The sequence below is a fragment of the Chionomys nivalis genome, chromosome 26 (assembly GCF_950005125.1).
Source record: "Chionomys nivalis chromosome 26, mChiNiv1.1, whole genome shotgun sequence".
Lineage (NCBI taxonomy): Eukaryota > Metazoa > Chordata > Mammalia > Rodentia > Cricetidae > Chionomys > Chionomys nivalis.
Genome location: NC_080111.1, coordinates 10,575,634 through 10,863,991, shown reverse-complemented (window position 1 = coordinate 10,863,991; position 288,358 = coordinate 10,575,634). Strand labels below are relative to the sequence as shown.

The 288,358-nt window shown below is 45.2% G+C and overlaps 3 protein-coding genes and 1 pseudogene across 3 annotated transcripts; 3 read left to right on the top strand and 1 right to left on the bottom strand.

Moving 5' to 3' along the window:
• Positions 1-50,600: 50,600 nt before the first annotated feature.
• On the bottom strand, positions 50,601-52,396 carry Lrrc30 (leucine rich repeat containing 30). Its single transcript, XM_057758771.1, has one exon. The coding sequence runs from the start codon at positions 52,168-52,170 to the stop codon at positions 51,268-51,270; it is 903 nt and encodes a 300-aa protein (XP_057614754.1). The 5' UTR covers positions 52,171-52,396; the 3' UTR covers positions 50,601-51,267.
• Positions 52,397-117,497: 65,101 nt separating this feature from the next.
• On the top strand, positions 117,498-233,666 carry Lama1 (laminin subunit alpha 1). The gene is made up of 63 exons (XM_057758732.1): positions 117,498-117,597; positions 139,057-139,227; positions 139,511-139,623; positions 158,211-158,453; positions 159,503-159,682; positions 161,198-161,287; positions 162,370-162,487; positions 164,181-164,359; positions 164,967-165,072; positions 165,915-166,075; positions 167,103-167,243; positions 168,500-168,673; positions 170,569-170,670; positions 170,949-171,160; positions 171,911-172,022; positions 172,702-172,812; positions 176,057-176,184; positions 176,823-176,909; positions 177,671-177,882; positions 179,598-179,704; positions 179,975-180,155; positions 180,889-181,025; positions 182,347-182,583; positions 183,551-183,694; positions 184,589-184,768; positions 185,579-185,764; positions 186,271-186,398; positions 187,086-187,206; positions 188,256-188,393; positions 190,089-190,210; positions 193,129-193,215; positions 193,866-194,059; positions 194,996-195,138; positions 197,485-197,574; positions 199,934-200,045; positions 200,253-200,415; positions 203,643-203,853; positions 204,041-204,157; positions 204,277-204,440; positions 207,003-207,138; positions 207,814-207,907; positions 209,369-209,485; positions 211,164-211,346; positions 211,634-211,788; positions 214,414-214,557; positions 215,651-215,784; positions 216,821-216,971; positions 218,291-218,415; positions 219,038-219,188; positions 220,716-220,860; positions 221,665-221,806; positions 221,910-222,024; positions 222,192-222,362; positions 224,218-224,369; positions 225,030-225,215; positions 226,532-226,667; positions 227,811-227,923; positions 228,468-228,657; positions 229,185-229,343; positions 229,855-230,008; positions 231,367-231,500; positions 232,514-232,736; positions 233,321-233,666. Exons 1-63 carry the CDS (start codon positions 117,516-117,518, stop codon positions 233,479-233,481), a joined length of 9,255 nt encoding a protein of 3,084 aa, XP_057614715.1. The 5' UTR covers positions 117,498-117,515; the 3' UTR covers positions 233,482-233,666.
• A 7,312-nt stretch (positions 233,667-240,978) lies between these two features.
• On the top strand, positions 240,979-242,406 carry LOC130866750 (putative sperm motility kinase W). The gene has a single exon (XM_057758328.1). The coding sequence runs from the start codon at positions 240,979-240,981 to the stop codon at positions 242,404-242,406; it is 1,428 nt and encodes a 475-aa protein (XP_057614311.1).
• Positions 242,407-253,626: 11,220 nt separating this feature from the next.
• LOC130867067 (zinc finger protein 431-like) lies at positions 253,627-269,262 on the top strand (annotated as a pseudogene).
• Positions 269,263-288,358: the final 19,096 nt, after the last annotated feature.

Sequence of the window (288,358 nt, the reverse complement as noted above, 5' to 3'; positions counted from 1 at the left end):
TGAATCAATGTGTTAGTAACTATCTACTCTCACCAACATGGGTGGAACCTTCAAATCTCTAGAAGGTTCAGCTTGAATAAAAGGAAAAGGAAACACGACATAGTCTCTCTCTTTCCTGAGGCTGGTCGTCCATCATCTTTTGTAGAAATTAGCTTGATTTGGGAAATAGCCAGTCTAGCAAAAGGATAAAACAATTATATTTTTCTTTAGTGTAAGGGGAAAACTCATGCAACAGGAACGGGAAGGCCAAGCTCAGCTGTGCCGCAGGGGAACCACACAGAGAGAGATCGCCTGGTCTGTGCCCCAGTTCTCTCTCCACAACAGGAGCCTCCCCACTTTTTACCCTTGCTTCCCACTCGCCCCACCTGCCTGGTCTGCCAGCCTCACACGCCAAGCCCTCCCACCTGTCCCTCATACAGATTGTGAGACTTCGGCCTTTATAGCTACAGAGTTAATTCCTACACTTGATCTCCTCATCTTTACCTCGCTTGAGTCCTTTCCCTGGAGAACCCAACCTGCATTCTTTCTCTGCTCTTTCATATCGTTCTTTTCCCTAAGGGACATTCGTGAAAGAGAATCCTGTGAGATCTCAGGCTCCTCCTGTGGCCAGTTATTCTAGTTGAACCTGGAGGTCTGAAATGAAGGCCATCTGTCTGTCTCTCTAGAAAGCAGAAACTGTCCCTGTCCCCTCTACTCCATAGCCACCATCCACACTGATCGCATGCTAGACCGACGGACAAGCTCACATTTCCAGGTGACTTGAACTCGAAGATTTACTAGGAAATGAGACTTCCATTTTTATGGGCAGAAATGAGGACGCTCGGCACAGAGCATCCTTTGACACCTGTATCCTCCCTCCTACGTACTTATTTCAAATTGTTGTTACGCTAATTGGAAAATAATCCAATCTTGGAAGTAATGCCCATCGTTTCTAAAACATGCATTTTTTACTTTCATTCTTAACACTGAAATTGGGGCTTTGCAGTTGAACACTTACAATTGGTAGCATTTTTCCTCTCTTGGTGTTGTATAAAATAACAGCACATCCTTTAGTCAACGGTGATTTAAAGCTGACAAAAACCCACTGTGTTCATGCCTATCATTTATCTCATGCCTATCTAGTAATTCATCTGTAATTCCGCGCCGTGGCCTTTACTTGATAAATGAACGTGGAAGGAGTCCATAACTTAGAGCAGAATATGGCAGTTTCTGGCCCTGGTGTCACTGCTTTGGGATTCACAGACACTCCCTGGCTCCACTCGCAGCAATGGGGTGTCGGGGTGTCAGCAGTGGAGGTTATGTAAGGAAAGTATCCCGAGGGAGATGCCAGGCACAGCTGAAGCCAGGCCTAGCTCATTTGTGAGGTCTCCCAATGTATTACTCTCTCCTTGTTTCTCACGCTTATGTTGGCTAAAAGTTCAAAATTCTGCATTTTATTGAAACACACATCTGGTTTAGTAACTTGTCAACCTTAGCATCGTCCTCTCTTACTGAACGGCTGAGAGCCACGCTGACGGGGAACTGAATGGGTTACTCGGCTTTGAGATTTCCAAGGGCAGGTTTGGATGCAGACCGCTTTGGCCTCCGTGAAAGCGCGGTGAACCCGAAGAGGTCCAAGGGTCTCACAGGAGGGATGGGGACATTTTATTTACCCCCCTTTGCTTCTTTCTATAGTGCAGGTGTGATCTGCACGGGGCTGCCCAATACCTGCACTCAGCTTTTCTCTTCTCGTTCAGTGACGACCTTTTCTTTAATTCCAGGAGTCACCGGGATAGTTCAGCCCTCTCGACTTCCTCATCTTCTTGAATAGCATATCACAACATGTAAAAGGTGTTTTGAAATGGACACAAGGCCCGGGTTGGCGACCATGAGACAGATGTGTTTGCCAGAGAAACCTCCTCCCTCTGCACCCGAGAAAACTAGTAGAAGACTTGCGGGTTCTTTGGACAGTGTGGTATAGCGCCAAGAGAGCCCATTATCTTCTGGGGGCTATGTAGGTCTTTGCAGAGTGACCTCAAGATACAACCAACTTACCTATCATTTTCATAACAAAAGAAAATTTCATCTTGGCAAGGCTAGTTGCTTCGAAAGCACCTTTTGGAAAATGTCATGTTCATCTATTAAGGGGTGAAGTTGGGCAGTCCTGAGAAGTAAGAGGCGCTGGTACGTGCCAGAGGCGCAGAGCATCTTCTATGTCATATTTCAAAAGAAATTCAGAGTGACATCGTGTCCTGAAGTGATATATTAGAATTGAAGGGAATATGACGCCTCCATATAAAAATGCAAGACACTGAAGTAATTTATGAAGTGCTAGTAGACAGCCTTCCATTGACTCTGGCTGTGTGGGCACTAAATTACTTCGGGGGCTTTGGCGAGAAGCTTCAGTATATTGTGTTATGAGATTCCAGGTACAGGGTCCAGTGGAGAAAGTGGTCACAAACTCAATGCCAGGGAAGGGTCGCCACAGCCTGGGCTCGGCATCTGTGCGAAACAGTTGTTTTCTAGCTGAATCCAGTCCGGAACAGCCGACTGTTGGGTCCATGAGGATCCATGGCAGGGGTGGGGGTGGCTTGCTTTATTGCTTGTAATCCTCACACTCATGCAATAAAGAAATAAAATAATAGCAACACCCAGTGAATTTCGAAGGCTTCCCAGCTCTCTATAGCCTTTGTGTCTGTGCTGGCTTTGCTCTTGGGAACAAGCAGGAAGAGACATTTACACACAGTGGACCAGGTTGCTCAGAACTTGGATTCAGGCAGGCTTCTGACTCTTAAACTTAAAACCTGATTTGCTTAACTAGTCCAGACGCACTGCCTCGTGCCTTGGGTTTTATGGACTGAGGCCACCACGCCATGTGGGAGTACCCGCGTTTCCGTCCTCCACATTGGATTGTATCCTTGTAATCCTCTGGCCTCTCCGTCTGAAGTGGCTAAAGGAAAGGTTGCCTCTACCTAAAGCCAGTAAGATCTCCACAGTGAGCCCCCCTCTATGCTTCCCTGGGACCTGCTGTCTCCTGTCTGCTTCCCTGTTTGTCTGCATCCGAGGAGCCCTGCCCTATGCAGACAGACAAAGCTTTTTGTCAGCTACTGACATCTTCAGCCTTTCTTCTTGGAAGATAGCTCTCTACCTGCATCTGCACCTACACCAAGCACCTGTTCCCTCCCCCAGGCACCAGCTCAGCTTGAGTCACTCATGATTCTAGATTTAGCTTGTCTTATGCCACAGGAAACCATCCTAATAAAAGCCACAGTTACCCTTGCTTGGGGATAGATAGACTATACCTACTCAAAAATCCCCACGTAAAAATCCTAACACGGATACAGCAGAATGTGACAGTATTTAAAGGCGGGGACTTTGAAGAGGCATTTGAGTTAAACTGAGGTCACATGGGTCCCTAAACCAACGTAACTGGTGTCATTGTAAGAGAGCAGTGGGACACTACCCCAGGGAAGATTGTGAAGAGAGCCGACTTCAAGCTAACACGAGGGAGCTGAGAATAAACCTTGTCAGCATTTTGATCACAGACTCTCAGCCTCCACAAGTAAGGTAATAAATACATTTGCTGTTTAAGCTTCCCGACCTAGGGTGCTTTGTTACAGTATGGGAGCCGGGATTAACACAACCCTCAAACTCTGCTTGATTCCACATCATTTTCCAAATCACTGGGGCTCCCCCTTTCAATAGCAATGCCCTTCTCTAGGATGGTGTTGGCTACTTTTCTCATCACTGTGACCAAATGCTTGAGGAGCAGCAGTCAGAGGGGGGGCATCCATCACAGTGGGGCAGCATGGGCAGAGGCTGCAACGATGTGGCTGTCCAACTGGCTTTCTCCTGTTTTAGGCAGTCTGAGACTCCAGCCTTTGGGAATGGTGCCGCTCACATTTAGGAGGCATCATCTCACTTCAGTTAACCTAACCTAAACAATCCTTCACAGGCATGGCCCAGAGGCATGCTACTACGATGGTCTAGATATTGTTGAGTTGATAACGTTAGCCACCAGGATGAATGAGGGTGTGCACAATCTTCCTAAACTGTCGCGTGACTACAACCATCTTCTAAAACACTCCAATGTGCCTTTTCTACCTGTGCAATGAGTTGAAAAGCCTCCTCCTGTTGCTTAGGGCTCTATTCTTGTTCCCTCTGCCCTTTGGGCCAGGCTCCCCCTCCTTCCTCCATGAACTTTTTCCCTTTAGCTCCTGGCCAGTGCGTTTTATCCCACCCATATCTCGACCTTCTGTGCCCCGCCCCTTCAGCATCCCTGCCAACACTTTGGAGCGAAGGCCAGTGGCACATGAAAAACGTCTTGCCTTAATTCCTCTTCTAAATTACAGAGAAGACATCATTATTTGCCACATGGGACACATCCCATCTGGCCTAATTTTACAGTTATATATGCTCTGGATATAACTTTAATCACCTGGAGGCCACAGGTCGATATGTTTGTGTTTCTTTCCAATGTGTATTCATTTGGGGTGTCCTCTGCACTTCTCGCCAGAATGGTTTATATATGGCAAGGGATGAGTTACCATCACCAATAAATTAATAAGAGCCCAGGACGGGGTTAAAGTCGGTACCCATTTTTCTGTCTTTCGCAGTAATAAAATAGTATGTGGAAGGGTCTCATAAACACAGGCCTTGAACTTGACCCTCTCCAGTGTTTCCTATTTGTTTATTTATCTGCCTCCTCTGTCTCACCTGTGGACTCCTCTGCGTTCTTTTCTAGCTGTAAAGGAACACGGGCTAGAATACCGTTCACTTAATTACTTCTGTAATGTATTCACTGCAATATTTGAAGTAAACAGTTCCTGTGGGACCTCGTGATTGAGAGTATTCATTTCATCAAGATTGGGAAAATGGATCGCAAACCACTTTTATTATATGTGTTATTAAGGGAAGCAGGCTGTTGCATTTTCGCTTTTTATTCTGGGAGAATTTCCTTTTGTTTACTGTGTTGTGACTAATCCCCCTGCTGCTTTCCCCGGTGCCTGCAGAACAGCTAGAGCTTTGGCGATGCTGCTGGCTAGACAAATACATCACTGCAACTGGACACATATCAGAGGAGGGGCAGGCCTGGGTTTGGAAGAAGAGCAATTAGCTCTAAGCGTGAGGCAATGTGTCAGGTGTTCTTGAAGCTGGGCAGCAGATAGAGTTAACTTAAGACAGATATCTGACAATGGCCATGTGGGACCCATCCCTGCTGATAGCTACCAAAGATGATCCCTTCTAAAATGAGTTCTAGTACTCACTCCTGGAGAGTCTTCCAGGGGTGGCTGTGTAGAATTGGTGTGTGTGTGTGTGTGTGGTGTGTAATAATGAAGTATTAATTTTCTCTTTAAACTCCCTGTATTATGAGGAATTTTGGTGTGCAGATAACATTTGACTCTTCAGGAGAATTACCATAGTGAACAGTGTGTGTGTGTGTGTGTGTGTGTGTGTGTGTGTCAACAGCAGCCTTTTCCTTTGGAAAACTGTTCTTCCTCAGCTCCCGTTGTTCCGCACGTGGACTGTAACCACAATTCCAGAACATCTGGCTTGCCTGCCTGAGAAATCACCACCCCAGCTCTGCTCCCAGTAATGGGTCAGCCCTGTGGACCACTGAGACACTATCCCAGGAGTTCTGTGATCTGAGGATGATCTGAGGATGCACCGAGCAGAGGCAAGGGCTCCTTTAGCTCTGCAGTTGCTCCTCTTGATGTGGGCCTATGCAGGAGTAGTCCAGGCCACATAGTTATCAATTGTCTGGACAAGAAGAAAAGAAGCCAGCTCATCAAAATATGAAAAAGCCCAAGGGATGGGGGACTGAAGGGAACACATCATGGACATCACTGCCAGCCTTCTCTGACCTGAGAGAGGAGAGGCAGGTGGATCTCTGTGGGTTCAAGGCTAGCCTGGTTTACAGAATGAGTTCTAGGACAGTCAGGACTATACAAAGAAACCCTGTCTTGAAAAAAACAAACAAATAAATAATAAAGAAAGAAGAAAATTCACGACTTCATGCATACTCAAATACTTAAAACTTTCAATGAAAGCAATAAAGAGAGCCAAATCTGCTGGTGTGGAACCGCGATCCAGGCACTCAGGAAGAAGAGAATCATCAGTTCAATCATCCTGCACTACATAGTGAGTCTGAAACCAGCCTGGGCAATGAAGAACACATGAATGGATGGGGAAGGGAGGGGAGAAGAATGCAGGGAGGTCAAAAACAGGAGATCCTGACTCAAGACAGGGAGAAATAGAGGTGAAAAGATAAATAGATAAAAAGAAGTGAAAAGGGAGGAGGAGAAGGACAGGAGAAAGAAAAGAGGAGGAAGAGGATGAGACAACAGCAGAAAGAAAAAGGCTGCAGGGATGTTGCGTTGATAAACCATTTTCTCTGCAAGCACGAGGGCTGGAGTTCAAATCTCTAGCACCCAAAACCGGACGTGACCCTCCCTATACGGGTACAAATGTATGGTGAGGGTGAGACAGAAATCTCAAGAGCTAGCTTCTGGTTGAAACCGTGAACTTCCAGGTGAGTGACAAACTCTGTCCTGCTTTGGCCTCTGCATGTAGGCACACAGAAGCACCTGCATACTTCCGTGTGTACACTACACACACACATTTCACACACATCCAAATCCACCCACCACTAACATGCACACATGCATGCACATATATCACTCACATGCACACATACACACACATACATCGTGCATATACATGCACACTCACACACTCATCCATAGATCATTCACACATAGCACACACACATATACTACTCACACAGATGCACACATACACACACACACAAGATAGAGAGAAGGGAGGTGAAATAGAAAAGGCATAACTGTGAGTTTTGTTCAGTCTCCAGATTAAGTTCTTTGCCTCCATTGTCAAGTAAGGATCCTTAGAAGACAGAATTGACAGGGTCACCTCAGTCCATCCCTTCTGAACACCTTGGGGAAAACAGAGGGTGGATTCTGAAAAGCCAAGTCTTCATTCTGGGATGAATTTGAAATTTCACATTTTACAAGTCGGGTGGTGGTGGCAACTGCCTTTAATTCCAGCACTTGGGAGGAAGAGGCAGGCAAATCTCTGTGAGTTCAAGGCCAGCCTGATCTACAAGAGCTAGTTCCAGGACAGGCGCAAAAGCCACAGAGAAACCATGTCTCAGAAAAAAAGATAGATAGATAGAAAGAAGGAAAGAAAGAAAGAAAGAAAGAAAGAAAGAAAGAAAGAAAGAAAGAAAGAAAGAAAGAAAAAGAAACTTCACATTTTACAAAGGATATGAGCCTGTATTTCATGAAAAGGAACTTGACTGATGTCAGTTGTAAGGACCTTATGCCAGAAACATCCCCCCTGCTTCTGGGCTTCAGTACCTGGCTCATACTAGTAAAAATTAGTAGCCATCCTCACCCTCCCACCCCCCCACACACAGTGAAGTGTTTTAAGGCTTCTAGAATGTTCTGAATCTGGAGCATGGCAAAGGGGTTAACACATTTCTCAGATCAGTTATAAGTCTGGACATCAAGAAATGTAAACAACACAATTCCCAGTGGTCCTGGAAATTTGCCACGCTAATTAGCAAGTCATTGGCTAGTTCATTGGAGAAAGTGCCCGTTGGATGGAATACGCTTTTCTGCCCAGACACCTGTACCTTGATGTACACAGGACAATTGGAAGTCCCTATACAAAACTGTGTAACATTGAGGGGAACTGCTGTTGAGGGGAGCTGCGGACTGGTGTTCCTGCCACCCAGCTCCTGGCCGCCTGGCTAGCTCATGCCCCAAAATAACGACACACAAACTGTATTCATATAAACACTGCCTGGCCCATTATATCTAGCCTCTTCTAGGCTAATTCTCATATAATAATTTAGCCCATTTCTAATAATCTGTGTAGCACCACTAGGTGAGCTTACCGGGAAAGATTCAGCATATCTGACCTGGCGGCTGGCTGCATTGTTCTGGCTCTGAGAGGAGCTGCCCTGCATCTGAGCTCACTTCCTCTTCCTCCCAGCATTCTGTTCTGTTTACTCCGCCTATCTAAATTCTACTCTATCCAATGGGCCAAGGCAGTTTCTTTATTGACCAATGAAATCCCACATCAATATATTCTAGACCCCACTGTATATTCTATATCAGTTCTGAAATACACATAATATCAGCTATATAATAGAAATAATGTTGAATGACTGGCTGCCATACTGTACTGTTGGGAAGCCAGTAGTCTGTCCTAACTCAATACAGAGACCCCAGTCTAGGCCTAACTATACAGTAAGAGCCCCAATAAGAGTAAGATGAAAGAGCAAGAAAGCCAGGACTATCCTAGGTTGGCTAAAGCCAGGAGGAATTAGACAGAGGGAATCTGGTATTTCTACAATCCTCTGAATCCTAGGGACCACCATCACAGGAAGGTTTGTGTTCAGTCAGGGCAGCTGTCTACAAGCCTGTGGATTCACTAATGTGGACACAGTCACGATGTCTAGAGGAAGACTCCAGGGGCTCCCATTCTTGCCTTCTAAACATCAAGGGAGATCACATCACAGACAGAAGTTAGCATGTAGGCAGAGTTCTTTTGACTAAGCCGATAGGAGACATGGAGACATAGCCAACAAGCGCATACCTTGGGACACAGAAGACAAATCCCAAGACAGGATATATGGCCACAGGATATACACCAACCCATTTCCACCTTAAACATCATGGCTTCTTTCCTCAGTTGTCTCCTCTGTCCTGTGCCCCAGCCCCATCACTGCTGGAATCCAGCACACACACACACACACACACACACACACACACACACACACACACAGGGCTGACCTCAGATTGAATTCCCACCCACTTCCATTTTTTCTCCTTTTTTCTCATTTCAACTCACCGGTGCCAAGGCTGACTTTGATCTCCTGACCCTCCTGCCTTCCACGTGCTAGGATTGCAGTACTGTAGGCTTAGTTAACAGTTTCTGTGTGTATGTCTGAGCCTACCAACCCCTCCCACTTTCACTTTGTCTGAATAAAATTACCTGCAGAAGTAAACATACCAACAAAGGAAAAGGACGCTGGTTTGTCAATGTATTAGATTTTGCAACAGAATTACTACTAATGGAAGCCCTTGAGAGAGTAGGGGCTACTGCGGAAATACATTTATTCCATTCCTCATTCACGTCTATTTTGGACAAAAGACACACAAGGACACCTTGCCCTGCCGTTCTCCCTCGAGTCTGGTTTCTATGGAAAGTAAGAGCAAGGTAAGAAAGCCGGAGGACGATTTCATCAGGCAGAGAGATGGACTGAGAACTTTCTATGTGTCTTCCTCCTCAGAGAGGAAGCCAGTCCAGCCGCAGTGCAACTTCTCATGAGATTTTATGCGACATTGAAGAAAAACAAGAGGAAATGAGTCAACTGGCTACTTGCTGCCCTCCAGGCTAGGGGCCACACGGAGGCCTGATGCTTCTGTCTTGGTGACTCACGCATCTCTTGCTGGCTGGGGTGAGGAACAGAAGGGAGAGACAATGACTCAGCGTTTTCTGGGCTTCAAACCCAGCTTCCGCACTGGGCCCTGGAAAGCAAGGGTGGACATGGACGAGGCTCAGTCCACCCTCTTCTAGGGCTTCCAGCTTCTCTGGGAGTTGGTCTCACCCTCCGGAGCGTTTAGGACTCTGGATGCTCAGCCACAGGGGTGACATTACCATTTGGTGCCACCACTTTCTGTTTCACTTGATTTTCTTCTCTCTTTAGCAGCTTTTATTTTAAACTTTATCCATTGCTTACAGCTTCCTTTCTGTTTGTCTGGTTTGTTTTCATTTTCTGTTCTGTTTGGTTTAGACAAGATTTCACAGAGCACTGGCTGACTACAGACTCACCGTTGCCGAGGCTGACCTTGATCTCCTGACCCTCCCTGCATGTTTAGTTAACAGTTCCTGTGTGTGTCTGTATATGTGTGGTTTGTATGTGTGTATGTGTCATGTGTGTGGTGTGTATTTCATGTGTCATGTATGTATGTCTGAATATAGTCATGTGAATGTGTGTATGTGTGTGTGTGATATGTGTGGAGTGTCTGTATATGTGTGTTATGTGTGTGGTTTGTATTGTGTATGTGTCATGTGTATTTCATGTGTTATATATGTATATCTGAGTATACTCGTGTGTGTGAGAGAGTATATGTGAGTGTGTGTGTGTGATATGTGTGTAGGAGTGTCTGTATATGTGTGGTATGTGTGCAGTTTGTATGTGTGTATGTGTTCATGTGTGTGTATTTCATGTGTCATGTATGTATGTCTGAGTATACTCGTGTGTGTGAGTGTGTGTGTGTGTGTGTGTGTGTGATATGTGTGTAGGAGCCAGAAGTCAATCTTCAGTGCGATCCCTCAGGTGCTGTCCTCCCTATCTGGGGAGACAGTCTCCCTATTGACCCGAAGCTCACAGATTCCCCTAAACTGTCTGCCTGTGAATACCTAAAATACGTATTTCCTCTTTCTAACTTTGGATTATTTAAAAGTGCACCACCATGATTGTCTTTCTAAACGTGTTCTGACGACTGGTCTCAGGTCCTTGTGCCAGCACTATAAGCTTATTACCGGCTGAACCATTGCCCCCTCCTTAGGTTCCATCTTTCTAGCACCTTCTCCCTGTCCAGATGGATGGAAGAGTGCCTGCTGATCAGCTGGGCGCTGGCTCATGCCAACTCAGTGGAGTCTGGGAAGTGTGGGAGGCTCCCTGTGCCAGATGAACGAATGAACAAACAGAGAAGTGTGCCAGTGTTTCCTGAGCTGTTAGCCCCTGTTGCCATTCTGTGTGTGCTCAGCAGGAGGGAACAGAGGTGCTGTCTCCTTGTGAAGTCAGCAGTGGGCCTCAAGCCTGCAGCCTGGTCACCTAGACGTCCAGCTAACATTCTGGGATGACTGTTGATATGCTCTACCCAACAGCTCTGCTTGCTTCAGACAGGACAGCAAATTGTAATAGTCTCTGCACTCCAGGGTGAGCGTGCTATAGGCTGCCATGCCCTTATGTCTGAAGAAGCCACTCAAAACCACCAGGAGGGACAGCGACTCTGCAGGTGAATACAGCATTTCTGTTGTTTCTGCCAGAGTCCGCAACTCAGGCAAATCTCAAAACCCTGCCTAGGAAACAAAGTACCCAGGGGGAGAAGTCTGGCTTCCTATTACTCAGTTGAAGTCACACAGTAGGAAGCAAACGAACCTGATTAAAGAAAATAGAGTACATTTCTGCCTTGGAAGAGAAAAATATATATATGAATAAATTTTTAAATGCACTTGAAAGTGCCCCCTTGTTTTCGGTGGCTTTAGGAGCCGGACTCCTGAAGTTAGAGCGCCACCTGCTGTCTAGTTATAAAATGGACTCTCTCAAGCGTTTGGACAGATGGCCCACAGAGTCACAGTTTTAAACACAAAGGCACAAAGGTCTATGATGCCGAGATAGAAGGGCACACATATGTGACGGCCTGAATCATTTGACTGATTCTAGAGCAGGGAATTTCCCATGAGTCTGGAATGACTCCAGGAGATGCAAGGCCTTGTGCAAACAGAGGCTGCTCGGAGAAGCAGAGCTGACGGGGTTACCACACTTTCAAGTAGGACTCTTGGCGGCTGAAACTGGAACTGAGCTGTTAATGTGTGCAAAGAAGCGACTGTGGCTGCATAATGGATACAATAAGCTTCCTGAAACTTTTTCCATGGAATCACTGAATCATAGGAGCGTTGAACCTTTGAATGCTATTCTCCATGGGCGAGTCATAGAGAGCTTTATGCACGGCTGAAGTTTCTCTCGGGCATGTCATTTTAGGGCACTAGAGAGAATAAGGGCTCTGGAATGACAGTGTATTGGTATTGGCGGTGTGAGCAGCATCACTTATATACCCTCTTCCTGGGCAGAGGCGAACACCTTTCTCTCCCATCCCTACTAGAAACAAAGCTTTTCTAGGCAAACCTTCAGCACAAGATTAACATACAAGCATCTTCACAAGAAAAAGAGGGCTGAGAGGATGGCTCTGTCAGTGAAGAACTGAGTGTGAGTCCCATGTGAAAAGACAATTGTGGTCCATAGTGCAGGCTTGTAATCCCAGAGCTGGGGGGGGGGGGGCAGAGCTAGGTAGGTCCCTGGGCACCTTGGCCAGCCAGTCTTGCCTAATTGGCAAGTATTAGTCCGGTGACACACCTGCCACCCCACCCTCCCTAAAAAGTAGAGGCTTCCAGGTGATGTGGAATTTCCCTCTGTGTGCTGTGATTATCATTAATGAATAAAGAAACTGCTTTGGACCTATATCAGGATAAAACTTAGTTAGGCGGGAAAAACTAAACAGAATGCTGGAAGGGAGGAGGTGGAGTCAGAGAGAAGCCATGTAAGATGGAACTTTACCCGGTAAAGTGGCAATACATAGATGAATAGAGATGGGTTAAATTAATGTGTAAGAGTTAGCCAGTAAGAAGCTAGAGCTAATAGGCCAAGCAGTATTTTAAATAACATATTTTCTGTGTGATTATTTTGGGGCTAAGCAGCCAGGAACTAACTATATATAATATATTTTCTGTGTTGGGGCTAAGCGGCCAGGAACTAACTAGCAGCCTCCTTAATACAGTCAGGTGGTAGTGGTGCATAACTTTAATCCCAGCACTTGGGAGGCAGAGGCAGGTGGATCTCTGTGAGTTTGAGGCCAGCCTGGTCTACAGGGCGAGTTCCAGGAAAGCTAGCAGTTACACAGAGTAACTGTGTCTCGAAAAAACAAAACAAAAAAACAACAATAACAAAAATAACCAAAAAACGAAAACCAAAAAGTAGAGGCTGGAGCGATGGCTCAGCAATTAAGAACATTAATTGCTATTCCGGAGGACCCAGGTTTGAAACCTAGAACTTGCCTGGTAGCACACAAACATACGTAACTCTAGTTCCAGGGCACCCACTGCACCCTTCTGTGCAGTCCACCAGCACCAGGCACAAATATGACGCAAAGACAATACATGCAGGCAAAACACCTATATACATGGAATAATGACAACAATAATGATAATAATAATGATAACAACAGGCAGACTTTGGTCTCCACAAGCACACACCAACATCTATGCGCACTGCACACAAGTACCGGCACATGTTAAAGAAGAAAACACATGTGTTACTTCAAAGAGCAAAGAGTTGCCAATTAAATTCCCCTCAAGGCCAGTTTGGGGGTGTATTGTGTGTGACGGCTGTGATCAACACGGTAGAGCTAGAGATGAAAACCCAAAGAGAAACTGTTGATGAGAACCAATGCAGAGGTCACAGGAACCAGAGAAGAACACATTCTGCCTCAGGACGTGTGCTGCTCAGGGCTAACCTCATATAGCTGCTTTGGTGGGCTCGCCTCTTCCTTCCCCTGCCAATTCAGTGCCTCTGACCCTCTGACCCTCAGCCCTCTTAATACTCCAGGTTCCAGCCCCTCAACCCTTCTGCCCCTCAGGCCCTCAGGCCTCCAACACCCCAGGTCCCAGCCCTTCAGCCCCTCAGCCCTCTAACACCCCAGGTCCCAGCCCCTCAGCTTCGCAGTGCCTTAGCCCAGGAAAGCGTGAGGAAGAACAGACTACAGCCAAGGTGCTTCTTGCAAAGCCACACCCTAAATAATTTAGATATGGTGGCATGATACATGGTCTCCAACGTAAATCAACCCTTTTGCTTTTTCCAAGTTTTTACTATCTCCATTCAGTTCCTGTGGCATTTAGGTTACCCCATTTGCAGCAGACCTATGACTCATTACTTGTCCTGCTCCCAGTAAAGCCCCCCCCATAGTGACCCCGTGTGTGCATGTCACCTCTCGACCTACCACAAAACTCCTCTCAACCCTAACTACGGGCACAAGTGGAATCAAACGGTATTTGCAGGGAGATGCCTGGACCCTAAGAGCTTCTGAGTCTCCTGTGAGTGAATTATGCTCAGTGAAATTTTGATGTCAAGGCTATTTCTTTGCTAGGTAATTTCCTAAGCAGAACATCTGCATGGCTAAACATGACATGGGTTGACTTACAGTCAAGCAGGGTCTAAGTGAGCCTGCACATCGTTTACCCTAAGGATAAATGAAGTTCAATTTGTTTCTGTGCATTTCATTTGGTGATGACTGAAGCCTTCTGGGCAAGAGAAACAGACCTGAGGGCTTCACTCCCCAACATTGTTAAAGGCCGTCAAGGCAAGGCAGTGACGCTAGCTGTCTCCATGTTATGAACTGCATGGACTGAGCAACGTTGTACCCCCACTGTCCTCAGGATCAGCTTCACGGGACAGCAAGAACAGGTAAGCTGTGGTCCTGGCCTTCTTGGAATGCTTTGTTGAACAATTATTAACGTCTTGGTTTATAAATAAATCTCCTTTCTAAATTAAAAGGAAAAGTTGCCTCCTCTACAACCCTCTCTCTAGAGTCTGTCCACACCGTGAATCCAGATTCGCCTTTCTCCATCAATAAACTCTGCCTGAAATAATGCCTAGTGTTTATAAAGCAATGGGCTGGATGACACAGACACCTGTAAACACACCACTGCAAGAGGCATTTCCTTCCCTGTTGGTTTTCTGTCTCTCCTGGAGAGTGGGAGGTGTGAACAGGGCAGCTTGCCTGCATTCCTCCCCACTACCTCACGGAAGAGAACCATGATATAAACAGGCCATGAGAATGTTGATTCAGGAGTGACATTGAACAAGAATAGTATTTTGAATTTTAAATATTTTTTATATTTTTCACATTCTAAGAAAACTTGGATGTTCTCAATTCCCGAAAAATGATTATAGAAATCTAGAGAGTATCTTAATTACTATGCATGATACATTTGTAAAAATAAAACATTTGTAAGCCATGTCTATCCTCCTAATTCATTCGTTTTCTACTAAATTAGGTGTCTCATATTATTAAACACACCCCTTAGGCAAGCACCTTCTACTTTGTAGTCATCCCGCGCTTTCCACAATGAGACATATAAACTTCGAAAGTCATTAATTCCAACAGATGGGGGCCTGGGCATTTAGGTTAAGTGATTACCATGCCACCCTTTATTGAGAATTGCGTGATGAGAGCCAACATTTTTAATGTGTTGATTTTACCTCTCTAAAATGTGAAGATAGGCCGGGCGGTGGTGGCGCACGCCTTTAATCCCAGCACTCGGGAGGCAGAGGCAGGCGGATCTCGTTTGTGAGTTCGAGGCCAGCCTGGTCTACAAGAGCTAGTTCCAGGACAGGAACCAAAAGCTAGGGAGAAACCCTGTCTTGAAAAATCAAAAAATAAAAAATAAAAAATAAATAAATAAATAAAATGTGAAGATAGATACTGTTTGATTTTGAAGATCAACAGCCATACCTCAGACCAGGTGACTAGTAAACCTTGATGCTCAATAAATGATCCGAGTGGATCAAACTCTCCTGACTTCCAAATCCAGACTTTGCTGTGTCACACACGCGGACACTCTATTACAGAGCACAGATGATCTTATTTAAATAAACCAATACGATTCTTATCTATGAATGCATCATTTCTGCCATTGGTTGGTTTTCTAAAGAGTCAGACATGACTGAATTTCTAAGTAGGCAGAGCAAGCTGCAGAGAGTAGGGGCTACCGGGTGCTATGACATCAGGGGTATGATGAGACTGTGGGTGCTGACTTTGGGGTGACATGAGTTTGGGATTTTAATAGGATGTAATGAGTTCAGAGATGCTGACTTAAGGGTATGTGAGTTTAGGGTGTTCTGCCTTTAGGGGTACAATGAACTTATGAGGAGAAAGAGTTCAGTGAGCTCTGGCTGTTGTGAGCTCAAGACAGGGCCACCTTACAATTTTTATGAGGCATTTCTGCACTGGTTCTCTGTACATAAAATGTTGGCAAAGACACAGCACAACTGTGTTGTATAGGATCATGAAATGCAGGCTGGGTTCATGACTGTCTTCACATTCTTTTTATTTTTTATTATTGGAGTTTTTTGGTGTTTGGTGGTTTTGTTTGTTTTTGAGACAACTTCTTACTAACAAAGCCCGAACTAGCATTGAGTTTATAATCCTTCTGCCTCTTTCCCCCTAGGGCTGGGATTATAGTTGTACAACACCATGCCCAATAGTTTTTTTTTTTTTTTTTAATTACAAGTTAATTTACACTTGCCTTTCGAACCTATGGCACTGTGTCTGCTGTGCCTAACATGGAAATCAGCGCTGGCTGGGGCCACACGAGTGTGGCTTTCCTCTCTCCTGAACTCCCATCATCAGGGGTCAGTTATCCATATCCTTCACCCGCTAGGGAAAATGTCTTTGGAAGAATTCACCTTGCGTTAGCACCCTCTTGTACAATTTATACAACAAACTAGCAAAGGCCCGCATCTGTGGCCTCTGGCGAAGAGAGAAAGGCAGGGTAGAAGCTGTCCTGGGGACAGAGGACACTTCTGGCACACAGCTCTTTGGGAAGATGCCACAGTCTTTGTCCTCGGACCCCTAAATTTCTGTGTACTCGCCTGGCCTTGCATTCATCTTCAGAGGGTGTTTTTCGCTTTGTATTTTCTGCATACAACAACAGCAGATTTTCTTATAGAAATCCCTGTATCTTATATTAGAGGAAAACTCCAGTATTTTCTCTAGCATGTATGTACACACATGTCTACATGTGTACATCTAGACTTATAGTGGATATACAGACTGCATGTCTTCCTTTACCCTGATAAACTAACTCCTTTGGCTCTTTACTTCAGTGATGTTTTAAGGTTTCGCTAACGTGTTTGATTTTTCATTTGGAGGTTTAATGCAGAGATCTAGAAGTCAGCGCCACAGTTCATGTGTGTCTCTGTAGCCACAGGAAAACTACTGTGCACTCTACCGAAGAGGCTGCATCACTGCCTTCTTTTAACGTGTTTCCTAGACCCCAAGTTTTATTAGTAAAACCTGGAGAGTTAGAGAAATTTGCTTAGTAAATGCTATTTTCCTACTCAGTATAATTCCATTTTAAATTTCAACTTTTAGTATTTTTTCAGATTATGTTTATACCAAAAATATTTCCTAAAATTTCTTAAATAATTTGTTTTTATTATTAATTGTGTGTGTGCTTGAAAGAGGGGGGGAAGAAGGGAGATGGGGAGGGAAGGAGAGAGAGAGAGAGAGAGAGAGAGAGAGAGAGAGAGAGAGAGAGAGAGAGAGAGAGAGAGAGAGAGAAAGGAGGAGGAACGCTACTTGCAAGAATGAGTTACACATTCTTCTTCAGTTAGGTCTTGGGGACTGAATTCAAGCTGTCAGGCTTGGTGGCAAGTGCCTTACACATTGACCCATCCTACCTGCCCAACAAACACATTTTATGCAAATATTTAGATTTCAATTACTCACCGTTAGTCATTTGCATGTTCTGCATTTTATGCACAAAGATTAGTCAGGTGCAAAGTACTGCCCTATTTGAGTACAATGTAGAATGTTTAAATCAAACTAATCTTCATATCGACCACCACTAATATTGAATATTTTTATGAGCACAGAATTTCAAAACTGACTCTCCTCACAAGATTTCCATGTACAGCACTCCATTATTACACCGACCACGCTGTATCTCTGATCGCAAAGAAGGAAAAACATCACGCTGACTTCTCCCAAAACAAATCCTGTTGAGAAGCAAGCGAGGGACACAAGAGACAGTTGTCTGAAGAAGACGTACAAGTGGCCTTCAGACACTGAGAAATTCCCAGCATTGCTAATCATCAGGGAGATGCGAATGAAAACAATAATGAGCTATCACTCCACACCTGCTAGGATGGCTGGTATCAAAAAGATGCGAGATAACAAGCAAGAGCGGGATGGGGAGGAAAAAGAAACCTTGCACGCTGCTGGAGGGAGTGTTAATTAGCCCAGCCACAGGGGTCCTCACAAAACTACAAATAGAATGACTTCTGGGTGTTTACCGCAAAGATTGGAAATCGGCTTACCAAGGAGCCGCGTACACACCCGTGGTTACTGCCGCTCTGTTCACGGCACCCCTGAGTGCCCATCGGGTGGATGCTTTCAGGGAATGTGGCGCGCAAACACAATATAATGTTCAGTTTTATAAAGAGTCTGCAACAATAATAACGAAACTGGGTGGAATTATTCTGAATGAGCCAAACGCGGAACAATAACTACCACCTGTCTTCATCTACACAGAGTCTGGAGCACCTGAAGCAGAGACTGCGAGGTGTATGTTGGGGTGTAGAGCGCTGGTCCTCTCGTGCCCAAACTATCGATTTAGTAATGGTGATACCTAAAGTTCTCCCCTCTTCCTCCTGGTGCAAACTGGCTCCTCACACATGCTGGACAGTGCTTTACCACCGTGTGAGGTACTGTGTGACATCATCTACCCTTGATTCTTTAGAGAGGTGCTAAGGTCATCCAGAATGACCTTGAACTCATAACTCTCCTTTGTCCGTCTCTCCAGTGCCGAGATTATAGGTGCACACATAGCACCCATCACACCAGCCAATTTTCAGTGGAACAGAGCATCAAGGCCTGCTTCCAGAGCCCTGCACGTTTGAGAATAGTTTCCTGTTGTCTTGGTGGAAAAAGATAATACGACAGAGTATTTATTTTCAGGCCCCTTCAAAATGGGGAAAGTTACTTCATCTGGCTCTGGCATCTGTGACATTCTGGGGCCATTCTAATTTCTGGAATGCTGTGAGAAACCTATATTTTCTGCCCAAAGGCTTGTTGGATTTCATTTTCCTAGTCCTAGCAGTTCATAAATATTATAATGGCATATTACAATCGTAACATCTCCTCTTAGGGACCGCCTTCTGATTGGACACTCGGTGCTCTCCTTCAGCCTAGAGAAGCCATGCTCCACCATGCCCCACCAGGTCTTTGACTATTATTACAGACAAAATGCCAACCTCCCTGGCTTAGTTTCCTTCCTGTGGAACTGTATCAATCCCCCCCTTCCTCTCTCTCCCTCTCCCTCTTTCCTCCTCTCTCTCTCTCTTTCTCTGTCTCCTTCGACCACGTGTATTGAGTGTTCCTTAGAAGCCATGGGCTGTATTAAATTCTCACACATGACAGTTTCCTTTCCCTCACCTTGGCAATCCCAGGCAGAAGCATCGTCTGTGTTCTTCGGATGGAAAATTCTGCCAAGCTTATACCTGCAGTGGGTGTGGATCTTCCCCTAAAACTCAGGCCCTGTTGTATTGCGGAATCCTCCATTTCTGCCTACCGCACTTCCGTCCGCCTTTTGCATGGGATTACCTTTCTTCTCTCGCCATTTAAGAATGCAACAACTTGCCAGGCGGTGGTGGCACACACCTTTAATCCCAGCACTCGGGAGGCAGAGGCAGGCGGATCTCTGTGAGTTCGAGACCAGCCTGGTCTACAAGAGCTAGTTCCAGGACAGGCACCAAAGCTACAGAGAAACCCTGTCTCGAAAAACCAAAAAAAAAGAATGCAACAACTCATGTTCATCACGCTAGCTGAACGTCAGGTTTTCCCAAGTGTCCTTTCTGCTCTCTGCAGCATCCAGGTGCATCAATTCTGCAACAGATTGTTCATCTCCCCTATCGCTCCTTCTCCCCTGTGCCCCTTCGCACCCTTCGCTGGCTCTCCCCCAGTCCCTTCTCCCTTCGACATTTTACTCCTGTTTCAACAGACAATGGGATGTTTCCACTCTATTAATAATAAATGTTTTTCTAAAAATGTTTTAGAGATTTTTTTTTTTAAAGAAAAACACCGGTTTCATTGAAATGTCAAAGTGACGTTCACTGTCTGTGACTGGTCTGTGAGCAGTTTGTGAAAGACCCCCTTTATTCCTGTCCACTTTCCAGTGCAGCTGTGAGTCCTTGTCCAGTGTCTGGCCCTGTGACGACATCCTGAGAACAGGCATGAGGGTCCTTCTCCAATCCCAAGTGTCTGACTCTGCTGCGTCCTTGTTGAATTCTGAAAGGAGATTTTCATGGCCTAACCATCTGACCTTTGACCCTTGGTTAACACTGAGAACCTGAAAAGCAACAGCCTGCAGTCTACACTGCCACCAGGGACTTCTCTGGATCCTACTCCCCCTCATTGTGACTTATTTGTAGGTTTATTTCCTCCGGAATGCAGGATTATCCTTTATAGCCAACTTGATCAGATACCAGAAGCATTTCTAAGCATACAAGGAAAACAAAATTGTATTGTGCCAACAAGCAGTGCTTAGAAAGCCATGGCATGACAAGTTCTGGCTGTGACAAGTGGCCAAGTTTCTGAACAGGGGCAGTGGCCAGGAGGAAGGATGCTAGAGTTTAGATGTTGAATGAACCCTAAGGATTAAGCCTTGGTCATTCGGGTGGCACTATTGGGAAGTAGAGGACCTGTGAGGAGGATTTCATGAACATCTTTAGGTTGTTAGAGGCAGGCCTGTCAGTGGGATCAGGGACCCTAGCCAGAGAGCAAACTAGCAAGCAGTGACCACCTCCCCACACATACACACACATACTGCATGGTTTATGCTTCATGCCCCTTCCCTGACTTCCCTCAGCAATGGGCTGTAGCTTGTAAGCTGAAAGAAGCCCCTCTTGCCTGAGTTACTTTGGGTCATAATGTTTATCATGACAACCGAATCAATCTAGAGCAATCAAGTTCCCCCTGCCCAGTGCTTGTGGACTTGGCTTCTTGACCCACTTGAGCCTCAGACAGTTTTCTAGAAGAATACTGCCGTCCGGGGATGGGGTATGTGTGTGGCAGCAGAGGTGGCGTGGGGGTGAGGCACCAAGCTGACCTTTATTTGCTACTAACAAGCTAGATGATTACATTCAGCCTCCAGTCCCTCATCTGTGGGTTCAGGGGATTATGACTCTGTTGTGAAGAAATGCATGAGACACTCCCTGCAGCTTCGCACAGAACAAAGTGCCCAGCATAGGTCATTTTGCCTCCCTTTGGCTTTGATATTGGGGCTGGACTCCAGGTTCCACCAAAGTGGCCAAGTGGTAGAATTGGTAGAACCACCCACATTCCTTTTGTCCTAAAGCTCTTCCAACAGGAAGAGAACCATGGAGCACCGCCTTCAAAGGAAGGCCCTGGGCCCTCTGCATCCCTCAGCTTTCTCAGGGCTGGGGGTAGGGGTGCGAGGGGCTTGAGAGTCAACAGCAGCATTAGAGCTTTCAAGAAACTTGAGTCCTGGGGCTGGGGAAACAGCTCAGTTGGAAAGAGCCTGTTGCACAAGCGTGAGGGTCTGAGTTCAGCTTCCTAGAACCTGTGGTTATAAAGCTGGGTATGGCAGGGCGGTGGTGGTGCGCATGCCTTTAATCCTGGCACTCAGGAGGCAGAAGCAGACAGATCACTGTGAGTTTGAGGCTAGCCTGGTCTACAGAGAGAGTTCCAGGACAGCCAGAGCTACACAGAGAAACCCTATCTTGAAAACTCAAAAAAAAAAAAGAAGAAAAAAAGAAAAAAGGAAAGGAAGGAAGGAAGGAAGGAAGGAAGGAAGGAAGGAAGGAAGGAAGAAAGAAAGAAAGAAAGAAAGAAAGAAAGAAAGAAAGAAAGAAAGAAAGAAACAGAGAGAGAGAGAGAGAGGAAGGGAGGGAGGGAGGGAGGGAGGGAGGGAGGGAGGGAGGGAGGGAGGGAGGGAGGAAGGAGGGAAGGAAGAAAGCTGCATGCACCACACCTACAACCCTAGTGCTGAGGACACAGGGGCAGAAGGATCCCTGGAGCTGGCTGGCCAGTCTAGCCGAAGTAGAGAGGTCCAGGTTCAGTGAGAAATCTTGTCTCAAAGAGAAAGGTGAAGAATATGGAAGCCACTCAAGGTCAACCTCTGGCCTCCACATTCCTGCATACACACCTGGGAAGCCAGCCTCTGAGGCCATTTGTGGCACCCTTGGTCCATATAGACTTCTGTATTCTGTGTTGTTTAGGGGATGATGGCATGAAAAAGTGGGTGTGTGTTCAGTATGCATATGGTTTTTTTTAAATCAGTTCTGCATAATTATGGGCTTGCTGTGACATTTTCAGTCACGTATAACATGTTTTGGTTGTGGTTGTTTGTTCTTTGTTTTATTTTGTTCCTTCCCTAGTTACTTTCTCTTTTACCCAGTGTTTCCCATTCAGGGATGATTGAGTCTGTGGATACAAACCCCAAGAGTCCAGGGCTTAGGGTTACCCCTGCAGAGGTTCCCAGCACCCACATCTGGTTGCTCACCACCTCCTGTAAATCCAGTTCCATAGAATCCAATGCCCCTTTCCAAGCTCCAAAGATACTGAATTGGAGTGGCATGCATTTACACAGATAGAACCATGTAAATAAAAATTAAAAAAAATAAATATTAAAAAAGAATCCCCCAGAAAATAGGTGAAAGCTAATGAGCTCTAATTTTTCCTGTGCTCACTCTTGAAATTTGATTAAATATCAGACTGAAGAAACAAACAAAAACTCACAGACACAGAAGGTCAACTTTATCTCAAACATGTTTTCCTTGAGGGCCTCTGATGGTTTTCTACTACCTTTTGCATTATAGTTCGAAGAGATCAAATAGTGGATTATATATAAAGGGGAAACCATGAAAAAGAGGGAGAGTAATGAATAAGGTCTCCCAGGAACACAGGGTAGGGGCCAAGGGCATTGTGGGAGGTAAGGGTCAGGCAAAGAGGCAATGGGAAAAGCAGGGCCTGGGGAAGCAGGAGCCATGCCTCCTTCTCTCCCAAAGGAGTATTCCCACGTCACATAAATGAGCCAGGGAGGGAAGCTGAGCGACAGGAATAAAAAATATTTCCGAAGCCCACATCAGAAGTCTCTTATGGCTCGTGTTTCCAGGATGCCTGGTCTACAGGCTTAAGACAAAGGAACAAACAGACAGACAAACAGAAACCATGGTGACCAAACAGCTAACCACCTGTGGAGGAACTTCCTGTCCAGCTGGCTCACCCTGCTATGCCTGGCCTTCTCAGAAGCTCTGGGGCAGGTCAGTGGCTTGCCATCATTGCTGCTGAGGAGGAACGCTTCAGAACAACTGTCGCCAACAGCCCTGCTAAATAGGATAATGTAGCCCCAGTCAGATCCTGGTCTAACGCAAACAGTTCAGAATGCAGCCAGTAAAATCAATAGCCTTTGGCCTCTGAAGGCTTCAATGAGCGCGAGTAGCGCTGCCAACCGAGTGGCTGGTTATTCCCTTACCTTTGATAGCTGCTTGGCCACCACCCCAAAAACTGTCTGCTTGGCGTCCTCTCCTTTTGTCAACCAGGGATACTAGACAAAGCCCTTGAATGTCCAGACGGGGACAGACAAGCACTTTGGGTCAGGCTAATCAGAAAATTTTCGTAACCTAAATGCATAACCCAGAAATCTGCCCCAGCGCAAAAGCCTTAAGTAATGAATTGCTTACGCCAAGAACTAGACCTCTAGCCTCCCATAGCCTCTAGCATTTTCTTTTTAAATTGGGAGGGGAGGCACGTGCAGTTTGCTCCTAGGGTAGAGTGGGGTGAGAGGATGCAGTAGGAGAACCTAGCTCTACTAGCAGGTCCAGGGGTCACACTCCTACTTGCCACCTACAGACCATCTATCTGTCCCTTCCGTGCATTTGCAACTGTACTGAGGAAGGACTCAGGAGTGGAGGAGAGGATGGGACACAGTGATGATTGTCCTTGTCCCCTCCTGCCAGGTGACGCTGGACAACTGTAGAATAAAGCGAAAACAGAAGTGATACTAATTGCTTAACGCCCAAATTATCTCCCAGCAGCTCAGCTCTATTTCGCACAACACTGGGAATTCTGAATCTAGCTTTCTATTTCTTTTGACTTTTATGCCATTAAATTAGAAACTCGAAAGTGGACAAAGTCTGAGCAGGTCTTCTGCTTTGTGAGCATGTGACGCGCCGCCCCGGCTGGGGAAGTCTATTGTGTGTCTCTATAGGTGGCAGAGAATGCAAGGCAGAGGTGAGCAGAGGCCATTTACCAGAAGCCTCATGGACTTGAAGGGAAATGGGTAGAGAGAGGGGGAGCGGAGGAGGAAGTAAGGGGAGGGAAGAGGAGAGGAGAAGAGAGGGGAAGAAAGGGGAGGGGAGGGGAGGAGAGGAGAGGAGAGAGGAGGAGAGGGGAGGAGAGGAGAGGAGAGGAGAGGGGAGGGGAGGAGAGGAGAGGGGAGGGGAGGAGAGGGGAGGAGAGGAGAGGGGAGGGGAGGAGAGGAGAGGGGAGGGGAGGAGAGGGGAGGAGAGGGGAGGAGGGGAGAGGGGAGGGGAGGAGGGGAGAGGGGAGGGGAGGGGAGAGGAGGGGAGGAGAGAGGAAAGGGGAGGAGAGGAGAGGGGAAGGGAGGAGAGGGGAGGGGAGGAGGGGAGAGGGGAGGGGAGGGGAGAGGAGGGGAGGAGAGAGGAAAGGGGAGGAGAGGAGAGGGGAGGGGAGGAGAGGGGAGGGGAGGAGAGGGGAGGGGAGGAGAGGAGAGGGGAGTGGAGGGGAAGGAAGGGGAGGGGAGGGGAGGAGAGGAGAGGAGAGGAGGTGTCTTTAAACCCACTTCTTGTTAAGGCCAGCTGAGGGTTACATCTACCTCTGGGAGGAGCAAGATGAAGGCTACCTTTCTCCACGAGGGGATTGCCATGATTTAAAGAGCAGCCTTCCAGCGTGTTCTAGCACTCAGCTGTCTCATCAGGGAGTCCTTTAGATTAACAAATGAGAACATTCTAGCATCCCTGGAGGGGTTATTACATGGCGTTAAATATTTCATTTATCTGACATCACTCCCCCTGACTCACGGCTATAATTTATTAAACTGGCTTCCCATAGAAACGACTCTGTAGTTTCTCAGGGTGGGGCTTGCCTTTCAGGTCCTTCCCTGCCATCTCTAAAAATGAGCAATTTTTTTTTTTTTGCAACTCCTCTCCCACATCTGACATGTGGGAGGTGATGCCTTGTAGTAAGGAGGCTGCTAGTTAGTTCCCGGCCGCCTAGCCCCGAAATAATCACACAGAAACTGTATTATTTAAATCACTGCTTGACCCATTAGTTCTAGCTTCTTATTGGCTAACCCTTACATCTTATTTTAACCCATCTCTATTATTCTGTGCATCACCACGAAGTCGTGGCTTACCAGCAAAGTTTCAGCACATCTGTCTCTGGCAGCTTCATGGCTTCTCTCTGACTCTGGTTCCTTTCTCCCAGCATTCAGTTTAGTCCCCCACCCCCATCTAGTTCTGTTCCCCTATAGCTTTCTATAGGCCAATTTATTAACCAATGGTATTCACAACATACAGAGGGAAATCCCACATCAATGCCCTGTTAGTGGGCAGACTGAGCTGTAGGGTGGCTTGTGTGAATAGCTCTTGTCCCCAAGGGTAGACAATGCTAGTGGGTCATGGTTATGTTTTTAGGAGGCAGCATCTCGTGGGATGATTTAGATTGCTGAGGGCATGCACTGCAGGGGACTGGCTCTCCATCCCTTCCCTTCTTGCCCTGATCCTTGGCAGAGGTCAGATATTTGCTCTACTATACAGACCAGCCATGGTGCAAATTTCCTGCTAAAGCCCCAAAGAATAGGACTGCTTGATGACAATCTAGAACTTTCAGAAACGTGAGCCAATTTAAACCTTTCTCTCCTTGTAAGTTGATTAGTTCGTATATTTTGTGATAACAATACAAAGCTAATACAAGGGGTGATCGGGGAGGAAAGCATGTGGGCTGCAGGGATTCAATCAAGCCAGTAACCACAGGCAGAGTCAGAGGTCAGTCTGGTGGTGCGAATCTGGGCAAGGATCCTGGGGATCAGAAAAAGATTTGGTGAATTAGTGGTGTCTTTTTGAGTTAAAAAAGATACCAGGGAAGCCTCCAAACCAAGAACCTTCTCGACTTCTCATTTTTCTTCCTCACAGGTGGAGATGAACTTACTTTGGGATCCCTTTTCGTTTTCTGCTGGATGAAATAGTTCCCATAAGAAATGCAATTCCCCTCAGCACTCTCCCAGTGGCTCTCATCAAACAACCAGGAAGACAGCCACTGAAGAGAAGACTGGAGGCTGAGGGTCCTCGCCACACCCAGACATTCCTTTTCTCTATTCTTCTGAAGGCAACTCTTGGAGGCAGACTTACTATCCTTAATAAAGTTCTCTTTGATCTGGGCGAATTTCCACATCCACCGTCCCTTAATTCCTCAGCACACCATAGGAACTTTGTCCCAATCTGTTGCCTGTTCTCTGGGTTCATTCATAATCTTCTAAAAATCCTTTACGTCTCAAAATGGCCTATACTTCCTAATTTTCCCCTCGTCTATCAAGAAAAGCGTACACGTTACCAGGCCTTGGGTTCCTGGGCAATTGCTGTCCTACAATGGCCTTTTCACTTACTGATCTCTCTGTTGCCAGTTCATTTCAGCAAGCCTCCAAGAGACGGAGGAGAAATGTCATTGTCTCTACACTGGCAATAGGCCCAGCAGGAAACATCTCTTCAGACCGCCGTGGCTGAGGCTGGAACAGGTTAGAATGAACTACGTTCATCCTTGGTTAGTTGGAATGTTGTCCTTAGTGGCCATCAACAAGAAGGTCTCATAGAAGGTGCCTGGTAAAAGAGTGGTCCTCAGGGAAGTGTCTGGATGCAAGGACGGCCCCATGGAAGCCTAGATTCATTCAATCCCTCATATTGAATGCTATATTAATTATTTCCCCCTCACTGTTGTGACACATGCAACTTAAGAAAGGAAGAGTTTTATTTGGAGAGAGTGACAGAACAGTCTACCGTTATGGGAAAGTGAGGTGGCTCGCACTGTACCTGCCGTGTGGAAACAGAGATGGACACAGGTTCTCAGCTGGCTTTTCCCACTTTTCATTTAGTCTGGGACCCCAGGCCCTGGAATTTCCCCATCCCACGTTCAGGTGGCTCCTCTCTTCTCATCAAACATCTCTGGAAACACCTTTGAATATATAACATAGGCACCAAGGTTGTGTCTCCTCATTGATTACAAACTTAGTGAGGTTTACATCGAAGACTAGCCATCATGGGTGATCTGGGCCTCAGAAATCACAGACGGACAAGTGGGATGACCTCCATTTCTCTCGTGACTACAGCAACGATTTCATTTTAATGTTCCCTGTAGCCTGTAGTGGGAGTCTCTTCCCACATTTCCCAACACCCTTCTCCTTCCATACTTGACCCTTGCATTCATTCCCTCTGCCTCCGTCCCCCGGAGTCTTTCTTCCAGGCTCTCGTGGAAAGGGCAGCATGGCTGTGGACTACTTCAGATTGACAGGCGATTTTCATTATTTTTCAGAGATTTTAGTAATCTAGTTGAAAAGCTCACCCACACTGCAGTCCATCTGTGTGGGTCAAGAAGGCCAGGCAAAGAAAGGCCTTTGCAAAGGACCCGAGGGGTGTGTGGTTCCCACACTGTCTCCATGATAGCTCCCTCACCCGATGATCTGAAGCCGCGTGAAGCTTACCTAAGCCTGTTATTTGTAAAATACAAATGGCCCTTTCATTCCTCATCCTACCCTTATCATTCTGTTAGATGAAGCTCCGACGCAGCCCGCAGTGCCATTTAAATGATGGCACTGTCATTTCTGCACGGCCTTCATCCTTTATAGCTGGACACGCGAGAGGCTCGTGGCCTGCTCCTGCTCCTTCGATTACGACTCCCTTGTGGTTTCCTGAGTGGATTCTTTTGATTAGATCCACCAGGATAGATTACATGGAGGAGCATAGCCTATCTTACAAGTAGTTAACTGATCTGCAGTGACCTCAGAAAAGAAAAGGAGAGGGCTTATGCTCTCCTATGACTCACACTTCAGAAGAGGGAATTCTCGTCTTCCAGTTAAATGAACGTCAGCTGGAACAATGCTTTCTAAACTCCTTAGTAACAAGGGCACCAAAAGCGGTGGATCTGACTGGCTGAGATGCGTCAGCTACTCGGGCATGGTGGGATGGGGATGCTATCTACCTGTTCTTCTTTTCATTAATGCCCATAATGAGCCGGCATCTTACTATGCTCCAAGCACACACTGTAGACATTTTGTTAAATCTTAATTTATAAAATGTTGCCAGAAACATCCATGTTTAGACTGTTTTTGTGTGGTTCACACTTGAAATCCCTTAAAAGCGAGACAACGCGTTAACTGACATTTCCTGAAAGTGTCGCAGCTTTTGTCTCTAGGGCCGTGACACAACCTGAGTGGAGGCCCCTTCAGTTGTGTTAACAACAAAAGTCCTGTGTATCATATTTGAAGAAGAAGGTTAGACCTAGCAGCATTCTTACATGGGAATGCAGAGGGAGGATGATCTCTGAAGCAGTCGTCATCCAAACAAAAACATTTACCAGCTTGGGATGAGCAGGAGAGCCATGTTTTCATGTCATCTGTGAGCATGGGGAAAGGAGGGCAAAACCTGAGATGTGCCCCCAAACCAGACCTCTTCCCCGACCCAAAGTGAAAACTCATCCCCAGGTCAGAATCTATGCCTGATCCCCAGGCTAAATGTTTAAAATCAGTAGAATGAGAAGAGATGCTTGGGGGAATGGGATGGTTGGGATAAAGGAAGGGTGGATATGGGAGCAGGGAAGTATATATCCTAACTAAGGGAGCCATCTTAGGGTTGACAAGAGACTTGACTCTAGAGGGGCTCGCAGGTTTCCAGGGAGATGTCCCCAGCTAGTACCTTAGGCAACTGAGGATAGGGAACCTGAAATGACCCTATCCTATAGCCATACTGATGAATATCTTGCGTATCACCATAAAACCTTCATCTGGCGATGGATGAAGATAAAGACAGAGACCCACATTGGAGCACCGGACTGAGCTCCCAAGGTCCAATTGAGGAGCAGAAGGAGGGAGAACATGAGCAAGGAAGTCAGGACCTCGAGGGGTGCACCCACCCACTGTGACAGTGGGGCTGATCTATTGGGAGCTCACCAAGGCCAGCTGGACTGGGACTGAATAAGCATGGGATAAAACCGGACTCTCTGAACACGGCGGACAATGAGGGCTGATGAGAAGCCAAGGACAATGGCACTGGGTTTTGATCCTACTGCATGAACTGACTTTGTGGGAGCCTAGCCTGTTTGGATGCTCACCTTCCTGGACCTGGATGGAGGGGGGAGGACCTTGGACTTCCCACAGGGCAGGGAACCCTGACTGCTCTTCAGACTCGAGAGGGAGGGGGAGAGGAGTTGGGAGAGGGGGAGGGAAATGGGAGACATGGAGGAGGTGAAAATTTTTTCAACAAAAAAATAAATAAATAAAAAAGAAAGAAAGCAAACAAACCCAACACACTGGGTCTCAGGCACATCTGCACCAGAAGGGGGTGCTCGACGCTTGACTCCTGAGTTAGCTTCAAGGAGTCTCAAGTGGGTGAGGCACCCACAGACTAGAAGAAACAAGTTCAGCCCCTCCCTGGGCCTACCTACTCTGTATCCTAAAACCTAGGCTCGGAAGGCTTCTTCACTCATGTTTAGCAGCCAAACAAGACTGTGAAACACATTTACAAAGAAACAAGGCTTTGGCATGAAGCCACAGCTCAAAATCATAACTGAAATAAGACCGGCAGGAGATGACAGAAATAGCAAGCGATGGGTATTGGGCTGCATTAGGCTGTTGTCCTCTACTATAACAAAGCACCTGCAGCCGAACCATTTAAGGAAATAACATCGATCCTTTTAAGTAAATAAAAACCAAGAGTATTCTTCAGTCATCACTAACATACTTTTCAAATCAAAGAAATTTCAAATGTTCACATAATGATTCGAGAATTGTGTAATTGCCAGAATGCGTGCTTAAGCTAGAAGTCAGAGCGAAGAATACAATCTGAACTAAATACGCAAGTGAACTAAAAGAGCAGACTTCATAGACATTATTGAGGGGTTTGTCTGTGTTTTGTAAAAGAGAAAGTGGAGAAATTGAAACATGACATGGGACCCAGGCGTCCAGTGCGTTTGAGAACTCCTGGGAGGAACATGTACCTGCAGAGACTGAGTGATTAGAATCCAGGAAGGTGGGAAGTTGGAATTTGCAGATCCACAGGCTAGTCACCTTACCTGGGGCTAGTTCTAGCCTCAGGACGGTCACACCCTGTGACTAACAGATAAAACCTTCTGGAATCTGTTCACTTAGCAAACCACTAACTTCTACCAACCCCAAAACTAAGACAGCACTTAAGGTCTCTAGACTGCTGTGACTTCTCGGGAATACCCATCAAAGTAGGGTAAACTTGCCTTGATTTAATGGCTTCCTTCATTCTGTAAAACTACCAAAGCTTAGCCAGGCGGTGGTGGCACACGCCTTTAATCCCAGCACTCGGGAGGCAGAGGCAGGCGGATCTCTGGGAGTTCGAGGCCAGCCTGGTCTACAAGAGCTAGTTCTAGGACAGGCTCCAAAGCTACAGAGAAACCCTGTCTCGAAAAACAAAACAAAACAAACAAACAAAAAAACTACCAAAGCTTGATGTAGCTACTCCCACAATTTAGAGCAACGCAAATGGTCACTGAGGATGGTTCCAGAATAAACCATCTCTCATTTCCTGGAAGGTTGAGAGCTGTGTTTTCTGTGTTGACATCAGTAAGTAAAGAAATAGGTACAATGGTCTCACGTGGTGTGGGATTTGTTCTCTGTGTGTTACATGGGACTCGGTACAGTCCAAACATACTAATGAAAAAAAACCCAGAATTAAACAAATGCCTTTAACTCGCCATTCTGAATGCTGAATGGAGAAATCTCATGCACCCGACTCCATGGCATCTAGAGCAGGAAGTATCCCTCTGCACAGCACAACCCACTGTGAATGCCCCTGTACTGTCTACATGGCATAAAGGTAGAGAGGAAGAGATGGCTGGGGGAGGGAAGAGCCCATATTCACATAAACCAGGTTATTATTGTTATGGTTTATTAGTAGCTATTGTTCTTCTGCTTAGTCTAATTTATACAATAAACTTTATCATAATTTTATATAGGGTTTGGTTGTATATGGGGTTCAGGCATCCACTGTGGGTCTCGGAAGGTGTCCATGGGGTTAACAGGGAACTACCCTCATCAGACTCAAAGCCTTTGAAAGGTCTTGAAGAGGAGAACTCTAGAGACACGGATCAATGTTAGACTAACAAGGGTGCACCATAAAAACACGCTTCAAAACTTTTCAAGTAGTTGAGGAGAAAAATGAAATGAGAAAAAAAACCAATTGAAAATAAATCAAGGAAGAAATGTCGTGATTATAGGGAAAGCAGGGCCGAACAGTAGGAAGAAAATCCCCTGTCCATGTGGAATTGCGAGATTTCCCGTGTTACTGACAGAACGAATGAAGAGTTGACTGCGTTGACCCACGATGTGACTGTCAGAACTTCTTTGAGACACGACTTCACAGACCCACATGAGCTGGACCCACTCTCTAGAGAACACCACAACCCTTGGACTCAGGCAAACAGGAATTCCCAGTCTTCGTCCGGCAGATGGTTTCTTCCCACGGGTACCACATCCGATACCTGACTCTGATGGGAATGGAGGGAGGACCAGACTCTGGACTCCACACTGTGGGGCAGAGTCATCCCTATTTTTGTATTCTGTATGGCAGACATTATCCACATATCACGTTATCCGTCGCGAAGCACAGACACATGGTAAGGGCTCTCGTGTTCTGAAGTCACTCTCCAGCCCAGATGCACATGGGACTGGAAGGCTGAGGGCCATGGACACTAACTCTCCCGAGTGTTTAACAAAGGTGTGAACCCAGATATCCAGAGAAGGAGGAAAGCATGCCAGGGAGGACAGCGAGAGAGACACAGACGTCACCAGTCTCAGAAATGTGACTGACCTCTGGGCTAGAGGAGCAAGGCTGAACTATGGAGTCACGATTGCCTTTGATCCACTCCACTCCCTTATGAAGTCTGCTGGCTGGTGAGGAGAGGGAAGACATGCGGGAGGGAGCAGCTAACACATGCCTTCTCAAACCGCAGGCTTTCTAAAGGAAGCCTAACTTTTCAGCTCCCGTCTCTGCACACTGACACTAGTAACAGGCTCCACATGACAGGTTTTCCTGTTACAATCCCCACTGTGGCGGTACTGGGAAGCGATCAGGTTGTGAGAGCTCCCATGAACAGGCTGAAGTGCTTCATGAGAGGCCAAGTTATGTCTTGCGGGAACAAGTCACTTACCAGTCAGCTTCTTTGTCCCCCCACTTGTCTCCTGCTCCTTTATGCACCTCCTCTTTTGTTCTGCCAGGCCTGGAGCAACCTGTGTTCCCACCAGAAACCAAACAGACACTAGCTCCATGCTTTTGGGCACCTACAACTTTGAGCCAAAACAAACCCTTTTCCTTCCTAAATTATACGGTTTGGGCATTTTGTTATAGCAACAAGAAAAAGACTACAACCCTGTCTAAAAAGAGCAAGCCTCATAGTCAAAACCACAGTTCAAAAATTGCCAGATACTGTTCTGTAAATATTTTAAGGTCTCTGCTGCAATCCCTAGACTTGATTGCAGTGTGAAAGCAGCCATACTCAATGTATAACTGAATGAATGACTGCAGCACAATAAAACTCTATACACATGGCAGTGAGCTAGTTTGAACAGCAGCTCCCCTTTGCCGACCCTGATTTCAGGCCACTGTGATGGTAAGAGAAGGCTGCGTGGGTTCAGAATCTGAGAAAGTTCCCTCTGATGGCTGCTTGGTCCCATATGCTTGGGCAGGGAATCATGGGAGCGTTATGGTGGCGGGCACTTGCGGCAAACAGTTTCATCTTCTTGACTGTCACCTTCACTGGAATAAGAAATGCCTAGGCAGTTACAAAAACTGGAATTGCGCAGTTGAGTGTGTTTCCACCAAAAATTAGATCCTGAGAGCGCTGATCAAAGCAATGGATTAGCAGTGGATAGCTGGGCCTAGCTGGTCACTCCCTGTCTGCCCTTTTTTCTGCTGTCTGTCTATCTCATCAGTTCTCAACCTGTGCGCCATGACCCCTTTGGGGACGGACGACCCTCACGTACCAGATGAGATACTTACATTATGATTCATAATAGTAGCAAAATTACAGTTATGAAGAAGTAATGAAAATAATTTCATGGTTGGGGTCACAACAACATGAGGAACTGTATTAAAGCTTTGCAGCTTAGGAAGGTTGGGAACCCCTGCTTTATGCGTATCTAGATGTCAGGAAGCTGTTCTGTCGCACGTGATTGCCACCATGGTGCTCTGCCCAAGTGCGTGGGACAAAGCAACCGTTGGAGGGGACTCTCCCACGTCACAAACCCATTCAGGCTGCTGGTGTACCCATGGTGGTGTCACAGCAGCGGTGGCAAGAAGCCCCACCTCGTCCAACAACCTTAATTCCAGACTTTAAATGCACTTGGAAAACGGCTCTTGCGATATCAATTCTGTGGCAACTGACCCCGATGGCCACTTGGACGCCACTATTTTGGGCAGCAGCCGAGCTGTGCCAGGCAATTCACACCTTGCCATATGGCTTCCACGCTGCGACTTGGCAGCAGTTGGCAGCAGACGACGGCATGACAGAGTCTGGTCACTCAATTAGGTGTCATCTTTTGACAGGCGTTCCTCACAGGACATTGCGAGAGCGGAGTTCCGACTGGGCTGGGATGTCAGCCTCAAAGGCTGCAGGAACACTGCTGGGTAAGAGCCTGGTGCAGTAGTGGGATTAGCCCTGTCTCCATCTATCAATAAACACAGGAGAGGACAGACAGGTGTCTCTAGCTCACCATTCTTTAAATTAGAGGCACAGCAAGCGGATAACAGGTGAGTGACACTAATCCCCCGAAACCACTTAACGAGGGATGCCAGAGCAGCGTTTCAAGCGTGGAGCCTGTGGAGATGTGTGACCAGAGAGCCCGGGCGGGCTCCTGGCTACGGGGAGGGGAACCTATGGCAGGTCCTGCAGTGAGAGGGGTCAGAGGCTCGCATGGACCTCTGCAGGGAGGGTCTCAGGCTACGGAGGGAAATCAAGGGGATTCTGAGTAAAAAGTGAGAGCCATAAGTGGGAACAGGGGATGCTGGGATGGAAAGAATGAACAGGACAGGAAATGTTGGGGTGGGGAACCCCAAACACCAGCACACGGAGACCTCTGTGAAAGCGATGCATAAAAAAAGTCCCGAAGAAGAGGCCTCCAGCTAGTGACAGAAGTGGGGGGTGGGGGACAGGGGCAGATCCATTTCAGAGAGGGCTTTGCTGCGGCCCAGCTTTGCCAGACCAGACTCCCTAGACAGAACCTTGCCATCTGCGCCCCATGTGCATGTCACACCAATTCGTGTCCTGTGTCTGTGTTCCTTGATTGGCCAGTCAGCGGATAACAGTGTGCCTGAACTCCCACTGTTTACGAGACTATCCTACAGCAGGGAAGTCTCCTGGGCACAAGATCGACTTTGCCCCACTTTTTTTTTTTTTTACTTGAAATATCTAGTGCAAAAAGCATGTTCTCTGCCCGCAGTGCAAACAGCTCATCTGGGACGTGCGGTGTCATCCGTCAGGGTCGGCATTTTAATCCAGCGTTCTGTCTGAAGCTCAAAATGAGAGAGATGCCACTAGACCCCAACCTGCCTGTGCTGTGTGCTGTTTCATTTCAGCCCTGATTGGCTGTCACTTTCAGAGGTATTGAACGCATGATTGAAGGGTTGAGTGGAGGTTTGCAATAGCCCTTTGCTGTCTTGGATTTTCACAGCCAATTATTTTAGCGGAGTTTGTTATTACTGAAATGAAAATGTAAAAACATCCCTATGTGTTCATTTTATATATGTGTGTGTGTGTGTGTGTGTATATGTATATGATTTTGTAAAATGGTACCACAGAATATAAGCCTTGGTTGAACCAGAAACAATAATCCTTACATATACATGTACATGTTATCTTTATTGTATGTGTGTATACATATATGTACATGATTTTGTAAAAATGGTACCACAGAATATGAGCCTTGGTTAATCTAGAAACAACGGTCCTTACATGGGGTTGGGTTGGCGTCCTTAGCCATGTGTGAGGAAGGTGCTCTGGGGGTCCTGTTTGCTGTGAGCAACCTCAGCATCCGGTAGACTCTGGTCCTGAAGCAAAGCACAAACAACACCCCACATGGGGAGATGGCTTTCCAGCCATAGCACATGAGTCAACCTGGAGATGGGCCATTCTACCGAGTGAACCAGGGAGTCCACCAGGGAAACGGGACATAAAAGGGAGCTCACCTGGACCCCAGTGGAGATCTTTCTGCTAGCTTCCACTCCAAGGAGGAGGGTTTCTCACTAGACTGTTTGTCCGTCATGTCTCTATCTTTGTTACAAGGTCTCACTGTAACTTGGGCTGACCTCAAACCTGTGCTGTTTCCTCCTCAGCCTCCACAGTCCCTGGATTTCAGGCATATGCCACCACACTCGGTTCCTCCCTCCTTTAGGGGACATTCATGGGCACTTCACTCCCCAGTGACGGTACACTGTGATTCAGTCTTCTTACCAAGCTGGGAGCAGGGGATTTTTGAACATTCATTAAGAGAAAAGTAAAGGGGGACATCCCAATGCCTCCTTTTGTTCTGACAGTGTGGGTGCAGTACTGGGTAAAGACCCGGGTTAGAGCCCTTGCAAGCTACTGAGGACTTTCCATGCTTCGGTTCTCCAATGTGTACAATGGGGTAGAATGGGAACCATGTAACAAACCTGTCAGGACTTAAATGGCCCCAACACATGGTAAGCAGTCAATAAATGTCATTTATACTTGTGTTGTTATCCTTTTGGAATCATTATTTTTATGTATACCACACACAAGCAACTCTATGCCTGAACCATGAGGCAGGCTGATGTCTTCCACCCAAGAAACAGCAAATGAGATAATACGGATGGTCATTTTGTCCCCTAGTGCATGATTTATTTAACTCATGACTGCACGTTTAATTATGTATGCCCTGATAATGCTAGGGATAACTACATTCCTGATGGTGCTTCCTGAACCTATCTTTCTCTTCTGCGGAAGAGAGTTTGTTTGGCATACCGTAACTCTGACTTGCATGCAAAGGCACATCTTTCTATGGATAGAAGAAACAAATGTCAATCAATGCGAAGGTGACTAATAGTATTTAACACAGCTAATGCTCTATGCTGGGTAATGCAATCCCGAGATGAGGCAGATACTGTCGTCATGGTATAGGATAGAGTAAGAGAGGTACTAATCAACTTGTATGTGTGTTTGTGTGTAGTTGGGGGGCTGTGTGTGTGTGGGGGGTCTCACTACATCATTCAGGCTTCCCTTGAACTCAGTATGAAGCCCAGACTACATCTGAACTTTTGGTCTTGCTGGGAATACAAGAATACATCTATGAACTTTAATTACACCTTATATTAGCAAGTCATAAGCAACACATAATGACATACACATACACGTGATTTAATTACACTCAATTATACACACATAGATGAAGACACACGGTTATACACCTCTTCAGCTGTGGTATGTGCTGTAAAAGGAAGGCAGAAGGTTTCCAAGGTATCAGCCATAGCTGGAAGGAAGAACATGTTTTCTTCAGGCAAGGTATTCCAGGGATGTTTCTGGGCTACAGAGGTGACTCTGCTGGCGTGAGCACTGGCTACTCTTACAGGACTCACATGGTGGCTCACATAGTGGCTCCCAGCCACCATGACTCAGTTCCAGGGGATCCAATCCCCTCTTCTGGCCCCTGAGGACACCAGGCACCCACATGGTACATACACAGACATGCAGACCAACAACAACTGCAAAAACCAAACCAAACCAAAAACAAAACGTACACACATAAAACAAAATGAACCCTTTTACAAAGAGATGTTCCAGGGCCAGGTCCTCCAGTAGGGCAGTGCTAACCGACTTCAAGAGCTAAGAAGTCCAGCACAGTGGACATTAGTGAGAAGGTATCATGGTAGGCAATGACCTGAAGACATCATCAGACCCAGAGGTTCCAAGGTCTTGAAGGCCCTATTGAGGATTTTGGATTCTGCAATGAGAAAATGGGGCTAGATTTTAGGTAGCAACATAGCACCATGCTAATTGCATAAAACCATTGGCTCTGTGAGACGGATGGATGAAAAGGGAGTCTTCCAAAAAGCAGAAGAAAGCCCAGCACAAGACAGGGTGCTGGCAGTAGGAGACATGGGGGGAAGGGATTGGGAGGTAGAGTCTTAGAATTGGATGACAGATTAGGTCAGCGGGCTGAGCAAGGAAGATGGCTTGACAGAAACTAATCTCAATTTCGGACTGTATGAAAGAGCTAGAGAGAGGGTGGGGGAAGAATCTGGGAGAAGGCGTGAACTTAAAGGAGTAAGCTGAAAGGGCCAGAGAGCTAACGGTATCTGGAACTGCCGTGCACCGCGGCCCTGTGTCTGTGCTCTGTGCCCTGGCACCCAGTTCGTGAGCTTCGGGCAAGGGGGCTGGAGGTTAAAATACACAGACACACACAGACAGAGAGGCAGAGACACGGCTCATCCTTGAATTCCCCAAGAATGCCCCCTTTATAGTGTTCAGGGTCAGATTATATAGAGATAGCCACGCCACAGCCAAACCCACCAGAAACCACTCTCCTGCCATCAGGAACTCCTGAAGGTCTCGTGCTCAGAGCAGCTGTAGGCACTCAGATCAGGGGAAAACAAGTTGTTTACAAGAAATTCAGGATCTGGGGTCTCACTGCTCCCAACATGGAACAGCACTGGAACCAGGTTTGATTCCCAGTACCCAGGGAGTTCACAACCATATGTAACTCCAGAGGATCCAATGCTCTCTTTTGACCTCTTTTGGCACTGTATACACTTATATACATACCAGCAAAACATTTAAAACATAACATAAAATAAATGTCTTTTTTAGAAAAAGTAAACAGTGGCTAAATCAGACCAGACAGCTTGTGTGCATTGAGTTCCTCCTTCCTTTGCATCTGAGCACAGATACTCGAATAAGGAAAAGCACACGCAAAGGAGGCAAGTTAAGATTTGGCCAGTCTGAAAGTTTGTTTTGTTTTGACTCTAGAATAGAAAACTATGGGGCAGATGATAGACCGGTCATATTGAGAAAAGTCATAAATGTTTGTCTGCCCCTCAAGCTAGGGACTGGGGCACAGTAGTGTGCCATTCTTTATTGCCTTTTCTAATCAAGGAACACTTCTGTGCACTATACACACTCATTACACCATGGAGAAACGAACTTTAAAAACTTAAAATAGTAACAATGGCAATCGTAAATTCTCATTTGGGCACAGTGATGTGACTCCTGAACACTTAAACACTCTGAAGGCGGTGAGGTCCATGAACTTCGCATGGGGTGTGTGTGTGTGTGTGTGTGTGTGTGTGTGTGTGTGTGAGCAAATGTCCGGGGACTGTGCCATTCTAGTCAGTAGGCAGATGTGCACGCCATCCTCTGACGTTAGTGATGAGTTAAGGCAGCCCTGAATCACTGGAGACACAAGGGTAATGCCTGCTCTCCCTGTTTCATGGTTTGTGAGTAGCATTATCATTTAGCTTGGAAATTATCCCACAAAAGCAGCTTCATGCCCTGCTACATGCCCAGTGGAGCTGGGGTATCTTTCTTCCAAATATTTACACTTACCCTTCAACATATTATGTTGAGAGGTTGTTTGGTTTCCCTCTTCCCCTTTGCCTCTCATGTTCTTAGAGTGCAGTTTTCAACGTAAGCTGCTAACAAGTTAACAGGTTGTTTATATGCTGCTGTGATACATGAGGAGAGGGGCCAATGACAAGTCCATAGGTTCTCCTTGCATTTCACCGCGAGAAGGAAAAGGGCCCGTCATCATCAGAACACATGTGGAGGAAGTAAGTTTCCAGAGAGAAGGCACAGATCTCCGTTTTGTCTGCCACCGAAAAGGAGGCATGCTGAATCTGTCATAGAGTGCTTGTGTTAGCAAAACATTAACAGCCGTCACAAAAAGCAAGCACACAAACATGCCTTTAGTTTTCAGAATTGCTTATCAATCTGCATTATTTTCCTTCAAATCAATTTTCTACACACACACACACACATACACACACACACATATGAAAGAATCAGAAAGAAGTAAAGAAAAGAATTGGAAACAATAGGCCACATGCTGTCCTGCCATTGATTCCCCAAGGGATCTTCCCGCCCCTGTTCTCAGCATCTTGTGTGAAAATGGACCACAGATTATGGGCAGGTTTCTAACAGAAACTCCACCAAAAATCCTTCGTCTGCTCTTTCTGGTTCATTTACCTGTGAAGAAAAAGCAGGATGAGGTTGAAGGAAGATGATATTTAGTGTGGGTGCCTCAAGAAGCTCACCCGTGTCTGCCCTGGAGAAGCACGAGTCACTCCTTGCAAGATGGATAGTAGACGCACTGGGGGACACACGGTGTGGAGAAGCCCATGGGCAGGATGCTGACACCAGCACAGACGGTGCATGATCAGAAAAAAGGCTCAAGGGGAATGCAGAAGCTCTACCGTCAAATATATTTTTCCAAAAGGTGTGTGTTAGATTGACAGACGGAAGGAAAATGTTCCTCCTCAAAATTTCAAGAAGAAATACAGTGCGATGGTTGTTTTTGTTATGCATCGCTCCAGGTTCAAACATGTAGCATGAAAGCATCTAACCCTCCCCAAGATAGGAAGATTGTAATGGAGGAAGTAAATGAAGGAAGATAAATTGAAACCTATCCAATGAACTGAGATGCTTGGCTGATAACCAGTATGGATTGACGCTCGGTGGCTGATTAAAATTGTTGTCAGGAGAGGGAGAGTTTGAGACAGTAGCCAAGACAGATGGGCTTAAGTGTCCACTTGGACCCTGTCCCTTCCACCTGAAACGTCTGTGTGATTGGAAGACCTCTCCCTTCCCATCAGACAATCATTTCGAGGGGTTCACATCGGCAGCTGTAAGATCTAGACACCGTCACACCTCGGTTAGCCAGAGTTTGCAAAAGGAAAGAAATAGAAGCATATGGTGGTTTCCCAGATGAGTGAACGCAGCAGCTTGAAAGTCCTAGCACAAAGGAAAAACAAACGTGCCATTTTGTTGTTGAAAGGCCTGACAATTCATGTATATATTTGCTTGTCCGGCTTCCCAAAGCCTCTCTCCAGTTCAGAATTCCTTTCTGAACCTCCGAGCTCCTCTCTAGCAGACCCATTGGAAGGTCTGTCTATCACTCATAACGGCCACTGTGTGGAGAAGCCCTTTTGTTTCTCTCCCCAGGAGTCTTCCTTCCTCAGAGGATAGTGTCTTCAGACTTCCAGTTGCTCATGTCAAACACAGTGGAGGTATTTATTGATTTCTCCATCTCCACATCTAGTCCATCAGCAATTTCTGCTGGTTCTGTTATTAAACATCTTTGTGATTCGGCCCACTGCCTCCACTCTAGCTCAAGTGATGACCGTCATCTGCCCCCTGGAATACTGAAGCGGAGTCCTCTTTGGGATGACCCCACCCCCCCAGGTCTTTTCTCAACCCAGTAGTTCATGTAGCTCCTCTCAAACTAAGTTACAGTGCAGCTTTCATCCCCACTTCAAAAGTCTAACAGACTCCCACTTCACTCAGGGTAAAGTCAAAGATACTTCTTGTGGCCTGGAGCCTTCTAAGGGCTGTGGCCGATGTCATTGTGCCCTCATGACCCTCTTGAACCTGCTCCATTCATCCATGCTGGCATCCTTGTTCTGTGGGCACATCACACAGACTATCACCTGGTCCTGCGTTTTCTCCTCTTCCTGCGGATATTTTCTGTGGAATTACCCTGCCGGGTAGTACTACAAGATTCTGCCCAAACATGCCTTTCTCAATCACTCTCCGAGCAATCCTGTATCGAATACCCACCCCTGTTCTTCCTCCTTGTTTGTTTGTCTCCATTACCTGGCACACTATATTGTGTTCTCTAGAGGAACAGAACCAACAGAATGAGTGTACATTAAACAGAGGTTTGTTGCATTGCTTTACATGGTATGGTCTGGGTGGTTCGCAGTGTACAGTCCTCGAGGCTGAATGTCTCGGTAGTTCTAATCTGGTGATGAAGGCCTGAAGGATTCCTGGAGAGCAGCTTGTCTTTAGTCCATGTTGGAATTGCAAAGAGGCTCGTCTCAGATAGCAGCAAAGGAAGCAGCAGCAGTGGCAGCAACGGGGTAGATGAAGTTGTCAGCAAGGGTGAAGATACGCATGCTAAGGCAAAGCTTCTTTTCTCCACCACCTTCCATCTGAATTGCCACAGGAAGTTGCTCTCCGCATTTAAGGTGAGCCTTCCTATTTCAAATACCTCAACCAATAAAATCCCTCACAGGTATTCCAGATCTAGCCACGTTGACAGCCAGGATCCATCCAATGATCCATCTCACCTTTGGGGGACATATTTCAGAACTTCCAATGGGCACCTGAAACTATGCATAGTAGTGAATCCCATACGGCCATACTCTTATTTTAAATGCAGCCATAACTCTGATAAAGTGTAGCTTGTAAATTAGGCAAGAGTTTAACGACACTATCATAAAAGCTACATAAAGATGGTGTCTTTCATAACTAAGCGACTCAATGCAAGTAGCACCACAGGGTAGTTACACTGGATGAGGGGATAAGTCACACTCCCTGAGCAAGATGGTAAGCGGTATTATACTACCCAGAATTTAAAACCTATTGTTCATGTATGGAATTCCCCACTTAATATAATCATATCATTATTGACTATAGGAAACTTTAACCACAAAAATCCTAGTGATAGGTAAGGGGGACTAATATATGCTTATATTAGTCATTAATTGATTACCCCACAACTTAAAATTGTTGCCAGTGAACAATTTAATAAGATGCACTCACACTAACTCTGGTGTGAGTGTCTGAGATTGACGCACAAATGATATCCTAATCAAGAAGCATTACACAGCCAGGAGGACATTATCCTACGTCTAATATCAGTCAGAAGTTTCCAGGTTGACTGGACAATGTGTGAGAGAAGCCAGGGTACTGTCCTTTTTCAAAGGACAAAATGGAAGCCATGTTTTCTGCTCTAGGGCTGATCATGTCCATGCTCTGTGGTAAAGCCATGATGTCTGAGGTCTCCTGATGTTCTTGCATTTAGCTCCCTCTGGCAGCTCCTAGCACAAAGACCATCTAAGAAGTCCCCCAAGGAATGACTGCTATGTTTCTCACTGGAGAGGAGAAATCCTGGAGAACTGGGCTTCTTTCTGAAGGCATCTCCCACCCGCTGTGTGTGGACAGTTGGGGGCTGTGTCCTTGGCACCCCTCTCCTGACAGGGGGCTGGACACCTGCAGCTTCTCTTCTGATGCTCTTGGCTTATGAATTACTGTTTTCTAAACAAAATTTAGTTCCTCAAATCTAACCTTTCCAGAGCCTGCCTTTTCGGTGGTCCCCTTTGATAATTTGCAAAAGAGAATCACAGATTTCATAAAAGTCAGTTGTATCCGAGATGACAGTTTATCAGAGCAAAAGTTAAAGATGAAAGTTAACGTCAGAAAAGACAAAAGGAACATCTGACAAACTCAAGGAGGACCCTGGCACAAGGCCTCCTCTTTCCTCTCCCAATGGAGTGGCAGAGAGGTTGCAAGAATGCCTGACATGGGAAGAGTGTCACTAACCAGGGAAGGTCACCTGAGTCTTGGTGTGTGGAGGTCTGGAGGAATGACATGTTACACTTGTGGCCTCTTCTTCCTCCGCCTCTCCCGAGTTCACAGTGTCACCATGCTGCCCAGGCCCCCTTAATTGCAAATGCTTCTTTGGGAATAGATTACATGGTTTGTATGACTCAAACAAGACACTTTTTCCAGGCAGGACATTCCAGTACGGGAGAAGTCAATTCTAAGAGGCTGTCAGGATCTAAAGTCTTTCTTAGACGATTCAGGGTCCCTATACCCTCTATGTCAATCTGGACCTTCAGGTTTTTATCACACATGCTCTGTGTTACTGAACAAACTCTCCCTTGATGGGGGAAGGTCATTGGTTAATTAAAAAAAAAAAAACTGCTTGGCCTCATAGGTTAGAACATAGGTGGGAGGAGTAAACAGAACAGAATGCTGGGAGGAAGAGGAAGTGAGCTCAGATGCCATTTCCTCTCCTCTCTGGGGCAGACGCGATGAAGCAAGCCGCCAGGTCAGACATGCTGAATCTTTCCCAGTAAGACTGGTGTTACACAGATTATTAGAGATGGGTTGATCGGGATATGAGAATTAGCCAGTAAGGGCTAGAGCTAATGGGCCAAGCAGTGTTTAAAAGAATACAGTTTGTGTGTTGTTATTTTGGGGCATAGGCTAGCCAGGCAGCCGGGAGCTGGGTGGCAGGAATGCAGCCCGCAGCTCCTTCAACACTCCCTCAGCCTCTGAACCACAGGTGTGACAGCGAGGCTGACCTCGTGCCAATTGGAAGAGAGATGCATTCCTACCAACCAGAGATGGAGTTGGACACCTTCTCCAGCTATGGAATAAGCCACAGTAAAAAGAGATCTACTGTGGCAGGAGGAAAACAGGAAACTCACAAGTCAATTTGCAAACTATGTAAACTCAATTTCTCCTAACATGTTAGATGACTAAGTGAATGAAAAAAATGTAGATAACATATTACACACATTTCTGGGAGATGGAATGAATTCCTTGATTGTCAATTCTGAGGAAGGAGACTTTTTCAATCAGCTCTTTGCTTGCACTATCCCTGTGATTTGAGAGTGCAAATTCTTAGGCTTCTCATGTACGTTGGTTGAGGGGTAACACCAGAACTCTTCTTTGAATTCTCCAAGGCCTGTGGCAGCAGTGTTGTTCAGGGTTTCCTGTCAAGCACAGTTGTATCTCACAGACATCTAAGCTTAGACAAAACCAAACTGAAGCCCTCAACTTGTGATTTCTATAATACAGTTGACATCAGTTCATGTATTTGGCCAGACATTTGAAGTGGAGGGAGAAGAGACACTGAGAGCCACCTTCGAAGGAGGAGTGGCTTGCATCCTTGTGCACACTCATTTATAGAAGCTGCTGTAAATCCAAATTCAGCCTGTGTGTGTGTGTGCGTGTGCATGTGTATGTGTGTGCACATGTGTGTGTATGTGCGCATGCATGTGTGGTGTGTGTGCGCGTATGTGCGTGTGTATGTGTGGTGTGTGTGTGCATATGTGTGCATGCATCTGTGGTGTGTGTGTGCGCATATGTGTGTGCGTATGTGTGGGGTATGTGGGGTGGGGGTGTGTGTGCATGAGTGAGGTGATGTGAACTCTGTAATAGATTCCTCACTAGCAGTATGAATTGCAAAGTTTGCTTTTTTTAAAGGCAAATATTTCACTATAAGCTCCCAAAGTTATTACTGAATCAAATCCAATGAGGAGGTTTTAGGGGGAAAAACAGGTTACTAGGACTTTTTATCTCTTCTAGAAACTTAAATCAGAGTTTTTAATCAACCAGTCAGTGAAGCTAAACTGACTTCTCCCTCCAAGTCTCCAGCTACTGATAAGAACGAGAGAGAAACCAGGCAACATGAATGCCAACACAGTCTCCCATGTACCCTCAATTCTGGCCTTGCTCATTTTATATCTTATTAAACTTGAAGGAATCCAGTTTGGATTCCAAACCATGGGCCTTGGATAGACTAGGCAGACACTCAATCTCTGAGCTGCATTTTGGTTCATCCTGCCCATTATATAGTTTTGAATCAAGTCAAATCACATTTCCTATGATGTTGTGCAAGGAGAGATCAAATCATTCTTACTGATTTTGGTCTCTCTCCGAACTTTGTTTTGCCAGTTTAAAATAATAAAAAATTATCATAAGCTCAGGGAATCATAAGCTCTGTGTACTGAGGCATTAAGTAAGAGAAAAGCACAGTTAAGAAGAAACAGTCTCATCGGATCTGCAAGGTGAAAGGGGCCCTGCAGTGCGTGTGCCTCACTACAGAAAAACCCAGGCCTGGAGAGGGGAGCGGTGGGCATGCTTCCTCTCTGCTGTCCACTCCTTCACGCCCTGAACTGCCACCACTGTGTCCACTCTGGACTGGTTACAAGGCGACAGCCACCCAGGGGTTCAGGGCCTCCTGGGGTACAAACTGACTAAGATCACCTCAGCATGCATGGGACAACTGGACACAAGCCCCACAGCTTTCTGCTTTCCACCGAACACGTCCTGCTGGCTCTGGTTCTTCTCCTGTCTTCCTTGAGATGGAAACACCTGAGCTGCAGATCCCAGATATCCATGCCTGGCCTTTCTCCAGCCCCATGACAGGGTCAGCTTCTCCACAGAGAGAGAAACCTAAACTTTTCACAGCTACCCAGCTGAGTCTAGTGACAGAGCCCCAGTAGGGTTCCAATCTGCAGAACAGGTTCAAGTCCCCTCTGTCTCTGCCCTGGCAGCTGTCCTATTGCCAGGCCCTGCTACCCTCACTGGCTGAGCATCCTCTCAGCTGCCTTTCTCAGTTAAGAGTTTGTTAGTGGAGAGAGAGCGACAGAATCACATCCCGCAGATCCTTTAGAGAGTGACAAACACAGGTCTCACCCAGACCAGCTATTTCAGTTTCTCCCATTGACGTTTGGATTTTTTCTTTCTTTTTTTTTTTTAAATATTTATTTATTATGCATACAATATTCTGTCTGTGTGCAGGCCTGAAGAGGGCACCAGACCTCATTACAGATGGTTGTCAGCCACCATGTGGTTGCTGGGAATTGAACTCAGGACCTTTGGAAGAGCAGGCAATGCTCTTAACCGCTGAGCCATCTCTCCAGCCCCTGGATTTTTTCATTTATGCGATCTCACGGGGGATTCTGAGGGAATGTCAGAAGCCAGGATCTTTGACAACCTGAGTCCTTCCAAGACCCTGTCAGCCCATAAGATAGCAAAGGAAGAGCTCAGAAAGCACCTCTCTAGCTCAGACACAGAGTCCTTCCTCTCTCTTCATGCTGCACCCCACCATGCTGACTCTGGGATAAAGGGGAAAGGACAAAAGATACCATAGCATTATAAAGTGGACTTGCGTTGGGAGAGGGAGTTTCAGAGACTTTTTTTTCCCTATCAAAACAAAACAAAGGAAGTCACGTTAGACTTTGCACAACTCAACACTGTTGAGCGACATCAAACCATTGCCACCTCCCATCCTTCCCAAGTGATTCTCCCCTCGTGTACACATCTCTTAGGTAGTTTGGGCCACAGCAATACGTTCTTTAAGCATGCCTCATCTCCTTCGCCCAGGGATGGGAGAGCACCTGGAGCTGGTAGCCTGTCCCGTCTTCGTAATACTAGCATCTGAACAGTCTCGGGGCACATAGGTATAAAGCAGGTGCTGGCGTCATTCAGATGCTTGGCTCTGTCCTGAGCTCTACAGTGTGGGTGCACAGCGCAGTGACATTAAAGAGTCCAAAGATGTCCTAACGTGGCATGGTCATCACACTAACATCTGAGGAACTCAAGTCACTGAAGATTTAAGAATATGGGCGGCCGTGTGCCATTCCCTCAGCAGCTCTGGCCCTCGCCCTCAGAGACAACACCAGCGCATTGTCTGTGATTCCTTTCTTTAGTACCAGGATATGCTTTGATCCATCCAGTTCGCCTTTTATTTTCTGTCCTGTGCCGAGATGAGAAGTAAGTGTAGGAGCCTTAGGAAATATGTCATCTCCTTGTAAATAGATTCCTAGGGCACGACTAAAGAATCTGCATAGCAAGCTACATGCTAATGGCTTTCACTTATGCTTGCCCTAATGACGCCCAAACTCATGCAGATTCATTACAAGGTCTCTCTGCTGCCCCTTTTTATTACTGCACTGTCTGTTTTTTGTTGTTGTTGTTGTTTTTTTTTTTTTTTTTAATAAGCAACACTTTGGATTCATCATATAACCTGATGGGTAACTTGAAAGCAACACATGCAGAGAGTTCTTTTCGGTACAAGGTCAAGATGGTCCCTATCATTGTTTTAATAGATTTTCCCCCCCTCTGTAGCTTGTTTTCTTAAAGGGCATGGAAGAGCCACATTTTGGTGTTCCTGGATTCATCATGATGAAGCCGTGGCATCAAGGGTACTGATGAACATTGCAACCAAGCTGGAGATTCTGTTTCTCAAATACGTGTTGTAGAAGACTGGAGAGGATTTCTGAGATAGCAGGTGATCCCTGGACACTTGTAGAGAAGACACTAAGGCATGACTCGGTATCTGATGTGTCCATGTGGTCTCACCTGGCAGCTTATGCCCTTGCCTACCTGTTAGCTTCCTTTATTTAATTTAATTTAATTTAATTTTTTTGATTTTTCGAGACAGGGTTTCTCCGTAGCTTTTTGGTTCCTCTCCTGGAACTAGATCTTGTAGACCAGGCTGGCCTCGAACTCACAGAGATCCGCCTGCCTCTGCCTCCCGAGTGCTGGGATTAAAGGTGTGCGCCACCACCGCCCGGCTGTTAGTTTCCTTTTGAGATAAATCTCCTGAACTCATCCTCTGCTAATTTTTGTTTCTGAGACAGGGTTTCTCTGTGGCTTTGGAGGCTGTCCTGGAACTCACTCCGTAGACCAGGCTGGACTCGAACTCACAGAGATCTACCTGCTTCTGCCTCCCGAATGCTGGGATTAAGGGCATACACCATCATCCTCTGCTTTTTAGCCATTAACCAGAATCTCAGTTATTCCAGCCAAACATGTGAGAACCCTCCTGGGCCTGTGTATATGATAGCAACCCAGTCTGCAGGCTTCCCCCGTCCTGTGGTTTTCCAGTCTGTGGGTTTTACCCATCCTGTGATCTCCCAATCTGCAGACTTCACCCGTCCTGTGGTTTCCCAGGCTGTGGGCTTCACTGAGATCCTGTGGTCTCAGACTATTGACATCAGACTCTGCTTCCAATGACCAGTCCTTTCTAACTTCTATTCCCTGTGCTTGGCTATTAAAACATACACCCACTTAGTGCTTTGAGGCCTCACGGAGGTGTATTTCCAAGATGCAGATATCCATTGCTTGAGGAAAAAAAATCTGATTTCCTTTTATGATCCTTCCCTATGGATAATGGCATCTGTAACACATTTGCTGCTTTCCAATACAGGCACAAGTTCCCTCTGAAACCCAGGTGCGCCATCCTGAAGTCTCCCTCTCTTTGGTGACTGCAGAATCAGTTTATTTACCAAAGCCCAAGGGCGGAATGTATCGCTTCTATCATCCATGAATTAAGTCAACAAGCTGAGTGATGACTATGGTTTTAATGTGCAATGGATTACACATTTAGCGCTATTATTCCACAAACAGATGTGTCTTTTCAATCTTCCTGCTTTCTTCGGCGCATAGGGTTTTTGCCTAATTGTGTGTTCATAAGTTGCATCTGCTTCAAAAGGTATTTCTGAGCCCACGCTGGCATCCCTGTGCACGGAGAGCCCAGAAGACATGAACACAACATTGTTGGGAATAGAGCCGCCGGCTCCCCACATCATACCAATTAGTTCCTTTTCTTTGACAGTGTGCGCTCACAGCCAGTGCAGTCGGCCTCGGTGCTTTGATTCTAGGAGTTTCTGGAGCACCTGGAATTTACTTGAATGTGGCAACACAGGAAGTATGACAGATAGGCAAGAGGCGTTCCGCAGACATCAGTGTGGAGACAACAGACAGAAAGGGTGACGGTCCCTCCGTGCTCGTGTTTTTAATCACTAAGTCCATTAGCTGGTATTTGGCTCAACACTTCCCTGTATCGATAAAAAGGAGTATTTACAAAGAATCAATATCTAAAGCACAATGGGCAACTGCTTTGCTTTTGTGATCCCGGATGAGTGTGAACAGAGAAAAATCTCACCGCCACACATCTGAAAGGTGCCAGCAGAAGCTGGCAACCAGATTATTATTTTTTTTTTCTTTTTTAAAAAGTACAATGAGCTCACAGGTCACCTTCAAAAGACGGTACAGCCTTTCCCAGGAGTGGAGTACTGAGGGATCAAATGACAGAGAAGGAGGCAAGGAAACAAAGTGATCGCTCAGCAGGGTAAGGACAGTGCCACCGGCCTCACCAGCGGCTCTGCTCAGAGCAAGGTCACGAAAACGCAGTGTGAGCCAAAGCTGCCCACAGCAGAGACCACTCACGGGCGTGATCCTGGCACACGCCGGGGCCTGCCTGACAGCTGCACGCACTTGGGCTCACAGCTTCGGCGGACGACCGACCTGCCCAGTTCTGTAGAGCAGGGCTCGCCCTGTAATTTCCCACCGAGTCAGGAGGTCAAGTGAGAATTCCACTGATGTTTTTAAATAGTCCTGGCTCTGATAAACCAAGCGGGGAGGTGGAGATTTTGGAGTGCACCCATGCGGGCTGATGGGGAGCTGCAGGTATCCTGTTACTGGGGACTGGAGGGACGAGCTTCTCTCCAGCTGCCTGCAAGTGACACAGGTAAGTTCTGCCTGCAGTGTTTCAAGAGAGGATGGAGTTGCACACATATGTTAACAATGAGCGTTAACTGATTATCGCCAGCAGAAACCGGCTCCCTTCTTTTGTGAAGAAAATTGGCATTGGAGTTTGTTGAGGGAAAATCCCTTGCTACTTGAAGAAATTTGTGTGGACCTCCCTTTGGAGCATCTCTAGGGGGTAGAAGGGAGGCAGCCGCACACGGAAAGTGTCTAAGCTGGGAGACTTGGCAGTCAGTTCCTGCCCCAGTGCTTTATTGCTCTTTTCTTGCAAGGAGAGGGGAGAAAGTTGAGGCGCTGGAGCTGGGCGACTGCAGGGCAGGGAGAAGTTGATCAGTCACCTCACCTGTGCTCTCAGCTTCACTTCGCTACCAAGGCTTTCAGGCTTAGGAAAAGCTACACAGGGCCTTGGTATACTTGCCTCGGGGCGATCTCAGCTTAACAGGCTTGGTGAGGGTCCGTGAGGGTCCGTGTCTTTTAGCCAAACTCTGATCTACTTGGTAGAAAGCACAGGGTATCATCTCTCTCAGAGTTCCAGCCCCATGTCCTGGCTGGAGAGGGGGCTACTTCATAAAAGCTTAATTCAGCTGAGCTAAAAGCATTAATATAAAGTTAACTAAAAAGTCATGCCTGAAATCGCAGATCCTAGATCTTGCTGTTTATTTTTGCTGTTTTCTATAAAAGGTTTGCCAAAAATCAGAGCAATCTGCTCTCAATGAACCTGTGGGTACCTTCTCCATTGTCACTTATTTTTATCCTAATTATTTATTTTACGGATTTATCTTTGTGTATGAGTGTTTGGCCTGCATGTATGTATGTATACCACATGCATGCCTGGGGCCAGAGGTTGCCAGAAGAAGACATCAGGTCCCCTGGAACTAGCGTTGCCAATAGTTTTGAGTTACCACCTGGGTGCTGAGAATGGATCCCAGGTTCTCTACAAGAACAGCGAGTGCTGACCCATCTCTCTGGCCCACCCATCTTAACTCTTTAACCCTAAATAAATACTGACCTCTTGAGGTGCCTGGCTGCCACAATGACAGTGAGAGCCTGTGACCCTGGCTTACTGTCACTGCTTGCCCTTGCATCCATTTAGCTAACAGCTGTGCCCTCTTAAAACCAGAACAAGGATCTACCAGTGTAGGGCCTTTCTGGAGGCGTTTGCTTGAGGAGCCTTAACTTGCCCTGATGTGAAACTCAAACAGCAAATATTCATCTTTCCCAAATGGGTAATGGGTAATTACTTTGGGTATTGGCTTGTCCTTACCATCCCCTCACTCCCTCGCTGGGACTGTTTTCCCCTAGGGTTCACCTCATCTCTGAGAGAGGAAGTGAACGTAGAATGAGGTTCAAGGACCGTGGGCTGATATCCACAGCAAAACAAGTGCAATTTGGGCACCTGTGGGCAGGAGCGGACCGGGAAAGAATGCCAACACTCCACATAGAAGCCTTCCATGTTTATTAGCTGGCACACCATCCCTGTTGCCACCAGCACACACAACAAGCCCGATACACATCCCGTAGGCATCTTAAAGGGAAAGCTCCTATGGTCAATTCCCCAGATCCCAAAGGGACAGCTTTGCCTGTTTTGGTCCCAGACAGCACAGAACCACCTCCACCGTGCCCTTTGGTCGTCTTGAGGGAAGCTTGCTTGAGGCTGGCATAGGAACTTGTCTTGCTGTTGCCACCTTGCTGCAGGTTACTGGTTGGAGTGGAAACCACCCAAAGCTACATGGGTTCCATCCTTTATACAACACTTAGCTCAGAGTACACAGTAGCGTGCATTTGAACTTGGAATTATCTTGAGTTTGCCCCATCCTTTACTTTACCAAGAGCTAAATCTCACTGTTAGAGTCATTTATTCCTTTTGGTAAAACCCAAAAGCCTGCCCCCCAACCTTGCTTTGAGTGAAGTGAGCATATTCATTACTAAGGACAGACAAAGTTAAAAGCAAATATCTCACCTGATCGGCTGTTCCACAGCAATTTAGCAAATAGGAACCCAGCACTGACAGATACTAACACTAAAATGCTTAGACAAGAGAAGTACCCCAGCTGACGGAGTCCACGTGAGCTGACTGGTGTCCATGTGTCTGATGTCCGTGCATCCACCGCCCATATCAATTGTGCTTCTTGTCCTTCAAGTAGCTGTAGAGCATCTCCAGCCCCCCTTCCACCAGCTCTGGCAGGGGCTTGGATAAGGGATTGTGGGAAATGTGCAACCCTTTGTCCATGGGATTCCACGCAATCCTTCCCAGTCGGGAAAGCAGGTAGAGCTCGTCTGGAAGGGTCTGGATGTCATTGTTGTTCAGGTTCAAGAGCTCTAGGCTGGTGACTAGGCAGAGTGACCTGGGGAAGGAGTGGATGTTGTTGCTCTCTGCAATGAAGATCTGCAAGCTAGCCAGGCACTGGATGCTCTCAGCGATGTTCTCCAGGCGGTTGGAGCCCACATGCAAGAAATCCAGCTCCTTCAAAGAGAAGACACAGATAGGGATGTGAGCAAAATAGTTGTTGCTGAGATTGAGCTTCCGCAGTCTGGAGAGGTCTGCAAAGCTGGCCGGGAGCTGGGACAGGCAGTTGTGTGACATGCTCAGTACTTCCAGGTTCTTGCACAGGCTGAGCTCGGCAGGCACCTCTGCCAGGCAGTTCATGTTTAGGAATAGGACCTTGAGGTTCTGGAGAAGACTGACTTCTCTGGGGAGACTCTTGAGGTGATTCCCACACAAGTTCAGGACCACAATCCGGGTCAGCCTGCCCACCTCAGGAGGGAGGACTCGGAGCTGATTGTGGGACAGATTGAGTTTCTGGACTTCCAGCAAGCCCCACAGAAATTCTGGAACGTCCGTCATTCCTTTGGTGACCAAGCTGAAGCTGACATGCCGCATGCCACGCTTCAGGAGGGACCGTGGGTCCTTCCCCAAGAGCAGGGTGTCATCCCACGAAGAGAACTTCTGTCTCTTCCCCAGCAGCAGTCTCTTGGGGTCCTTGTCGTTGGAGCTGGCCCTTGACTGTTTGGCCCCCATTGGATCTTCCTTTCCTTCTTCAAGGTGAGAAGCTGGTTCTGCCTGAGCTCCAAAACGTCAGACTGTGGTGGGAAAGGACGGTGTGGAGGTGAATACAGAGTATAGCCAAGGGATCCTAGCATGGAGAAAGTTTGTCTTGCCGGGCCTTGCTGATGACCAAGGTGGAATCCTGACTGGCTGCGGGCAAGCTGTGCCTGTTCCCGAGCGTGTGTTGAGGAGGTTTCTCTCTGAGTGGACAGGCTGTAATGATACGCTTGTCTCTGAAGTTTCCAAACAGAACTGCTCGATTGCCTCCGTGCGCCACAAGGCAGCTGTCACTGTCAATTCTGCTTAAGTTTTAGTGACCGGGTGCGTGCGCACGGGTTACAGGGCCGTTTCGTATAGCTTTACTCCCTCTCGGTTCTTCTTCGGGTATCACATTTGAGCGGGGTGATTAACAAAGGCAGCTAGAAAAAGAAACAAAAGTAGAAAAATACAGCTGACCAGGGCCAACAGTGATCCCCCTGGCTGAGGGAACTGATCCCAGAGAGAGTGACCGCTGTGGCTTGCCTGGGCGCTATCGGCGGAGTTAGGTTTCCAGAGCCAAGGATCATCAGATGTTGTCACTGTGTGCAGTGCAACTGTCAATGAACTGTGCTGGCAAAAAAGAAAAAAAAATAACAAAAGCAGCCTGGACACCCGGCCCCTAGCACAAGCAGAGGCTTATACTCTGCCTGCCAGGGAGACTCAGTGAGAGGGGTCAGTTTCCTTCATCGCTGTTGCAACTGCAGGCGTCCGGTCCCTCTGATCCACAACAGGGCAGACACTTCAAGCACAAGACACTCATTGTTTGGGGGGGACAGTGTCCCCCTCCCTGGCTACCCACCATTCCTCTAACCCCCACCACACCTACCCCCGAAAGCTAATTCTCCCCTAAGTGTGCAGAGTTCACTGCTGGTATCACGGGCTGAAGTTTATCGACCCATCCAAATGTATTTAGTGACAAAGTCACATGAGGACCCAATGAGAAGATGGATTTCTGTAAACCGAGGAGAAGTCTCCCAAGAGGCCATCGCCTGAGCTCAGCACTCTGCTCGGGCCTGTGAGCAATGCAAACATCTGTGGTTGACCGATGCCATGCAGTGCCTGTTCTAGGCGGGGACAGACACTTAGTGTAAGTGGAAAATGCTAAAAATACTTGATTTCTATTGCTGGACAGGGCTAGCAAAGTGATGGCCTAGTTCTAAGAAGAGTCGGAGTGTTTGGTGATTGGCCCAGGAGTCCCAATGATGCCAGCAAGAGCTGCTATATACCTTGACCTTACCCAGATGCCCACCAGCCCAGGAACTCTGGAGGATTCTACTTGGAAGCTGGCCAGGAGCCTGCCACTTCACCCCTGTGCCTGCTGAGGGGCTATCTCAGGGAGGCAGTGGAGTGGGGTGTTACTTCTGTCTCCTCTTGGCTTTGCAACATCAGTGCACTGAGTCAGCCCCAAGATTCTTTGACAGAGAGAGGTTCAGACTTGGGGAGTTCTGTGTATGAGAGAGTGAGTGTTTGGGCTCCTAGCTGAAGGAGAAAATCCCATAGTGTGGTTAGGTTATTTTTACCCTAAGATTTGGGGTTGAGCCATATCTTATACATGCAAATTTCATAAAATAATCCAGAGCTGCTGTTTAAAAATAGTGTGCTTCTCCTCCTCCTCTTCCTCCTTTTCCTTTTCCTTCTTCTTCCTTTACAGGAGCGCGGGGCCCTTCACTGAGGCACCTTAGCCTTCAGGACTAACAGGAGCCAGGGTGGTTCGAAACAACCTTCTCCTTTGTAACGAATAGCTTATATATTTCCCCAGCAGCATTTGTGAGTGCTTCCCGATAGTCAGTCTTCACTGAATGTTACCTGTGTGAAAGTCAGCGCACAGAGCATACACCTGTGTAGAACAGGTATTTAAATTCTTGCTATTTCGCAAGGAACAAAGACAGAGGGAAGTCAACTTACTTCTGCAGAATCAACTCACTGTTCAGGGTCAAGTGGATAGTCGGAGGAAAAGAGGATGAAGACTCAGTTAACCCCTTCATAGTCCAGGCAGGGAACCGTAAGAAGGCTCCAGGCTTAGCCCTGTAGAGACAGGATCAGAAATGGGGAGGAACGTGGCTACCTGTTTTAAACACTGTGAAGCGGGACTAGAAGACCATCATTATCACTGGCTCTGCTGCTTCACCCACAGCAATACCATAACCAGACCATAACCCCGCACATCATACCATTATAACCCAGAAGAGGAAAGTATAAAAAAAATCCAGAAAACTTTAGCGTGCACAGTTTAAACACTCAATGTCCTGAGTCTTGGCTTCATCATCAGTGAAGTATGTGGTGACTTCCAGAGCCTCTCCCTATTCTCCCTATTCTCCCGCAGCAAGTGAGACCTCTGGTGAGAAAAACGTGAAAGTCATTTCTATTGGTCCTTTCCTCCCTGCTGTGCCCAGACACCTAACAGAAGAAGTCAATGGAGGAGAGGGTTATTTTGTTGCTTTGTTGGTTTTTTGCTGTGGTTGTTGTTTGTTTTTTGTTTTTAGAAACAGGGTTTCTCTATGTAGCCCTGGCTGTCCTGGAGCTCACTCTGTAGACGAGGCTGGCCTCAAACTCACAGAGATCCAGCTGCCTCTGCCTCCCAAGGGTTGGAATTAAAGGTGTGCGCCACCACCTTCAGGCAAGAGATTTTTTTTTTTAAACAAGACAGAAACATGAAATTTTATTTAAAGCAATTTCTCGTGCCATCCAAGTGTTTACAGAACAAAGCACAATTAAAACTTGAGAAAACACAACTCAAAGAAGCAATCATTTACTTACTGTAGTAGACAACGGGAAAACAACTGCGTGTGAAGGCTGAAGAAATACGCACTAGTTTAAGGAGGCCTGGACAGGATTCACTTCCTGCTAATACAATTTTTGCTTTCCTGATTTAAAAGCTAAAGGATTCTAGAGGAGGTTAAAAATATTTAACACAGCCGGGCGGTGGTGGCGCACGCCTTTAATCCCAGCACTCGGGAGGCAGAGGCAGGCGGATCTCTGGGAGTTCGAGACCAGCCTGGTCTACAAGAGCTAGTTCCAGGACAGGCTCCAAAAAACCACAGAGAAACCCTGTCTCGAAAAACCAAAAAAAAAAAAAAAAAAATATATATATATATATATATATATATATATATATATATATTTAACACAGCTCAGATGCCTCATTAAACATACTGAATTACAACATGTGCAAACTCATGCTCAAACTGTTTACATTTTTATTTTATTCTAGCTCCTGAGTGGAACAAGTGTCCTCCCTCATAGTAAGGAAGGCATGGTGGCATTCATGACACTGGGACTCTTTGCTTGAGAGTCCAGCTCACTGGGCTGGAATGCGGGGGACTGGAATCAGAGAGGAGGTGCTGTCCCTCTAAGTTTAGAGTCTTGTCTCTGGGGTCTGACATTTGCCAGTTAGGTAAAATATCCAAAGTTTCCTTCATCTCTCTAAACAGTGCCACGAGCTGGAAACCAGGTGTCGAAACACGTGAACCTATGGGAGCTATTTCACATTCAAACTGCAATACACTTCACGCTTGACTGGAAAAAGGCAGGAAAAATCCAATAAGGCTTTCGTATCTGAAAAGAGGGGACCTCAATTGAGACTGTCCTACTGGCAAGCCTCTGGGGCGGGGCGGGGGGGCGGTGACACTGTCTTGATTAATGGTTGACGTGGGAGGGCCCAGGCCGCTGTGGGCAGTGCCAACCTTTGGAAAGTGGTGTTGAGTCCTATAGGAAAGTTGGGCTGAGGAATTTTTAGGGAGGGCTGCAGCGAGCAGCGCTGTCCTGTGTCTTCTGCCTGGGTTCCTGCCCTGACTTTCCTTCATGCTGCAAGCTGTGAAGATGGATAAGCCTAACAAAGCCTCGACCCCACAAGGCACCTGTGGTCATCATGTATTTATCACAACAGCAGACAGCAAGTTAGGACAGTGACTTTGGCGCAGGTTAGGGGGTGATAAACAGTAAGGGAGAGTGGTGTTTCAGGGTTCTCTACAGAGCCCACACGCATGGCTTTCCCACAGAGACTTTGGACGGGTTCCCTGGATGGCTGTCAGGTTGCAGAGACTTACAGGGAACTGCCGAACTCATTAAATTCTGTAATGAGATTGTCTTTAAAGTCTAAGAAGGCCAAAGAACCACACTGCTCACACCCTGCATTTTAACCACATTTCTGTAACCTTCTAATTGATTCTGTCCTAACATGAAAACCAAGCATTGTTGGTTTTTTAATCTGAAGTAAAAATTAAACCAAAGTTATGAGAGTGTAAAATAGAGGCTCATATACATGTTTAAAGCTATTCTCAAATCCAAAATAAAAAAACCATTGTTTAAGCCAGGTATAGTAGCACACACCTTTAATCCCAGCACTCGGGAGGCAGAGACAGGTGAGTTCAAGGCCAGCCTGGTCTACAGAGTGAGTTCCAGGACAGCCAGAGCCACACAGAGAAGCCCTGCACCCACCTCCAAAGAAACCAAACAAACAAACAAAAACATGGTTTGGGGATCAGAGAGACCTCATCCAAGTGCCAACTTAACCCTTGCCTAGCAGGTCTGAGTTCGAGTCCCAGAACCTACATGGAGAGGCAGGAAATGAGTAGCTGGATCTCTCATGACTTCCGGCTACCTCAGTCCATCCCACTGGGGCAGCGCCCCCATTGACCTCAGGGCCTTTAGCTAGCTCCATGTCTTAGCTGTTCCACAATGCTTCCCAGAACTTTCCTTTTGGAACCAAGCTTCCAATGTGGACCACAGGGAAACAAACCTCACCCAAAACACACTACTGGAATTAGATGGATTGAATTTTGTTTGTTTTGTTTTGTAAAGGAGCAGATTGGGGGCTGAGCAGCGGCTCAGTCGGTAAGGTGGCTTCCACGTGAGCCTTAAGACCCCAGTTCAGATCTCTGTTACCCACAAAAAAGCCAGGTGCAGAGGCCTGCATCTGTTACCCCAGTACTGGAGGCAGTAGAGCCAAGGTTATGAGCTCCAGGGTCAGTGAGAACTCCTGCCCCCCAAAATAAAGTGGAGGCCTAGGGAAATGGCTTGTCAGGTAAAGGTGTTAGCCCTGCGGGCCTCACACCCCGAATTAGATTCCTGGGGACCATGGAAAGGATGCCATGGTGCACATCTGTAGGAAGGGAACAGCACAAAGGGGGGAGTCCACCAGCAGAAAGAGAAGCCACCTCAAAATGGAAGACAAGAACTGACCACCAAATATGGCTCTACACGTGTGTCCATGCAAGTCTGCACTCACACATACACATGCATGCATGCATGCACACACCCTAAATTGATCCAATATTTTTAAGGTGTTGCACTATAGAGGAAGAGATTCAACACTGTCCTCTGGCCTCCACATGCACTGACACCCATGTCTATGAACCCATGCATGACACACACACGTGTACACACCTACGTGATTACACACACACATTGCACACACACACAAAGTCAGACTGGAATACATATGCATGAGAAAACATAAGGAGGCTGGAAGCCACGCCCACGCGCATGCCCCCGAGAGTCACTCAGAGTGTTCTCCGTGCACTGAATTTCTGTGTCGTCCTCATTTGTAATCTCCACACTGTCTTCGAGGTCAACCACCCCCACAGCTGCAAAGCATTGCCGTGCATCTTTTGTTCACCGTCTATAGAGAGTGGATTTAGAATGCCCAGCTATGCCTGACATTTCTGTGCATGCCGTGTGATGTTCTCTCAGACTTGCAGAGCTCGCCTGTATACCTCACACCAAGGAGGAAGAGACCCGACTTCAGTGAGCTTAAACCTTTGACACTGCAGTTAGGCACAAACAAAAACCATGCTTGCCCCTCTCTCTCTCTCTCTCTCTCTCTCTCTTTCTCTCTCTCTCTCTCTCACACACACACACACGTGCCAGCAGTATTGATACAGCGAATGTTTCCTCTCTACTTGTTCCTGCTCCACTTGGCTATTGCCACACCTGCTTCCATAAAACCAGGTCCTTTGGGAAGCTCCCCTACAGCACCTGCCCTCCTCCAGGAGAGTCTGGGTATCGCTTCTTATTTCCAGAAGCATCCTGGACTCGCCTTTGTATCGCTCACCACCATCACCATAGTGGCACACATCAACCGAGCCGGTTTTGCCTACCAGGGGACATTTAGTGATGTCTACAGGTGTGTTTGACCACTCACTGTGATGTGTGCTCCTGTCATTCTAATCACTAAGCAGGCTGCTAACCCCGATCGCAGGCTAGCCGTCCCACTGCAAAGCATTACCCAGTCCAAATCCCAGTGGTGAAGAAGTAGAAGAAGCGTGTGAGCATCTCCAGCTCCCCACCAGTGTCCTCCACCAGACAAGGGCATTTCTAGGCAAGAGCTAAACTTTATCCACCCTTGAGGCCAGAATATTGCTAAGGGACCAATCTAGACAGAAAAAAAAAAATTATGATATCAAGACCCAGTTTGCCCAGAGTGTGAAGTCTGGTGTTCTGTTAAGGAAAAGAGAAGCCTCCATAAGGCAAGCTTGTCCCTCTGGAATCAAACATCCTGTAACACCAGCCTGTCATCGGGAGACCCAGAAGTCACCAGGACTGATGCAACTCTTGGATATCACAAGTCTTCATTTTTACTGGCCAGCATTTTATGAAATCTTCCCCAACTCCATTTACCTTTTAGAAAATGTTCCTTCCAGAAAGAGAGTCATTTCATGACCCAGGAACTTCCTCCCAGGAAGCCCCTCCTCTTCTGGACTGACCATGGTCCAGGCTTCCTTTGCCTGCATCTTCCTGTTTATCGTCTGTGCAGGAACAAACAGGGCAGGACTTCTCTGGGCCTTATCCAGCGGAGCACATCCTCTGATTGACAGCATTAAGCTCTGGGCTGGGGATGAATCAGGATGTCAGAGGTCTTGCCTGCCATCCCCAAGGCCTCGGGTTTGATGCACAGCATTGCAAAATACGTCCATAAAATAAATAAATAAATTTGGAGAGACATTTTGATTACCGGTCGGGAAAGTAATCAGATACTGAATCAACATTTTGCATATCAGGTTTATTTTGGAAAGCAAGGTCATGAGTTTAAGAGCAATGAGACTCTAGAAAACCTCTTAGACCAAGGACAGAGCTTTGCTAAAGACCAAGTCTCCTTTTAAGACGTTAGAAACTGGTGTGCTGCTTTAGGATATAATTGATGGATGGCTTTAAAAATACTTTTTTTTTCTGTTAAAAAGCAGAGAGATGGAAGTCAGTTATATGGTCCCTCTGAGAGGTAGACCTTTCTGAATAGGGAGTTTACAATATTCATGGTATATTTTGTTCGTACGCTTGATAAATTCCAAGTTGGAATCTCTATCTGAGACTCTCCAAGCTCCTCAATTTGGTCTGTGTGGCAGCCACAGAGAAAGCACTTCTGTCTGCAGGAGCACCAAGGGGGAGCATAGAACTGGAGGCTTAGAGACTAAGGGTTCCCGTCTAGCTTCAAAGGTTGAGGAACCAGATCAGCTGGTAAAGTCCTTGCTGCACAAGCGTGAGGTGCTAAGTTAGGATTCCCAATACACTGGATAAATCCAGCTGTGATGGTGATGCACAGATGTGACCCTGGCATTGGGGAGGCAGAGATAAAGTATCCTGAATGCACCCCCCTCCGCCAGGTAGTCTAGTTGATGGAGTGAGCTCCAGGTTCAGTGAGAGACCCTGTCTCAATAAAAAAGAGAACCATCCAGGAAGATATCTAACGTGACCTCTGGCCTACACACACACACACACACAGATACACACACATCATGCAAATGAACACCCACACCAATATGAACACACATATACTTCCCCACACACACAAGATTAAATTTAATAAATATATTAAAGTATTGGCTTTGAAAATCAGAGAGCCTGGACCGGGTTCCTTGCCTTCCCACTTTCTAGTTGGTAAATTTAGTCCAATTACTTTGTACTTCGACTCTCAGTTTCCTCCTCAGAGGGATATAAAAATATCATGGATATAAATAATAATTATTTGGGGTTGCTAGGGGATTTGGATGAGGAGAGGCAGGTGGACTCTGGGGCATGGGTAGTTCCTGGCCTGGAGAGCACTGGTTGTTAATTGGGTAGAGGGTGTTGTTTCTCCTACTGTGTGACTTTAGGCATGCTATCGCTTTATTGTGCCTTAGAAATTACAAATAGAAACCTCGCTCAACCTAGACGTAGTAGGGAGGGCCTTGGACTTTCCACAGGGTGGGGTGCTTGGCCCTCTCCTACGATTGGAGGGCTGGGGTGGGAGGGTCTGTGGAGGGAGAGGGAGAAGAGTGGGAGGGGGGAGGGAATAGGAATTTGGATTGTTATTTTTTTTAAGTAATAAAAAAAAGAATTAAAATTAAAAAAGAAACAACAACAACCAAAAAGAATCTATTTTCAACGAAAGGAAATAAAAAGAAACACTAATCAATTACTAAGGGATCTTAGATGGGTTAGAGTTCAGAATAGTTACAGATATTATTAATTGTTTAGTAAATTTATATAAGTTCTCGAATAAAGAGTGTTTAGTAATTTCATACAGATAAACAAATGGAACATTGTGAAAACAATGTTTCTTGTCAATAAAGTTCGTATTTTATGACATGTTGACTCTAAAAAAAAAAAAAGAAAGAAAGAAATTACAAATAGAATATTCGAGGCCAGCATGATGGCTCAGTGGGCAAAAGCACCTTCCGCCACATCACGAAATCCGACTACCTGAGTGGATCCCCAGAATCCAGAGAGTAGAAGGGGAGGACTGATTTCTGCAAGTTGCTCTCCATCCTTTAAACAGGAACTAAGGCACATTTGAGTGTGTGCATGTGTGTGTGTGTGTGTGTGTGTCGTACACACTAAAAGTAAAGACAGATAAGTGGAAATCATAAAGAAAAGCAATGCATGCTGCAGGCCCTGCATTGAGGATCTGTGAGTGACAGCTGTCACTGTTATCACCATGGACATCACTGCCCTGATAGTCACTTGAGTGTAATGATTGCACGTTAGCTGACAGAATGAGATGAAGGCACTCCATACTTCAAGACATCAATGAAAAGGACTGAAATTATATAAAAACCGTATTCATATGGGTCAAGAACGGAAAGAAAACAGAAAAAAAAAAATAAAAGTAGAGTGTTTGGGCATTCAGCATGATTGAAAATTTAAGTCTTATTTGACATTATTGTAGTAATCATAATGTTTAACCTTTTATAAATTTGTAAGAATACCATACTGAACCCCCATCCATCCATCTATCCATCATCTCTGTACATAAATAATAATTATTTCTAATCATCCAGAAAAATGCATGTCTGTGCTGCAGCCCGTTGAAACTTTTGAGAGTGAGGTAATACAATTGACCAGCAGTGAGCCTGTAGCAATAAAAGGTCAAACTGGGAACATCCCGCTAGTATGCAGTTGTCAGGAGCAAACTGAGGTGACTTCCTGCTGTTTGGTCCCTTTAGTTACTCAAAATACCACATAGAAGCAGTTGCAAGACTGAAAAGAAGGCTCAGTGGTTAAAAGCACTTGCTGTTTGCCAAGGATGGGGATTCAGTCCCCGGGAAGCCACGTGGCAGCTGACAACTATCTGTAACTCCAGTTCCAGGGCATCCGAGGCTCGCTTGAACTTCCTGGGCATCAGGCAGAACACAGTGCAAATTCCATTGCATGCAGTCAAAACATTCGTACGTGTGGAATAAAAGCAAATGGACTCATTAGCAGTAGAAAAGAATTACTTAATGTGGCTAGGCTTGAATCCTTGGGAATGCAGGAATGAGGCGGCCACCAGGGAAGTACCAGCAAAAGGACATGTCCACATCTGAGGGGGCTCATCTTGACTGCCAACTTGACCATGTCTGCAATTAACTAAAACCCAAGTGTCTGAGCACACCTGTGAGGGCTTTCGGTATGGAAAGAGCTACCTTAAGTCTGGCCATACCTGGTGCTGACAGCCTACACTATATAAAGGACATGGAAGAAGGAAGCACTCGCTCTTGGCCTGCTTGCTCTCGCTCTCCCTGACAAGTTTATCCTTCGCTGGTGTTAGCGCCTTCTTTGTCAGGATTCTGGCCTGTGCTTAAAACCAGCCCGAGGCATCTACGTTGTAGACTGAACAACTACTAGGTTCTTAAACTTTCCCGTCAGGAGACAGCCATTGTGGGAATAGTTGAAATATAGCCTGGGAGTCATTCTGATAAATCCCATTTTTTATATAGAGATTCATTCTACCAAGTCTGTTTCTCTAGAGAACCCTAACTAATAAAACATCCATAATGAATCCTTTGGATGGGTTATGTTTGCATTGTGTAAGTATAAACAGAAGGAAGAAGGCCTGCCTGGGGTGGGGGTGGTAAAGGTGAGGCCTAGAGACTGAGCCCAAGACAGAAGACCACACGGGATCCTTGAGTTGATCTTGAACAAAAAAAAAAAAAAGGTTAATTTATGGAAAGATGTTACTTATAGTGAGATAAACCTGACATTTTGATAAGACCCATAGATTTATTCCTTTGACATTAATTGTATGCTTTAAAAATTGTATGTATACTCAGGTGTGGTGGCACATATCTATAAACCCATACTTGGCAGCTGGAGAGAGAAGGATCGGAAGTTTGAGGCAGCCTCAAACTATGTAGCCAGCTCAAGGGCAGGCTGCACCACATGAGACCCTGAAACAAATTAATTAAGTAAAAAATATTAAAATATTTAGGTGGTGAGGATATTATGTTATGGCTATTATTTACTACCAAATGGTTAAGGACACATGAACAGACACATACTCATGTTTGTGTAATATATGTATATGTATAGCATTAAGTGTCATATGTAAAACAGAAAACTAAACATGAATTATTCTTTCTTATAGAAATCTGGAATTCCATATTTTCTCTAACTTTTCTTGGTTCTGAAGTTCCTTCAAACAGAAGTGTTTGCGCTTTTTAAAGGCCCTAGAATAAGCATGCATGGGGGCTGAACACATTGCAGTGACCGAAGTGAGACCTACGTTGTAAGAATCACACAGCAGGGGAAGCCAGAGGACAGAGACTGAAGTGTTTTGTTTTTTGTTTTTTTTACAGGAATGGACATTTTCAGTTCTTGAGATGGCTAAGAAAGGTGACGGACTAGCTGTTCATCAAAGCCTCTTAGTGACATGTCCCCTGCCTGGAGCCACCGCTGGAGGAGACAGCCTTCACGCCAGTCCACAAATGCCCCTCGCTGCCCCATCTGTGCCCCGGGAGAGTGGGAACCCAACAGCACAGGAAAATGGCCGCCATTCACCATTCCCTCACAGAACAGTTGGCCTTTCCACTCATTCTCCTGAACTGATCTCTGTCAGGGTTTGTTTCTTTGTCTATTTTTCTCTCCACCACCTAAAATTCTTCCTCTTCTTTCTCCTCTTCCTCCTTGTGGCTCTTGACAAACCCTAGGCTGGTCTCAAACTCAACAGACTCCGGCTTCCCTGCTCCTGTGACCTAAAAGCTGGAATTACAGATGTGCCACCACACCTGGAAACTTTTTCTTTTTGTCTTCCTTCCACTATGAGCACCCTCTCCGGGTCCTGCTTCCCCTCCTTCCCATTCTTCTCCTCCTCCCCTTCTTCCTCTCTTCCTCCCCCTCTGTTTCTCTGTTTCTCTCTGCTTCTCTCTGTTTCTCTCTGTGTTTCTCTCTCTCTCTCTCTCTCTCTCTCTCTCTCTCTCTCTCTCTCTCTCTCTCTCTCCCCCCGTCTCCCTCTCCCTCTCCCTCCCTCCCTCCCTTTCATTCTCCCCCCCCCCCCATCTCAGCAGTCTGACTCTATAGTTTAGACTGGCATGGAACTTACTATATAGCCCATCCCAGGCTAGTCTTAAGCTCTTAGCAATCCTCCTGCCTTAGCTTTGCTCAGGGTCAAGCAGGCTGAGGCAGAGGTGAGCCTGGACCAAGAACTGATTTTACCTCCCCGGGCTTGTTTGTACTAGAGTACACCTGGTCTTCGAGCTCTCACAGATTCTGCCTTTATCTGTAACGTTTTGGAGGCGTGGAATCAGTGTATGGGGCAAGGCACGGTGGGGACTAGCTGTTCATCAAAGTCTCTTCATGACACTGTCGCTACCTGTCCACGCACTGGATACCTCTCATGCCTTGTTAGTGACAGTGTCATTTCTTGTACAAGTGAAGGTAAGGGCGTGCTTGGAGAAAGACCTAGGTACATTTGTCGATTCTGTTGTTCAATAAAATTTTACGTATCATTTATTATTAGTGCATGTATATGCTTATGCTCCTGGAAGCAACCTACAGGAGAAAGACGGAAGATGCAAGGGAGGTGGGAAGTCAACAGTACTGTCGGAATCAGGAGGTTTGTGCTTTTTGCAGTACAGCATTTTTCATTAACTAATTGCAAGGTTCAAGAAAATCCTAGGAGTGAGATTTGGCAGACCGAATAGATTCTGCTCCTAACTACCAGCAAAATTAGCCCCAGTGACATAATAAAAGTCAAGTTTAACTCAAGCAGATATTGAGCCCTGGGCACCTTCCCAAAGAGTAGAGAAGCAGAGAGCTAGCAAGAAGTGGAATCGAAAATAGATGGAGGGCAAGGGAAAGAGACAAAGACAGCAGAAAGAAATGAAGACAAAGAAAAGCAGGAATGGAGATAAGAGAAGATGAGAGGAGTGGAGAGGGAAAGGAGAGGAGGGGAGGGAGAGGAGGGGAGGGAGGGGGGAGAAGAGAACAGAAGAGAGTACAAAGGAATGTCAGGAAAAAGAACCAATATTCTCAAGCTCTTACTGAAGGAAAGCACCAAGGACACCCGGGGGGTGACTCCCTTTGGAAGCCATTGTAGGAAAGGACATTCAGAATCGAGTCAACAGAGAACTCTCTATTTCAGAAGATGATTCAGGGATCTTATTTTCAGCATCTTTTGGAATAGGCTAACCCTGGTCAAGCCATTACATAAAGTCCTGCCAGAACATTTCACAACTATCTTCTTGAAGCCAAGCAAATTATTTTTAACCGATACATACTGAAGACTTTTTGAAGCAGGTCCCCACACAAAAAAGCCGTGTCCTCCCGCCAGTGCCTCTAATCTCCCAATTCAGAACAGTTGAGATGTCTCGGGGTTAACAACAGATACAGGAAGCTTCATTAAAAAAGAAGAAGGAGAAGGAGAAGGAGAAGGAGAAGGAGAAGGAGAAGGAGAAGGAGAAGGAGAAGGAGAAGGAGGAGAAGGAGAAGAAGAAGAAGAAGAAGAAGAAGAAGAAGAAGAAGAAGAAGAAGAAGAAGAAGAAGAAGAAGAAGAAGAAGAAGAAGAAGAAGAAGAAGAAGAAGAAAACAGCAAATAAAGCTAGAAGGCCCCTTGGATTTCTGGTTTATTAAATCCAAGCTTATAAATCATTGATCTGAGACCCAGTACTATTGAGTGATAACTCCCAGTCCTGATTCTATTACTTGCTTCTTCCCTTCTCCTGTGGCACACTGGTTAAGTCACATACCCTTCTCATGCGTGAGCTGGAGATGGCATCTGCCAGGCGTGCCTGTACACTGACAGATTTTGCTTATGCCCAGCACTAGTTCAACACCAGTCTTGTACTGAGCCTTAAAAATAAGAACCAATTTTCATTAACAAAAGAAGTTTCTACTTCCCTTCTCCATAGAACTAAGAGACAAGGTTTGGTCCCAATGGCAAGATGAGACATTTTAAAAAGATGTTGCCTACACTGGTGAGGTCAGAGAGGCCTGGATGCTCATGCGTCCTGAAGGGGTACACTTCTAAATCATTCAGGAAAGATGCCAGCACTGTACGTGCCATGAAGGCTACAGGCAGAAGAGGGAATGCCCTGATTCTCCCTTAGAATCTGCTATTTAATCTGTTGCAGGAATCCTCCCAGGCAGATGTAAAGAAATCTTTGTTCATCCCAGAGAGAGTACCAATGGCATGCCCAAGACGCAATTCCACCCAAGCCTACCGTGCGGAAACAGAGGGTTCAGCTGTGGTTACTCAGGAGAACAACCAGCTTACAGACAGTCAAGTCACCAAAGTGTCCCTTTCATGCAACGGTCAGCCACTGACATTTATCGACCTGGGGAGGCATGAGCCTCAAGCACCTAGTGCTCCATCCCGGAGCATCTTCCCTTTTAGGGTAGGTCATTACTGGGCATAATCTTATGAGAGACTCTTGGAGTTCTTCACAGTTGTTGATTCCAATATGGCAGTCCCAGCCATGTCATTCCCAGAGAACAGAGTTCCACAATACAACCTCACTGCTGAACACAGGGTGGGCTTGGGGGACCCTGTGCAATAGAATGGGTGGAGCAGGGGCACAGTTTGTAAAGAGAAACTGGGAATGGGAGCTGAGCTGAGTGTGTCATTTAACAGGATATGTTCTTGAGTAAAATGTACTATCTGAATATTTTCACAGATGAAAAGACAATCTTGCTTCTTCAATAGGTTAATGTTATTTTAAAATGACGCATTTGCCAATGATTTACTGGGAATGAACGTGAATTCTGGACTTTTATGCCAGGATAATAACAAACTTTTGAGAAACACTGACAGACCAGTGCCTTATAACTTTCTAGGGCAAGTAAATGTGTGTGTGTATGTGTGTGTGTGTGTGTGTGTATTTGTGTCTTTATATGTGCATCTATGTGTGTGATGATGTGTGTGGATATTTCTATGTGTGTGTGTCTTTTATGTATGTGACTATGTGGTTTTGTATGCATGTGTGTGATTGTGTTTTTGTGTGTGCATATATGTGTTGTGTGATTATGTTTGTATGTGTGTGTTGGTGTGTTTGCTTCAAATAGAAAAGATTCTAGACTTTTTCCTTGGGGGTCTAGAACCATGGTGAGGGTATCACAGTGAGATGTGCGCATGCAGCTAATTGAGCCTTTGATGGGACCAGGAGGAAGCTGCTCTGGCCTCCAGAGTCCTTCCCAGGCCACAGCTGGGTATTGTAGCTCACTCACTGTCTCAACTGGCTCACCCCATTCTCCCTGTGAGCTTGTTCCCTCCAATTCAGCCTCCAGAAGGCCTCCTCTTTCCACCTTCTGCGTGGGTACTTTGTAGCACCCTTCAGGGTAGCCTTGGGACATGGGTACTGTCGTTTTCAGTTGGGTCTCCCCCCTTGTCATCTTTGCAAATAACTAAGTGGCTAGGGAGAAACCTGATGCATTTTATAAATCATGCATGATAGTCTCTTTAGGCTTAGGTAAACAGTTATGAAAATGTATAATAACATATAACTGTATTGTTACCTGTCTATTGCTGCTATAAAATACCGTAAGTAAGAGAGCTTCAGGCAAAGGAGTTTATTTTGGTCCTACGGTTCCAGAGGGAGAGTCCATAACAGGGACAGGTGGTGACAGTGGGAAGTTGAGAGACTATGACTTCAACTGCAAACAGCACACAGGAGGCAAAGTAGATCTGGAAAGAGCCAGTCGCCAAGGAACTGCTCCCTCCAGCAAGGCCACAATTTCCCTGAAACAGCGCCACCAACTGGGTACCAAGTGCAAAAATACATGAGTCTATGGGATAGTTCTCATTCAAACTGCCACAGTGACATATAATATATAATATATAAAAACATACAATATCTCACATAGGGAATAAAATAAAACATACAAATATAACATACAAATTTAAAAAAAATATAACATACAAATTAAATATGTAGTTATATATAAAAATGCCTTATATGGTTTACCTGAATACTTCTGGTATTTTTTTTTTAAAATAACTGCTTGGTAAAGCTATTTGAATATTATTCATTTACTTAGAAGAAAATTAAAGCCAGTTATCTAAAGGTTTTGGGGTAGACTAAAGAGGTCATAACTCAAAAGCCAGGATTTCCTAAGGACTTATGGATAGGAAGTGAGGAAGAAATGGTGTGACCTCGGAGTGGCAGATGGTAGAAAGAATGCAGGATGAGCTACGGAAATTGGGACAATTTCAGCTCCCAATCCCAGGTTATAGTTCCTGGACATCTAGGCAGGAACTTGAAGTAGCCAGCCACGTGACATTCACAGTCAAGAGTAAAGAGAAATACACGAACACACACATGTTCACCTCACTGCTTCCTTGTTTGTGAGCAACTTAAACTTTCTCCTCTTAATACAATTTAAGAGGCACTGCCTAAGGAATGGTGCTACCCACAATGACAGTCAAAATTGATATGCCCACCAGCCAACCCAACATAGACAGTCGCTCACTGAGACTCTTTCCTTGTGATTCTAGATTGCGTCAAATTGACCAAGTGAAGCTATCCATCACTTCTGCCATATACAAAGCTCTGGGCTCAATCCCTGGCATTGCCAAAAGAATAAGAATGAAGGGACATAAGGTGACAGACATCAGGTAGTGGCAGAGTTAATCATGGAGAAGAACATGCACACACAGGTGTGCTAAAACTGTGTGACTTCTGCAGGAATGTAGATTTGCAAATGAGAGGATGGACCATGGATGCTTGCGGCCTAAGCAATGCTTTTGTGTAGTAGGCGTCTCTGGGTTGTCTGGCTGAGGTTCTGTGTGGTCATGGGTTGCACAGGTTCCCTGCCTTTGACCCCTCCAATACCCTGAGAATTCCCAGGAAGTGTCGGGACCTGGCCCAACTGGTGCGTACATTCCTGAGAAGGCGAGTGTGGATTGAGGAAAGAAATAAACAAGAGATAGAAGATAGAGTTGGGAGAGCTTCCAGTGACTACTTTAGCAAAAGGCCCCGAGTTTATTACTCACCATCCTTAGATACTCCAATCAAAAGGGGAGGACACAAGACTTTCATGATACAAAGAACGAGCAAGTATAATTGCCTCCTTGTATCTCAGAACTCTTGGTAACCACACCCTAAGTCAAACATCCTGTTGTCTGGCCTCTGAGGAGCAAAGCATCCAGTAGCCAAGCCTTTGGTCAAACATCCTGGTGTTTGTCCTTGTGGAGCAAGAATAGGTTTGAGGGCTGGAGAGATGGCTCAGAGGTTAAGAGCACTGCCTGCTCTTCCAAAGGTCCTGAGTTCAATTCCCAGAAACCACATGGTGGCTCTCAACCATCTGTAATGGGGTCTGGTGCCCTCTTCTGGCCTTCAGGCATACACACAGACAGAATATTGTATACATAATAAATAAATAAATATTTTTTTTAAAAAAAGAATAGGTTTGAACTCTCTGAGCTTTAGTCAAGATGGAATGGATCCAAAACTGTGGGCCCCCACAAGGAAGCAAATCCTTGTTGTAAAGAAGAGATTTGGGGAACAGTGACTGAGAGGGGACGCAAAGGGACAGAGCAGGGACACAGAGCAGCCACGCAGGCATCCATGGTCAGACAGCACACGGAGAAATCTTTGTGACTTCTGAGCCCTGGTCGCCCTTCTCTATGGTATTGGAGTCAACCAGTGTGGACTGTCAGCCATGCAGGGACACTGGACCCAGTGACAAGTACCATGGTCACACACTGATAGAGCATCCTAAAGTCAACTGCAACTTCACCACTCACTAAAGCTCACTGTCACAACGATGTCCCACAGTGGATTGTACACCTCAAAGACATCCAGTGGGTTTGAACGAGGGCCATTAGACTAATAAACATGTGAAGTGGTGGGGGTGTGAATTAGCATGATGTCATCATTTCGCCATGTAACATTCTCTGTAAACACTTGCCCTTACAAGTTGTCAATTTACAATAAAATTTAATCTTAGAAAACAATGAGTAAAGAATCCCTCTTTTTTCCCATCTGTGAGTGTTTTGGCCACGATGCCTCTTTTGTCTTCTATTGTCACTGGACTCATCCTGGTTATTATTTGTCTATAAGTTCCCAGTTGTTTTACTCCTAAATTTTTGGGCACCCACAGGTCTTGCATACTCTAGGTGTTTTTCACTAGGACTCTTATTGCATCAAAACGAGTTAGAGTTGAACTTGCTCCTATCACCTGTATTTGTCTGTCCAGATTTGTTTTCTTGTTTAGTTTACTGTTCTTTCATTTCTTCTGTCTTTGGTCAATTTACTATTTTATTCATTTGATTTCTCTTTCAATTATTTTGTAGGTGATGTTTTTAATTCATTAAAGTTTCCTAAGCACTAAAGATGGGGCTGGTGGTGGGGACCTGCAAGCCCTACTATTCTACTCGAAAGCTGAGGCAGGAGGATTGAACATGTAAGACTTGCCTGAGCTGTGGAGCAATTTCAAGGAGCCTGGTCAAGTAGTGAGACTCTGTTTTAAGTTTAATCAAAGATTAAATTAAGAAGGGGCTTTTAGTCATTGCTAGAGCACTTGCTTAGTGTTTCTGAGACTCCAGGTTCAACCTCCAGGGCTGCAAAAAAAAAAAAAAAAAAGACTCAAATACACAAAGCCCGAGGAAAAGAGTGAGAGAGAGAGTGAGATCCTAAATAAGAGAATGAGAGACAGAAAGATAATAATCAGCTGTATTCCAGGTACTGACACAGATGCTTGGGAAAAGATTAAATGATATCCTATTCTTGTGACTCTCGTCTTTGTGTGCCTTAACATGCAAAATAAATCAACAATAGATGCAATAAAAAGTAAATTAAATTACACAGTAGAAAGTAATAAGTGTTATGAAAAATAAAAAAGAGAAGATTAATACAGAATGTAGGGGTTGGGAAGAATCTGAGCAGTTACATGGTGTGGGTCTCAGAGAGGAAATACCCAGAACACACAAAGGGGACAGGGGACTTGGTCATGCAGATTTGAAGAGAAGAGCATCCGTGCCATTGAGAGCCTCAGGGCAGTGTGCTAAAGTTCCAGCAGCCGGGACAAAGGCAGAAGATGACACTAGGGGCCATGGAGAGTAGATGAAAGCCAAAGGTGACAATGGGGCCATGGAGGGCAGGAGATGAAGGCAAAAGGTGACAGTGTTGAGATGGTGGAGGGCAGAAGATGAAGGCAGAAGGTGACAGACTTGGGGTGGTGGCCCATAATGCCATGTTGGGGCCTCCCCAACGATTGTAAGAGTCTGCCATTTACAATGGGTGAGATCAAAGGACATCAGCACAGATATTTGAGCAGGACTCTGATAACACCTAGCTTAGCATTCTGAAGACAGACAGACAGACACACCACACCACACACACACACACACACTGGAATACAAGTTGGCCATAGAAGAAGCTTGGAAACTGCCACATGAGGCCATACAAATGGAACTGTAGACATAAGGTAAAGTAAGCCAGACACAGAGGAAGCAGGGCTCCGTGTCCTCTCCCATCTTCAGAAGCCGAAAGCACTGGCCACACAGAGGATGGTAGACCGTGGTCACTGGAGACTTAAGGAGAAGGTAGGAGGAGCTGTGGGGGAGACGGACACCGGCACAAGTATAGCAGGACACCCAAGGTTGACCCTTTCTTGTGTTTTGTCCTGGTATTGTATTTTTACTTTTGTAGTCAACAATTTATAGCCCCAAGTAAGTGGAAGAACCAGAAGGTGCCCAGCAATAGAAATGGTATACATTTAAAGAGCCAGGAATGCTAAGATTGCATCATTACATGTTACATATTACACCAAATTGGTATTGTATGTTTCTTACATTTGTGCATAGTGTATATATATATATATATATAGTCAATTAAAAGTATTTCTTTTCATTCAAAAGGATCATTTTAGATGCTATAAAAACAATCTTGAGGGTTAAAAGTAGGGGTGCAGATGTCTTATAGCACCCCAGGTGAGGAATGATGGAATCTCAGACAAGGTGGAGACAGTAAGCTGTGAATACGGTCCAGGAAGGGTAACAAGCTAGACTTGCAGACTAGAGATGACAGGCTATTAGCCTAGATCATGCAAGGCCCTGGGTTCTATGCCCAGCATGAGCGGGACTGGCAGACTCTTACCAATGCAAGATGCACTGAGAAAGAAGGGTTTGGGGTGGTCAACTAGAAGTATAGAGTCGTCCACAAATGACGGTAGGGACCAGTAGGGACAGCGCAATGGTTTGCTGTTTTTTTGCTATGGTTTACTTTGTGTCTAGTTTGCTAAGAAGGGCAGGTGAGGGATTAAGTTAGGACATGGAAGGTGGAGCTGCCAACAGACAAGCCGGTGGTGTCGAACGTGGAGGGATGGACAGAGGCCTGCGCTAGGTTAAGGGATTACGGAGCCTCTGGCTGGACCACCAGGGTGGTGGATTGGGGATGGTAGAACTTTTAGGAGTTGGAGCCTACTAAGACTTCCTTGGGTCGTTGGGGGTGGCTGTGGGACTCCAGGTTCTTTGTCCCATGGCATTGTGGCTTGTCATTAGATGGGTTGCTCCTGCTCCACTGTGCTAACCTGCCACAGTAACTTCATGAGAGGCTCAAAATCAAGGAGCTTCTTGGCCTTGGACTGGAGCTTCCAACATTGTGATCCATTTTCTCTTTGTGAGCTCATTACCTCGGCTCCTCTGGGATAGTCGTAGGAGACTGTCTATTGTAACGTCTTCACAGACTCTCCATGTGTTAGGAACTCGTCACTCTTGGCAGCGAAACTCCATTTTTGTTCTTCATGCTTATTTAGCCCCATTGATTGTATACACATCTTGAACACACATTTTCATACTTCTGCTCCACCATTTTCATGACGTGCATCCTTCAGAATTTCCTTAACGAAATTCAGTGGATGTGAAACTCCGCATTTATTAATTTGAAATTATTTGACTTTGCATTAATTCCCGAGCAAGCCTTTTTGCTAAGAATACAGTTCTAGGCTTACCTCCATTCTATGGAACACTGAAAGCAAATGGCGTTTCACTGGCCTAGGTTTGCCATCGTTGCAGGGAAAAATTAGATTTCAGACTAAATATTCATTCGTTGAAAATCTGTTTTCTCACGATGTTTTAAAACGATTTTATGTATCATCTCACTAAATATCGTTCCCCACCTACTGTGTGTGTGTGTGTGTGTGTGTGTGTGTGTGTGTGTGTGTGTTGGATATGCATGCTTACTTGCATGTGTGTCTATGTGCCTGTGGGTATACATGCACTTAGGTGTCCATGTGGGTGGAGGCCAAACGTTGACACCACGTGTCTTCCTCAGTCACTTCCCACTTAGTTTTTGAGAGCGGTTCTCCCACTGAACCTTTCTAGTGGTCTGACTGGACAGCAAGATCGGACCCACCTTCCTAGCCCTGGAGCACCCCCTAGTGGCCATACTCAGCTTTCTCTATGGTGCCTCACATCAGAGCTCAGGTCTTCATGTATGAGCAGCCATCACTGTAGGCCCTGCAAGCTGCTCCCACCTAGATGCTTAATATTAATTATAAATGCTCATCTGATATCTCAGTGACAATACTAGCTAACTCTTACATCTAAATTAACTCATATTTCTTATCTATGCTTTGCCACATGGCCTGGTACCTTTTCTCAGTACAGATGCCCATCTTGCTTCTCTCTGCATCTGCTCCCTAGTCCAGCCTCTGCTCTTCTTCTTCCCAGAATTCTCTGTGTGGCCCTTCCCCTAATCTTATCCTGTCCATCTATTGGCCAGTCAGCTTCTTTATTAAGCCAATCGCGGCAATATATTCACACAGTGTAAAGGAATACTCCACACAGCCCTTTACCCTAGGTCCTACCTGTGAATGCATTTTTCTGGTAATTGTGTTTAGAAATTGTCGGCTTCAATTAATCTCTGAGTTGAAGTCTTTATCCACAGCTGTTACCTCTTGAAACGTCACCTTTGGTCCCTCCATGTGTCAGAGTTCAGCTCTCTAGATTCTGCACCTTCTGATCTCTCATTTTGTCATGAAGTGTACAGCAAATTCTCTTTTTTTAATTTTAATTATGTATCTAGGTGTTTTCTCTGCCTATTTATCTGTGCATCCCACGTGCATAGTGTTCTCAGAGACCAGAATAAAGTGTTGAATCTCCTGGAGCTGGAGTTACAGATGGTTGTGAGCTACCGTGGATGCTAGAATCAAACCCAGGTCCTCTGGAAGAGTGGCAAGCACTCTTACCTGCTGAGTCATGTCTCCAGGCCCCAAAGCTATATTATTCTGCAGTTTCTCTCTTTAGTATAAAAACTACTGTTCAGCCTTTCAACTATTTAAATGTTCCAAACACTATACATATCTTGTTTATGAATTTCTGTGTCGTAAGTCACTTAAAACCTCCGAAATAGTTTTGTTGTGCGTTATTTTTATCTGATCATGAGAAAGTGACTCCTTGTGTGTTTTGTCGTTTGTAATTCTAGGTTGATAGTTCTTGGACTTCTGAGGGAATTCCTCAGGGCCTTCTCTGAAGGTCGGTGGCTGCCGACACAGTGTTGGTCACTTTTATCAGCTAGCTCAGAGCACTCTCAGCTCCAAGCTTTCACTAAGTCATAGCATGGTTTGGGAAAGCGTAGACATGGAATAATTCCAAGGTGAAGATTGTTGGGAGCAGTGAGACCCCAGATCCTGAATTTCTTGTAATCCCCTGATCTGAGTGCCTACAGCTGCTCTGAGCACGAGACCTTCAGGAGTTCCTGATGGCAGGAGAGTGGTTTCTGGTGGGTTTGGCTGGGGCAGGGCTATCTCTATATAATCTGCCCCTGAACACAATAAAGGGGGCATTCTTGGGGAATTCAAGGATGACTCGTGTCGCTGTCTGTCTGTGTGTCTGTGTATTTTAACCTCAAGCCCCTTGCCCGAAACTCGTGAAGGTGAAGATCTGTGTGAGAAACTTTCAAAGAAAACACACCAGCAGTTCTTTAAGCCAACCATTTAAAGGCAGGTGGCAGGCAGGCAGCAGGCAGTCCCGTAGTCCCTGGCAGGCACTGGAACTACTAATCTACTTTGTTGAGTGTCAGGGGTTCCTCCAGTGAGCGAGGCCGGGGCGTGGCAAATGAACTCAAGTCTAAACTTGCCTCCTAGATGCTCTCTAGAGTTTGTTTTCTCTTTGGACCACCACCTGCTCCTACAGTTTTGTCAACACTTTACAGTTATTGTTCTGTAGCTAGCATGTTGATGTACTATATATAAACGGAAGACAGTGACCAGAGTGTGAAATGGTCAGACTTTTAGGTCACAACTCCCTTACTGTCCCCTCATCTCCAACTTATTAAAGGTTTTGTTTTCATATTTACATTATGTCAGAGGTGCATTTATGCATACAGGTATGGAGATGAGAAGAGAGTGCTGAGTTTCCTGGAGCTGGAGTTATAGTTAGGTACCTGAAATGATGCTGGGAACTGAAGGTTGGTCCCCTGGATGAGCAGTAAGCATTCTTAGCCTCTGCATCCCTCCATCCCTTCATGGCCAACTTAACAGCTGTCATATGATGTCAGCATAGGCGTACTTACAACAATTGACAGATGCTAGTTTATGGAAAATGGTCTTCCTCTTCTTTTCCCTGATAGCTAAGATTTTTAAAGACTATTATATAGAGGGTGAAGATACTTATCCAAGATTAGTGGAGCAAGAGGGAGGCGACTTGGGTAATTCTTTTTTTTTTTTTTTTTTTTTTTTTTGGTTTTTCGAGACAGGGTTTCTCTGTAGCTTTGGTGCCTGTCCTGGAACTAGCTCTTGTAGACCAGGCTGGCCTCGAACTCACAGAGATCCGTCTGCCTCTGCCTCCCGAGTGCTGGGATTAAAGGCGTGCGCCACCACCACCCGGCATTGGGTAATTCTTTTCTCTGGCCATGATGGGTGAGTTTGAGAGGCGTGCCCAGGATACATATCCCAAGATAAGCATTGCGGGAAGAAGCTCGAATGGTGAATTAGGAAATATCCCAGGCAGTGCCAAACTACAGTGCACTACTTGGGGTTCACTAGAGTCAACCAGAGAAACAAACCATCTTCAAGAACCATCACCTAGATGATTGTAGGTAAACTCTGTAGCTAACCCTGGCTTACTGGATTTCAACTTCCATTTACAAACCCAAACAACTTTGTTTTCCCCTCTGGCTCCAAGCTTGGTCTTCCCTTGGTGAAGAACACAAGGTATTCTGGGTTAATACCAAGTATCTAGCAACTGTCTATGGCTCACATTTTGAATTTTTCTTTGGTGGCAACATTCAGCGTGTGAACGGTTTAGCACTAACTTGTGAGTATGCACCCATGGCATCCTCTGGAGGTCTGGTTTCTTTGCTTGTCAAGTTTTTTTCTGTTAATTTATCCAATACTTATTGGTGTCATTATTACATTTGTTATAATTCTGGTCTTAGAATGACTTTCAGTTCAGTTCAGTGTACAGACTTTTAAGAACTTGATTTTCTCTTATACTAACTCGGAATTTTGGAGAACAATTTCCCATGTAGATGAACAGAGGGCTGGGAAAGACAGTGATGAATGACAGAAAGCCCTTCTTGGCATGCTCTGACATAAGAAAAGCGTACAAAGAGGAAAAGCAGGCCATGTTCCTCAATGTCAATTGACTGTTATTCCCAAATACTCAACAGTATTTACCAACTTCTCACCAAAGTCCAGTCAATCAACGCCTGACATTCTTTTAATGGTGGCTGTCTTTCAATAAATTAAGAGTGTGATCTCTCTAAGATAACCGGACTCATTTTATCCAGGAGAGATCTGTCCAATTGAAGAGCAAGGAGCATGTGGGATACTACAAGGTCAGATGTGAAAATAAGTGGTATGTTAAGCTCTTCATACCTGCTCCTTGTGATTGCCACATTTCAAGTTATGCTTGTGAAAATCTGGAACAAATGAGGTTGAAAACTGACTCTGTGCTGTCTTCCTGGGGTGTCCCGAGTGAGCCAGGATGATTGGATGGTGCTCTGTTCTGCCACTAGGAGGCGCTGGTGGCCCTCCCCCACTCTCTGAAGCAGCTTTCTCATTAGGAGCGGCTCATTATCACTTCAGGCTTGGCATAATTACGAAAGCACCCTCTAATCATCCCGGGAGGCAAGAAAGATGCTAATAAAGAACCTGACAAACCGCATCAGATACCCTGAAAACTTCTGAGGGCTGTTCTGCTGCCTTGAGGCTCACCATCAAATACCAGCAGCTACTCAAACAGAGAAACTCAAATTATAAAAATTCCACACAAGAAACAATTTCATTAAAGATAAAAAGGAAGAGTAGGTTAGCAGTTACATGATGAATGGCCCCCAAACAGATTATTGAAGAATAAGCGGCCATGAAAATATCAATCAACCAGCACATTTCTTCCCACTTTTCTGCCTTTCCCTTTCAATCTGACTCAAAGAACCTGGGCTTTCTGAAGCCTCAGCCACCCCAGGGCACAGGGACACGCGGGGGAACCCTGAGATCTTAATACTTACTTGATTGTGGAGCCAAATGTCCCAAAAGTTGGAAGTCTTCCACTAACTCTGGAAGATTCTCTGAGAGTCCTGGCTGTCTTGGCACAGAATCAGTTTTCAACCTGTCTGACAGAGTGAAGCCTCTTTCTCTTAGGATTCTCTTTCCTGGGGTCCACATGGTGGCAGAGCACAGAGCGCTAACACCCCAGCAGGTCCTGAGCCCCTCTTTCCCTGAGCATAATAGGAAAGGACTCTGTCCGCACACACCCTGGAGACCTGGGGGTCTATCTTATCTGTTCCTGTAACACATCCATTCTCAATGGCAAGTTCAATTCTTACAGCTTTCTTCCCTCAACTCCACTTCCCAGGCCTCGCCGTGGTTGTATTCTGTCTTTGCATAAAGACCAAGAAGATAGTGAGAAAATATGAATCTGAGCCAAGCATGTCGGCACAAACCTTTAGTCCTAGGACTCAGGAGGCAGAAAGGCAACCTGGTCTAAATAGAGAGTTGCAGACCAACTGTGGCTACACAGTGAGACAATCCCAAACAAATAAGTGAAAAAAAAAAAAGACACAGAAAATGTTAAATTAAAGAACTCCCAATTTTTCCTTGTAAGCCAAGTTCCATGGTTCCATGGCAGCCATTGCTATTTGGGAAATGGAGGACGTAGCTACCTGCCAGAACCTCAGAATGGGACTTTTCATGGAGACAGGACCTCTAAAGAGGTGGCTGGGAAAAAATGGGCTCAATAAAGGGGGGGCTGTCACCCAATATGACTGTCACCCTTGGATGAACAGAAATCCAGACTCGGAGACATACCAAGAGAAGACAAGAAGGAAGCAGCAATCCCGGTGTGGAGGGACTGGAAGTAGGCGGCCATCACACGTGAAAGAGGCAGTTGTCATGGCGTAAAGGAAAAGGAAAGAGGTGGTCACCATGGCATGAAGGCACAGGAAAGAGATAGCTGTCTATAAGTCTTGGAAAGAGGTCTTGAAAGGAACCAACCCTGCTGGTACCTGATCTCAATGTCCAGCCTCCAAAACTGCAAGAAAATCAATACTTTGTTCTGGCCCCTCAGGTAAACCGACACAGGCATGGACTTCCCTTCCTGTGCTGACATATTGGAAGAATTTCAACATGCTGATAGCTTGAAGAGACACTTAAAAACATAGACTTTTTGTCCTATGTGACACTTTGCACAAAGTCCCTCAGAGTCCTTTATCCACTTCAGGACTTCCCTTGCTACGGTTGGTAGGACAGTGGGTCACAAAAGCTGTGACGTCCCCTACACTGCTACCAGCCTCTGGAGGGTGTGGATGTTCACAGGCATCCCAGAGGACAAGGTGAAGGGGACAGTGGCTGCAGTGGGGACCCATGTGAACTTCACTGGCACAAATGGGGGACAAACAGGAGGGTTACACCAACACTAAAAAGGGAAAGAGAGGTCTAGCCAGCAGGGAAGAACCAGGCCAGTGACCTGGGAGCGAGAGTATCAGAATTGTCATCAGAGTGAGACATGACCAGGTGGAAAGTCACTATTGTGACCCACAGAGCAGCCGAGAGGTTCTGGGCTCAGAGCTGAGCAATCTGGGCTTTACTTCCATGAAGGCTCATAAATTCCCCAAGAGACTGTGACTAAGAGATGCTGAAGAGGGGAGTGTTCACCTATCAGGAGACTGAAAGAAACCGCAAGAGCTTCCTTTACAAAGACAACTCCCCCTTCTACTGGGGGAGCAGGGAACTAAGCCAACAACTTTCCTGTCAGACCAGGACAACAAACATAACCCTGGAGTTACATGTACCTGACCATTTCTCTGGCTACATGTCACAGGTGCCCACGGTACTATGTGGGAACTGTTGCTTCTAGAAAATGACATGACCACCCTAACTCTAGTGAACTGTCCCCATTGCCGTGTTGTCTTTTCTTTTCCTTCTGTGTTATCAAATGCTGGCTCCCTGGAGTCATCATTGATACTGTGTGTACATAACCACACAAGGCTGTGTTTGCTCTCATTGTGAGGGACACAGTCAGATAGCAGAGGGGACCTCCAGGGTCCTCACTGAGCTATGGAGGCCTCATTTAAGGTGGGTCGTCCCATTGAAGGGGAGTTGATTAGGGTGGACAAGGATAATAGTGTCATGAGTCTGGATTGATGAGCATAACAAGGCTAGGATTTTGAGGTGGTATTGGGGGGGAGGGAGCTGTGCCTTTGATATTCCTATTGAAAAGTAAATGGATCTTTTCTGGAAGATTCTAGAATGGCAAAGTTAAATGCTTCCCTTTTTTCCATGGAATTATATCCTTAAAATGCAGGCCCTGTTTGAGAGTGTAAAGCAAAGGGCATCTACACATGTCCCCAACCACTCAAGCGACCCCAGCGGCACACAGTGCAGGGAGAGGGGGCCATGGACCATGTCCTACAGCTTGCAGCCTATTAAACATGACTCCCCATGCTAGCTGAAGAAAAGACCCAAACTCAAAATTTCAAGCATGGTTTCAACTCCCTATGTATGGTTTGTGTGCCATCACAGGGTTGAAAACAATGGAAGCCATTCTAGGTTGGAAGCATCAGTACTTCTAACTCTCTAGACCAGAATTCCCTTGGATGATACACTTTTATGAAGAATTTTAAACGGACTAATGAAGACAAGTTAGTGTAGAAAGTGCACTGGGGTGTAGACAGCTGGGGTGCTTAATCTGCTTTGATAAAGGCTCTGGTTCAGAAGTGGATAAAGCAGTGTGGCCCAGTGATTATGAGCTCATGTGTGTATGTGGATAGATACACATACACACACACACACACTCAGGGGTCCCCAGGGCTCTGATGCTTGCGTGTATAAGACCCAATATTGATCACCTCACCTCAACTCATGAAAGACAGCAAGCTCCTGCTCTTCGTGTTACCAAAATCTGCTAAAAATCCTCTAAGAAACTCAACTTTGTGGAGAGATTAGATGTGCACACTGTAGCAGAAAGTCAGGCAGAAGCCAGAGAGGAATTGTTCTGAGCAGGGGTCACAAGGAAGGACAGCTGAGCTTTAATGGAAGTCCCAGAATGATCAGACAGACAGGATGTCGTTAGCATGCCTGAGGTCTTTGTTGTCTTCTGCCTTGGGATTTTCAACCTCTCCTTTGGCCTGATTCTTGGGGTGTAACATGAGGGCCTGCTTTTGGGGGGTTTCTGTCCTCCCACTAGGTCCCACAGCTGTTTAGCCCCAAAGAAAATCACACAGAGATCTCCATAAGTTATAAACTGATTGGCCCATTAGCTCAGGCTTCTTATTAACTCTTATAACTTATATTAGCCCATTATTCTAGTATATGTTAGCCACCTGGCTGGGTACCTTTTTCATCAGGTTAGGTCACATCCTCCTTCTTTGGTGTCTGGACAGGACTTCGGAAGAATGGGCTGGGCTTCCTCCTTCCCAGAATTCTTCTGTTCTCATTGACCCAAATCTACTTCCTGTCTGGTTGTCCTGCCTATACTTCCTGCCTGGCTACTGGCCAATCAGCGTTTATTTAAAACATAATTGACAGAATACAGAATTGTCCCACACCATTGGGGCTTCATCTGGGTCTCAATGAACACAGATTTCCAACCCTATGCTCTTCACACTGATTTCCTTACAATAGAACTGGAAGCTCAATAGACAGGGAACAGTGATACCCAAGATCATCAGAGGCAGGCCTGGGCATGGCGGGTGACCACTACCTGACCTTGAACATTCAAACCACAGTATGCCCAGCTTGGTGCTGCCCTGTTCAACCCACTCTGTATCTTTTCTATTCTATATAAGGTTGTTAGGGAGATCATATACAAATGCATGATTTGAGGGCTGGGAAGAGGGTTCAGTGGTTGAGGGCACTTACTGCTTTTGTAGAGGTCGAGGGCTCCATTCCCAGGATGCATTTCTAGTAACTCACTGCCCACACCTCCAATTCCAGTGGATCCAGTGCCCTCTCCCGGCATCCATGTGTACCTGCACACATGTGATAGTGCATATAAACTCATGCAGGCACACACACATAAGCAAAAATTAAATTAAACCAAAACTATATGCTCTGTTTTGAAGAACTCTCCTGGCTGACATATTCCCTAGGGGTCTTTCTTTTCCCTGTTCTTCATCATGTCTCTCACAAACCTCCCCTAAGTTTGTCTTCATTTTTCTGGCATTTTACCTTACTGGTCTGCCTGTGCCTACTTCTACCTTCTGGGTGTCTTTGTTTTGTTTTGTTTTTCAAGGTGAAACCCTGGTTGCAGTCTTACAACTGCCTAATTCTATCATAGTAGATACAAAGCACACACTAACGACACCAATAAGGGGTCATGGGAAGAGCCTGACTTTTAAGCCATCCTTGGGTTAAGCTCCGATCTGTGCATGTACTGGCTGTGTAGACCCAGGTATGTGCCTCAGAGCTGAATATTTGATTCCATACATACAGAGGCCATCATATTATCCAGAACACGTGGATGGATGCCTACTTTACTCCCAAAGTCTACACCCACAATGGGGCATGAGGCTCACTCGACCCAATGGCCCATGATGTTTTTATTCACATTTTAGCTCCACCACCCAGGGCCAGGACAAGGTGGGGAAGGCAAGGCTCTCCAATTGGCATAAGATGCATGACAGATCCCCTAAAAAAAACTTCATACTCAACGTAATTTTTTTCTTGGTAGTGCTGGGACCTAACCTAAGACCTCACTGCCTCATGCTACTATTTAGCTGCCCCTTCAGCTCTATTTTAAAAACTTGAGAAAGCATTGCTGTATAGGCTAGAGTGTTCTCAACGTTGTGACCCTCCTGCCTCAACATCCACACTAGCTGAGATTGCAGCTGTGTGCCATCATGCCCTGACCAAGGTAGATCATACTTTAATGCATGATTTAAAAACACAGACCAGCTAGTCTTTGTAAATGCAAGGTCAGACCCTCTATTTTTAATTTTTGGTAGGTTATTTCTTAATGAATTTCCATGACTTTTTTTTAACCATTATTCATCTTGATGTTTTGGTAACCCCTTAAGTTCTCCACACAGCACCCCCTCCCTTACTTAACAACGTGAACTTAGATTTGCACACACCCTCTGTGTTTTAGATTTCCCTATGTGTGAAATGCAGAAGGTGGTGATAGCATCTACCTCACTGGGTGACTGGTAAACTGATACAGGCAAAGCATCCACGCCTGTAACCTGTGACCATATACACAGCAGGGGCACCACGCATGCAGCGTGACCCTTCCCCACCCAGTTATACCTCCTCTTTTACTCATCTGCCACGGAAGCCGCATTCTGTTGTTCTCGACTCTGTAGGAGACGATTCTCTAAGTGCAGAACCGGGTTGAGCACTGCCTAAGACATCGTCCTATGAGTTTCTAATCTAGCGCAGAGATGTATTAGGCTGCCTTGAGCGGAGGGTAAACCTTAATAAGCCCTCAGGATTTAGCCCGCTCCACTAGCTTTCGGCTGCCTTTCAAAGCACCAATTTTAAAGTTGGCTGAACTAAGCAGTTTGTTATCAGCCTCCTCTGGGCTTTGCTGCAGATAATCACGCCTCTAACACAGGGTCATTATGGTAATGATTGCACATGTTGGTGCGCAGACACCTGGAGGCCACTTCTGGGTAGCTCAAACCCAGGAAGTCACAGGCCTGACTCAAGCCAGCTCAAGTCTCCTGAGGGCTGAAAACCCCAACACTGGAACTATTTTCTGAGCATGCCCAGAGGCTAGCCATGAAGACCCCTTGCCGCTGCAAAACCACCCTACCGATATCTCGGTGGAGACCTCCAATTGCCTCGCCCCGCGCCCCGTGTCTGCGCTCTGTGCGCTATTACCCAGTTCGCGAGCTTCGGGCAAGGGGCTGGAGGTTAAAATACACAGACACACAAAGACAGACAGCGACACGGGTCATCCTTGAATTCCCCAAGAATGCCCCCTTTATTATGTTCAGGGGCAGATTATATAGAGATAGCCACGCCCCAGCCAAACCCACCAGAAACCACTCTCCTGCCATCAGGAACTCCTGAAGGTCTCGTGCTCAGAGCAGCTGTAGGCACTCAGATCAGGGGATTACAAGAAATTCAGGATCTGGGGTCTCACTGCTCCCAACACCACCCCGCTCGTCTTTCCTCACCTCTCTACATTTTGGCTCCCATTGCTTCTTCATGCCATAAATATCCTTATTGCAGGGGAGGCAGGGTTGAGCCCTGCTCGCCATCCCCACACTTAGCTCCTTTGGGAATAAACTTGTAGCCTTGGTGATGAGCCTGTGCTGTATGATGGGCAGCACCGGCTTTGTTATGGGTTAGTCACAAAACCAACTATTACAGGTGCTGCCCACCTGTGACGCTAATACTTTGAGGAGGCTAAGGCAGGAAAACTGAGTTTGAGCCAACCTGGGCAACACTCTAAAAAGGAGAGGCAGGGACGGAAAAAGAGGAGATGGGGCATGGGAGAAGGAAGAGCAGAAAGTAACTGCCTTAGGTAGGGTTTCCATTTCTGTGAAGAGACACCATACAATGGCAGTTCTTATCAAAGAAAACATTGAACTGGGGCTGGCTTACAGTTTCCGATGTTTAGTGCTTTATCATCACGGAGAGATGCTACAGCGCCGCAATGTGCAGGCAGACATGGTGCTGGAAGAGGGAGCTGGGAGTTCTCCATCTTCATCCACGGGCTTGTTGAGCAAAGGGGACCTCAAAGCCCACCCCCACAGTGACACACTTCCTCCAGCAAGATCACACCTATTCCAACAAAGCCTCACCTCCTTATAGGGCCACTCCCCATGGGGGCCGTTTGCTTTTACATCACCACAGTGACTACAGACCCACAGCTGTAGACACGACAGGGGGGACATGTATGCCGAGCATAGCAGGGAGGCAAGAGAGGGGCTGGGCTCAGATGCAGGAGGCTGGCCTACTTGGAAAGTGCTCAGGGTTTGTAAGTCTGAAATCAGTGTCGCGTGGAGGACATTTTGTTCCTTCGCAGCTCCCCAAACCCAGGTGCACACGAACCACCTGGCTTCCTGAAACACACCACCCTCAGGAAAGGCTGGAGGCTGCAGCCGATGGGCCTCCACGATGGCAACTTCCTGTCCCTATGCCATGCCCCATCACCCCATCGCAGCTTTTGGCTGTGTGTTTTAATTGATTCGAAAGCCATGCGTTTCAAAGTCCCTAGTTTTGCCCAGGAGCCTCTCCATCCATTGGTCTCCATAATGGGTGGTCTGTTAAAGCATGTGGAGGTTCCCATTGTCCCTCAGAGCTTTCCCACACGAGAAAGCGTACCACTTTTATTTGCTCTGCAGTGTTCAAGTGACTTGAGACTTTCCTTGTTTGGGGTGTGCCCTGTCTGGGAGGCCTCTGACGGAATGCCAAAAAAATTAAAAAATAAAGCTAATAAAAACAATAAACAAAGGAAGCAAAAGCATAAAAATATTTAAAAGAAGAAAGGGGCTTTCATCCAGGAGCCATTCTATTCAGCAGGTGTGATCCATGTAAGATTTTGTCTCTGACATGAACAGAGAAGCTGAGCTCAGTTCAAATGACAGAACTAGGGTTCCAACCCAGATGTCTCCTCTGAAGTCACCCAGCCATTAGATCTAATCCTCAAAGTCACTCCTGTGGAGTGACTGCAAACACATTCAGGATGTGTGTTCTCCAGGGCCTAGGCAACGCTCAGAATTCTAGATTAGGAGCATTTCCAGAAGATACTTATGACCTCAGATTGGTGGTTGGGATTAACTGCAGGAGTAAAGGGAATTTGAAAACTCTGGAAAATTCCAAGAGGATGACAGAAGATAAGATGGTCGTTGAAGGGCTCTATCAGGTCTATGCAAGGTGAAGCTGACTCTGGCAGGCCACGCCCTTTCCCCCATTACAGCAACAAAGTTTAGACAAATAAATACAAGCAAATTGAATACATTCCTTTAAGAAGATGAAGTAGGTCCCTGTGACTGTCTCCACCTGTGTGCAGGTGACTGGGTACCTATATATCTATATATCCCTTCTTGGCTTAACTCTTCTCCTCACTGGCCCCAAAAGATACCTCCAAATACTCAAACCAGAACACCCCAACACCTGTTTCATGATATGTTGTACCTGTCAGTCACTGTCCCCCACAGTTTTCAAAGCTGGTTCCTGACGTCTATTACAAAGCTATCTTCCTCTAGGTCTAGGCTTACAAATGATGATGAACCCTGAGGGGCCTTCACAATAGGCCGCTTGCCATTTTTGATTCCAAGGATGAATCCCTCTAGTTAAAATCTCAGCTATATACATGCAAACACATGCTTATGAATACTACACATACAAACATACTTGCATGCACAGATCATCAATAAAAGGGATACTGTCAACAAGGACATGATCTTGAGACACCCTACACATACACACCTAACCTTACCTATTCATTCACCACCAGTGATGAAAGTATATGTCTCATATTATCTAAAATGCCTTCTAAGGAGTCTCCCATCCTTAAACAGAGAGTCAAGGAAGCGAGAACCTGATACCTATCTATATCAGCTCCTCAGCTATTCATGCAGCCCAAGAGTTACCTGGGCTCCAAACACCAGATCACTGAAAACAGTGGGCCATCCCAAACTGCAGCTTCAATCTACTTTCCCCCCAGCTCTCTGCACAAGGGAAACCTTGAGGGTTGGATGTCAGTTCCCTCTGGACTGAGTGGTCTCTGCAGTTCACACCCACAAAGCTTGATCATAATAGCGCATACCTTTTAAGTTTTCGCACAGAGTCTCTAGCAGGCTCTGTCAAGTCCTGGTTGCCCATCTTCCAAGTGATGTTTGGAAGTGGGCCTGGGTCAGGGTCCCTAGGTATGACACTGGTCACTTGGGTTCCTATGCTTTGTTCATTTATTTTGCCCAAAAAAGAGGACATATATGATTGTCTTATGACATACGCATTACGCATAATCAATGAGCTATTGTGTTCAAATATTCGGAATTATGCAATCCTTCCTGGATACCTACAAGGCATGCCATAAAAATCAGTTGTTGTTTGGTTGAGAAATGTCCATATAGGATCCTGTGTCTAAACATTTGGTCTCCAGCTGATGACACCGTTCTGGGGAGGTCTTGGTAGGATGGTCAATTAATTACTACACTTATGATATATATCCATTATGTCTAAGCATGTAAGCCCCTCGCTTGTACAGGCTATACCCTGTCAGCCCTCTCCCCTACTCTCAGAATAGTTGACGTACTCTTCCAAACCGCCCAGTCTTGTAAAAATATTTTACTGCCCCAACTGTTCTTGCAAGATAATGGGTCCTTGGAACTAACTGCTAATTCTGCTTTTGTAAAACTAATGCTTGCTTGCTCAAGATAACTGTGGCCTTTGTCTGACCTCTGTTAGAGAAGTTAAACTTTGCCTACTTGTAGACAGGATGTGAGTTAACTGGACCCCCAAAACTATGACTTTGTAGTTTTTGTCTTTATAAGCCCTAGACTAATATAGCTAAACACTGCATCTCAAGAGTGCTCTCAGGTGCAGAACTGGTGTCTGTTTCTGAATGAAAGTCTCTTCTTACTAAATCTTAGTCATTCTTAGGTTGGTGAATCTCCGAACGACCCCAGAGATATAAGAGTAGAGCCTGGAGGAAGGAAGGCCTAGCTGGCAAGCACAGGGTACCTTCAGGGTTGTAGCAAACCTAAGCTCTCTGTGCCCTGTGAGAAAACATGGCTGCAAACAACCACCACCGTGGATTGACTGACTCCGATCACCATGCCTTACCAATAATGTGGGACTGTATCCCCTGAGCAATGAGCCAAAACTTCCTCCCTTTGGGTATCTTTCTCAGACATGCTGTCACAGTAGAAAGAAAGAACAGAAATACTTCAGTCATTGCAACATGAGGCCTGGAGGCCTACACCTAGGGCACGGGGACACAGCTTCAGAAGCTCGTGGAAAGAGCACAGACTTTAATCCCTCAGGATTGCTGCCAAGGTAAAAGACGCTGTGACAACATTCTAATAAACAGCCACTCTGTTCTCCTTGCCATTGTTTCAGAAAGCATTAGCAGGGGCAGTCTTCTGGTTGGTACCATTGTGGTGGCTGTTCCAGACAAGGATCTAAGGCACTCAGACCCAGGATGCCCAGCGGAGAGACTGCATGGAAGGCATGGCCCTGTTGGTGGACAGGAAGATCCTCAGACACACAGGAGAGTCAGCAGGAGAGTGTATCTTGTAGGTGTAGAAGGCCTAGGTCGTAATATGGGGTGCAGGAGTTCATTGATGGGGCCAGGAAACCCAGCCACCTCCCCAGCTCAGCAGGCACAAATGCTCACACAGCACAGGGCCCTAGCAGTTGCGGACCCCACAAAGGGACAACAGCACACCTAGGAGAGGTCACCCATCAAAGACCAGCCCAAGATGGGGTTCCAACCCAGTAGAACAAAGTTGTCTCAACCCGGTGCCCAAAAGTCGTATCACAACCCAAGGAAGTTCTGAAAGGGATAAGTTAAAAATAGAAAGGTGAAATTCTCTTGATTTCTTGCAGTTGACTTATGTTTATTTTGTTAATTTGATAAACAATAAATCTATGGCCCCGTGAAGGGGTTTGCTGAATCATTCCAGGATCTGGGGAGAAACTGAGTGGGTGAGGAACCTGAAGGCATTGTTTTCCAAGGGAGGGACAGGGGTCTAGAAGGAAGCTGGCATGGGATGGGTTTCCTCCCAACTGTATCTCTGCTCACTTCGATTTGTTGACCCCAGATGCAATCTCTGTTTAAGAGGATTAAGTACTGTGTCTGGAAGATAAAGTGGATAGTAAAAAGCCACATATTAGTGAATTAGAGCCCGCTTATAAAAACCTCATCATCAAAAATTAGATCTGCGGCAGATTAAAAAAAAGAGCAATTTATCCTCAAACATTCTCTCGGAAATGATGTGTGCAGAATGTGAACATTAATCTCTGAGACCTGTGACTTCAAATTCTGAATGTGTGAGCTGCCTGCTTTCTCAGGCTGTCCGGCCTCTGAGAGCCCAGCAGTTTACTGCTATAGGGTTGTTGGGTTTTTTTTTTTTCTAATTTTTATTATGTCGGGTTTGTTGTTTTGTTTTGTTTTTTAAACGACTCCGGGCAGAAGACAGAGAATAGAGCTCCCAGTGCTTCCAGAGCACAACCTTTGGCAAAGTAAAGCCATTGCAGGTTAATTAAGGGATTTTAAAAATTCTTCCACAGACAGCTCTGTGCCCTGAGAGGAAAGGTTATAATTAAGATAGATTCTGTGTCATTCGGATCGTTTAAAATGCCAACTCTTCAAAAAATGGAGATAATAAAGTCAGCAGGGAGAAAACTCGCGGGTTTGGATGAACTGACCTTGCTAGCAAGAAGACTTGAGGAACTTTCTTTCCCTTCCCAAGGCTGTTTGCATGCTCACACTATCCGATCTTCATCCGCCAGCCCTAGAAGATGCTCCCAAGCTTTTTCTGTGCACAGAATGGTCTCCTCTGCAGACCTGAGAAGCTAAGACCCTGTTGAATCTGAAAGGAAGATTTCTCTGTAATGAGAAAGTGTTCCCCAGCTCAGGCCTTGTGGGGTGTGGTAATACACTAGGCATATATATGTCTGGCCTCCCCAGGGCAGGGCGAGGTTTGGGATGGAACCTAGAGGAGAAGCAGACTTCTTGTATGAAGTTGGGGCACCTGGAACTGACGTCCTCCTCTGTGTCTTGGCTCTCAGCTGTGTCATTCCTGGATTCTGTCTGCCAGCTCTCGGTCCCCTTTTCTCCTTATCTATGGATAAGTCACCGAGTGACAGCCTTCCCTACTCGTGTGCACTCCATCCCTCTTTAATTACAGCTATGACAGCCTATGATTTGCAAATAAGCTCACGGTCTGAAGCACCGGATTCAGGCTTTCTGTGAGTGGCAGCGCTGAACCTGTGCAGCTTGGGAGAAACTTTGCAGCAGCCTCCTAGCTTCGTGTTCCGAGCCCCTCACTGCTTGTCTCGGCTCCCTCTCCGGTCTCAGCCGGCCAGTCCTCGGCACATTTTCCAGCCTGTGGTGCAGCTCCACGTGGTTTCTGGGAGCTGTGCTCTCTCCTCCCTCTGCTAGGGAACTTCTATCTCAAGTTCAAGGTTTTCTCCAGTTCTGTGTCTTCCTTCAGCCTTCCTCCTCCACTGTCCTATCTCCGAGTCTGCAGGCTACAAGGCCATTCACTAGTCTTGATCTTGTTTTCATCCTGACTTTTAGGTTCTGGACTTCTTGTTGACAGTGACCGAATTGCAAGGCTAGGTGCCCATGTTCTTAACCAGCTCACTTAAATCCGGCAAGAAAAGTACATCAGTTGCCAGTTGATATCAAAGGAGACAGCTCATCGCCACTTCAGGGTAGAGGAAGACAGACCTTTCCATGTGGTAGAGGTTAGATATTTCCAGAGGACAAGCCAAGGTTAGCAGGCAGCATCTGACCATTGGGGAAGCTGAGTGAAAAGGTATGGAGATCGGGGCTCTGACAGGGTTAGGGCAATAACAAGGCTATGAAGAAGAAAGGAGGAAATGAAAGGAGAAGAAGAAGGAAATGAAACCTGCTGTGGAGATGCCTGGAGGCTTCTTTAGCTTCACTTCTCTTGTAGAATCCTCAGAAGGACCCAAGGAAGGCATGGTGTTTGGGGATGAGCATCTTCTAAATGATAACGTTCAAGGGATATAGAAGCTACACTCCACGCTATGACAAACAATACGGCTATGAACATAGTTGAGTTCATGTCCTCATGTATGATTGAGCATCCTTTGGGTATATACCCAAAAGTGGTATTGCTGGGTCTTCAGGAAGTTTCTGAGAAATTGCCATACTGATTTCCAAAGCTGTACCAGTTTGCACTCCCACCAGCAATGGAGGAGTGTTCCCTTTCCCCTACATCCTCTCCAGCATAAGCTGTCATCAGCCTTTTTGATCTTGGCCATTCTGACAGGTGTAAGCTGGAATCTCAGAGTTGTTTTGATTTTCATTTCTCTGATGGCTAAAGATGTTGAGCACTTCCTTAAGTGTATTTCAGCTGTTTTAGATTCATCTGTTGAGAGTTCTCTGTTTAGGTCTGTGCCCCATTTTTTTATTAGATTATTTGTTCTTTTGATGACCAGTTTCTTGAGTTGCCCCTGGACTGAAAAATGGATAAAGAAAATGTGGTACATTTACACAATAGAGTACTACACAGTGGAAAAAAATAATTGAAATCTTGAAATTTGCAGGCAAATGAATGATCTATAAAATGCCATATTGAGTGATGTAACCCAGACCCAGAAAGACAAATATCATATGTGCTCACTCATAAGTGGCTTTTAGACATAAAGCAAAGAAAATCCAGCCTACAATTCACAACCCCAAAGAACCTAGACAACAAAGAAGACCCTAAGAGAGACATACCTGGATCTAATCTACATGGGAAGAAGAAAAAGACAAGATCTCCTGAGTAAATTGGGAGCATGGGGACCATGGGAGAGGATAGAAGGGGAGGGGGGATGAGGGGAGGGGATAGAGAAAAATATATAGCTCAATAAAAACAATTTTAAAAAGAAGCTACACTCAAGAAATTGTGTGTGTGTGTGTGTGTGGTGACAGAGAGAGAAAGAATGAGAGTGGCTGGAAGAGACAGAGACAAAGAGAGATGTCTGCCAAAGACAGATGAGATGATGGAACTGTGCTCTGATGCCACACAGGAATTCAAACTGTCACACTAAAACACGATCAAATTAGAAATCTAGTTCTGCTAACTGGTTTCTCCAGCTGTGTGGATAAGCAGCACCATCTAGTGGGCTATTGGGCAAACTGTCATGGTCTTGAGCACAATGCAGTGTGAGATCCTTCACACCACAAGCTAGGATGACTTCATTCATTACATCAGTGCCATTTATTTAAGATTAGAATAACTAGATGTGTCTTTATTGTAACTCTAATTTACCATTGTTGGTAGGGGTTCTGGGGGCAGTTTGGCCCAGGCACACTCCTGCAGGGCACTTGGCCAGGGGTATCCACAGTCGTTTGTGCACACTTGTTCCTGTGAGAATCTGATTCTCATAATGTGCATTCTATGACATTATTGGGAGAGAATCTTGAGTTTGCTTAGAAATTGTTTAGGTGTATGGGTTTTGCTTTTGTGTTAAAGAAATGATCTCTGTGGTCCCAAGGGCAGAGTCACTTTTGTTCCTTCCAACTGTCTTTGACTGTGGGTGACCTCTGGGGAGTCTTCCTCAGCTCTTGGGTTACTAGCTTTGAATGTAGTTTTCACATACATATTAGTGTTTCTGAGTCTACACCGCTCCTCTAAGAGCCCACGTTACGTCCCAACATGTTTGGGTTTTCTCCACCAGGTCATCTGCAGCCTGAAGTTTAGAACACCCAAGCTTGAGCTCTTCTCGTTTTCCTTTGTTGGTTGAGTGCAGACATCCACCAAGTCTTGGAACCGGCAATGCTGGAGTTGTTTGTCTAATGTCTCTCTCTCTCATAGTCATAGCCGTGGCTTTGTTGAGGCCCAGAGCAGGGACTGTGGTGAGCTCACATCAATCATTCAGGGTTACAAACAAACTTATCTCCTAATGGACATTAATAAGCATAAAATGGTTACCAAGTCAAGGCCATGTTGACTTCAGCAACTGTTACATTTAATGTTCATGGATATTTGATTGTATTAAAATTGCACTTTTGTTGGACTGTCTTTCTACTGTTATTATTATTTCTTCTTGAGATAAAATCTTTCTACACAGCCCAGACTGCCCTCAAACTTGTGATCCTCTTGCTTCTCTCTCTCCAGGGCTGGGATCATAAGAGAATGCCTCCACGCCCATCTGTCTCTTTTTGTTTTCTTTGTCAGATCACTTGAGTATGCAGGATGGTAATGATTCAGTGGAACCTGGGAATCATAAATTAAGGTGAATGAATGGTTGTCAAATAACCTCAAAAATAAAATAAGAGAACTCGCTGTATGAATTTTTGCAGCTCAAATTTTTATAACATATTTCATGTGGGAAGCTATGTAGATAATTAAACTAGATTGCCCGCTCCAAGAGATTGGCAGGAGCTTCTTGAGACTCTGTGCGGGGGACTCAGAGACTGGCTTCTGAGGTCTGGTATTGGCTGCATTGGGACTGGGAAGATGGACATATTTAATAGTGTGTTGAAGCCTCATCATGCTGCTATTTTGTAAGTCAGTTGTTAAACATGGCATTTATTAAAGATTAAGTTAAAACTAAATATGATAGTCACACCTGTGATACCAGCATGCAGGAAGCCTAGGCACGAGGATCATAAATTCAACTGGGCTACAACAGTAAACTCTAGGCCAGCCTGACCTAATGGGTGAGACCAAAAAAAAAAAAAAAAAAAAAAAAAAAAATCAAAACCAAATAAATTTCCTAAGGAACAAAAACTTATAATAAGATAAATTCTAAGTTTTTATGTTTATATATGTTTTTAAAGACTGCTGAAATTCACCAAGCACTAATTATTTCACTACCTCAGCTAGGTGCTTGCAGTTCTATCTTTACACATATCTAAAGGGCAGGATGAGTTACTGTGCCTGCTTCCTGCTTCCTCCTGCAGTGGTATCATGCTGGTGGTAGCCTGAAATCAGCCACAATGGCGATATTTACACCACAATCATCGGCAAACACTACAACTCAAGATTTTCCCCTGGAGAGCCCCCAGCTAAATATTTCAAAGCATACCACACATACATCATCCTTGAGCAAAGGAATAATGCCCAGAAAAAGACAGAAACGGCACCAATCAATATGAGTAGCGCATGCAGGTGTGTTTTGTGTTACTGGCACTGTCCTAATTACAGTTTAACCATTATTTAGATGTCAATGCTTTGGTGTTTGCAGTTCTGTCCAATTCTCACATCAACCTTGAGCTAAGTGTTATCATTATTTTCATTTTATAGGCGAAGAAACCAAGGCATAGACATGCTAAGAAACTTAATTAAAAACTCATGGGGTGATTATGTACATATGCATACATGTGATTATATATGTGTAATTATATATTATATATGTGGTTATGTATATACATATATGTGTATATAATTGCATATAATTATATATATAATTTTTATATATAATTATATATGTATATATAATTTCTCCCTTCTAGGAGCTTACAGAAGACAGCCAGTGCAGTGAAAACCAGAGACTCGCACGTGGAAAAGATCCCAGGAGAGCATGGCCATGTCTCCCGCATATTGAGATGACCCGGCAGCTATTGCTCTGCTGAGATACACAGGGTAAGTACAGCCCTAGTCTCTTCCCGTCCCAATCCCAGGAATGACTGTGTGGACTGGAGCTGCATTTACTTACAAACTTGTCAGAGTGTGATTTCGTGGCATGTTTGTGATCCCGTGGCAGGAGCAAAGGATCCCGGTCCTTAGTGGCACTGCATGCCAAGGCTGCTTTCCCTCGGACTACGCTTCAGTCAGGCTGGCTGGAGCTCAGCTGACCGCTGTCGTCTCTCGGAGCCCTGGGTGGATGGAGTCTCCCTCTCAACACCTAGTGCGGCGGGGGTAAGGCAGCATGGCAGCTCGCGCACAAACTCTGGACATTTACATCCGGCAGTAGCACACGCAGCTTCTGCCCTGAGAGAGCAAAGGCCTCCTCTAATATCAAGGGAGGCGAGGAACTAGAACACTGCTGGGGTCCCTGCAGGAGAAATGGAACATTTGCAAACGCCGTTTAAGGACAACCACAGAGACTGGGAATCTATTCCTGAAGATGGAGGCTCATGAGTGTGACGCCTGCCTCGCACCTGGGACCAAAGCAGCCTTGGTATCAGCGCGGAGGGACTGGACCAGACAAGAGGGTGTTTCTACAGTGGCAGGACAGAGACAGGATGCTGAACAGGGAGATAAGGAGGCCCGGAAGCTCTCACTATGTGCCCATCAGTGCCCTGGGTGATGTGAATATACCCAGCCACTGGACCCTCAAAGCTGGGGTCAGTCCTAGCAAGTAAAGCAGGCTGGTGCTTTTAAACAGGCTTCTGAGAGGTGGGTCAGAACTTTGGTACTCCAACCACCATCCAAGTCACATGATAGCCCCAGGAGCCACATTGTTTTTTCAACTAAATATTTTGTTTGGTGGAACAATGCTTCAGTTGGGTAACTGCTTCTAGGGAGCTCAGTAGGCCAGCACACTGTTTCAGGACAGCTATTTCCCCCTGGATTTTCATTGTAACCAAAGAGCAATCAAGGCCACGGTAAGACGAGTTCATCTGATAGTGGGTATCAAGCAGAAGTAAACTTCTCTGGGTGGATTTGGGTGGCCTCTGGCAGAAGCCGGACTGGGGAAGATGGTGTGTGTCCAGGAGAAACTCACTGTCAGCAAGTAGGAAGGTGACAGATGCAGAGGAGAGTTGCTCCCTCAAGACAGCTTCAATCTGGGACACTCCTCAGGGTCGCATTGCTGAGGGCTTATTGCCCGGAGAGGTGGTATTAGGAGGTTGCGGAACCTTTAAGAGTTGGGGCTGAGAGAGAGGTCTCCAGAGTTACAATCCCCTCAGAGGGGATTGTAGAATCTGGTGTTTTCCTCTTCTTCCATTCCTACCATGAGACGAGCAGTTTCTCCCCTCATCCCCCTACTGATGCTTCTCCTCTACCAGGGCCCCAAAAGCAACGGACCAAGTAATCATGGACTAACTCCTTCAAACCTATGATTCAAAGTATGACTATTTCTCTCCCTAAACGGATTGTCTCTGGTATTTGTGGTAGCAATGGAAAGCTGACAAGCATGGGGTCTTCCGTACAGTGACACGCAAGCTCAGTCACCCAGCGGGGGTCTGCCAGCTCTGATGAATAGGGCATTCGTGTGGCAATTGGACAAGAAAACTGCAAGGACGCAGAGACTGGGCCAAGCAGCAGCAGCTTCTAGCACTTTCTAGACTTGGCCCCGGAAGCAGTAAAGGAGCTACAACAACACCGTTGTCATGGCTAACCCTGTCTAGCTTTACATGGTCCTGAGTTCTTCATCTGAACAACCAAGTCATCTCAAGTACCATACTCCCTGTATAGTTGAAGACCATGTGACCCAGAGTGGGGAATGCTTAGCAAGAATCACACTCGCCTTGTAGATGAAGTACAACCCAAACACTGGAAAGTCTCTCTGTCTCTACCTCTGTCTCTCCGTGTGTGTGTGTGTGTGTGTGTGTGTGTGTGACAGAGAGTTAGTGTGAATACATGAGTATGAATGTGTGTGTATGTGAGAGATGAGAGGGAGGAAGAGAGGGAGGAAGGTGACTTGATGCTCTCCCTATCGATTTAACTGGGGATACAGAAATGACTGTTTACATTCTGAGGTCATTTGCTGCACAGTTGTTTAAAAATTGCTTAATATTTTAATATAAAGCCTTAGTCTTTAAGTTATATAGTTATTAAAAATTATAGGTCAATAGTCATCCATGTTTGTCATACTTATAGTTAGACTAACCAGGTTCTTTAGATACATAGAGATTGTATTCCACATAAATAGGTAATTCTTTTGGGGGAGGGGTTCAAGAAAGGGTTTCTCTGTAGCTTTGGAGTCTGTCCTGGAACTAGCTCTTGTAGACCAGGCTGGTCTTGAACTCACTTGCCTCTGCCTCCCGAGTGCTGAGATTAAAGAAAGACATGTGCCACCACCACCTGGCCTAATAAGTAATTTTTCAAACACTTCAAAAGACTTTAAAATATGGCATTTAAGTAACTCAGGATTCTGTTGATGTGAGACACGTTTACTCCTGGTAGCACCGATCTATTCCCAAGAAAACATTGGGCACCAAAGACACTCCATTAGGAGCTTCTTTTCTTTTTGGCAAAACTGGCCCTTGGGCAAAGAACTGCCCATGCCTTGACCACTGACAAAATTCCTGGTGTCAAGAATAGACAAGCAAGATACAAAAAAAAAAAAAAAAAGGAGACTGCCAAACCTTGCCAAGACAGGGTAAGGTGGTTTTAAAATTTTTACTGCCTCTAAAACTGATCTGTCAGTTACTCTAGGCCAAAGTTGTTTGCTCCAATGTTGCAAATGAGACTTTGGGTGATTGCCCAGGTAGCCAGATGTCATTTATTACACCTTTTAAAAGTTGCTTGATTGTGCTTCCTGTTTTTTCAAGTAATATTATTTCCCTTCTCAGGTCTTTGATGGGGTTAAAGACCAAATAGTCGTAGTTTCTTTCCTCTCATGACTTAGCCAAGCCATTTCTAATACAAGACTTAGACTACTTAGGATAGAATAACTATTAAAACATTTAAAATATGTTTCTTGCTTGATATTGTCTATGTTGGTTATAATTCTAATTTTTATACTTAATATTTGTTCTTATTGTATGTAGTTTTGTATTAGGCTTAAAACTCTTTTGTTTAGACAAAAGGGGGAGGTGCTGTGGGAGCTCCTTCAGCCATGAGCCTTTAAGATAGTGGCCCACTTTGGGCATGGTCACATGTACTAGATACATAGATGTGAAAGCGTGCGTGGTCCCTTGGCAGCTGGATTCAGTTCCCCACTCCTGTAGAGGACTGCTGGTCTCTGATTATATCCCCAAATAAAGAAAGCTTTATTATGCTCCATTCTGGGCTAGTGTGGGACTATTTTATTATAATCAACAGCATCTGGTCCCAGCATTCCAAAATTTTATCTTCTCAGGCTTTGAATGGAGCAAGATTTAAATTATTGCTTCTTCCAAAAGAGAAGAGAAAGTCCTATTCTCGGGAGCAGGAGGGTTTGGATTTTTTTCTTCTGCCACCCACACCCATAGAGATATCTCCAGGGAGATACCATTACAGTCAGAGGTCACATGGTGTTTCACAAGACAAAAGGGACGCGATTCCCAGACCTCTTTCCTAGGACCATAAGGAACTGGCTAGAGCTTTGAAATTAAGGTTCTCTTTGAACTTGAGCCAGGGCAAATTATTCTCCCTCTCAGGAGGAGTCAATAGCGCATTGTTTGCATAGGGTCAGAGCGGGAGTCCAGGGCTCAAGATTCCTACCACCCACACCACACATAGCCACCGTCGTCATTTTCCATATCTAGAACGTTTTTATGACCTCGAGCTGAACCTCTGGATCCACTTGTCTTCCCTCTACCTTGCTCCTGGTAGCCACTACTCTGTCTCTATCAGTTGGACAACTCAAGAACCTCATACAAGTAGACTCACGCTTATACTACTGTCTTCAAATTGTCCCATGTTGTAGCATACATGAAAATTTCCTCCCATTTTTCAGGGTTAATCATATTCCATTATATGCCATTCCGGTTAGCTTTGTCAATTTGACACAACCTAGAATTTTCCGGAAAAAAAGACTCTTGATTCTGGGATTGCCCACATCTATTGGCCTGTGGGTATGTTTGTGGAGGATTGCCCTGATTTCTAATTGCCGTAGAAAGACCCTGCCCCTTGTGGGTGCCACCATTCCCCAGGCAGGTGGCTCTGACATGTAGAAGAAAGCTGACGATAAGCCCGCTCATCCACCTGCCTGCCCTTCTGCCTGCCTGTCTGCCAGCCAGCAAACGGCATCCTCTATGGTTCATGCTCTGCTTCCTTGCCTGGGAAGTGAGTTCCTTGGTAGATGCAAGGCTGTGTGGAACAGCAAGCAGGCCTGCCTTCAACTTCCTTCCGTGAGTCCTGCTTTGGCCTCACGACTTAAAGTTGTAAGCCCCATAAGTCCCTTTCTCCTCTCAATTACTCTTGGTCAGGGTATTTTATGATGGTAACATAAGTGAAACAAGACTCTGTGTGTGTGTGTGCGCACGCGCATGCACGTGTGTGTGGGGGGGGGGAGGTTTGTTTAACTCTACCGTCAGGACTATTGTACCCATGTCTGCTTAGGTTTCTGCTTTCAGCTCTTTGGGCTGCACACATCTTGAGTAGGGATTACTAAATCTAGATCATGTGTAATTCTCTTCCTTTTTCTTTCTTTCTTTCTTTTTTTTTTTTTTTGTGACTGACCCTCACTGTGACTGCTTCATAAATAAAAGTATGTCCCTTGTAACCACAACCCCAGTCTAGAAAGATGCTGTCAGGAAACAAAGGACACAACTTCTACACTCCTGCCTAGTAACCATTTTAGCTCTTAGTTTCCAGTGGTATCTGCACTTCTCTGTTGATAATATGTGTTATATACTTGTGAAGGTACACATACAAAAATCTCCATACATTTGAAGCAAATGACGTGCAGGAAATCTCGAGTGGCACGCATTCCGGATATCATTGGTGGAGCGCCTGCATCCTTTGAGGAAAGCTACAAAGCAGAGTGAGTGTCAGCGTAGCCATAGCACACCTCTGATGTCAATCCTAACAGAATCATGAGCAAAACGAATCACAAAGCAGCCATATTCCTGGTTTGTGCTCAGAGCATGCTATTTTAAGCATGTCACATCTTACCATAATGTGTGTAAAAGATAGCTTGTCTGATATCTATCCACAGTTCTGCAGAGGTGATCTCCAATTTCCCTCATTCTAAGTGACCAGACTTTCTTTTTAACATTAAAAATATATTATCTCTCCCTCCCTTCCTCCTTCCTTCTCTCCCTCCCCTCCTCCCTCCTTCTCTCCCTCCCTGTGCACCCACCCCCGTATGTGTGATGTGTCTGTGTGTGCACTTGTGTAAATTCGTGCCACTGTGAGGAGCAGCATTCAGAGTTTTTACTGATATTTCACATCGTTTGTTTGTTTTTTGGTTGGTTTTGGTTTTGTTTTCTTGAGACAGGGTTTCTCTGTGCAACTGGCTGTCCCAAAACTTATTCTATAGACCAAATAGGCCTGGAACTCCCAGAGAACGGCCTGCCTCTGCCTCCTGGTGCTGGGATTAAAGGCCTGCGCCACCACCACACAGCTCCTGTCACTGCACATGTGAAGTGTACAGGAGCTTCCAGAGGCCAGGAAAGTAGTGATAGTGTAGGATCCGCCAGAGTTGGTGTTACAGGTGCTTGTGAGCAGGCTCTGGGAGCTGAACCGTGAACTCTGGGGCTCTTAAACTACTGGGCCAGCTCTCCGGCCCACTTTTCTTTATCACACCCAGCAGGGCAGGAGGCTACCCCTGGTAGTTTAAGCTAAAGGGGTAAGAGGTAGAAGGTCGCTTGATACTTCAGGCATCAGAAGCAAAACAAAAAGCACAAGCTTAGGGAGCAAGGCTTTGATCTCCAAGACACCCATATGATCATGGGGGATGATGAGAGAAGCTACAGACCGATTCCCATGAGTAGAGATTCAGTGTGAGGTGTCAGTAAAAACTCTGAACGCCGAGGCACACAATGACATCATTGGTTGAGACCACAAAAGTGTCCCACTTTATGATGGCTCTCTGACAAACTTCCAACTCCATGGTAGTGTGGTGATAATTCTGGTTTTGGAGAAGCCATGCTTTAAATGTTTGACTTTTGTCCTCCCTGCTTACTCATATGTAACCCATCCTCTCCTGACGCTGGAGGTCATGAGCCAGAGGTCCAGGTCAGTGGCGGTGTAATCACCCAAAGAAACGTTTGCTATTCTGCAATGCACTGCTTCTCACCTGCGCTGGGCAGGGTTGGGTGAGCTGAATGCACAATGACCTTATACTGCTTGTAGTTGATGCTGGGTTTGTTGGATGCGTATCCATTGTTAAATCAGAGCACATGTGTTCTGCCCGCCTTGTCACACAGCAACATGCTTAGAGTGGGAGGGGAAACTCTACATCCCTGGGGAGGTAGGCAGGTTGGAGTCTAGAACCCTTCTTCTCTCTGGTTGAGTCATAGCTTTCCTGCCATGCTGTGATGAATAACCAAACGAAAGCCACAAAGGCTCCAAATTCGCAGCTGCTGCTCAGAATGTAAGGGTGTCCCTGAGCCCCAATTTGTGAATAGTACTCAAAAAGAAGAGCGTCTAGTGGGGGAGCTGTATCCCTGGGAAACCTGGCTTATCCTATGCACCACAATGGTTTGTCGTACAATATGATAAATTTTGTTAGCTTTTAGTTACACTTTTAACAGCATAGATTTTGTAATGGTACACAAGGAAAAATATTAAAATAATAACAAATCTCTTGGTTGGCATCTTTATGAAAACACTTTAATTTCATGTCTATATCACCACTAAGGAACTTGTTCTTCCGGATGTTTGCAAACATACTTGTTTAAGGACATTCATCACAGACAGCCTATAATAACCCAATACATATTTTATGAAGAACTAAAACACAACAACCCAAAGCCTCTGAACAAAAAGCACTGAGGACATAAATGCTAATTATCCTGACTTAGTCAGTATACCTTATATGCAGGTGTTAGGAGGTCATAATATATCCCATAAAGACATATAATGCTGTCTGCCGATTGCAAAGAAAAAGTTAAGCTGAAAATCATATTGCAGGAACCATTCAACTAGTGTGTGAGGAGAGAATACGGTCTATTATCCACCCTATGACTTATTATGTAATATGGACAAAGAGAGATTTTATCATCATGCCTTAAGTACAGAAGACTTCCTTGGGATGCTGGTAGAATCGGAAGTTGGAAGAAATGAAGCATGAGAGAGGTCCGACGTCACTGGCTGAAGATGGAATGGACTGCCTCCATTCCTAAGGGAACCACAGAGTGGCTTCTAGAAGCTGAGAGTAATCACCAGGCAGCATACAGCATGGAAACTTGTTGGCCTTCACCTAATTGGGCCTGAAATCTGCCAATGAGTGGTGGGTATATGTATACACTGACTAAGTCAAGGGGATTATATCTGTGTCACCATGTCGTGCTTTTGAGTTAGAAAGTTTTGCACTTCTTTCTTCTTAAAAAAAAAAAAACCTGATAGTCACTGTAAATTATAGCCATATTACCATGCCACACTAGAAATTATTGTCCCATTATCCATCCCTCTTCTACCTTCCCATTGTAGCCTTTAGTATTTTCTATTCTGCTTTCTTCTACTTTGAGCTTACCTCTTGCAGCCTGGACAACATCAGAGAGAGAATGTGTGATACACAAACAGGCTGAGACCAGTAATCCCCTAGTTTCTAGCAAGAGTCCAGCCTGGTTGACATATTTTCAGTTTTTACAAAATCAAGCAGTGAACTCAAGGGGACCCATGTAGTCTTGAAACCTATAGACTAATAGTTTCAAGTGCTTGACATGTGGCCATCCGTGGCAAGGCAGTGAACTGCCGAGACTATTGCAATGACCTTCCTATCTGAAGAGCACAGATGCTGGGGTCCCCTTGAGTAAAGCCTTGGCTGCCTCATCTCTAAAAAGACACGACTGCAGATGGGCTAACTGTGAGCTAGGGAATGTGGGAGACTTTGTAGACTACAAAGTGTGAGCATTGCAAGTGTTTCTCTTGTCATGACTGAGCATGCTCTTGAACGTGGCCCAGCTGGCCTTCAGTCAGCGTGTTTTCCAGGTAAGAGGGAGCAGTGTGAGGTTGTGGCTGAGGTGAGGGACAAGCAGAGGACACTCTCCAACTTTGGAATCTGCAACCCCAAACCACACACTTTTTTCCCTTTCTGTTTCCAAAGGCAAACAGCTCCCTGACAGCCGGCATTTGAGAACGGAGTTCACGGGAAAGCACCTGTGAGAAACACACTTGTCACAAATGCTTCTTATTCTCTCTCCCCTTGCAATTTAAATTGCCTTTGCAAAGCTGGGTGTGGCAGCCCCTGACTACAATCCCAGAGTTGGAGAGATGGACGCAAGAGAATCAGAAGTTCACAGCCATCCCCAGTTACTGGCCAAGTTCAAGGTTAGCCTGAACTTTATGAGACCCTCACTCAAAACAACAAGGCAAAAACAACTGTCCTCATTAGAGAAGACTTTTACAACCATTTGCTTCCTGTGTTCTGTTGGCATCTCTCCGGAAACCCCCGCTTCCTCCCATCATGGGCTTCCTGTGTGCCCCTCCCGCGACAGCCTTCCTGGATTTCATGACCTTATTAATGCCCCTTTCTCCTTGTGCCCAGTGCTGGGAAAGCATTCCACCGAACCCAGGACTTTGGTAATTTTTCTGTCACACTTTCCACAGTACTTAAGCCCATCTGTGGACATGTTCTGACCAGCTATGCACTTAATAGGAAGAGAAAGAGCATTGTTAGATTCTTGGGACAAGAAAGTACAAATTCATGGTTTCTCTAGACATTTTTTTTTTCCAAAATGGGATCAAGATTATTTTTTAATGAATTAAATTTAAATTTATTCTTATCCATAACCTGACTTTGAAAAAAATAGGATAACAATAATTACTTTTGAAATTTAAAAAAAAACTTTATATTTGCTCTGAAAAGATGAAGATCTTTTTATAGCTTTTTCAGTAATGAAAACAAACAAACAAAAACCGGTAGCAGCAGAAGGACATAAGTTGGCCCTGCTGCCATCTGATGCATATGTCCCTGACTGGTGGCACCTGCATTCACCTCTCTAGAAACCTGATCTTATAGTCAATACATAAACTAAAGAAATTTTATTGTTTTGACCAGTGTAATATTGGGAATAAAATACTTTTATTTTTGTTCCCCTCTTTAGTATATGGACACTATAAAACAGAATTTTCTACATAAGAAAGTAGAGGACAAGTTAGATGTCACTTCATCCAATGTCACCTAATGTCTGAGCCCCTGCAGAGCTACCTGAAACCTTGACTGGACTGTTTTATTTATTTAGCTGTTTATTTGTTTGTTTAGAGGTACTCAGATTTATTCCAGGGCCTGTTACACATAGTAGGCAAATGTTCTACCACTAAAGCATATCTCCAGACCTCTTTTTAACTTTTTTTTTAAAGATAAGTTCTCACTAAATTGTCTGTTAGCACTGAATTTAAGTTTCTCTCGCTTCAACATTCTAAGAAGCCAGGGTTATGAACCTGCGTCATCATGACTGGATCATTTACTTATTTTACAGGGCCTCCCTGTGTAGGCAGCCCTGACCTTTAAGTGCTGGGGAACTGTCAGCCAAGAGTTGGAAAGAAAAAGAGACAGAAGAAAATCTAGCATTCAAGCAAGGAAAATCAGTTGAAAATCACAGGCAAAGAGAGGAGACGATGGGTTATAAGGAATATTGATTGGCAGAGAAAAGATCCAGTCACGACAAAGTATCAAGGATTAGGAAATATTTGCATGCTCGAAAACTGAAGAAAGAAAATGGATGTGATAAAAAGAAAGACTGAAGAAGTGAAAAGACTCCAGTGGAGTTTCTAGAGATCAAGAAAAGCACCGAAGTCAGAAATACACTATTACTAGCATTCGGTAGTAGAGACAAAAGCTCATCGAAGCCGTAGACATCGATGGGCGCTACATCAGTGTCAAGTAATTGGCATTGGGATGATAGACCAAGATAGTCTACCAATATGATAATAAGGACATTAATGTAAATGTTATTATGACAAAAGTCATAGCTTCAATTAAATGGGCAACTTTCTTCCAAACCCCTTGATCATTCTCTATTAACACAGCTAAAAGTTTAAAACCTCATGGGGCTGGAAAGATGGCTCAGTGGGCAAAGTGCCTACCATGCAAGTATGAGAGGCAGAGTTGGGGTCCCTGTCACCCACAGAAAGGCCCAGCAGGCATAGTAATGTTTGTGTGATCCCTGTGCTCAGTAAATATAAGCAGAGTATACACTGGGCAAAGTCGACAGGTTACATTAGCTGGACTGACGAGCTCTGAGTTCCCCGAGAAGTAACTGCTTCAGTAAACAAGTAGAAATCCATCAAAACAGACAACCCATGTTATATTCTGGCTTCCACAATGCTCCCACTCAACACACATACATAAGTGTGCACCCTCACATATGCTAACACACACCATATGTGTACATATGTATATATGTGTGTGCGTACGCATGTGTGTATATGCATATAATAAAAATAAAACCTTGTCACAGGAAAAGAACTTATGGTGCCATGACTTCCCTGGCCCTAGGCATATAAATAATAAATAATATAATCTTTTCTATAAACAGTCATAAATACAAGAAGAAACTTAAAAATTTATTTTTGAGGCCAGTAGCATACTGATACCACTACTGTGAATATACATGACAAATTAAAGAATACTATCAGCTCATAGGCCTCAAAAGCAGAGATGCAAAATTCCTTATAAAAAATGTCAAGAAATTGAATCCACATGGAATGAATGAGTCATAATCCCCACAGGGAGCTTCTGTAAGAATACAAGGGCCAATTTAATATATTGGAAGACTTTTTTTTTTTTAAAAAAAGAATCCATATGATTACTTAAAGATATGGTTAGATCACAGGTGTCTTTTTACATGTGCACCCAGACAACCCAAGTCTATAGATGCGGAAGCCCCTGTGCTTTATGGAATAGCATAATATCTGCCTAGAACCTAGACACACTCTCCATGTACTGAAGCCGTCTCTAGAATACTTACAACAGCCAATGTCTTGCTTGTACATGGTCCACATAGACACAAAATATTTTTCCTCAATATTTTCAATCTGCAGTTGGTACTAGATGTAAAATATATAAACGTGGAAGGCCTACTATGTGTGAGAATAATTGATATCAGTGACATAAGACAGGGCAGCAGCTCCAATAAGGATGGGATCAACAGAAAGAAGGAAGGAAAGAAGGAAGGAAGGAAGGAAGGAAGGAAGGAAGGAAGGAAGGAAGGAAGGAAAACATTCTGTGAATGAGGAAAATGTTTCTCATTGGGAATGAAGGTTTTACATATATATAAATCAATTTCATCATATCATCACATGCTATTTTTGCCTTTTCTAATACCATAAGATAGACCCCCATCATCTCAGTTAGGAAAAGAATTAGGTCCGGAGCTAGGGTCTTCAGCTAATTGCTGGCCAACATAAGAACTACTCTGGCCAATTTCGATCTGTCTAGAATGATTCCCAGGGATGGGAAAGAGCCTAACCCTCCCCAAGTACTGCCCGCCTTGGACCTGGGTATTCACTGACAAGGAGGAAATCGGGCTACAATCAGCACTATCCTTTTTCCAGGGTCATCCCTACGCAGGCTCCGAAGAACACAAACGCCCTTATTAAAATTAATCATATATAATCATCTTATAATTAACATCCAATTTTTCGTGAACAATAATTACGCATTGAACCATTCCTGATAACCAATCTGGAGCGCAACGCTACTGACAAACCAGCTCTCCAGCTGAAAGGCACATACCAAGCCGTTCCTCCAGCTGGGTGAGTGGCAGCCTAGGGAAGAACGGACTACGCTGTGACATTGTTTCTGGCACATGTGGTGTGTGACCTTAAACCTCCCTTCCCTTTCCTCCATATGGGTTGTTTTAGTTTCCGTCCTTGGCTGTGCAGTTCACCCTTCTGCTTTGAAAGGATGACATTTCTGGGCTAACACAAGAAAGGGAAGGCATATGGTGCTCTTCTCTCAAAATGTTTATTTTTCTCAGCTTCATGTGTTTTGCATCCTTCCTTAACATCCTACTGAAATGTAAGAAGTCTGCCTAACACCAATGGTTCTCATTAAAAGGGACCTAGCCCCGCACCCTGCTTCTAGCCAACAACCTTCTGGACCATTGCTTTGTATGAGTGAGTTTCAGGGCTGCACGTTAACTTCTTGTCTGCTATTCCTCACGCGTTATTGGCATTTGCGAAAGAATGGGGGTTTAAATGACGTGAGATCCGGTAGAGGCTCCTTCTAAACATCTACCATCTGAGAAAGATAACCTAAGAGAACAAGAGCCCCCCGTGCATTCCCCACAATGCTTTCGGCCCTACACACCTCCGGAATGTGGGTAATCAAAAAATAAACAAGTCTGGTCTCATTATCTCAGTCTCTTTGCCGAGTTAATAAACACTGAAAGTTTTGCCCTGGGCTCAAAGAAGGTGACTTGGAGAACGTGATAGAATAGTTCTGGACTCTGGAAACCTGTAACTAAAATGGTTCACAATGTGAATAAATCACACACAACAAATAACACTCGGGTTTATTTACACTTAAGTGTTTGTCTCCTGGGGATACAGCCTTTTTTATTGAAAAATAAAAATACTTGTCCTTTGACATTTTAAATCCCATGTGGATGTCAGGAAACGGTAGCTAAGCCTACTGCAGCGTCCTAAATATTTTTATTTTATATATATATGAGTGTTTCGCCAGCATGTATGTCTGCTATTACGTGCATACCTGGTACCCTCAGAGGCCAGAAGGAGGTGTCAGATCCCCTAGAACTGGGGTTACACACAGTTGTGAGCAGCCATATTAGTGCTACGAACCAAATCCCGAGTCCTCTGCAAGAGCTGCAAGCCTCTTTCACCAATGAACCATCTCTCCAGTGCGGCCACCCCAGAGTTCTAATGATGAACATAGCGTAGATACCTGTGAGCAGCCAGCATACCAACTCCCATGAGTCCCCTCCACCAAGCCCTGAACAAATGTCCATAGAAAGTGCTCTCTAGGTTCCATTTACCTACGATGTCTCTTGTCCCAAGCTCTCATTCCTAAGCCTTGAGTCATGGCCATACCGCGGGAGCTGGTGTCGGGAGCCTGGTGTGCGTGTGTGCGTGTGTGCGTGTGTGCGTGCGTGCGTGCGTGCGTGCATGCGTGCATGCGTGTGGGCAGGCGGGTGGGCATGCCGGCGTGCGTGCGTGCGTGCATGCGTGTGTGTGTGTGTGTGTGTAACTTTCCCCAGACCAACACAGAATAGAGTATCTTAGATTGGGCCTTGGGGGAATCGGCACTCAAGAAAAGCCCTGAGCCGGGCGGTGGTGGCGCACGCCTTTAATCCCAGCACTCGGGAGGCAGAGGCAGGCGGATCTCTGTGAGTTCGAGACCAGCCTGGTCTACAAGAGCTAGTTCCAGGACAGGCTCCAAAGCCACAGAGAAACCCTGTCTCGAAAAACCAAAAAAAAAAAAAAAAAAAGAAAAAAAAAAAAAAAAAAAAAGAAAAGCCCTGAGCTGTTTGTAGTTGTTGGTAGCGTGCTCCAGGTGTATTATATCCCCACACCCATCTCAGAGGTTTGATTCCTAGGCCTGAGTTCTTACTCTTTTTTTTTTTTTTCTTGTTTTTCGAGACAGAGTTTCTCTATTTAATAGCCCTAGCTGTCCAGGAAACTAGCTCAGTAGGCCTTGAACTCACAAAAATCCACCTGCCTCTGCCTCCCAAGTGCTGGGGTTAAAAGCGTGTGCCATCGCCGCTCAGCTGAGTTTTCCTTGCATGAATCTCCCATCCAGGTGCTGCCATAGTCTTGAGAGTTTCTCTGTGGCCGGCATTAACCCTGCTCTCCCCGCCCCCGCACAGTATGTGTAGTTCTTTTTCAACTATGGGCTCAGCATAGCAGGCTACTCTCTTTCAATGTTTTGACCTGGTGTGACTAATATAACATACATGCAAACTTTAGGGACCAGTATATGACTGACTCAGTTTCCTGACTTCATTATTTGAAAAGCTTATTTTAAAAATAAAACCACAAAGCCAGGTTTTGTGGCCTACCCGTTGCTATCTTAACCCGTGGGAGGCTGAGGCTGAGGGATGGAGAAAGCAAAACGGCCTCTTTTGATAGTGATACACCATCAAAAGAGGAGAGAGAGAGAGAGAGAGAGAGAGAGAGAGAGAGAGAGAGAGAGAGAGACGGGGGTGTATAGGGGGAAGGAGGAGCAGGGAAGGGTGTAGGAGAATCAGGGAAGGGAGGAGGAGCAGGCATCTCCATCAGGTCAGCTTGGACCCCTGCAAGGCCGACAGTGAAAACTCAGTACCAACCTCCAGTGATCGCAAAAGCTGTTTCTGTAGTTTTGAGTCTCTGCAGTTTGAGGAATTGTTTCTGCAACATAAACCAGCATTCCTAATGACAAACCCTCTCTAGCATTTGTCTTTCATTTTTCCATTTCTCAGTATCATATAATCTTGGTCATATCCTGTGTTTCAATGCATCCTTAGGGGCTTGGTCCCCATTCTTTTTTGTGTCATAATATGCATATTATTCTGCATAGAATCAACATCATACTTAGATTGTAGTAGCTCTGCCCTCCTGGCCTTTAGAATGTTATTTTTCAAACTAATGCAGTCATTAAATCAAGTCTTTGTTTCAAATTGCTTGCCTCTGGGTTTCACCTTGATGGAGATACTTAAGGAGTTTGTACATGATTCCTTCTGGAAAATGGTACTAATAAGCACGCACTCTGACCCTGTTTCTCCAGGGATTCGAGGAGCCAGGGCAGGACAGCCCATGGGCTGCCTGGCAGCTCTGTTCATTACTGTCATGATCACCCGCAGTCAATACCTGCTTTCTACGCAGCACAATAGATTCATGCCCATTCTTGTTCTCTGAGCTGTTTTATTCTAATCCTAATATCTATTGGCAACATCCGGCTATGGTGGACAGCCACATTAGTCTCTTGGATACCATCCCTGGCTCCTCCAAACATTTAAATTTTGCAGATACCTGGGTAAGGCCAGGGAAGATGCAGGAAAGGCCTCTAACGGGCTCACCCACACAATCATCTGAAGGGAGAAATAATGGCTGTTGCTTTTAAGCCACTGGGTTTGGGTATGGCTTTGCAACATGGCAAAAAGAGCCTACTTCTGTGGTTTAAATATTGCCTGTCCCTTCTGAGAACTTTAACTGCATCTGACCCGCGTTTAAGTGTAGCCTTAGGGAGGTGGTTATGTTAGTTCAAAGAATTGACGCACTTAATGTCTTTCTCAGAGGAGGAGATTCCTTTTCAAAATGAGTTATGAACAGGACATCCCTGCACTTTGTTTGCTCTGCAGGTAGCTACTCGTTACCACTTCCTGCCATGAGTAGATGCCTCAAAAGGCTCTGGCCAATGCCATGTTTACGGACGCTGCATCTACCAGATTCGTGAGGCAGAACAAAGGTCTTCCCTTTGTGAACTCCCTCATCTCAGGCTTTCTTCTGTCCATTAAGATGTAGACACGCCATGATACTTCTATCTGGTTGGTTGGTGTTGTGTTATTGTTGTTGCTGTTTTGTTTCTGGAAACAAGTTTTGTTATGGTTCATTTGGCCTTGAACTTTGGGTCTTCCAGGTCCCATCTCCTGGGTGCTGGCACTGGAAGCCACAACTACGCATGTTATTAGCTGTACAAGCTGAGTTTTATAGGTAGTTGCCTGCAGCCCTGAGGACCAAGCAGGCCAGCCTAGTACACACTCAGTAAAACACATGCTTGTGCCACCTCTAACGGCCGAACATGTTAGCCATGGATGCTAGTGCCACTCAGTCTGTACTATCCCCTCTACCACCACCCCTCCCTCTGCCACCCCCACCCCCCACACGCAGCTTTCAACTGATTGCTAGAATTCTCCTCTGTGCCTCTTTCTCTAGGGCAGCCACTCACTCCTTGCTGCTCCATTGATGAGGAACAGCAGACAGAAAAGATGGGACTCTGACCCCAACGGCCATCTGTGTTGAATTCCCAGCTGTTGCTGTAACGCGGCCATCTGACTATCTGGGAACATCTGAAGCACAACAATCAAGCTGTGCTCTCTGCTTCCTGTGCCATTGGCTCACCTTCCTACCTAATAGCTTGCAGTCTCAGGAAGAAAACTTTCAACCCCGTTTCTTTCGCCATCTGTATCCAATTAAGGACCACTGTGTGGTTTCCTTCTGGAATCCCCTTGTTCTTTTTCTTCCACTGCCCCAGTCCTCCTTCCCGAGACCAAAATCACGGTGACAACACCCATTTGATTTCTCTTCATTCCTTGCTGTTTGCGTCTTACCGACCGATAACTTCTCCTTAAAAAGAAAACCCTGCCCCTTGTTTCTCTGCTTAAGAAAATAACAGTTTCATTCTGGCTCTGCTCAGAGCCTGGAGTCCCAGATCCTCACCAGGTGCCTCCTTTCAAAGTGGCAGCATGGCTGTGGTGTTGTAACACCGCTGCTTCGTTAGCATTTTGTGCTCAGTGCAGGAGGGTCTTTTTTGGCTGGTAGGATTTGCTGAAGGAGGCAGAGGCAGGAGGATCGATCACAAGTTCGAGGCCAGCCTGGGCTATACATTTTTAGCCGGGTGGTGGGGCAAGCCTTTAATCCCAGCACTCGGGAGGCAGAGGCAGGTGGATCTCTGTGAGTTCGAGGCCAGCCTGGTCTACAACAGCTAGTTCCAGGACAGGAACCAAAGCTACAGAAAAACCCTTTTTCGAAAAACAAAAACAACCAACCAACCAAACAAACAAAAAATCAGGAGGGTCTTTTCTCAGTCCAGCATCAACACAAAAAGATCCAAAGCAAAGATGAAAATGCTGAGGGTTGATTGGAAAATTGATAATCCGTGGGAACATAAAAATGATACTGGAAGGACAGAGAGGGGAAAGAGATGCCTTGGTCCCCCTCATGTTATCCTATGCTCATGAATGTATCAAGAAGAACAAATCTCTGTATCTTCAGTACAGGCAGAGGCACTATCAACCTAACTACACGGGACACAATGGTAGCACTCCACGGTTGTCCACATATGCTTCTCTGGGACCTGTGACTGGAGAGGACGATGATACACTCCATTCTTAGTGACTGGTGGGGTTCCACACCTTTATAAGTGGGTGAAGGGGCAGAGACAGGCAGATCACCAGGGCTCACTGACAGCAGTCTCACTGGAACGCTGAGTTCTGGGTTCAGTAAGAGAACCAGTCTCAAGAACTTCAGCTCGAGAGAAATAGGAGAAAATACCCAATGGCAACTCATGACCTCCAAATGTGCACACATGGTCAAGCATGTTTGCACACGACCATACACATACACACATACACACATCCAAACACATGTGCATATACAAACACACAGGCGCTGTTTTGATTTTGTCCTGCTCTCTCCTTGCTCTCTCTCTTTCTCACCCATTCCTGCTCCTGCTAGGAAAGAGAAAGGGTCCACGATTTTCCCGGTTCTTCCTATGCCCCACCTTGGGCTCAGTGTGTGAAGTCAGCCAGCCTGCTCCTGGTTCTCCAGGTGGCAAGCCTTGAGGTAGTGTAGCAAAGACACAACAAATATGAGACGGGCAGACAGCTCCCACGGCTGCAGTCTGCTTTAGCCATCTGCTTTTGGTGGATGACCTTGGCTGTGAATTCTTAAGCCAAGGGTTTGCAACTGCCTTGGTTCCTGTTTGCTTTCTAAGCCCTCTGCCCCCAAGATCTTGTGGGTTTGAGGAGCCCCTTCCTCCCTGCTGGGCTGCTATTTTTCTGAGGGACTTGGCCTGTTCCATGAAGTCAGAGCCCGTTGTTTGCCTTGTGTAACTCAGAACATACTACTTTATAGGTTTCATTGCTGTCTGTCAACTTGGGATTTTTTGTATTTATAGTTCACTTTTCTTCCTCCCTCCCTCCCTCCCTCCCTCCCTCCCTCCCTCCCTCCCTCCCTCCCTCCCTCTCTCCCTCCCTCCCTTCCTTTCTCCCTCCCTCCCTTTCTTCTTTTCTTCCTTCCATCTACCTAGATGTCAGATTCTGACATGTAATGTAGCCAAGGCTATCCTGGAACTCACTACAGAGCCCAGTGTGGTCTCAAACTTTTATTTCCTCTTCTTCAGCCTTGGGAGTTCTGGGATTACAGGCGCGTGCACGCCGCCACATCTGACTTAACCGTGGGGCTTTTATAGCACTTGGGAACAGTTTATGCAATATGCTTAGCGTAACCTAGGATAGCAAAGGCACAACTACAACAACGGGCATTAGCGTTGTATTTAGCAAATCTCAAGTTTCAGTCGTGGGAAATGTGAAGGCAACAGAGTGAGAAGCAGCGAGAGTCCCTTATGTAACAGAAGTATGTCAATAAGAGCAGCAGGATCCTGGCAACAAGGCCTGGGTTTCAAAGTGTGTTGGTGACACAGAGGAGCGAGTAGCTGGCATTCTGGAAGAAGCAGAAGGATGTCTTGAGGGGGAGATGTTCAATTTGGGGCTTGGAGGATGAGTAGGAATTCAAAGGTGGGAAAACAAAGAACGGAGTCCATATAGACCCACGTCCCGAGGGAATGTGGTCATTTAGAACAGGTATAACCTGCTGAGTTTTATAAGCATAAAACTGAGCGCCATGTATGCATGCACCTTTAGTTCTAGCACTCAGGAGGCACAGGCAAGTGGATCTCTGTGGGTTCAAGGCCACCCTGGTCTACAGAGTGGGAGCTTGTCTCAGAAGTGAGAAGAAAGAGAAGAAGGTGAAAGAGAACAAGGAGGAGGAGGAAGAGAAGAAGACAAAGGCACAGGACACAAGCTTAGAGAATGCAACTGACCTGTCTAAAAGTCAAATAGTTAATAAATATTACATATTTTACTATCAGGCTTCTGAGTTCCCCGTGTCCCGTGTTTTCCCCTCAAGATTAGCTTTTGAATACATTGTATTAAAAGAATGCAGAGTATTCGGCCGACAAGCTGTTTCTTAGTCATGTCTCCTTTCCAGCTTTCGCCCACTGTCGCTGCTGGACCACGGCTGCAATGTAAGCCCTGGACTCGCTGTGGGATTTTTTGATGACCTCTGGATAAAAGGCTCTCAGAGAACCAACAGTTCCTGAATGTTTGTCTTTACCAGGAGTAAATGGAAACAGCACAGCGGCTTCTAAGTGTCTCTTCCAACAAGGTAGCAGAACAAAATGACAGGATGCTAAACGAGGATGAGCCCTTCTAAGTCATTTCAGATCATCGGCACCCAGGTAGGCATCTCGTGTGCTGCTGCTATTGCCAGCTTTGATTTTCCTGTTGAAGGGTTTTCTTGTCCCAGTCACCCAGCAGGCAGACGTGTCCTGCAGAGTCCCAGGGACAAATGCTGTTTACATGTCCCTATGAGCAGCTGCCTTGAACCCCATCAATTTGCCTTCCCCTTCCTTTATAAAAGGAAAACAAACACCAAGTTTCCTAATGAGCTATATTCTATCGTTGCTATTCTATTGTAACCTCCAGCCATACTTAGCTCTCAGAGAAACAATCTTTCCTCCCTACTCTCCTCCAGATCTCATGGCTTCCATTCAAACAAATAAGGAAGAATAGAGGGATTATTTTATTTTCTGGAGGAAGGGTCTTTGCCATGTAGGAGAAGTTGGCCTTGAATTAGATCTTCCTGCCTCAGCCTCCTGAGTTCTGGAGGCATGCATCACCACATCCGGTGATAGTTTGCCTTTAAGAACCATATGCTATAAATCTACCCCCTTGCATTACAAGTAACATCACAGTGTCCCAACACCATCCCATGTTACTTCCTAATACAGTGATTATGGTCCTGAGGGCGGACCAAAAAGGCTTACGGGATGACAGGAAAGATCATTTCCCTGAAGAAAAAAAAAAAAAACTAGGGTTTTACATTCAGTATGCTCCCTTTTTCCTCCCTCTCCATCTCTGCCCCCCATTTTCCTGTTTATCTTATTTTTATCCCCCATGTTAAAAATGAGCAAAACTTAAATAATTTTATAAAGAATCCATCAGGCAAATATATAAGGTGTTTGTCACAAGTAGTTGGTGATTTTTGTGTCACTTTTCCCTATGCTTTTGCTTGTGCAAATTTATGTTTATTTCCACTTAAAAATATTTAGTATATATATTCTGAAATCTAAGGTACACAAGATAAAATTATTTTAAATCCCTTAAGAAATAGCGAACCATAAGCCGGGTGATGGTGGCGCATGCCTTTAATCCCAGTTCTCATTCGGGAGGCAGAGGCAAGAGGACCTCTGTGAGTTCGAGGCCAGCCTGGTCTACAGAGTGAGTTCCAGGACAGCAGAGCTACACAGAGAAACTCTGTCTCGAAAAAAAAAGAAAAGAAAAAATAAACAGAGAGAGAGAGGGAGAGAGAGAGAGAGAGAGAGAGAGAGAGAATAAGAAAAGAAATAAAAAAGCTGCAAGAAAGCAGATGGCCCATGGCATGTTCTGTGGTGGTTAATGAAAGATGGATATACTAATATTTTTTTAAAGGTGCATCAGGGCTCCATCTCAAGGGACACAAACACAAGTCAGTTAAAGAAAGAGGAGAGTCCCTTGGCTTGTGAACTGAAGGTAGGAGAAACCAAGATAGCCCTAAGAGCTTAGTCACCTGCAACAAAAGTCCATCAGTGCGCCATTCAGCAAGACACCGAGGGCGGTGGCCAGGGTGGGGGTAGGGCGGGGAACTGAGTATTCTTCCTGTAACCTCGACTCCAAGAAAGGGAGAGAATTATCAAGAAGTATGTGGGTGTGGTTTGGTCGCCCCATAGAAATCTAGGACAATAGAGAATACGGGTGTGTGTTTAGATCATCCCACTGATGTCCAGGACAATGGAGAGGTTCTGAAATATCTCGAGAAGCATTCTCTAAGAATTACTGTCAAACACAAGGTCTAAATGGTATTCTGAGAAGTGACCTGGGTAGATAAGGCAGTCCTGGGCCAGGAGGGAGAACCTCCTGACCCTGTGTCTGTGCTTACTTTGTTCTGTTCTCTTACAAATAAATGGAATTTAAAAGTGTAAAAGTTGTCCAGACAGTAAAGAGAAATTAAGACAGAATTCATGAGCCACAACTGAGGCATAGTGATATAATCCCAGCTTGTGGCATGCTCAAACAAGAATGCTCTGAGTTCAAGGCCTGCCAAAGCTACTTGGCAATACCTAGTCTCAGGAAGAAAGAAGAGGGGGGGCGGGGGGAAGGGAGAGAGAAAGAAAGGAGAGGGGGGAGGAAGGAAGGGAGGAAAGATGAAAGAAAACAGCAACGAAACAAACCCCCAAAATTGAAACAAAAAATAAAACTCCAACTTCTGAAGTGAAGAAAAAGTCATGGATATTATTTTGGATATCCATCCAGATACTGAGAAACCTTGTTTAAAAGAAAACACTGAAGCGAGGGCTAAATATGTAAATGGATATAACTAAGGGAAGCTGTTCTGATTGAGTTGGAAAAATGTCAATTAGGGCTGCAACCTGGGGAAAGACTCCGTTTTTCTTTTTCTTTTATTTTTCTTTTGAAAATGATTCTCCTAGAGTAGCAACCTCATTATTTAATTAAGACTAATGCATCTGTGCTTTTAATTGTAAGATGGGCCCTCTGTGGGACAAACAGGGTTGATTTGCTTTTGCTAACTGCACAGGGAAAGCCTGGCCGCTCTAGCTATAAAGCACAGAGTAGCAAGGCTAGGTCGCCTTTATAACAACATTAACAATAACAACATGCCTGATGAGGATAATGTTTTATTTCTTGAATAACATCGCAGCCCAGGTAGTAAGGTGGCTCTTGCTGCATGGTGAACCCACTCTCATGGGATTGGAGGTGATTTAGGCATTTTCCAAGTATGGTAAAAAGTGGAAAAGTCTGTGCTATGAACTTTTATAAAACATTTGGAATTAAGATGCTATTTTCATTCCATTTTCTCCCAATGCGTTATTATGACTTCCTCTCTTGCCGAAACATTGCTGCCTGATTCTGAGCAGTGGTAAATCAGGACCCGTGACTCCTGATGCTTCCTGTCTGCTCTGCTCCCTGACTGACCCCGGCCTGGAAAGCACTGCCTAAGCTCCCTGTCCATTGCTCAGGCACCAGGTGTGACTGACCTGCAAGCTGCCTTTGGAGGAGCTAGGGTTCAGGAAATTTTCTGGAATTTTGGGCCTAAAATCTGGTCCTCTGGCATGTCAGTGGCATGAGGTGTAGGAAACAGGGCTAGATATCAGATCTGAACTCTAGCCCTGGACCTAACGAGAGCCGGTAAGACAGGCCTGAACTCACTTCCTTCTCTCTTTCACGGGAGAGCTGCTAACTGCTCCCCGTAAACACATAGGCAAAAGTCACATAGAACATGTAGACGACAGAAGTCACAGGTGACTGTATGCGAACGTGCTTTAGGAGACCCTATGCGTGTATGTAACATAAGCCTAGGCAGACAGTTATTTCCATGTAAAAATAGTTGTGACATTCTAAATGTTTAATGTTTGAATAATTGCTTTTAAGTACTTAATTTGCCTAATAATTTATTTAACAATTAGGTATTCGCTTTAATATGGAAATAGTTAAGAAGCCCTGGATTTAAATCGAGTGACGTGCTGAGTGGCGTCACTGAGCAAGAGTGTGCTTTTTTTTTTCCTATGTGTGTGAATATTCTGCCCGCGCGTGTGCACCCACACCACGTACATGCTTGCTTAGTGCCTGCAGAGGTCAGAAGAGGGACTTAGGTCCCTGGAACTGAAGCTAGAGATGATGTGAGCCTGAACTGAAGTCTGACCTCTGCAAGAGCAAGTGTCCTAAACTGCCAAGCCATCTATCTAGCCCCCCAGGGTATTTTTTTTTTAAAAGGACAAACTCTACAGGCCTGTTTTGTACTTCCTTTTAACAAATAATAACCATACATGCTATACTCATTAAATTTTACTCATTAAGTGGCTAAGGACCCATGCTTAGAAGCAGTGGAATTGGTAGAAGTATCAAATTAATTTAGACAAGTGGCTATAAAAATGATCTCCCTCTAGGAAAGAGGAAATAATGCTGAGATTACACAAGGCATGATATACGCTATATGCTTATATTGTGGAAATGTGTTATGAATACTTTTGCGAGGAAACTAAATTCATTTTTTTTCTAGGATTGAAAGTAGTTTTTACAAAATCAACGTTGAGACCTGGAGTCCCCCCTTTCTTCAATAGCAAATATACATACTGATAAAGTCACTCGCGACCATCTGTGCCTTTAGGAAACAAGTTATTACTCATTTTTTTGAAGGGAAAAAAAAAACAGAACCCACCCAAAACCAAAACCTTAAGAGCTTCCTCTGAAGGCACAGGGTTCCGCAAAGACGGATTGTGTTCTGATAATAGTTTTACGGCCCGGGATTGGCCAAGACTGCACAGGTCCAACAGGCAGATTAAGGGTCAACAGGGCAAATACTTTCTTGAAATCCACCGTCCAGAGCCAGGCTTAGCAAAAAGTCTCTTCTCTGAGGCTTCTCTCTCCACTTCCAACTGGACCCTGCTGCTGAAACAGCTCACCCCAACTGGAGCCTGGGGGTCAGAGTGCCACCTGGGAGAGACACCACCCTCTAAAGAAGGACCTGGGAAAGACAGGGAGCCCCCTTCGGGGAAGGACCCCCAGGAGGACCAAGGCAGGGCGGGGCTCCCCTGGAGGACAGACCCTCCCCGTGGAAGGATCCCAGCAAAGTAGGGCGCCTCCTGGGGGAGGGACCCCGGGAGAGATAGGGGCGGGGAGGGGCGGGGCGCGGCTAGGTCAGCGGGGGTGTGTCCGAGAGGCCTGCGCACCAGGCGAGGGTCGGTCTGGGAAGCGCACACTTGCGCGGTGCCAGCGAGCGAGCGTGGACGCAGCCTTTCCCAGGAGCGCAAGGAGCGGCTACGGCGATATGCGCGGGGGCGGTACGGGAGCCGCGCTCCCGGCGCTTCTGGCCTCGGTGCTCTGGGTCACCGTGCAGAGCCAGCAGAGAGGTGAGCCCTGCGACCGGAACACGGGTGACCCGCGGGTTGGGGAGCGGGAGCGTGCGGGTGGCGCGGGACAAAGCGCCGAGCTCCGGCGTGGGGTGGGCGCACGCACCCTGGCGCAGCGCGGACCTACTGCGGGCCGCACGGTGCTGGGACGTCGTCCCCAGAGGACGCTGGTGCTCCCGGAGCCTTCGGCTTTGGTTTCCTCTGGTTCCAGGCGGGGCGGGTGGGGGTCGCCCGCTTTCTAGTTTCTGCGGGACCTTGCGTTCCAGCAATGCAGTGAGTGAGTGGCGAGAGTGGAGTATCGCGGAGGAGAGAAGGGCCATAGACTTCTCACCCAACACCTGAGTGGTTGTGACTGGCGGGGACCTCCAGGCTGGTTGCTGATCCTGGAATGAATGGGAACAGAGTTCTCCTGCTTTCTCCTCATTGTCCTGTGCTGCGGAGAGAGAGAGGGAGAGACCCTGATAGGAGAAAGGCGGGCTCCTCTGGGTCCGGGGTGGTCTAGTGGGAAAAGACTGATGGAGAAGGGGTCCCAAGGTCAGCCGTCCTGGGCGACTGGAGCGCGCATATGGTATCCAGTTCGCAGATGTGTTCTCTGAAGCGTGGTCTTTGTGTAGTCCTTGAGTGACCAAATGGACTTCCCACGCGTGTTTACACATGAGGTGGGGAGAGGCGCTAGAAAGGACGGAGAGAGTGTCCTCTCTGCGTGAAATCAGTAGCTTTTTTTGTTTGGGGACAGAACCCAGCCCAAAGTGAATTTTCAGTGGGTGCAGAGGGTGGGAGGTGGAGGGAGAGCGAATTTGCTGTGCCACCCAGAGTTGTCCTCGGGCTTATACTTAGCTAGCCAGTCACAAATGTTTGCTGAAAACATCTCAATGCATGCAACAAGTGACAATGAGTGTGTTCCCACACATACTGCGCTCTAAGAGCGCAGGTTAAAAGTAGAAGGCCCGATTGGAAATGCCCTCGTGAGAAAATGTGTGTTTGGGCATTGTGCAGAGCTGCGAGCTATGCAGGCCGTGAGCATCCCATTCATTCATTCATGCATTCATGATGAAAGCGCTGGACCGAGCTGGAAACACAGCCTTGAATAGCCAGGCGGCTGCTCAGCTCCCTAGCGGAGCGAGCGGGGGCTGGGAGAAGGGAATTTACATAAGTTATCAGGGAAAGAAAGAGCCAGCCTTCGGGAGGGAAGCCTTTGACTCTGAGAGTCCAACTCCTGTCTGTGAGGTTGTTGAAAGTGACTAAATCACGGTTCCCACAGGGTGGGGAAAGCAGCTTGCCTCGGTTTATTGTTTCAAGAAATTGAAAGTCTTAATTGAAGAGGTGCTCTGAATGCTTTCCGCTCCCCCCAGGGCTGGGCGCCTGGCCTGGGTGGTTATGAATGGTGTTTGGAGAAAGTGGACTGCACGGGGCTTTCCTGCTTTGAGATGCAGCAGAAAGCTGTCTCCGGCACAGCCTTTGAATCGCTCCTGTCTAGTCTGTTTTTGCCAATCCATACCTTCCCTAATGAGCATCCTTGAGAATTTTGTTCCCTGTGCGTGGCCTGGATGGTTGGGGAGATGGTATGACAACATAATAAAATAATCCTAACCTATAAATCATCCATTTAATTAACTAGCTCTGGGATGTGAGTGTGTGTGTATGTGTGTGTGCTGTGATGTGCTGTGGTGTGGTCTGGTGTGTGTGTGTGCTATAGCTCGCCTACTCTCACTCATAACATTGCCCTGATTGGTCTTAAAAGTATGGGTTCAAATCATTCCCCTGCCTCAGCTTTCTGAGCAGCTTGGACCATAGGTACTAACCACGCCTAGTGGGGTGCCTGTAGTTTTGAAACCGATCACAGTTCTAAAAGTGTTAGAACATTAAACAATTCCTATCATTTCCACGGGGACTATTTTATAACTGTGCCTCTGGCTGAGATGGAAACTTTGAAGTGAGTTGTTCTATAAGTATTGGATAATAAGTGTTGTGTTTCTAGGACTGTGGGTGTAGCTCAGTGGTAGAGTGTTTGTCTAGCGTGCAGAAGGCCCTAGGTTCAAACTCTAGCACAGCCCAAATGAATGCCCAAGCTATGTTTCTTAAAATAATGTGCTAACTTCAGAGCTGGCCACTGCAGGTACAGGAGAAGACCTAGGGGCAGAGTGCGCATTTCGGTCAGTGGTGTGTTCGTTTTAGCAGGCGTACGCTTACTCTGTGCTGTGCTCCACGAGCTGATTTCAAAGACGCTGCTTCCCTTTCTGAGGCTGTATTGTCACTGAGGCAGTAAAATGTCACTGTAAGGTAACAAGGAGGCTGTGCATATTTAAAAATGACTAACACCCCCATCCATGAAGCCTGTGCTATCAGCTCTCTCTTTGCTTTCCTAGAATTCATGTATAAAGCCTGTGTTTTTAGTTAATCTTCTGTATTGACTACAATGTCTTGGGTAGCTCTTAGAATTGTGTTGTTCCATTAGCTAGCACAATTAAGTGTGTGTGTGTGTATGCTTATTTATTTCATGATAATGATTCTTGAAGCACCATTTCATTCATAAGGTCCTATGGACATTCTTTACGATTTACAGTAACTTCATTGGCAAGTGATGTAATTAATACCTTATGCCTTTAGGTACCAAATTCTTCAGCATCACGACTCACTAGGTACATCACTTATACTTAGTTTTACTCTCTGTAAAATTAATGTAGGAAAAGAGTTCACGAGTGTACTAAATACAGCTAGGCCATGATAAACATTATGTGTGCCATTGTTATGAATACTGTTATTACTCTTATCTACAGAGTTATGTGGGGAAGGCTCCTTCCAAACTATATTGTCTCTATACTGTTCTAAAACTATCGAAGTTATGTTTGAATCAAATCGTGCTGGGCGCAACTGTTCAGATGTATCGTTCTGATTGGCCTTGGCAGTAGTTCTGCTTCCTAACCTTGGTGACAGTCCATTCCCATCCTGTCTCCACCCTCAGCCCTGCTATAATCTTTCTTTTTCTGGAAAGACTAGCTTGAGAACACTTGCCTTCCCTGCTTGGATTTCTTTCCCATTTCCTTGATGCTCGTGAGGTAGCTACTGAGTCAGGCTCCTTCTGTGGCATGCCCTTGTCTCTCCTTATATGTTCCCAGACCCACCTTTCCAAACATGCTACCATGGTGCTGTGTCACACTGGGGTAAACCCAGGAGGCTGGAAGGCACCCTGGCCTACTTACTATCTCACGGCTGAGGGTCTTAGGCAAACCTATACCTGTGCCAGGCTAACCAGTGTCCAGGAACGAATAAGAAATGTTCTGCCAGTCTGCCTGCTGTCTGGGTTCTAGAGACCTGGAACTCTTGCATGCCTTCTGCCTCAGACTCCAGTGTTTCAAAGTGCACTAAGGGATACATAAGAAACGACTGGTAATGGACTTGGTCACTCCCTTTCGAGATGGCCACTGCCTGCTATTTCTTGGCTGTCCTCACATTGCGGTTCCTCCTTGGAATGCTTCAATGCAAACGGTTTGTAAAAATTGCTTCTTAAAAGTATGGGTTCAAGTCATTCCCCTGCCTCAGCTTTCTAACGTGTGCACTTTTAAATTGCTACCTTTGAGCTTGTCCTTGGACAGACAGGTGTTACCAGAGCAGTGTTTTCTAGAGCTCTCAAAGTTTAATACGGGATTGTTGCTTTAGACTACTTCTCAAGGTACTGTTCCCTGTATTGCTAATGGGCTTCGTGTTTTCTTTCCTCTTGGTCGTAAGGAATTGATTGACACATATTTGAGGCTTTTTCTGGCGCAGAGAAATGACAGCATGGCAACTCTAAGGCAGACAGGATGGCTTAGTTTTCTGAAGAAGTTATTGCTAATGAAGAAAGCTAAGCCTGCCTTGTGAAGGCTGAAATTATCAGGAGCCAGCCACCAGAGAGTGTGGAAGCTACACCCCGAGCTGTAGTGTTTTGTGGGTTCCATTCCTCAGCAGTGTATGCATGAGCTAGAAGATATGGAGAGCTTGTTTACACCCTTGTCAGGACTTCCTTAACTTGCTTCTTTTCTAGTATAATAATATGCATCCCCAGACAACTGAGCAAATCAATGCATCGCAAAATTAATGAGCAGGAAAAAGCCTCTCTGTATACGTCGTTTAGTTAAGGTCATGAACTTTGGTTCTGTTGGAGCTTGCCCGTCAGGTAGCTATTTCAGCTTAAAGCACCACACACCAGCTGGGTTCATTGCTTTTTTTTTTTTTTTTGTCCTTTATAGAAGGGGTGACAGTCACTGCTCAGAGTAAGCATTTACTAATAAAGAACAGGGAATCCTTCCACTTGCGTCTTTGTTTTCTCAAGGCCGGGTCAGGAGGACTCTCTGTGGGTAACTGGTTCCCACTCTTGCTGGGGGGTGGGGGCAGCAGACAATGGGAGCAGTGTGGAGCTCGGTGGATAACATTCTTGTCTTGGTTAGCACTTATCTCCAAGTATTAACTCAGAAATGGTGGCGTTGCCACCATGCTGCTAGGAGCGTGACTGCAGATTGTGCCCACTTAAAAAAAAGTCATTCATTTGAAGTTCGAATCTCTTCATTCCAGAAGTTATCTTTGAAGTCTGCTCTGTTGACTCAGCGGGCCTTAACCGCTTGTACCTCTGTCTGCTGTCTCTGGTGGTAACGTCGCCTTTAGATCAGTGGGGATTCATGGACAGTACCAGCTTCTCTCATTCCCGGAGGTATTTCCTGGATTTTTCCCCCATGGTTCTGGAATTTCCTGCCAGAACCTTAGGACATTCTCAGCAATAGTAGAGATGTTAAAGGAGACGTTTAAATTTAATAGATCATTTTTAGATCTATTAAATTTTTAGAAAAGAACATTCAGGGCCATTGACGTGTCTCAGTGGTTAAATCACATGCTTCCTTATGACCCAAGTTTGATCCTTGGGACTCACGTGTTGGAGGGAAAGAACCAACTCCCTTAAGTTGCCCTCTGACCTCTAAATGTGTGCTCTGACATGCATACACAAACATGCCCACACATACACATTTAATCATAATGCTGGTGGTAATAGATCACCCATTAAATGTCTTCTACGCTTGTGCTGAAGACAGAATTTTACTTATAAAATGTGGTGACTTACCATTGCAAGCACAGGGGAAGTAATTCTTCCTTCTCAGAATGGCTCCCTCCCTCACTGCTAGACATTCATGTGGTTTTTTTTTCCCTGTGACTTTGGTTTACCAAACTCTCCCGGTTGGTTGGTTTCCCTTTTTTTCTTTTATACCATTTGCTCAACTTGTTTCTTTGAAGTTTTTTTTTTTGTTAAAATATTCCTCTCTCTCTCTCTCTCTCTCTCTCTCTCTCTCTCTCTCTCTCTCTCTCTCTCTCTTTCTCCTTTGTTTCCATTGCAAATAGCCCTGAGCTACCTGAATTATCAGCCAGGTGATCTAGTGTCTTGCAGCAGTTAGACTAATTCTACTGAAAGAATTCCCCACTGTTATCGTATGCCTGGTCCTTCTTTTGTTTGTTTCCAGTACTGGGTTTCCATGTGAGTTCCCTGGCTGTTCTGGAACTCACTTTGTAGACCAGACTGGTCTCTGACACAGAGATCTGTCTGCCTCTGCCTCTGGAATGCTGGGATTAAAGGTGTGTGCCACCACACCCAGCATCTCTTTGCCTCCTGAGATTCCTTCTTTTGCGTTCCTACCGTGGTCCACCATAATTTGCCCAAATTCCATCCTAGCTACCAACTGTTATGCTAGCTTGGCATCCTGCTTCTGTCTTAGAAATTGGTCCTCTCTGCGGCACAGCTGTTGAGCATCCTGTCACCTGAGATGCCCCCTAGCATCTCCTCACTCACAGCCTGCAGCTGACTGCCCAAGGGATAGCTTGTTGTTACAGCTTGTGCCTGCTGCCTCATTTCTCAATCTGCACTGGATTCTGTATTAAATCAGGGTTCCCACACAGTCATCGTTGTTCCCTGGGCCACTTCTGGGTTTTTTCCCAGAATGCCATTAGGCAGAGTCAAAAAGAAAGGACATTTCTCTTACACTTCCAGGCATTTCTTAGTCCACGTGGAAAATCAGAGTCTTGGCTTTAGGACCTGGGTCAGGGTGACAGTAACACCCACAGAGCCACAACGTGCAGACGAAGAGCTAGATAATCAGAGGCACTTCCTAGATGATCCATCTTGTTAGATGCCTCCCGGGTTCTTAGTTTAATTGGGGACGAGCAGTGTGAACTAAGGTAACATGGAAGCCAGTTGTCAGCCGAGGCGCATCAGTCACACGGCGAGTGGCTTCCAGTTGCTGTCTGGGGAAGAAAGGTGCTTCCGTGGATCTTAGCTCGACTTAAAGTTCTGGTGCTTGCAGAGGAAACTGGCCTGAGCACGACAGCAGGGGACACTGCTTTGGTCATGGTACTTCATTGAGTAGAAACTCTAAGACACTCTGCTCCTGACTGCCTTCCTTTCTGTGAAGCAAGGGCTGCAAGGACATTTCTCATGTTCTGGTTGGATTTGCTTTCCTGTCTGAGAAACTCAAGTGCCTGACAAGGGATTGTCTCCTTACCATGATTCTCAAGGAAGGAGTCGAGGCTCTGGAGTCCAGGCACCACTGTTGCCTGTGGACTACGTTCCTTGTCCCTGTTTCCTTTCTTCCTTGGAGAACTCGGAGCTTCCCCAACCTCACCTGTACCTAGGCTGACCTTGCAGCAGCTCCCTCCTTGGGTACTCTGCCTCAGGTATGTGAGAAGGTACTGCAATGACTGCTCCAGACAGGGCACAGAGCTGGGAGTAGGGTCCACCTGCCGTGGCAGCATTGCCCTGCTGTGAGTGTTGAGCTGTGTCTACCACAGCCTCTAAGATGGTCATCAAAGCCTCCAGGAAGCTGTTGGCACCTGACATTCCTGAAGAGCGAATTGACCCTGTTGCGTGCCTTGCCACTGTCTGCTGAGTGAAGCTTCCAGGGCTCTCAGCTATGACCTGCCTCACCTTCCATGCTGACTGTTACCTATCTTGTGTTGCTGTAGTTCTCAAGTCTGTGAACCTTGGCTGGCTTTTCTACCACAGGAGAAGCCCTCCATTTCACCTGGGTCACTCTGACTTATTCCAGAATGCTCGCTGCTCCTTTTCCTTCTTCTCGGGCAGGTGTTTGTAGCCATCTCTTCGTTTGTTTGTTTTTCTGCTTGTAATTTGGATATCTCACCCAGCACCCAGCACCCAGCACCCAGTGATGTTAATTCTGTGGTGACTGATGGATGAGTGACTGTCCCCATGCAGACAAACAGCAGGGGCCAGAGAGGAGAGTGGGAAACGTCATGCGTCATGCAGAAATCCAGACAGGTAACCTGCTTGGGGTCAGGAGAATCAGCGATAATCTCCTGAAAAGACCAGGCTAGCCCAGGAAGGCTGGAAGCTCTGTAAGTCACCCGTATAAGCCTTGGAAAGAGAACAAGGAAGGATTTGGATGACAGGACTGGGCCAGGAGTGACCAAGCATTTTTGGGACCCAGGCATGAGTTCACAGTCTAGAACAGCACACACGAATAGAGACCATCTGGCAGGAGAAATACCTTCAGAAATGCTTTCGCTTAAAGTTGGGTCCTGAGAGCTCTCAGGCCAGCCAGGGTCACCAAATCCAAGAGCTCCATTCAAATTCAGTAAGTCTCTGCCTTCAGAAAAGAAAATAAGGTGTGAACGGATTGAGGAAGACGCTCAATGTAGCCCTTATATATCTAACGTACACACATGCATGTACACACACACAGTCCGCGACACACCATTCTTGCCTTCCAAAGGTGTTATTAAACATTGCTATCATTTATCAGTCTTGTTAAACCTGCTGCCATTGGGTATAAACAATAGTTAAGAGGCTACTCCTCCACACTGGCTAAGACCGAGGTGGCGGCATTAGGGGTGGTACTCGTTGAGCCTGCTAGCCTGTCTCGCAGACTTGGTGACCGTGTCTACTACAGCAGCCTCCTCGCTCCCAGCTTTGATGACACCCACACTGTCTGTCTTCGCATAAGAACAGCCAGACAGCCCAAAGAAGGATAGTAATAGATATGCTCCAACCAGAGCACCCACCAGGAACCACATCACCAGGTCACGAGAATTTAGGGCCATTTGCAGTTGTCACCAGAGTGACGGTCGATACAAACAACGTGGAACACACTGAGAATCTGTGTGCCATCCTTGAGCAGGGAATAGGCTAGCCTTCCTTGTGTGGGTCCAGGAGAAGGAGGGTGTGCAGAAGCACTCCAGTTGTGCTATATGGAGTCTCCTAACAATCTGGAATACAGTCAGCATTTGCTGTGTGATTCAGACTTGGCATTGGTTGACTAGCTTGTTGGCATTTGCTGACTTGCTATATTTTTGTATAAAGTTGAGGTTTTTAGGGATCATACCTACCTGGCTTTAGGACTTTAAGTGGAGGGACAGCTGTTCCCTCCACTTAAATGATTTGATAAAATATCAAAAATCATAAAGATTATAAGCAATCTTTTTTTTAAAGATTTTTATTTATTATGTATATAGGTTTCTTCCTTCATGTATCCTGCAGTACAGAAGAGGACACCAGATCTTATTACAGATGGTTGTGAGCCACCATGTGGTTGCTGGGAATTGAACTCAGGACCTCTGGAAGAGCAGCCAGTGCTCTATTCCTCTGAGCCATCTCTCCAGCCACCTATAAGCAATCTTTTAGTGTAAGTGGGTGTGCATGCGTGCCCCTGGGGGCCTGTTTGTGTGGGGGGCACAGGATAGGCGCTCTCATTGAACCGGAGACAGAAAGTAGAATGGAGTGGTTTTCTACTGAGTTCCTGGGATTCACCTGTCTCTGTGTCCCCAGCATTGGGATTATAAGCGTATGTCACATGCTGGCTTATTCATCTGGGTTCTGGGCATTGAACGCTGTCTTGCAAGCACACTTGTCGATGGAACTGTCTCCACAGCTCCCTTGGAACTTTTGTTGCACAAAAAAAAAAAAAAGGATTTCCCTTTAAAATAAAACAGCCTCGTGCAGTGGAGAGCTAAGTTGGTCCTTCTGTTCCTAGGATGTCCTTGTTACATTTTATGCATTCTAACTGTCTATCATGAGCTCATTTTGAGACCCAGGCTTCAAGTTAGCCCACCTGAGAGCTTTCTGATGGTGGTTTCTACTAAGATAATGTGGCCTGTATTTTGTGTCTCTCCCTACTCCAGGTCAAGCCAGTGTCTCTTTCAGTGTCTCAGCAGGCTTCTGTGCCTGGTTGTGCGTGCATCCTGAGCCAGGGCAAGGATGCAGCAGCTCCAGATAGAGGGCCGTTCTCTCAGGGAGTCCTTACCGGAAATGCCGGCAGCATCACTAGAAGAACTTCCCCCATTGATGTTTGTTTTTAGTTGATGTTTGGAGTTCTGAGATGCCTATAATGTCACTCAGCTACATAACGAATGGGGGGCTTTGCTGGTCCCTTTTCTCTGTCCCAGATAGGTGTCCCTCTGCAATATTTTATCTGCTATACATGCCTCGGTTATCATGGATTTCTCAATGAGGATATATTTCTAAGTGTATCTTGCCAGTGACATGTGACAGGTGGCCATGGTAGATATACTTACTCCAAACCGAAGGGAAGCTGTTCATCAGGGCAGATGACTGGGTGTCTAGAGAAAATGAGCCCTTTTCCTGAGGACAGTTCATAGAGACTTTAGTCTAGCTATGGGTCTAATGTTAACCTTTCTTTAACTTGAAACACACCACACACACACATACACACACACACACACACACACACAAGATCTTGGTGTCATCCCAAAGTGTATCTTTAAAATAATTCTATTTATGAGACCTGTTAATGTTTACATTTAGCAGAATTTTCACTGTGAGTCAAACCTCAGTTTGGGTCTTTGTCAGCATAATCAAGTGAAGAGCTGCTGAGAATTTCAGTGTCAGAGAACATAGGTGCATAGGTCAGAATATTCAGGTGCACAGGTCAGGGCACTCAGGTGGATAGGTCAGAACATGCAGGTGCACAGGTCAGGGCATGCAGATACATAAATCAGAGCACCCAGGTGCACAGGTCAGAGCACACAAGTTCACAGGTCAGAACATACAGGTGCACAGGTCAGAATATACAGGTGCACAGGTCAGAACATGCAAGTACACAGGTCAGGGCATGCAGGTGCATAGATCAGAGCACCCAGGTGCACAGGTCACAGCATACAGGTGTATAGGTCAAAACACCCAGGTGCATTAAGTCAGAGCACACAGGTGCACAGGTCAGAACATTCAGGTGCACAGGTCAGGGCATGCAGGTGCACAGGTCAGAGCACCCAGGTGCATAGGTCAGAACACACAGGTGCACAGGTCAAGGAAGAACTGATGATCTTACCTGGACCTTGGGCCCTGCACCTCGAAAGAAAGATTTATGCTCTCCGGGAGACAATAAGGCCAGATCTATTTAGGGGTGCCACCAGAGAGTTGAAGAAACAGTTGGCAGTGGGGTTCTTGAAGCTCATCAGAAAGCAAAAACGTCCTGGGTGGGGGAGAGTGGATTTGAAACCTATACTTAATTTTTGAATTAATTTAGCATGTGTCTGTGTATGTGTGTACAAATGTGTGCAGGTCAGGTGGGAAGGTGCCTATGTGGATGTCTGAGTCCATCTTGTGTCAATCATTTCTCTCCTTTCACCATGTGGGTCTTGTCAAATTCAGTCGTCTGGCTTGCTTTTGCCCCTATACAGTCTTTGGAGAAGCTTTTGGCCTCCTTCTGTCTCCTAGATCCTAACTCTCCATGAAGCAGAAACTCAAGGTCTCAGGGCACCCAAAGGACAGCTTCAGAATTTCTACAAAACTGCCAGTCAGGAAATTATGCCGGCAGTTGAGTTCAGTCGGTAGACCATTTTTACTGCTTAGCAATATCGAATCTGTCCTTCCATAAATCATATTTCTCTTTATTTATCATCATCCTTGATTTCTCTCAGAAAAATTTATGTCTTTTTTGGTGCATTGGTCTTGAATTTATTTCATTAGTTTTTAGTGCGTCTGTGTGTTGTGATACAAGTGTGTGGCAGATGCGGCCTCTGTGAGCGTCCTGTGTGGAGAAGGCCCTAACAGATTGCCAGTGGTCTCTGTTTATAGAGCCATCTTTGCTTGGAGCCTTTAACATTTTTCTTTCCTAACAATAAGCTCCAGATCTTTGTTTTCATGAAATCTCAGCAGTTCTCCCAGAGATAGCTGCTCAAGGTCTGTGATTAGAAAGCCGAGTCGGTGTCTGCCGTTCTGGTTAAAGAGTTCCTGGATTGCTGAAGGAGGCAGGATCTGCCTGCCGATCACCCTGCTGAAGTTTATGCCACGCTTACTTGGCAAGATTGGCTCAGCTCAGTGTCAAAGCTGGAGGAAGGCCCACAAGGTCCAGTCCTGTGAACTCAAAGCATCATTCCCCAGGGAGTCGGTTAGACACAGAGCTTGGCGGCCCCAGTGTGACCCCAGTCCTGATTCAGCAAGATCCCCAAGTGACCTGGGAATAATAAAGCCGAGCCTTCACTTGTATCCGCCTCTCTATGTACCATGTGCACCGCCGAGTCACAGCAGCCTTGATTATGACTGGGGAGGGGGGTCACTCTTCACAGTGCTAGCCTCATTTTGTAAAAAGAAATCTTATCCACTTGGGGTGCGTTTCAAGTCTCTTTAAGGGATTGTCGGAAACCGAGTAACTCTAAAGCCCGACATACTGTTTTCCCTATGTGCACATGCAATAGTAACTTCAATTTGTGAAGCAGACATGGCAAGAGATTAATAGCAGCCAGTGACAAATGTGGAACATAAGAAATATAATGTGAATTTATAGTTGAGTAGAGAGAGAATGTGAGATTCTGGAGCCAGGATTGGTTCCTATAATGTATGTGGTCGGGCAACAACTTTGCTCAGTGTTAGAGGACAATACCTTTTTATCTGAGAAAACAGTGTTATGGAGGCCGTGAGAATGTCACAGGTCATCTAACTCTCCGCACCTTTGACTGGAGCGTCTGCCCCTTCGTAACTCTGTGTGTCGCCGACAGCCATCTCAAAAGTCTTTCGGTTTGTGTAATGTGTGCTAGATTAAAAGTAGTGTCAACCCAGTGGGTTCAGGTACCTTGGGGGTAAGCATGGACAGTGTTGACGTGTGGCACATCTCGAATGCCAGATGACCTCATCAGACACTATGGTCCACGTACATCGGGAAGGCGAGTCCTCTCTGAAGCTTTCTTCAGGCACGGGCATCGTCACATAAGTTAAGGATACAAGTCAGTGCAAACGGAGTAAGAGAGAGGCAGCTTGAAATTACTAAAAATGCCAAGGCTGTTTAGGCAGAGCTCTACACCAAGGGCAAATGTGCACGTGACCCCCGCAGAGCGTCACTCTTAGCACATGCCTGGGGTAACATCAGGGACATTAACAATTTAAATCATAGCCAGAGTGCAGAAGTGGGAAAAGAGCTAGAAAAAATAATCAAGACCGTAAAAGGCCATTAGAAAAGTGCACAGTTTGGGGAAATGTTTAGGCTGGCTAGGAAGTGATGGATGATCTGGGCAGGGTGGCTGCGGCCTTTAGTCCAGCACCTGGGAGGCCAAGGCCTGAAGAGTGTGAGTGAGCCAACCCCGGCTACACAGTATGGCCCTGCCTTAAACAAAATGGAATTAGTTTTTAAGTGAACAGTGAGATAGATTTGTGAATAGGAACGATTCTCTTTATCAGGAGGGAATGCCCATTTCTGACTCAAAGGTCCCATTTGCTCTGACTCTCAAATCAATTTCCTTCCTCTAAGGATTTGGAAGGAACAAGGCGTGGGCGTCCCTGGTCAGTGGACAAGATTGAAGTTTGAAATGTATATGGATGTTGTGGTTTTGTGAAGCTTGGGTAGAATGTTGAAATTACTGCCCTTGGCACTTTATGATGATGGGATTGTGTGTGTGTGCACGCGTGCGTGTGTGCGTGTGTGGTTTCTCTGCATCTAAACTTAAACTCTGAACCCAAACCTTCAATATGACCAAATATTATTAATCAGATACCACGGGGGCTGGAAAAATAGCTCAGTGGGTAAATCACTCGCCGTGCAAGCGTGGAAGTCTGAGTTTGGTTCCCTGGTACTCACGTGGTGTCAGGTTCTGTAGCGTGTCTGTAATCCTAGTGTCCTTATAGTATGATGGAAAGTAGAGATGCCAGAGGCTCCCATGGGAGTTAGTCTGCTCTCCGTAGAGGGGGACAAGAGAGTCCAGACCAAGGTGGGGGGTGAGGACTGACACCCAGGGGTGTCCTCTGACCTCCAAACCTGCACTCTAGTATGCATGTGCCTGTACACACACACACACATACACACACACTCACAAGCACACAGAGACACATATTTGCACACATGCACATACACGTGCACACGTGAACACACATCAAATGCGTGCACACACATATACACAGATGAAACTCGGTCTGAAAAGTGGTGCACGTGGAGAGAAGCAGGCCTGTACTACTGGACATTGTCCCCTACAGACCACATTTGTACCTAACTTGTTTTCTCCTTTGTTTACTACGCGAGAAATCTTTGTCAAGGACACCTTGAGAGCGTTGCTATGGAAATGGGCTTTTAGCAAAGCCCTCCTACTGCCTTTTGCTCAGCACCCACTCTCCTTTCTGAGATCAAACTTCCCTTCATCCCACATGAGAGAGAAAGCAGTGAGCTATGCTGAGCATGCGCTCCCAGGACCCTGGCCTGGGCTTTCCCTGTCTGCATGGTTCCCTTTTCCTCCCTAAGTTGTCTCTCACACTCTTACGTCCACTCTCTGTCTCCTTCTACCCTCCCTTTTCATCTTTTCTCTTATGCTTTCCTTCTCTCTCCCTTCCACGCTCCCTCTCTTCTCTTTCCATTTTTTTTTGGGGGGGGGCTCCATCTATCTTCCGTCCTCCACTTCTCTGCTTCCCTACCTCGCCCTCGTTCTGTGTCTTGTTCTACATTGCAGTGGGTCCTGCTGCTCAACCCGTGTTATCTCGGGAATGCTTCAGCCCTTTTTCTTTTACTAAAATCATCATTGATTAAATTTCCTTCCTTCCAAAAACCAAACAACATGTGCTTTTGGAAGAGGAGAGTCGGCAGTGGAGTTTTCTCTTTCTGGTGGCTAAAAGCGTCCTGTCCCTAAAGTGATGCAGGTCACCTTTGTTTAAATAATAATTAAAAAAAACCACTCCTACGTGTGTGCTGCTTCTTTAGTTGAGTAATAAAATAGCTAACTGGTAACTTTTGGATAGTTGTCCTTGGAAGTAAATGCCCTGATTTCCATTAAACAAACAAGACTTTCATGTTTATTTAAAGCTCAGCTTTGATGTTTCGTGTTCAAACATGTGAAATACCGATCTTTGATATACAAAGCCAGTTCATTTGGTAGCAATCTGAGTAATTTTTACTTTATAACGAGCACAGTTATGGCCATTTAACCACAGGGCTGCATTCTGGGAAGGGCACTGCAGGCAGCTGCATCCTGGGGCCCAGCAGGGCTAAGGCTCCCCCACAGGCTTCCACGGGACACATCAGCCACTCCACAGACCTGTTGTCACAGTCAAGAGACAGCGTAAACAAGAGGATGTGTTGCTGGCGTCACGTGGTGCACTGTTTGACAGAGAGGCTTGTGTTTAAGAAGGAAATGATGAACACTCGAAAATAAACGGCAGTAAAGAAGTGTGGTGGGTGGACTGAGGAAGACAGAAACTGGCAGCCGTCATGATGATTATCCAGTAAGTGCTCGTACGCAATGGTTGGTGCAGCGAGTTTGTTTACGTCAGCAACGCCATAAACACGGGTGTAATGCGCTGTGAGAGACTAAGTAATTGGCAGCTTTGAGGGCCGTTATACATATTTAAATATGGTTCTAGTGTCAGGATGCAGGACCTCGGACTTCCAAGCAAGCACTCAACCACTGAACATGCGCAGCCCTTGCTTGTGTATGTGACTTGGTCGGTCCCCCTGTGTAGCCCAGGGAACGCCTCAGCCTCCAGAGGGCTGAGGTTACACGAGTGTGTCCCCATACCCAGTTTCCAATGCAATTCATGAGATCACTGGCTCTCGTGTGGCTCCTTGTTTCTGTAAACTTTATTCTAATGCACACAACTGCACTGGAAATATAAGTTCTTCAGGTGACATACTTGCACTTAGACAAACCCTGGCCTCAAAGCAAAGGAGCAGATGAACTAAAAGTGCATCTTACAAGGAGCGCCTGCCTCACCCTGGCCATTCAGATGGACGATGAGGCCTCTCTAAAACGTGTATAGGATGCTGCGGTGGGCAAGCAGGGATCCATTGGCAGGAATTTGATATTGTCATGGCAAAACTTAGTCCCGAACTCATTTCTTAGCCACTGATTGGTCAATTCCATTCTTGGTCTTTAATATATATAAAACCAAGACAAAAAAATCATATCTGTAGTTATTTATTTGGTTATTAAGACTCATTCTACACTTGGACTAGAGAGATGACTCAGCTAATAAAGTGCTTGTCACATAAGCATGAGGGCCCAGTTCAGATCCCTAACAACCACATAAAGGCACGGTGGGGTTTGGTGCACGCCTGTAACTCCAGTATTGATGGGGCAGGGTGGACATGAACAGGTTAGCCCATCTCACTAATCCAGCGAGCTCCAGGCTCAGTGAGAAATATGGTCTTAAACCTGAGGAAACCACGTAATGGCAACCTTTGGTTGCACGTGTATATACACAAACATATATACACACATTGACACACACACATTTACATGAACATACACACACAAAAAACCTTGTTCTGATTCATCACTGTTCCTTACCACACAGATGTGGTGTGTGTGTGTGCGTGCGTGCATGTGTGGGTACACACACGTATATAATGAATTCTGTCTCTAGCCTCAGTGTGCTTCGAAAGTAAATTGAGGAATAATAGCACTTACATTATTTCACGTTTGACAAGACCCTGTGGAGTTGAGTTGAAAGCAAGGGGGGAAAGCACTTGAATGTGGTGTCCAGAGCCAGTGGCAGTGACTTGGTGTCTCTTACAGAGCCTGTCTTACTCCATGGTGGCTGTGTGGCACAAGGCATATGGTTTTGTCACATTTTCTTTGGTCCTTTTAGTTTTTATTTATTTATTTATTTATTATGTTTTTGTTTTGTCTTTTTTTTTTTTTTTTTTTTTTTGAGCCAGGGTTTCTCTGTGTAGCCCTGGCTGTCCTGGAACTCTGTAGCCCAGGCTGGCTTTGAAGTCACAGAGATCCCCCCTGCCTCTGTCTCCAAGTGCTGGGACTAAAGGAGTGCGCCACCACCACTCGGCTGGTGGTTTCATTTTGATCCTGAAGCTTGTACACATCGTTGTAACAGAGGCTTGGATTCTCAGCACACTTATGTTACCATGTGCTGGCATAGCTATACTGTCTTCTTGAGGAAAAACGATCGGATTAGAATGAGCTCTGCCCAGCTTGTGAGCAGCTAGCAGATCATGCTGGGGACATGTTGTAAATGACTTCAGTGTAAATGTTACCATGTCACTCCTGAGACCCTCCTCATCCTGGTCACTGAGCAGGTGGTACGCATTACTAAAATCTGTTAAGCTTGCTCTTATTGTTATTGTTAATGAAAAATTCTCTTACTTAATATAGTACCTACTCCTTCTGGTGATTGGTGATCATTTTCTTGTAAATTAGCAAAGCTGTTGAGTATGGGCTAATCGGACTTCCTAAATGTCAGCAGGTGAACCCTGTCTTGCTGCTGAGCTGTCCTGAGCAAAAGACCAGTGGTTCCAATAAACTGGCGGAACAGCCACGGATGTCTTAGACTGTTATGCAAAGGATTGCTGCTGATGGGCTTGGCTCTTGAATGCACATAGCCCCAGGACTGTCGGAAACAAATGCTCACAAATCTGGGTGAACCACTGCCTCCTGACCAGAGGGGGAGCACGCCCCCTAGTGGAGGTTCCGTTATAGCTGGTCCCAATCACAAGCTTTTATGACCCTGATTGGTCCAAAACAAACGGCTGTGTTTTGCTGCAAAGATAAGTCCAAGCTGTCCCTCAGGTGATATAAGCAGGCTGTTCAGGCTCATCAGGAAGGCCCCTAGGAGACAGCCTCTTGTGCTGCCATTCCTGATATTGCAACATCAGGACCAATAAAACTCTGGAATGGTCTTTCCTTGAGTGTTCCCAGCGGTGCAGGCTGGAATGCCAAGACAGTATAAACAGTGAAGACAGTGAGGGTGACTAGGGACCTAATGACTGAGAAAGCACAAGGCCAAGGCCAGCAGCTTCCTAACTGGCGCTCCTCAGGTCCCTGACACAGGCCAGCCAGCACCACACGGAGCTGCCTCTTGATGGCTTAAGAAGCTGGATGGAGGCCTTAGAACTGCTGCTCAGCAACTGAAATAACACAGAGCAAGAAGACTTAGGGCCCACCAGTAGGAACCGCACGCAGGCCTGAATCCGCCCTATGAAAGGCTTCGATGCCACTTCTGCAAAATGCCTGCTGATTCTGCTCAGCTAGAGCTGGGGAGAGATGCTTGAAAAATGCCTGACGCAATCTGCATCGTGCGTCTAGTTTCTGAAGTTCTTTAGGAGCTCCAGGCAGCTGCCCTAGCTGGGCTTTGATTCTATATTCTGTGTCAATATAGATAGGTACCCAGAGTTCTGGCAACCGTAATGGAAGGAACAGCTGAATAAATAGTTCAAGAATGGTCGCTGCGGCTGGAGAGATGCCTGAGTGATTCAGAGAGCATACTCTCTTGGAGAGGACCTGCAGTGGGTTCCCAGCACCCATGACAGGCTGCTCACAGCAACCTGTGGCTCTAGATCCTGAGGATCAGATCCCCTCTTCTGTCTTACATCATACACACCTAAAAAAGAAAGAGGGGCCAGGACATGAAGAAGATAAGAAAGTAAGGAGAAAGAGACAGAGAGAGACACAGAGAGATGCGGGGAGGGAGGGAGGGAAGGAGGAAGGGAGGGAGGAAGGGGACCAGCCAACCCCAAGGAGCCAGACAGGAAAATGCTCAGGTCACCAGAATTGTCAAATCTTCAGAGCCAGTGGTCTTGGGCTCCAGTGTGAGCCCTGTTACATTGGCCTCTGTCCCCAGTGTGTTTTTGGCCACTGTCCCCAGTGTGAGCCCTGTTACATTGGCCTCTGTCCCCAGTGTGTTTTTGGCCACTGTCCCCAGTGTGAGCCCTGTCACATTGGCCAGGAGTGCTGAGAAGCTGGGAGCTTTCTTCCTTATCTCTGGGTTCTGCAGTGATTTCATAGATGCATCATGGGTAAATGAGAGATAAAGCAAGAGAGGATTTGGCAAATGAAGACTAAATGTGTCCGAATACTTATCAAGAAATCACCAACTTTAATTCAGGAACTTGAATTCTTAGTTGTCTTAGATTCTTCTGAGGTTTGAATCGGTGACTTTGACTGTCTTGTTCAAGTCTTCTTTGTTTCCCGAGAAGAAAAGCGCTCGTGACACTAGAAGCCATTTGATTTTTCATCCGTGTAACACATTCCTAATCGTGGTTTAATTCTGGAAAAAGCTATTGGAACAAGCCGACTAGGTTCCTTTCAGCAGAAACTGCAAATCCTTTCTTTGCTGATGATCACACTGACTTATATTATGAATTAGATCAATATAACATTCTGTGGACCTCACAAACCATTCCCCCCCCCAAGATGGAAACACACACTTATATACATATACACACTTACACACACTCTTACCTCAAGGGCCTGAAGGATTGACTCTGTAGTTTTGATCAGAATCCGTGAAGAAAGTGCTGTTGTCAGCTCAATCAACATTGGAAGATGCTTTAAGGTGGTGGAAAAATTACAGTACAGGGAAGAACTCAAAAGCTCTGAATGATGAATTATTAAACAAGCGAGAAGTGTCTGGGAGGAAGCGATGGTAATTATGTAATATTATTTTTTTTTTTGTCCATAGGTTGGTGGCAGTTTTTTTTTTTTAACCTAATTGTAGTCAGGGGACTTTCCAGTACCTGACCCTGAAGGACATTTTGGGAGGCCAGGCGTGCTCAGTTTGTAAAGGGGGCTGAGAGCAGAGCAGCCGGCAAGCAGGGAGGTGTCTATTTCATGCTCTGTGGGGTTTGGTGTGACCAAGGGTGCAGGTGCTGGTTAAATGCATGGGCAGGCAGATTATTCTGTAGTGTGTTCTGAATGGGGGAGAAAGAGGTCCCAGTTACCTTGGCGATAACCGGAGGAAATGAAGCCCCAGCAAAAGCATAGAGTCTAATACATTCTGTGTGCGGCTCGCACATGCTGGGCGTCAGCCTTCCATCCACCTTGGACTTTTCTACGCAAAGCCAACCTCGCCTTCTCAGGAGCTTTCAGTGGATTTCCTGTTCCTCTCTCTACCTGCTTACTGCCCACGCGATTGTCCTGGGTTGGGGTATCTGCAGACTTGAAGATGACTCAGTTGCCCGGGAGAACTTAAAACACACACACACACACACACACACACAAAAAAAAAAAAACACTCTGTTCAAATTGTTCTCTACAGACACTAAGTCTGGCTTTCTTTTGCCTTCTACCATGTGACCAGACACAACAGAGAATGGTAATGACTTTCTGTCATGGGAGTAAAACATATGGATGTGATGTACAATTTTGAGCCGCTCCGTTATAGTAGAACTGCTAGGTAATTCTAATCTGTTTATATGGGAAAAAAGGACTACCTTTTTTCCTTTTTATTTTATTTTTTAAAAATATATATATTTATTATGTACACAGTGTTCAGCCTCCATGTATGCCTGCAGGCCAGAAGAGGGCACCAGACCTCATTACAGATGGTTGTGAGCCACCATGTGGTTGCTGGGAATTGAACTCAAGACCTCTGGAAGAGCAGTCAGTGCTCTTAACCTCTGAGCCATCTCTCCAGCCCCAGGACTACCTTTTTGTATTCTATTAATTCTTTGAGAATTTCACACAATGTATTTTGAACGTATTCACCACCCTCTCTACCCTCCCACCCAATTTTGAGAGTCCCTACTTTCCCTACTGAGTCTAATCTGTGTGCCCCGCTAGTCTGGGGATGGAAGCCTGCTCAGGTGTGTGGTCAGCTTACCTACCAGGGCCACATCATTAAAACAGCAACAACAAACATCTGGCTGTCTCCCTTCGAACCGGTGCAGAGTAAGTCTTTCAAGAGAACCGTTTTGTCTTTGATTTAAAATCCTAAATATTTACAATAAAGCACCATCGAATATACTAGGTAGAACTCAAAGGTCAAAGACATTAAAGACAAGAATTCTGTCTATACAATTAAAAGAGTTTAGTGTTACTAAAAAGCAGGTGTGGGTATGCATGCTTGTGAAGGGTTTTGGATGTCGTAGGCCAGTGCTCTACCACTGAGCTGCACCCCCAGAGCTGGCTGTGTTATTTACAAAGGGCATATCAGAGTCTGTGGTCCTTAAAGATCAACATCTAGTGAGCTGGGATCTGCAGGAGGCTAAGCTCTTGTCGGAACTGTTTACGTGGTCTGTTTTGGGCGATGGCTCCCCCACCCCGCGCACACTGTTATTTCTGGATCTCTATAGCATCTCTGCTGCTAGTGCTCCTCTTTATCAAGATAAAGTTAAGTCTCAGAAGAAGTCTAGTGGGGATCCTGGTCTTAGAGTTGCGCAAAATCTGCCACTGAATTCTTTGAACATGCCCAGAGCCCCAGCTGCTTGGAGATAAACATCAGCTAACACAGAGATATTGGGCAGAGCTGGGATTATCAGTGTGGGGAGAACCGTACAGTCTGGATACTTGTGTTCCGAAGTTTTATTCACCCCAGGAAACAATCCATCGTGAGGGACAAAAGAAAGGAAAACAAGATTGTATGTAATTGCAGGGAAGACCCTGCATTCCTGCCAGAGACAGGCAGCTGGTGGCTGTCTTTGAGGACAGTGGCCAGTTTCTTTGGGCAGTGTGTGAATTATAACTTGTCTTTAAACATATTGTTTAAAAATTTTATTAGAAAAATTGCAACCCACGATCTAGAATTGTGCACTGAGAACCTGGATTCGACAATTGCTGTTCACTCCCTTCTTCAGTGACTCTCCCTCCGTGTGTCTGTCTGTCGCTATGTCAGTCCAGGCTAGTTTCTGCTGCATCTCAAAATGAATTGAAGGCAGAAGAACACCCGCTCCTAAACATTGAGGCTACCCATTCATAATTGTTTTTGTTGCTATAGCAAGATGCATAAATCTTCATGTTTTTACACTATTTTTCACAATCATATGTGCGTAAGTAAGAATCCCAAACCTGGATGAAAGCGTGGAACATATTTACTCCCGAAAATTTCTTCATGTCTTCTAGCTAGGGTTCTGGGTTCTTCTTACAGATGTGTCCTGTTTGTCTCAGAGTTCCACAGCAGTGAGCCTTGAAAGCCTTTGTTGTACCCAGTTTTGGTGGAAGGGCCCTTCATTCAGCACACGGATTTACCGGCTTTTTTGGATTTGCCTGTGACGTGGGTCACATAGCTTGACTTGACTGATTTGGCTTTTGAACTTTGACTTCCAGGCTTGTTCCCTGCCATTCTCAACCTGGCCACCAGTGCCCACATCAGTGCCAATGCGACCTGTGGCGAGAAGGGGCCTGAGATGTTCTGCAAACTCGTGGAGCACGTGCCCGGCCGACCAGTTCGACACTCCCAGTGCCGGGTCTGCGACGGTAACAGTACAAATCCTAGAGGTAAGTACAGCCTTACTGTTCATAGAAAAGTGCACAGGGAGATGCCTTATGCATCTAGAATAGAACCCAGGGCTTTGCATGCGTTTAGCATGTGTTCCGTCTCTGAGCTCTACCACGGGCTCCCCTGTGGGAACTTATACCTTCTGAAGTAACAGTGACTTCTGCTGAGATCCTCAAAAGCTGCTCACCTTGGCGACTGGCTCTGCCTTTGCACTGAGTTTAGCAGTTCAAGAATAAAAATCCAGAGCTGAGAGCTGCGTGTGCTCTTGTTTTCTTTTAACAGAGCGCCACCCGATATCACACGCCATAGATGGTACCAATAACTGGTGGCAGAGTCCCAGTATCCAGAACGGGAGAGAGTATCACTGGGTCACCATCACCTTGGACTTACGGCAGGTAGGTGGGGCCAGTCCTGCCGGAGGGGCTCTGTAGCCCGCTGACGTCTGCCTTGTTTCTTAACACATTTGCTCTCGTCCCGCCGTTTCTTCCAGGTGTGAGGTAGGTGATACACAGTCCTTCATGGCACCATTTCCCGGCCCATTTGGTTGTGATCTCAGCCAGGAGTGTGCGGGTAGATCTTGCTGGATGGAGAGGCTAAACATGGTGTGGGAAGGGTATATGGGCACATGAGGGGCAGTCAAGGCAGGCCCTGACAGAAACCTAGGGGTTTACTGTGCAGGGAGGAGTGGCTAGACCAGACTGGATCACCAATATGGGGCAGAGGCTATATCTGACTGGTTGGTAAGGGTCAGGCACACTCACTGGCTTGACCCTGGAGAAGGACCAGGCTGGCTGAAGAGGTTGGTTGTGGTGTCTGCAGTTAGTTCCTTACTATTTTACACAGGTAACTTCCGCCCGTTTCTTCCACTGATGGGCAGCATTTGAGATGTGCTGCTGTTAGGCTATTAGAACAACCATTTAAAAACCCACTGGGACCCAGTGTATGTAGGAGTCTTGCTTTTAAGAAAAAAAAAATGTGTCTTGATCTGGTGAAGTACAGTCAGAGTAGAACTGAAGTTCATGGGGGAGGGTGCATTCTAGTTAATTCTGCTCACTGTCGGGTGGTGTGGACACACACCCTTGCCTGAGCACCACTACCGTCACTGATAAACTTTTGCTCACTGTCGGGTGGTGTGGACACATACCCTTGCCTGAGCACCACTACGGTCATTGATGACTTTGGGTGTTTTTAAACTGAAAATAAATCATTCTGAGAAAGCCTGCAGGTTTTCTTTGAATCTTGAATTTTATAGCTCTCACACTTACTTTAGGTCCCACTTGCTATGTTGAAGTCCATTTCCTATGCTGACATCGCTCAGCAGGACAGAAGACTTTCTGATTGGTGGAATTCTCGAGTAAAGATTAGTACCCATTAGGGAAATGAATACCAAAAGCACAAGAAGATAGCATTTCACCCCCATCAGGATAACTGTTATAAAAGAAACAGAAAGTCGCAGGTGTGGCCCGGGTGCAGAGGAGGAAGGACATCTGTACACTTCTGGTTGGCTTGAAGGGATGTAGCCACCGAGGAAGACAAAATAGTGGTTCCTTAATAATTCAGGTATAGAACAATGTGCCCAGCTAGTCTCCCTTCAGGTATAAAACCCGCAGAACAGAAGGGAAGGCTCAATGATACAGCCGCATCACTCACAGAGCCAAAGGGCAGGAGTAATTCAGATTTTCATTGACTGATAAATGTGTAAACTGTTTGTGGTACACACATATTATCCAAACGAAAACTTGACCCTCTAATGTGAGCATATCTTGAAAACATCACATGAAGCTGCACACAAAGAGGAAATGGTATCTGATTTGGAGGTAGGAAGTAGGCTGGTGGTTGCAGGTGCGGGGAGAAGAAAGACGGAGGTTAGTGTTTGATGGGAACGTTGAATAAGGATGCCATGTAGATGGGTGATGGTGATAGTTAAACGACGTGGATCAATGCCCCCGAATCATACAACTTAAATGGCTAAAATGGTAATTTCAGTGTTACCTGTATTTTATACAAGTAAACATTTTAACACCCTATGAAGGGCATGGTACACTGCATCAGCCCAGGTCCAGCCAGGGAACAGAAATCATGTGAGTTGCATGTGCAGAGGGGCATATTCACTGTCAGGAACTGGTTAGACTGTATTGGAGAACTGGAAAGGGGGAGGGGGCAGAAAATCTCTCAGACTGTGACGGCCATGAAGGAACCAAAGGAGGGTTGGATTATTAGCATCTGGACCCTTGGAGCAAGGAACAACACCCCTCCCCTGACTTCTGGGGAGAGTTGGAAGCTCCTCTGGGAAATACTCAGAAGCTGGAGTCAGGGGCACCTGCAGGGGTGAGACAGGAAAGCCAGGAGACAGGAGCAGTGTCGCCTCCCTCCTTGGGTTCCGGCCTCAGCCCTGCAGCCTCCTGAAGAGACACCTGGTGATTTGCAGAGCTCTAGACTCAACCTCAAGACACAGAAGCCAGGGGACACTGTCAGTCCTTTAGCCATTAGGTCCACCTTCGCCAGCAGGTGATCGCTTGCTGTGTTCCCAGCCAGCACAGAGAAGCAGCTGCAGGTGCCCTGGCATACGGTGGTCATCCAGAACCCAAATACGTTGAAAAGAAGAGCGAACTTTGGAATCTTAGCGGAGTCATGGACTGACTTCTGATACAGCCTAGGACCCGGTGCCCTTGGATCTCAGCTGAGAGAATGCCTCAGGCAGGACCAAGGAACTTGGGAACAGTTCTGTTTCATATGAACTTGCTTTTGATTTTGTTGACATGGTAGAGTGGAGATGCACAGAGAGAGGCACCAAGGTCATCTTTTCACAGAGAATGGTAGCATTATAAGTGGTGTAGTGTGCCCAACTAATTCCTCACATCCTGTAGACCTCAGGTTGCTTCTTCCTCTGACCTTTGTCTTTGTGCATAGTGTGTGTGTGTGTGTGTCTGTGTGTGTGTGTGCACATGCATATGGACACCAGGAGTCAACATCTAGTCTCTTTAAATGTTCTTCACCTCATCTTGTTGAGACAAAGTCACTCCCAAGACGTGGTACCCTCAGTTGGCTAGGCAAGCTGATCAGTGAGCTGTGGGGTCCACTTGTCTCTGTGGTCACAGATGTGCACCACCGTGCCCGGCTTGTTAATGTGTGTGCTGCGGATCCAAACTCAGGTCCTCAGGCTTGTGTGGCAGGCACCTTATAGACTGAGCCATCTCTCCAGTCACACCCCACCCCCATTCCTGTCTTCTCTCTGATCTTCAGCTATCACCAGAGGAAATGCTAAGCAAGACCTTAAGACAACCTAGTTAGACTTAGCTAATAGGATTTTTAGCAATACAATCATGCGAATCTGAGAAAACAAGCTTGCAAGTCAAGGATAATTGCTTTTAGATTTGTGAAATAGAATGGGAACATTGTAAAGCAGACAGAAGGTTCATGTTGTCACGCAGAGGGAGAGGTGAACCCGTCCATTTACTCTGAGAGGACCACTGATAATACTGTAAAACTGGGCCAGCCTTTTTCTTTCCCTCTTGTATCGCTATGCATTTAATACCTCTCCAAAGGTGTTAATGTTTACTGGAACTTTCTGTGCCAGGCCTGTGATGTGGAGTCCTTTGATCTGAGGTGTGCCACTGAATTCTCATAATCAAGCTCTATTCTCTGCCATTCCACCTCTGTGTCAGATGACTGAACATAGAAGAGAGTTCATACATCTAATGCAAGGATGGGCGTCCGGCCACTCGAGATGCTGGGCCATCGCATGCATCCTCAGATCCCACCCTTCCTTCAGCGAGAGTCTCTGATGCAAATGGTCATGCCCTAGTGTGTTTTAGTTTACATCTTGACTTGAGCGTTTCCCAGTCTGATTGCAACTCACTATTAAAGCTTTCAGAAGCTGTGCGCGTGGTCTTCTATAAGGGCTACCCAGCCTTAGCTTAGAGTTCCCGGTCCTGTGGTTTGGATTGATTCTGTTAAGGATAATAACTTGAGCTTCCAATTGAAAAGTTCAGTCTCACCCCCTGCCAAAGAAATAACGCAGTGAATAGAAGCCATATTTTGAAGTTTAAATAGCAGGTTTCTGGTGAAGTTTTGAGGGTCACTTTAAAAGGACTATTTACTGACAAATACACAGAAACTTAGAGGTGTCGCTTGGAGACGGTCCAGCCTTTTCTTCCTCAACTCTCTTCCTCCAGCTGATGTCCTGACTGTCCTGCAACTGACCTATTGCTCCATATGCCTGCAAATCTCAGCTCCTTCCACACTGTCCACGCTCCCTCACCGGCTCCCCAGTCATTGCTGTCTTTCAGGCCACAACACTAAGATGTAGCTGTCAAGGGTCCTTACAGGTTTTTTTTTTTCTATCTGACTTGAGGGTACTGAGATTCTAGCCTCTCAGATTCTTCTGTTGGTCTTTAGTGGAGCCCACTGGGGTCCACATCCCTGCAAATCCGCAGGTATCAGCACTTCTTCCTTGCTTTGGCAGTGCAGGTAGAATTGGGTGCTCTTGATCCCATAGTGTGGGACCAGGGAGAAAACAAATTGAATCGGTGTTTTGTCTTCCTTTGAAAGAAAAAGAATCCCTTTTAAGATAAAATCTGTTTCGTGAGAAAGGAAGTGTTCCCTATGGCACCGGCAGAGGCGCTGCCTCCTGGAACTGCTTCACATTTTTTTGTGTAGATTTAATTAGGAAGTGGCACTTAGTTGTGGGAACGGGCTCACAGAGGAATCTTTGTTGTGTGCAAGCTCGGAGTTGGGGGGAATCGTAGAGAGAGTCTCATTAGTTTAGAAGTCCATTGTGTTTGGTTTCCACAAATCCCTGATAAACTGACAAGACCTGGGTGGTAGACACTATTGCTAGACACACACACCGTTTGCTAAGCACATTGACCAGGCTGGTCAGAAAACTCACACAGTGCATTCCTAAGACACCCTGAGGGATTTGCGGACCTTACGTGTAAATTGTGCTCTTGTGACAAATGGGTCTTGGCTTGGTGCATTAAACAAACAAACCAAAAACAAAAAACAAAAACAAAAGTTCTGCAGTAAAGCAGTTACCCTTCTGAAATCTGGGTCACAGAGGCCCCTGTTACCACATCACCGCTGTTAGGTCAGAGCTACGCTTCAGCGTGCATAGTGACCTCCCCAGTCTCAGACACGAAGCTTTCCTGGCATTTGTTTGGCAGAATAAATAGAAGGAATCCATGGCTCTTCATGGTGGTTCAGAGTCACCCACACTGTCCCTTGTTCACATGGGTGGTCTCTGGTAATCTCCACAAACGTATGTTTTTGTTAGCCATGTCTTCTGTCTCATCTTAGCTTCCATCCACAGCTGCCCAGTGGTGTGTAAGAAATCGGTGTCGCCAGCTGTGGTGTGCCAATCAGGGACCATCAGCCTGTTGGCTTTCGGGAGTTCACCAAACACTCCTGTCCTGTTCTTCTTGGGTTCTAAGCAGCTTGGACATCTTATCCGGCTCAGAATCAGCGTTTCTGGCTGGGACCTGAGAGGGATTCTGGGAAATGAATGAGGATGGCTTTATGACATTCTTTCTCAGCAGGCTTTTGCTCTCCCAACTCTTTGATGTCAAACGAAACCTGCTTGTGCGTTTGGGGACAGAGAGGGAAGTCCACCAAAAAAATCATTCTTTCTTCCTGTTATAGTAGGGATAAACAAAAAGATAAATTGCAATTTCTGAAGAACTGTTTGAGACATACTTACCAGTTTGGAACTTGGAATCTATTCTAGTTCTCCCCTCCGCTTTCAATTCAGGCTCTGGCTATGTAACCCTGGAACTTGCCACATAGACTAGACTGGCCTTAAACGCATAGAGATCTGCCTGCCCCTGCCTCCCTAATGCTGGGATTAAAAGTGTGTACTAATAAACCCATCTGCAAGGTGATTTTTATGCTTCCAGTGTATTCTTTTATACACAGAAATGCATCATTCAAATGTAGAGGTAATACATGATAGTAACAGGAACTTTAAAAAAATATAACAAATTATAAACCAAGAGTTTTGGAGGCCTGGGGAGATGGTTCAACAGTTCTCCAGAAACCCATGTAAATTCCATGTGGGCATGGCAACCTTCTTGTAATTCCAACCCGGAAAGCAGAAACTATGGATCCCCAGAGCAAGCAGGCTAGCAAGACACTAGCCACATCAGTGAGCTGGCTAACAAGACGCTAGACACATCAGTGAGCTGGCTAACAAGACAAGAGCCACATCAGTAAGCTGACTAACAAGACACTAACCACATCAGTAAGTTGACTAACAAGACACTAGCCACATCAGTGAGCTGGCTAACAAGACTAGACACATCAGTGAGCTGGCTAACAAGACTAGACACATCAGTGAGCTGGCTATCAAGACTAGACACATCAGTGAGCTGGCTAACAAGACTAGACACATCAGTGAGCTGGCTATCAAGACTAGACACATCAGTGAGCTGGCTATCAAGACTAGACACATCAGTGAGCTGGCTAAGAAGACTAGACACATCAGTGAACTGGCTAACAAGACACTAGCCACATCAGTGAGCTCTGGTCTTGGCTGGGTGCCTTTGTGTCAATGAACAAAGTGGACGAGGGATTGAGGAAGAGTCCTGACTTTAACCCCAGGCCTCTGCTCACAGGCACATACATAAACACATACCCACACATATGCAAAATTATGCACACACACATGCACACATCCCACAAATGTAAAAGAGGATGGAAAAGGATTTTTTCCTAATCACCTGCACTTCTAACAACCGGAGTTTACTTTCTGCCCCGCTCTTCATCTTCGAGTCTACTGTACGTGTTTAATTAATACATCGTGGAGTTGCTACTCACTAGGTTCCAGAGTCTCCGGATTTGTTGATACACAAGATGACTGCTGTACTCACGCAAAACTGTCAGTATAGAAAAAGTAAGCTCCTTATCTGTACTAGCCAACATAGCAATGTCTCTTTGGTCAGCAGTTTGAAGAAGACCTGTTCCCTCCTGAGACTTGTGTTCTAGTGTAGGAAATAGATGGTCTGCAGTTAGCTTCTGCTGATGCCTAGGGAACCCACAGTAAGGGGCCTAGGGGAGGCCTCTCACAGAAGGACTCACTGAAGGAAGGAAGGAGGAAACAAACGGGAGGATGTGCAGGAGACGGAAGCCCAGGAAAGTCTTGCAGCAGAGAATGGGAGACGTGTGGGGTCGAGACAGCACATTCCGTCTGAAATGTTTTTGCTCACTTTTCTGCACTGCAGCTATGCAAACTCTCTTGTTCTCCATGGGATATTGATTTCAGGACTGGACTATCTCCCCGGTATCAGGATACCAACCCCAGACCCAGTTCTTTATGTTATAAGGCACATTACATATGTATTAATAACATCCTCGTGTGTATTTGGAATCACCACTAGCTGACATGTCATACCTCAGGCATCAGCATAAATGCTGGGTAAGCACTGGCTATACTGTGTTGTTCAGGGAGCCAGGATAAGGCAAAACCTACATGGGGTCAGTCCAGCTGCAGCCAACAAAGCCTGACACGAACACATGAGCAGATGCTGATGTGACATCGAGTCGTGTGTGCTGGAGCCATTACAGACCATGACAAGACAGGGGGCCCAGCAATTAGCATGTGTTATCAGCCCTGGTGGGGACTCCCCAGAGTGCTGGGCTCCCATGAGGAGGGCACACTGTCAGTTGCAGACAGTGAATTACACAGATTGCGAGTGTTCAGTTCGATGGATTCAAGCCACGTACTAATCAATTATGGGCCATTCTTGTCACTGCAGAGTGTTCCCCATGCCTTTCCCTGGCTGTTGCTCATCATGTTTGTCCTTTCTCTGGCCAGAGAAACCTCTGCTCTGACTTTTTCCCCTCGGTGATTCTACACAATGATATATAACTTCCTACCGAGGGATCGCACCCTACATCTGGCTTCCTTCTCTGAGAACCCTGCTGAGGTATGCGCCTTCTCTTTCTGAGCAACGCTTCACTTTATGAGCACACTGACGTCTGTTTATCTGCTCCTTGGCAGAGTTGTTTTCAGCTTTTCTCCATTGTGTAAAAACGTCTGTGAGTATTCTTGTAAACATCTTTCTCTGGGTGTATATTTTGGGTTTTACAAGGGATGGAATCGACCAAAGATAAGAGTATGTTTAAGTCTAGGACAGATGAGTAAATCATAGCCCGGAAGGTGACCGCAGCACAGAGTACAGAATTTTAACTCTTCTCCCAAAAGTTCAGGTACCTTCCAACCTATTGACCAATACTTAAAGACTGTCTGTCATATACACAATCGTTGTTGACTCTGCCAAGGCCAGGGAATATTGGTTTTGTCTTTAGGGCCATCAGCTAAATTCCTCTAACAGTGTCTAAAGATTGAACAATACTTTATTATATCGGCACATAATGCTTTATTTAATGTGTTGAACACCTAAAATGTGTTTCTAGTTTGGGACTACTATAAATCATACTTTAATATTTCCGTGGCTGTGTGTTGATTATTTTTCTCACTGTGGAGTCTTTAGTACCAAGGATTGGGACTCAGCACCTGGTACATGCTAGGCCAGTGTTCTACCACTGAGCTACATCCCAGCCCTCAAATGCAATCTTTATTAGTTTGGTTTATTTTTCAAAAATATTATTTGATGTATGTGTCCACGGTGACTGAGAGTCTCACAACTCCTTAACATCATGTTTAAAAGGGCCCCTGCCTCACTCCACCTCTTCTTTTCTTCCCTCCTCCCTTTTTCTTTCCTTTTGAATATCAGAGAATTAACCCATCAGTCACGCACTTTTATCTTGTCATTATATTGGACATCTGTCTAGGAGCACTGGACTGAATACAGTGTTTGGTCTCTTAATTATCTTCTCATACATTAATTATGTTTTGGTCATTAATCTCCATCAGGGCTGTCAAATCGTTCTGAAACCTGGCAGTGATGTATTTCAGGGCTTGAGGATCAGTGCCTGGATTTCCACCTCTCTTTCTAACAATCGAGAGAACAGAAGATTAACTGTGTCACCATTTTGAGACGTTCTCAGATGAGAACCGCGGCCCTTGGGGGAAGTGATGGGACTTCAGGTGCCTCGTGTCCCCGCTGTGCATTTGGCTCAGTGCTTTCTTATCCCCGTTTCATCTGAGACTTGCAAAACGGAAATCACGTTTGTTGTATGCTGTGAATAACGCAGTGGACTGTGGGAAATCCTCCTTGGGATTTATTACCTGCAGGATATATCATGAAAAGCATTCAGTTGAGTTTTATAATTGCCCAGATTGAAGGAACTTTAAAGAACGCTAATCTCTAATAATGTATTACCTTTTGGCAGACAGAGTAACCAAGGCAATCCAACTGTAAACCTTAGTTCTGATGAAATGATGGCAATAGCGACAGACTCACTAGTGACTGGGCAGGCTGTTACTGGGAGTGCATTGCCTTAGCACTGGGGTCCCTTTGTAATCTATACATGCATAATGTCATGCGGACATAATGCCCTTTGCCCAAGGATGGTGCTCATACACGAAAGCATTTCCACCAGATTAGAACGGACCTGAACTCCCAGTCTGTGCCCCATATTCTTTATCGTGTTCTTTCCTTTCTCTGCCTGGTTATGTTTAGATTTATAAATCCGTCAGTGCAGGAACACGTTGATAGATGAAAAGCCCAGGAACAGCTGTGTGAGCCGTAGGGCTGAGTGTGTAGTAGGTAACACCATGCAGGGGTCTGTAAGCGCACTCCGGTGTTCACAAAATCACCGAATGACCCATGTCTCCGAATGTGCCCCCTGTGCACATGGCTGTACTTCGAGAGCGGTGCCTCGTTCGAGCCTCCATCTCAGCCTTGCTGTGGTATGGAAATGAAGCCCGGGCAGCCCTGAGATCAAGTGTTAGGACTGTGAATCATTAGCTGGACGGCACAGCTGTACAAACCAAGACATCCTGGGAAAGTTGGGCAGGCTGGGAGATCACTTTCCAGCTTCAGCCGCCAACGGCGGTGGGCTAAGGTGTCTCCGGGTTTCATAATCACTATAGCATGTTCAAAATGGTTTTCCTTTTTGGAATTAATAGTCTCTTAAGGTTTTAGATTCATAGAAAAGTGGGACTGAGGTGTAAAGAATTTCCATAAAGCCTCAGTACCATCGTGCTTAGGTCAAATTTGGGCTTTTCGTGGTTGACCTTTAAACGGTACATTATAAAGTGGCCAACCTGGTGTATGGTCAACGGTCCAAATGTTTCTCCCCTGCAGTACTGAGGTAACCAGAATTGTCTGTCCTCAGATTTAACTTAACCTGTTTGCTCCATTCTTCACTATCATGGGATCAGAGTTAGACACCTTTGTGGTTGCTCTGATGGACGTACAGAAAAACAGCTTCAGTGACCATGCAGAAGGGTTGTACTGGAACCACAGACTCTCAGGGTCACCGCAGCTCTAGCCTTTCACGGGTTCCCTAGCTGCTTAGCTGTTGTTCAGGATAGAGCGCCCAGAAGTAAGCGTTCTGCTGACCCATGGGGCTTCCACACGGACCATCTGTGGGGCCACTGGGGTCCCCAGCATCTGTGGGCACTGGGTTTTGCTCCGGGTAAAGTGTCTTTCTTCCCTTGCCAGAGCTTAGGAAGAAACTGACGGAAACAGTGTCACCAAAAGGATGCTATTCAAGCATCCTCTGCACTGCTCTCCTGACCTCCAGCTCACTGGGATCCTGGCTTCTCTAGACTTGGTCCCCGCCTGGAAACGCTGCGCCCTGCTCATTCTGGTGCACACGTCTCAGTCTCCAATGAAAAGCTGCATCTTTACCTCACTCACTTCCTTCTCGCTGTGCTTTCTTTCTTCCTTTTTAAGTTGGTTTGTTCCTGTAATTATACAAAATATAAAGTTTACCACTTTAAACACTTGAAGTGTAGCATTCAGAGGCATTTAGTGTATGCAGTTTCTCTAGTGCAGTCATCCCCCACCCCAGATCCTTTTTAATCTCCTGCTTTATCCAACACCAACTCTACTTATCTCTCACACTCTTGGCCAAGGCAACAAGTATTCTTTCTTTTTATTTTCAAAATAAATGTTCTATTTTATATGCATGTGTGTGGAGTAGACTTATACGTATGGGTCTGGATGCTCATGGAGGCCAGAGGCTTGGGTTTCCCCAGAGTCCTCGGTGAGTGCAGCCACTTGACGTGTGTGCAGGGAACTCAACCCACGTCCTCACCATAGCATCCCTCATCCACCTCTCCAGCCTGACATTAGTTCCTTCTGCTAATCTGACTACTCTAGGCATTCTTTAAGTAGAACAATACTATTTGTTGTAGTTTTGTGTCTGGGTTATTTCTGTTAGTGTAATGGCCTCTAGGATTGCCCATATTGCAGACCGTATTGAAATTTTATTCCTTTTTAAGTCAAGATAACTTTCTCTTGTATGTCTTTCCCAAATTTTGCCTAGTCAGCCATCCATGGATGGATATTTGGGTTGTTTCCAACTTTTGGCTATTATAAATAATGCCGCTATAAACACTGGTGATTAATAACTTCAAATGCATCCACTCTATCTTCCAGGTACATACCAGGATGGGAAATGTTGAACCACATAGTGATTCTCTTGTTTGATTTTCTTTAAAGGAACACATACTATTTTTCACAGTGGCTCACTGTTTTCTATTCCCACCATGCTGCTTTTTAAATAATGAAAATATTTCCTACACAGTCTTCATATTTAAATTTTTTTCCTTGATGACCTTTAAATGTACTGATTTGTCAGCTCAATGTCCACCAGCTTTCAGATGCTCAGTGAAGTGAGATGTCTTGTGAGCAAAAGAAGGGTTTTCACTTAGGAACCGGATGAGGGAATTCATATCCAGAGCGAAATCTTACTTACACACAAAGGGGCTCTCTGATCTCGCCAGTGCAAAAAGCTGTTAATGATTCAATGGGCGATGAGGGGAAAGAAAACCTGCTGTTACCGTTCTTAGCAGTGGTCAATGTGTAACTCGCAGGGCGGTGTTGTTGGGTTGGTAGCGAGTTTCCCAGCTCTTTCATGCAGAGCTCTCAGCTGGGTTTGTGGGGCGCAATGAGGAGGCCCTTTACTGCCTCTGGCTTCATGGTGGTGTTGTCTTTAAAGGAGAGGTGTGGAGGGAGAGAAGGTCCAAAGCCTCTCATGGCTGCTGTGTCTGCCGGGTCAGCACCAAGTCAGTGTGCAGACTAGGAGGGTGCGCAAAGGCCGAGTTCTCAGCCCGGATTCTCTGCACTGAGACTGTAGGACAGAGGGGAGCAAGCCCTGTTCTCTTATAGACAGGGTTTGGAAGTTCTCAGTTGCCCTCTGGCTTTAGTTTTTTTCACTCACATTTTGACTCTTCTAGAAACTCTTTAGGAATCCTTGCTCATCTCTGCCCTGCTCTTTTGATCTTTTCAAAGTCATCATGATCCTCTGTGATGAATCCCACATGTCAGAATTCAAATCCACGGTCATCGCTGGCCCTATCCTGTCCTGGTGTATGATTCTCGGTGGTCTAAGAAAACTACCATGGGATACCAAGACCTACCTAGGAGAGGTACCCATCGCCTTTCCGGTCTCCCTCTGGCTGTCTGTACCAGGCCACCTGCTTTGCAATGTCTGTATTCTATGGTGTGAGCTGTTCCTCTCCGTCACGTTGCCTCTTTGCCCTGCTCCGTAGACACCTGTTTTCGCTTCTCACACTCACTTTTGGAACTTCTCTGGCCACCTCTACAAACCAGATCAAACTCCCCTGCTACATCTGACTATCCTCCTTCCCACCCCCTCCTTCTCCTCATGACTCAGGCAACCTCTTCCACAGACAGCAGCCCCTCTCTGCCGCTGCTGCTTTTGTGGTACCCACCCACCATCCCTGTGACACAGCAGATACACGGTCAGTGTTTTTCAAATGAGGCGCACACGGAAAGATGTTCTGGCGTCCCCGTTCTCAATGTCACGTGTGTCTTTGTGGGGTACTTCACTGCCCAGGTCTCCCCCTCTCTCATGGAAAAGCAGTTTCTCCTCTGAGGAAGAGAGGATGTGCTGCCCTGGAGTTCTGAGTGCCTTTCTATTAAGGAACAGGTTACTATCATCAGAACACTCGGTCCCAACCACGGGACAAAGCTGAGAGGCACCCGTGTCCCTCAACTGTGCACTAGGAGGGAATGTCGCTTTCCAGAAAGCATCCCGCTAAGCCACAGCCTCCAACTTTGCCTTTTTTTTTCCCTGAAAAGTTTAAAGGGTTACTGTATATTGTCACCTCTGTTTTGACAAGAGCAATTTGGAGCTTCGTTACTGGGGAAAAACCTAGTCTGATTTCAAAGGTGAAGACCTCCGTAGGTGGAACCTGGGCCTATCTGACTGGGAGATAGGAGCGCTGTTTCTGTATCGATGGGTCTGAGACTGACCATGTTCATCCCATCGTATCTTAGGGAGCTTCCAATAGAAAGAGAAAAGGGAAGAGCCCCCATAAAGAGCATTTGGTGACAAGAAGGTTCCAGAACACGTAGTAGAATTAGGCCATATATTTGGAGAAATACATTGAGATAGAATATTAGGGATGGAGAACACCCTATCTTTCAGTTCTCTCTTCTCTGGTAAAGTGGTTTAACATTTTTGTATTGAAATAGTAAACACTGTTAGTCATCTTCTGGTGGGTCGGTGGCATCGGGGGATGCCTTCTGGGCTCATTTGTATAGCCTTTCCCACTGATGGGAAACAGGTCCACCGCTGACAGACATCTTTAAAATTCCTTTCCCACCTTCAGATCACAGATTAAAGCTGATTCTTGTTGGGTTCCTATCTCTGAGCCTTCTTGCTGACCAAGGTCTTGTGCATTTACATATCTCAGCATGGATCAAAAGTGAATGTTCCTTGACGCTCTGAGATATTCCTAAGAGTTGTAGGTTAAGAAACCTGCTTGGTAGCCGGGTGATGGTGGCACACGCCTTTAATCCCAGCACTCGGGAGGCAGAGGCAGGTGGATCTCTGTGAGTTTGAGACCAGCCTGGTCTACAAGAGCTAGTTCCAGGACAGGCTCCAAAGCCACAGAGAAACGCTGTTTTGAAAAACCAAAAAAAAAAAAAAAAAAAAAAAAAAAAAAAAAAAAAAACCAAAAAATGAAAAGAAAGAAACCTGCTTGGTCTGAGTTTATCCACACAGGCAGTGTTCCGTCCCCCCCAACCCCCTCATAAAAAAAAAAAAAGGCAGAACAGGAAGGAGTTGGGAGTCACTGAACTTTGATCCATTTACTTCACGGGTTAATATCAGCGCCAAAGTGAGAGAAAAAGAAATCCAAAGTTCCCTCCTCATTCTTGAAGCTATCTTTTCGTCCTTATTTGTATAGGCTGGTCTTTGGGGAGGATTAGAGAGAAACTGCCAGCCCCCCACTTTACAGTAATCACTCCTGAGGGATTTGTCTAGAATCACCTTTGCAAGTGTGCCTCCCCAGCAAGAGTCTCAGCTCCCCGACTTGCTATGTCCTCGCTTTGAGGCTCCTCCCTATCGCTTTGCCAGGTTCTTGAGTCACGGATGACCCTTCTGTTTAGCAACTGCTTCTTCATTCTCAAGTAAGAAATGAGAATCCAAGTGTTGCTTTGACATTTCCTTATGATGGTTTCACAAGCAGCAGAGCTTACAAAGAGCAAACTCGTTGCTTTGGTAGGGAATCAATCACATGATAGGATTTTATCAAATACACTCTTCACCTAGATACCCTTTGTCTGTGACGAGTTTGCTTCCCCTGAGACTGTCAGCCATAAAGTGGTCTCTGTTCAGCCGCTGTCAGAGATGCAGGTGAGCCTGTCCACGTGGAATGCTCAGAGCGGCTTCCGCCTGGGCTCAGCCCCCGTGGATTCTGAGAGACCACAATGGTACAGAGGACTGCGGTGGAGGATGAACCTCTGGCCTTGCAAATGAGGCTATCTGTGCTCTCAGATGTCTATGCTTGGGTTGGATTTACTCTGTTTAAGTTAAGATTGAGGCTCACACCAGAATTCTGTCTGAATTCTCGTGTAGAAAGGCCACAGCGTTTGATGTGTGCCGACAGTACTTTGGTGACAATGTTTATGTGTATCCAAGTATTCAATTAACGAAGGCCAGCGAGTGGAAAGCTGTCGTGAAGTGGATTTGAAAATGGCTGCATCAGCTGCGGCTTTGGCAGCACAGCAATGACTCAGACTCCTGTGGAAATGCTTGCATCAACAGTGTGTGTTCAGCCAAGCTTACACCGAGAGAAAAGCCACTTTAGTCTCCAGCATGTTTGAATACTGGCGGCAGAAGTTTCATGGGTTTGATTTGGGCAAAGGTTTAAGAGTCTATCTGCTAGCAGAATCTCTCGATTTTGCTTTATTGTGTGTGAGATCTGCTTCTCAACCAGAATTGGCGAGTTAGGACCTTCTTAGCTGAGGCTGCTGTAACAGGTACCACAGGGCAACATAAAGGAGAGAAATTTGTCCCAGTTCTGAGGTCTAAGATCAAGGTGTCTTTGGCTTGCAGGTGGCTGCCTCTACTCTGTGTCTTCGTGTGGTATTCCCTCATGTGTGTCTGTCCCACGTTCTTCATTTATTATGTGTATATGATGTATGGATGGATGCATCCACCTTTGCACACCTGTACATGTGAAGGCCAGAGGACAACCTCGGTTGTCATTCCTCCAGCTCAATCGTCTTTAGATTATTTTTCAATTTATTTTGTGTGTGAGTTAATGTATTTAGGTACATGTATGCACAGTGGAGGCCAGAGGGTGACTTTAAGAGTCATTCCGCCAGGAGCTAACCATCTTGGGTTTGTGATACTATAGTGTCTTTCATTTTCTTAGACACATAGACTAGGCTGGGCTGTCTGGCCAGCAAGCCACAGGGTTTTTTCACCCAACTCCAACGTCTCCAGTGCTGGAATTACAAGGACATGCCATGGTGCCCAGCTGTTAAAATATGGGACCTAAGAACCAGACACAGTTCCTCATACTTGCTGAAAGATCTGTCTTCCTACTCCACCTCACTGCTCTGGAATTCACCAAATTGGTTTAGCTAGCTGGCCTTGGAGCCCTAGAAATCTACCCATCTCTACCTCTGCCTCCTCGGAGCAGGGCTGTGATCACAAGGGCATGCTTAGCATCTCATTGTTGTTTGTTTTTATGTGAATTCGGGGCTTGAACTCAGACCCTTGCGACGCACAGCAAGCTCTTTGCCGAGTGAGCTCTCTCCCACGCCCCTCAGTTCTTCTTGTAAGGACGCCAGTCACAGCCAGTCAGCCACCTTTTACTTCAAAGGCCTTATCTCCAAACACAGTGGCATTTGGTGGTCAAGAGTGACGAGTCAGGACTTTACCCAGGAAATCTGGGGAGTCCGTAAGTCACCCCACAGCACGGCTTTGGTGGCGCCCATTTATATTTAGACTCTTAACAGCATCCCCTTCCTCCTTATCGGGCTTGGAGCTCAGGCCAGTGTTCTTTTCCATTCTTGTTCACATTTTGGGGAGCCCAAGACAGACTGAGGCAACAATGGCCAATAAAGTTGTGTTTAGAGTCCTCATCCCATCCTCTTCCTTCCTACCAGAGCTACAGCCCGCATTCCTCTTTTAGTTTGCTTCCTGGTCTCTGGGGACCTTGAGGTCTGTGGAGAGATTGTGAGAACAATGACCTGTTTCCTGATGAAAGACAGGTGCTTGCCCTACAGAGGGACACACACCACACGAACACGGAGAGCTGAAATGTCAGGCAGCCATGGCCTTCACGGGTTAGCCTTTGCAAGGGAACACTTGGCATAAGGAGAACAGTTGTTTGAGATAAGGAGAGACTATTGTAGGTACATCACATAAGTGATGGGCTCTATCGAGCTTGTGTGTCCTGAAATTAGTGAGTACTAGGTGGAGAAACGCTAAAACAAACAGAAACCAACTACTCCAGAGGCAGCCAACTTTACTCCCTGTGTTTATGTATTCATACACAAATGTATGTGTGTAAAGCTGCCAGCATGCAAAAGATTTTATGGGCGCATTCACATATATGTATTATATATGTAAAAATCCCCCACTTACTGACAGCACTACTCCAGAGTCCCCTCAACATCTCAAATCCACAGATACTGGTCTGTCAGTAACTTTTCAGTGTTTCCACAAAGTCCCTGCTGAAAACAACTTCTGGTCTCCACAGGTGTGCACGAGCACATGCACACGCATGTGTGTGCGCGCGAACACACACACACAGATTCTGGGTGCTAGAAGTGATGTTTGAGGGTGCAGTTTAAATAGTTGGTAAGGAGTCGTGTGACAGTGGAATCTGGCATCTTCTCACTATCGCATAGGATTTGACAGATTTTTCATCCACACAGAAACAGGGGTTGTCAGAAAGCAAACCCCATCTCAGACCAGTGAGTCTGCCATGACTGGGAATGCCCAGAGTGGTGCTGATGTAGAGAGATAGCGCCTCAATCGTACTGGATCTGGGGCTAGATCTAAAAATTTCTGTTCAGATCTGCCCTTTATTTGCCTGCTTCAATCATGCCACACATAGCTTCCTCCTGTGTGCATAGCCCCCGTTGGGCTGAATTATGTTCTAATCAGTAGCTTACACAGTTCTAGGTTTACAGTAAAGTGTGTACAAGTCATTAGTCTTCATTTTTTCACCGTGAGTTCTTTTGTTATCGTCTTGAATTAGTGTGGGGCATTTGTACAACCAGTGGTCCTGCATTCATCCACGCATCCACTGGTGTTCAGTTTTCTCTTCTAAGCTGTGCGTGTTCTGCATGTTTTGACCACTGTATAATGGCCTACGTCCGCAATTATGGACCATGTAGGGTCGTTTCATCTCCTGTCCCTTCTGCTTATCCCTCCCTCTTCCGAGTTTCTAACAACCTCTGATCTTTTTACTGCCTCCATAGCTTTACCTTTTCCAGAATGTCAGACAGTTGGAACCTGTAGCATGTTGCCTCTTCAGAGTGGCTTCTTTCAGTTAGTGGTGTGCAAGTAACTCCCCTTCCTGTCTTTTTTGCCACTGTATATAATTTGTTTGTCAGTCCACTGGCTGGCATGCCATTTGGGTACATTGTTTACTTAGGGGAGCACTTTTTATTGCTTCTTGAGTTTGGACAGTTAGAAACAAAGCTATTGAGATCATCTTTTCAAGTTTTCATTTGGGTAATTATCAACAAGCATGGTTATTGGTTCACACAGAAGGTACTCATAATTTTATGTGAAAATGTGGTACTGGTGTCTCATGCATTCTTGTCGCTCCGTATCTTTGCCAACATTTGGTATTGTCTGTGCTTTGTATTTTAGCCATTCCAGTAGACTATGAGGAGTTATCTTTCTCACATTCAGCATTATCTCCAATTCACTGTGAGAAATAGATTTAACATTACCATTAATGTAAAGTAACACTGCTATTGTCAGATCCTAACAGGAAGACGGGAAACAGTGGAGCAATCCCATAATAACACTAACACTGTTAGTGATAAGAGTTAAGTATGTGTTGTTTCATTGTTGTTTATTTTGGAAACAATACCTTCAGGAGGTACATGTTCCTGACTGTCAGATGTGAACAGTTGTACTTACCAGTATAGAAAGACTCAGACAGTCATCATATGATGGTTCTCTCAGAACACTCTGGCCTTTGAGCATTTGCAAATGCTGATTCTGTTTTAATATTTTATATATTTAATATTTAATGTGTATGGCATCATTATTTTGCTACATAATGCATACTACGAAATAACCACAGTACGTCTGTAATTCCAGCTTTATCATCTTTGTCTGTGTGTCAGAGCATAGATCTCTCTGTTTAGCAAATTCCAACAGAGTCCTGGATTGTTACCATAGCAACACTGTTAAACTTTGGACCTGTCTGTCCTGCACAACTGAAAATCTGTGCCCGGCATCTGTCCCTTGTCCTTCTTCCAGCCCCTGGTAACCAGAGTTCTGCAAGGTGTCTGTGAGTTGGGTTGTTTTGGTTCACACGCGAGGGAGTTCCAGTAGTTTTTTTCTTCTCGCGTTTGACTTATTAACTCTGGATTGAAGTCTTCTAGTGTCTCTGTTTCAGGTCTTTCAGGTAGCGTATGTCATCATTAAAGCCGCCAATGCCCCTCGCCCCGGAAACTGGATTTTGGAGCGATCCATGGATGGCATTAAGTTCAAACCCTGGCAGTACTACGCAATCAGCGATTCGGAGTGTTTGACACGCTACAAAATATCTCCAAGGCGGGGACCTCCCACTTACAGAGCTGACAATGAAGTGATCTGCACCTCCTATTATTCTAAACTCGTACCACTTGAGCATGGAGAGGTACTGTGTCCACGGCAGGAATGGCTGTCTGTTATTAGAGACCCCTACCTCCGATGCCACCATGGTATCTTTCATGGGAGTCTGTATTGAACATTAAAAACAGTCACCCTTAATCCAAAGGTGTGCCTGTGGCCGCCTCGCTATTTAAAGTCACCCTGACTGGTGTCTGCTTTAGCTTCTTGTTTTCTTCCCAGCATGCAATTTCCTTGGTCTTCACTCTACTGTGTTTGCACAGCCTCACCAGTCCCCTACCCGCCACCGAATCTTTCCATAAGATCAGGGCAAGAACATGTGTTATATTAAAGAGAAGCCAGGATGATGGTATATAAGTGTAATTCTCGCACTCCAGAGGCTGGGGCAGGAGGATCATGAGTTGGAGGGATACGTAGCAAGACGTTGTCTTCAATTGTAGTAAGAACATGCGTAGATGAAAAGGAGATAGCAAAAGTGCTTCTAAAAGGTGTAGTTCCTCTGCCTCCTTCCTCCTCGGGGGTGTGGAGCAGCCCATGAAGTAGCTACTCAGTGTACGCTTCAGCAAACCCGGAGTGAAACAGAAGCAATTCAATCTCCACTGGCACCTGGCTTGATGCGCGAACGCTGTAGAACTCACAAGCGCGCTCTGTAGCGGTAGCTAGGCAGAAAACTCTCCAGTCCCAGAGATTAACTAAGACAGCAGGCATCCTTAAGGTTTGGGGCACAGTTCTCTTACCCTTGCTAGCCTGCTCATGGCTTAGGGCTTTGGTTGAGGAGATGCAGCGTCTTGGTCGGTGTTCAGAGACCCTCACAATGCGGGCAGAAGGGCACCATTGAAGGGACTCCGGTCGTCTCTGAGGTAGTGGAGTGGGTAACCCACAAACTGAGACAGAATGGGGATCGCTGTTTATGAGTACCTAACATACGGCAGATGGGCTGTTTCGTTTGCTTTTTGTTTTACACAGAACCCAGTTTTTAGGTTTATCTTTGTAAAGATTCTGATGCAGTCAGCCAGCGTGCATATATGTGTACATGTTATACGCACGCAGAATTGACATGTGTTTGACTGTGTCCAGATTCACACATCACTCATCAACGGCAGGCCAAGCGCTGATGACCCTTCACCCAAGCTGCTGGAGTTCACCTCAGCACGGTACATACGGCTTCGTCTGCAGCGCATCAGGACGCTCAATGCAGACCTCATGACCCTTAGCCATCGGGACCTCAGAGACCTTGACCCTATCGTCACAAGACGCGTGAGTATCTGCTGTGGCCCTGACCACCTTGAAGGACTTGTTTCAGGACGTATTCTTTGTTTCCTTTGGCTTGCTATGACTACCACCTGTCATTTGTGCCAAAGCTCTGTAGGTGATGGCCCCAGCATCCATTCCTCAGGTCTCCTTGCTCCTTCCTACCTGACCCCATAGTGTGCGTACCCGGAGAATGTCATGGCCATTGTCCTAAAGATCCCAGTCTGGTACCACATCCGAGCTTTAGCAACTCGGACATTTTAATTTTTTTCTTTTGAAATGGTAAAATTGGAGAAATATTCAGGAAGACATAGCTTTCAAATGTACAGTTGAATATTAAGGTCACCTGTGGCCAAACATTTTTATGACCCTCCCCATCACTTTACAGTGAATTACTAGCTTGTGGGGTAGCTGCGTGTGTAAGTCAGCTAAACTTGCTTAAAAGCAGATGCCACATTTTAGTCATTTGACATTTGCGAGCCCTGGTCTCGTAATATCCAGTGTTGTCAAGCCCTGCTGGCTGTTGGAATGCCAGCCATGGCGCCCCCTGGTGGGGTTCATTTACATTTTCCTGATTGCTAGGGTGAGCCTGTTAGAGTTGACCTTTTTTTTTTTTTTTTTTTTTTTTTTGTCCATTTTCGTGTATTTTTTTGTTCAGACCATATTATGGATATCTTCTCATTGAGGTTTTCTGTTTACTTTTTGAAACTATGACTTTTGATGAACACATCAACATAGGAAGAATTTTGGAAGACTTTTAAACAATATTGAGTCATCCAATCCATACACTTAATGGTACTGTCTGCACTTAGGTGACTCTGCCTTAAGTCCCCTCGGCATTATTTTATTGTTTATGAGTAAACCTGCTACTCAGAAATGCAAGAAGAAAGCAAAGATAAGCAGCACGTGTGTGCAGGAGTGAGTCCTCATCGTCCGTAGCTGGCACGATCATTCGCACAGATAAGCTACAAAACAGCTACTAGAAATAACACTGAGGTTGGCAAGGCAGTCAAGCCAAATCAATCGATAAAGGGGAAAGGCATTTCTAAATAATGGTATCGAACAATGGAAAATAAAATTAAAAAATTAAAATCTGCTAATACGACAAGACAGAAGTACGAGCCAGGGATGCAGCGTGACGTCCAAGGAAAGACGGTTTGCGCGCATGCACGAGTCCACGTCTTGATGATGCGTCATCCTTCCTGTGCATGTCTGTGCACCTCGGCGGTCCTATGGAACTGAGCAGCGTGAGTGATGAAGAGGGCTGCTTTGACTTAAGGCAAAACCACATAGGAAAATTCTTCTAGACTCCTAGATTCTGTTCATGAGCTGATTTGAGCATTATTGGTTCGAACTAAGACTTTTGTGTGTGTGCAGTAGCATTTTAAATGTGGCTGTAATTAAGTTTAGCTTTCCAAAAGCAAGCCGTGAGCCCAGCTGGTATGTGTGGAGTGCCATCCCTTACCTTGCACCAAAGTCAGAGGGTTTCTAACTTCTGTTTGTTACACCCCTTTTTTCCAGTATTACTATTCAATCAAAGACATTTCCGTTGGAGGCATGTGCATTTGCTACGGCCACGCCAGCAGCTGCCCATGGGACGAAGAAGCTAAGGTTAGTTCTCGTGTTTTAGGGTTACCGAAACCTCAGCGGAGCAATTATAGCGGCAATGTTTCCCTGTCTTTGTCCAAAGCAGACAGTAAGAGGCATCAAACCACGTTAAAAATTTAGACTACCTATTGGTTTGATTTTTGCTTTGTTTGGAGGACATATTTTTAAGTAACCCCTCCTGTGTTGTTTGTAATAAGATGTCCATGAAGAGACTGACAACTCCATGATCTTCCATACTCTTAAAAGAGAGTCAAGTAAATAACATGTGCTGATATAAATTATATTTGTTATTTCTGTGATTCCCTTCTTTCCATCTCTGTGGTACTAAATCAAGATAAAATAGACTTTGACTCTTTGGGTGTAATGCTAAATTAATAATTGGATAACTCCTTTCAAAACACTTAGTTACTCCCAACCTTTAGAGCTCTGTACCATTTGAGCAGGAGTATTCCGTGCTACTGTTAATTATATTTGTTTGATCTTTGCACTGCTTGGGGCTGAACTTGGTCCTCGGCATACTACGCAAGCACTCCACCAGTGAGACACACCCTCAGCCCACACTTTCTACTGTAAAATCATTTTTAACGTTTACTTAATGAGGTGTATGCCAGGGTACATATGTAGATGTCAACTCATGGACCACAGTTCTCTCCTCCCGTCATGTGGCTCCCTGGGATGCAACTGCGGTTTTCCGGCTTGGTGGCAAGTGCTTTCGCAGGCTTGCCTGTTACTATATTTTGGTGCTGAACACTGTATTGATAAACATTAGAAAATTGTCAATCAGCAAACAATGATGAAATCTATTAATAAGCAGTCAAACTATTGACCGGGACTTCCAACCCTAAAGTCGGCACATCCTTTTAAAGGACATTCTTGTTAGTTAACCCATATTTCAGTTGTGTTTGTAATCAGGTTATGTGTGTGTCTTCTCTGGAAGTCCAATGTCAGCTGGTTTGATACAGTCCCAAATGCCTCGCTGTCAAGACTTATCACTTCACAGGATCACTTTTTTTTTTCTTAAATGAAATTAAGAAAACCACACAGGTAAAGTTTTCAGCTTTCATGCCGTGTCCCTGTTCCACCAGCAACTGCAGTGTCAGTGTGAACATAACACTTGCGGGGAGAGCTGTGACCGCTGCTGTCCTGGCTTCCATCAGCAGCCCTGGAGGCCCGGGACCATTTCATCGGGCAACGAGTGTGAGGGTGAGTACACTGTCAGCCTGGACAGAGAAGGCTCCTGCTTTGTGTGCTTAAGTCGTGGCGTCTTGATTATTAGAATGACTGGATCACTTGGTTTTTGTTTTGTTTTGCATTCGAAATACTGCCCAAAGCAGCGTATCCTTGGTGACATTCAAGGGCTGAAAGTATTATGGATTCACTGTTTTACCTATGTTTTTTCCCCATGTGTACTGTTATTAGCTATAAATTTGAAGGTTAAATTCATTAATTATGGTACTGAGAATTGAACCTAAAGGAGTCCACCATGCTAGGAGAAGCTCTATCCCTGACTTACATCCCCAGGTATAGTTACTTGGTCCAGCCAGAGAGCTTGGCAGGTAAAAAGGTGCTTGCCACCAAACCCAGTGACCTGATTTTGAGCTCTGGGATCCACATGGTGGCACACAAAACCCAACTCTCTTTTTGCTGTCCTTTGATCTCCACATGCAGCTATGGGCTCCACAAGCCTCCCACAACACCCTCCCCCCGCAAACACACATGCACCAGCAAAGTGAAAACATGGTTAAATTGAAACAAAACAAATAATTCACTTTATCTCCTTCCTTCCAACTTTCTACTTCTTAGTATTTTTTTAATAATCTATGGTATAAGCCGGGCGGTGGTGGCGCACGCCTTTAATCCCAGCACTTGGGAGGCAGAGGCAGGCGGATCTCTGTGAGTTCGAGGCCAGCCTGGTCTACAGAGCTAGTTCCAGGACAGGCTCCAAAGCCACAGAGAAACCCTGTCTCGAAAAACCAAAAATAAATAAATAAATAAATAAAAAATAATCTATGGTATATATTAATATGTTCCTATTTTCAATGTTTCTTACATGTAGAATGACCTAATAATACATGCCATTCTACAGACTTGATTTTAGTTTAGCTTTTCCGTGTGTCTAGGTGTGTCTTGCCTGCTTGTATGCCTATACGTCACTTGCATACCTAGTGCCCAGGCGGAGGGCCCCAGAGTCCCAGAAGTGGACCTATAAATGGTTGTGATCTGCCCCGTGGGCATGGGAGTTGAATCTGGGTCCTCTCTACAAGAGCCACCAGTGCTCTCAACATCTGAGCCATCTTTCCAACCCCAGAATTCCTTTTTTGATTTTAGACCTGGGCCTCACATTTATCAAACAAGCGGACCCACCCTCCAAGGCAACCATATCACATTTTGAGGGGTAACAAGGTCTCCTTCTCTAGCGCAGGCTGAGTCAGACCCCATCCTTCTGCAGCCTCTTAACCCTGAGATTACAGTATGAGCTGCCATTCCCACCCAGTACATATAATTATTTTGATAGCAATTCCCATTTTTTTCCCTCTAGGATGTTGTCTGTATCTTTTTTTTTAAAGCATCTATTTATTTAGTGTGAATGGGTGTTTTGGTTGCATGTAGTCTATGCCTAGTGTCCAGGGAGGCCAGAAGAGGGCATCAGATCCCCTGGGATTGGTGTTAAGGATGGTTGTGAGCCACCATGAGCGTACTGGAAACTGAAACCAGAACCTCTGGAAGAACAGCCAGTGTCCTTTACCTCCGAGCCATCTGTCTAGCCCTTGCCTATATCTTTTGGAATTATTTATGCTAGGATTTTAAGACACGGGCATTTATGTCATGGAATGAGAATTTTCTTTAGATAGGACACAGTATGTGTGTTAATTGAGATATTCAACTATTCTCCTAGAATGCAATTGTCACAATAAAGCCAAAGACTGTTACTACGACGAGAACGTTGCAAAGGAGAAGAGAAGTCTGAACACGGCTGGGCAGTACATTGGAGGGGGCGTTTGTATAAACTGTCTGCAGAACACCACAGGGATCAACTGCGAGACCTGTGTCGATCAGTATTACAGACCTCACAAGGTAGGTGTGCTTCTTCCTGCAGTGGAGCTCCATGGCCTTCGAGGCGGAAAACACACCTCGTTAAGGGTGGACCTCTGTTCTGAAGGACCTTTCCTTTCTTCAAGGTCCTAGAGTCCTCCAGCTTTGTCTCCTACCCTGGCTTGCTGTCTTGCTCAAAGTGGAAGTCTACATGCGATGATATTTAACTTGAATTGGGGATGCGGGCTATGTGGTTACTAGATATTACAGATATTTCTAACTATAAATGTGCAGACTCAGTTAAGAACTAAAGGGGCCATAGCTCGTCCGTAAGATTCATTCACTCAACCTTCTGTGACTGTTATGGAGTCAGACTCTTGGAGTGGCAATTATAGATGGCAGAGAGGGAAGGGGGACTGTGGAAAGAGAGGGTGACACCTTGCTGATGATACTCACTGCTGTCACCATCAAAGAGATGTTCAGAGCCTCTTGCTTGAGGATGTATTATCTTCCTGACACCTACGTTCCCGGTTACACAAAATCTCTGTGGTAGTCTCACCTGGAAGCTGCTGCCTTGGCATACTGGCTGGTATTTCAAGTCATGCCGTTATCCCTGGTGAGGTCATCCTGGACACCTTCTGCCTTTCAGGTGTCTCCTTATGAGGACCAGCCTTGTCGTCCCTGTGACTGTGACCCAGTGGGGTCCCTGAGTGCCGTCTGTATCAAGGATGACCTCCATGCTGACGTAGCCAACGGTAAGAACTTGGTCTGATATTACATGCGCAGTTGATCCGGGGTGTGTGTATAAACTGTCTGTGTTGTGCAGAATTGTTTCCAGGGTCGAGAAATTGGAGGGTTTGTGTGGAGTCTCTTGTTCGCTAAATATTTATTATCTTCCGCATGCAAACAGCCATCTAACTTGTGGGTGGGGCTTTGGTAGTCACTTTATTCTCTTATTCTGGCTCCAGGAAGGTCATGCTATGTGGGCAGCATGTGACTATTACAGTTCTTTCTATTATGAATAATATTTGTTTGGCTACATCACATTTTATATGTTCATGTAGTTATTAGTGGATGAATGGATACTATTTATTAATTGATAAATAGATATATATATATAGCCTGGTATTTCTCTTGACTGAGTCTGTCTAAAACATTGACTGCAGTTGTGGTCAGCCCATTAGTGGGGAACTTTTGGGTTTCTTCGTCCCTTCCAGCTGTGCTGAATAACACTGCTGTGGGCATTCATGTAGTTACTTTCGTGGGTGTGTGTTTTATTTCACTGTGGGATCAGGAGTGGGGTTTCAGTATCACATGGTAGCTCTCCCTGTGGGTTGCAATCTCATTACACAGATAATATAACAAACTGTGGCCTATAGGCCAATCTGCATACTGTTTTATGTGCCCAGAGAAAGCTGTGGCCATTTGCATATGGATGATGGTCCATGGCTGTTTGACAGCATTGAGAAAGAGCGCATGGTTTAAGTCAGCTGTACCTGAAATCCTGCTCAAAGAGGTCGCGCCATCTGCGCTCGCCAGCCTCTGCTTTAAACCCTGGAACTTCATGTTGAATCAGTGCTGCTGTTTTCTCCCCCAGGGAAGTGGCCAGGCCAGTGTCCATGTAAGGAAGGTTATGCAGGAGACAAATGTGATCGCTGCCAGTTTGGCTACCGGGGTTTCCCAAACTGCACCCCCTGTGACTGCAGTACTGTTGGCAGCGTGAATGACGACCCATGCTCAGAACCATGTCTTTGTAAGGTAAATGTGGAGCCAAAGAAGCGTTGAGTGTCTTCTGGGGCTCTCCAGTCCGCTGGATCACATGATCAGGTCTTGTGCAGAACAGGGGGGTTTAAATAGAAGCAGCCTGTCACAGCAAGCTTGGATGTAGGTGGGCACCTGGTTTCCTCTTTTGTGGCACTTCTGGGTAGCAGCCATGTATTCCTGAGGCATTTCTGGGACTTCTAGATGAAGCCCAACCCTGCATGCCATTTCCTTGGCATTGGCTTAATTCTGGGGTATTGGCTCCCAGTTTCATGTTTGGAGGAGAACCAGGTAAATACTGAATTTCCCAGAACCCTAAAGAAATGCAGATCGGTTATCTCGAATTTCTCTTCAATGGGAATTGTGCAATTGTAGGAATGTGTACATGTGGTGCCCGAGGAGGGTCTTATTTGGTCATGGGATATTAATAACCATTTCCCCGGAATTCATGCGATTTCCTGTTTGTACCTTATGTCTCATTCCCATGAAGGCAGAGTCTTCTATGAAAATAAGGTTGACTATAAGTAAAACAGATAACCATATAGCCCTCTTTAAATCCTAAAATGGTTGTGCAAGCAAGGCATGATGTGTATGCCTGAAATCCCAGTGTCTAGAAGGGTTTGAGAAATGGAGGCCAGTCAGCCTGGGCTATACAGTGAGACCCTGTCTTAAAGGGGAAAAAACTAAAACAAAAAAAATGCAAATATAAATAAATAAGCAAATAGCTTTGACTTAATGAAAGCTCTAAAACAAAACAAATTTTTTTTTTTGATACGGCGACCAAGCTCCAACATCTGAGACTTGTTCTTAATCACAGAAGCAAGCCAGTTGTTGCGGGTTCCCCATTCATAAATATCAACTGCTTGAGGTTTCTCATGGACTTTGAATATTTGTTTAGCTGAGGATTTATTACCTGTTTTTGTGGCCCTCTCCTTACCAGTGTCATGACGTGTCATCTTTCCTCTGTCTCTCTGTATACATTGGCCCCCACCAGCTAATCCTTCTTTAAAAAATAACTTTACAGAAAAACGTTGAAGGAAAGAATTGTGATCGCTGCAAGCCAGGATTCTATAACTTGCAGGAAAGAAACCCGCAGGGCTGCTCTGAGTGCTTCTGCTTCGGCGTCTCTGATGTCTGTGACAGCCTCACGTGGTCCATTAGTCAGGTGAGAGACTCTGCAAGTTGGTTAGTAAGTGGGCCAGGGAGGCCATCTGTGGCCATGTTAGAATGCCAGGAGGCCAGCTTCCCCTGAACCATTCTCTTCCCTCTGGAGAGACCAAGGCACTGATCCAAGGCAGCCCACTCCTAAGCACATTGCTGTATTTCCATTCTAATATGTGTGTTTATTTCCATATACGTTCTCTTGTTGGAATAATTGTCTGGAATGGTGCTGTAGAACACCCCTTGTTTGCATTTCTTCTGTAGAACACACTTGGGGTCATGGGAATTTTTCATTTCAAAGACGCTTGGAGTGGGAGGCATTCCAGCGATGGGAGCAGAACGACCTCAGATGGCCCGGAATTATAAGGACAGGCAGGGTTGGGGTATGGGGAGTTCTGCGGCAGGGGATTGGAAGGGTTCATTGTGAGGGGACTGGAAGCTAGGGAGGGGCTCCTGGGCTCTGGGATTAGCTACTAGTGATCATTGTGGTCAACACACCAGGGGGGCTTCTCATCACCCCTGGGCAAGCCACACGTTGGCAGTACAAGGTCGGAGATTTTTATACATTTTTTCATCATTTTTGGCTATAAGGCAGGACCAAGGATCATTAGAAATAGGATAAATCAGGATAGAATAGATATAGGAAGATATTTTAGTCCTGACATTTATAGACTGAGCATCCCTCAACTAAGAAGCTAAGATACTGGGGAGCAGAAGCATTTTGGATTTTCCCTTTAGAGATATATATGTGTGTGTGTGTGTGTGTGTGTATACATACATACATATATATTCATTCATGTCTCATATACACCTTATCCACATAGCCTGAATACAGGTTTTGTGTAATGTTTTGAATGTACCTGTTTTATGACTCAGGTGAAGTCAGGTGTGAAGGTTTCCATTTGTGATTCCAATAGCTCTGGGTTTGGGGGACATTTGTAGATTAGTGGCATTGAACTTGTAGTAATTGCTTTGTTCTTATTAAACATCTAAAGTTTGTAACCCTGATCTGGATGCTTGTGCCCTTCAGTTGTGTGTTAACCGATGTGGGTTTGAGGTGTGTGCTGTGTGCTCAGCATCCCTGGATCCCCTGACAAGTCCCTCAGTGTGGTTCAGTGACAATGGTCCTGTTAGCTCTGTCTTGAGTATAAACTCGCTCCACCTGTCTCCTTGTTGCAAAGATACTTACACAGGATTGGGCGGAATCTAAGGAGACCTGTATGCCATATTCTAAAGTTCTTTTTTTTTTTTTTTTTTAAGGTGACCAATATGTCAGGGTGGCTGGTCACTGACTTCATCAGCCCAAATATGATCCGGTCTCAGCAGGATGCCCTGGGCGGGCGCCATCAGATCAGCATCAACAACACGGCAGTCATGCAGAGACTGAGGTCCACGTACTACTGGGCAGCTCCGGAGGCCTACCTCGGAAACAAGGCACGTGTGGGAAGGCAGGGGGAGGAACAATGTCCCACTAGAAATCTCAGAGAACTTTAAGAATGCAAAACAAGCCGGGCGGTGGTGGCGCACGCCTTTAATCCCAGCACTTGGGAGGCAGCGGCAGGCGGATCTCTGTGAGTTCGAGGCCAGCCTGGTCTACAAGAGCTAGTTCCAGGACAGGAACCAAAAGCTACGGAGAAACCCTGTCTCGAAAAATCCAAAAAAAAAAAAAAGAACGCAAAACAGACTTGCCACAAGTTAGTGCTTACAGCCTTCATGCACACCACACTGGGCACTAGATCTCTTCGGTCCTTTTTGAACTCTGTAGTACAACATCCCATCATCCTCTGCTCTTCTGCATCTTGTTCTTCAACAATGTACCTTGTGAATCTTCACCATCACTGGCTTTCTCCTTTATTCCTCTGGGTCCTTGAATAAGTCAGACCTTTACGGAGTGTTGGCTGCATTCCCACTTTGCCTAGTTAGCAGCAGACTTCCCAGTGGCCCACAAAATGGTACAGGACACCCAGGGAACAGCTCCTACAGCACCTGTTTCCACATCCCTGTTTCCACATCAGGGCAAACCGATGCTCACTGAAGGTCTCAGGAGACCAAAACAATGAACATTTTAATATAAAGTCAATGCAGGACAGTGATCTACAGTGTTGCTTGTCCAGAGAGTTGACTTCTAAGACTGACCCTTCCTCTCGTTAGTGTTTGGTTTTCACTCCCTAGCTAGTTATGCCCTATCTCTCCAGATTCTGACTAACTAGTACATACATCCAGGTGGCCTGTTTAAGTAACTCTGGTTTGTTTTAAGGTGACCCTACACCTTCCTAATAGTAGTTGGTAAGCATCTAGTTGATTTTGTTAACATTTTTCTAATTTGTATATAAATATATATGTAGAGCTACCTGCCCGTCTATCAGTCTATCTGTTTGGGGGACAGGTATTCCTGTGTATCCCTGGCTGGTCTTGCATTTATACTCTGGCCTTAGACTTCTGAGTACCAGAGGTATAAGTGTATACCTTCATATGTGGCCTAACTTGTAAATTATCATTATACAATAGATTCTATTAGACAGACATTTTATCACCAGAGAAATTGAAAAAAAATATCTTTTTCAGATTTTATGATTGTACCATGGCAGTCTGAATTTTATGGCCTATTCCCTAGGAAGAAACTCTCCAATATACAGTAATTGCCCCTAGCATACTTTAATGGACATTCCTAGTATACATTGATGGACATCCCTCATATTCATTTAAAAGAGAAAATCTTTGAGCGCTTCCTTTAAATGACATATCTAATAAGTTTAGCAATGAAATGAAAAGGTCCATGTAAGTGAAATAAATACAGCTACCAAGATGGCTCGACAGGTAAAGGTGCTTGCTGCTGAGGCTGACCTGAGTTCAATCCCTAGGAACCACATGGTTAAAGCAGAGAACCAGTTTCCTCGAGTTGCCCCAGACCTCCATACCTATGCCACGGCACACACCCCATACCAAATAAATGCATTAAAAATTATTTTTAAGGTCACTCTGTCTATCTATCTATCTATCTATCTATCTATCTATCTATCTATCTATCTATAAATCATATATCTATCTATCATCTACCTACCTACCTACCTAACCAACCTTTGATTTTTTTTTACCTTGGGGACTCTGAGGAGTATATATTATATATTTTCATATCTTTCTTCTGCAAATGTCAAGAATTTCCTCATCATGGTCATATCCAGGATATTGTATATAATATGCCTTTAGTGTGGATTTCCTCCCTGTCACCTTCAGGATGGATGCACCCAGGGGGACCCTAGCAACACTTTCCCCTGACTCAAGGCTGTAGCCATTGTCCCCTGGTCCTTACCCCCACTGTACTCTTCCAGCTGACGGCATTTGGCGGGTTCCTGAAGTACACGGTTTCTTATGACATCCCGGCGGAGACAGTCGATGGGGACCTCATGTCTCATGCTGACATCATCATCAAGGTGACGAATGTGCATTGATTTGCTCTAGAGCTTGGGGTCTGGTGGGAGTGGCACACGCATCAACACATACATGTGTGTGCGTGTAGCATACGTGCACAACTGGATATATACACACAAAATAAAAAATGTAGCTAACTGCCCCTTATCCAATAACTCCAGATTGAGAAACACGCTCCATTACATGTTTGATGTAAGAACTTGGTTGCTGGATACAGAATTTTAATTTTTGGTCACTGAGTTGGATTACAAATGTCTTTCCTCTCGGTTTTATATGCTAGGGAAATGGGCTCACTCTAAGCACACAGGCGGAGGGCCTGTCCTTGCAACCCTATGAGGAATACTTCAATGTGGTTAGACTTGTGCCCGAGAACTTCCGGGACTTTAAATCCAGAAGGGAGATTGACCGTGACCAGCTAATGACCGTCCTGGCCAATGTGACACATCTCTTGATCAGAGCCAATTATAATTCTGCTAAAATGGCACTCTACAGGTATGTACTGGAAGGAGGGAAACAGATTTCTACCGAGGTACTACAATCTTGTCTTTAATGTTGTATACTTCAAGGTTAATATAAATAAGAATGATACAGTTGAAGTAGGTGTGTTAGAATTGCCTTCACGCATGTAACAGTGAAGACATGAGACACGCATAATGACAAATGCGTCTGGTAGGAAACAGACAATTTTAGGTTCAGAATCCTTCGGGTGTAGTGCTTCCAAGCAATGCTTAGTGAGTCAACAGAACCTGAGCCATTTAGTCTCCCTGGCCCTTCTCTCTCTCCTTCTCTCCCTCTCTCCCTTCATTCCCCTGATGCCAATGACCTTAGTTGTACGCAGTTATTTGAACTACTGAATCATTTGGTCATTTGGTTGCCTCGCGGAGGGGGGGTTCTGTTTGTGGACGCCAACTGTAAAATTGGACGCTGCTGAAGTAAGCCTGGAAATGCCCAGCAGAGGCTTGGCGCTGCATTCGCGATGAGGCAGCTGGTCTTGGGGCAATGCCAATGCCTCCATCAGAGCTTTCCCTTGGCAGCCCAGGGGCAGTATCACTTATAAACAACTGCTGGAAGACTCCCATAGGAAAACAGTGGCTTCTGCAGTGCCTAGTGTAGACCCTCTGGGTTCTCAAAGTCACCGCTTGTCCAATTCCTTCAACTAAACCTTTTAGGGGCCTGTCTCAGTGAAGTGGGATGATCTTTTGCAAGGATGAGAGCTATATGATGCCCCTTGTCTGATTGCAGGCTGGATTCCGTCTCTCTGGACGTAGCAAGCCCTAATGCTATAGACCTGGCAGTAGCCACTGATGTGGAGCAGTGTGAATGTCCCCAAGGCTACACGGGGACCTCCTGTGAGGTACTGCTGGCCCCTGCCAGTCTCTTCCTTTCTTTAGCTTCCAGAGGGGAAGTGGGTGCTGAAGTTGATGTGATGAACATATGTATGTTAACTTTAGGAAACTCCCATGTGGCTGAGACTTTATTAAATTATAGGACTATTGGGCATCGTATTGTTTTAAAGAGTGAAGCCTGCTCTTGCAAAGGAAGTAAATTCAATACCTAGCACCCACATCTGACAGATCATAACTTCCTGTAACTCTAGCTCGAGGGGGATTTGATGCCTCTGGTCTCTGCCAGCACCTGTACTCGTGTGTGTGTGTGTGTGTGTGTGTGTGTGTGTGCACACGCACACACACACACACGACTAAAATAGCTCTTTAAAAATAAACAGATAGCTAGATTCCTCTGCAGGGGTTGACTGGTGTATCTTGAAGTCCCTGGACTCTGTGCAGCTCTCTTGCCTCAGCCAATAGAACATTTGCAGTGCTTATTATTGGCTGCGCATCTCTGAGGAGGATCAACTTGATTCTCTGAACGTTTCCAGTTACCTATGAAAGACCAGCATATTTGCATAAGCCAGATCCATCTTGAAACAGAAGATAGATTGCAGAATAGGCGAAGCCACACGTTGCCTGATAGACACACACAAGGCCGTATTTCAGGAGCCCGGGCTACAGACTGGTCCCTTTCTCTTGCAGTCCTGCCTCCCGGGCTATTATCGAGTGGATGGGATACTCTTTGGAGGAATCTGCCAGCCCTGCGAATGCCACGGCCATGCATCCGAGTGTGACATTCATGGAATTTGCTCCGTGAGTTTATTGCTGACTTGTGCGTCCCTCACCCTGACTTGCTCATTGCCACGTGTTGTGAGCTGTGGCTCCCAACCTCAGCTCTGATGCTGTAGACATCAAATTCAAGTCTGTGTCTTCAGCCGTCACCTGTTTTTCTTTAACGCGCTTTGCTTCCCGCCTTGCTTTAGTGGGATGAGTTGAGCATCTGAAAATTCATCTGAAAATCTAAGTCCTGAACTTTGTTTACCTGTGGCTCCCCATCATGAAGGAGAAGTCCCATACCCATTCTTTTGTGACGAATCACTCAAAACACATGCATGTTAAAATTATTGTATGTCTTTGCTTTCAGGCTGTGTGTATAAGGCATACACAAAACATCATGCTTAGAATTAGGTTCGATCCTCAACACACCTCATATCTATTGCATATATACATATATACCATATACAAATGTACATGTAAATGCTAAAACCTTCCAAATTTACAAATCTAATGTACAAATAGAATCATAAACCTTGATAAAATCACATTTGCCATATGTAAATTTTTAGTTAGTTCAGCTGAATCCTACAGACAAGAGCCTCTTTCATGAGCATTGTAAGTAGGAACAGAGCTCCACAAATGGGCAGTCAATCTTAAGCATGAGCTTTGCGGCTGGCTCAGGGCAATGCTTGTCTAAGTTCAACCAGGAATTCCTTCTTCCATTCTGCCTTCAAGGAGGCCACCCTCACCCTCTCTGTTTAGATGGATTCACTGTTCGGGGAGTGTGTCAGTATATATAATTGCTGTCTAGGCAAGGAGGCCCCAGCCCCATATTCTTTAATAAGAAAGGTTGACTGAGTCACAGGACCAAGGGAAGGTAATTATCAGGCCCCAGGAGAAGGCCCGAAGCCTGACATCCTGGATTGCCCTGGATTGCCTGCTTTCTCATTGTTCATTGAGCGAACCTTCACTTGTTCTTTATTGTCTTTATTCTAGCTGCTAAACATCTACAGCCACTGCATGGGCGTCTCAGTCCCTCTGGGATGGCTTTCCTTCAGAACCTGGCTCTGGTGGCCTGGGGAGGTTGTTGTTCTTTTCATATGTCTTTTGCCGTGTGGGTCTGCCAGCTCCTGCCCACCCCTGGCTCCAGGTTTCCCACCAACATTTGAGGGTAGCCAGTGTGTTGAGGATGCATTTCTATTGGTTAGCTTAATTAAAGATAGTCTGCGTATAAAGATTTCTTGTGCTTCTATAAATATATAGTTGCAGAAATATGTTTCAAATAAGCTAAGTGTGTATGAACTGTGCTCATCTACCAAATGCATTAGATGCAAAGGAACCGGAACTAAATGAATGACACCTATTTAGTATGTCTGGTAACTACTCTTTTATTCTCCACTTATAATACAAAAATTCTGGAGTTACAAACACTTTTTAGAAACTGGTTTCGACTTAGAGGGAAGCAGATGGCACATTAGAGAGTCCCTTGGTGTCTTAATCAGGGTTTCTAAAGCTGTGAAGAGACACCATGATCATGGCAACTCTTAGAAAGGAAAACATTTAATTGGGGCTGGCTTGCAGTTTCAGAGGGTCAGTCCATTATCATCATGGTAGGACGTGGTGGCATGTGGGCAGACATGTGCTAGAGAAGGAGGGATGCATCTTGAGCTACAGACAACCGGAAGTAGGCTGCATCACTGGGTGTAGCTTGAGCGTAAGAGACCTCAAAGCCTGGCCCCATAGTGACACACTCCTCCAACAAGCCCACACCTCCTAATAGTGCTACTCCCTATGAGCGTATGGGGGCCAATTATATTCAAACTACCGTACTTGGGGAACTTGGTCAGCATCCCAATGCTAAAATCTCACATAACGGTGACATTTTTGTTGGTACCACACCATTCGTTAAACCATGTGCTCTCCTCCCATCTTATCAGCATTTCCACTCCCATCCCGTTCTCTCTTTAGGGTTAAAACCAAGAGTCCTCTAGCTTAACAAAGCCTTGTGTCCCTTGTTTCCGCTCTCCTGTGGTAGCTCACACTTTCTAATGCTGTTCATGAATGCCAGACCCTCTGCCAGTGTCACATATGATGCTTCTCTGTGACTTCACTGGGACTGGACATTGGGACACAAGGCTTTGGAAATGATACAGCCTATCCGAACATCCAGGGGACCATGACATCACTGTGTCTGCTTCTGGGGATGTCTGCCTGGTTCACCTAGATATGATAGCACCTGCTAGCCTTTTCCACCAAGTTATTATTTTCCCCTTTAAACAGGTAATGCTTATTTTTAAGGGAAATGGGTGGAAATAAAGATAACTTAGATGAAAACTGAAGGAAATCCAAAATCTTGCCTAAGAGCAGGGCCGAGGCTTGGTGTTTCAGCTCTTGTCTCGGGCTCTTATGTCTTAGCTCTTTGAATGAAAGAAGAAATTTCTCTTTCCAAAAGAGATGATGCTCTCACCCTCTGGCATCCAGACCACCAGCAGCATCAGCACCTAGAATGGCCCATCTCCAAGGAAACACCGAGACATGTGCTCCTTGGGATCATCAACAGAATGGCAAAACAGTTTACCCAAATAGAAAGAAAGTTCAGCCTGGCCCCTTTGATCTGACTCCACACTCCACAGACTTATGTGGCCATAAAAACACAGCTCTTGCCTCAAAGGAATAAGAGAAAGTTTATGCTGAAGTCAAAGCTGGATGAGTATTGGCCCAAAAATGCAGACTTAGGCTACCCCAAATCCATGCTCTAGCATGGCAATAGAAGCTTTCATGGTAACAGAACACGGTCTTACATCAAGATCGTCTTCAAACCCGCTGCTGGAAAACCTAGATAGCTAGATAACCCAGTGGGGAATTCTCTGCTGCAGTCCCAGCTGCTGTCTGCTGACACTCTTAGATTTTGGGTGGTAGAAGTTAGTGATCTGCTCTTCCAAAGGACTTGAGTTGAGTTCCTAGTAGGTAACTCCAACCTTACCTGTATCTTCAGCCCTAGGGGATCTGATGGCATCTTCTGATCTCTGTAGACATTTGCACACACGTGTGACTATACCCACGTGTGGACATACATGCATATATGCATAATTAAAACATGTAAGACTTGTCTGTCTGGAAGCAGGGAATTCTTCCCTCCGTCGCTCAGGGTCCACATGGGTTTAAGCCTTTAACCCTTCTTCGGTTTTGTTTTAACTTGAAATCCAGCTTCTTAGTGGATGAATCAGAAAATCCTTTCAGGAAGTCTGAACTCACTCATCTTCTCATGCATGTGACCTAGGCGTGTACACACAACACCACAGGGAATCACTGTGAACAGTGCCTGCCCGGCTTCTACGGGACACCTTTGCACGGGACGCCGGGGGACTGCCAGCCTTGTGCCTGCCCCCTCTCCATTGACTCCAACAAGTAAGTCTCAGCCTCCCTAGCTGGTTCTGTCTGGTGTGGCCAGGTCCCCACTGCTGTGCATTCTGATGTTGTCAAGCAAGACTGTGTCACGTATGTTCCGTGCCATGAGTGACAGTAGATTGGATGAGAGGCTGAGAGGGAGAATGTTGTTATTAAAAACCTGGTGTATTTAATAACACAATGGAAGGCACGTGACAGCAATGATGCTCACGCACTTTTCTCATCTTGTCTTATGTCTGCCATGTGTCTTTCACGAGAATCCATTTGGTGCTCAAGACAGTGATGATTTAAACAGTGTTCTTGGGTTTGATGAGGCTTGATCAGATGATCAAACTGTGAAAATATGAAGCTGAGTCTATCCACTGAGTCAGCAACTATATATTACGTGCCTGTTGTAGACTGAGTTTCAAAGTAGGCGATGTGAGTGCACTGTGAGCTGCAGGATGCACACAGAGGAAGCAGTAGATGATGGACAAAGGAGGCAAATGGCTGTGCCAGGGTGGATTCAGGACCAAAGACTGAGCAAGAACCTGCAGAGCATTTGTTAGGACAGATGTATCCAAAAATAACCATTTGAAATATTTAGAAAGGAGCAGTGTCTGCTGGAAAAATCACATTAATTTTAAATGTTTTCACAGTTTCAGCCCCACCTGCCACCTTACTGACAGAGAGAATGTGGTTTGTGACCAGTGTGCTCCGGGTTACTCAGGATCCTGGTGTGAGAGGTACCTTGTGGCTCTCTAACCCCCAGTTCCACGAAGCAATATCAACTATTTCAAAAGTCCAGCAGAAAGTCTGTATTTTCTTCTTCAATATCTACAAATCTTTAATGTTAGTGGATGCATAGCAGTTGTCCAGACCCTGTAGATGTGGTATAATAATTCATTTTATGTATATAATGTTTGGTGGTGAACACTTAAAATATATAGCTTTAAGTGTGGTCTTGGCATCTCGGTGCATTGCTGTTATTGCATAAGGTCATAGAGAAAAGCAGGATGCCCACGGAGAGAACAGTGTTTCACCTCCTGGAGTGCATCTGTGATCACACCAAAGACTATGTGTAGTTACAGTCGTCATGTGTCTGAGTATTCAGTTGTCCCGACAATAGTGAAGGCATTGGGAGGTTTGATTTAGGAGCCGTCTCTGGCATCCAAAAGCCAGTCTGTGTTTTCCCACACAGAAGCCTTGGTGTCTCTGCCTCTGGTACATCCTGTCGAGAGCCTGGTGACATCCTGAGTGGCCAGAGGGAGGTCAGAATTGGCTCTGGACGTGGTTGCACAGCATCTGGGTTTATGCTTGTTTTGGATCTGTTCCCACCTCACAACAGGCACGGAAGATTTGTGACTGTCTGGACAGAGTCACCCTTTTTCCATTGCAAATCTTAAGGGACAGTCTGATTTATTAGCCACCCAGGGAGGCCCTGGCTAGTGAGGTATTATCTCAAACCCTCTTATTTATTAGATCCTGCTTTCCATCCTGGATACAGATGTGCAGACGGTTACTATGGGAACCCAGCAGTGCCAGGGGGAACCTGTGTACCATGCAACTGCAGCGGCAATGTTGATCCGTTGGAGGCTGGCCACTGTGACTCTGTCACCGGGGAATGTCTGAAGTGCTTGTGGAACACAGACGGTGCCCATTGTGAAAGGTGTGCAGATGGCTTCTATGGAGATGCTGTGACTGCCAAAAATTGCCGAGGTGAGTGCGTGACCAATGCGGTCATAGTTGTTATGTATTGCCATATGAATCTCTTAACACTTGCCAAAAGAACTCAGCCTGGAGGAGACCTTAGTGTATCTTGTGTACTGATTTTGGGTTTTCAGTTAGACAGATGTAGATCTGATACTCAGTTCCTTCCTCTGCATTCTTCAATGGCTTAATTCGCTGTCACCTCTAAGGTCAGAAGTCTGGAAAATGCATATCCTTCATGACCAGGGAGGAGGCTTTCTCAAGCATGGTGGTGGAGTATTCTGGTGGTCTGCTCCTGTGCCGCCTCATCCTGATGTGCTAAGTTCTGCTTGGAGCCTTGAACATAGGGATGTGGTAAAGCCACTCACCGAGACAGTCAGTTTCGTGCCTGAGGGGACCCACCCAGCTTTGGGGCTAATACTGGAACCCTTGGCATTTGTATTGTTGGTTTGTTCAGAAAATTCTATTATGTGTGTTTAAAACATGCATTCAATGTACTTTGATCAAATCCAGCCCACCAAGTCCTCCAATCTCCCTACGACTTCTCCCTCACAACTTTATGTACCTTGTTTTTAAACCTACTGAGTCCGTTTAATGCTGCCATTATGTGGATCTCAGAGCTGGGGCCATCCACTGAAGCATGGGCAGTAAAAAGGGGCACTGTATCTCTGAAGAAAACTTTCTAGTAGCCATCAACTGCCAATCACTCCTCAGCTTCATGGGTCCCCTCCCTGGTTCCCTCTGTGATTTCTGCTGCCTTGGCCTTGTTTTTGCACAGTCTTAGGAAAGGATTCATGAAAAATGATGCCACTTAAATATTTTTGATAACTCCAGGTAAGTATGTTGGTCTTATATTACAGCTTGAAGAAAAGGTGGTGCCAGCCATACAGAAAAAAATAATGTAGGCACATATTAGGAGATGAAATCAATCATGGCTTTGACCCATCAATCTGAACTACATGGACACCTTGTTTTAAAGTTCAGGGAGTGAGAGGTCTGTGGGTTCCAGTTTGAAGAAAGATTCCATAAGATGAGTACTCAGCTCTGCTCACTGACTTTAATACTTGTGGTGTCCTAGAGACTTCTAAAAGTGATACATTAGGAAATAAGAGACCAGAGGACACAAAATAAGAGTTGAGGTTGATGGACATCCTAAGGGAAAGAGGGATGGGGAAGAGGAGGAGTGGTAAGAGACATGCCTTCAGGAGGATAGGGCAGGGGAGAAAGGGGGAAGGGAGGGAGGGAGGGGAGAGAGGGAGCGCTCCATCAGAGTGCATCTGTCCATGTGTTGCCTGGGGCAGGGGTGAGGAGTTAGGAGTCGCAATTGGAATCAAGCTACAGAATGAAAGAGTAAGGCCCTTCTAGAGCACCAGGCAGTGGGGCAGCAGGGTTGCAGTCGCTCAGGATCTCGGGCAAAGCTGTGGCATTGTCCATATACACCCAGGAAAACCAAAGGCCAGAAAGAAGCCAGGTTCTTAGGCAAGTTGGGGTTAGCCATGAAGCTGATCCAGCCCTGGCTCAGGCTATCAAGTCTGCAGTGTCCAGGGTCTGTGCTCCCTCTGCTGTGGTTGCTTCACAACCTGGCTGGGCTCTCACTGTCTGTGAAGTATGTTAGCTCTGTGATCTGGCATGTTGAATGTTTAAGCCTTTTCCTTTAGGAATTAAAAGGACTTTACTCTAACCCATACTTTAAAAAAAAGCATTATGTGTCTTGTGTGTTTTAGCCTGTAACTGCCATGAAAACGGCTCCCTTTCTGGCGTGTGCCATCTGGAAACTGGGCTGTGTGATTGCAAACCTCAAGTGACAGGCCAGCAGTGTGACCAGTGCCTGGTAAGACATCTACCAATCACTGCAGGCTGACCAGTTGCTTGCCAGTGTTGCATGACTGACACTTAACCTAGGTCCACGGGAACTTGAGTTGATGTGGGACAAGTGCACTCTTGACTGGTCTGTGCTGTACCTTCCCATCTAAAGAGCATGCGTGCAGCGTGCTCAGGAACAGACATGTGCTGAGAACACACATGATGAGTCTGTGGAACATCTTCATCCCAGTGTGTGCATATGCCACTAACCTGCAATCCTTCCTCTCTTGTGACATAGCCTGGCTATTATGGGCTGGACACAGGGCGTGGCTGTGTGCCCTGCAACTGCAGTGTGGAGGGCTCCACATCAGACAACTGCACAGAGGATGGCCAGTGTCCCTGTGTACCAGGCGTCGGTGGGAAAACATGCGACAGGTGTTCACACGGCTTCTATGGGTACCAGGATGGTGGCTGTACACGTAAGCTCTCGAGTTCCTTATGTTCCCTGTAAAACCTTCTCTATGACCTTCCTTGATGCCAGAATAACTTCTGTAACATTACTTTTCTCTTGTCTTAACAGTGGGTTCCCATACCCTTTTTCTGTTTCTAGATACAAGCATTTGGTCCTGGGTCCCCACCTGGTTGTGTGAGCTTAGTCTTAGTTTTTGAGACCTTGATTGCAGTCAGCATCCAGAGACTTTTGCAGGGACTGAGGGTCTCATCTAATACAAACAGTTGGCAGATGATGAGGGCTTGATGACATTAGAGCGGTGGCTCTCAACCTTCCTAGTGCTGCGACCCTTTAATACAGTTCCTCATGTTGTGGTGATCCCAACCATAAAATTATTTCATTGCTACTTCATAACTAGATATTTGTTACTGTTATGAATTGCAATGTAAATATCTGATGTGTGACCCCTGTAAAAGGCTCATTTGGACCCAAAGGGTCACGACCCACACAGGCTGAGAACCACTGTCTTCGAGCCATCTGTTCTTCCGGACATCAAGGCGTGTTTGTCGCACTTCTTTCACGCTGATGATCTCTCAGACTTGGGGGGCACCTACCTCCGAGAGCTTTGAAGAGGTCTCAGGAATGACGGCATCTCCTTTGACGGTGGTTCTGATAGCTGATACAAAAGAGAGGAGGTCCCTTGTGCTGTCACCCTTGAATCCCATCAAACATCTAACTCTGTGATGCTTCTTTTGTTTTAGCCTGCGACTGCGCACATACTCAGAATAACTGTGACCCCGATTCTGGAGAGTGCCTCTGCCCTCCTCATACCCAGGGTCTGAAGTGTGAGGAGTGTGAAGAGGGGTACTGGAACCTGGACCCAGAGCGGGGGTGCCAGGTGGGTTCTGTCATCACGCTGGGATAAGAGTGCCTTCCTTGGAGCAAGCTTTCTTGTATCCAGTCCCTTGGTTTTAAGCAGTTAAATATCTCCATAGTTTATATTTAAAATTAGTACGGCTTGACTCACTGGTGGTGCACCGGTAGTCCCAGCTACTTGGGAGGCTGAGGCAGGGGCATTGTTCGAGCCTAGTTCTAGAATAGCCTGGGAAGCTAGACAAAGGGGACCCCCCACCATGAAATAAATAAACACATACATAATGGACTCAGGGATAATGTAGAAGAGTAGCATCTTTCAGGGTTTCTTCAAGAATTTAGCTTTGAAATTGATAGCTAGAACTGTCTATATAGGGATTTCTATATATCTATCTAGATAAGAGGCAATAGCCATAGATAGAATGTAGACTAGACTAAAACATATTTAAAGGTAACATCTATATTTATCTACAATAAATATATAAACAATATATATCTAGCTATATAAAAGGCAATATCTATAGATAGATGTCTATCTATAGATAAAAGACAGACTAAACTAAAACACATTTAAAAGGCAATATCTCTATCTATAGGTTTATAGATAGATATAGATATTGATATCTATCCATATCTATCGTTATATGGATAAGAGAGATGTATATTGATATCTATCTATAGATAAATCTATCAATATCTATATATATCAATATATCTAAATAGATTGATCTGTAGATAAATAGATATAGTTATTGATAGACTAGATAGCTAGAGATATTGCCTTTTAAATATGTTTTAGTCTAATCTATATTCTGCTTTCCAACGGAGTTGTAAATAGTTTCGTCAGAGGATTAGGTTGAATCTGAGAAGTATATTTTCCTGTAAATAATTTTCTTAGGATAGAAAGAATTAGGTGTAGTTTGGGGTTTAAAGTAGTGGGGCCATTGTTTGGTCTCTAAAATAACTCTGCTGAGTTGATAGCACCATTAGATCCAGTTCTAGTTCGCAGTGTTGATGCATTGTCACGTGCCACCAATGTACGCGCATGCCCTGCTGTGCAGCCCTTGTCCCGTTGGTCCCTGACAGAATGGTTCCGCGGAGGAACAGTACGAGGTCAGCTTATCTGAACTGCTGCCCCACACAGTGTTTTTCTGGTGTAGTTTGTGTGCCTTCTGAGGACATAGGTTCTGCCCTTATATTAATTTCATTATCCCCCCTCCCCCCTTCTTTCTCTCTCTCTCTCTCTCTCTCTCTCTCTCTCTCTCTCTCTCTCTCTCTCGCTCTCTCTCTCTCGCTCTCTCGCTCTCTCGCTCTCTCGCTCTCTCTCGCTCCTCTCTCTCTCACAGGCTTGCAACTGCAGCACTGCTGGCTCCACGGGTCCCCAGTGCGATGTTCTCTCTGGCCAGTGCCATTGCAAAGAAGGGTTTGGTGGGCAGAGCTGCGATCAGTGCTCCTTGGGTTACAGAAGGTTTCCTGACTGTGTTCCCTGTGACTGCGACCCGAGGGGGACACTGGCCGACACCTGTGACCTGGAACAGGGTCTCTGCAGCTGCACAGAGGACAGTGGTGCCTGCTCCTGCAAGGTACGTATGGTCCACTGAGCCTCTGTTTCCTTCCTCTGGCCTCCTCATTCCCACTCCTGGGCTTTTGACTATTTACCTTACGTTCTAGTGATTAGAAGCATAGTTTTAAATACTTTTTCAAACATATTTCTACTTTGATTTCTGACATTAGAGTCCCCCTCCATGTTCTTTCCTGAAATGATGGAAGATTTTTAGAATAGAATTTTTTACCACTTCCACATGTCTGGCGACCTAACTTCTCTGAATACAGCTTGCTAGCATACATCCATAGACTGGGTAGCCATTCATTCTTGAAGAAATAAAGTAATTAACAGGGCTCTGGGGAGGATTTGGGATTAGCTATGATCTTGGACAGGTAATTATTATATACATGTGCTAAAATAAAGAGAAAATGCGTACCTTGCCCCCGAGGCAAGAATTTAATGTCACTTTCATTTGCACACATGTCCGTTGCCTTTCCCAACATGCTTTGCAGCCAGGTCATTACTACCTTCTCTGGTCATCTCTGCAAGGAGGATGAGGTACCAGGCGATGGTGGTGGGTTGGTATGCAGCTAGAAGTGGTGAAGGAAAGAGTCACTGGGGCGCATATTCTAAGAATCTTCCCCTGTCTGCTAACAATCATCCTTGCTCCAGTCAGAATGGCAAGGACCTGGACTGTCTTCTTGTAGCCCAACGCTCTACCTGGAGGCCCTCAGGGTCTCAGCTGGGGACCACTGGAGGTTCACATTAGGGAATACGTTATTTCCAGCTCCTTGCACTGCAGGTTTGATCCTCAGTAATACTTGGGGAGCTCTGGTGTCTGAGAGAACTAATGATCACAAGCTTCAGGTAGGGATGTGGCCACAGAAGCTTGAATTGAACAATGCTTGTAAGTCATTGTTGTTTTTATTTGTTTAAATCTATGTATATATAAAATCACATCTCTTCTTTTTCAGATGTTAATTTCTTTCTTTTTTCACCTTTAGGAGAATGTCCTGGGACTCCAGTGCAGTGAATGCCGAGCCGGCACCTTTGCCTTGCAAACTGTCAGCCCCCTAGGCTGCAGCCCATGCTTCTGCTTTGGTCTGTCCCAGCTCTGTTCAGAGTTGGAGGGGTATGTGAGGGCTCCGGTAAGTCCCGTACACACAGTTGAAAGGGTCTTGGTCTTATTTCACCTTTGAGAGTCAGGTGGACATTGGAAGGGAGCAAAGACAACAGAAATTGTAGGATAGTGATTTGCTTGGCATACAGAGTGCTCTGAGAACTTCTGCCGTCCAGTGACGTAAACAGCTAAAGGCTTTCTATGCCAACCTTCAGCTGGTCAATTGAAAGCTTTTCCTGGAAAGAAGAAACAGCTGCAACATCTCCAAGAAGTACCTACTGTCATTGACACTTGCTCCAGGGGAGCAATAGCTTGAACCTAATCACAGTGCTTCAGGTCTTCCTGATCCAGACATACAATCTAAAGGAAAACGCTTTAATCTCTAGCCTTAAAATGGCGCTATTTCATCTGTGGACTACACAGGGATCTAACAGATCAGATCTGGGCTCTTAAAGTGTGTGTGCGTGTTTGTGTGTGTACATGTGTGCGAGTATATGTGTATGCATGCGTGTGAGTGTGTGTATGTATGCATGTGTTAGTGCATGCATATATATGTGTATGTGAATGAGTGCGTGCATGTGTGTATAGTGGGGATGTGTGTGTGTGTGTGTGTGTGTGTGTGTGTGTGTGTGTGTGTAGAAGCCAGCAGGAGGATGTTAAATATCCCTGCTCTATTACTTTCCACTATCGTCCCTCGAGCCTGGGTCTTGCACTGCCCTTGGAGTTGGCTAGCGGCCTTTGAACCGCAGCTATCCTTTCTCTGTACCCTATGGTACTGGGGTATGGGCACACATGCAGCCTCACCCAGTGTTTTGAATGAGTGCTGGTACATCATGGGTCCTCATCCTTACACCGCCAGTACTGTTACCCACTGTGTCTGGATACTTAACCTGAAGCACGTCTTTCTCCCTTCCGTGCCTAGATAATGCTTGCCTCCGATCAGCTCCTCCTGCACGTGGTTTCCCAGAGCAACCTCAAGGGCACGGTTGAGGGTGTGCATTTCCAGGACCCTGACACCTTGCTGGATGCAGAGGCTGTCCGCCAGCATGTCCATGGGGAGCCATTTTACTGGCGGCTTCCAAAACAGTTTGAGGGAGATCAGGTGAGCACACGCCAGCCCCGCCATTCCCTTCCCAGAGAGAAAATCAGAATGCCCTGCTTCTGACCATCATTAAAGGACGTGGCTATTTAATGGCTCTTCTGAGTGAGGGTGGTGACATTCAGCGCTTTTAGAAAACTGCAGAGATGTGGGTCTCCAGATGTTTAGATTTGTAAACCTTTTACGGTTTCTTTAATTCACATTATTTTTTTTCTCCTTTCTAAAGCAGTAATTCAAGAAGCCTATTCTGTAGTTACTAATAGCTGCTGAATGTACTCCTCAGTGCTAGGTCTGCCCTGGGGAGAGCAGCGGTTGGTTGGTGAGCACCGACCTATGAAAGGGTGGTTGCAGGCTTTGAGAGATGTTCCTTCTAATTCAATCTGATCTCTATATCATGCTGAGTTTTCTGGGATAGGGTTCAATTTTCCATCCTCCTGCCTCAGCGTCTTGAATGCTAGGGTAAGTGATCCTCTCCACCATGCAGGCTCACTTTGATCTTTAAATTTTATAAATCTACTCCAGTGATCATATGGATGAAGATGATTTAATTCAAAGGAGCCTGAAAATAATTAGAATCTTTGCCATGTGCACCGGTGGTGTCTGGCAACACTACTTTGGTGGAATCACTGGGAAGCTTAGCCTAGGTCTATCTCATAGACCGTTAATGTGCAGATGAGAAGGCTGATCCCAGAATGCACGTTCGTTATGATACATCATAACATGTAATGCCTTTTTTGTAATGACAGATTTTCCACAAAACGTCTTTAAACCAAGGCTGCATCATCAGAATAACATGAGTTTGTCGTTTGTTAGCTCTTGGCTTACGGAGGGAAACTGCGGTACAGCGTGGCTTTCTACTCTACCCATGGCTCCGGCACATCCAATTACGAACCTCAAGTTCTCATCAAAGGAGGTCGGGCCAGGAAGCACGTCATTTATATGGATGCCCCAGCGCCAGAGAATGGAGTGAGACGGGCTTACGACGTGGGAATGAAAGAGGTGATGTGTGGTTGTTCCACATACGTGTGTTCATTAAGGATGTGAACTTGGCTGTCAGGTAACAAAAGTCTAGGGTGTAATAAAAGACAGAGCAAGAAGGCCCTGGTCTAAGCTCCAGTGAGCTGATCAAGAGTTCTGAGCGTGATTCACATTTCATGGCCTCACAAAAGCACGGCTTTGCTGCCCACAGCTTTATATATGCAAGTTCAACTCAAGTCCAGATAAATTAAATGGAAAATTCTAGAAAGTCTTTTTTAGCTCTAAATTATATACTGTGAGATGATGAAATTGTGTGTCCTGCCTAAGAAGCGTCTCATCCCTTTAGCTAGCATATTCTCCTTGTATGCCACCTGCCCGTTAAGTCACAGCAGATCTTTGTCAGTTCATCAACCTGAACAGGGCTGATGTCTGAAGTCACTTATGAAAGAGCCATGTTCTCCTTTTAAGGCTGTAGGTCTGTGACGATTTGAGCTCTCAATTTAATTGAACATATTCCTCATCCACAGGAGTTTTGGAAGTATTTTAACTCTGTGTCCGAAGAGCATGTTACGCACTCCGATTTCATGTCTGTTCTGAGCAATATTGAGTATATCCTCATCAAGGCATCATACGGTCAAGGATTACAGCAGAGCAGGTAATTGGAAGCCCCTAGACCAGTGGTCCTCAACCTTCCCAACACTGAGACTTTAATACAGTTTCTCATGCTGTGGTTCCTGACCAGTGGTTCTCAGCCTTCCCAACACTGAGACCCTTTAATTCAGTTCCTCATGCTGTAGTGACCTTCAACCATAACATTATTTTTGATGCTACTTCATAACCGTCATTTTGCTATTGTCATGAATTGTAATGTAAATATCTATATTTTCTAATAGTATTAGGTGACTCCTGTGACAGGATCATTTAACCGTCTCAAAGCGGTCATAGCCCACAGGTTAAGAACCACCGTTTCTAGAGCTTTGAATATTTTCAGTATCTGGCGGAGAACTGGAAGGTTTGTCCCCTCATCCTACTGACACCTTTATTAATAGATACATCTCTGTTCTTTAGCCAAACCTGGGTAAACATTAATAGCTTGTTAGTCAGCTTTTTGTTGCTGTAACACAGCACCCGAGACAAGCAGCTTGAAGGCAGTCGGGCTCTGACATGATGGCTGTGGCCTTTTTCTGCAACCACACACTCCTGCATGCTAAGGTGCTTTGTGATTGTGAGCAGAAGGACCCCACGTGATGGGCCTCAGATGCAAATGTTAAACCATGTGTGTGCGGTGTTTCTGGAAGTGTCTCACATGTTGATGCTTCTTCTTTTCCCAATGGTGGCTCAGAATCGCCAATATTTCCATGGAGGTTGGCAGGAAGGTTGGAGAGCTGCCCCCTGCGGGAGAGACGGCGTCCCTGTTAGAACACTGTGTCTGTCCTCCTGGCACCACGGGATTCTCCTGTCAGGTAAGGAGCCTCCAGTTCACATCTGCTTCCTGGCTTCCAACTGAAGTGTGTTCATCTATAGCAATCCTGCATGGGGAATGGAACGCATGGACATCTACGGTGTCACTTTTTATTGTTTTTAGAGCTTTAAAAAAATATAAGTTTTCATTTAAATACACATAAATTCATATTTATTGTCTCCACCAACTTTTAAGTGTGGAAGTGAGCAGTGACAAGGGCGTTCACATGGTTCTGTAGACAGTCGTCCTTCAGGACCTTCTTTCTCTTCCCAGACAGAAACTGCATCTGTGCAGCCACCACCTGCCCCTCACTCCAGCCCCTCATCTGCTGTTCTGTTCTGTCTGCCTCTGCTCCAAGTTCCCCACATAAGGAACCCTGCAGTGTATCTGCATTTGTGACTTTCGTTTTTGCTGAGATTTCTTCCCTTTTAAGGCTAAATACTACACCATCACTTGGACACGTTCACTTTGCCCATCTGTCTGTTCATCTGTGGTGATGTGGGCTGCTTTTGTGAATAGCTCTGTGGGGAAGGGAGTGTGAATGGCTCTTCGAGTTCCCTCATGTCGTTCTCCTTGAAGTAGCCTTCTTAGGCATGGCTAGTGCCGTTTTTAATTTTGGAGGACTACACACTGCCTTTCCTCTGCACCAGCTGTGCACGAGCACCCCACTTTCTTTAATCCTCAGTGCTTGTTCTGTTCACTGTTTTGATTGAAGGCATGGGTTTTGCGGAGAGCTGGACACTCGTTTTGTTGTTGAGAGCGTATTGAGATAGTGTCTCACTCTGTTGCCTAGGCTAGCTTGAAACTTACTCTGTAGCCTAGGCTGGACTGAAATTCACAGGAGTCCTTCTGCCTCAGTTTACCCCCTGCTGGATTGTATGTCTAAGTCCCCATGCTCAGCTCTGACTGTGGATTTCATCTGCATTTCTTTCTAATAGTGGTGTTGCCCTTCTCATGAGCTCCTTAGCCACCTGTCTTTGCTGAAGAGCATTTACCTCTGCCCAGCTTTTAACCAGTGTCCTCTTTCTTGTCCCTTTTGCCTCCCTGTAGGACTGTGCTCCTGGGTACCACAGAGGGAAGCTCCCAGAAAGCGGTGGCTGGGGACCCCGCCCTCTTCTGGCTCCTTGTGTGCCCTGCAGTTGCAACAACCACAGTGATGTCTGTGACCCCGAAACTGGCCAGTGTCTGGTATGTTTGCTTGTGTGGGAACTGACCTCAGTTCACGCTGATCACTCAGTGTGACCTGAAAGACAGCCAGGAACCAGGCAGACCCTCCAGCTGGTCCTTGCCACATGGCTGTTGCCATGGCAGTCTCAAAGACATTGAAACCTCCTCCTCCTGTCACTGGGAAACTGGCAGGGTTTGTTTGTTTCTGTGTCTCCCTCAGCAACGGATACCTCCCTCACTCTAGTCCTCAGCAACAGGTCCTTGTTTCTCCGCTACTTTCTGGGGTGACTTGTTCTGTGGGATGGCAGGCCCCAGGAAGCCAGGATTCAGGGTCTGCTAAGGGAAGCACTTCATGCTCGCCATGCTGGGGTTGACAACCAACAGGGCCAGTGCCTAGAGCTGTTTCCATCTTAGCTCGTCATCTAGTACTCGGTCCTTGTCTGTGTTGTGCCATGTTGATGAAACGAGTGTTTTATTACAACTTATTTTTGAAGAGATTGCAGATAGTCCTTCTGAAGGGAGACCCATTTGAGAGGTTGAGCGGATCCTAATCAAACTTATCTTTAGCAGATGAAGCAGGAATAAAAGTTTTAAATGAAAGGGTGTTTTTAGCTGCAAAGAGTCTGTAAAAATAGGCTTTAAAAAAAAATATTTGGTAGCAATTCCTCTCTCTGTCATTTGTTGCTACCAAGGGAAAAGGTAGAGCAGGGGTGACTGGCAGCTCATGGTCTCTGTTTTGCTGTTGTTCCTTCTTGGATGCATCATACGCGGAGCCCTGTGCACAGCGGCCCAAAGAGTGAGGGACTGAGCAGCAGAGATTTTCAATAGACCTGTGATGATCTTCTAATTTGAAGGTCACTGGTTCAACTAATGGCATAAAATCTTAACTGATGTTCATTTGCTTGTTACAAGAACCTGCTGGTGGCACTCTGTGACCATGAGTTTCCTCCCTCCTTGGTTTGCTTCCCAAGCCACCGCAGCTCCCTGCGTGTGAATGTCGGATCCTGGATTAGTTATTTTTCTGTTTTCTCTCCCTGCCTGTGAATATGGAATCCTGGAGTAGTGCCTTTCCTGCCGCTGCGATGAAACAGAAGGAGGAGTTTATTTTGATTTTCGGTTCCAGAGGGGGGTCCATATGTCTGTCATATGGAACTCATGGCAGCAGGTGGCCAGAGCAGGAAGCTGAGGGATCACATGTCAGCTGTACACAGGAAGCAGAGAGTGAGCTAGGAATGGGGCGGGACTTTAAACTCTCAAAGGCCACCCCCAGTGACTTGCCTCCTCCATCAAGGCTCCATATTCAATAACTTCCCTTAAACAGCACCAACAACTGGGGGCAAGTACCCACATAAATGAGTCTTTCCTCGTACCAACCACACGAAGCCCTAAAGACCCATGGGCACACCACTGGTCTCCATCTACTTTAGCTCGAAGGATCTCAGTCCTGACTGTATTGGTGTCCTGGGTCTGTTTTCCTCCAGGAGAATGTATTAGCAGTTTCTAGGCTTATGTAGTCCTATGGTCAATAAAGGCCCCAGATCTGGAAAAGCCTCCAGAATTCTAGAAAATATAAAGAAACATACCCCCATCTTCCTTAAGCATTAAAGAATACCTTGCTGATGTGAAACACAGTTGGTTAAAAAGCTGTTCCCTGGTGAGAGTCATATCTGACTGTTTCCCATTGCTTCTCTCTTCCGCTGAAATGCTGACCTTTAGAACTGCCGCGACCACACAGCTGGTGACCACTGCGAGGTGTGTGCTCCCGGCTTCTATGGGAAGGTGATTGGGTTGCCTGGAGACTGCACCCCGTGTACCTGTCCTCACCGCCCCCCTTTCAGGTAAGTCCATGCTGGGCAGCCTGACACAGCAGCTTCCTGCATTCCTAAGCTGGCTTTCATTGTCTCCAATGAGAAGTCTGGTGTAATTCTGATAGGTCTAACTTTATGTGTTACTTGGCCTTTTTTCTTCGCAGCTCTTAATAGTCTTTCTTTACTCTGTATGTTTATTGTTTTGATTATTATGTGGCAAGAGGACTTTTTTTGGATCCAGTCTATTTGGTGTTCTGTAAGCTTCTTGTATCTTCATAGGCATATCTTTCTTTAGGTTGGGAAAGTTTTCTTCTATGATTTTTGTTCAATATATTTTCTGTGCTTTTGAGTTGAACTTCTTCTATACATATTATTCTTAGATTTGTCCTTTTCATGGTGTGCCATATTTCCTGGATATGTTGGGTTAAACTTTTGTTAGATTTAATGTTTTCTTTAACTGATGAGTCTATTTCCTCTATAGTATCTTCAGCGCTTGAGATTTTCTCTTCCATCTCTTATATTCTGCTGTTCATGCTTGTGTTTGTGATTCCTGATCATTTTCGCATGATTTCTGTTTCTATAATTTCCTTGGCTTGTGTTTTCTTTATTGTCTCTATTTCAGTTTTTAAGTCCTGAATAATTTCTTTCATATTTTTGATTTCTTTTTCTTGGTTTTATTTAAGTGATTTGCTGATATCTCCCAATTTTTTGTTTGTCTTTTCTTCCATTTCTTTAAGGGAATTTCTCATTTCCTCTTTTAGAGTTTCAAACATTCTCTTGAAGTTATTTTTTAGGTCATTTCCTTCTGCCTCATCCATATTTAGTTGTTCAGGTCTTGCAGTTGTAGGGTCTTTAGGTTTTGCTGGTGTTGTGTTGTTCTTTCTGGTGTAGCGTGTGTTCTTACCTTTTCTATTCATCTTTTCCTCTAATAGGTGTGGTTGGGGCTGTCTGAGATTCTGTTCAACAATCTTCTAGGTGCCAAAGAATCCAAAGCTCATATGGTTGTTCCTCATGGTACAGCCAGTTCCACAGTTTTAGTTACCCTGTTGGTTACTCCGTGTTCCTGTAAATATCTCAGCGTTCCCGTGCTTTGCTCTGCTCCCTTGGAGTCTGCTGTCTCAGGCCTACTTTGGCCTAGGTTACCGGCTTTGACCTGTTTCTGTAAATCCTGATCTGGATTCCCTCCTGCAGAAGTTTCTGGCTTGGAGTTGGACCTGCAAAGGTTTCTGGCTCCGGTCTACTGCCTCAGAGTTCCCAGGCTCGGGTGTGCCCAGAACCACAGAGGACCTGGCTTAGACTTACTCCCTCAGAGGTCCTAGACTCACTTCGGACGCGCAGAGGTTCCAGGTTCCTGCCTATTCTCTTTGATATTCCAGACCAATTCCTGGACCCACAGAGGTTCTGGCTCAGGCCTGCTCCCTCTGAGGTCCCAGACTAGCACCTGGCCCCACAGATATCTCTGGTTCCTGCCTGCTCCCTTGGAGGTCCCAGATTCACTCCCAGACTGGCTGAGGTCCTGGCTCAGACCTAGTTCCTGGGAGGTCCTAGACTCACACCCAGACCCACAGGGGTCCTGGCTTAGGCCTACTCTCTTGAAGGTCCCAGATTAACATCCAGACCCTCAGCAGTCTCTGGCTCTGATTCACTCACTCTGTGATTACTCCCCTGTACCTGTTCTGTTGGAGATCACTGACTCTGGATCTGGTCGGTGGCTCAATCCTGATCTGCCAGTGTCCTGGGACTGGATTGGCTCCCAGGACTGGATTTGCTCTTGGCTTCTGCTCCCATGGAGCTCGGTTCCTCAGGCCCTCTCTATCCTAGGTAGCTGTTCCAGTGGAGACCACTGACTCTGAGTCAGATCACTGGCTCAATCCTGATCCCCAGTGTCCCGGGACTGGGTTGGCTCCCGGAACTGGATTTGCTCCTGGCTTCTGCTACCTGTGAAGCTTGCTTCCTCAGGCTCTCTCTGTCCTAGGTCGAAAAAGATAATTTCTCTATATATATTCCACATCTGTGGCCAATGGCTGTGTGCACCCAGAGAAATGTGTCCGTGGCTGTTTTGCCATTCACTGTGTGTATTTCCATACTGTTGAATAATTTACTTTATTTCCTTCATCAAAAAAGGATAACCATGCCCCCAATCCCTTAGACATATCTATAAGGTACGAGAATATACAAACTTGAGAAGCCACAGCTCGCTTGGTTCATCTTCCCCGTATTTATTTCCCTGAAGTCTGCCTGATTATTTAAGGAGATAGATCTTGGAGGTGGTTCAGGGCTGGTAACTCACGCTGTGGATGTCCAGCTTACTCCCCTACAAGGAACCAGACCTGATTTCCCACTTCCTTTGAATCAGGTCCAGTAACCTGCAGTTACCCACTTCAGCCTCCAGGTGGCATCAGGACAGTTTTTAAAAAAAGATACTAATCAAAAGCTCCAACTGGGCTGTATCAGTTTACTTCTGCTGATCTACCCGGTGGCTGCCAGTCATGTTTCCCTGTTCCACCAAGTAGATTTTCTGTGACTTGTTTTCTGCACATCGTCGCAGTCCGTGGTACTGTACTAACCAACAACATTGTCTTCCTGTTTCCCGTGCCTTGTCAGTTCTATTGCTGTCTAATAAATATGGCAACCCCTCTCTCCAAATTGATTTGGAAAGTTTTCCTGGGTAGCTGGCTATGCTCTGTGAGACGGATCTACTTAGCACTCACCTGCTGCCACCTTGCAGCAAACGCCTCTTCTGACGCTGGATACAGAAGACCTCCGTGTGTCCCATAGCGTTGTCTGCAGGCTTCGATTCCTTTTGTTCTACAGAGTTGAGCTCTAGCCGCTTGTCCAGCCACCCGGTATAATCACTCAGTGTTTAGAACGTGAAGATGAATAAATACTTTAAGATAAAGAGTTGAAGCTAATCTCTAAAATTTTCTGTAAAACGATTTTTCTTTCAGTTTCAGTCCCACCTGTGTCTTGGAAGGTGACGGTGGTTTCCGGTGCGACGCCTGCATCCCTGGCTATGAAGGACAATACTGTGAAAGGTGCTCTGAGAACCGTCACAAGAGCAAAGGACGCCCACTCGTTGTATCTCACGTGGGCTGTAGTTAGGATAGTGATCTGGGAGTCCCTACACATTTGTTTGTGCAGATGGGAGGCCACATCGATAATCCATAGCAAGGTCTCCTAAGGGGAGGGTGTTATGGTGCCATATTATTTGTGTTTTAATAAATAAGGAATGCCATCCTAGTCAGCCATATAGACAGGCAGCGATAGTACACACCTTTAATCCCAGCAGCCGTACTATTAGCCATAGAGGCTGGGGAGGGTGGTGCTTGCCTTTAATCCCAGCAGCCATACTAGTTAGCCATAGAGGCTGGGGAGGGTGGTGCTTGCCTTTAATCCCAGCACTAGAGAGGAATATACGATGGGAGGAGACAGGTCTCAGTTCTGTCTCAGGCTGAGGATTCCTGCAGGCAGGATCACCCATTTCAGTCCCGGGATGGCTGCTTTACTTTTCTGATCTCCAGGTTGAGCCCCAGTATCTGTCTCTGGGTTTTTATCATTCGTGCTACAGTGTGGGCTCTGCATTTCATTTGCAAAAGGGATGACGGCCACTGGGCAGAGTTGGCACACGTGTGTTCCTGGTTGGTGCAGACTGCCCTGTCTATACCTACTGTCCCCATTTCGATAGGTGCTCTACAGGCTATCACGGCAACCCTCGTGCAGCAGGTGGCAGCTGCCAGAAGTGTGACTGTCACCCCCAAGGCTCTGTCCACAGTGACTGTGACCGCACATCTGGGCAATGTGTTTGCAAGCCAGGAGCCACGGGACTCCGGTGTGAGGAATGCCGGCCAAGATACATCATGACGGAGAGCGACTGTGTTTGTAGGTGACTCTTCTGTGTGTATCTTATGTTAGGTTTTCCTTGCTGACCTGGCTGTCTCACCCACAGGGGCAGTGGGACACCACTAATCTCACTGTACTTTACACTTTATTGCAATTCCTTGAATTAAACCTTTAGTTGTGCACAGATAAGCCAACACATCTTGGATTGTGTAGGGTCGTGTGTGATGGTCCAGGCTGACCCCAAACATCACAGTTCTGCTTCATCTTCCTGTTTATTGACTGGGATTACAGAAACATGTACTACACCCAGCTAATAATTTTTATTTCATAACTTAGCTGTATCAATACTCCCTTTTACTGAAACCAAGGATCAGTCAGTGTGGAAGAGGTGTTGTCATTTATGTTGACCGAATTTCGGGTCTCTATAGATTTCTCCAGTTCCGACGGATGTCTGTCGAGTACAGGGAAAAGTCATTTGGGTGTCTTCTTTGTGGGTGATGGGAGAGGGTTAGAGGGGATGAGTATCAGGGAATTGGGAAAGGTTTTTACTTTCATTCTGTGACTGGTATAAGCCAGCACGCCCCCGCGTGTGTTCTCCGCTGCGTTCTCTGCTGCTCTCTGCTGGAGGAGGAAGTACTGGCACACACTGAGACCGTGGGAGTGGACTTTGGGGGGAATACCGAGACAGCTTGTAGTCAGGCCCAATTCTAGATGAGCAGTGGCACTGTAAAGGTTCAAGTGGTGGGAAGGCATGATGCCTCGGCCACTCTGAGGCTCAGCTCCTCCTTTCCCTGTGACTTTGCTGAGTTTCCCTTACTATAGGAGAATTGCAGCTCCCTTGCGGCTGGAGTGAGAATGAGGTGTGTGGTGCCTGGAGCCCCACTGTGTGTTCTCTTTATAACACCGTGACTCAGTTGCTCAGTGTTCAAAGGCTATTTGCATTAGCTTTCGTTTTCTCCCCGTTTTCTCTTCAAGCCTGTGATGATGAGTGTGTGGGCGCCTTGCTGAATGACCTGGATACTATCGGCGACGCTGTTCTGTCTCTGAACTTCACTGGCGTTTCCTCTGCTCCATATGGGATCTTGTCAAGTCTGGAAAACACAACTAAATATTTCCAGGTAGGTACTAAGGATGTGGAGATGGTGGGCAGAAACACCTGTCACTGAGAGAGAAGGAGTATTGGGGGGGGGAGTCATTTGTCTCCCCAGCCTTTCGATCCCCCATGGGTGTCAAGTGACAGTGTCCTCATCCCAGACCTCACTGGGGTCTCTGGGGAGCTCTGATGGAGCTGATTCACGGACACCTCCTTGTACTTTCTGCCCACGGATTTTGTCCCACTCTCTAGAAGTCGGCAGCAGCCCTCCTTTCTGTTCGACAGACCTTTGGGTATTTGAAAAAGCTATCCAGATACAAATACTAGGAATAACAAATCTGTCCCTCATTAGTGCTGGTTTATGCCAAACATAAGTGTTTTCTGTTACGTGTTGCTATTTTAACTGGAGTTCAAGGATATACAAATAGTCTTCCTCCTTAGAAGACAGTTAAAGTCTCAGAGGGTCAATCTTTTATTTGTGTTTTATCAAAAGATCTGACCAAAAGGAGAGTAAAGTTAAGAAATTGAATCATAGATAGTACCCTTCTCTGGAATGTTAATTTAATTGGAAAATATTGCTAAGTTATACTTTTTACCTTCACATTACAATTTACAATAATCTATCCACCATGACATGCAGTAGGACAATGGATGGTCATTACTAAATAGTGTTTTACAGAAAGAGGCTCTTCTTGTGTGTGCTTTCTCCCCCCTACACTTACGCTCACACACACTCACATACACTCACATTCACACATACTTATACTCACAAACACTCACACACACACTCATTCACACACACTCTCACACACATTCAAAGACACATTCATACTAACACACACAAACTCACTCACACTTACACACTCACTCACTGGTGCTGAGGAAGAACTTATGGACTCCAGGAAATATTTTTATATTACTTTTTATCAAATAGCAAAATGTGCTTTTAAAAGATGGGTGATTCTACATTCATTAAGAAAATTCTACAAAAAGAAAGGAAAGAAGAGGTTTTTTTATTTTTTTATTGAAAAAAAAAAATTCTGCCTCCTCCCAGCCTCCCATTTCCCTTCCCCTCCCCCCACTCCTCTCCCCCTCCCTCTCCAGTCCGAAGAACAGTCAGGGTTCCCTGCCCTGTGGAAAGTCCAAGGTCCTCCCCACTCCATCCAGGTCTAGGAAGGTGACCATCCAAACTGACTAGGCTCCCACAAAGCCAGAACATGAAGTAGGATCAAAACCCAGTGCCATTGTCCTTGGCTTCTCATCAGCCCTCATTGTCCGCCACGTTCAGAGAGTCCGGTTTCATCCCATGCTTTTTCAGTCGCAGTCCAACTGGCCTTGGTGGGCTCCCAATAGATCAGCCCCACTGACTCAGTGGGTGGGTGCACCCCTCGCGGTCCTGACTTCCTTGTTCATGTTCTCCCTCCTTCTGCTCCTCATTTGGACCTTGGGAGCTCATTCCGGTGCTCCAATGTGGGTCTCTGTCTCTATCTCCATCCATCGCCAGATGAAGGTTCTATGGTGATATGCAAGATATTCATCAGTATGGCTATAGGATAGGGCCATTTCAGGTTCCCTATCCTCAGCTGCCGAAGGAAGAGATATTTTAATATCTACTCCAGCCATCATCTACACAGTCAATAAATGATGTGCTCTGCCAGTTAGGTCCCAGGGATAGTACTGTACTTTGAATTTATCAGATGAAGTGCATAGTTGGTTCAGACTGTAACTAACCTTGAATGGTTTACTCTAATGTAGTCCATTCATCCATCCCCTTAACAATGCTTTGTGTTCGTATCCAATACTATCCAGAGGGCAGGAATGTGAACTGAATTGTTTCTATTTTTTACCAAAAGAGTGAAATTGGACAAGGTATGTACACTCTTCCTAAATAGTAATGTAGCTGTTTCATAGCACTGTGAAAGGTTTGCATAGCTAAACAAGAGGTTAGGATGTTGGGATGGATTAAGCACTTAGTTACAAATAATCTTAAAAATCTTTTCCTTATTGAATAGATTTTAATTTTCTTAGGAAGTACTTTTTCATGTACCGACAATTATAGTTAATATTTATAACTTTGACACTGAAACCAAGCAGTATTTGGTCTATGATGCCGTCTGTTTGGAGTCTGCTTACTAGACCAGAGTTTGAATTTATGTCTGTCTGAGAGCAACCCAGAAAGTGATAGCAAGGAATAATATTGCTGTAATTGACAGTTGGTGATGAATGAGTGAGCCCTTTTACTTTTAAGTAACTATTAAAAGCAATCACAATGTATTTCCGTAAAGCAATTAGCCCACAATTCTCTGAAGAATGGAATATTTTAAAGTGATACAGTAAACAATGTAATACTGCTTCTTTTTTCCCCCCTTAGAGGTATTTATTAAAAGAAAATGCTAAGAAGATTCGGGCAGAAATCCAGCTTGAAGGTGTTGCAGAACAAACAGAAAACCTGCAAAAGGAGGTAAATTCTTTGCAAAAAAAAAAAACAAAACCCAGCTCCCCTCCAGCCTCCCAGGGCAGCCCTTGGAAGCATTTGGGTTCCCATCAGCCTTGCACAACAGCCCCCAGAAGCCTTTCAGTTCCCACCAGCCTCTCAGGGCAGCCCCTGGGAGCATTCAGGTCTTCTCCACCCTCCCAGGGCTGTTGGAAGGAGGCCGCTTGTTCTTCCTGGCCACTCGGCTAGCTTAGACCCAAAATAATCACACAGAAACTGTATTAATTAAATCACTGTTTGGCTCATTATCTCTAACTTCTTATTGTCTAGCTCTTACATCTTAATTTAACCCATTTCTCTTAATCTGTGCATCACCAAGAGGTCATGGGCTACCAGCAAAGTTTCAGCATGTCTGTCTCCTGTGGCTCCATGGCTTCTTTCTGACCCTGTCATTCTTCCTCCCAGCATTCAGCCTAGCTTTTCCTGCCTACCTAAGTCCTTTTTTGCTATAGGTCCAAAGCAGTTTCTTTATTCATTAATGGTAATCACAGCACAGAGAGGGGACTCCCACATCACAGGGAAGCTCTTGGGAGCCTTTGGGCTCCATCTGGTGGGTTCCAGGAGGCCCCAGAGGTCAATCATCAAATGGTTCTAATCCCACAATCCTCTGTAGTGAAAAAGGTTTCTAAGCAGATCACAGTTGCCACACATGGTTCGCTTATCTGCTTGCCTTCTCTTCTTAACCCAAGGGGAACTAAAAAATTGTTGAGGTTTCCTGCTTTTCCTAAATCCAGTCATCATGGGGTTTGTGAGGTGGAGTGGCTTTGGTACTTAGTGGTCCTTGACTTGCAGGTTTCAGGCCAGTTGAATCTGATGGTTTTAGGTCCTAGATAGAATTAGCTTGGTTTTCATGTCAGTAGGGAATTATTTAGTTTGTTTACCTCATAGAAGGATATGAACCACCAAAACATCTTCTGATTTGTACCGGGTGAGAGGGGCCTGTTATCAAGTATATTTTATTATAGATTTCTCAATATGTTCAGACATACACAGCCATGCATGCAGAAGAAAGTACTGTCTTGATGCCAGGAAATTTGAAACCAAAGATGATATTAGAAGAACTTGCATGTTTGAGTGAGGACTTTGGGTCCCTCAGCAAGCAGATATTGTCTAGAAAATAATCTGATTAAAATAATTTTTCTCTCATCATGAAAGAAGCTTCTCTTTGGCGTTAAGGAGAAAATACCTGCAGGCCCAATCCTGTTATTTTATAGTCTTTAATATTACAATCACAATCTTCTTTTGACTTATGAAATTACCGAAAAGAAATGACAGCTGAGGGCAGTTGTGTCAGCGTCGGGGCTGAGAGTTTTGTGGTCACGGCCTCACTCCCACTCCTAAGGAGGTGCTGGTGTGACCCCCATGTTACTGATCAGGCTGGAGGTGGACAGCTCTACTGGCTGCGAGATTCAGGCCTTACGCAGTCTTCCTGACAACTTGTTCTTGTCTCATAGGAACTAAAACCTCCCAGGCAGTGAGGTTCCACTTCCGGTAGTCAGTGTGAGATCCTGCACTGCACACTGACATTCTGGTCTCCCATCTCAGAAAAGTACATGTTGTTAACTGTGCCAATATCGTGGCACATGCCTTGCTCATGTGTCTGCAGTAGTGCTGGTGTGAGCAGCCTACCACACTGCCAGCTGTGTACAAGTCTAGCACACTTGTATGAAGTATAATCTGCTGCAGTGACAGTGACAGATGGTGCTGCTGCCAACCGAGGTGTTTACAGGATGGTATTTCCCCTGACGGCAGTGTATCCCTGCTCTGCCACCAGGCTCATACATCCCGTATTCGTTGAGTTCCTGGATTTTATCATATTCTCTGGAGCTTGCTGTAATCTTACATGATTGTATTCTTCATGACCCAAGGAACAATGGGCTGCACATTAATGTTTGTGTGTTATATTTGCACACATAGAAGTACCATTTGGCTTAGGTGTAAGTACTCAATGCCTATTTGTTTAAGGAAGCACACAGTGTATATGGACAACAGAGTATCTCCTAAGGAGTGCTTTCTCTTGTCACTCGGTGACATGTGACTGTACTTGGGTACTAATGTCATAAGAAGGCTTTCACAATTGGACACAAGCTTTGCTGGTCATCTAGACTGTTTGTAAAAATAAACCACCTTTCTCAAAATGAGTGTGTCTTAGGTGATTTCAGTATCAAGTCAGTCAAATCTGAGCCTAGAAATATTTACCTTGGTTTGCATGATCATGCATCTTTATGATCTGGATATATTTTGTCCCTTTAAAGAGGCAACAGCTTGTGTTCAGAAGCTCATATAATATTAAACCACACTAACCTAGTCCTTCCTGCCCTGTCAGCTCACTAGAGTTTTAGCAAGCAGTCAGCAGGTGAATAAAGCAACGACAAGAACTGTCAAGGGGACTCAAACCCTGTCCACGTTCATTGAGCAGCTGCACGCCAACATCAAAGGTAGCGTGGACGGGGCTCTCCTTTTGGGACTTTGTGCTTTGTTGGTAGAAAGAGTCACGATCGCCTTATGAAGCACATGAACAGTGTTGGGCTGGGCTTCCTAATGCCAAGAGACTGGGCCATCCCATAGCACGGGGACCCTGAAATGCCCGGGATCCCTACTGTCTACCTTGTAGAGGCTTACCTAGTGACATATCTTATCTCTAGACATCACAGAAAAGGTGGCAGCTTTGAATGAGACCTCACATGGGGACGTCCAGCCACCCATTTCTGCTCTTCAGAGCATGCACCAGAACATTTCTTCTCTGCTGGAACTTATAAAGAAAAGGAATTTCACAGAGTCGCACCAAAATGCTACCCTTGAACTCAAGTAAGTCCTGAGCACTGTTCAACCATCAACGAGAATCAGGCATTTGGGTGCTGGAGAGGGGAAATTTTGGGGAGAATGATCTTTGAGAATTAATATTGTTAAGTGAAGAGAGAGGCCCAGCTGTCCAGGAAATGAAAAGATGAGTACCTGCCTCTCCATATACAGAAAATAGATCAGGGAAACCAGTATAGTCCATTTCTGCGTACTGTGCAGTAGGCTCTGTTTTCCTGTGACTTGTAGGTTAATTTCACCTACTGCAAACCAGAGAGCATAGTAAACTGTTATGTAGATCACACACAGGGTGGTCTGTCAAGAAGAATAATGGAGAACACCTACATGATCAGCTCCAGGATAGATGGCCACTGTCAGCATCACAGAGCTCGGTTCTGCAAGCTCTCATAGAACCGCACAGTGTGCAGCCCCAGAGAACGGTTGTTCGTAGACTCGGGAGCTTGCAGTTTCCTTCCTGGCCCCTTTCTAGCTTTTTCCACATGGTTGGTAGCTGGCACTGTCTTTCCGTCAGGTAGGTTGAGGATTATTTTAATCAGTTACACGAGACTCGCTCATGCTCTATTCTTTCTAGTAGCATCGGAAGTGTGAATTTTGTTTTTGTAAATTATCATGTGATAGATATCTTTAGCAAGCCTTTTCTGTTATTTTCCATATTTCTATATGTATTTTTATATAGATATTTATGCTACAAGTTTTCGCCCTCTCCCTCCCTTCTTTTTTTTTTTAAATATTTATTTATTATGTATACAATATTCTGTCTGTGTGTACGTCTGCAGGCCAGAAGAGGGCACCAGACCTCATTACAGATGGTTGTGAGCCACCATGTGGTTGCCGGGAACTGAACTCAGGACCTTTGGAAGAGCAGGCAATGCTCTTAACCACTGAGCCATCTCTCCAGCACCTCCCTCCCCTTTTTTGTCCCACTCCCCCTCCTCCTTTTTCTTCTCCTTCCTCTCCTATTTTTCCTCCCCCTCCTTCTCCTCTTTTTCTTTCTCCTTTGAGGCAGGGTCCCACTGTATCCCTGCTGGCCTAGAACTTAAAATTGTCTCGTCTCAACCTCCTGAAAGCTGCGTTTACAGTATGTGTCTATGCAGACTCTGCCCTGCCTGTCTGGGTTTCAGGACAATAGATTACCAGAGTAGATAGTAGGACCAGATCATTTAGTCCCAGGATCTGCACGTGGAGGCTCCCTAGTGCTCAGTTCCAGATCAGTTCCACAAGGATGCAAATGTAAGCACTGTGCGCTTTCCCCCAGGAACACACACATTAGGTTCATCATTCCTTTTGCCCTTGAACATATCTTTGGCCTGCTGCTTTGCTTGGGTGGAACTTAAAAGGAAAGGCTTGGTTGGATAGGTTTTGGGATGAGATCTCATGATACAGTCACTCGAATGTTGGTTCAGAAAGTCCGGACAGGCCCCCAAGAAAACTGAACTGAATGCTGTGAAGGCAGCAAGATGCCAGAGCAGGTAACAAGACCACAGAGTGCCCAGCTATGCCAGCGAGAGTAGCAGCTCTGTCTCCTGCTGCTGACCCACGTAGGACAAAATCCTTGCCTATGAAGGAGCTTAGTAAGACGTAGATCCCCGGGCTGGTCGTCCTAGAGATCCAGATCCACCTGTGTGAGTCCCCTTCCTCACACCACCCTTTGGTCACTCAACAGACAGATGTGAACCCCACGTGCAAATGTGATAGCAGGATTTGGGGATACCCAGAGAAACAGTAGAGCCTTTGTGCCCACCAGAGCTTCTAGACCACTTAAGAAGAGTTCATTTTTGAGAATGCATTTGAAACAAAGCAGGGAAGGCAGGGCCAGCCCCTCTCCCTCCCAACTGGCTGGGTCCTCTGGGACTGCTGGTTCTATAATTGCATCTCCCTTTCTGTTTAGAATACAGCTGTCAATCAGATTCTATACGTCTCTCTTCTATCTATAAGTGAAGTTATGACTCAGGGGGCCTTTATTTTATTTTATTTTATTTTATTTTTTTTAATTTTCGAGACAGGGTTTCTCCGTAGCTTTTTGGTTCCTGTCCTGGAACTAGCTCTTGTAGACCAGGCTGGCCTCGAACTCACAGAGATCCGCCTGCCTCTGCCTCCCGAGTGCTGGGATTAAAGGCGTGCGCCACCACCGCCCGGCCGGGGCCTTTATTTTAAACAACAGGAATTTTCTAGCCTCCACTTTCTAGTTTCTGAGATAATCCCTCTTCCAATGTCATGGGTTGTTGCCGGAATGACTTGTCATCATATTACTAATCATAGTTATTATAAAATTCATGCTCCATGCTTCATTCTGGTAATCAGCTTTGGCGCACATGCCAGTCATTCACTCAGTGCCAGACCACTGCCATCTTCAGGGACTACTGCAGCTCCCAGGATTCCATGTTACTGCAGTTCCCAGGATTCTCAGCATTTATGGCTGAGAGTCTTTAAGGCTGTGCAGTTCAGATGAGGAAAAGGACAAGGAACTGCAGGGAAGTGTGGGAAGGAGTGCGTGAGAGGTCATCTAGCCCTGTGGATGCTGAGGCATGCATGTGCAGCCCATATATGGTGGTTCTGTTGCACTTGTCCATGCTGATGAGGATGACTGGCCAGGTCTCTTCCTCAAGAGGACACCAGATGTCATTACAGATGGTTGTGAGCCACCATATGGTTGCTGGGAATTGAAATCAGGACCTTTGGATGGTGGTTCAGATGGCTCCACAGTTAAGAGCACTGTCTACTCTTCCAGAGGTCCTGAGTTCGATTCCAGCTTCCACATGGTGGCTCACAAGCATCTGTAGTGGGATCTGATGCCCTCTTCTGGCCTGCAGGCGTCCATGCAAGTACAGTAAGGGCCAGACCTTAATGTGCTCTGAACTCTGCGTATTTGACATGGCACTTACACATCCCTTCCCTCATCACACACACATGCACACGAAACATATAAAAAAAATTGCTTCTAGTCTTTAGCAATCAGGATCCATGCTAAGCTTGGTCATTTACACTTAAAATCATAACAATGAGGGAGGCTGAGGCAGGAGAATTTTTTTGAGTTCAAGACCAGCCTAAGGAGTATAGTCAAGACCTAAATAAATAAATAAATAAATAAACAAAAACAAAACAAGAAGTAAGTCACTCTATAGTCCTAGAGGAACTATGGTCATTTGAAAAATCTCTTATTAGGGTTTCAAGACCCAAGTTTTACTTTCTAAGTGGACCATTTCTGTGTTTATCAGGGCCGCTAAAGAGTTATTGTCACGAATTCAGAAGAGATTCCAGAAGCCCCAGGAAAAGCTGAAGGCATTGAAAGAGGCAGCCAGTGGCCTCCTTTCAAACCGCAGTGAAGAACTGCAGGCAGCAGAGGAGCTCCTGAGGGAAACTGAGACCAAGACCCAGGAGAGCAACCGCCTGCTGCTCCTCGTCAAGGCCAACCTGAAAGAGTTCAGCGTGAGTCTCAGTATCTCCTTCCTCCTCAATTAGGACGGTCACTGCTTAAGTGTGTTTGTAAACAGCGCCAGCTTTAGCGTCTGACAAAGGGAGCCTGGCTCCTGGCTTCAGCCGGTGGCACTTGGTGCCAAAGTCAGAAGCGGGCTTGCTTTCATTATACATCCTTAATTGGTGATTTTTGATGCAGGAGAAAAAGCTGAATGTTCAAGAAGAACAAAACTTGACCTCAAAGCTCTTCGCCAAAGGAAGAGAATGGATAGCTTCCGCCACTGCTCATGTGGATACTGTTCAAGACACCCTAACGGTAAGTGCCAATTTGGGCAGCCATACCAGTTTCCAGAGTATCCACACACCTCATCGTGTGTATACATGCACACTAGTAAATCAGCATGCATATATTTACGTTTTCATTTCTCCATGCAGCAGCTGGAGCGGCACAGAGATGAGCTCCTTTTGTGGACCAGTAAGCTCCGGGGCCACGTAGATGAGCTGGTCATGCAAATGTCCAAACGGAGAGCTCGTGACCTGGTCCACAGAGCTGAGAGCCATGCCTCTGAGCTGCAGAGCCTTGCAGGTGTTTTCAACAGGTAGGGGCGCAAAGTTTTCAAAATCCAGGAAATGCTTGTCAACCCACTGACAAGGGCAAGGATGGCTTTTTGGATGACAGCATTGAATCACTTGGATGCTGTGTTTGTGTGCACACCCATGCATGCACACTCATGTCTGCCTATGCATATGTGTGCATGTATATGTATATGCATGCCTACTTAGAAGACACACATGGGAAAGCCGTAGGACAATCTTCGAGGTCACCCCTTAATGTTGTACACACATTGTAGAACAGCGTCTTGGTGACCAGGAACTCACTAGGCTAGTTGGCTCGTGAGCACTGTCTCTCTCAGCCTCCCTAATGCTGGAATTATAAACCACTATGCTTTGCCTTTTTTTACATGGACTCTGGGAAATGGTAGGAACGTGCTCATGCCTTCAAACCAAGCATTGTGCACGGAAAAATTGCGGGTCCTATTTTACTTCTGTGGCAATTTAGATTCCCTCCCGCATCTGCCAGCTTTACTGCAGGCATGCATGTATGATGGGGAAATACAGACAGAACACTGTGCTGCATGACAGGCTAGCAAGGCTTTTCTAAGTACCTACGGTGCTCAAGCGCTCTGTGTACGAGATGCACAAGGACACTGTGTTCTCTACACATCTTGTGTTCATGGAGTCCGAGATTCAAATTGAGGATGTAGCTGCTCGTGCTCCACCTGTAGAAGTGCTGACAGTCTCTTTGCCAGTGCTCAAAGAACCGCATCCGGCATTATCTGCCTCCTCGTGGTCTATGCTTGTAATATTAGAATATAATTATTTTTCCAAAAGTGTGTGTGTGTGTGTGTGTGTCATCATGTGTGCTGCTGCCCATAGAGGCCAGAAGAGGGCATCAGATCCAAAGGAGTTAAGGTAACAGGCTGTTGTGCACTGCCCAACATGGGTGTTGGCACCTGAACTTGGTCTCTCAGCAGTTAGTTAAGCCACCCCTTCAGCTACCATCCCAAAGCTGCTTCAACTAATAGTTGCTCTTATTGCTTAAACTTTTCCTCACCTTGTTAAAAATAAAGCAGAGCTACAGGCCAGCAAGGTTCCTAGGCTTAATTACACATTGGACTTAAATTAGGGCACCACATCAAATACTGGTGTCTTGTACCTTGTTCTTCCTCCCCCGAGATGGTGACTTCAGTTCTTTGGGTTATGTGTTATGGCTTGGGATTTACAGATTTTTCAGGGAGAGGGAGAGAGAGAAAGAGAGAGAGAGAGAGAGAGAGAGAGAGAGAGAAGGGGGGGGAGGAGGAGGAGGAAGAGGAGGGAGGAAGGAAGGGAACTGGGTATTGAACCAACCAACAGCCTTGTTCATGCCAAGCAATCACTGTAACATGGAGTTATATTCGCAGTCCTCTTCGTACTTTTATCTTGAGACAAGCTCTCACTAGTTGCTTAGGCTGACCCTGAATTCACTGTGTAGCCCAGGCTAGCTCTGCATTTGTGATCCTCCTGACTCAGCCTCCTAGTCTAGGCCAGGAGGCCTAGCTAATCTTGGGGTGTTATTTGGTGAATTTATTTCTTTAAACTTTGCTATAAAGGATGGATATAAAAAGCTTAGTGGGAACATTTGTGAATGGGAAAATCGTCTTCGAGAAACAGTGTCATGAATAGGTTACATAACAGAAGCAATTAAAACCGACTCAATAGGCGATCGCCTAATTTATGTGATGAATTGAATGGCTATGAGTACCATAGCAGCCAGTCACAGAGAACGGAGATAGAGCCTCCGCTTCTCTGTATCATCTTCAATCATTCTGTAAAGAGAAGAAATTTGGGCTCCATCTACGGTTAGATTAAAATCTTTATAATATAATCTAAGAGTAGTAAAAGCAACTTGAGTATGATAGTCAACATTAAATAGCTTATTTTTAATTTATAAGTCATTAAATTTTACAGTCAAATAGCAGCAGACAGTAATTGCTGATGTCTGGGATGGGAATTGCTCAGTTCGAGAAGGTTGGCGAGAAAATGAAGTGCTTCCTTGTCACGATTCATTGTCCCCCTAGTGCTAGTGAAATCATACCCTGGCCAGTTGACAAATTCCTAAACCTTTCGCCTGCTTGTTAGAATGAAGTTCAACTGATTGACATATTATCTGACCTGATTGCAGAAAGCCAGGCAAATCTCATCAAATTGGGGTACAGCCTTTGGGGACCACATCAGCACCCCTGCATGTGGTCAGAAAGCTTTTTGAAAATTGACAAATGGTTTGCAAGAGAGATGATATACAATGCACACATGCAGGGGCACCCCAACATGAACCATGAACTTAAATGTGGAAAGTGGGGGACAGACGGTGGGAACTGATGATGACTCAGGGAAATGGTCATCATGACTTTGTGTTGATTAAAAGCAGTCGCCATGACAGGCAGCTTCTCAGGTATGTCTTCTATGTGTAGAGGGGAAACCATTTGTTTGCTAGTTCTGGCTTCTTTCCTAAGAAGAAAGAAACTAGCAAGCTTTCAAGTTCAGTATTTGTGAGTGACTCCACTAATTCGTTTTTTTTTTTTTTTTTAAAATAATGTCTCTACATAATGCGGACTTGATAGTGACCTTGAAAATGTTAGAAACGTGTCCTTGAACGCCACCAGTGCAGCCCACGTTCACGCCGACATCCAGATCATGATGGAAGAAGCAGAGAGACTGGCTGCTGATGCTCACAAGACCGCAAATAAGACAGCCTTGGTGAGAGATAGCCAGGGCTTCATTGTGCATCTTCCTTTTCTGCATTCCTTGCATGGCTTCTAGAATAGCAATTCTCAACCTGTGGGTTACTACCCCCGGGGGGGGGGGTGAACATCCTTTTCATGGGGGTCACCTAAGACCATTGGAAAAATACAATATTTACATGACAATTCACAACAGCACCAAAATTACAGTAGGAGGTTGCAACGGAAATCACCACAACATGAGGAACTGTATTAAAGGGTTGTGGCATTAAGGAGGTTGAGTAGAATTTTTTGAGCATACACTCAGTGGCTCAAAGATGTTTACCCACATTCTTTTCTTGTGGAGACTGTTTGTATTTGTTTTTTTCAGCATATCATATGCCCATTAATTCTTAAATCATTTTGAGAAAACAGCACACTATGCAGCACAACCTAGCCTTCAATCCTGAATTCAAGTGAGCCCCCTACCCCAGCCTTCTGGATAGTTAGAAATGCATTGGACCATCTCACCTATGTTTTTAAGTCATTTTTGCTTCTTTGTGAAGACTAATGACTGCAATTAAAGACAAAGGAAAAATCTCAGTTTCTTCTGATAAAGACGTTGATGCAGTCCGTTACCCATTAACAGTTTTATAATGGCCAAGTTCCTTCTTTATAACGTAACCACGTCTCTGTGTTCTTCCTCTCAAAGATCTCGGAACCCCTGGTTTCTCAGGGGAACGCAGTTCTGCAGCGCACTTCCAGGTTTCTAAAGGAAAGCATCAGTGCCAGGAGGAAGCAGCAAGGTCAGTTCGCATTTGGACGAGCAGGAGCAGTGGTCACATGGTGATGAGGATCCTCAGAGATCACTCTCTTCCTAGAGCAATTTGAAGCTCCTCGTGTCTCTCTATCCTTAATGTAGTAATTTCGTCTCATCTCAACTTCGTGTGGTTCTCGATCTTATTCTAGCGTCATTTACTTGAACGTGCACACTTCTCTGTACTTAAGACTTCCTTATGACCAAATTCCAGGGGTTGCCCTGGTTGGCACTGCCGCTGTTCTTCCTGGTGGATGTGGGGGTGCTTCTCTTTTGTTGTCAAGCCTCCCAGATCCTTGAGGAAAGGGGCTATATCCAATGCCATCTTTGTATTTTTCATCTGACTCAAACCTGATAGGCCCTCATTGAAATGTTACTGGATTAAATCATAAATAAGCCCTTTTCCATAAATACCTTATACGGTTCAAGAATTTCAGCAAGTGATCACCTGGAACATGAAAGAACTATGTCAGAAAATAACGCAGGCATGGGATTTGGGTGGATGTATAATCTGCTTCTCACATTGATGCAGGTAGTTTGTAGGGGTAGCATTGGACTGTCCCATAGCTCCATAAACTGTCAGAATCAAGAGCTAGGCCCAACTGTAGCTGACTGAACCAAGGGTTTGGGCCTGGGCATTTTTGTTTCTCTCTGTGTAAGGAGACAATTTAGAAACTCCCGTCCTCTGAATGTTACATCTTCACAGTTCTTGTTTACCAGTTCAATCATAAAGGCTGACGGGCTTTGGCTTCAGTTTGCCCAGGGAAAGGTACACTGAACTCTGGATTCTTGGCAATTTTAATTCCATGTTTTCATCATGTGTTTTCAGAACGCTAGGTGTGGTTTCACACTGTATAAATTAAAACTGATGGCCGGGCGGTGGTGACGCACGCCTTTAATCCCAGCACTCGGGAGGCAGAGGCAGGCAGATCTCTGTGAGTTCGAGACCAGCCTGGTCTACAAGAGCTAGTTCCAGGACAGGCTCCAAAACCACAGAGAAACCCTGTCTCGAAAAACCAAAAAAAAAAAAAAAAATTAAAACTGATGGAAATTGAGTCCAGACTCAGTAGGTGAAGGGAATAGAAAAGAGCTGATTGGTCAGAGTGACAGGTTGGGGACCACCATCAGGGTTTGACAGCCTTGACGAGAAAGGTGGCGGGTTCCAGCATGGGGAGAAAATCATGAAATCTAACAGTTTAAACATTTCTTCACCTTTGCGCTTTTAGGAACTTAGGCACAAAATTCAAGGACAATTAATAGTGCAAAAGGCATTAGCAAGATAGACGAAAGGATCAAGCCAACCAAACCCAGTATCTGCAATGACTATTGCTAAGAATTGTTGGGAAAACCTCGGTGTTGCTGTAGGTGGACGAGGAAGGATCAAGCTGTTGCCTAGGCAGTGTGTTAGCAAACTAACCTAACGTGGACCCTTTCTTCCCCCTTCACACAGGTATTACACTGAAGCTAGATAAGTTGAAAAATCTCACGAGTCAGTTTCAAGAGAGTGTGGACAACATCACGAGGCAGACCAACAACTCCTTCTTGATACTTAGAGAAATTCCTGGAGGTAAGCAGAAACGAGTTTCATGGTGTAATTACCTTCTCGTTGTAAAAGCGTTACACGTAAGCATGAGGAAGACCTGCCTAATGACTCCTTGGGAACTACGGTCGGAAGTGAATCCAAGATTGGTTAAGTTCCAGCTTGCGAAGGAGTGTGACTTACAGGTGAAAACCATGAACCGCTTTAAACCAGGTGCCTCAGTTCGCATTCCTTAGAGGATTATGATCACACTCTGAAGAGATTTACAGCCTTTTGTAACCATATTACTGACTTTGAAAATGGGTTTGACGCAGCACTTCAAGGACAGAGGGACCTTCCAAAAAGGTCAAGAAGAAAAGAGAAGGTTATTGCCTCCTCATGGATGGCGCACCACGCTCACTATGAATGTGGCAAGTGCAGGAATTCTTATTTTGTGATCTTCCTCCCTCAGGCGAGGAAACATGGCAAAGTCAACCTGTTCATCCTTGAATGCTGATGATTTGGAAGTGCATGGTTCTCCAGTACTTTAAGTTTGAGTCATAACCCAATGAGTAGCGTTCTCTGCATTGGGTACATGACCCTGTCCCCTTGTTTGCTCCAAAGACTCACCTGGTGCTTCCTCACCTGGGAATTTCTCTTTTCCTTTCTTTTCACCACCCCAAGGAAAGTTATCCTTCATCTGTTTTAGTAAAACACATTTTTATTCAGGCCTTTTCAAACTTACAGAAAAGTTCAGAGAGAAGGGCAGAACTGCCTAGGAATTTTCTCGCTTATATTCTGGGGTCTTACCATGTAACCCAGGCTGGCATCAACCTCATGATCGTGTTGTGCCTGCTTCTGGGTACTGGAATTACAAGCGTGTGCCACCATGCCTGGCTTGGATGCTGTATACTTTTATACGGCTTCTTCCAGGACGGTTGTTTTGCTCTGTGTGCTGAGGCATTCTCAAATGAATAACAGCTCCCTGAAGACATCCTCACCCAGGGGTTCTTGAATAACAGAATTCCTTTTCCTTTAGCATCCATGTCCTCCCTGTGCTGCTGTTCCTTGTAGCAGCCACTCCAGGCTGTGACTTAACACCACTTTGTCCAGCCACGGCCACTTCCCTCTTGATTCCAGGCTTCAGTTCCAGAGCCTTATCCAGACATGAAGTGACATGGAGGTGACGATGAGGTTTACAGAAAGGGACTAAATAGAGAAGCGTGAGGCTGGAGAGATGACTCAGGTGTGAAGGCCCCTGCTGCCAAGCCTAGAGACCCGACTTCTATCTCTGGACCCACACACTGGAAGGGAGAACCCCTCCCACATGTTGTCCTTTGGCTTTCATATGTACAGCATAGTGCATGAACATTCACACATGCATGTGCACACACTAAATGAATACATAAAGTAATTAAAGTCCTTTCGGTTTATCACCCCAGAACTGAACTAAGGCCATGGCCACTAGCCACTGCTTTCGTAGTCACACTGTGACATTAAACTCATATTCGAGGGAATTAAGTATCCACGTTATTTCATTGGTTCGTTAATGGGGTGATAGATGGACATTAGGAACATGCAGCCTTAACTGACATAACAAAGCAAGAAGCCTTGTTTTGTAGTCAACAGGAAAAATGATGGTTGGAATGTGTTTCTGTGTAAAACGACGCTTATAGTCTTAGCCTTGTCCCAGCAGGGCGCGTAACTGTCCGTGTCTTTATTTTAGGTATGAGAGAGAAGGGGAGGAAAGCCAGAGAGCTGGCTGCAGCTGCCAACCAGAGTGCGGCGAGGACACTAGAGGATGTCCTGGGTTTAAGTCTGAGGGTTGTCAACACATCAGTGGACCTGTCCAGAGTGAATGCCACAGTGCAGGAGACAAATGACCTTCTGCGTAGCTCCACAATGACCAGTACGTCGGTGGACCTCCTCCCTCTTTTGAAAGCCTGCAGCCTGCTGATTGGGGGAGAGCTGGGGGCACAAGGAGGCAGAATGCAAATGTCCTACCATGTAGATTCCCACTTGTGAAGGAGAGGGGCCCCAAGAAATGCACATTGCCAATGTGTGAATTCTTCATGTATTCCGGGGTTTGGTCACTCTGTTCTGTCTTACCCGGTGTCTGAATAATGAGCTCTGCCCTTCCCTGCTTTCCTTCCTGTCTAACTCTCTTGCCACCCCTTTCCTCCTTGTCTTCATCAGCTCTGTTGGCTGGAAGGAAAATGAAAGACATGGAAATGCAAGCCAACCTCTTATTCGATCGACTGAAGCCTATGAAATCGCTGGAAGAAAACCTAAGCAGAAACCTGTCAGAGATCAAGCTTCTGATCAGCCGGGCCCGCAAACAGGCAGCTTCGGTGAGCTAGGCTTGTGGCTTGTGATAACATGACCCACAGGTCCTGGGCTCCTGCTCACAGGTCCTGGGCTCAGCCGCCCCAACTTTCCAGTTCTCAATAACCCCATGTCCTCTTAGGCTCGTCTTGGGATAGTTAAACCATTTTTCTTAGAATGCCGCTCATGTTTAGTGTATTTCAAAGATTCTTAAGAAAAAGCTGTCCTGACTTTATGGGAATTTAAGGTTAATGCCTGATCATAGCTTATGCTTCCTGCTATGAGGCCATTGAGTGGTTCCATCTGGTGCTGTTCCTTCCGTTTACCAATTAATTTTTAATGGTGGGAGTATTCTCCAGATTGAGCAGTGTGGACCTCACTCTCCAGGTCTCTGAGAAAACAGTTTGTATGCATACAGATGCTGTACAAATCTACTTCACTAAGTGCCTGATATACCAGAGAGGTCAAAGTTGGGGAATCATTCAGTAACTACCCGGGGGTCAACTCACTCATTCTCAAGCACATAGTAGGACCCCTGAGAGAGAGTACTGTTACCACAGTGTGGGTCCCTAGAGAGGAAGAGTGTGACCCCTGATCCCAGCTTGGTCTTTCTGCAGCTTTCTAGACAAAGACACTCTGGTCTCTCCTAGAATCTGCCTTTCTATAAAGGGATGTAGGCTCACATGGGCTCTGACTTCCCTCTGTGTCATGGACAGCCTAAGTCAACATAAACCAAACTTATAGTTCTAGATCTCATGGTTAATACAGACTTGGAAGAGTTGGGATTAATAGAAAATCTATATACAGATAACTATGAAGAGAGCAATATGTAGTTAATAACACTTTATAGCTTTTATTGCATGATATAATAATACATTGCCCCTGCATTTATTTAAGAAATGATCATCACAACCAGGCAATGGTGGCGCATGCCTTTAATCCCAGCATTCAGGAGGCAGAGGCAGGCGGATTGCTATGATTTTGAGGCTAGCCTGGTCTACAAAGTGAGTTCCAGAACAGCCAGAGATACACAGAGAAACCCTGTCTCAAAAAACAAAGAAAGAAAGAAAGAAAGAAAGAAAGAAAGAAAGAAAGAAAGAAAGAAAGAGAAAGAAAGAAGGAAGAAGGGAAGAAAGAAAGAAAGAAAGAAAGAAAGAAAGAAAGAAAGAAAGAAAGAAGAAGGGAAGAAGGGAGGGAGGGAGGGAGGGAGGGAGGGAGGGAGGGAGGAAGGAAGGAAGGAAGGAAGGAAGGAAGGAAGGAAGGAAGGAGAGAGGGAGGAAGAAAGAAAGTAAGTAAGTGATCAAATACTTGGAACAGGTTTTTTATTTTGGACCACGAAACTGCTCCCAAATCATGACAGAGACTGAGTTTTGAATGCTTCGCCTAACTTTGACACATTTCTGGCTAGCTCTTTTAACTTAAATATTCCTGTTTCTCTTCATCTACCTATTGCTTCAGGGCTTACTACCTTTCTTTCTTCTGCATAACTAACTTTCACTGCTTCTATGTGTCTGCCTGGCATCTACCTGGCTTCTTGCCCTGGGTGTGTCCCTTGTTCTTTCCTTCTTCCTCCTTCTCCCAAGCCTTGATTACTCCTCCTCTTTATTCTCCTGCCTGCCAGTCTTGCCCATCCCTCCTCTGCCTAGCTATTGGCTATCCAGCTCTTTATTAGACCAATCAGGTGCCTTAGGACAGGCAAGGTGGAACAGATGTAGCATGTCTTTACATAATTCAACACATCCTTACATCATTAAACAAATGAATAATAAACCAAAGAGCACAACTTTACACAGTTACTATAATAGTCCACTGTATAAACAAAGGTAACACATCTTTGCCTAGTTAAAATAATATTTCACAACAACTACTGGTGGGTCAGGTGGTACAAATCCACAGGAACAAGGGATTAACTCTTATGTAAGTGAGACAGTTCTCTGTGTTACTGAGTCTATTGATTACTAAAGGGCTGGGGCTAGGTTTGGTGGTGCAGCCTTTAATCCCAGCACTTGGGAGGCGAGGGCAGGCAGATCTTTGTGAGTTCGAGACCAGCCTGGTCTACAACTAGGGCGATTAACACAGAGAAACCCTGTCTCGAAAAGCAAAAAAGGAGGAAAACTAAAGGGCTGGAGAGACTGCTCAGCAGTTCAAAGCATTTGCTGTTCTTGTGGAAGACTGGAGATAGGAACCCAGGTCAGGAGGTGGCTCATGACTGCCTGTAACTCCAGCTCCAGGAACTCTGATGCCCTCTTCTGGCCTCTGGGAAGTCCTGCACTCACATGCAGACATCAACACACACATACAAAATAAATCAAGTAAATCTTAAACAAATCCAAAACCAAGAAAAATTAAGTTCTTTATAGTGACACACACCTGTAACCCCGGGCTGAGAAAAGGAGGATTATACATTTCAAGTTGGAGGCCAGCCTGATCTACACAATGAGACACTGTCTCTAAATAAACAAATAAAACAAAGCCTAATTTAAATGACAGCCCCGTATCTAAACAGCCTGCGATGTCTCGCTCTGTGAAGCCAAAAGTGTTATGAATTATGTATAGGAGAAATGCTTCACAAAGTAGATGGGCATCTCCAGCATCCTGAAAACCTGCTCCTGTGTGTCACCAAGTCATGGACGCTTTCTCTTCCCCGTCAGATCAAAGTTGCTGTATCTGCAGACAGAGACTGCATCCGCGCCTATCAGCCTCAGATTTCCTCTGCCAACTATAACACATTGACGCTGACCGTTAAGACGCAAGAGCCTGACAACCTTCTCTTCTACCTTGGCAGCAGCACCAGTGTAAGTGAGCGACCCAGGTGTTTGGGAATACAGGTGTTTCCTGGGGGACACTCTCGTGAAAACATCACGGTGACCACCCTGACGTCAGGGGTAACCTTTGCTACAGTTGTCGTGTTGAACTTCAAATAAATGCAAAAGTAACCACCTGGGGGTTTGGGCGGATAGGTCTGTAGGTAAAACAGTTTTGCCTGTATGTCTGAGAACCTGAGCTTGATTCCCAGGACCCACTCAAACAAAATCTGGGCATTGTGGTGTGCATTTGTATTTCCAGAACTGGACAGGTAGAGGCTGTCAGAACTCTGGGGCTCTCTGGTCAGCTGGCCTAGTCTGCTTAGCTAAGTACCAGGTCAGTGAGTACCAGGGGCCATTTCAAAAGGTAGATAGCACCTAGGCATGCACCTGAGGCTGTCTTCCGACCTCCCTGTGAACATGCCATGCTAATATACATATATGTGAACTTACACACACACGGACACACACATGTACAGAGAACTCCACAAGTAGGAAAGTAACACATCTGACCATTGTTCCCATCTACAACCTTATTGGTACACCTTGGGTACCAATAATGCCTCTGTCGACTTGAGGTGAGTCTCAGATTGTCCGGCATCACCCACATTCCTCCTGCCAAGGAGCTGCCTATGGTCCTCAGATGACGAGATTCCTAGAGAAGACCACTGCTCCTTTGGCTGTTTTCGGGAGGGATCCAAGCCCTTGGGACTTGGGAATGTCAGGAAGGAGATGTTAGGACACAGAGGAGACGTGAAGCAGAGCTCACTCCCTTTTGTGGCTCCTGTCTTAATATGCACGCCACACCTCTCTGTGCCTTCTGAAACAGAAGGAAGCCAGAACCTTCCTTGCCTATCCTCCTGTGGCTTGGTGACAAACCCTTTGAATGTCCTTGGGAGGGAGCTTCCTGAGAGGCCTTGTGGATGGTCAGTCTGCAGGAACACTAAGGACAGGTCTGCCTTCTGCCTCAGGAATCTCCACGCTCCAGCCCCAGGGTTATTATTGACAGGAGAGCACTGAAGCATTGGGCTGGCCGTGTAAATAGCAATATGTAACTCATCCCTACTCATTTCGCGCCCCACAGTCCGATTTTCTCGCAGTGGAGATGCGGCGGGGAAAAGTGGCCTTTCTCTGGGACTTGGGCTCCGGGTCCACAAGGTTGGAATTCCCAGATGTCCCCATCAATGACAACAGGTGGCACAGCATCTACATAACCAGGTATTAGAGGAGATCCTCCAGCATCTTTCTTCCTTTGATTGTACTTTATAACACATTTGTGACACATACCATAAGCAGGTTTGAGTCGTTGGTGAAGTTGGATTATAAACAACCAATGCAGGATTTATATTAACTGTAGGAATGAGGTGGGTTTTTTAAAATTAAAATAATCCTTTTTTTGCCAGAAGCAAGGGTCGTAAGAAGAAAAACATGTATATCTTGTTTCACTTTTAAGTTTTATTTTATGTGTATGAGTCTTTGTCTCTATATATGTATGTGCACCATGGGTGTGCAGAGCCTTCAAAAGCCAGATGAGAGCATCGGATTCACAGGAACTCTACTTACTGATGGTTGTGAACCACCATGTGGGTGCTGGGAATAGAACCCAGGTCCCCTGCAAGAGCAGCCAGGACTCAGCCACGGAGCTGTCTCTCCAACCCCCAGATTATTTTCTAACATAGTTCTAGAAAGTCTAAGTCTAGGGAGATCACTTACCAACCTTATTAAATGGCTCCTTCCACCGAAGACAATTCAGTAAAAAGCAACAGAAGAGGGGGAAGAGGGCAATGAAAATGAGAAATGTGCTTTCTTAAAATTCAAATACAAAGCCAAATTCTTCCTCTTAAAGCCCCCACCCCAGAAATAACTTCCTTTAAGTAGTCTTACAAAGAACTTTCCTCTTCCTTCCCTATAATATCGGGGGGGAGGGGTTGTTGATGGCCTTGTTGGAAATATTGACACTATATAAAAAAGTGGTGTCGTAGCGAAAGGATTAATTTCTATTCAGATGAAGCTTAACTCAGTAATGACCTTAAATAGGGGAGTGATATGACGAAATGTCTGTCCTCAAAACTGCTTAACATAGTTGGGGGGAATGAGGCAGAGTTTGAACGGCAAAGTTGGGAGCGCAGAGAGCAGGTGGTGGTGGTTGCAGGAGCCACCCTGAAGAGGCAGGTCGGGTGGGTACAAAAGGCATGCTTCTACATGTGACAATGTAAAATGTTTAATGTTCCTCTTGCAACCCTTTTGACCTCAGGTTTGGAAACGTGGGGTCACTGAGCGTAAAGGAACTAAGTTCAGCTGAGAACCCACCAGTCAAAACAAGCAAATCTCCTGGGATGGCCAAGGTTCTGGACATAAACAATTCAACACGAATCTTCGTGGGAGGGCTTGGAGGTCAGATCAAGGTAATATTCTCTGAGTGTGTCTGAGAAGGACACTCTGGTTGACAGGCATGTTCCTGGTTAAGTATATCCTCCAGTAACCAAAATCAGTGTGTCTGAGCAGGACCTACTGGTCAACGGGTTTGTTCCTGGTTTAGTATATCCTTCACTAACCAAAATCAGTGTGTCTGAGCAGGACCTACTGGTCAACGGGTTTGTTCCTGGTTTAGTATATCCTTCAACTAACCAAAATCAGTGTGTCTGAGCAGGACCTACTGGTTGACAGGTTTGTTCCTGGTTAAGTATATCCTTCACTAACCAAAATCAGTGTGTCTGAGCAGGACCTACTGGTCGACAGGTTTGTTCCTGGTTAAGTATATCCTTCACTAACCAAAATCAGTGTGTCTGAGCAGGACCTACTGGTCGACAGGTTTGTTCCTGGTTAAGTATATCCTTCAACTAACCGAAATCAGTGTGTCTGAGCAGGACCTACTGGTCGACAGGTTTGTTCCTGGTTAAGTATATCCTTCAACTAACCGAAATCAGTGTGTCTGAGCAGGACCTACTGATCAACAGGTTTGTTCCTGGTTTAGTATATCCTTCACTAACCAAAATCGTCCGCTTTTATTAGTTTTCATTTTGGCAATGAGTCCGCAAAGCTGGGCTGGTTTTGCCAGGGTAAAGGGTCATTTTCAATCATGAAGATGAAGGCAAGAGAAATCAGTGGTGCTGTTTGCCATGTAGAGATCTTCTCTGGTGATGGAATGGGGGATTAAATGTATAGTAATTTCTGTGAAGTCCCTTTCTCTCTTTTATTTCTCATGGTAGTTATGCCCCTGGGGGTTGAGCGAAAGTGTGTTGCACTTGTTTTATGACATCACCTAGTTAAACTGGATTCAGCATTCTGAGTTTGAAAGGAAGGTCTCCATCCAAGGACTAAACCACCAATCCTGTCCGGTCTGATGGTCAGCCATAACAGGCTTTCCCCAGACCCCTAGAAACTGAGTTGATCTTTGGGATACTGTCCAGAGCTGGGTCTGGTCCATGTGCACACGCCTGTAATCCCAGCATTCTTGAGGCTGAAGCAAGAGAACTGAGAGTGTGATCTAAGCACATAGCAAGAGTCTCCCTCAGCACCCCTTTCCCCTCAAAACAAAACAAAGCAATGCAAACTGATCATGCTTGGAAGTTAACCCAGTTTTTGCAAACTGGCTGTTTCAGGGAACGTTCTCTTGGGATTTGGCTTTTGGGATTTGAGCCTCCAGGGCAGTTTTGGAGTTGGAGAATGTATGCTTCCAGCCAACTAGATGCACATTGTGTGTTTACTTTTGTCTTTATATCAGAAATCTCCCGCTGTGAAGGTTACTCATTTTAAGGGCTGCATGGGAGAGGCCTTCTTGAATGGCAAATCGATTGGCCTGTGGAATTATATTGAAAGAGAGGGGAAGTGCAATGGCTGCTTTGGAAGGTAATCCACCCCCACATTTTGAATGGTCTGTTATCTCTGTACTCCATAGCCCCTTGAAAGGTTATGCATGGAATCTTGGTTACTGCGGCCTTTGAAGTAAAAGGAACACAAGGTTTAGAGTACATCTTTCTCAGGCTGCTGGTCCAGGCTATCTTCCAAGTTTTTCTTGGTTACTTTAGTTATTAAAGTAACCTCTTTAGCTGAGGTTTGGTGTCTTCCAGACTTACCTTACCCCCTCCCATCACTCACCTCCCCACTACTCCCAATTGGATAATTGCATATGCATAATGAAGTATCCTGGAGGTTGGATCTAATCCAGACACAGACTTTATGTTACGATCATACCATACACATGGCCCGGGGTGGTTCTAATGTACTTTAAACCAAAGTTTCTTGGTGCATACTTGTTCCCTCATGTTACCATGTCTGTCTGTACTCAGAGCTGTTCAGATGTCAGATCACTTCAGTTTTCACGAATTCAAATTAGGGGTGCGACTTGACTTCCTTACTATCTTACTATCAGTGATGAAGATAAAATTCTGTCGTGGTTTAGGATTAAGGAATTCCTTTGTCTCCCAGCCCTCCCGAGAGCGGGTGATATGTCATGGCTTCTACTTCACAGCTCGCAGAATGAAGACTCTTCTTTCCATTTCGATGGAAGTGGGTACGCGGTCGTGGAGAAGACCCTGCGGACCACCGTGACACAGATACTCGTTCTCTTTAGCACCTTCTCCCCCAACGGGCTTCTTTTCTACCTGGCTTCCAATGGCACCGTGAGTATTTCTGGAGCACCTGGCCCTCTGTGTCTGTAGAGTTCCATTGCCTTGAGATGACCTGTTCCCTGTGTGATTTTTCCTGGGGAGAGCTGGACAAATGTCCATTCAGTCCAGACCAGAGGAATGCCTCCACCACACCTCGCTAGGAGAACTGATGTCTTTATGGGGTTTATGTAGAGGAGTGTGAATGAGGACTTAACCACAGGAGAGTCCCCAGGACAGCTGCAGGACTGAGACGGCTCACCCCAGTGTGCATGATGAACTTCCAAACATCGCATGCGCAAACTCTTGCTGTCAGTTCTGCTTTTCTTAATATTCCACCACCCCCTGAATCTGCGGGGAGCTTGGGGGTCATTACAAGGAGAAGGAAAGCACAGAAGCAGGGAGTGATTGGCTGCACGCTCAGGTGAGGGTCTCCTCATTCTCTGCGGGAGCATCATCAGCCCGTGCTTGTCGCGGTCTCGTTTGGTAGTCATAACCACTGCGAGGAACGCGGTGACAGCATGTTATAGCATGAGGACGGAGTTCCACAGTGGTATCTCATTAAGACTTGGTAACATGATATATGAAATTTAACTTAGCCAGTTTCCACATACTACTATAATCTACACATATATGCTTAAAATCACTATCAGTTAACACAAATCCATGAAGAACCGCGGGGAACACAAGAAAGCACTGGTAAAAGTGTGCCTCCCCTCATCATGGCCTCAGTGGAACATTTGCTGTTAAATTCTAGTTCAAATCGTGTCCTGTTCCTTGTGTGACCACTGTGGCCTTGTTTTTAATTATTTTTATTGTTATTTTCTGTGTACAAGTAGTTTCTCTGCCTGTGTGTCTGTACACCATATGTGTGAGGTCAGATAAGGGCATTGGATCCTTGGGACTGGAGTTACAGATGGTTATGAGCAACCAAGTAGGTGTTGGGAAACAAACACAGGTCCTCTGCAAGAGCAACCAGTGTCCTTCACTGCTAAGCCATCTATCCATCCACTTCAGTATCCTCATTTGAATCTCATCTCCAAGAATTCTTCCCTTTTGGTCTTGTGTGCTGGTCATTTTCAGAAACAACCCTCTTGTCAATTTAAAGAAAGAGCCCGGGCTGGAGAGATGGCTCAGCCGTTAAGAGCACTGCCTGCTGTTCCAGAGATTCTGAGTTCAATTCCCAGCAACCACATGGTGGCTCACAACCATCTGTAGTAACATCTGGTGCCTTCTTCTGACCTGGCAGAACACTGTATATATAATGAATAAATAAATCTTTAAAAAAATATTAAATAAAAAGCCCAGAAAAGCCCAGTGTAAAATATGGATTTGGGTTAAGAAAGATTAACAGTTCATTTAATTCTCAATAATATTCTACAAAACCACTGGGGGCATTTTTGCTTTCATATAACGGACTAGCTAGGGCCCAGGCTCAGTTTCCCCAGTTTGACTTTTAAGAGGTTACTTCTACCCCTAATTTGGGTGGGAAAAGTCTAGAGGTAAAGACGTATCTGCAAAGAAATGTCCTTTCCTTCACAGAAGGACTTTCTGTCCATCGAGCTGGTCCGTGGCAGGGTTAAAGTGATGGTGGATTTGGGGTCAGGACCCCTCACTCTTATGACAGACAGGCGCTATAACAACGGATCCTGGTACAAGATTGCCTTCCAGCGAAACCGGAAGCAAGGTGGGTGCACAGGGTAGACGTCCCTGGTGCTGGCTGCCCCTCTGAGAACAAACAGCACTCTGAAATCAGCGGGTGTTATGCTCTATTAGCTTGCCAGCTACATCTTAGGTTATTAGAGTATACCACCCTCATCATTCACCACTTGGCTGCAACTACATTCTCCAGTGATATTCTGATTGAAAAGCTGCTTTTTTTTTCTGTGAAGCAAGAAACAATGGGGTTTGCTTATTGTTGGAAGAATTATATTATTCCATTTGTCTGTGATTTCAGTATTTCTCATTAAACGCCAAATTGGAAACAAGAATCAAATCCTGTTTCCTTTCACACACCTACTGTTACCATTCAGCTGTGTATATTCTGGATCTGCCTACTTTTGCTTTTTAATGGTGAAGAATAGCCCTGGTCAAATTTGCAGAATTGAAAAGAACATGTGTTGTTTTTAATCTAAGTTGTTGGAAGTCAGATATTAGGGTGAAAACCTGATAGATCACAGAAGTGGAGGAGGGGCGACCAGCTGACCTTCTCCTTTTTCCTGGAGACCCAGCATATCCCAGACTGAAAAGACCACAAATCTCGAAGTCTCTCCCTACTCCTTACAGTGACTCTCTATCTGAGTCCTCCGAACTCTCTATGGTTAATTTTTGTCAACTGGTCTCTGGCTTTGCCCCCTAATCCGAAGTTAATTTTATTAACACAGTCCCGGAGTTTCTGTGCATCAAATGTCCACAACAAATGTGTTTATAAGCGGACTGTGTTAACGGGAGCTTACATTCACATCAACCATTCCTTTCTGCTTCCCACCAGGGCTGCTGGCTGTCTTCCATGCCTATGACACGAGCGACAAGGAGACCAAGCAAGGAGAAACCCCAGGAACCTCTTCTGACCTCAATCGGCTGGAGAAAGACTTGATTTACGTGGGTGGAGTACCCCACTCAACAGCTGTGAGGTACATGTGAAACTGGGGGTCGCCCCTCTGTGGGGTTGTCACGTGGGATTTTCAGGCCTCTTTTATCCAGCATGTGAACGGTCTTCTGTCCTTGTCTCTCCAGGAAAGGGGTCAGCAGCAGAAGCTACGTGGGCTGTATCAAGAACCTGGAAATATCCAGGTCCACCTTTGATTTGCTGAGGAACTCCTATGGCGTGAGGAAAGGCTGTGCACTGGAGGTGGGAAGCAAGCATTGCCGTGGGGGTCTGGCTGGCTTTCTGTAAATGCCCAGTGGTTTATCTCTATAATGAAGCTGAAAGCTCTCAACCAGCGAGCGGGTGGGATGCACGGGAGTCAGGCAGACCTGCGACAGCAGGCCAACCTCATTGCTGCCCTTTGTCACCAGCCCATCCAGAGTGTGAGTTTCCTGAGAGGTGGCTACGTGGAGGTACCGCCCAAATCTCTGTCACCAGAATCATCCCTGCTAGCCACATTCACCACCAAGAACAGCAGTGGCATCATCCTGGCTGCACTGGGCAAGGATGTGGAGAAGGCTGGTTGGTCTCAGGCACATGTGGTGAGTAGCTGTGACCCACAGTAAGAGATGCCTTCCTTAAACATGCGTGGGAAATTTCCCACTCAAGTTCACTGCAGCTGTTTCTGAATGGTTATGCATGAGTGCTTTTTAATTTAATTGAGTATAAGTTATTACTGCCGAATGTTCTGCTCATGAAGCCATGATTTCCAGAGTTTCGTGATCAATGTCCCACTTCTAGGCGTGGGTGAAAGGCTGCTGCCCTCCAAGTAAAGCAACTCCTGACGCGGAGTCCTGGTTTCCCTGTGTGCAATGCTCACAGCGGAGCAAAAGCTCCTTCCTTACGACCTTTGGGGGATTTGTTGTTCTAAATGTGAAGGGAGGAGACAATGTGGCCTGTGATGGACATGGTGGTCCAGCCGTGGCAGAAAGCAGAGATGAAGGCATTTTTCCCGAGTTAGACTCCCTACAAGAGGTGATCTGTAATAACATGACAGAAAGAAATGTTGGGAAGCACTAGCGTGTGGCTTGGTGGAGTGCCTGCGCACGGGCAGTTTATGGAAAGGTGTGCTCCACTGCTCCAGATGTGGCTCTGTAGCTCATCATGCATCCTGCACGGCGGTACTGCTTCCTATACTTTGTGGGACAAAAACTAGGTTCGGAGAGCCTCATTAGGCCACTTAAGGTTACGTGACTGTTGTGTGTCAGAACCAAGGTGGGAATACCAGTCTATGGACCCCGGATGTGGCATGGGTCGCTTAACCAAAGTGCCTGGGACTGGAATTGGTTTTGTGAGCTTCGCTGATCTATTTTTAAGTTGAGGTGAAATTCATATAACATTAACCACTTCAGTAGTTCATTCAGTAGCGCTTTGAGCATTTAGCGTCATGACGTCACCTCCTTCATCCAGTTGCAAATGTTTTCAGCACCCAAATTAGCAGCCTATGTCCCCCAAGGAGCAGCTCTCCATCCTCCCCTCCCCACTCCTGGCCGCCATCAGCCTGTTCGGTATCTATGTATGGCTTACACATTAGATAGTGTGTGCTATTGAGACAGATACAGTAGTGTCTTCTACAGTAGTTACTTAGCAGGGTTTTAGGTTCTATACACATTTGACTGCATGTTTGATTTTCTCTGTTCCTTCCTATTTCCCTGTATGTATACCCAGAGGTCATCATTGGTTCACTGTTGGCCCTGGTTCTTTCCACTCTGGGGCACTCAGGAGCGATTCTGCTATGCTTTAGGCCCTCGTCTTCCTTCCTTCTGGGCGTAGACCTTCAAGTGGGATTTCTGGTAGACTGGTTTTGTATTTTACCTTCTGAGGAACTGCTGAACTCCTTCCCTCCACCAGTCATGAGAGGGTTGCACACAAGTCCAAGTTTTCTTCCTGAGCCAGTGGAAAGGGTGGGTGCAGCTGCTGTTGGCAAGGGCATCGGGAACACATTTCAGTTCTGGGGCTGGCTTGAGAAACTATTGTGCTTTTTGTCAACGAGGCAAGGGAGCTTTAAGAGTTTTAAATGACTTCAGACCCTTCTAACTCTTAATGCTAGAGAAGCAATCCACAGGCAAAGGAAACATCAAATTATGTGTATGGTAATAGAAAATTTGAAGTTCTTGCTGAAAACATATTCTATCTGGTGGTGCATCGTGTAGCAGTAACTAGTGTGTATGGGGCCTTGCAGGAATAGAAATAGTGAGAGAATCAGTGTCAGCATGATGCAGAGGATAAACCACGGGGGCACAGATGAGACAACAGACACTAAGTCCAGCATGAGTGACAGCTGGTGACATGTGCCCTTGCTGGCCTTGCGTTAACACGCCTACGTTATCTGTGGAGGGTGGAAGCTCCACAGATCCTTCAGTAATGTATTTTGTTCTGGAAATGCATCCTCCGCAGCCCTTCTTCTCCATCATGCTGATTGAAGGCCGCATTGAAGTGCATGTCAACTCCGGGGATGGGACCAGTCTGCGGAAGGCCCTGCTGCATGCCCCCACTGGCTCCTACGGTGACGGACAAGAACATTCCATCTCCTTGGTTAGGAATCGAAGGTATCTTAGCTCTCAGGTCTTTGTGTCAGGAGGCTGAGATGAGGAAGCACCTCCGTAGGAACCGTGCCGAATACTCGGTGTGATTTTAGATGGCGGAGATGGTTCCCACTATGTCATTAGCAACCATAGTTCTTCATGTTTCAAAACAATTCTAGGAATTTGCTGGAATTCTACTATAAAGTCAGCTTTCTACTACTTTGTAGTAATGTTTTTGAAATTTTCCTAATTGAGGATCCTTTACTTAATTTTCCTTTACTTATATATAAATATAACCCAATATAAACTGTTTACAAAGTGGATGAATTTAATGGTGAACAGTAGGTTGGTTTTGGTGGGAAGTATCTTGCCTACAGCTAAAGCTATCAAATTAGCATTCCATGTATTTCCCTCTCCAGCTGGAGACCTGTGCTTGAGGCACACTGGATATTTTCACAATAGGATAAGAGGTGTTTGAACATACACATTTGCTCTAATAATCAATTGAATTCCGTGATCCATTGATTTTATGCTTCTATGTTGTATGTGGGATTCACTTACGATGCCATGCCAAAATTTGTCCCTAGGAAAATCTACTAGTCCTAAAGAACTTGCTAGAATTGCAGATGAAAATGGAGCTATTCACTGTGCTTGAAAAGTCCGTTTTCTCTTTTCATCTGGCAGAGTTATCACCATACAAATGGATGAGAGCAGTCCTGTAGAAATGAAGTTGGGTCCGTTAGCCGAAGGAAGGACAATCGACATAGCCAACTTGTACGTAGGGGGGCTTCCGATGGACAAGGGCACGCCGATGCTCAGGATGAGGACATCTTTCCATGGCTGTATCAAAAACTTGGTCTTTGACTCTGAGTAAGTGTGATGGGTTCACGTCATGCACTTTCTCAACTGCCCTCCGAGTTTGCTGCTTGAGATGTCGTGACTTCTGCAAGTTCTTCTGTAACGAGTGAATCTCCTTGGTCTATAATGATAGTATCTTCCAGTGAAAGGGTTTATGGGGTAGACTGATCTGGCCATCGTATTTTATTAAGAAAATAATCATCATTAACCCTGTGTGTGTGCCTAGTATGGAGCATTGAACTGGGCCTTGGTGCGTGCTGGACAGTCACTCTTCCACTGACCTATATCCCTTCCCCAAGTGTACTTCTGCAAGAACCCAACTGGATTACTAATAGCTACATTTTATTAATGGCTTTCCCTAAAACAGTTGCTATATTATTAAATATTGCAAGTCTCTGTTCTCTGTGAAGAAGAGAATTATCATCTGTACAAGTGGCTGTTCGTCTCACCTCTCCCAAGTTCTAGCTAAACTGAGATGATGGGAAAAGTTGTGACTGAATCTACAGGCCAAGATCTACTTATAGGAATTCACAATGGTCTCTGCAGCAGAAGACTCTGAGCCCCATCCTTACTAGGCTGCTGGCCTGTAGGTCACCTTGAGCAAGGGACACAGCCATGGTGTCCTCCCCTGAGAAACAGCCTCCCAGGAATCCCTGAACACAGGAAGAATAAGGCCTGTAGCACGGACTCCAATAGCGGGGCCTTACTCAGTTACCTGTCGTTGTATACATATTCAGCAGTTGCTCAGCCATCCTTTCCCTGCTGAGGAAACTTCATGTTCCTGAAAGCCACAATACTCTGGACTCCATAGGCAGACAGGTGGAGTCCGCCTTTGGGAGGTGGCAGTGGGAGCCAGGCTGGCGCAGGACACCCAGCTAGAACTTCTAAGTAGAGAGACCTGTGGCAAGCACAGATCAGAACAAGAAACACCAGTGTTAAGTGGAAGCTGTTGTGTGTGGTGATGCAGAAGCCAGACACGTGTGTGTATGTGTGTGTGTGTGTATGAGAGAGAGAGAAAGACAGAGAGAGAGACAGAGAGACAGAGACAGACAGAGAGAGAGAGAGAGAGAGAGAGAGAGAGAGAGAGAGAGAGAGAGAGAGAGAGAACGAGAGCCCCGCCTGCAGGATGCTTGAGTCCACTCTGAATTCAGGAATGCCCAAGTCACCAGCCTGCAACCCAACAGAACAATGTGACGTGGCCAATTTTGTTACTCTAAGAGAAGTGGATCAGTGGTTTAAAATGGGGTTAACTACTCAGTAGTCAAATAGTTGGGCCCCCAGACTGGTTCATGGTGTTTTCATTTCGTTGCTCTCTTGTTTGTCCGTAGACTTTTGGATTTCACCCATGCGGTTGGCTCTGAACTAGTAGAGCTGGACACTTGCTTGCTGGCAGAAGAGCCCCTGCAGGACCTTCATGAAGAACACGGGGAACTCCCTCCAGAGTCCCCAACACTACAACAGCCTGTAAGCATGACCTCCTTCAGTGGCGTCAGGACAGTTCGAGAGAGGCATAGGGATAGAGAGAAAGTGGGACTGAGTCCCAAGGAGGCCGTGAAGCTGGGGGGGGGGGGAACATGCCCCAGCCATGCCCCCTTCCTGCCCTCTGGTTCTCCAGCTGTGCCCCCAATGGCAGAATACCCAAGAGCCCTTTGTCTATGGAGACTGGGAGGTAGATTTCTGGATCTTGCTTCCTGTGATAAACAGCCAGCAGGGATTAGGTAACAGTGCTTGTCTGAGGGTGCCTCGGGTTCAGCCCTGATGCTCAGCACCACAAGTGGCTAGCACACCACAAGAGGTTTGGTAGAGTCTCCCTAATCCTCCTTAGTGCTTTAGGGTCAGGTGGGGGAAACAGGAAATAAGCAACTTCCGTGAGCCAAGCCACCGTACACTCTTCAGTGTTGGAGGTCAGAGTCTGAGTCATTAAGTAAACCCTAGTTGTGACTCTTCATTTTCTCCTCTTCTGATTTCTATCTCCTAATAATTTAGAAGATGCTTCTCTCAAGCAGAGCCAAGGAGTTCAGGACAGTTTTCCTAGTTGTATATGTCTACTTTAAGTCACAAAGCTAAGTCTGGGACTCACTTGACTCGGGATGCTGGATGAGACGCTGTAGGGGCAGCCAGCACTGCCAAGGCCCTGCCTTGTGCTCTCAGCTTCTGGCTGGGGTCTGGGGCTCCTTCCAGTCCGGCTCCTCTCTCCTCACCCTGCACCTGGTATACAAGTTTAAGGCCCCATGAGACCTGAGGGTGCTGTCGTCTCCTAGTAATGTCCCAGCTGTGGTTCCCTTTGGGCCACTGCTGTCCTTGGCTGGCCCCATAGTCCCTTGTGCCCAAGGAAGGTTCACAGAGGAACTCCCTTATCTATCTTGAGGGAAAGTGACCTTTGGTGATGGTAAAAGATGGAAGGAAGCTCAGACTGCTCTCTGGGTAGAGAGGACATGAAGGCACACGGTTTAAAACAGAGCTCGGGATAAGTCAGAGGTCAGAGCAGAGTGGCAGCTGCTGCTGTTCTGACACAGCGGCTTCTGTGACATTTTCTTTGTGGAAGAACACACCCGTGTCAGCGGGGTCCTGCTACAGTGGCTGAGGGTCCTCATCCGCCTCTTACAGGAACTCTGCGCAGTGGACCCGGCTCCAGGGTTTGTTCCAGGCGCTCACCAGTTTGGTCTCTCAGAAAACAGCCACTTAGTGTTGCCTTTTAATCAGTCCGATGTCCGAAAGAGGTAAGCTTTTTCCTGAGGTCCCTCTGAGGTTTTCGTTGTTAGACGATGAGGCAAGTGTGGTGTTGACTTCTGAAACGTGCTCATACCAGACAGGTTCAGTGCCCACAGGGACCCAGGCAAGGGTCCCATCTGTCAACTCTCATCAGGCTCCCTTGGTCACATACTCTGTATTGTCATAAAACAAACGAAGGCTTTCCTATTGGCCTGTGGGGGAGTCTTGCCCATTTCTGACATTCGGAGCTTAACTGAATTGTAATCTTTTCAGAGTTGGGTCCATTCTAACAGCTTAGTACAGCCATCCGTGGGCCTCCCAGTGATACAGGACAACTGTGACATGGTCTAGCCTTCCTTTCAGGCCTAAGGGACCCCTCGTTGACTGTCATAGAACTGTTCCAATCAGAGTGGCCCTCTGTGCCATGAATGGGCGCACAAGTGAATGAACACCTCTCTCTTGAGAAGCTAAATACACATGCTGAAGCAGCAGTGGGTAATACAGGAAGTTGACCTTCCTGATCCCTGGCGCTGACTTCCTGTTCTCTCTCAGGCTCCAGGTTCAGCTGAACATCCGGACATTTGCCTCCAGTGGCCTTATTTACTACATGGCAAATCAGAACCAAATGGACTATGCCATACTCCAGCTCCACGAGGGCCGCCTCCACTTCATGTTTGACCTTGGCAAGGGCCGGACCAAGGTCTCTCATCCTACACTACTCAGCGATGGCAAGTGGCACACGGTAAGTTCTTGGGAGCCCTGTCTCCTGTCCCAAATTTTCTCCCTCCATCTCTGGTACTGATTGCATTTTCTTGAAGGGAAGCTATGCATTTTGATCCCACGTTGGCCTTATGTTTGACATCACCTCCAAGTGATATAAGCATCTTGTCAGTAGGACCCTTTTTTGCTTCCTGAATCCTTCCAGGCACTTGTTCTGAACACCTACTAAGCACTCAGCAGCTGGTTTCGGAATGAATTGAAGGTCTCAAAAATGTTTTTGACTTGACAGGAAGCCAGTAAAGCCCAGCTGTGGCCTGAAAGGACCGAGCCACTCACTGTGGTGTCTGCCGGTAACCAGGGTTCTGAAGCTCGGGTGCAGTCTTCCCGTTTCTCTTGAGCTTCAGCCATATCCTCAGCTCTGGCTGTGCCACAGGCCGAGCCCGCCACAGAACCTGGGCTCTTAAAGATCTAAGAAACATGTGTCGTAAGCACACACTGTTAAGTTTTCTCAAGTATTTTACAAGTTCCAGATGTTTTCATCTCGTGCAGGTCAAGACGGAGTACGTTAAAAGAAAGGGCTTCCTGACTGTTGATGGCCAAGAGTCCCCAACTGTGACTGTGGTGGGCAATGCAACCACACTGGATGTGGAAGGGAAGCTGTACCTTGGAGGCCTTCCTGTCCACTACAGGGCCAGGAACATTGGGAACGTAAGCAGCGGCCACCTTGCTGGGGTTGTGTTTTAGTACAAGGCCATCATTCTCCGATGCTTCTGTTTAAGTTATTCTGTCTGAACCTGGGGCTCATCAGAAGGTGCAGACCTTTCAGCGCATGTGCATAGGTCATGTGCTGGGGCTTACCCTCAGAGCCATCCTTCCAGCTTTTCCTGCCTCCCAGCTAATGAACTTCTCCTTTTTTGAAGACATGCAGTCCCAAAGCAACTCGGGAAAAGTCCAGACAATTTGTATGGTATTTTAGTGAGAGAAGCAGTCTGGATTCCAGGAGTATTTTAGGAAAAAGAGAGAACACACTTCCACTACATTATCACCAAAGTACTGGAGTGAGGGGAGAAAGCGAAACATTCACGTGAGGGATTGCCACAATTACGCTTTAAAAACCAAGATGGAGTAATGTGTGCTATTGAGACAGTTTCAGTGAAGTACAGGAGAAAGATGCCCTGTGTCATCATTGCCACTTCCTCTCCTGTCTCTCTTGGTTTAGACGACCTACAGCATTCCTGCCTGCATTGGGGAAGTAACAGTAAACAGCAAACAGCTGGATAAAGACAGCCCCACGTCTAACTTTGCAGTGGACAGGTGCTATGCATTGGCCCAAGAAGGAACTTTCTTTGAAGGAAGTGGATATGCAGCTCTTGGTACGTGCTCTTAGCAGTCTGGAAGGGATGCCCTGGGTTTAGTGTGTAATATCGTCTAGAAGGAGTGCCCTGGGTTTGGTGTGTACTCTAAGCTGACGTCTGGAAGGAGCACCCTGGGTTTGGTGTGTACTCTAAGCTGATGTGGATCCAGGAAACATTGAGAGGCTAGGACTCAGCTGGAAAGACTGCCTAAGACTGTATTTCTTCCATTCAGTGCTCTGATTTCTTTCTCGTGTTTTGCCTGTTTGTGCAGAAGCCTGCACCACTCTTGTGCTCTGCAGGAGGCCTAACAAGGTCTTCTCCCTACAGATCTGGACAGTCACGAACTCCTGGCTTCATCTGCACATTCCCCAGGTTGATGTAGGGCATGTTCCCTGTCCAAGTTAATAAAGACCTTTGAATTAGAAAGCAGGTGTGTCAGCTGAGTGGTGGCGCACACCTTTAATCCCAGCACTCAGGAGGCGGAGGTAGAACTCTGTGAGTTCGAGGCCAGCCTGGTCTACAGAATTAGTTCCAGGATAGCCGTGTCTACATATAGAGAAGCCGTGTCTTGAGAAACAAACGAAAAAAGCAGACATGTGCATCTGTAATTCCAACATATTACATTGAAGGACATATTACAATGTAGGCAAGTAAGACATTTATTCTGTCTAGGCTATGATAGCATCACCCTTCCCTTTTCATTTAGCCCCAGGCATGGTGACAAATGCCTTCTATTGCCAACCCCAGGCATGGTGACAAATGCCTTCTATTGCCAACCCCAGGCATGGTGACAAATGCCTTCTATTGACAATATCCAACTCGTTTTGTCACTTGAATTAAAGAATAAAATTATTCAATCTCCACTTTGAAAACACCTACTGTAGATGCTGATACAACCAGTAAGCGATGCTATCCAGGGTACATACAAATTAAAAAGCTAAAGACTAAGGGGGATAAATCTACAACACACGGAAAGATCACCAGACTGAAGGCACCAGATGTCCCCAGGGCTGCAGATGACGGAAGTCCCTGCCAGTGCTTGCTCTGGTTTGTGACTCAACACCCTCTTCAATGGCAGTTACCTATTGGTTGTGTACATCCGTGATCTCAGCACTCAGGACGCAGAGTCAGGACAATTGCATATGTGGTACCAGCTTGACTACATAGCAAGACTCCATTAAAACAAACAGAAGCAGGGGGGAAAAAGCAATGCTTCTTCTTACTGGGGAATGGAAGAGCTGAGACCCAGAGGATGGGGTGGGAGCGTAGCATGATCTTGACCTTGGCCAATACCATGAATGCTTAGCCAGCCAAAGGCAGCCTGGAAAGTCCATCTTGTAGGTTCTCTCAGTAACTGTGTGTCCTGTGTTTTTCAGTCAAGGAAGGCTACAGAGTGCGGTTAGATTTAAACATCTCCCTGGAGTTCCGCACCTCCTCTAAGGATGGCGTCCTCCTGGGAATCAGCAGTGCCAAAGTGGATGCCATTGGCCTGGAGATTGTAGACGGCAAGGTAGGTGCCCTGCCCCCATGCCATAGCTATTCCTGGTGTTCATTCTCCCTTTCCTCCCCTTTGGGCCACGTGAGCATGTGGAGGGGAGTTGGGGTCCCCTCTCTTTCTGTGGGGTGTCAGCTGGGGCCCCTGCAGTTGGTCCTCAGGGGCCCCTATACTTCTGGCTGTTGGCACAAATGGCCTGAGGTCTCAGTGTTGCCACTGGGTGGTGACATCTCCTAGACCGCATACACTTCAACCCTTGGGACTAGACTTCCCAAGTGTCTTCGCCAGTGCTGATTCATCCATGTCTGGCACATGAGAGAAGTGGGCATGTATGCCATGCCACACAAGCCACAGAAACCGTGGACATTGGCATCTTGGGTTGTCCTCTCCTGGTGAGCTCTGACACCAGTTTTATTATAAGATGCTTCAGTGTTCCCTTTGGAAGGCAAGGAAAATAGTGTCATTCAGATTCACATGCTAAAGCTCTACCTACTCTCAGCCTCTCAGGATGTGATCTTGTTTAGATTTTAAGGAGGTAAGTAGGAGCCAGCGAGATGGCTTCCTGGGCATAAATGCCAGATGCCAATTCTAAAAACCTCAGTTCAACCCCCAGGACCCACAGGATGGTAGGAAAGAACCGATTCCAGCAAGCTCTGTGGTTTCTGCATGTGCTCATGCATGAGCACACAGATACACACAATAAATAAATGTGAATGAAAGGATGATTCGATTAAAGTGAGGTCACTGACATGAGCTCTGAACCAATCTGACTGTGTCCATGTAAGTAGGAGGCACCAGGGCACTCAGAAAAGTCCAGCGGAACAGAAGTCTCCTTGCAGGCTCCCATGAACCTACTTGCTTGCTTTTAGCATTTCATTTCCAGGTTCTTGGCCCTTAGATTTCCCACAGTGGGAACAATTCATCAATGCTCTGTGCTCCATGGCTTCTTGGTCGTCTGGCTGAGATCTAGTGCAAAGAAGACGGTGATCCTAAGCAGAAAAACTCACCCAAGTGTTTGCTTTGTTCAGGTCTTATTTCATGTCAACAATGGCGCTGGTAGGATAACAGCTACATACGAGCCCAGAGCCTCCAGAACTCTCTGTGACGGGAAATGGCACACACTCCAAGCCCAGAAAAGCAAACACCGCATTGCCCTGACCGTGGACGGGAATCCTGTTAGGGCTGAAAGTCCTCACACCCATTCTACCTCGGCAGACACTAATGATCCCATTTATGTGGGTGGCTATCCTGGTATGTATGACTCCAGTCTGCTTACCTACACAGGAGGCCCAGTCCTGGGGAGGTAGAAGCTCAGAGGAATACAGGCTAGGGGTTGAGAGATACACAGTTCAATGACAAGTCTCACCGTTTTAGAAAAGCTGTTTGGAATATCATACCTAAACATTCTTGGGGAATTTAGCATAACCCTCACACACACACACACACACACATTTCTCACTGAGAACATTGGTTCTGATGGCAAGCAGATGATTGTACCTCTTCCCTCGATGGCTCCCAAGGTCGGGTTCTAAGTCACAGGGTTAGGCAGGCTTCATCCTCTTGCACCAATTTTGCAGTTTGAATTGAGCATTTAAGATGTCCCGAGAAATTACTGCAAATCCTTAATGCCTGTTGCATGATTTTTTTCAAGCCGCGGCTATGTCTTCAAGTTACTATGTGTTAACAGTTCTGAGGAATTCTGCCATCCACTAAAGCCACGTGTGTGGGAAATAGCCTGGTTTGATAGAAGATATACTTAGATTATTTTTGTCTTTTATGTACAACTTACCCCATCTCAACAAAATTGCAAAGCTTATCTCTTGTTTTCTCAATAGCCCATGTCAAGCAGAACTGTCTGACCAGCCAGACCTCGTTCCGGGGCTGTGTGAGGAATCTGAAGCTGAGCAGGGGAACGCAAGTGCAAACCTTGGACTTGAGCAGGGCCTTTGACATACAAGGAGTCTTCCCTCATTCCTGCCCTGGGCCTGAGTCCTGAACTGCTGCCAGAACCCTCCTTCGGGATCATTGCTAACATGCTGAGGAGAAACAAGTTGGTGAACTCAAGTGTCTTCTCTTCAGGTTTCATTTCCAACTCAGGTTATGTTTCCAGAGAAAAAATGCTGTATTTATGTTGAACTAAAGCCACATGTACAACAGATACCTCTATTAAATAGTCCAAAATGTCAGTTGAATTCATGGTCTCCTTTTTCAGGTTGTCCAAATGGATCTTTGTGGACATGGTACATTCTGCTGAAGACTTGACAGTATTCCCTGGGGGGTGGCAGATCACAGTATTAGAGCAGAATAGGGATAGTTTCATTTCTTCTCTCTTTGCTTTGAACCTTCATACATTGTACTCACTGGGTAGCAATTAGGACACAGTCTTGTTGGTTTCTTACCAAAACAGAAACATTGTTCAAAGACTCTTGGTAGGATCCAGAGTCTGAGACATGTGATTAGCCTCCTACTTGTGGGTCAAAGTATGCTCTTAGCTGTTCCTCCCACCAAGCCTTTTCTCTACCAGCATGGACTCTAATTCTGTACAATGTGAGGCTGGGTTAAACAGTTCCCATTAAAATCTTGCCTTCTCATGGTGTCTCATTTGAACAAAAGAAAGTAATGAGGACACCTTAGTAGCTTTTTCCTTAATGGATCAAAGAGGGTGATATTTGCTTATTTATAAGTCTAAGCCAGTATGATGCTTCGGTGGCCTTTTCAGTGGGAATCTCATAACATCTCTGGCTTTTAGGAAGGAGGTTTTCGAGGGGAGGGGCAATAATAGACTTACCGAGCTTGGATGCCTATGAAACACAGCAATGACCAGCATGGCACGATATCTAGTTCCTCAGGGAACTCCTGAAATGCAGCTTTTCTAAGCTGAAGCTTGTGCTGGAACTGGCATCGTGAGCTGCAGCTGCCCATGACTCACCCCTTCTGTAAGTGTTTCACACCCATACTTCTGCAAGGAGGTCCATTAGACCTACTGATTGAAAAAGCTAAACTTTGATAGAATAATTCGTTTAATCCGCTGTTAGTACCGGATATCGGTTATACTGATATTTTTCCTTTTTGTCCAAGGAATGTCTCTGAACACACATTTAAAGACAAGGTGGCAGCAGAGTCTTCCTCCAGGGTCTGTGTTCCAAAGTTGCTGCCAGTGGCTTCTGCCTGACTGGGCCCTTGATAGATGACTTCACAATTTAAATATTCAATTTTTTCCGCCATCTTAAAATGACCCATGAGAAGCCATGGAGATTGGTGGTCTAGCCCATAGCAAAATCACCTCTAGTGAGCTTTCTTTCCAGCCCCCTGTGGAACAAGCCTGTACCAGCTCTGTTCAAGAGAGAGGCTTTGCCTTCAGACTCCCCATCCTGAGAGACCTCCTATTTTCCCTGATTTCATGTGGTCTGTATTAGAGTCCATTCTGCCAGAGTTCCACACCCTGACCAGAAAGCTAGGAGAGAGGAAGTTATCTGTCCCACCATCCACCTCAAGCTAGCACGCTTGAGCTCAGTGGCCAGCATCTTACAGTGGTTCACTTCAGGTTCCTACAAGTGGTGGTCTAGCCTGGGGCAGATTCTCAGGGCACAACTAATAGTCAATACTGGTCCCATCAAGGTTGAGCACTGACTGAAGGGCAGCACCAGGGCTTGCTGCTATAACAGCATGTCCCCTTGTCTTTCTCTACACATATTTGTCACCTGATACGTCTTTTTGTTGGAATCTCGTGATTTGAAAGGTGTCATTGAGATTCAGCAACCATCCTGTCTACATCCTAGTTTTGTATTCAATTTTTTTTAATGGAGTATTATATATCCATTAAAGTTCTTTTCCCACACCTATTTAGAAAAATAATGGCCTTCATTAAGGTTATGTCTGGGTGTACATGCCTTTGCATGCATCATTTCCTTTTCTTTTCTTTTCTTTTCTGTTCACTCTTCCTGACCCCTTTGTGTGGGTTTCCTTCCATCCTCAAGTGTTTCCTCGGTCTGAATTTATATCTTATGTATTTCATACTATGCCTCCTGTGTCTTGTCCACAAGAGTTCATCTCTTCTCCCCTCACACTGGCCCACTCTTGATTTCATGTCCCAAGCCTAGCCACATCCACACAAACACACGTGCTCACAGTCAAACGCAAAGGCTCACTCAGACATGCTCACACCTGCGCCCCCCCCCAAGCGCGCACACACACTCACTCACTCACCCAGAAAGGCATACGGAATACAGAAACACACATCTTGCTTCTGCTTATTACAGAAAACCTGATACTTTTCTCTGAGCCTGGTTTATTTAGTTCACTTTAGCATAGTGATCTCAGATAGATCTATTCCTGTGTATCTCATGTTCCTCTGCAGTTACCCGTTCATATGTTGGCGAACATCCTGGCTGTTCCTTTACTGGGCTATTGTGAGCCTGGCTACGTAAGCATATCTGTCGTCCATTGATGGATTAGACAGCACTCCTAGTTTAGTTCTTCTGAGGAACTTGGTGCTGGCAGTCAAGGAGGCTGCCCCCAGGTTCAGTTCCCACTAGCAGTGTGTAAGCATCCATGTTCTCCGCACCTTGCCTGGCACCTGTTGGCCTTGCTTTCTTAGGTACTAGTCATTGTGACCGGGGTGAGAGGTGACTTCCAAACACTTTTTATTCCCTATCACGGATGAGTATGGTGAACACTTGTTCAAGTTTGTCTTTCTTCCTCTGAGGACCATCTCCTCAGTTCACTGTCCTGTTCATGGATTGGATGGAGTGGTTTCTGCTGTGCCATTTACAGCTTTCCATGTGTTAGAAGTGTCAATCAGATCTAGAGCTGACGGCTTTCTGTTTCTGTTTTTCGCCTGTTCTACAGGTACCCCTTTACAGTGGCCACTTTCCCTTTGTTGTACAGACGCTTTTCAGTTTCACGTAAGCCCGCTTGTGAATTCCTGAGATTATTTCCTAAATCTAGGAACCATAATCATGTGGTAAAGTGTGCTCTCATTTCCTGTAGCACTTCAGGTCTTATCTTTGTGGCTTTGGTGCATTCAGAACGATCCAGATGTGGGGTCGTGAGGAGTTCAGTCTCTTACATGCTGATTTTCAGTTTTCCCTACAGCATTTGTTGAGAAAGCTGTTCCTTTACCTATAGTTTTCCTTCATCAATATATAGATTCAGGTGAGTCTTGGCATGTGGACCTATTTTCAGTCCTCCATTTGATTCCTGTGACAAGTCTTGTTTCTGTAGCTGTGCGGTATTGGGATAGTTCCAGCACCGTGTTTTCTCTTCCTCCTCTTCATCTTTCTTCTTTCCTCATTTTACGCCTCTTCCTCTGCTCCTCTTCATCTCTTTCTCTTTTTTGAGGCAGGGTCTAAATGTGTAGCTCTGGCTGTCAAGAAACTCACATTGGAGACCAGGCTGTCCTCAAACTCAAGGGTGTACCTAACCTGCTGTGCCTCTCAAATGCTGGGATGAATGGCACACGTTTCCTCTGCCTGGTTAGGCTTATTTGTAGTATTTCCTCTGAAGAGATTTTGAGGAGGACTGGATTTCCTGGTTGCTTTCTCAACAAATCTAAAATTGGTTTGTAGAATCAAAATGGTATTCGGATTAGACATATAAATACATTCTATAATGATAAAAATGTAACACTGCATTATGCCGGAAATGGAATAATTTCTGCAGCAGCTTTGGCCTGAGGATTTTTCTTGGACCTGTTGACAATTGGCATTGTACTACTTGGGACATGGCCATCTGCCGGACTGGCTTGGAGATTTTCTTTGTGTCTAGCATCCTTGAAACAGCAAGAGTGGTCCAGATGTATGGTTATGTGACTGGTGATGGAAAATGACTGTAAACGCTATCTCTGTTCTATCACAGTTTATTAATGATGACTAAACATATGACCTCAGACACACAAGACAAAGTTAAATACATGTCTAGAGACCAAAATGATATGATCTATGTTTTAGAACTCTCAACTGAGTTGTATATAAACGGTTGGATATACATAAAAAGCACCCTGATTTCTAGCCAATCAGCTTCGAGATTTTCCAACCATCAGTAGTCTGATTCAATTCTTACATGGCCTCCTCCTTGTCTGCTCTCTGAAACCCGTCAATTGCTTGGGTTGGCCCCTGGCAGTTGTCTTTATTGTGGGAAAACAGAGGGAGGGCTCTAGGATGCTCTCAGTCTCCTTGTGCATCTACCAGGTTCATAGATGCCTGGACCCCATTGAGTCGATCCACATACAAAACACATGTATGTTCATCCACACACACCTAGACCACTGAGCTTTCTTGGAGAAACCAGCCTCTGTCTACCAATCCTATTCCTGATGCTTCCCCGGGACACATACAGGGGGCGCTGCCATTGTCCTCATTGATTAGGCTGGCATTCTAGGACATCTTTCCGCCTCTGCTGAGCTCTGCAGTGTGTCCCAGGGCCATGACCAAGAGCTAGGACTAATGGGCTTTTCTCAACTCCTGTGATGTCAGAAGGGTCATGACTCTCAGGACTGCATCCATGGCTGGAAGGAAATAGTTCCATGAAGAAGATTTCCTTGCTTTTGAGTCTTCTGGCATTCCTAGTATTGAGTATTCCTCCTCTCTGAAATGATCATGCTGCATGCTTAATATCTGAATATTATATATTTGAGGGCCGAATGAGAAAAGCGCTAACCAGCTGTAGTGGGCCAGTTGCCTCTGTTTAGGGCATTGGTGCATGGGAGAACCGCAAGCTCATGTGCAGACAAACGCACACAGACACAGCAGTCCAGGAGGCAATTCATCTCCAGATGTGAGCACCTTCCTTTGTCCACCTCAAGTGTAGATCTATGTAAGGGTCTGCAGCAGACTTGCCTCCGGGTCAGTACAAGGAGAGGGAGGGAAAATCGGTGGAAATGTGTGTGGTCTCAAAGGGTGAGGTTCTGTCCACAGTTAGGGAGGCTTTGGTGATTTCTTTGTGACTTGGAAAAGGGAAAGGAAGAAGGACGAGAGCACATCTCCAGCTTTGATGGGGACATCTGGGACTTACTTTACTTCTTGCTATGAGAAGACACCTAAGAAAAGCAACCCAAGAAGGAGGTTTGCTCTGGCTCAGACTTTGTTGGCACAGTACATTATGGTGGGGAAAGCAGGGCAAAGGAGAGAGAGCAACTGGTCACACTGTGTGTCACAGGAGTCCCAGACAGCTGACTGCTGAGGTTCCAGGGAGAGCAACTGGTCACACTGTGTGTCACAATCAGGAGTCCCAGACAGCTACTGCTGAGGTTTCAGTGACAGCAACTGGTCACACTGTGTGTCACAATCAGGAGTCCCAGACAGCTGACTGCTGAGGTTTCAGTGACAGCAACTGGTCACACTGTGTGTCACAATCAGGAGTCCCAGACAGCTGACTGCTGAGGTTCCAGGGAGAGCAACTGGTCACAGTGTGTCACAGTCAGGAGTCCCAGACAGCTGACTGCTGAGGTTTCAGTGACAGCAACTGGTCACACTGTGTGTCACAATCAGGAGTCCCAGACAGCTGACTGCTGAGGTTCCAGTAGTTTTCTCAGATGTTCACTGCTGGCGATGCAGCTTGAGGAACTGTTCCACACATAATCTTCAGGGCGGGTCTTAAGAACTCAGAGACACCTCTTCCAGAAACGCCCTCAGATATGTGCCCCAGGTATCTGCCTCTTAAACAAACCTAGAGCCTGTCATAGTAACCAGAGTAGATTTAGGTCTTGGAATCCAAGGTGCATTTAAAGAGAAGAAAATTTTTTTAAAAAAATCACTTCAGGCCAAGACACAGGAGGGCTTAATGAGGTAGGAGAGGACACAGAAGGAAGATCTGGAAAACCTGCAGAGTCAAGCTGAGTCAGCTCCTGCCAGGAACGAGGTAGCTCACAGACACACTGCGGATAATAAATACGTCTTGTCCTGGAGACGCCAACTTCTCAGAGTCACTGCCACTTCTCAGAATGCAGAACAGGAAGGAAGGAGTCTCTGACAGAGAGGGCAGGAGTACTGGTTGGCTCTGCCAACTTTACACAAATGAGACACAGGGGAGGGGAAACTCAATAAGAAATGGCCTCCATCACTTCGTCCTGTGATGACGTCCGTGGACCACTTCCTTCATCACTGATGAGGCTCTACCAGCTTGCTGGGGGGGGGGGCAGCCCTGGGCAATGGTCCTGTTTCATATGAGAAAGCAAGCTGCGCAAGCTAACTTTACCCCAGGGCTCTTGCCTCTGCTCCTGCTTGAGTCCTTACCCTGACTTTCCTTGGTGATGGGCTTTGATTGGGATATACAAGCTAAATAAACCCTTTCCTCCCTAAGATGCTGTTGGTCATGGTGTGGGACAGCAAGCACATGAATGCTGGCCCCACTGCCATGGAGTGCCCTAGTCCCTTCCTTCAGGAGGAGGAGGTGTGCTCACGATCGGGAAGATGAGTCGGGACAGAGTGGACGTTTTACTTTGGTCTCTCAGTTCCCACCACTCCTTATGAACCAGTTTATGTTTGTCTCAAAGACAGCAAAAGATTAAAATCTGGTTTAGAGGCAAGATCCAAAATAGAGGCTCTCAGGAACTATGAGATAGGATTGACTGGAGATGGCTCGAGAAGCAGATGAGAAGGGGCAACCGTGCTCTAGCAGCTGCCCTGATCGTCCCTGGTCACTGGTCAGAAGGCCAATCAACGCTCAGGATCACAAGAGAGAAATCAGATCTCCTATCTATAAGGAGCTGAGTCGCCACAGTGGTTGCCCAGGACGCCATGAGGTGAACAGGCACAGAAACAGCCTAGAGCTCTCTTCTTCCAACAATTACTGCTTCCTAAAGAAGAAAGTAACCCATGCCCAAGAGACCCCAGGGGGCTCCCTCCTTCTTTCTGGGCATTCGCACTTAAAGTGCCCTGTTCCATCACACCAGAAGCAAGCCCCTGGACCAGGACCAGGACTAACAGGGTCAGGATAAAGATGACCTAGAACTCCCCATACCCATGCCCTTTATACCCCTGGCCCCAAGAATGAAAGACTGTAAACATGGCTTTGACAGAATCTCCTAAGGACTTTGTCTCTTTGTAGGATACCTGCTCAAACTGTATCCCATCCTTAAAGGGCCAGACATGGTTTGAGGTCCTCAGGATGCAGCTACAAAGGCCACTGCCACTGTGCTGGTTGGAATCGCTAAACGAGTAAGCATCTGTCTGTCTTTTTGATCCACTGAAGCCGAAGCTGGGGGACGCTAGTTGCATTTTCATAAGAGGGGAAAGCTGTCAGACAGGAGACAGTCACTGTAGGCTCTAGCCTGCTGCTATTGGTCCATTTCTTGCTCTGACCTCACAAACAGTCACTGAGATGGAAGAATGAGTGGTTGCATATAAGGCTGGAGCCTGGGCTGCATTTCTGTCCAGAGACCAGGGAGCTGATTTTGGTGACCTGTGGGACTCCTTCATTCGTATCTTAATTGGAGCTGTTTGTTTGATCTTTGGCACAACCTTTCTGGACAGGAGGCCAGTAAACACCAAGCCTCATGCCCTGCTTCCCCCGAAAGGGAAGCCTAAACAAGCAGTACAAAATACTGTACACCATCGGCCAGGGTGGATTTGGCTATGTACAACTGGCCCTCCATCGCCTCACAGGCATGCCCGTCGCAATTAAAGTTGTAGAAAATCTGAAGACACACCTGCACCTCGTTCTATCAGAGATAGCAGTACTGGAAACCGTGCAACACCCACACATCATTCGCCTCTTCCAGGTTTTAACGACCACAAAATACTGCTATATAATTACTGAGTATGCATCGGAAGGCAATCTGTACGAACTGGTGAAGGAAGAAGGCAGGCTGCAGGAGGAACAGGCACAGGTGATATTTGGGCAGCTGGTGTCAGCCATAAGGTGCTGCCACGACCATGACATTGTCCACCGAGACCTGAAGCCCCCAAACATCCTGCTAGATGCACATGGAAATGTGAAGCTGGGAGACTTTGGCCTTGCTACCAGGTGCAGAGCTGGCACTGTGCTGTATGGGCGCTGTGGGACCAAAAGCTACAACGCCCCAGAAATGATTCTGAGGGAAGGCTACGACGGGAAGAAGGCAGACGTGTGGAGTGTGGGTGTGTTGCTGTACTTTATGACAACTGGGCACCACCCCTTCAAAGGAAGCACCCTGGAAGAGACCGAGAAAAAGATCACTATTGGCATGTATGACATCCCAGCTCACATCTGTGGGCAACTGGAAAATCTCATTCACCAAATCTTAACAGTTGCCCCAGAGAGGAGGCCCTCCATTGAAGACCTTCAACATCATCCATGGGTCAAGAACCCTGAAGGAAACATCTTTAGTGACCCCTACCCAAATCCTAAAATTGTTGACAAGCTGTTTGACCATGGGTTTGCTGCCAACGAGATCTTTGACTCACTGCAGAAGCGGAAATACGACGAGATAATGGGGACATACCTGTTACTACAAGAGCAGGAACACCAGGGGCTTGACTTCACCTCCTCAGTCACTACGGCAGACCCTCGCCCTGCACCTCCACCATCTCCAGTCCCTCCTTTAACATCGGGCCGTTACCTAAAAAGAAGAGCCAGTGAGCCCGCCTTTGGCCTTCTCCACACCCGGCCTTCACAACAGGACAAGCCTGATGTCTCCACGCCTCTATGGTGTCCCCAGAAGAAGAGCCCCACTTCGAGCCATGCCCCACCGACCAAGGCTGCATCTGTCCCATGTGTCTACCACAGCAGGGTAGAAGAAGAAATGCCCCTGCCACCTGGACCTGACTCTAACATGGAAAAATCATGCCTCCCTCAGAACATCGGGTGCTTCAGCAGACTGTGCAGGAGAATCAGAGTCTGCCTGTCAAGACTGTGTTGCTTCCCGAGGGCTTCAAATCCACAAACCCGGCGTGTGTTCAACAACAAAGTGGCTCCTCTGAAAGAGTCACCCAGTGAGGAATAGGGCAAGTAAGTAAGAGATGATGCATATGTATTTTATATTTAATTTTCGCCATGTATTTTTCATTTGAAAAATCAAAAATGTGTATGTTTGTCGTATCCAACAGGTTGTTCAGATGTCTACACAATTTGGATGGGAACCTGGAACTTAGCATACCTCCTCAGGAAGAAATCCTCCAGGAACAGACCTAGGTGGTATCCGATGCAGCTGCACTAGCAGTAGGCAGCAGGACTGGGTTCAGTACTGGGACAGGGAATGTTGATCTGTTGTCCATAGAGAACAGATGACCAGATTGGAAGACTCTGCTTAGGGATCCAGTGACTGGCAAAGTGACAATGCTCAAACCACAAAGGGCCAATTCAATGTCTCCCTACAGCTCCTCTGTACAGGCAGAGTGTGCTGAGTTCACGAGGCCTGATATCACAGTGTTAAGACCAACATGGGGAGGCTAAGCTGGATACCCAGGTCCTGTGTGCCCTGCATGCCCGGTCTAAAGCAGATGTTTGCAGGACCAGAGGCCTCTCCACAGCAGTATTCCAGGAGCAAGCCCTCAAGAGACAGAGTTACCTACTAAATATTTATGCCTTTTCCAACCCTAAGTCTTCCAAATCTGACCGGATGAGGGTTTTGTCAGAAGGTCATGACCTATGTCCCTGCGGTATTGTGGATTTATTTCCTAATTGTAGGGTCTCTGACCACAAAGAAAGGTGGATCATTGTGGCTGAAGCTCATGCATGGCTGTCACAGAACTCGGCCGGAAGCACGAAGTAAAATTTCCTTACCTGAGCAAGGGATGGAGAAGGAAGAGGATGCTGTTGTGCATAGGGAACAAATGTCCAGATGGAATCTAATGTGATGATTAGTGCCTAGAGAAGGATTATGGTCAAGGCTAAAGGGGTCACCTTGAGGTCTCCCAGCAGTTCAGATGAGCTGAGACATGTTTGCTTATAGCCGAGAGTGGGGCATCAGAAAGGTCTGGACAGCAGCATCTGAAGATGAGAGTTTGGATGCTTAGTGTCTCATGCTGCATGCCCAGTCTATGGACACCGGCCAACACAGGAAGGCAGTATGACTGCAGTGCCACAGGACTCTCCATGGGGAACTAAGTCCATTTTCCAGTACAGAAGGTGCTGTGATAGTCATCCTAAGCACCTGATAAACAGGGAAGACGGTCTGTGAGAATGTCTTCAAGCCCTCCATCTGAAGACCATAACAGTCTCTCATTAGGACACTAACAGAGCCCTCTTTTCTCTCCCTTCTACCTCCAATCACCCAGAAGACAATTCCTTCCCATGGTCAGTCTAACCCTCTTCCAGATAATGGGAAAACCAGTTAGAGAGGGGATCAGGGCATCTCTGCTATGGAAGGTCCTGTGCCACTGCAGAATGGCCTGAGTTGGGGCGTTGTCATCATCTAACACAGAAGACCTTGTGCCAACACACAGTATTGTTGACAAAGCTATTCTGCCCTTTTAGATGAAGAGCTGATTCACCTGTCTCCATGTAAGCACACCCCAGTCTGCCCATAATGGGTTCTACTGTCACTATGGTGACACTAAGAAGGATTTGACAGTAGGAGATTTGAAGGGAAGACATTGTGAGGCCCAGCTGTAATGGAGAACTAGATGGTGAAACCACAGACCCCCTTTCAGACCCAGGTTCTTCACTGGTGTCCTTGTAGTGACAGCTCTGTCACCAAAAAGGCGATATCTTATTCCCTGAATCTTCTTCAGCTTTCGTTCTCAGTCTTCTAGACCGGAAGCGTCTGCAAGAGGCCTCTCCAGATTCTTCAGTGCATGGCCCTATGACCACTGTTGCTGCATTTCCTTGGGATTTTGTTCCAGGTGTGGGATGTCAGACAGAGGTGGGCTCACGATTCTAGCCATGCAGCCTGTTCCTCACTCCCTGGGCTGGGCTTGCTCCAGGCCTCCTGGAGCGTCTTGGTAGCAATTCCTCCCTCCATGGGCCAGACTCCATTCTTCCCTCCAAGGAGTAAGAGTGAAGATCGTGTGACCCCAGCTTCTGGTTGCTGTTGTGCAATGGTATGAGCTGTTCTTTTGTCAGCTGGCATTCAGTAAACATGGCGGTGTGTCAGGCCCTCAGTAGGGCCTGGATGCCAGGATCGCTAGTCTGATGGTCAAGCTGCACCAAGGAGCTGGGATGCTGTCATGGTCCAAGAAAATCAGGAAGACCAAGCTGGTGAGGTAAGTGCACTTGAAAAGAGTTAAATAGAGTAGGGTGCAGGGTAGTACAGGAAGCTGGAAGAGACTGTCTTGTGTGAAGGTCACAGCTGGGAAGACCCAGGGAGGAAAGAAGGGATGGCCTTCAGAACAGCCATGTGACAGGCTGCCAGCACTGACGCCGGCTCCCTGTGTCCCTCTGTGATAGTGAAGTGTTTGTGGACTTCGGAAGCAAATTTCTCATTAATTTAACTTTTGACTAAATGGTATTCTCAAATCTCTCTTGGCTCCCAGATCCTGAGAGTGTTGGCAGTTTCAACATGGCCATCGGCCTACAGTGTGCCCTCCTCTTCTGCTGCTGGTGAGAAAGGCAGAGGAGGGGGCAGAACTGCGGGGAAGATAGGAGCTAGAATCCAGCCTGAGAGGTGTCAATGGTGGACTCTCAGCACTAAGGGACCGTGTTCCTGCTGTGGGGCCCCACCATTCTTTATATGTACCTGCAGGAGTTTCAGAACCAGGGATTATTCCAGGTCAAATGTGTCACCTAGCAGTCCTCCTAGAACGGGGTCATCCTCAGCCCCTGATGTTTCTGTCCCACCCAGACAATCAGTCACTTCGAGAAGACCTGTCACTATCCAGGATTCTTCTTTTCAATCTGAAAGTAAGGCACTGACTAGGGCAGTTGGATGCGCACCCCATCCTCTCTCCCCTGACCTACTATCACGGTCTTCTTTGCAGATGTCACCATCTGTGAGTCTGAACTTCAGCAAAGCAGGCAGGCACTGTGAGGCTGCCCTGATGGGGCCAATCTGGGCTGGAGTCATATCAAAGAATTGTGTACCAAGGTCCCTGTTCATGGCTGCTAAGGGAAGAATGAACACAAAGCCAGACTGTGTCTGCATGCTGTGTCTGGGGTCATATGCTTTGGAACTCCCTGAAATCGATCCGTTGCTGCTGCTCCTGCTGCAAAAAGGTAGGTCATGTATTTGTCAGAGAAGACAGTGCCTAGAAGACCAGGTGAGGGAGATGGGAAGGTCCCATGAAGCTTATGTAGCCCACTTCCCCAGGGTCCTTTTGTCCCAGCCCTAAACTAGCAGTAGTTCTGGGAAAGAATAGATGCCCATATACTGACTGGGAGTAAAGGATCCCTGAGTCCCTGAGTGGCATGTCTTCTGCAGGGGCCTTTCAGATTCCTCTGCTTGGACCTGTTCCTCTTCATTCTTTGAACATTGAGGTGTGTTTGGGGGATGGGGTTAGGAACTCTTCAACCTGAAGACTCCCACACTCATTCTCAGTTTGCAGAGCTGCCTTCCTCTTCATTAAAGTGACCCCTGCAGTGTTTAACTTGCAGGTCCCAGCTGCCTTCTCCATAGATGCTTTGTGTGGGAAAACAGGGAACCCGCTGAAACAGCGCATTGAACAGCCGGACGTCCCTGATGCCAAGAACCTGCACCAGACAGGGCACCTGGATCTGCATCAGCTGTGTCTCTTACGAATGAAGACCTCGTGGTCATCCTTTAGCCTGGAGGACACCGTGTTCTCTGCTTCCCTCTTCTTACCTTGTCTTCTCTGAACGGCCATTGCCTGAGCCTAGGGTGAGCCTTGCTAATCCGGGAACATGGGAACAGGCTCTATCTGTGCCATCTGTGCAGTCTCTCTGCTGTCCTCTCGCCGTGAGCACTCTGTCCCCTGTGACTTTGTCTGTGCCCTCATCTTCCTTCAGGATCCATCTGTTCATTGTCAGGGCCTCAGGAAGGTGTGGGCTGGCTTATGTTCAGCGTTCTTGGGAATCACCGTCCTTCTCATCCCATGGTTTTCCACCCTCTCATTTCTCCCTCAGCCTCCTGGTGCAGGTGGACCCCTGGCAGGCCATGGTCTCTGTGTGCAGGACAGGAGGCCATCATCGCTAGGTCAGACAACCTCACCTGCATCGTCACCACCATCTCTAGTATGGAGGTAAATGGGTGCCGGCCTCTCTCTTCCTCGGCCTGCCACTGAGCCAAGTGACACAGGTCATTCCTTTCAATGCCTAGACCTAGAATCCCTCTGAAGATGGGACTTGGCAAAGGGCCACCTGGGCAGAGGTCCTGTCTTTTCAGATCACTGGCTGTTTTTTATTTTTTTATTTTATTTTATTTTTTGGTTTTTCGAGATAGGGTTTCTCTGTGGCTTTGGAGCCTGTCCTGGAACTAGCTCTGTAGACCAGGCTGGTCTCGAACTCACAGAGATCCGCCTGCCTCTGCTGGGATTAAAGGCATGCGCCACCATCGCCCGGCACTGGTTGTTTTTTAAATGGGAGAAATCTGGGGATTTGTGCTCTTCACCTGTGCTTCAGTCAGCATGCTGGGGACAAGTTCCCTCAGTGGAATGGCGGTGAGTGCAGCAAGAAGAGGCTCACAGGCTTTCCTCTCATTGTAACTGCTTCTCCTTGGAAGGTCACTACTGGAGGATGCTCAGGGCCTCTGAAAGCTGCTGCTTGCTGTCACCTGACACGCGCCATGCACTGACAGACATACCGTAGGTCCTTGTCAGAACATCGTAGGCAGTGCACCCTGGGTGCCAAAGACCACCAGTGGGGAAGCAAGCTCAAAGAAGATATTGTTGGACTAAGAAAACCATCAGACATCTGTCACCTGTTATCCCTGGGTTGTCAGTGTGATGATCTGGAACAAAACTTTTCCATGTTCATTTGCATTATGCTGTGACTGACACTTCCAGGTTACACTGAGTTATCACAGTGAAGTCAAGGCACAAATACAAAGCCCCTACTCATCCCATATCCACGGTCAAGAGCAGAGAGAAATAAACGCATGCACTTAAGCTGGCCTGCGCTCCACTAGAGTTCCCCGCTCCTATGCAGTCTAGGACCGAAGCCTAGAGAATGGCACTGCCCTGAAGAGTTGGGTCTCTCCATATCAGTTAAGACAATCAAATAGCTCTTCTACCGCACGCTCACAGGTGAACTTTTCTAGATCATTCCTCAGTGCAGTCACTCGTAGCTGCACCATTGTTCCCAGTGAACACCACAGCTCCCAGCACTGAAATCTCCCAATTCTATGGCCAGAGACTTCAGCCTCCTGGCTTTCCCTGGTTCAAAGGAGACATCCAGTAGCATGTCCTCTCTTCTACTCTCCTCTCCCCCAGAATAACTGACTTTGTCTGTAGTCAGCAGACATCACTGGGCTGTCCCTACTGTGTCCAGGCCTGATGCTTCCTAGACTTAGATTATTTCCCACCAGACTGTGCTGCCTTCAGGTCAGCCCTTTCTTCTCTTTTCAGCTCTGTGTGGCTCATGTCAAGTCGTGACGCCCATCCTTTCCTGAACGGTTAGTGACTTCATCCACATTCCTACCACTAGCCTGTGCTAGTGTGGACTTGGCAGAGTCAGTCAATATCAGCTCCATTTTGGTATGTATGTTGCCTACAAACCTTAGCCTATTTCAGACAGATGGTTGAGTTCTGAGAGCCCAGGTCACCTTGTCAAACTCTTAAAATCATCTACATTGTCCCACTTATTCCTCTGTCTCCCCCTCTGTCTGTCTCTCGTGTCCATCTGTCTGTGTGAGCACACCAGTGTGTGCTCTTTAGCATGTGGAGGTTGCAGGATAACTGTATAAACTCAGTCTCCCCAACTGCTCTGTAGATTGAACTCTGTTGCTTCTTCCTCCAAATGTTTTTGCAGGTGGAGATCCTGATGGACATGAAGCAATGCCAGCACTGGAAAAGCTTGAAGAACAGCACAGCATTCTGTGAAGGCAGAGAGCAGGGAAAGGAGGAGGGCAGAATGAGCAGGAAGTGGAGGCACTTGTGCATCAGACACCACAGCTGCCCTGTAGCCCAAATGCTCCCCACCTGATAAACTCAGAAGTATCTGGGATCTCCAGGCAACAGAAAGAATTGGCAGTCAGGTGGTCAGTGGTTCCCTGTTGGCCAGAAGAAGTGGGCTGCTTTCTTGTTGAACTCTCATCTCCTAGCGTGTGCTGTACGACAGCCAGCTCAGGCCTATAGGAGAAGGCAAGCTCTCATGTAAAATTTAGAAAGACCCTCTCTCTGCTGTGAGAAAACATGGGATACAGCCACGTTGGAGGAACCCCAGTCTCACAGCTTTACATTCCTAGAGCATATGGGATTCCACAAAGGCCGGTTCCTGATATGGTCTCCCTCCATGTGTGCGTCAACAGCTAAGCTCCCTTAGGATGCTCAAGAGAGGACCTTCCACCTCTGCTCCCCTTCCAAGTGTCATCTCACCAAGGGGACCCCGGAAAATTGAGAGATGCATTAAACCTCCTGAGCAGCACAGAGGTGAGCCATGGCCAGTTCAGGAAACAAACACAGTGTGGTTTAGCTGCTCTACTTGATGGGTGGAGTTGGTGCATAGGCTCACCTGAAAATGCAAAGGACATCGTGCTGGAAGCTGTGAGGACTGACAAGGGGAGGGATAACATTCCCTAGGTCTGAGTGTACCAGGAAAGTGTACGGAAGAGACCAAGAATGGCTGCAAAGCTACAAAGGAAAGCTTCCCACCCTAGCTGTGCAGTGAGAGCTGAGTCACTTTAGAGCTGTTTTGAGTGGGACACTGGACGTGGCGACTGTCTGATGTGTTACAGGAGGGAGAGAGGTCTGGAAGGTGACTGAGGTCCAGAGTTGGCTTACTTCTCACTATAGTCTCAGGGCTTCTCAACTCTGCACCACATTTGCTGTGGTCAAAGGCGTAGCACAGGCTCACTGTGTTATGAAACTGTTCCTGGGCCGGTTGATGAGTTGGGACTGTCCTCACTGGGTGCTGTTTGTAGACCAATCTGTACCTGTATTTTCATACCTGCCTTCAGTCTGACCAATCATATGATTCCTTCCAGAGAACATTCCTCCTTTTATCATTTTCAGTAAACTCATCAACCAGATGCTGGAATCCATGTGCCATCTCTGAGCCCTCACGGCCCAGTCCTGACCCACGGTGGAGCTCTGTCATCACTGGAGGAATGGATCCAGGCTGATTCAAGACAAACATCATCTACCAACATTTATCAAGATGTAATAAGATGATCTCAGCACTTTGACTTGTAAATAAGTCTAAAATGTGTTCCTTGCTACCCTTATTGGTCAAAGTAGAGGAGAAGCGTTCTGAAGTCATTTTAGGATCTTGGGTACATGTCTCAGAGGACATCTCTGGACAGTGGCATGTCTATAGTGTCTCATCATTTCTTCATGATGCTCATCATCATACCGGGACTTGACGAGGACACAGTACTGGAACACTCTAGTCTACGGTGTATGAATTCGGCATGTACACAGCAGAGCAGGCACTCGTGTGAAAGAGCATTTGGACATGTTTTCCACTAGGAAGAGCCATTTGTCCACTGTCCTCATCCCTGGATGAACTGACACATGGGTCTCTACCCTTGTGATTTCCTTTGCCCTTGTGGTTTTGAGCCCCAAGGATGGCAACTTTGGTGCAGGTGGCTCCAGGACCTGCCTGAGTGCTCTCTGCCTGACTTCTGCAGATGGATAACACCAGTGATGTTCTCTGGAACTGCTGACATGATCCCTGCAGAGGCAGCGTGTCACTCCCTCTCCTGGGAGTACCTGGGTTCCTTACACAATCTGCTCCCTTACCCCAGTCCTGAAGCACTCCCGTACCTGCTCCTCTCCACGTGATTACACACTTACTTAGACTTTACGTGTGCCTTGGGAACAGCCCTGGCTGGATATTTCAGTTCTCAGCCCCATTTTACATGCAGTGTAAAAAATGCCAGGCACTCAACACCAGAAACACTAAGGGCTAGGAACCTCTGACTTCACAAAGTCACCCAATATGACTCTTGATAGGCAGTATGGCAGAAGTCAACTCTGACATAAAAAGCCTGTTTGACATGGGATACACAGGGGGAGAGAGAGCCCACAGTTCCTCTGTCTCAAAGTATAGCAATGGTGGTTTTTTGTGTGTGTGTGTGGGGGGGGTGTATGGATTTAGCTCGTCTGCCCTGGAGAGCAGCAGCATGGCGTCTGAGCTCACGGCCCTTCTTCCCAGCATTCTGTTCTGTCTACTCCACCTACCTAATTTTCTGACCTATCAGGCCAAGCAATTTTCTTTATTGATTAACCAATGAAACAACAGATTGACAAATGACCTTCCCACATCACTTGGGTATGGGAGGGTGGTTTTTCTGCATGATAAAGTGATCCTGCTCTTGTCCCTGAGAGCTCCTACAGCTGAGTCCTATTCTGCTTTCCTAAGGGAACATCTTCTCCAGTACAAGATGTTTGTTCTTGCAAACATTTGCTTAAGGGGCAGCCCCTGGAAATGTAGATTCCCTCCAGTACATGGGAAAAGTTGTTACTTTTTTGCTCAGCCTTGCTTGGCATCCCATCCTTCCCGCCCACACTCCTTTGTGCTATTATGGAGCTTCCTAGCAAGGATCTTTAGTTCTGCTAGGCCAGGCGACATCCCCTAGGGAGTTTCTTGGCAAAATCTCAGGGTTATATTCTGCTCCGTCTTTTTCAAGGTTTTTCCTAAGAAAGGGTGGTGTCCAGTGGACTCTAGACAACTGTCTTCCTCCCATTGTAGCCTTCCTTCAGAACCAGTTCTGAAGAATATTGTAGCTCCCATTGTAGCTCTGAACACCATGGCACCCTAGCAGCACAGTGCCAGCTCTGCATCTTGTTCCAAGACCAAAGTCTTTCAGATTGACATTGCTCTCTGCATCTTGCAGGAAGTTTGGGACTTCAGGTGTGAAGGGCTGTCACCCAAGACTCTTGAGAAAGAGATTTCTTTAGTAAGGAGGCACCCAAGAGAGTGGCTATCTCTGCCAGGGAGGGACTAACGACAGCCTCTAATGGAATCGGCACAGAGGCCCAGATAGGGCTTCTTACATGTGGAGTTTTTCCAGGGAGAAGGGATCCGGATTGGTTAGTTTTTTTCCTGCTCATGACTTGGTCAGTGGAGTTGGTCAGGGGTTGCCTACTGAGTTGCCTACTGAGCACTCATGTTTTCCAACCCTCAGTCTTCCATATCTGAGGAGCCCCAATGATGGATTTGTTCGATGGGACATGACCTATGTTCCTGTGATACCTTTAAGTTGTTACCTACTTGTAGGTTGTCTGACTACCAAGAATGGTGGACCATTGTTGCTGAGGCTCAGGTCTGGCTGTAATAGAACTTAGCTGGAAGCGTGAAGTAAAATTCCCTTACCTGAGCAAGGGCTGGAGAAGGGAGAGGAAGCTGTTGTGCATAAGGAACAAATGTCCAGATGGAATCTAATGTGATAATCTGGTGTTGGGAGCTGCAGATCCCTGGCCCCTTGACTTTCTTTGCCTGCCTCAGATTCGTTGCCTGCTGGAGTGAACTGAGCCCAAGACCAACAGCTTCTCTTAGCACAAGACTTTGATGGCAGGGGAGTGGGTTCTGATGAGGCCTTCAGATGAAAATCCCAGGAGCTGGGCGTGGCTACCAGTTATCTTTTTATAATACTCCCCTTGGCCTGAGCACAATAAATTTGGCACTTTTATATAAAGGATGACCTTTGTCCATGTCTCTGTCTGTGTGCGTGTGTTTTAAAATCTCCAGGCCCCGTTCCTAAAGCTCATGCAACCTTTTCTGTAGTGGCACGGGCACTACAGGACTGTCGAGATTTTACAATCTGGTGCCTGGCACAGGGACTATGGTCAAGGCTAAAGGGGTCACCTCAATGTCTCCCTGCGGTTGAGTTAGGCAAACGGAGATGCTGACCTCAGCCATGTTTGCTAATATCAGAGACTGGGGCATCAGAGAGGTCTGGACAGTAACATCTGATGAGAGTCTGGATGTTTAGTATCTCATGATGCATGACCAGTCCACGGACACCAGCCAACACAGGAAGGCGACATGATTGTAGTGACACAGGACTCTCCATGGGGAACTAACTACATTCTCTACAGCAGAACAGAGCAGAGCAGGGCTGTACATGGTCCCCAGAGGCCACGCCCTTAAAGGGCCGGGATTCTCACATCCCATTCCCCTGGGGACCAGTAACAAGGGGTAAAACTCTTCCATTTGCCAGGGTCCTCTGCCACCCAAGGATGTCTGGCTTCCTAACTGGAAAGCAGGCCTCACAGGAGGAACACAGCAGTGGGCATGACCAGTGAGTCCCATAGGACAAGGGGCTGGGTATAATGGTGCAGCATGCTGTCTCCCCCCAAGCCACGCCCCTACAGGGCTGGGATTCCCTCTTCCCATGACCCTGGGGACCAATGAAAAAGGGAAGAACTCTTCCATTGCCCCAGGGCCGCTCTCCACTTGCAGGTCCAGGGCCTGTTCATGTGGAGAATCTTGAATAATGCAGCTGCATGTTTTTATGCATCAGTCCATGGAGGAATGTGCTGGCTAACAACAGTGCTCATAAAGACATTCTCCCCGGCTCTGTTATTCCCTACGTATCCAAATTTCCATGAACACTACTCTCTTTATTATTTTTCATTTGCTGGAATCTGCTCTGAATTTCAGGAATAAAACTCATAAAGCCATGGAGCTGTCATCCAGCGTTCTGATGGGGAAAAATACCTATTATCTTGCTTTGAGATCTGGTGTCTGCTTTTCATGGTTGTCTGAAATTGCTGTGACAACCAGGTAAAAAGTAGCTTCAGTTCATCTGACCTCAGCGTGAAACCAGAGAACAAACATCTCCTTTTGTGACCTTAAAACTCTCTACCTGTTAATATTCTGGGCACCCTTCTCCCTGTGGGGCCGGAACTCTCTCCACCCACCTAATACAGTGCACTGTAAAAGCTAGCTAGCCAAGTTGTGTTCAGTAGGAAAAAGGGAAAGTTCCTACGGAGTGAAAGAAGTCTGTATCTGCTTGGGAGCCAGGGGCAAGTGCTATTAAAATGCATATCTTGGCCGAGCTAGAAAAGATCTTTGGTGTGGAAGGAATGACCAGAAACCACTGTGCTGTGCCTTTAAGCACACTATAGCCCTGTGGGAGGTGTTTTTGTCACTCAGGCCGCACTAGCCAATCAGGTCCTCCAGATGACCTGCCAGTCAGAAGTCGTGCAGGGCTCTTCCGGGCGCCCGGTTTCAGGTTTGGCTTTGAAGAGGAGCTGGCACCAGCGGTTTAGTGTGCTGTGAAGCAGCTGCCGCTGCAGGGAGAAGATGAGCTAAGAGCTTTGGCGAGCTGGGGAACCACAACATGGTGAGCGAGGGAATGCTGTCTCCAGATGGGGAGCAGCAGAGGTTGCGGTTGACACGGAGACACGAGAATGCACTCTCCCTGGATGTGGGTGGGAACCTGCCGCCAGATTCCCTGTGTTGTGAAGTCCCGTGCAGTCCTTGCTAATTCGTGGAACTGCGGGCAGGGCTCTGAATAACTCTGCTCTGTGGGCTTGATTTGCTTGGAGAGTTGGGAGCAGGGAGCTGTGTGTACAAACGTCTTTCTAGTCAACTTCTACTTGCTTCATGCATCCATGGAAACAAGTTGCCAAACTCGTAGAGGCCTAGATGCTGCAGTATCTTCTCGACATTGAGCACTTTGCATTTAACCTTTACATGTAATCTCCATTTATATTTAAATTTGTGGAGGCTATCAAAGGCATCTCACGTGTTGTGTAGTACCCCACTACTGTGTCATAATGTGCATGAGTAGAATTAGAGATACAAAGGATTTACTAATGCTTAGAAAATAGTTAATTCTCACAAAGTAGAATTTAGCTGAGGGAAGACTGTGTTTAAAACACCCAAAAGATAAGTGTATGTGCCGGGCGGTGGTGGCGCACGCCTTTAATCCCAGCACTTGGGAGGCAGAGGATCTCTGTGAGTTCGAGACCAGCCTGGTCTACAAGAGCTAGTTCCAGGACAGGCTCCAAAACCACAGAGAAACCCTGTCTCGAAAAAGCAAAAAAAAAAAAAAAAAAAAAAAAAGATAAGTGTATGTAAATCAGGCTGGTAGAGATTAGGATGCTAGGGCACACATTGTTCATTGGATTGTCCAGATATGTAGCTCCAAACCATTACAAAGAAGCCACCCCTGATTCACAACCAGGCTCTAGGTCCATCCCCATATCAAAGAAAAGGCCCCCTGACAAGCTGTGCAGGGAGGCATTACAGGGTCCCAGCCAACCTTAAGGCCTGGTGTGCCTTAAAGTTTCTGCTTTCTTTTTGAGAAAAGCATAGTTGTGCCAGATGGACAATATGACATCAGGTGACCAATGTATGAAAAGTAAAACAGTGTTATGGTAAGGACTGACCTGATCAATCAAGGCTTTCATTTAGGACCTCAGGCAGGGAGAAAGAACGTTCTTGGGAGCATTCCCTAAGGGCCCGGTGTATTGATAATAAAACAGAGCTCCTTCTCTAAAACCAGGAATATGTTTAGAAGAGCTGGTAATGGTCTGGGGCTAAGTCCGTCGTGGAGGGGTTGCTTCAGGTCCTGAGAAACCAACTCTTCCCACCATATGGAGCTATGATTTTTAGTCCCAAGACCACTCTGCACTTAGTAAAGTTCTTGAGCTACCCTGTGTTCCCCTTGTGTAGAATTATTTTGACTAGCTTCCTCCTAAATTTGTCCATTGTGTAATATTGTCTACTGACTTCATAAAATTCTCCCATTTCCTTCCATTCCCTCCCACCCCTGGAAGGATATAAGATATGAGATGCTATTCTTTCTTTTTGTTGTTGTTTTTTTTGTTTTCAAGACAAGATTTCTCTGTGGGGTAGTCCTAATTATCTTGGAACTCACTCTGTAGACCAGGCTGGCCTCACAGGGATCCACCTGCTTCTGCTTCCTGAGTCCTGGGATTAAAGTCATGTGCCACCAGCACCCGGGAAAGTCCTATTCTTGGGACATACCTTCTGCAAGATCTCCCCATCCTAGCTTTTATGTTTCTTACCTTTTACTTGTCCTATCTTTGTTATCCCCTGTGATTTCCTCAGAACCCTGTCACTGAAGAGTGGACTGCTGTTTTAGGTCACTGGTATACTTTAGAAATTATTCTGGCAATATCTTCGTTCTGTAACTCTCCTATCTGCCTAAATGTCTAGCCGGCAAAGTGCCTGTTTCTATTTCGGTTGTTCAGAGTGTAACCTGGAACCTGACCCTAAAGGATACTTAAGGACAACAGCATATATGGAATGCAAAATCTGTGTAGCTGGCTCCTCTTTGAGCATTAGCCGGAGATGGATGCATGCCATCATTAAACAGAGTTTTCTGTGTTAATCTCCTAAGTGTGTAAAGTGATTTGTCATTGGAAAGGCATGTTAGTTCTAGAACAGTTGCATTTCCATCCTGTTAGAAAAATTGTTTCTGAGACAACGTCTGTTATGTTGACCTAGGTGGCGCTGTTCCCTGTCTGTTGTGTCCAGGGCAATGACTTTGCTCTCCTCTACATTAGACTTTCAAAATTCTTAAATTAAGACTGTACCACCTCACAGTTTTAAAATTATACATTTGAGTCACGTAGTTGACTATCCAATGCAGTTGCAGGAAAAGGATTTGCATATGAAAACAGAGCATTCCTTCTGTTTTCAGACCACAATAGAAGGAATAGTTTATTGTGTACACTGCAGGGGACACAGCATAGGCAATCAGCTGTTGGAGCCGCCATTATGAAAAAGGGCCCGACTGTAGTAGGGATAGTGATTTTGTAACTTCCCAGCATGTTTTAATGAATGTCATGTGACTCAACACAGACCAGGTTGTGTGGGTGTATAGATTGGGAAGGTTATCTTGAACTAATTAGTATTGAATTAGCAATTAGGCAACTATCCTCTGCAGATATGATTGATCTTGCTTGACACAGTCATGTCAGCTCAGAGGTTTGAGCAACAGGCCATTGACTGTAACTCTGTGTGTCAGGTTCAGATCTCAGCAGCCAACATATGCATATGGGCACCATTAATCTATCTCTTATTAATGACATCCCCTCTCCTACTGAAGGGCCTACTCTGTTTCAAAGTCAATATTGCAAAGTTTTATCTAATCTTAAAAATGCATTATTCCTATCATTTTTAAAAATCACTTTTTGGTCTTATTTTCAAATACTTTAAGTGTATTGCTGCTCTTATCTCTATTTGTTTCTGTTCTCCAATGTTTCTAGGTCATTAATAGTTGCATTTCATTTCTCTCAAGTTATGTTGATTATTGGTTTCTTAGTAGAGCAATGTTTCCTATAGTTTAGGCTTGCCTCATGATATGTAATTGAGAATCATTTTGAACACCTAATCCTGCCTCTGCTGCCCAGTGCTGGGAAGACAGTTCTGCAAACTTTTCCAAGTTGGGACTTGAGAACAAAAATAGAACAGTTAATGAGTGTCTGCTGATCTTTCTGGCTTTTATTGGGGACTTAGAAGAAGAGAAACCTGTGCAAGAATTGAGCTCATTGACACTCTTTGAAGCTGGTGCAGACAGTGCAGAAGGGAGAGAATGGAGGGAGGGTGAGAGCTTTCCTCCTTCGGTAGTAGTTGAGATTAGCTATGGGAAATCAGGTCGTCAATTGTATGAATGTCCTCTATGAATGTCCTGGTTGGCCCTTGTCTTAATAATTGACGAATACTCTATTGTGTAAATATACCACATTTTTTTTCCATTCTCTGGTTGAGGGACATCTACATCTAGTTTGTTCTGGTTTCTGGCTATTATTATCCTATATCTAGCAACTATGAACACAGTTGAGCAAGTGTTCTTGTGGTAGGATGACGGAAAATTCAAACAACCTCCATTCTTTAGGTCTATCTTAACTTTAAAAAGGAAGTAAAAAAATGTATTTGTAAAATGGAAATCAAAATTCTTTGGAGAAGAGGTTTTGCTTTTGTTTCCATGGAAAACACGAGGCTGTGAATTGGTTCCAGGTTGATATGGATCAAGTTTGATCAGGGAATACCCCCTGAATCTTGATAGGTAATTTATATCAATAAAGTTTATAGCTGGTCCTCCCTGGTCTTGGCTATTTTCTCAAATTTTCTTAGGGACTTGTAGAGATGCCTCCACCCACAGGCAACAGGACTTGGTATAGGGAAAATGACACATATATTCCCAAGAGTTATGGTGTGGGAGGCTTTTGGTTATTTGGTGTGTCATGGATGTTTGCTGTAATTTAGGGAAATACAGGATTAAAAAGACAATTATTTATCTCATATATTTTACATTGCTATGGATTTTGGTATAATGATCAAATTTAAAGTTAATTCTGTTACACTGTATGTTTCTACTCTTATTTGGGTATTGTCTTTATGCAGCTGATTTCAAAATGCAATAATTAGGAAATGAGGTTACTAGTTGATCTCTAATAATAAAACTTGTAGTCACATTAGGTATGTTTTCAAGCTTATACCACTATATTTTAGAAAGATAGATCATTTTAAAACTCACAAAATAACGGCATTTAAGATGTTTAATAACCTAAGGATTTTCATGACAATGAGACATATCTGCTCCTGGCAGTACCAATTTACTTCAAAAAAGGAATAATGGGCATTGAAGGAACCATTGGAGTTTGCTTTCATTGTGGCAAGGTTAGCCATTTGGGCAAGAAACTGTTTTTTTTTTGTTTGTTTGTTTTTTTTTTTTTTTGGTTTTTTTTTGAGACAGGGTTTCTCTGTAGCTTTGGTGCCTGTCCTGGAACTAGCTCTTGTAGACCAGGCTGGCCTCGAACTCACAGAGATCCGCCTGCCTCTGCCTCCCGAGTGCTGGGATTAAAGGCGTGCGCCACCACCGCCCGGCTGAAACTGTTTTTCCTTGACTGCTTGCTAGTATGCTGTTTAAGCAAGACATGCAGGACCCATGGGAAAATGACTACTGACCTTTGCCTAAACAAGGTGGGATGGTTTTCAGGTTTCCTGCTTCACTGGAGAGTCTGCCAGGCATTTTGCAAGACAGAGAGGAAAATGACTGGTGAAATTTGTCAGTACAAGGTGTAACAGTCCTTAAAATGCCCTGCTTCGCTATAAACTCTGCCGGACACTCATATCTGTTGATAATGGATGGCCAAGTGTTGCAGAACTTTGGGTGACTGTCCAGGCAGCCAGATTTCTCCTATAATAAGTAATATTACATTCTTCTTGAGTCTTTGATGGAACTAAAGAGTAAATAATTTTTAGAACTTAAGATAGAAAGTAAATTAGGGGGCTGGAGAAATGGCTCAGCAGTTAAGAGCACTGACTACTCTTCCAGAGAACCCAGGTTCAATTCCCAGCACCCACATGGCAGCTCACAACTGTGTGAAAATCCAGTTCCAGGGGATCTGACACCTTCACACCAATGCACATAAAAAAATAAAGATAGATAAATAAATAAATAAAATAAAGTAAATTAGGTGTAAAACTTTTGAATCACCAAGATAGGATAGATAAAGAGTATTTTCTCTAAATTTGCTAAATATAAATGTACTGAATATTGTAAATATAATTCTTGATAACTGTTTTTGTTGTATATAGTTTAACGATGTTAAAGTTAAGACCTTTCGTTTTTATTGAGATACAAAGGGGAAATGTTGTGGAATATTAGATGTGTTACCTTTGTTTATGCTGTGGACTATTTACTGATGCAAGGACGCTTATTTGAGCCTGAATGCCTTCAAATGCTTCCTGGTGTCCAGCTGCTTTGAAGAGCTCTCCATGGTGCCCCCATTGCCTTCTTAGACTTCAGATCTTGCTAGAGTCTTGGAATATTTCTGGCACAGCATGTGTGTTCCTATCCTTAAAGGTGAACTCCTTGGCAAAAGTGGAAATGTTTTAAGGTAAACAAACTGAACTGTTGTTTTGAGGCATTTGCTATTTTGTATTTAATATTCTAGTTATTAGCTATTAACAAAATTATGGAGTTTGTTGGTATTATAAATTTTGGCTGTTTCTATAGATTATGCTTGCAGTCTGTTGACAAGAGTTGTGGTAATTGAAGTCAGAATGGCAAAAGCCCACCAAGAATTAACAAAAAATACTGGAGAGGAAGTGACGGAAAAATGTAATATCATGAGCAAGAAGGGAGACATGTGAAGTTAGTGTAACAAATGTTATATTTTATTATGCTGATGCTCATCATACAAGGTTCACATTCTCCATTCCTTACTAAGGTCCTAAGCCTCCTCCACCCGGGCTGCTCTCCTGTGCTAAGTATGTTAGCTGAAGGTCAGGTACAGTCTCTAACAGAAATCTGTTTTGAAGGTCAGGAACCTGGGGGAGACTTTCCAGTCGCAGTGTAGATCAAGGTGGCGTCTCCCCATACATAGAGAACAGAGCATTGCTTTTGATTTCTGCTTATATACTGCCCAGTGTGTCATGGAGTTCTGGGACTGTGTCTCCTTGTTGTGAGTGAGTGATGCCCCTGGGTTCTGTTTTTCAGGAGCACCGTTGGGTGTAGTGTTATTGACTAAGCTATTTTTACATGTCTAAAAGACAATTTATTTTACTATGCTCATTACAATGAGGCTTCTGATGCACATATATATTTGACCACGAATAACTTAAAATATGCCAGTAAAAGAGCCAGAGACATCTCCTCACCACTCCCACTGGCACCAAAACAGCAAGCAACACAATAATCACCTATATGCAGAGGACCTGGTGCAGACCCCTGCAGCCTCAGTGATTGCAGTTTCCGTCTCTGTGAGTCCCTATGAGGCCTGCTTAGTTGATTTTGTGGGCTGTATTCTCCAGTGTCCATTTTTATGTGAGGAAAATTTTTGACTTAATTAAAAAATTTTTTTTTCTTGACCTTTGAGCTGTGATTCTTTTTTTATTCCTATTATTCTTATTTGTTCTTTTCATAGTGTCCAGATGTCCTGGGTGTTATATTTCAGAAAATTTTTATTTAGATCTAATATTTTTTAATTGCTATATCCATTTCATTTATCATACATTCAAACCCGAATTTCTGTTTCATGTCTTGTATTCTTTTAGTGACATTTGCCTCTGTAGGTTCTGTTCAATAACCTAGATTCTTTTCATTTCCAGAATTCCTTCAGTTTGCATTTTTAATTGCTTCTATTCCATTTTCTGGTCTTGAACAGATTCATTCATTTCTGTCAACTGTTTGTTTCTTTTTTGGCTGTCTTTATATTCTCTAATATATTTTATTTTTTTTCCTGCTTCCTTTAAGGAATACATTCACTTCCTCCTTAAGGACTTCTATCATGTTTATAAAGTTTATGTTAACTTAATTGCACTTCAACTGTGTTTGAATATTCAGCATGTTCTGCAGTAGGATTGCTGGAATCGGTGGTGACATATTGTTCTATCTATTGTTGATCATGTTCTTATGCTGGTGTCCAGGTATCTGGGTTTGAGGTGATTGTGGGTATATGTGCCAATTTCTGTTGTCTTTGTTGCGTGGGTATTTTTTCCCCCTTGGTTTATATTTTATGTCTGGTATTCTGGTCTGTGAGGTCTATGGTTGAATTGGGGTTCTTACCCCAATTTTGGGGCTGAAAGTCTTGTAGTAAGTGTGGCCTTTGTTCTAGAGGGGAGTATCTGCCCAAGGAGATTGGGACTGAAAATGTGAAGAGGGGAGGGAGCTTGTGGGTAGTGTTGAGGGTACAGTGAGAGCATGGGGGGGGGCGTCTAGGGGTAGGTGGCCTACATGGACTTCTGCCAGATGGTTTGTCTTTTGAGCACAGGGTCTCCACCCATGTTGCAGGCTATAACATAGGGAGAAGGAGGGAAGTGGACTTTGGGATAGTGTTGGAGTTTTTTGGAAAGAATAGAAGAGGTCCATAGGCTTCTCGTCCAGCAAGTGGTCTTTGCCTCAGTTTGCCTATTTGTTCTTCTTGCTGGTGTGGCCCACACTTGTACAGAGGCTATCCATTCAGTTTGTGGGGGAAGAGCATGACTTTAGTGGTGGTAGCTGTAGAGGTGGTTGGGGATTGTGTCTGGGAATGTAGTGAGCATGTTAGTTTCATAGGTTGGTGGACTGCCTACCTGTTCTGACAGGGGTGATATGCACATGGGCAGGGATTGTCTGCTTAAGTTTGGGACTGGAACACAACCATATTCCTCTTTTTTTTCTGAACAGAGATGCATCCTGTGCCATTGCGTGTTGGGAAACCTTAGTTTGTTTCTTGATTTTACAAGATGTGTCAAGAGATTGTCTTGAATGTCAGAAAAGTTTTTGGACATTTGTGTTACAGATTGTGAGGATCAAAGAACTTAGACTAAATCCTTTTTCATTTTTCTGTTTCTCTTTTTATTTATTCCTCTGTCATACAAAACACCCTGACTGCAGCTTTTGCTTCCACCACTCCTTTTATTCCCCCCAATACTCCTTCCCCTAGATCCACTGCTACTCTATTATCCTTCAGAAAATAGCAGGACTGCAAGGGATATCAAACATACACACACATCATTACAATATGCAAAAATGCTAGGTACAAACACTTATCAAAGCTGAACAAAGCAAACCAATAGGAAGAAAAAAGCCACAAGTGTTGAGAGAGGGCCCTTGTTCTGTCCCGGTTGCCCAGCTAGCTTACACCTGAAATAACCACACAGAAATTGTATTAATTAAATCACTGCTTGGCCCATTAGCTCTAGCCTCGTATTGGCTAACTCTTACATCTTGATTCAACCCATTTCTAATAATCTGTGTGTCACCATGAGGCTGTGGCTTACTGGGAAAGATTCGGCACATCTATCTCTACCAACTCCATGGTGTCTCTTCCTGACTCTGCTTCCTTCCTCCCAAAATTCAGTTCTATCTTCTCCACCTACCTAAGATCAACCCTATCAGGCCAAGTAGTTTCTTTATTGATTAACCAATGAAAGCAACACATAAACAGAAGGACCTCCTCACCACACAAAAACTGGCCAAAGAGTCAGAGACACCAAAACTTCTACAGTTAGTGATTACACAAACACCCAAAGCTAAACAATCACAGCACACATGCATAGGGCCTGGAACAAAGCCATCCAGTATCCATGATTTCCACTTAAGTTCTGAGCCCCTATGAGACCTGTTTAGTCGATTCTGTGGGTAAGGTTCTCCTGGTTTCCTCAAACCCTCCAGATTCTGCAATTCTTATCCCTTCCTTCCACATAAATCTTCAATGTAGGGAAGGTGTGAGCAAAGTGATTCATAGTCACAGGAAGCTACTTCTTTCAAAACCTTCTGCACCTGTGGTCCAAGCTCATTAGTGTGCCTCACAGTGAAGAAATCAAACTTTCCAGCATCACCCATCATGGGTTGGTCTTGGAAACAAGAAAGAATCAAAATTTAAGATCATGGATTTTTTAGTTTACGGTTACAGTTTACTATTGTTGCAGGCATCTGTGTTTGGCAGCGTCAGAAGCTCAGTGAGGAGACAGTGAGAGTTGATTGCATGAAGCTCTGAGGATTGAAGCCTGGTGTTGTTGGTTGTTTCTTTTACTCTTTTCTCTTTTGAGGGCCTGCCACCCAGTTCTTAATTAAATCTCACACACAGAGGCTTATTTTTTTTTTTTTTTTTTTTGGTTTTTCGAGACAGGGTTTCTCTGTGGTTTTGGAGCCTGTCCTGGAACTAGCTCTTGTAGACCAGGCTGGTCTCGAACTCACAGAGATCCGCCTGCCTCTGCCTCCCGAGTGCTGGGATTAAAGGTGTGCGCCACCACCGCCCGGCCAGAGGCTTATTTTTCTTATACATGCCTGACCTTGGCTTGGCTTGTTTTGACTCAGCTTTTCTTAAATTATCCAATGTACTTTTTCCCTATGGGCTTTTCTGTTTCTCTATTCTGTATTCCTTTCTTTATTTCTTACTCTACAGCTTGCTGTGTAATTGGGTGATGACCCCTGTTCTCCTTTTCTTACTTCTTACTTTTTCTTCCCAGATTTCTCCTCCCATTTATTCTCTTTGCCTGCCAACCCTGCCTATCTAGCAAGAGCTCAGCACTGCCCAACCGTCTCTCCAGGCCTGTGTTGATTATTTATGACCAGCATTTCTATTGCTAATGTTTTTATTTGTCCATTTGTAACTGTGTAAACATGGAGTTTCTTTTTGTAAAATGTTATTCGTGTAACAGTTTAAATTGGAGCATGTCAGATTTGGGGAAGATGAACACAGAACTGGAGTGAATATATTTGTAGGAACTTCAGTAAAAACCTCTTGAGTTCTTTCTATCTGTTTTGTTTGCTTTACTGATTTTTGCAATGGAGACAGGATCTTAATGTGTACTTCCACCTGTCCTTGACCTGATTGCATAGACTTGACTGGCATTCAACTCAGAGACAAATATACCCACCTATGCTTTCTGAGTGCTGTGCTTAAAGGTACAATACACCCAGTTTGTCCATCTTATTTTTCCTTTTTATAGTTAGTAATTCTTCATACAATTTTTCTTATGTGTACTCTGTACTGCGGATCTGGTTATTTTTCTCTCTCTGTTAATAGACATATCTCTTGTAAGGTGATGTCTCATTCAAAGGGTACAGAAGCAACAGAGTTGACGATCCTCCAGTTTTCTTTAAAAGTGACTTAGTGATTACACTATAATGTTTATGTCATGGAATAAGAGATGGAATACCAAAATTATATGACTATACTCTCAAAGAAGTATACGTTTACAATGTTGTCAGTTTCATGCTTTCTGTTGTACACATGTATGGGATATTTTAGAAGGCTGTGACCTATGATGATGTGCACATCAACTTCACTTGGGAAGAGTGGAATTTGCTGGATCCTTCCCAGAAGACTCTCTACAAAGATGTGATGCAGGAGACCTACAGGAACCTCGCTACTGTAGGTAAAAATGAATTTCCTTTTTGTTTCCAAATAAGGGGACAACTGTTCCTTGGTTTTTGATAATCTGTTATCTGAGAAAGAAGAATGAGATGAATAAATAGTTCTAAGGTTCATGGAAGATAGTAACTTAAATTTGGCACAATTTTCAATAATGTAACATACATTTTCTGGTACTATATTTTAGGATGTATTTGGGAAGACCATAATATTGAAGAACATTGTCAAATTTCTAGAAGACATGAAAGGTAATTTTCCTGTGCAAGCTAAAACAGTGTGTCTCTGATGAAACTGTAATGTGTCCTGGAAGCTTTACACAAAAGCAACAGTGTAAATAAGTATGGTTTTAAGTGTATTGATGATTAGTAAATTCTCACTGATCCATATACCTCAATAGCAGGTAGTTGAATTGCATTTGCAAGTCATTCTTCTAAGATACAGGGCAAGAAAACAATGCCTAAATAAATATCACCATTTGAATCATAGCACCATGAGAGCTCTTCTGTAGATCTACCAATCCACTTATTTTTTGCTCCTCATAATACAAGAGTTATACGCATTGAAGAGATGATAAGTATATATGCAAAGCCTTCTGCTAAGCCAGTAGTCCATAGTACATCTACTATGCTTATACTTGCTGTGAGGCAGAGTCAAGAGTCAAGGGGCAGTTGCTGTAGAGGAACTTTAATACCTATACCAAAAGTCTTTGAGGAACAGAGAGTCAAATGTAAAAATCTTTTATTTTTGATTCTTCCCTTACTATGAATGCCATACGTTACTCTTGATACAAGCATAGGGGAATAGAAAAATGTAGTATACCTCTCTTTAAAAACAATTATAAGATAAGCAGTAGTCCCCATGTTGAGTATACTTGTTGAATTTGTTTCTCCTATGCAAGTAATTGGATTTCCACCATCATTGTTAAAATATGTGAAAAAAAACTTGTAAAAAAAAGTCCTATGAGTTCTAGAACTGTGCAAATACTTCTGGGTGTCCTAGTTCACTTAGCAAATGTAATATAATTCACAGTATAGGAAAATTTCTGAATACAAGAAAGGTGGTAAAGCTCTGTATTTATCTAGTTCTCTTCAAATATGTGAAAAATATCATATAGAAAAACGTTTCTGTAAAGGAGACCCATGAAATGAAGGATTTTACCATCACAGGTATCTTCAAAGATGCAAAATGACTCTTAATTGAAAAGCAAAGCATGATTTTTTTTCCAGTTAGAAAATCTTAATATCTGATTCCTCTTTACAATTGGAACACATTTTAAGATTAATTCATACAGTTATGTAGGTTAAACAGTGTATTGAATGTGGTAAAGTTTTTACATGTGCCAATTATCCTTACAGGCATGAAAGAAATCAAACTGGAGAGAAACTTTCAGTATATACTCAATATGTTAAAGCCTTTGCGTATGACAGTTACCTTCAAAGGAACGAAAGAACACAGACTGGAGAGAAACCCTATGAAATTAATCAGTGTGGTAAAGCTTTTGCTTATGTCAGTCATCTTCAAATGCATAAAAGAACATATGTTAGAGTGAAACCTTACAAATGTAATCAGTGTGGTAAGACCTTTGCACGTCATAGTCATCTTCAAATGCATGAAAGAACACACACTGGAGAGAAACCCTATGAATGCAGTCAATGTGATAAAGCCTTCGCTCTTTATGAAAATCTTCAAAGGCATAAAAGAACGCATACTGGAGAGAAACCCTATGAATGTAAACAGTGTGGTAAGACCTTTGCTCATCACAGTAATCTTCAAATGCATAAAAGAACACATACTGGAGAAAAATCCTATGAATGTAATCAGTGTGGTAAAGCCTTTGCTCATCATAGTACTCTTCAAATACATAAAAGAATACATAGTGGGGAGAAACCCTATGCATGCAATCAGTGCAATAAAACCTTTGCATGTCAAAGTAGTCTTCAAAAGCATAAAAGAACACATACTGGAGAGAAACCCTATGAATGTAATCAGTGTGGTAAGGCCTTTGCATGTCACAATCATCTTCAAATGCATGAAAGAACACATACTGGAGAGAAACCTTATGAATGTAATGACTGTGGTAAACCTTTTGCATGTCAAAGTAGTCTTCAAAAGCATAAAAGAACACATACTGGTGAGAAACCCTATGAATGTAATCAGTGTGCTAAGGCTTTTGCACATCACAATACACTTCAATTGCATAAAAGAACACATACTGGAGAGAAACCCTATGAATGCACTCAGTGTGGTAAAACCTTTGCATATCAAAGTAGTCTTCATAAGCATAAAAGAACACATACTGGAGAGAAACCCTATGAATGTAATCAGTGTGGTAAAGCTTTTGCACATTATACTACTCTTCAAATGCATAAAAGAACACATACTGGAGAGAAACCCTATGAATGTAATCAGTGTGGTAAGGCCTTTGCTCGTCACAGTCATCTTCAAATGCATGAAAGAACACATACAGGAGAGAAACCCTATAAATGTAATCAGTGTGGTAAATTGTTTTCACAACTCAGTAATCTTCAAATGCATAAACGAACACATACTGGAGAGAAGCCCTATAAATGTAATCAGTGTGGTAAAGCATTTGCTCATCACAATACTCTTCAAACACATAAAAAAACACATACAGGAGAGAAACTGTATGCATTTAATCTGTGAGGTAAAGCATTTGCATGTCTCTGTCATCTTCAAATGCATAAAAGAACACTTACTGGAGAGAAACCCAATAAATGGAATCAGTGTGGTAAGGCCTTTATGTGTCATAATAATCTCCAAATACATAAAATAAACTATTCTAGAGAGAAACTCTATGAATTTAGTCAATGTAGTCTTCAAAAACATGAAAAAAGTCATACTGGAATGAAACTCTATAAATGATTTCAATGTGGTAATGTTTTTCACCTATATAGGAGTAAAACTTTGTGTACAATCAATCTGACAAATATGCTTGTAATACTTGCATATTACAGTAGTTTTTGCATACCTGAAAAAGATTCTGAGGACTTTGTGTTATAAATTACTTTTTACGATTTTAGCAAACATGCAGTCATTTAACCAACAGCATTTATTGTGTAGAAAAATGAATTGACAGTGTCAACAATCTATTCAAGATTTATGATATTTATTTTTATTTTGTTTGTACCAGCAAACCAATGGACAAAACTGAATTCATGAATTTGTGAAGTCCTATGGGTAGAATAAAGGGCCAGTCAAAGAAACACACCCTGATCCTGAAACCAGAGCCAAAGGAATACACTGTGTCCCTAAATCTATAACCAGTGAAAGAAACATTATCACCCTGAAAACAGAGCCAAACAGTTAAAAAGGGCAGGGGAAAGAAACACATGTTGACACTCAAACTAGAGCAAAATAAACATACTTTACCCTTGACCAAATGTGCATAAAAAATCAACCAACCCCTGAGTGTAAAATCCAGCCCATCTCTGAGCTTGTTCTAGCTCAGGATTGAAATCTGAGCAATTCCCACCCTCAAAATCTCCTTAGAAAACCTCTGGATCTAAGAAGCTCTATATAAACTGTGTGCTCTTTCAATTGGCTACTGCCCCTTTCAACCCTGGCAGAGACAGTCATTCCCCTGGATTCCTCCTTCTCAAATAAATCTCGTGACTGAGTTTTGTGTGAAGACCTTCTTTCACTGGAATGGATCAGAAACTCCCTTGTGGAGATGAACTGAGATACAGTTGATACCTCTGTGTGGAAACTCACTTAACATAGAAGAGCAGAGAAGCCATGAACATCTCTTAAGGGATACTTCTCTAGTGGAGTGGAGCAGATCAGCAACAGACATCTCTGCTGGGCTGCTTCTTAGAATTATGGAGCCCAGCTGTAGTGGCGCTCTCTCTCTCTCTCTCTCTCTCTCTCTCTCTCTCTCTCTCTCTCTCTCTATCTCTATCTCTCTATCTCTCTCAGAGGAACAGGATTGCTAGATCTAGTGGGGAGACCTTCCCCTACTGCAACACAAATCTAGGTATATTCTGAATTCCTGACCATCAGGATTCCTTTCTCCTTATAGTTGTTTGTCTTCTGGATACCTTCCCTTCACAACTGTAGGTATTGCCTGACTCCAGACAGTCAGGGTATCTTTCCTTCCAGAGCTGGAACACTTGCTCTGAATCCATTTAGTGACGTTTATTTTGTAGTCCTTGTATTCCTTCTATGGTTTTTGTTCATCTTCTATTGTGCCTTTACCTAGAGATAGGTGTTTTTCTGCTGTAACCTGTAAGAATGGTGTCCCCATCATCCTAGTGTCCCATTGGTTCTTGAAATATTAGGCCATGTGTGATCATACTTTTCAAGGATGTGTGTCTGAAAGGGTAGTCAGTTGTTCCTGGTTTTGTCTTTCATATTTTCCAAAAATTCCCTTGAGATTTTGTTGTTTGTTCTTCATCCTGGCTTGGATGTCAGCAATGATTCAGGGATACATTTGAACTCATGATGCTCAAGTGTTTGCTACATTCTCATACACATACACACAGAGACACAAACACACAAAGAAAAAAGAAAAATGTACAGTTAATGATTAATATGTACAAATTTTACTTACAGCAAAAATACATTAATCCAGAGTACACAAATATTGCAAACTTAATGTCCAAGTGTAAAAGAATGTTTATATAAATTTCTGTGTAGTTCAATGATGAAATGCAACAGACATGAGAAAACATTTTTAAAGAAATATTGGATTATAGGAAATTATCATGATGTAATCAATGGGAGGGGAAATGGGCAAACCATCAAACATTGCATTTACTTCTGTCATCTTATTTTTTACAATTATTTGTCCCTTGGATATATGATTAAGTCTAGAAAATTCTGGAAAATTGTGGTGAGATACTAACAGTTGCTTCCATTCTAGGCAGTATGGTTACAGATAACTACTCTTCTTTTCACCTTTTCAACAATGTTAGATATTTCTAAATAAATATGATCTTGAACCAAAAAAAGGGTGGTATTCTTTTTAAGAAGTTGGAGACACCTTGCTCCAGACAGATGGGCTCTGTTAGGATGTAAGTGATGAAGGTGGTGATGCAAGCTCAGCCATGTGGGAAGACAGAGAGAGAGGGTCAAAAATAAAAGTAGGAAATATGGACAGGGATGAATAAAATAGTTGGGAGAAGGACATATGTGGGATAGAATATGTGATTTACCTATACTATTTGCCATCCTAGAAAAGGGTGAGGAAGAAGGAAGACTGTGGGCTTCAGGAGATTTCTTGGATGGGTAGAGATGCTACTACTATCTACAGTGGTGCAAAAAAATATGTACAACAGAGGTAGACTGTTCTGGGGAACTCCTTCAGTCAATAGCCTTTAAGATACCTTGGGCATCATCTCATGTACGATAAATGCAGACAACAAGTGTGTGCAGGCCTTTTGGCTGTTGGATTCAGTTCACATTCCCAGTGCTTGCAGAAGACTCTGAATTGTTATTCTTTGTTAGTTTTTTCCCAAGATGAATAAACCTTTGTTATCTCTATTCTGGACTATTTAGGAACTCTTTGTACAACAACAAGTTGATGACCATATGGCCAGAATTCACATTATTGCTGGGTCTCCACAGACCCCCATCTGCATCCTTCTCTCGCCCCACACAGCTGAACTACCCATCTGCAACTGAAGTACCTATTCCTCTGGCACACAGCTGTGCACCATTTTGTTGGCCTCCCACATAGCAACTTGACAATTTCCTGCCTCCCATTCCCACATGGTTTGGTCCCACCTGCTAAGCAGCTGACTTCCTGCTGCCCATGGCTTTTTGCTGAAACTCCACTGTGGCTTCTCTGGCTTCTATCAGGCCTACTCTCATCAGGCTGAGCTCTGACTCTAGGAGCAGAGGCTGCTCCAGCTTGCATTCCCAGTTTGGATCCATGAATGCCTGGCCCAAGCTTTTGGTCAGTAACCTTGTGGCTCACAACTTTCCTCAAGCTCTATGTTCCTTGATATTCTGCCCAACTCATACCTCTGTAAGGGAACGTACTGTTCTATAGTTTACCATTACATGGATGACATTTTGATATCTGATTCAAATGTACATACTATAGAAAGAGTGTTTGAAGCAGTAAAGAAAGTTTTGACTAAATGGGGATTACAAATTGCTCCTAAAAATACAAAGAGGAGATTTTTTTCAATTATCTAGGTTATAAAATAGGTTTACAGAAAATTAGAACACCAAAAACACAAATTAGGAAAGATCGATTTCAGATTCTTAATGACTTTAAAAAATTACTAGGAGACATTTCCAATCTAGGCCCACTTCTGGGATAATATCTGATCTAATAAGTCATTTAGACAAACCTTTAGATGGTGACAAAGACTTAAACAGTCCCAGGGAATTAACAACAGAAGCTGAGAAAGAATTGACTTTGATTGAAGAGCAATTACAGGAGGCACATGTGGATTGTGTGGATCCTAATCTTGACTGAATTCTGGTCATATACACTCCAAATATCCCCCTACAGGAATTTTAATGCAGAGGGAAGATCTTATCTTAGAATGACTCTTTTACCATATAAACTGAGTAAAAAACTTAAAATATTATGTGGAAAAGGTCACTGAATTAATTATAAAAGGAAAATTGAGACTTTGTCATTTAGTAGAAATAGGCCCATCAGAGATATTTTTTACTAATGATGAAATTTTAAAAATTATGGGAAAACAATGAACCCTGACAAAGAGCTTGTACAAAATTTTGGGAGAGATTAATAGCAACTATTCCAAAAATAATAGAATTTTAAAGAGAACTACTTAGATCCTTCCTCTCTTTGTATGTGACACACCAGTAACTGGAGCTTGTAATTCTATACTTATGCAAATAAATCAGGATAGGCAGGTTACAAAGAAGATTTAAGTAAAGTAGAACAAAGCCACTATAATTCTGTCTAAAAGTCAGAATTACATGCTATTCTCATGGTACTAAGGAATTATAAAGAACCTCAGTATACTTACTGCTCTGCAATATGCAGAAAGAGTTATTTTGCATATTTTAACCACTGAATTTATACTGGATAATACAGAATTGACTTCATTATTTATTCAGGCTCAAGATATAATCAGGAATAGACTTTGCCTCATATATGTAACACACATACGATTCCATATGGTTCTACCAGGTCCTCTAGCACAAGGTAATGCAGAAATTGATCAATTATTATTTGGAAATGTGCTGATGGCCTCAGAATTTTATAAAAATATCATGTCAATAGTACAAGTTTAAAAAACTTATTTTCTATTATATGACAACAAGCTAAGGAGATTATAAGGAGATGTCGTACTTGTTCTTTATATAACCAAACACCACTACCTGCAGGAAGTAACCCAAAGGGTATTCAAAGGAATAAAATCTGGCAGATGGATATGTTCCACTTTGTAGAATTTGGAAAATTAAAACATGTACACCATACCATTAACACCTATTCAGGTTTTCAATGGGCAACTACTTTGAGTTCAGAAAAGGCTGACTTGGTAATCATACATTTACTAGTAGTTACAGCCATCATGGGTATACCTGCACATGTAAAAATAGACAACAGTCCAGCATAGGTTGCTTAGAAAATGAAACAGATTTTGCTTATTAGACTATAAAGTATAATACAGGTATACCATACAATTCTCAGGTAAGGCAGTTAAAGAAAGAGCAAATTGAACTATAAAGGATGTGTTAAAAGAAAAAATGAAAAATACCCCTAGAAATAGATTCCATAAGCTTTATTAATATTGAATTTTCTTAATGCTAATGAGAAATGAACAACCGTAGCAGAGAGACATTAGAAATTAGAAAAACTTCTGAATTAGATCAGTTGGTGTATTTCAAGGATTGCTGACCTTAGAATGAAAACCAGGACTTTCATTCTATGTACTATGTTGGGGATGGGGTTTCACTCTTGTTTCCAGAAAAGATGAAATGCTATGGATACCATTAAAATTGTTAAAGGTTCTGTTTGAAAAAGAGAAACCTCTTGATAAAGAGAAATGACAGCTCATTCACAAAATTGACAATCCTACAGGTATTTGGAAACCTCATAAGTGTTGGGCAGGGTTCTGTTCTTATCTTTGCAGGAAAACACCATAGATCTTCAAAAATCCAGAGACTTTGTTCATCTAGATGCTTAAAGAAGAAAATATAGCTGTCTAGAAAGAATCACCAAACAAAGAGAAATCTGACTTATGATATCCATATTCTTTGCAAGGTAAGATCTTATTGACATACATATAATAGTAGTTTCCATTTATAAAAATCAAAGCTGGCTTTGGAGTTGGACAGTGGCTATCCTTCTCTAAACCCAAGCATGTCATTAAAATAAAAATTCAGAGTTTCTGTCTCATATCAGATAAAATTTAGAGACTATTGTTATCAAAACTCCATTTTCAAAAGTTTTGCTTCTCCCCATATCTATTTTTGTCTCTACGGTACCTTTCATTAAATATATGTCCATATAAATAATTTTTAAGTTTTCCACAATAAGCAATAATTTTTCTGCAGTAATCTTTGAAGTTTCTAGGAAGAAGTTTCCCCACAACAACAATTCCATCTGTCGATATGATGTCATTATGCTGGTAGCACCACTTTAAAATGGGTTGTGGGTTACAAACTGCTCATGATCATTCCAACTTGGCTAGTTGAGATGGTGCACCTTCTGACAAGACATAGATCTATTCATAGAAAGATAGAAAACCAGAGCTAAACATTACTTTGATTGTGTTCATGATAAGAGGTTTATTATGGTATATTATAATAAATTATAAATTCTACTATCTTATTTACAGCTGTATTTTAGTATCTAAATTGTGGCTAGTGTCTTTATTGTAAAAGGCAAGGAAGGGAAGGGAAAGTCCTGAAAAAATTTATGTGGCTTAAGTAAGCATGTAAAACACCAATTACATCCATTTGTAACATCGTCCCCTCCCAAGTAAGTAGTCTTCCTCAAAGTTAGGTAGATGGATGGAGGGATCAAAGGCTACCCAGAAATATTGGAAGGAGAAAACTCTTTTTTCAGTGTAGGCAGCCAGGCCTAGTAAAGGATCAAACCTGACTCAGAGCCTGTGGCATGCAAAGGGCAAAGCTACAAAACACATTTCTTTTTTTAAAAAAAAAATATTTATTTATTTATTTATTATGTATACAATATTCTTTCTGCGTGTATGCCTGAAGTCCAGAAGAGGGCACCAGACCTCATTACAGATGGTTGTGAGCCACCATGTGGTTGCTGGGAATTGAACTCAGGACCTTTGGAAGAGCAGGCAATGCTCTTAACCGCTGAGCCATCTCTCCAGCCCCAACAAAGCACATTTCTTTGCAACATTTTTAATCCTTTTTTTTGAAATATTAAAAACATTTACTGAATTCAAATAAACTACAAAGAATGTGGATTGATAATGTTTTCACGCATTTCTTCTTTTATTACTTTATAAACAATACCAATCAAAATTTCACTTCCTCCCCTCCTCCCTCTTCCCTCCCAGGCCACAGCAGATTCTGCTTTGGGAATTGTCTACCAAATGAGAAAATTCAGTAAGAAAGAACAGCTGTATTCAGAGCAGTGGGACCAGAACCTGTGATGTGAGCAAGGCTCAGCAGGCGAGACCAGGCAACTTAGAGCATGAGCTCACGTGCACATGCAGCTGTGACGCTGTCTAGCACTGGGAACTAACTCAAGGGTACACAGAGGCAACCCGGAAGATCTAGCACTGGGAACTAACTCAAGGGTACACAGAGGCAACCCGGAAGATCTAGCACTGGGAACTAACTCAAGGGTACACAGAGACAACCCGGAAGATCTAGCACTGGGAACTAACTCAAGGGTACACAGAGGCAACCCGGAAGAGGGAATTTAAAACCTGGCATTAAGCATGCAGGCGGAAGAATCTGACTTGCATGGCCAGCGACTGCCAGGCTGTTGAAAATGCCTTTGTGAGCATTCTGTGGACCTGTTGCAGTCATGGCCTTTCTCAGGCCAGATCTGGCGGTTGTAGGATGAGGCTGGAGGCAGGACACCTGTGCCTAAGCAGCACATCTATCTATAAGTTCTCCTGGAGAACTGCTGAAGAAATAGAAACAGTCATCAAAAGGCTCCCAATCAAAAAAGTCCGTTGCCAAATGGTTTCACTGCAGAATTCTACAAGATTTTCAAAAAAGAACTGATATGAATATTCCTCAAATTGTTCCACATTACAGAAAGAGAAGGGAAATTGACAAACTGTTTTTTATGAATCTGCGATTACCCTGATGCCCAAACCACACACAGACTTTATTAAGAAAGAGGATTATGGACCAATCTCCCTCGTGAACATTGATGCAAAAATACTCAATAAAATACTGGCAAACTGAATCCAAGAACGTGTCAGAGAAATCATCCACCATGATCAAGTCAGCTTCATCCCAAAGATGCAGGGATGGTTCAACATACAAAAATCTGTCAATGTAACCACCATATAAACAAATTGAAGAAAAATAAACCATATGATAATCTCATCAGATGCTGAAAAGTCCTTCAATAAAATACAAGATCCCTTCATGATAAATGTCTTGGAGAAAGCAGGGATATAAGGAACATACCTAAACACAATAAAGACAATATACAGCAGGTCAATTGCTAACGTCAAACTAAATGGAGAAAAACTCAAAGCAATCCCACTGAAATCAAGAACAAGACAAGGTTATCCACTCTCTCCATATCTATTCAATATAGCACTTGTGGTTCTAGCTAGATAATATTTAAAATTAACATTACATAAATCCCATCTAAATTAGTTGGGATTAGAGGACCCTGATTCCATTCCCGGCCCCTGCATGCTAGCTCACCATTTGTTCTGATTCAATCCCAGGTATCTCATCCCTTCTTCTGCCCTCTGTAGGTACTGTGCATAGGCACATGCAAGCAAAACACCATATAACTAAAGATTTTTTAAAGTTAGAAAAAATAAAGAATGAAATTCTCTACAGTGATGTCCCAACCCTGAGACAGACAGCAAACCAGGTCTAGTTAAAATGGACTCCTTCTTACCTTGCATGGAAGCAGCTGTAGCCTTCTGCCAAGTCACCCTGCTCAGAGCAAAAGCAGCTTTGTTCTGATATTAATAGAGATCATCATAACTGTTCATCCAGGGCTGTTAGGTGACTTTTCCTTGAAGTCTTATGGTTTTGTGTTCTCTATCTTTTCTGTGTAAGAGAATTATGGTGTTGGTAGTTATCTTTCAGATCAAACATCAAGTTGATAATTGACTTTTCACAGTGTCATTTACTTGATTTTGTACTAGACCATATGGTAAAATATGAACATGCTAGAGGCAATTCTTTTCATCATTTTTGTAATTTACATTTGTTCCTGTATGACTTTGAGGAAAGAATGTCCCTAACTCTGTTTCTGTGATCATGTTCAGAAGTGGATTTGTTAACTGAGCCTGCTTAAGAAAAGGAAGAACATTACATGAGCATGTTCAGGCTTCCTAAGTAAAATTCCCATGATTCCTTTGTTGAGGAAAAACACTGTTTTGAAAATAACTCCCAGTCACTCCGTGCCTCCTGCAGGTAAGAATTTTTTTCTCATTTCTTCTGTCTTGGCTGTTGAGATGGCTATTTTTGATAGTCAAACTGACTACCTCTGGGATTAAGTAATGCAGAAAAGATTGAGTATACCTGAGAGAAATTTTACTTTAAAGGTTTGAAATGGGAAAATTCTCCTTTACTCTGCATAATTTGAAATGATAGGAATCACCTTTAGCTGCTAGGTGTCAATGCTCACTTTTAACACCATCACACAAGAGTCAGAGGCAGTGGGGTTTTCTGAGTTTGAGACCAGTCTGGCCTACAGAATGAGTTCCACAACGACACAGATAAATCCTGTTTTGAAATCACCAAAAGAAAAAACTCTGAATCAAACAAAGACTATGATCTAACTTTAATCAGGATCTCACCTTTTGGTAACAACAGTCACTTTTAAAATACATTGATGAAATGTCTTTTTTTTTTTTTTGCTTCCTTGTTCTAGCTCTGGTTTCCTAACTCCTTCCTTTTCTAGCATTAGAGCCTACTTCTTTGAAATTTTGGTGAATACTTAAAAGTAGCTGAGACATCAAGCCTTGTGGGCTGAAAAACTCCTGGATTTTTCACTTGATCTCAGGCAAAAGGCTGAGAAGCAATCTACTGGATTCTTCGATTTCTGTTGGTAGGCAGCTATTTCTAGACAACCTGGACCAGAGCTTGTGAGACATTCTACTAAGCCCTCTTTTTACATACATAGTGAGATTTAGTCATCTTGTCATGTAAAGAATCTTAAATACTGCAGTTGTTTATTTTATTTACCTGATCATGGAGGAAGATGTGCTGGCTAACAATAGTGCTCATAAAGACATTTTTTCCTAGCTTCATTATTCTCTACATAGTCAAATTTCCATGAACACCACTCTTTTGATTATTATTCATTTGCCTGGAGCATGCTTTGAATTTTGAATTTTAGGAATAGAACCCGTAAAGCAATGGAGCCATCATCCAGCTTTCCAGTGGGGGACGACCAATCATCTTGCTTGAGATCTGGTTGCTGCTTTTCCCTTTTCTGTTTTGTGAAATCCCTGTGAAAACCATGTAAAAAGTACCTTCAGTTCATCTGACCTCAGCATGAAGCCACAGAACAAACATCTCATTTTGTGACCTTGAAACTCTCTTTAGCTGTTAATATTCTGGGCATCCTTCCCCTGTGGGACAGGAAATCACTGCACCCACCTAAAATAGTGCAGTGTAGAAGCTAGCTAGCCAAGTTGTGTCCTGGAAGAAAAAGGGAAAGTTCCTATGGAGTACAAGAAGATGGCAGCGTTTGTTTTTGGAGCCACGGGCAAGTACTATTGAAATGCATATGTCTTTGATGGGGTGGAAGGAATGGCCAGGAACCACTGTGCTGTGTCTTTAAGTACACTGTAGCCCTATGGTAGGTGTTCTTGTCACTCAGGCTTCGCTAGCCAATCAGGCCCTCCAGTTGACTGGCCAGTCAGAAGTGGTGCAGGGCTCTTCCGGCACCCGCCTTCAGACTCGGCTTTGCCAAGGAACCTCTGCCATTGTTTTCCTGTGCTGTGGTGCATTTGCTGCTGCAGGGAGATGATGAACTGAGAGCTTTGGAGAACTGGGGAAACCACAAAATGGTGAGTGAGGGAATGCTGTCTCCAGATGGGGAGGAGCAGAGGGTGAGGTGCGGGAGGCAGCATGGTGCGTCCTCCATGGATCCCTGTGGGAACCTGCCGCCAGATTCCTTGTGCTGTGAAGTCCCATGCGGTCCTTGTTAATTCATAGACCTGGGACAGACCTTTGAATGACTTTGGTCGGTGGTATTATCTACTTAGAGAATTGGGAGCAGGATGCTCTGTGTATAAACATCTTTCTTGTCATCTTCAATATGCCAAACTCCAAGACTCCTAGTTTCTCCAATATCTTCTCGATATTGATCAACTTATATTTATCCTTTACATATAATCTCCATTTATTTTTAACTATGTGGAGGTTATCAAGGCAGCTCACCTGTTGGGTAGCGCTGCACTTCTAAGCCGCAGCGTAGTAGAGTAGAATTGGTGATATAAATGAGTGGCCAATGCCTTGGAAATAGTCCAGTCTCACAAAGTAGCCGAGGGAGGACCAGCCCTAAAACACCCAGAAGATAAATGTATTTTAATCAGGGCTGTTAGAGATTAGGATGCTAGGGTACACATCGCTCAACTGGATTGTCCAGATATTTGGCTCCAAACCATTTACAAGGAAGCCACTGTTGATTTAAAACCAGACACCAGGCACATCCCCATATCAAAAAAACCAAAACCAACCAACCAAACAAACAAAACGAAACAAACAAAAAAAAAAAAACAAAAAAAAAAACAAGCCTCTAACAAGCTTCCCAAGGAGGCATTACAGGTTCCTAACCAACTGTAAGGTCTAATGTGCCTTAAAGTTCCAGTTTTCTTCTTAAGAAAAGCACAGTTCTTCCAGATGGGCAATAGGACACCAGGTGACATATATTTGAAATGCAAAACATTGTTATGTGAAGGAGTTACCTGATCAGTCAAGGGTTTTACTTATTCCCTCAGGCAGGGAGCAGGGACATTCCTAGGAGATCTAGTAACAGCCTAAGGGCTAAGCCTTGTGAGTTTCCCTAAGGACCTGATGTATTGATAATAAAACAGAGCTCCTCCTCTAAAACCAGGAATATGCTTTGGAGAGCTGGTAATGGTCTGGTGCCAAGGCCTTTGTGGAGGGGTTGCTTCAGATCCTAAGAACCCAACTCTTCCCACCATGTGGAGCTGTGGTAATCTGCACTTAGTAAAGTTTTGTTTTGTTTTGTTTTGTTTTGTTTTTTGGTTTTTTGGTTTTTTGGTTTTTCGAGACAGGGTTTCTCTGGTTTTGGAGCCTGTCCTGGAACTAGCTCTTGTAGACCAGGCTGGTCTCGAACTCACAGAGATCCGCCTGCCTCTGCCTCCCAAGTGCTGGGATTAAAGGTGTGCGCCACCACCGCCCGGCCTAAAGTTCTTGAGATAACCTGTGTTCCCCTTGTTAGAATTGTTTGACTAGCCTCCTCCTAAATTTGTTTGATAATTTCTATTAACTTCTTATAATTCTCCCATTTCCATCCATTCTCTTCCAGGAAGTAAAGTATATAAAATCTTCTTCTTCTTCTTCTTCTTCTTCTTCTTCTTCTTCTTCTTCTTCTTCTTCTTCTTCTTCTTCTTCTTCTTCTTCTTCTCCTTCTCCTTCTCCTTCTCCTCCTCCTCCTCCTCCTCCTCCTCCTCCTCCTCCTCCTCCTCCTTTTCCTCCTCTTTCTCTTCCTTCTCCTTCTCCTTCTCTTCCTTCTCCTTCTCCTTCTTCTTCCTTCTTCTTCTGTAGTTGAGATTAGTTCTGTGGAATCAGGCCGTAGATGCTGTATGGGTTGTCCTGGGTGAGCATCCTTTACAGCCAGGGCCTGGGGCTACGCTCCCAACTTAACATTCCAGACTGTTTGGATATAGGGGTGACAGGAAATTGAAGTGATAATTATGAGAAACATTTAGGCTCTCTTTGGAAAAAAGGCATAGACTCAAGTCTGGCTACTTCCTGTGGGTACAGGGCGATGTGGGGAGGGGAAAGCTGGCTGTTGGTGGATCCAGTTTAGCGGGTGGTGTGGCTGGAGAGGCATCCTGTCAGCTGTCATTCTGGAGACTCCAGGCATTTGTTTTTTGAGGGAGGTAAGAAGGCAGGTGTCTAGGAGAAAAAATAATTGTTATTACTGGACCTTTGTAGTAGGGCTACCCCTGGGTTGAGACACAATAGTAGATGAAACCAGACTTGAATTGGCCGGTGTCCGTGATCCAGGAGAGCTGGTACCAATGGTGTCCCAGGAGCTAGTTGGCATTGTTCTGGGAGCATTTTGTAGGTTAGTCTTGGGTAGGCACCAGGAGTAACCTGAAAAATATGCTTAGAACTGGAAAATTAAAACCTTGGATTTTACCAGGCCTTCAATTTTAAATTTACTTTCTTTTTACATAAACCAATTCATGCTGAAAGTTGTTTTAATTGTAGTTATGTGATGTATGTGTGTGTCTCTGTGGGTATGTGAATTTTCCTTCTGTATTCTGAGAAAATTAACACATTGGATCTTGTAGAAGGAATTACAGGAAGCTGTTAAAAATCTGACCTTTGTAACATGAGGGTCTGCTTGTTGGGGTTTCTGTCCTGCCCATTCCCGCAGTCATTATGTCCCAAAGAAAAATCACACAGAGTTCTACATAAGTTATAAACTGATTAACCCATTAGATCAGGCTTCGTATTAGCTCTTATAACGTATATTAACCTATTCTTATCTCTGTTAGCCACATGGCTCAGTACCTTTTTTAGCGGGGCAGGTCACATCCTGCTTCTTTGGCGTCTAGACAGGACTTTGGAGGAATGGGCTTCCTCCTTCCCAGAATTCTCCTGTTCTCAGTGTCCTGCCTCTACTTCCTGTCTGGTTGTCCTGCCTCTACTTCCTGCCTAGCTACTGGCCAATCAGCATTTATTTAAAACATAATTGACAGAATACAGAATTGTCCCCCTCCAGGCCTTAGTCCTAGGAATGAACATTTCTTAGTCATATAGCCATGACTCTAGCACTGTAAATATTTTAAATTTTATTTATATCACTTTGAAGTCTAAAATAGAAGCAAACTCATAAAGAAGAAATTCCTATTCATGAAAACAATTTGTTAATGACTTTAGACACCACAGTTGTCTCTAGCTGCAAGAAAAATTATTTTTCATCATAACCTTGAAGAAAGTATATTACATACCATATTCACTCCAGACTGATGGTAGAGATCATTCCATTCTGGTTTCTATTTTAAAACATTTGAGGTAGTCACTAAAGTGCTATATGTGTGGCAGATCCATTTAGTGAAGTTTATTTTGTAGATCTTATATTCCTTCTATGGCCTTTGTTCATCTTCTGTTGTGTTTGTACCTAATGACAGGTGTTATTCTGCTATCATGTGTAGAATGTTGTCCCCATAATATAATTGCCCTATTTGTTATTGAAATATCAGGACGTTTGATCATATTTTTTATGTAAGGGTGGTGGTTTGTTTTTCCTGGTTTTGATTTTTATCTTTTCACAAATTCCCTTGAGATTTTGTTGTTTGTCATTTATTCTAGCTTGGATGTCAGTAATGATTCAGGGATACAGTTGAGCTCATGATGCTCATGTCTCTTCCTCTTGAGTACAAGTCCAAGGGTAGATGATGAACACCCAATATGTGCTGTTTTCTCAAGAGAATTTAAGAATGTTAATGTTAAAATAACTGATAAAAGAAATTATAAGAAACATTAAATGCCTCATGTGTGTATTCAAAGAAGTATTTTTATTTATCTCATATAGATGTAATAAAGTACAATAATCAGCAATTAACTCTGTATCTAATACCAACGCTTGATGTTCTATAGGGATTTAGGTTAGGTTTGTAGTCTTGCACACAACAGTCCTTTCCCACTGAGCCAATTCACTGGTGCTCAAATTCCACTTGAAGAAATATTACAAAGGTAAAATTTTTTCATTTTGAGGAGTAGATATTTATTTATAACAGTTTCTCAGAACCAAAATTATATGGCATAGAATCGCCTCATTTAGTAAAGTTCATTGCTGCTAAGTCTGATGACCTGGGTTCAATCTCTGGGTTATACACAATACTTCTACAAATTTTCTCAGATTTCTTCACTTCAGCAGTTGCACATACACACTCCTCCAAGAGCTCATTCTTGAATAATTTTTAAATCTAAAGAAGTGACATTGAGGTCATTTTCAGTGAAATGACATCCTAGGTTTAATCACTAGAACTCACAAAGAGGAAGTAGATCTTAGACCCCATTAGTTTTCCTGTCAGTGCTACATGCACATCATGGCACAGGTGTATTCACACAGTCACACTTCAAATTTTTTTAAATGGATAGAATTAACAACACAAAGAAAATAGCCCTTTATTGAGAACATATAAAATTATTTGGCCACTTAAAGAATTTAAAGAAATATTACTATTCATCAAAACAATGATGTTCCCTTTTAAAACTTAGTTTAACATTTCGTTCTCTGATTCAATGATATTTCCTTTTAAAACTCATATTTCTACTGAACTTAGATGTGTGCGGCCATAATCACATCACATGGGAGGCTGGGTTGGACCGATCTCAGTGAGACCAGCTTGTTCCCTACAATACATTCCTGGCATCCATGGCTATGTGGGATATCCTATCTCAAAAATTCCAAAAGAAAATGCCTAACTCAAATTATGGAACTTTTCCTAATAAAATCTGGCTGGGCTCAGATTGATTTCAACCAAGATTTTTTATCTTTTTTATTCACATAAAAATAACTGTGATAACAATAAAAATAAGCAATATAGAAATTTCATTCCCATTCAGTACATTGAATCCTTCAAACACCAACTAGAGGGCATTTATATCCTTCAAGTGCTAGGAGACGGAAGGAACAGTGAGACAGCACCTTCAGCTTCATAATGACATATGTGGGACCTGAAGACATGCCTCAGCAGTACTCCTCTTCTTCAGTGCCCAAGGTTGATTTATAGCACCACATCTGATTGGCCAGAACTTCCTGTCATTGAAGACCCTTAAAATCTGGTGTATTCTTCTGGCCTCCTAGAGTACAAGATATGCAAATGCTGAAAAGACAGGTATGTATTTGACTATTTTAAATAGGTGTTCTTCCTGTGCATTAAAAAAAAGAATAAAATTTAATTTAGATGTAGAATTTGACCAGTGAGTATATCAGGGTTATCCCGGTACCAGTGGTGACCTGAAGATGGTGTCTAATCCCCTGTGATTGGAAAATCTTTAAGAGAGGCCTCCTGACTCAGCATTAAAGTCAGAAACCTTGTAGCTCTTTTAAAAAGGTCTGCCACCAAGCATTTAAATTGTTTATAAGCAGTCAGCTGTAGGCTTCATGGTGTCTGCATGGACCTAGAAATTCCAGAGTTAATAAACATGTGTCTCTCCAGTACCTCCTCAATTAAGCTAGACTCTCAGGAATCTAAGGAATGAGGTGGAGCATCCAACAAAGATGCAGCTTTAGTCCTAGCCATGCTGCTCAGCAGATTAAAACCTCATGTGCAGATCTCAGCGAACTCTAAAGCACAGGCTGAGATCACACAGTGGAACAAGAGAATGAGCACCCACCCAGCAAGGCACTCGCTCTCCAGCCCAAAACCCTGGGACCCTCCCACACCTGCATTAGCTCTAGACGGCCAGCAGGTAAGATTCCTACTGGTAGGCTGCTCCAAAACCTCCACCCTCTCTATTGCTCCCTGTAAGCTACAAGTCCCACTCCACCCCCAAACCATCCTATCCCCTGTGAACCCAGAGAAACTTGCAAGCACAGGCTGGAACTGCACACAGGGGACAAAGTGATGAGGGCACACACACCCAGCTTGAAACCACACTCTAAGCTCTCAGGACTAGAACAAAGCTCTGGGCCCGCCGGGCGGTGGTGGCGCACGCCTTTAATCCCAGCACTCGGGAGGCAGAGGCAGGCGGATCTCTGTGAGTTCGAGCCCAGCCTGGTCTACAAGAGCTAGTTCCAGGACAGGCTCCAAAGCCACAGAGAAACCCTGTCTCGAAAAACCAAAAAAAAAAAAAAAAAAAAAAAGCTCTGGGCCCTTCCCTCACTTTGCCTCAGCTTCTACAGCCAGTCAGCAGGCAAGCTTCCTGAAGTTTAGCTGCTCCAAAAACCCCTCCCCATCCTTAGGAATCTTTAAGCTACAAGTCCCACTCTGCCCCCCAAACCACCTAGCCTGCATGACCTCAGAGGTACTCTGAAGCACAGACTTACTTCACAGAGCATACCAAGACAGTGAACCAAGACACCCAGCCAAGAGAGACCTCAGTGGCTTCCTAAGACACAAACAGTAACAGTACAGATCAGGTAAAAACAGTTCCCAAAGACAGAAACAGGAACTACAATGATTGACCAAGAGGCAAAGACACTGTTAGAAACAACTGGAGGAAGAGATGGGTAGGTGCCAATGCAAGAACTTATTCAACAACCTAAAGAGCAACATGATAACACCAGAATCCGATAGAAGTACTACAGGAAGACTTGACCAGCCTAACCCAAAAAAGGCAGAAGAGAATGATTTTAAACATAACTTTATGAAGATGATGAACAGCTTTAAAGAGGAAATAAAAAATTTTCTTAAATAAATGGAGGAAAAGCCAAAAAAAAATTGGAAGAAGTCTCTTAAAGAAAACCAAGAAAAAAAACCCAATCAAACAGGTTAAGCAAATGGTTCGAACACTTCCAGACATAAAAACTAAAATAAAGGCAATAAGAAAACACCAACCAGGGGAATTCTAGAAATGGAAAATCTGTTTAAACAAATGGGAACAACAGATGCAAATGTAACTAACAAATAACAAGAGATGGAAGAAAGAATCTCAGGTGTTGAAGGTACTAAAGAGGAAATAGATTCATTGGTCAAAGAAAATATTAAATTCAACAAAGTTTAATACAAATCATTCAGGAAATCTGGGACACCATGAAAAATCCAAACCTAAGAATAACAGGGAGAGAAGAAGGAGAAGAACTCTAGCTCGAAGGCACAGACAATATTTTCAACAAAATCATAAAAGAAAACTTTCCCAACCTAGAGAAGGATATCCCTATGAAGGTACAAAAAGTTTACAGAACACAAAATAGACTGGAACAAGAAAGTCTCCTCACAATATAATCAAAATGCAAAACATACAGAATAAAGAAAAAATATTTAGATCTGTAGAGAAAAAAACTCCAAGTAATACATAAAGGCAGACCTATCAGAATTTCACCTAATTCTCCATGGAAACCATGAAAGCCAGAGGTCGTGGACAGATGTGCTGTAGACAGTAACAGACCATGGATGCAAGCTCAGATTATTAGACCCAGCAAATCTTTTCATCACCATTGATGGAGAAAAAATGTTATTCCATGAAAAACACAGATTTAAACAATAACTATCCACAAATCCTGCCATACCGAAAGTAATAGAAGGAAAACTCCAACCCAAGAAAGCTACCTAAACCCACATAAACACAGGCAACAGAAAAACTCACATCAGCAAACCCCAAAGAAGGGAAACACAAACGCTACCACCAAAAATAAAAGAAATTAGCAACCAGTGGTCATTAATATCTCCTAATATCAATGGATTCAATTTCCCTATAAAAAGACACAGGTTAAGAGAATGGATATGAAAACAGAATTTATCCTTCTGCTGTATACAAAAACACACCTCAACCTCAAGGACAGACAATGCCTCAGAGTAAAGGGTTGGGAAAAGATTCTCAATAAAATAAACATAAGAGATAAGCAGGTATAGCTATCCTAATATCTAACAAAATATACTTCAAACTTAACTCATTCAGAAGAGATGAAGAAACACACTTCATACTCATAACAGAAAAAATCCATCAAGATGAAGTTTCAATCCTGAATATGCCCCAAATGCAAGAGAACAAACATATGTAAAAGAAACATTGCTAGGGCTGGAGAGATGGCTCAGCGGTTAAGAGCATTGCCTGCTCTTCCAAAGGTCCTGAGTTCAAATCCCAGCAACCACATGGTGGGTCACAACCATCTGTAATGAGGTCTGGTGCCCTCTTCTGGCCTGCACACAGAATATTGTATTCATAATAAATAAATATTTTAAAAAAAGAAACATTGCTAAAGCATAAATTCCACATCAAACCCTACACAGAAATAGTAAGAGACTTCAATACTTCACTTTCCCCAATGGACAGGTCAACCAGACAGGAACTTAACAGAGAAATAAGACAATTAACAGATGTCATGATTCAAATGGACATAACAAGACATCTACAGAACATTCCACCCAAACACAAAAGAATATACATTCTTCTCAGCACCTCATGGACCTTCTCTAAGATTGATGCCATACATGGTAATAAAGCAAACCTCAACAGACACAAAAAAATTGGAATCACCATCGGTGTCTTATCAGATCACTATGGTTTTTTTAACTTCAGCTCAATTTTATGTGCACAAGAGATGAAAAATCTGAGCCACCTTAAAGAGAAATTGATTCTAAAATTTATAAAACCTATAAATAATCAGAGGCCAAACCACTATATTAAAACAGATTCTCTAGCAAGGAAAAATCTTGCAGTGTAAACATATGCTTGTATCCATTTTAGATACAAGACAAAGCTCGCTCTTTAAAGTGGCTCCACCTTGGCAGATACACACATCTGTGATGAGGCACACCTGCTGTGTTGTCTCTCAGCGAAAACACCCCTGCTGGTTCACAAAGCTCTGATGGCATCCGGCTCCTCTTCGTCACAGTAGACATGCCCCCACTGAAAATTAGTTTAGATTTCTATCCCTTTACATCAGTCCATTGGGAAATTATACCCAGTGAACAAGAGCAACAAATTCACTTCTGTGACAGCACAAATTATTTGGTTTAAAAAACTGCAAATCCATATTCATCCATCAACAACTGGGTCAGACAATTTGCCAAAAGCAATGACTTTACAAAGTAATGCCAGATTTTACAGATGAAAGGTTTCTGCAAATCAGACTGAGTTAAATGACTGCACATCATTCCTCTACACAGATCCTGGCTTTCTCTTTAGCGTGCGGATGCTCTGAGTGGGATGGGAATGAGCTCCCCGATCCTCGAGAATGAAGTGTTGGAACACTTCTAAAGAGCTGCTGGTTGGGTGCCACCACTTTATCAAAAGTACTGGTTACTGAGTAAAAATTGTTTTCAGTCTAAATTACAGTAAACATGAAAGCTCCACAGTTTAAACCCAATATAAGTCAACCATATCCAATTATCAAATTAAAACCAAAAGGAAAATAATCCTGGAAGCTGAAAGCAAGACTATCTTCAAACATTACCAATGAGTATTTGAGACCTTTTCCATTCCTGTTTTGACTTATTTACTTATTGATATATTTTTTATAGTCAGGGACTCTTGCTTTCAACTTCACAGAAGTTCAAGTCTGTAAGAGGCTGCAGCTCAGGTAGAGACCATGCACATCAGTTGCTTATTAAAAACAGCAGGAACAGACAGGTTGACTGAGTGGTCAAATAGGGTTTTCTGTTCTCACAAATTAGGTATAATGATGAAAGCATTACCATTGATATCTAAAGCTCTGGCTCCAACTCTGGCTTCTGAGGCAGATAGTAAACACATCAATTAATGGTAGCTGAAGGACAGTTTTAAAAAAATCTTTTAAAATCAATAACCAAGTTTCTTGTTTTTAAGTTATTACTTTTTGTGTATCAGTTCCACCAATGAAAGTCATTTGGCTTGTACTTTAATTCTTCCACATAAAAATATGAAAATATAGCCGGGCAGTGGTGGTGCACGCCTTTAATCCCAGCACTCGGGAGGCAGAGGCAGGCGGATCTCTGTGAGTTCGAGGCCAGCCTGGTCTACAAAGGGAGTTCCAGAACAGACTCCAAATCCTGTCCCAAAAAACAAAAAATATGAAAATATGTTTGAGGAGGACAATGATGGAGGCTCAGATCACACTGCACCTCTGTAGTCTTCCAACATGAATATACATCATACCAAAGTGTCTTGATCCACAGTGCACTGTTTTCTAAAGGAGTACCAGTGGGCAGCTGGTACACCCCCACTATGGAGTATTCTAACTGGAGACTGCAGTTCTCAGCATGTGTCACCAGGAAATCATGCATATGCATTTACAGTTCATGTGAGAGTGACCTTTGGCAACTGCAAAGTGACTGAGCCATGGCTTGCTTCAGAAGCATCAAAACGAAGAGGCAAGAGTGCTGTGAGCCTTCTGTTGCTTACTTTCTTATCGCTTGGTGGCAATCTGGTGGTGTTTTGTATTGAATGAAAGATAATGCACTTAATGGACCTCAGAAGTTATTTTCCTTTGTTTGGAGGTTGGCTGTTGAGTCAAAGTTGTAAGTACCTCCTTGTGTTGCTTCAGAAATGAGGCTGTGCTCATGATATTTATATATCATCACCAGAGAAATATTGATCTACGATTTCAAATGCTAATTTATATATGTCTTCATTTTCATGTTGCTGCAAAACTTCAATTTTCTCCAAACCTCCACCTCCTTCTATTTTTTCGCCGATTGTGCCTGCTTCATCACCAGCCATTATCAGGATGTCTTTAAGACCATCCAGAACCACCGGAACCACCTGAGAGTCTTTCACTGACTGTAAGTTTCAGAATGGTGGTATTACATTCCGTTGTACAAGGTGCTCCTCTTGATCTTTTCTGCCACTCATTATTAAGCTGCTAATTGCCCAAGCAGCTTCCTTTTGTGTTCGGAAGTCCCCCTTAGCAAACTGGTAAACGATTATGGGAATTAACCCGGAGTCTATTACCGCTTGAACTTGCCGCTGATTGCCTGCTGTTATTTTGGAAAGGAACAATACTGCCTCCTTATTTATTTTCTCTTTCAGGTGTGATAAGAGGTTTGGGGAGTGGAACAGGATGTGGCAGTTAAGAATCACCTGGGGGGCTGGAGAGATGGCTCAGAGGTTAAGAGCATTGCCTGCTCTTCCAAAGGCCCTGAGTTCAATTCTCAGCAACCACATGGTGGCTCA

Coding starts and splice junctions, on each gene's coding strand:
- LOC130866750 (XM_057758328.1), top strand. CDS start 240,979: ATGCCCTGCTTCCCCCGAAAGGGAAGCCTAAACAAGCAGTACAAAATA.
- Lrrc30 (XM_057758771.1), bottom strand. CDS start 52,170: ATGGGGGCCAAACAGTCAAGGGCCAGCTCCAACGACAAGGACCCCAAG.
- Lama1 (XM_057758732.1), top strand. CDS start 117,516: ATGCGCGGGGGCGGTACGGGAGCCGCGCTCCCGGCGCTTCTGGCCTCG. Junction 117,598..139,056: donor CGTGCAGAGCCAGCAGAGAG/GTGAGCCCTGCG, acceptor TTTGACTTCCAG/GCTTGTTCCCTGCCATTCTC. Junction 167,244..168,499: donor TCACGTGGTCCATTAGTCAG/GTGAGAGACTCT, acceptor TTTTTTTTTAAG/GTGACCAATATGTCAGGGTG.